The sequence below is a fragment of the Ochlerotatus camptorhynchus genome, unplaced genomic scaffold (genome assembly GCF_037179485.1).
Source record: "Ochlerotatus camptorhynchus isolate MF236.1 unplaced genomic scaffold, CSIRO-AGI_Acam_v1.1 ptg000033l, whole genome shotgun sequence".
NCBI classification, from domain to species: Eukaryota; Metazoa; Arthropoda; class Insecta; order Diptera; family Culicidae; genus Ochlerotatus; species Ochlerotatus camptorhynchus.
Genome location: NW_027040524.1, coordinates 2061549 through 2313488, shown reverse-complemented (window position 1 = coordinate 2313488; position 251940 = coordinate 2061549). Strand labels below are relative to the sequence as shown.

Genomic DNA, 251940 nt, shown 5'->3' with positions numbered 1-251940 from the left:
ATTCCGTCGGAGAAGCTGTTGGTTCGAGATAAAAACCGACAAAGACAAGGCCAATTTTGAAAAGCTGCTGGAGGAAATCGAGTAATCCAAGGATGGCAAAACGTTGGGCATCTTCTCCAAGGACAACTTCCAGGGTGAATTCTGTGAATCATGGCGAGCCTTCGTCAAGGGCAAAATATTCGACACGGTGCGCATCAGCATCCCAATCGGGTACATCATGTGCTCCAAGGAAGGTACTCCGAGGTTATCACCATCAAGAAGGCCTACCTGGTGACGGTAGACGTAATCAACAAGTATCTCAAGGATCACATCATGGAGATAATCGATGCTGATAAGAAACTAAAACATGCTGAACTGTCGGAGGGTGTCGAGCAGGCTCTGACGGACAAAAGGTACGTCTCCGGTGGGGATTCCAACTTGTTGGATATGTGCTACCCCCTACGAGGATCCAATCTAAGACGTTCGGTTTTGCCATCGGGTTGAAGTTCCGGGAGATTTCGAGTAAGTTGTAAATTAATTAGGTTGAGTGGAAGCAATAAAAATTCTGTGTGATTGTGCCGTGAAAAGTAGTTCGGCTTTAAAAGGACCCTACTTTTCAGCAGCAAATTACCAGCACTCGGTCAATTGGCCATCTACCGAACAAAACTCATTTGAACATTTTTTTTATTTTATGTTACAAAAATCGAAAACCATTTATTCCATCTCGTATCCAGCTTTCCATGCTCGGTGATGGCGGCCTGTTTGTATGAATAAATGTATCCTTCACTGTGCTTTTTGACACTAACTGGAGAGCGTATGTTGATTCATTTTCTTCTGTTCCTGGGAGAGGGAAAGGGAGGGTTCAAAATCCGAACCTCCAGACAGCACAGTGAAGAATACATTTATTCATACAAACAGGCTGCCATAAAGGAGCATGGAAAGCTGGATAAAATCTGAGTACTGTGAACCCAGCCGTTTTTTTTTTAAGTGAGCTAGAAAACATCTTGAAAATCTTCCGAAGATTCAAATTGTTTTGCTTAAACAGCTCACGATATTGTATTTATTTATTTATTTGTCGTCAATCAGTATAGACCGTTTTACAATTGTTGTCTTACTTCTAGTTGACGTTATGCGACGAATTAAAATATTGCTTTAATTTGGTTTTTGTCATTGTAAAGTCAATGTTATCGCAGTGCTTATTATATGTATCCATCATTTGGTTCAAGGGTCCAAATTTGGCATAATTCGTACGATGACGATTTGTAGCAAATATATTTCTATTTCGTAAATGCCTAGATGGTGTATATAAATTTAAGGATGACAATAGTTCTATTGAATCAATTCGATGTGATACGATATCGTTTACGAAAGAAATCATAGCAAATTCACGACGCTTTTTTAATGTTTGGATATTTATGAGCATACACCGAGCTGTATATACATGCTGTCAAATGAACACTCGGCTCCTCCTCCTCTGCTCCAGAAATAACGTATACATGGTGATGGGAGTGCACCTGCCCACAAAGCTCACATGACTCTTACAAAGTTTGATTACATTCTTGTTTCAGCAACCCAGTTTTGGCATTATTAATATCAAATAAAAACACTTTTTCGAGCATCACGCTCGATGATTTATATTATCCGCCTACTAAGGTTGATGTTTCGACAGTTTCATAATTTTAATTCTTAATTTGTTTTCAGTAGGTGGCAATACCTTTACTTGTGGTTCAAACAGTAACTACCTACGTGACTTCTGAGCTCTTTTGAATGTTTGGCTCCCGTTTGAAAGTTTGACTCGGCTCCCAGATGACTAGCATTTTGAGCTAGTTCGCAGTACTCAGGATAAAATGACACATATCCGGAGCACTTTGAGATTTGGGCGTAATGTTTTGTAAACCAACACGTCAATCGCCGATTTCTCGCGAATAAATGAACAATCTCACGAACAAACTATACCAAATGATAGAGGAACCATGCCTCTAGTGTGTTGTAAGTTAGTGTTGTAAGTTTTTTTTAGATTGAGCTTTAATTCGCAAGAAATTGACAAATGACGTGAAATTACGCCCTAATCTCGAAGTTCTCCGGGTATCCAAAAATGAAACTACTTCTTTTACTTAACTCTAATTTAAACATAAATCTTACTACATACGTCGCCTCGGTGGTAAGGCCACAGTTGTTACCCTTCACCGCCATTGAAGCATATCTATCGTTGCTCCAGTAGTTGGACCAGGAGCTCTTGAATAGACAGTAATCTTCTCCTTTGAGTTTTCCGTATCCAACCACCACCACTGCATGATCCAATCCATCCAAATTGTTCTTAGTACACTCCATTTACTGATATGATAACAATCACTTTGTAATGTATCTAAAAATCTAGGAACTTGCTGTCTTCGGAAAAGTTGTTCTAGAGATCAAATACCCTACAATACGGATATTTTTGGAATCGGGAGACACATATATTTTGAAAATCAATGTAGGTCGCCATTTTGAAATCCTTCATCCCGGCCGTTGGTTTCGAAAAAAAAAAACTGTCAAATACCCTACAATATGGGAATTTCTGGAACTGGAATAATGTGTAGATGTTGAAAATCGATGTCAACCGCCATTTTGGAATTCAATTTGGTGGCCTTTGGTTTTAAATAGAACTGACGAATACACAAGTCAACATGGCGGCCGACATCAATTTTAGACATCTACACGTCATCCCGGTTTCAAAAATACCCACCTTGTTGGGAAAAGTTGTTTCTAAAATCAATAGCCACCATCTTGGATTCCCAAATAGCGACAGATATTAATTTTCTACATCTGCATGCTATCCCTGTTCCGAAAATACCCACATTGCAGGGAAATCTTGCATTTCCAAATGGTGGCGGACATCAATTTTCGACAGTTTTTCTTAAATCGATGGCCTCCATCTTGGATTTCATAATGACGGCAAACATCGATTTTCGATCTCTATACGTCATCCTCATTCCGAAAATTCACATATTATAGGATATTTGATTAGCCTTGTCTTAAATGGGGATTCAGTGACGAGAGCTGATGATGATGATCTGAGGTTATCGCTATTTCATATGATCATGATCTGTAACACAAATGATAATCGCATTATCGTTTCCAGAACTGTCCATTGTGATTTCTGGATTTGTACTAATTATGAGTGTAACCAAAATGAGAATGCCATTATCTTTATCTGAATCGTTCATTTTGATTCCCTGATCAGTACTACACCGTTCGTGATGGCAGATAAAGGCTATGGGTTGGCCAGCCATTTGTGAGTGTGGTATGCTTTCCAAACCGTTTGTGACAACCGAGACAATGACAACTGATGTTTAGGTGCGTGAGTGTTTAAACAAGTGTCTGTTACCCATGATCCGCAAACACGACGCCTCAGTACTGTTTTGGCCGAATTTGGCGTCGGTTCATTACTCCAAGGACACGGTAGCCTGGTATAAAGCCAACAAGGTCCAATTCGTACCCAAGGAGATGAATCCACCAAACTGTTCCCAAGCCAGGCCAATCGAAACTTTTTGCATATTTGCGGAAACATGTAAAGGCAGCGGATTCCGTTAAAAAGTTTGCGAAAGACTGGGAAACAGTATCCAAAATTTTTGGAAAGGCATCTGTGCTGAAGCTAATAAGTAGCGTGAGATCAAAAGTCCGCTCCTTGGCTTACAACTAGAGCTTCCATTTCCCGGTGGTTTCCACTATCCCGGGATTTGGGAAATATTTATTTGATATCCCGGGAAATCACGGGATCCCAGGAAATCCCGGGATTCCGGGAAGTCAATAATGATAGTAAATTGTGTTAATATTCGAATGATCGTAATTTCTTTCTGAAATCTGTGTTTCATCTGTTTAGAAGAATGATTAAAAAAAGGAGATTTCTTCAATACTAGGGACACCAGATTTAACAACATGTCTTCATTTTGAAGACATTTAAAATTCTGTGAAGATATTTTTTTCATGCAGATATTTTGAAGACATTTCATGATATGTGAAGTTAACGGCGCCGGTGGTGTAGTGGTAAGCGTGATTACCTCTCACCACAGCAGGCCTGGGTTCAATCCCAGTCAGCGCCGCCGGGATGTTCTGAGGCATAACATCTCTGATCACGCCTTCCTTCGGATGGGAAGTAAAGCTGTTGGTCCCCGGTTCATGAGTTTGATGGGTCGATAGGTAGGGTCCAGGTGTGGGAGCTGCCTTCCTGACACGTCGGTAGCATTGGTGCTCAGCACGGAAAACAAGATCGACGGAAAAAACAAATCAAAGGAAAAAAAAAATATATGTGAAGTTGTTTCAAGACATACGGAAGCTGAAGCAGACTTCGGATGGATTTTTTTTTTAATTTTAAGCTTAAGATTTTTTTTAAATAAATAAAGTTTTCGATTTCATATTTTAAGCTTCTTCCTGAATATGTTGAATATGAATAATGTAGCCAAAATCGGATATTTCAGAATACCGTATGCGTGATAATGTTTGCACCATCGTACAAATAAGACTCCCGTTTCACATGTGCCTTGGTTTTCTTTGCATGCACGTAACCTATAGCTCATACCGTAGTAGGCTGTGTATAAAAGAAAATGATTTACTTAGTTTGACAGTTGCACCATGACGAAGTGGCAGCGTATTCGTGATTTTTCCCACACCCAAATGTCACAAAAAGACATTTCAATCGCCGTGGGAGTGTCCCGGTGGACCGTCAAAACGGTTTTAGACCGAGAAAAGAAAGGGCAACTATCCGCGAAGGTGGCCATAGCTCGGGTTTCGAGGGTTATCGCTGCGAAGGATATGTGGCCGCCATCCAGCGCCGATCTTAATCCGCTGGATTACTCAATATGGCGCGTCACGAAGGCCAAGGCCTGTTCTAAACGCCACCCGAGTACAGCAAGCCTCAGACAAACATTGACCTGTACCTGGAGAGAAATGGATCCATACTACATTATTAGAACCTGCCGTGCATTCCGGAAGCGTGTGGAAGCCGTAATTGCAGCAAGTGGAAACTCGATCGATGATTAACATAGTTTAAGACTCTGACAAACATACCCCTTTAAATAAATAAAAAAAATCGAAAACGTAATTTCAATGGTGCAAACCTTATCACGCATACAGTAAAACTTGATCCAATTGAATATTCTTAGGACTTCACGGAAATATTCGATTAGCTGGAGATCTTTAGAATACTTCCTGATCAGCGTTCAGTTTTGGGAGAATATCTTCACAATAGTATTTGATCAACCTGAAGCCTTGAAAAACATCCAGAGGACTTAATTGAAATCTTCTATCAGCTGGAGATCTTTTAAGTACTTCGTAACCGATCTGCCATCTTGGGAGAGCCAATTGAATGTTTGACCAGTTTAAGATCTTCAGATTTCCTCCTCAAACTTATGGGGGAGAGGTAGCTCATCGATTCTTCCGGTTCGCCTCCTAGCATCGTGCTATAAGGTACCAGGCGATAACCAGGGTAATTGATCGATAGCTCGATGACGTCATTTCGTTGGCGTCTGCAATGGGAAATTCTCATAGTAGGCGTTGACGATGGGACGTTGTCGAGTTGTTGAATAGCAACTATCGTGGTAACTCACCGATTACCTGTCGATCTGCCAAATTTGGAAAGACATCTGCATTGAATTGTCTCATATAATAATATTCCGCCCACTATATCACAAGAAATTGCGAGTAGCTGAGTGGAATGGAGATAAGTTAAGCATTGGGTACAGGACCAAGTCTCCCCTGGGTGGTGCCAAAAGATGAGCGCAATAGAATCATCAAGTTGCCATAAGGCACGGAATGAGACTATTGCATGGCTGTGTAGTCAAAGTCTTCCATTCGTTAGTCATTTCAGGTGGATTAGAACAGGTTTAGGTTTAGGCTGGGCGTTGGCCAGATTTGAATTTTTCAGATGTAATCCTGGAAGAACCTTGTCATTGAACGTCGCGTGAAAGTGGAACTTAATGAAGGCCTAAGTACTTTTTCGTAGTTTTTAGTTTTAGGATTTGAAAGATCGTCGGTTACAGTGGCCTGCTTACTGAGCAGAAAAACACGGTCCCAGGTCCTTACATATCAAAGAGATTTATAGTAAAATCGCTTGTGTATCGTGTATTTTGCGAAACTCGTTGTTGTCGTTGGTTCCGGGTTTGAATGGATACACAAATTTGAGCAACGGTATTATGTGATATGAGGGGCTCGGGGGGCCTTAGAGCAACCGTTTTTGCTTACTGAGCAGAACATCATGAGTCTAATCTCAGGCCCATCCACATTCAAGATTCGTCAATCGTTTTATTTGTTAATATGACTACATGGTAATAACAGCAACTCGGTGATTAAAAAGGTGCTCGTCTGCCTGGTGGCAAACGTTTTTGCTTACTGAGCAGAAGACCGTGGGTTTAGTCCCAAGCTCCTTCGCGTTATATGATCGTTAGGACATCAATTCAGCTTATCGTTTACCAAAACGAACCCTGCTGCAAACCCAACCCTCTTATCCAACATCCCAGTGATTCCTCGTGGAAGTGCAGAGGTGTTCTCGGCTTCCATCAAAGCGAGTGTCATGTCAACACAATCCTTCCCATTACTTTCTTGACCTGTGGTCGGGCGCGGCCGGCGCTGGTATTGCCTAATTTAAGATCACCAGTTTTTACACATTGAGGATGATTGCTAGTCCCAAGCATCGTCTATTGGTTCTCTGTGTAATGACAGCTGATCTGGCAGTAACAGAGTAGCAACCGTGGGCGGTCAATCAAGCTCAAGCAAGCTCAAGCTCAAGATTTCCTCCTCAAACTTAATGTATTCATATCTGACCAACCAGTAATCTTGAGAGACTATCTACAGACGTTATTTGAGTTTTATGAACAGTTGAATATCTTAAGAATAATAATTGATTGACCTGAAGTCTTGAAAAATATCCACAGGTCTTTAAATCTCCGACCAGATGTATAACCTTTAAATACTCTCTAATCACATTTCCGTCTGGGAAGGATGTCTAATAGACGTCTTTTGAATTTTTGAACACTTGCATATCTTCAGAACATTACTTGATTAAGTTGGAAAGTCTTGAACAATATCCAGAGATATCACCACAAATCCGTGAATATTAGTTATATGGAGATACGTGTACTTTCAAGAAGGTTCTTGAACTTAAACTCCGTTCCATGAACTCAAAGCCTGTATAAAGTTCCCTGAATATGTAGAATATTCTACGAAATCCTGGGATTTTTCATCAACTTCTTCGAAGTTCCTAGTACTTCAAAGATTTTTCCATAGCTTACATCTTTTAATTTTTTGATAGGTACAACTGAATTTCTGCCCAGCTTGTTGTACTTGTACGAATTTGAAATAATTCATGCGATGTTCCGTAATCATCTTCCACGAAGTTGTTTAACATTCTACAAAGTATCCTGAAGATCTATGATGGTCCCTGAAGTTTTACGAGGTTCCACGAATTTCTATGAAGTTATCTGAAATCAAATGAATGTCTCTTGACATCTAAGAAGTTCCCTAATAGGACGTGATATTATTTTTGTCAGCCAAATTTCACAATACTCCGTACATATCATGATGATTATGGTGGATGATTTCTCTCATGAATGTATTTGTAAAAACTATTTTGCCGTGCTTTAGGATTAGATTACATATTAACGGGTAAAGGTAATGCATACCTTTCAACGTAACGAATGACAGCCAGGGAGAGCTATGGAAGGCAAGATAGAAGTCGATGACTCTAAAAACTGCAAATACTTAGTCTTTTCATCAGTTGAGACTAGTACTACGTACTTCCAACCATCTTAACAATGCATTTCAATGGTGGTCAACTATGAATCATGGGGCCTCCCTTAGCTCAGTCGGTAAAGGCGCAGCTACAAAGCAAGACCATGCTGGAGGTGGCTGGGTTCAATTCCTGGTCCGGTCTAGGAATTTTTCTGGTTGGAAAATTTCTCGACTTCCCTGGGCATAGAAGTATGATTGGACTTGCCACACAATTATACCAATGCAAAAATGGTACAGGCATCGAAAGCTCTCAATTAATAACTGTGGAAATGCATCTAGAACACTAAGTTGAGAGCACGCAATAAGCTAATATGCGATATGCAATAAGCTTGAAATGCGAAGAAGAAGAAGAAGAACTATGAATCATGGTCATATCACGACGCTCAACCTGATTGCATCAAAATGTTCACGGTTTGTTTCACTGCTAAATCGTATTTTTCACTAGTGCTTCTTGTACAACGATCATATACAAAAAGTGATGTATGTGTGCAATTCTTTCGAAAAAATCAGAATGAATGGCAAAAGAAGGGAAGAGATATATTTCATAAGATATAAAAGTTCTGGATTCAAATTCTACTACAGATATTCCAAGAAAGATTTAAAGTGGTAAAAGAGTCTCAAATTAAAAAAAAATTACATTAATGTATTAATCTCGGGATTTTCATCCCGGTACATCCCGGGATGGAAGCTCTACTTACAACTGATCGACTCTCGAATTTTCTACGTTTAACTGTAAGAGAATACTATAGAGACATTCTGGAACACCCTATATCAAGTCGGTCATTTAAGAACCCAATTCGAAAAAATGTACACATGGAAAACATATTTCTATCAATATGAGTTTCAAATCAAATAGAAACCCAAGTAACATTTTAAGTTTTATAGTGGTTTTACATCATGCTACAAGTCAAAATCATGGTCTACAGAACCCTTATAAAACTAAAATTGTTACTTGGGAAACCTAGTCGGTTAAGGCACAGCATTACCAAGATGGATGTGGTGGTTTCGACTCCTGGTCAAACCTTTAGGGTTGGAATTTTGTTCGATTTCCCTGGGCATGGAGTATCACTGTGCTTGCCAATAAACAAATTCGTCCATTGGTTGGCAAAGAAGGCTCTTAATTATTAATAGACAAAAGCTCGCCTTAACCAATGAATTATTTAGCTAGAATGCAAGCCTCATATTCTAACACAAGAATGCAGCAACATCCACCATGCTCATTCATAGCACACCCACATTCCCCAATGGCAACGACCCAGCAATTAACGAATAAATATAATGACATAACCTATCCATCTTGATGATTGCCTCATAAATTCACGCCGGATTTCATATGCGTCTTACCCGCCGACATAAGAACAAATTAATATTCATTGCTCATTTGATATCTTTGAGGTGTGACAACGAAAGCAAAACGCAAAAAACCAACTCATACAAATCGGTCTAATGGGAGCACCTGTTATGACGTTCCTTCCACCCCAGTTCTCCCTCGGATTAACGAGTTTGGATGCATGGAAAAATCCGGATCAGAAAGCCTTCAAATTCCTCATCAAAGACGATTTGTAACCTAAACCAACAACAACATCGCTCCCTTCCCTACTCTTCGCAGTCATACATGCGTCCTATACAAGTCCTAACCCGATGCCCGCTGCGTTCCGCCACCCGATCCAGCTTCAGGCCAGGTAATATTTGCAAACCCTCCTTCGCTCCACCTGACTCTGCGTGGCCATCGTTTACCTAGCGGAGATGTAATCTAATACCAACCTCCCCCCTGGTACAAACATGTACCCTCTGTCACCTGCCAACAGGCCAACCTGCGCCAAGAGAACGAGAGAAGCTGGCTCTAGTTCACCTTGAAATGCCTCTTCCTCCGCGGAGCTCCGTGAGGCACGCAGAGGGTGCCAACGAAAAAAAAAAACGGACTCGGATTCTTACTTTGCATTTGTTAGCAGCCAGCACCTTTCCCACTTTATTGCATAATGTTGCCCGAGGTGGGCAGAAGCAGTATCGGTGTCAACGCTGGCTGAATATTTGCGCTCTTCCAGATTAGGCAGGCAGCCTGCCGAGGGGTCTGGCTGCGAAGCACGCTGAAGCAATTAAGCTCATTTGGTTATCTTGCCAGTCATTACGGTGGATTTACGACGGAGATGAGCTTTCTTAATTGAAGCGTTTGAGAATGTTTAAAGGCCGGAATTGGTTCGGAAGTGGGACATGCTTCGTATGAATTCTTCGGCACCTACCTTTTGGACGGAGAGTTGTGCTGAAAAGAGAGGAAAATTTCAATTAGTTGGGAGTTTTACGTATTTCCGTCAATCGTACATATCTAAGAGATTAGGCAGAACATCATTTATTTAAGACTTGCGCTACGAGCCGCAATTTGAATTACATACGAGTGTAGCATTCGCAGAATTTGAAGCGCACTGAAGCGATTACACCTGTCATTCCTAGAAGTAGTAGTGGTAGTCGAAGTTGAGCAGCCATAGAAAATGGCCACAGGAGTGCCCCGGGCGAAGGCGAGCAACCTCGTCCGTAACTGCGGTGGCCTCTAGGACCCTTGCTAATAGCGAGAACGCGTTCTTGCATAAACTCTATACGTAAGCGATTGAACCTCTACTACTTGCTTACTTTGAACGGCCTCAGTGGTACAGTACCAGTTCGATTTTGGCACGGGGTTCAATTTTGGAACCGTTTCGAAATCGAACGGATTTTTTTTAAATAATGTTTTTTGGATCCTTGTGATTACAATGTTTAATAAAAGATTTATTATAAATCTACGAAAATCGAACGGTTACTGTACTTGTTTGCTGCTTGCATTTTAATTTCGCCTACCAGGGAGCCGTTTTAGTCGGCAAACTCGACGTTATTGGATTAATTCTAATTACGTGCGGTTTCGGTGTTCCGTTTGGTTTGGAGAATGCGAGTGCGCGGTTGGAATTAATTACGACGAATTCGGGGACGTATGGAAGTGTTTACTGATTCACTACAACGACCATTACCAATCGAAGATTACAACCGCGTTGTTATTTTGTTCAATTCAAACATGTCTCCTTTGTCGGCCCTCCCGCCAGCAGGGGCAAACATCAACGCAGCCGAACTTGTTCGGAAGCGACCTCTTGCCATTCCTACCGCATAGTCAGACATTGAAGGCATGCAGGCGGTCGTCCCACAGCAGCGGGACATCCAAGACCAAGACACGACATTCCACTTTCACTCTCGCAGCAAGTCATCTCTCCTGTCCTGTCCTCCTAAGCCTCAGTACCACAGTTTGTGAACTGCGTGCGCGCATCGTCGTGCCTCGATGCCGGAAGCAAAATCCCACCTACCACTGAACCGGTTTTCCAAGGAATTCCGCAATCAAACAAGTTACGAACTAGAGGAGGTAGGGTAAAAAATGTACTCGTACACAAAACTGACAATTTCTACACTCCAGTGCTACACTGGGATCAAAGGGAAGGAATTCCTTTCTTGCGAGAAGTTCTTTGGATTCGTTCTTATCAGCGGAGACGAGGGAGAAGCTCGTTCGTGTTTGCGTGATTGCGGGAGTGGCACTGGGAATCGCCATTGGGGAAAATAGGATTACAACCACATTTTTCGAATTCCTCGTCCTATCTTGTGTTGGCTGGGGCGGAGGGAGGGCTTGTATTGTGTATTCGAAGCATATGAAATTGAATTTCTGCAGACTAGGAGCACTCATGATGCATGAAAACTAGCAGATTAGCTTTGTTGGAAAGCAATCTTCATCGTGTTATTTTGTGCTAATCATAACATATATTTGCAAGACATTCTTCCTCATTTAGAAGCGAAGGCCGTCAACATTTCCAACAAACTTTACTTTGAATTGATTTTTAAGTTAACCAGATGATCAGTCTAATTGTTTAACATAAGATCTAAATGACGAATCGGAAAAACTCGACCTTCTCCGATTTGCATAAAACTTTGCATAACTGCGTGCTATGGGCAATCATTCGCATTTTTGCAAAAAAATCGGCCATTTTGAATGATGATTTTTTTTTTTCAAAATGGCGTCTTTTTCATTTTTCTATAAATTGTAACACGAAAATGTCTCTTCTGATCGATTGGCGTGTGAGACAAAGTTGTAGTGAAAAATGAAGTCTTTCTGGGAAAAATATGTATTTTACTTTTAAGAAATTTTGAGAAGAAATTCCAAAAAAGTGTTATAAACTCAAATATTTCAAAAAGATTATCTTCAATTTATATATTTTTGTATATTTTATAAAATATATATGCAGCCATTCCGTAGCAAAACGACATAGTGGTCCTCAGGATTTCATTTTTTGTTTCAAATAGAAAAATATTAAACTCTTATTTATTTAGTTTGTCATTAGGGTGACCATTTCCATGTTAAGGTGGTCAAAAAAAAAACGATTTTTCAAAATGAATTTTTCAAAAAATTATATCTTTTGAAACACTGGACCAATTTCAAAGAAAAAATGTAGAAAGTTCTGTGCCTAGGGGCATGAGCGGAAGCTAGTGGACAGAACAAATGTGAACATTTAGTTCTTTTAATTGATCAATCATCAATTATCTTAACTCTTTCCGTTTTTTATTTGTAAGCGTATCAAATTTGAAGTATTTATTTCAAAGAGAAAGTTGATGAAGAGAATCGAAGGGACTGTCAACTTGAGTATTTTCGATTCATCACTTTAAAAGGTGTATTTTGAGTTTTTTTTTTGGTATTTATGAATTTTTAAGTTTGGTGCATTTTGGTATTAAAGTGTATTCAATTTACCCCTCACAGGACTTTCTTCCAAATGATATGAATGGGGCGGGGTGGAAAGTATCGTTTGTGCAGAATATGTAAAAAGGAGGAACTTCGAGAGATTGAACTCGTGAGAGCTAAGTTTCTCACACATTTGATTTTATTGGCTTTCTGCGGACTGAATATACACCCAAAGCGAATTATTCCCACTTCTCTCAAATTCTATATGGATTTTTAACACTTCCTACCAGCATGTTCTGGAAAATGGTCGGACAATGATTAATCTCACCAATACATTCGGGCCTACAATTCCACACCTTCTATAGAGACCAGGTTGAGCCTTGATAGCTAGCTGCTTGCGGGAACTGATGACCTTGACAAATGTCCATATAATACTCTTAACAAATTTATGGTGGTCCTGAAAAGGACCGTTTTGTAGTGATGGTTGAGCAATGCTGAGCTGAGCACGACGAGCTACTGATTCCGATCCTAACCTAGCGGTGGGACTTCTTCCTCCTTCTCTATGGTTGCTCATATGAGCTCTGCAGATCGCTACTTGCAGGCAGCCTTTCGTTGTTGTTGTTGTTGAAAGCACTCCTGCTGCTGCTGCTACTACTGCTGCTGCTGGACTGGACACCAATGAGCACCGTTCATTGGGACCGCATCGAATTCGACTTTTAAGTCTGTGTTAGGGAATGCGCTGTTTTCAGACATTCGGTGATAATTTTGATAACCAATGCAACAGTTGGACATTTGGTATTTTTCGATAGTGACCTATTGAAAATTAACTAAGTGTTTATTTTAGCAGATTGGTAGATAAATTTCCAATCATTTGGCTTGTTTAGAATTAAAATCTATCTGCTATTGGTCGAACCCTGACCTCTTTTCGTAATGCTGTGCATTTTGGTTTTTTGAAATTACGTGGCTTCTATAGATCCTGTGGAGATCTATCTAGCCCTGATGTATGTGTTGGTAGAGGGAAAAATGTAAACTTTGCGGGAGACGATGTCTTAACACTTGAAGGCAATTTTGTGAAATATGAACTAAAACAAATCCTAGCTAATTCTGCATGATGATTTTGTTTGATTTTATTTATTTGTAAAGTCGCCGGGAAACACCAGCTGGCAAAAAACAGGCAACAACTCACAAACAGGCTGCTTTTTCATGGTATACAGTGTGATAATTCAATATTCAATAAATTATCTCAACATTTAGTGGCAAACCATTCATAAATTTTGGTAAAATACAAAAAGTTCTATAATCCACATTAAATTTCATATGTAAGCGCCGATTGAAACAATCTTTTCCACGTCACTACAAGGTGATTGATTAAACGAAAGAAACGAATCGTGCGGAATGAAAGCCGAAGAAAAACTAATTGCACCAATATATTCAGGCCTACAATTCCACACCTTCTATAGACAGGTTGAGCCTTGATAGCTAGCTGCTTGCGGGAACTGATAACCTTGACCAATGTCCAAATAATACTCTTTAACAAATTTTTAGTGGTCCTGAAAAGGACCGCTTTGTAGTGATGGTTGAGTAATTCTGAGCTGGGTGTTCAACACGGATGAGGCTGTCGAGCTGTATGTCGTTTGGAGCGAGGGTGACACGCTTGGCATACATACTGATTCCGATCCATAACATATCGGTGCAGCTTCTTCCTACTTTGATGGTTTCTTATGTGGGCTCTGCAGCTCGCTGCTTGCAGGCAGCCTTTGGTTGTTACTGGAGAACAATTTTCAACGCCACACGTCGAAACCACTGCTACTGCTGCTACTAATTTCGACGACCGAACACCACCACACAGTGGTGTCGTCATTGGGAGCGTGTGGTTCTGAGTATGGCGATGAGCGTGCAAAATATTACGCAATTCCATCCTCGCTATTCGCACGCGTCCGAGGATCGGAGGCGAATGCCACTTTGACAAGTTTCGTCTACTTACTACTCTCTGACGACTGTGCTGGAGAAGCAGCATATGCATGTAGGTAATTGGTTGATTTGTTAGTTAATTCGACGCTTTTGGACAATGCTGGACATTTACCAGTTTTTCAATAATTTTGTTGTTAAAAATCAACATTCGGAAGCATTATTATCGATGCTTAACCATATTTCTAATCTATTGGTGATAAAATTATTGAAATTGGACCAGGGGCAGCTGAGTTATTAACGTCCAAAATCTTTCTTAATTTGTTACATGTTCCATTTTCGATTTTTACAAAGTGTACCCCCATATAGAAATCAAAGACGTAGCCCTACGTCAATACAGAATAAAGTGCCCGAAATATGAATCACATTTCCTCCCTGTGATTCATATTTCGGACACGGAAGTTTTATAAAACAACAATGTTAATTTACAGATGATTACTATGGATGCAGACTGTAAATTCAGCAAGGAAAAAGTGGATGGAGCACTGGTAGCATCCATCCGAACTGCTGCCGCTCAATATGGCATGCCCGGAGCATTCTTTTCGACAGCCTAAGGGAGACCCATCCGAGCACAGTCGGAAAGCCTACCGTTCGGACGGAAACGGAGGAAGGACACATTGCAGCTTGGATTGAAGAAATGGCTGTTGCTGGACTTCCCGTGTGTGAAGAAATCCTTAGAATCAGTGTCGGCCAGTATGCAAAACTGATGGGCAAGAAAAATATTTTTCCTGGAGGAAGGCCGTCCAAAGGCTGGGTGGAAAAGTTTTGGAAAAAGGCAGTCTGCTATTTCAAAATGAACTGCTATCCATATTTCGAAGAAGAGATTATATCTAAGAATGAAGTGTGATCTTGGTTCGCAGAAGTTGAATCATATCTGGCATCTCAAGATCTCTTGGAAGTCTTAAACTTTTCAAGTCGTGTCTTTAACATGGACGAAAGCGCGTTCGAGACGGCTCCAAATCCCAAGAAAAAAAAAGAGTGTTTGCTGCGAAGACTAATCAAGAATCTTACACAGTTATGATGGCTGGCTCGGCAAATGGTTCTGTGGTTCCTCCGCTTATACTTTTGTCCGTATAAAGAACGTTTACCCCGAGAGATCGTCAAAAGTGTCCCAAGAGAATGGGTCGAACAGAGAAAGGCTGGATGAACCCTGGATCATTCTTCGAATATATGTCTAACGTGACGGTCAATGAAAAGTTCGTGGCACACTGTGCTTGTCAAATGGCGGTTCGACAATGCATTGCAATGGAGGCGCGATAATTACGCGACTGGGACTTAGCACCTTTGCTAGAACAGGTAATCAACGCAATGGAGAATAAGGAAGTCACCCTTAAGAACAGTTTCAGGAAGTGTGGACTAGTCCCTTGGAATGCAAATGCAATAGACTACACTTCTTTGCCGAACCCGTATGATGTTTCAATGGATAAAAAGGCATAACATTCCTATTCCTGCACACAACCTAGAAGCCAAACCTAGTTTGCCTAGCTGCATATTTCTTCGCGAGTGGAACCGCTGACTGTCACCAGAAATATTGCCCAAGCAGCTGTCTCCGCCGTCAGCAGGTGGGCGCTTTCTGTTGGTTTCCAGCTCTCCGCTCCAAAGAGTACGGTGCCATATCTGCCACTCGGGCCATCTGATTCGGGAACCACCGATCACCATCCAGGACCATCCAATTCCGCTTAAGAAAACAGTACGTGTTCTGGGGGTAGTTCTGGATCGGACTCTAAGTTTCGACCAGCACTTCAGATCGGTGAAAGAAAACTGTCGTAGCCGCATCAACATCGTCAGGACAATCTCCCGCCCGCACCGCTCCAGTAACCGCGAGATCCACCTTCGTGTCGCCCGGGCTGTTATCGACAGTCGACTTTTCTACGGCATTGAAATTACCTGCTTAGCCACCGAGAAGCTGAACCGTATCCTCGCTCCGGTATACAATACCTACGTACGCATCGTATCCGGCCTTCTACCTTCCACGCCTGCAGACGCTGCTTGTGCGGAAATCGGAGTCCTCCCTTTCCGCTATCGATCTGCTGCAGCTACTGCTACGAAAGCCGCTGCCCTCGCTGCTAAGACATCCGGGAATGATAGGGTCTTTCTCCTCAACGAGGAGAACAGAGCCCTCCGCACTGCAGCCAACCTTGACCTCCCTCCGGTGGCCAGGGTCCACTGGCATGGAGAGAAAATTTGGCGATCTAACGTTATCAAAATAGATAAGCGGATTAAGAGAGGATTCCAAGCCGGAGATAACTCTGTAGCGTTGAGGCGTTCAGTTGCAGAACTTCTTGGGTCGGTCTATCCGGGGCACGTTCCTCGCTTTACGGACGGATCGCGATCACGGGCTGGAGTGGGACTCGGAGTGGCAGGACCAAACTCCGCAACAAGTCAAAGTCTACCGGAGGAGTGTTCCGTGTTTTTCCGCAGAAGCCGCTGCTATTCTTGATGCAGCCATCACTCCTTCAGATCAACCGATCCTTGTGCTAACGGACTCACACAGCGTGATCCAGGCGCTGGAAGCCGAAGCCCCGAGCCATCCCTGGATACAAGCCATTAGACGATATGCCCCACCCTCAACCATTTTTACGTGGATTCCCGGGCACTGCGGTGTTCCTGGAAATGAGGCTGCGGACAGGCTGGCAGGATCCGGTCCATCTGGTCCCCGCTTCACCAGGAACGTACCACTCCTAGACGTCAAGCGTTGGATCGCGAATATTATCATGGAAGCCTGGCAGGAGGAATGGTTTCAGTCGCGGACCACTTTCCTGAGAAAGATCAAAGAAACCGTACGACCCTGGCTAGACAGCCACAAGTACAAGGACCAACGGATCATTTCAAGACTCCGGACCGGCCATTCGAGGATTTCCCACAATTTTGGTGGAACACCCTTCCACAAGGTTTGTCCAATCTGCAGCATCCCTGCCTCGGTGGAACACGTGCTGTGTGTCTGCCCAGAGTTTCAGAGGCTACGCGAACAACACCGACTCCCAGAGAACATCAGGGAGCTACTTGGCAACGACCCCTCGACGCTGGCTGCGCTGATTGCTTTCTTGAAGGACGCCTACCTGTACAACCAAATCTAGCACTCTCGTCGTTGGCTGCGCTGTCCGTGTTCTTCCACCTTCCTATTTTCCTGCCGTCGGGGTATCTCTGCCGGACTGGGGCACTGTCTCTAACGGTGGAGCTCTACCTTGTTCGCGCATCCATTCCTCACCACAGTCCCGATGTAACTCCCATTTTACATTAAGTTTTTTTTTAATGTTGTCTCAGAGCCAGTTTTACGTTACGTTAATGTTAGACTGAAACGTTTCCTTAGAGGCAGGCCCTAAACCTGACCTTCTACTATCAAATGTGATGAACTAGCCTACGGCTAAAAATCACAAAAGTAAAGAAAAAAAAAATGTCACCAGAGCTGCTTCAAGCTTTCAAGGAACAGCGTAGAAACTTATTGTGGACTGGCGATCCTGAGGCAATTCAGCTTTTTGAATTGTGGAGTAGATTGTCTGATGAAGTATAAGGACCACCAGCATTCCTTGAAATCGATTCTACTCTTATTGGCCTCAACATCAGCTCTGAACTAGAAGGAGACCAATATATTTTTAGTGAAGAAACTAAGTGTTGCAAACTGGGGGCACTGTTGGCGGATTGTGATCGCACTCTTCGATAGGCTCAACGACAGCTGTCAGCAGCAACCACTGCACAGTGATCCAGAATGCAGATTTAGGTGGAATGATATGTTTTGAGCCTGAAATTGAAACTTTAGACTAAAAGTCTGTTCTACAAAGTTGTTCCTTATAGTTATGCCCTCATTTTTATGACAATGCATTCTAGGGTGGTTCCTATTATCATTAAAATCAAAAATCTAACTTATTTGTTTGAATAAATTAAGGTATACACTCTTCGGCAAAATTATAGCTGAGCTAATTTCAAGCAACTTTGTACGATACAACTTTTTTGTATCCCTTTAATTGGCCGATTTAGAGCTATTTTCTTGAATTGAGTTAGGGTGGCTCTAAAAAAACAGTTGTTTTGCTCTAGTTTTCTTATTTAGAATTTCTCAGCAAAGGTGTCTTGAAATAACTTTTAGGTCTTAAGAAGGCGCAAATTTTTGCCACACAAAGCTTGTCAATATCTTTCGCCGATCAAGAGTTATTGACTTTTTTATACTAAAAATATGCCCTTTTCAAATTTTAATATCTCTGGTTGGGGCAAACAAAAAAAAAGTTTTTCCACAGCATTTGAAAGGGCGTATGTTATTCTCAATAATATGAAAAAAATTGAGGTATGTTATTTTTTAAACTCGTATAAAATCAATTTGAATTTATTCATATGTTTAACTATATTCGGGTATATCTTTTTTATTAGAAGAGATACAGACAACAAATTTCGCTATAAAACAATCGTCTTAAAGAGTTTTAAAAGTCTCTAGAAGATGACTTTCATGAGAAATTTCAAATAAAAAAGTTAGTGCTGAAAAACAATTTTTTCCAGGATCACCCTAGGTCAACTCCGAAAAATTACTCTAAAATGAGAACGTTAAGCTACAACTTTTTTAAACAACACATGTTTTTATTTTGTAAAACAAAAAAGTTAGTTTTAAAAATTCCCTAATTTGAGGACCACCCTGACGTTTGCAAACACCAAAAGAAAGGAATTTTTAAGAACAAAAACTTCTTCGAAGATACTAAATGTCCAACTTTTGAAACAAATGTACTAGCACATTTTATTTAAATTTGTCATTAGAGTGGTCCTATGAAATTCATCTTTTGCCAATAACTTTTTTATTTGAAATTTCTCATGAAAGTCATTTCCTAAAGACTTTTAAAACTTTTTAAGACGAATGTTTTATAGCGAAATTTGTTGCCTGCATCTCTTCTAGTAAAAAAGATATACCTGAATATAATTAAAAATATGATTAAATTCAAATTGATTTTATACGAGTTTAAAAAATAACATATCTCCAATTTTTTCATATTATTGAGAATAACATACGCCCTTTCAAATGCTGTAGAAAAACATTTTTTTTGTTTGCCCCAACCAGAGATATTAACATTTGAAAAGTGCATATTTTTAGTATAAAAAGGTCAATAACTCTTGATCAACGAAATTGTGCGGCAAAAATTTGCGCCTTCTTAAGATTTCAAGACACCTTTGCTGAGAAATTCGAAATAAGAAAACTAGAGCAAAACAACTGTTTTTTTTTTAAATCCACCCTAACTCAATTCAAGAAAATAGCTCTAAATCGGCCAATTAAAGAGGTACAAAAAAGTTGTTTCGTACAAAGTTGCTTGAAATTTTCTCAGCTATAACTTTGCCGAAGAGTGTATACCTTAATTTATTCAAACAAATAAGTTAGATTTTTGATTTTAATGATAATAGGAACCACCCTAGAATGCATTGTCATAAAAATGAGGGCATAACTATAAGGAACAACTTTGTAGAACAGACTTTTAGTCTTAAGTTTCAATTTCAGGCTCATAACATATCATTCCACCTAAATCTGCATTCTGCACCACTGTGCACTGCAGCCATCCTTACCGGGAGAACGGAATATTGTTTCATGCCAACGTAAACGTCATAACGTAGTGAGCTGAGATTGGAAAGGTGTGAAATTTATTATTCTATTGAAACTTTGAAATTTGTTATGTAAAATTATCTATATTCACAGTTAAAAGATTTCTACACAGAACAAATTGAATTGAAACCTAAATATCACAGTGAAGTTATCACAGATAGTAAGTTGTAGCTAAAATTGAATTCTTATACTATTTCTAACCTAAAAACTATAAAACATAGATTGTGAGACAAACATGAGGTACACAATACAATACGATATTGTTCAACGAACAATAGAACACGTAAAACACGCTCAAAACCGAAAAATTGTAAGTAACGCCCTATTCTATGTAAACCCAATGAACTAACTTAAAAATAAATTTCCAGCTTAAAGCTGTTTTCGCACCAATCATCGAGTTGCGATCTGCTAAAGAAATCGGCAAAGAGCCCTCTTGTTCTCCGGAACAAATCTTTAAGAATTTTTCGTCATGGCCACTGGGCAAGCGGATACGCCAAAGACACCGGAAGAGATCGCAGGGAAGGGGAGTTGTGCCCACTGCAACCGACCCGACTCCTATGATAATTACGTGCAGTGTGATCGTTGCGATGCGTTGTGGCATTATTTGTGTGCCGGAGTGACAGCATCGGTTGCCAATCGATCATTTACATGTGAAGCTTGCTCGCCTGCTAGTGTGTCATCCCGTGCGTCTTCCTCCAGCAGCAGGGTGGCAACGATGCGGCTCCGATTAAAGGAAATCGAAGAACAACGAAACTTGGTTCAACAGAAACTGGAATTGGAACGACAGGCGTTCGATAAGGAGAAAAAGCTGCTGCAACAGAAATATTACTTTCTTCAACAGCAGGGAAGTAAGCGAACCACAGAGTGGGTTGATGATCACGCAGGAAGAAGTGCAATTAGCGCCGATGGTTATCATGGAGACCGGGGAGCAGCTGTAACTATCAACACACATCAACAGGAAAGCGGACAGAATGCACTCCTACCCCATCAGCCAAAGCAACAAGTGCTTTCAACTTCGATGCAGTCAGCAATCAAGGCAGCGGTGCAAGCTGCAGTACAAGCGGCACTTCAAGCAACGAATTCGGCACCGATTCCACAACATGCTGCTGGAACTGGTGCACATCCACGGTATACTGGTACTATTCCCAAAGTACCATCGAAAAACATTACATCAACTAGGATCGAAACCAATTGTGAATCGCAAAAAGGTAAACAACAACTTCCTAGCCCCCCGACAAGCCAACAGGTAAGCCACTCAACAATCAGCCCACTTGTTCAAACTACAATCAATGGATCCAAGATTTGACCAATAAGTTTGGTAACACACATCTACCACCAGCTATGACTGGTTCAATACCTTCCGTTGGAACTGTCCTATTGCCACAAGGACTTCCAACTGGCTCTGTTCCTACACAGCAAAAAAATAATTTTGATATCACATCAAAGTGGATGCACTACAATCATGTCGAAAATTTCATGTAATTTTTATGACCACATAAATAAACAAATGCAGTAAAAGCAGCGTAATGTCAGTTCATGCATTGTATTAATGATAATTTTGTGCTTTTTAGCAAGTAATATTACACCATATTTTCGACATGATTTTAGTGCATCCACTTTGACGTGATATCAAAATTATTTTTTTGCTGTGTAATTTCAACTTTGACTGGAACAGTATCAAAAGTTTTGTGCCAAATGTTGGTGTAGCTCTGAACACCAGCTGCAATGATTTGAATAATCCTCGATCAGGCAATGTCTTGGGTGCCTCGGGAATGCCCACTCTTGTTCCAACCCCCTCGCAATTAGCCGCACGGCAAGTAATGCCCCGTGAATTACCGTCATTCAGTGGTGACCCAGCAGACTGGCCCATGTTTATAAGTAGTTTTGTCAATACAACTGTTGCATGTGGCTATACCAGTGCAGAAAACCTCGCGCGTTTACAACGGTGTTTAAAAGGTGATGCTTATGAATCGGTCAGTAGTCGATTACTTCTTCCGGATACGGTGCCTCAAGTTTTAAGTACGTTGCAGTTACTGTACGGACGGCCGGAGCTGTTGATAAACGCTCTCTTGGAAAAGGTAAGATCGGTTCCAGCACCGACAGCGGAGAAACTTGAAACGCTCATCGACTTTGGGATGGCGGTTCAAAGTCTATGTGACTATTTAGAAGCAGCTGGTCAACAAGCCCACCTATCCAATCCAATTGGTGAAAGAAAGCAGACGAAGCTGGAAGGACATACTGTGTCGAGTATGGGCCTCACAAGTCAGAGTTTGTGTTATGGAGAACTCGTGCAGAAATTCCCGCACCTTCAAGGGTTGCCGATATCTAGCTACAAAAATGCTATTCCACGATTATTAGTGGGCATCGACAACCTCAACTTGACGGTTCCGCTAAAGATGAAAGAAGGCAGAAGAGACGAACCGATTGCAGTTAAGACCCGCTTAGGTTGGTGTATCTATGGAGGGAAAGACTACAGTTCGTTGTCGCGTTCACTTAATCTTCACGCCTGCAGCTGCGTAAATGACAACAATCTGCATAACATCGTAAAGGAATACTTTGCGGTAGAAGACGTTGGAACAAGACCGGATATAGTGTTGGAATCGGCCGAGGACAAAAGAGCTCGGTCAATTCTACAGCAAACTACAAAGCGAATCGGAGACAGATTTGAAACCGGCCTTTTATGGAGGTTTGATGATATCGAACTTCCTGATGGCTATCATATGGCATTGAAAAGGCTCGAGTGCCTCGAGAGAAGGATGGATCGCGATGCAAGTCTAAAGGAGAACATTCACCGGCAGCTGGTTGAGTATCAAGAAAAAGGCTATGCGACACCGGCCACTCGCGAAGAGCTCAACAGTGCTGACCCCAAACGGGTATGGTATTTACCGCTTGGAGTGGTGGTTAATCCCAAAAAACCAGGCAAAGTTCGGCTTATATGGCATGCGGCTGCTACCATCGATGGAATTTCGCTCAACTCGTTGCTCTTGAAAGGACCGGATCAGTTGACAATATTACCGGCGGTATTATCGCGATTTCGGCAGTTTCCAGTGGGAGTATCTGCAGATGTCAAGGAGATGTTCCATCAGGTTGGTCGAAACAGCCTACCGTGTTTTTCATGAACGTAGCTATATTTGGATCGTCCTGCTCACCGGCATCGGCACAGTTCGTGAAGAACATGAACGCAGAGGAATTCGGCCGTCGCTATCCACAAGCAGCTCAAGCAATCATACATAATCATTATGTGGACGATTATCTGGATAGCTTTGAAGACGTCGATGAAGCATTGCGGGTGTCACAAGAGGTGAGGATGATCCACAGCAAAGGAGGATTTCACTTGAGAAACTGGCAGTCGAATGAGCAACAACTTCTAGATGGTCTAGGAGAGAACATTAAGAATGAACCTAAAAGTTTCATTCTGGACAAGGCGTCCTACTGTGAGCGGGTGCTAGGTATGCTATGGAGAACAGATGAAGATGTCCTCTGCTTCTCAACACAGCTGAAAGAAGATGTTCAGCTATTGTTAAGCAACCATGTGCGGCCTACTAAACGGCAGATGTTGCGGTGCTTGATGAGTTTCTTCGACCCACTAGGTATACTCAGTGTTGTTCTGGTGCACGGCAGAATCCTTCTTCAAGACGTTTGGCGTACTGGTATCCTGTGGGATGAGACTGTGAGTGACAACATATAGGAACGCTAGAGCAAGTGGGTGGGAGCCCTGAAAATGGTGGATCAAGTTCAAATTCCTCGGTGCTACTTCAAGCAAGCAACCATCGAGAGCTATAGCGGTCTACAGCTCCATATATTCGTGGACGCGAGTGAACTTGCCTACTCGGCGGTGGCCTACTTTCGCATCATCAACACTGACGGAATAGCGGTCTGCGCTCTTGCGGCGGCTAAGGCAAAGGTTGCACCACTGAAACCGTTATCAGTACCAAGACTTGAACTACAGGCAGCAGTGTTAGGAGCAAGGTTAATGCGTTTCGTCGTCGACAGCCATACCGTAGTCGTTGTCAAGCGGTTCCTGTGGAGCGACTCTTCAACCGTTCTGTCGTGGATACGGTCTGATCATCGACGGTACAATCAATACGTAGCCTGCAGGATCGGTGAGCTACTCACGCTATCAGATGTCGAAGAATGGAAGTGGGTGCCTACGAAATTAAATCCTGCTGACGCTGCAACGAAGTGGGGAACAGGTCCTTGTGTTGAAGCTGATGGTGTTTGGTTTAAAGGGCCTGAGTTCCTACGGAAACATGAGGAAGGATGGCCACAACAGAAAAAAAATCCAGTTAAACGAAGCAGCAGAAGAAGAGTTGCGTCCTTGCCACGCACATCGTAAAGTTCATGTTCTCGGAATAGAAATCGATTATCAACGATTTGCCAAATGGGAACGTCTGCTGAGAACTGTGGCCTATGTGTTGCGTTTTACTGGCAATCTGAAGCAGAAACGAGTGGGTGCTGAGGTACAAAGTGGAATTCTCTCTCGGGACGAGTTGCATCTAGCACAAACTACGTTGTTCCGATCAGTACAGTGGCAAACCTATCCGGGCGAGATGGTATTGTTGATGACTGAACGAAAACCTTCCTTGGAATGCTCAAGTGTTCTCCATTCATTGTGTCCGTTCATGGATCAACAAGGAATTCTACGTGTGGACAGCCGTATAAAAGCAGCAAGTAATATAACGACCTTGATGAAGTTTCCTGTTATTCTTCCTAGAACGCACCGACTTACATTGCTGATTATCGACGAGTTCAATCGTAGATTCCGACACGCCAACTTCGAGACGGTCTCTTAAGTGTCCGAAATGTGAATCCGAGCGGTACATTGGTGAAGGTTTTGGAAGGTTTTATTAAGATTTTTTTCTAAAAATCATCCGTCTATTCAGCAGGACATCATAAAACAAGGAATTTGATAGGTACGTTCAAAATCCTTTTAGGTACGCTACCGTACGCTGTTGGTATACTACGAAAAACATAATTTTATCAACTTTTGTGAAAAGTGTCCTGCTAGATAGATGGACATTCCAACCCCAAGATACACTACATTTCACTTTCACGTTTATATATTAAAATATCGCAATAGTGTTTAATTATCACAAATTTACAAGCACCGTTCGGTTACCATAACCCTTATTTATGACTGAGAGAGAGAGAGAGAGAGAGTCTGGTTAGATGAACGTATTCTCATCATTTCTCGATGAACATTTCAAATGGTCCTATCTGCTTTGATCGATTCTCTTCATCGACTTTCTTTTTTCATAACCACTGCTATATTTACAAACAGATTTCGTGCTAATTCTACCACATAGTTTGATAAAGGATCCACAACGTCAAAGACAACAGGGAAAGGTTTAATAGCTGAGTTATTGACGAAAGAGAAAGTCGATGAAGAGAATCGATCAATGCAGATAGGACCTTTTGAAGTGTTTATCAAGATTTGTGTTCTCCCGCTGAGTTGAGCCGGGATATTTTTGTTATTTCCTCTGTCCTATTCTCATTGAGAGTCTGGTAGGAAAATGAACCTTGTGAGTTGGTACAAGGTACTCTCAAATACTGCACACTTAGAAATACTTAATCTTACACGTGACGGAATCCATCTTTGACATAAATGATGAGACGTAAACTACCATGTCTTATAAAATTAAGTGCTCCGAGACTGAAAAATTCTTAAGTACGTTTGATTGAGCTGAATTTCACTAGAGTCGGTGTATAATGAGTCACGCCAAGAGTGAAGCCAAGTCTACCTATTGAACTGTCAAACCGGCTACCTATCGTGCAAAATAAATAAACATTACGATGCTATGAAAGGTCCACGAAAGGTATTGCAATAAAATATAAAATATAATCGAAGAAATGAGCATAAACACGCAGTGAGCGTTAAATTGTCATGGGATACGCTCGGTAATGATTAGTAATGAGAATTTCTATTATTTTTTGTTGAGGTAATATGACAAAATCACTGATATAATGATTTACTACAGCCGCAATATTTTTTCTCTTGCTAGAAGTCATTTGAAGTTGTTGTAGAAGTCCTCTGTTGCCAAGTGAAAAGAATGGGAATCCTCCGAAAACCGTGATGCGAGTTCAACTGTTTTTCTCTTGGCGTGACTCATTATACACCGACTCTAAATTTCACGTCTATTATGACTCAATTTTGTGTCAAAATTGACGCTCGTGTATGTCAGTCTCAAAGCACCTAAATTTACATCAATTTTTCTAAGTGTGTGTTAATTGATGCGAATATTTGCAACATTGCCTAGGGGATGAGTACTTAAGGGTGTTAGATTTTGATAAGCCTTTAGTGGGAATGACACTGATGAACACTACACATTGTAAAATGCTTTGCATATTATTCATATACTTAACAAATAATCGCAGCCCTCTCACACTTCTTCCTGAGCTCCACGGTATTTTTTGAAACCACTCATAGACGACTTATCACAATACATTTGGAGTTTTAACCAGAAAATTTAAACTGGGTCCACGGGATGGTCCACTAAAAGATCCGAAACATCCGTAAAAGAGGTCAATTCATTAAACTGATCGTAGAACTCCGCGGTTTTTTAGAAGCCACTCATAGACATCTTATCAAAATGAATTCGGAGTTGTGTTCAGAACATGAACTATGTAAACTACGGAATGGTCCACTGGAAGATCCGTAACATCCATAAAAATGGTCAATTCATGAAACTCATAAATTAATGTGAATAAGAACTCAATCAGACGATATTTTTAAATGGTTTATCGATTAAATTTTGATGTGATGAATAAAAACTATGAAAATTAAAGATAGTTCCTAGTTAACTTGTAACTCCAAAGAAAGATCTTCAAGCAATCAAGAGAAAGAAGTCCATGAAATCCAAGGAATTATTTTCAAAAATTTCGCTAAAAGCGCACCTAGAAGTTATTAAATACTTAAATACCACCTATAAATCACCCATGATGAGTAATAAAAAAATCATGTTATTCCTGATAAAACGTTCAGTTAAACTGGATCAGTTTCATGATTTGACGGCTTTAACTGATGCTCCGAATCTACCAGTGAACCATCCCGTGGTCCACAGGGTACATATTCCGGTCACAAATCCAAATTTATTCCGATGAGACGTCTATGAGTGGGTAAGAAAAAAAAACACGGAGGTACAGGTACAGTTTCATTAATTTTCCACTTTTACGGATGTTCCAGATCTACTATTGGACCGTCCCGTAGTCCTAAGCGTCCATATTCCGTTCACAGCTACTCTAGGATCAGTTTCATGAATTGACCACTTTTGCGGATGTTCCGGATCTTCTAGTGTATCATCCCGTAGTCACCAGCGTCCATATTCCGTTCACAACTCCGAATTAATTCTGATAAGACGTCTATGTGTGGTTTAGAAAAAAAACGTGAAGATCAAGGATCAGTTACTGATGTTCCGGATAGTCCGGTGGACCATCCTGTAGTCCTGGAGTTCAAATTCCGGTCATAGCTCCGAATTAATTCTTATAAGACGTCTATGAACGGTTTCGAAAAAAACACGGAGCTCTAGAATCAATTTCATGAATTGACCACTTTAACGGATGTGCCGAATCTACCAGTAAACCATCCCGTAGTCCTAAAGGTTCATGTTCCGGTCACAACTCCGAATTGGTTAAGAAAAAAAAAACGATGGAGCTACAGGATCAGTTTCTTCAATTTGCTACTTTTACGGATGTTCCGGATCTTTTTGTCAACCATTACGTGGTCCCCAGGGATCATATTCCGATCACAACTCCAGTAATGACAACCCTAATCTTGACTATTTAGGAAGTTGCTGTTTTCCGCAAAGTTGATCAGCTTACCAAGGCATTATATATAGCGGAGAGGTTAGTTGAAAAAATGTTCTCTACGTGGCGCTAGTGTGCATGTGTTATTGTAGTATATGCTATATCTCAAAAGCCTGATCATTTAAGAAATTGCTGTAATTTATAAAGTTATTCGGGTAACGAAATTCTTCTAAATAGTCGATTGCATAGTTTAAAAATGTTAACCACGTGGTGCAATTGGGCATATAAACTTCTAGTATGAGCTATATCTTGACATTGTGACCAGCTGAGAAGTAGTTGTCTTCGGTAAAATTGTTCAGATATCAAAAGCCTTCTAAACAGTGAACAGATTAGTTCATTATTCTCCCCCTATGTGGCGCTAATATGCTTAGGAACTTAAAGTAAAAGCTATGTCTCGATATCCTACCATCGAGGAAGATGCTGACTTCAACAAAATTGTACAAATAACCACAACCTGTCGAGTGACGAACTGATCAGTTCGGAGTTCTGCCCCCTACGTATGTTACAAAAAATTCGAGATGATGCCGACAAAATGCGCCATCAATTTCTTCATGTGTATCCCGTTGATAGTAACCAATTACGCAACTCATCATCTGTTATACATCCTCTTTCACGACGTTATCAAATACATCGATAAGAAGAGACCGGCTCCTGTCCACCCAACCGTTTTGCAAGAACAAATACCCGTAGTAGACAATGGGACGGGTATTGTTGTGAAAGTACTGCCATCGTGTGGTTGGCGTCGAAAGTACTGGCGAAATAATTTTGGTGATTACTAAAAGAGATTGACAGAAGGAATAATCAGCGTGATCGGTCTCTCAAGGTAAATTTAATGCCAAGCCGAACCTGTTTATTGTAAAACCTTACAGTCGAACACTCCAACACAATATATGTAATGCCATATCTAGGCAAAACAGCGGGCTAACATGCTCTTTGCAGGATAATTGCAAGCACCCTCCCTCATAATCAGACCACCATTCCTGGAACAATAAGAGAACGCCTTCAAAATTGTATATATGATTGAAGAATAGATGTAAGCTTACTGTGCAATCCATTTACTATTATTAGGCAGGATGAAGATCCAATGAAGATCGTAACACTCAACTTCACTTTCTTCCTTTGTGGTACCGATGCACATATTGAATTGACACTATTTGCGTTTAGTATTATCGATAACTCAGTCGAATTATCCGACAATTATCTAAGTTACAAGGAAATTGTCACACGTACCACTAGTGTTCATATGGAGTTCCAGTTTATATTGAGATTCTGACTATTTGGGATGTAGCTGCAGTAAACCGAGTAACTTTGCCAAAGACAACAATTTCCCAGATATTCCGGAGCTCAAGATATAGCAAACTTTGATATTTCAGATGCATTCTAGTTCCATGAAGTGAGCAATTTTCCAAACAGTCAGGAAATAAAACAAACTTTGTCATTTCACATATACACTAGCGCTGCATAGTGGCAGGATACTGAACTAATTTATTCATCATTCTAATTTATTTTGGCTATCTGAACAACTTTTCCGAAGACAGCAACTTCTCAGCTGGTCAAGATCTCGAGATATAGTGTACATTGAAAGTTCAAATGCACACTAGCACTGCATGGTGGTAGAATTCTGAACTAATCAGACTACCATTCGAACAGCTTTGATTATCTGAACAATTTTGCCGCAGAGAGAAACTTTCTAGAGGGTTTGGATTTCGAGATAAATTACATAGTGATTGTTTTCATATCAGTGGATCAGTGATCATGATGTGTAACAAAAATGATAATCCATGATCATGATTTCGTTTAATAGTGTTTTTTTTATATTGTAACAAAACATTTGAAGTTGAAATTTTTTGTTTTAATTACGTATCTGGTTCAATAAATCAAAGTAAGTTCAACCTGTACCCATAAAGATTGATTCTGTGAACTTTATTATATTTAAAAATTCCCTTTCCATATTTGTTGGTTATCTACATTCAGGGGTGAACCGAATGCTTAGCTAAATGGCTCCAGGCTCATTTTCTGTAGCTTTGCGGAGCCGATATTCATTGTTTCGATCACAAAATAACTTAAAACTAACGTTAGTAAAGCGGGCGCCGATTACTCGCGGCTATCTCAAGGTTATGGGTAACAAATAGTAACAAATGGATGGCAGGGTACGGATTAAGAACACAAGTTTTGGAGAGTAATGCGCTCTTGATCTCAAACTAAGCGACATACTGATGAAAAAACAAATATGGGGGTACACCGATGGGCAGTTAACAACTTGGAAGATGACAATAACTGCAAAATTCTCAGATCTATCCGTTTGAAAAACAAATACATTAAATTCAAATAGTCGAGATCTCGGCTCGCCAAGACATCTCTAACGGGTATCGCGGGTTGTTTTCCTCGGGCCCTGAGGTATGTGGATAGCTGAGATCTGGCAACAGAAGGTATTTCGATATATTTGTTTTAAAAACACGTTTTTGATTATAAAGTAGCGTAGAATACAAATGTACAATTTCGCGTTTATATATTAAATAATCGCGATTGTGTTAAATTATCACAAATATACAAGCACCGTTCGGTCACCATAACCCTTATTTGTACAATTCCAAATTTCACAAAACCGCATCATATCCAGTTCAGTTTCCGAGTTCAATCGCAGGTCCCTTTTACCACCCACAAAGGCAGAATCCTTTGTCATTGCTATTTTTACCTCATTTCGACTCATTAACTCCACACCCGGAATAATTTTACAAATTACGTTCATTTTCGCTTAATGAACCCAACCATCCTCGCACCCTTCGAAGTCATTGATTTCCCCAAATGGAAAAAAAAGAGAAAATCGAAGCCCCCCACCCACCATAAATGGAAATTTAATTTTAATTTAATTACCATTTCGACAAGTTCGTCGTCGATCGCTGATTGTGCACAACTCGGTTGGAACATAAAAAGTGATTTGTTTCGATGCTATCTGGTGATTTTAATCGGACTCGTGTCCCCTACCTATTTATGATGGTATCCGGACTCGGCGGTACGACTGGTGATGAACAGTAACAGCCAGTGTGGAGTGTTATCGCATGTACCGGTGGCCACAAAATTCGCCTGAATAGGTTTAATGATAAAGGAAGTCACGGACTTGTGGGCTTGTGTGTTTGGGTGCTATCATGCCGAACGCTTGATAAAGATGCATTGCTCACAGTTCAGATTGCAATCACACCTCCAACGCCCAAGGAGTGCAATAATCCGCGTTCTGTTTGTTGCGTTTCAGTGAAATTAAAAACGATAAATACGATTTGATTGCGGTTTGGTGGTTCGGTTACTTGTCTGGTAGGTGAGGGCAGTAAAAGTACCGAACTGGTTTCACGTTGCTACAGCTACAGTTGTTATTTACACCGCCATCACCGGAATGGCTATCTGTGGTTGCACTGGACGGCTGCTGTATCAGCCACACCAAATCCGAACCACAACGAATTTTGGTTAAGACCGAACCCGACGTCCAGTTGGTCCTGTGGCAGCTTCAGACTAATCCCCTCGAGTGACGTGTGGCCTGACCGTCCAAAAGAGCCCGGTCCAGTGTTGTTGTGAAGTGCAATCAAGTGCAACGGTGTGTGACTTTGCTCTCTTTTCTGCCGGGGCTGTGTGGTTCAATTGTCGTACACGTTCCACGGCAGTGCATTGCCGGGCAGCAGGAACAACAGTCCGTATGCGGTAGATAAGAGGAAAAATGCTCTTTGGCCTTGTGTTGCCCGGTTTTGGCGAAACGCTCATCGGGTCCCTTTGGGGGTTGTCCCTCGTGCGAAGAGCGACGGAAATGGGATGTTGCACTAATCGTTGCAATTTGGCACTAAGGGGGAAAGTAAAACAGTTCAACTTGATGGGAGCATCCGGCATCGTTTCCGGGAATGTGTTTACCTGTTCTAGTTTTTGAAATTGATCGCACTTGTGGTTTTTCTAGGTCGGTCAAACGCTTTATGTTCGTTTTTCTATGATGCAGGTGGAGTTCATCTTATTAAGGGGCACCACTGTTCCATTCCGACATGGTTGTGTGCCAGATTCTTCTTAAATTCAAATTCTTCCGTGACACAACAAATCACATGCCATTTAGTGCGAATTTTCCTAAAGTTGTCGGAACTTCACTAGACTTCCCAAAATCTTCCAGTTGTTATGAAGAGCTTTTGACTGTCATGATTTATTTCCTTTCAATTCCGTTATAATTGCTTGCAAGTAGTAGACGAAATACGCGTATCTGTCAAAAGATAAGCAACTATAACAGCAGTAAAAGGAAATAAATCAACACACTCAAAAGCTCTTCATAAAGGGATTCCGTTAAGAGGAACGACAAAATTAAAAGATTGATTCCAAATGTTCATTGATCGGACTTAAAGATCCCGGAATTTTCCTGCAATTATCTTATTTAATTTCCCCCAAACTTCACATAACTTATGCAAAGATGAACGCTCTTGTGAATTTCTATCGACTTTTCGATGCACTCTGGATTTCCTTCAAATTATTTCAACTTCTCCGAAATACTATAGACTTTCCAGAATTTTTCTGAACTGTCAGAAATTTCTTGAACTTCCCTGAATAACACAGAACTTTTTAAAAGTTCCTACAATTTTGCTGAGGTTAATAACTAGATTTGACTTGAAGTTCATTGATCTTCCCTGAAGTATGCTGAACTTCCTGAATTTCCCTTAAAATCTACAAAACTTCTTGGGATTTTAGGAAGTGGATCGGTTCAGAATTACTCACTTTATCATTTTTTACCAAATTAAGGCAACGCTCAATCGAAAAAAAAACTCTAGATTTCATTTTCCTAAGCAATCAACTGGATTTTGCGTAAGCAGTCTCCAGGTGAAAGAACAATGTGATTTGGAACCAGCGTTGTCAGATTGTTTTCAAGCTTATCGGTATCATATGTTTAAAAAAAAATAGGTATTTATCGGTATTCACTATTTTCATTAATCTAGAGATGATTTAGCCTAAGGCTAAAAATCTCTTTAATAAAGAATTAAAAAAAAAATATTTTCATTAATTTTATATTTTTGCCTTTTTGTATGCGAAAATTCATACTTTTGGACTAAGAACTTTGAATTAGTCTCTTAATGATACCGAAAAAAAAAACTTCCTGAGAAACAATAAAGAAGATCTTGTGGTGGAAACTTGCAGGACATTCTAAGAAATGTCTGAAAAACATCCGATGAGCATCTTCCAAGACAAATATGGAGAAATTTTTGGCGAAAACTTTAGAAACTTGCGGAAAAAATCAGATAACACACCCAGAGGAAACCAGAAAAGCTTTGATAATTGGAAGGCAATTCCAGGGGAAGTCATAAGAAGCTCGGAAAAACCTTCCAATAGAAGTTGGAAAAAACCTACGGAGAACGACTTATAATAAATCGGTATATCTGGCGATGCTGTTTGGAACGCTCGCACAAAACAGAGAAGCGAAAAATAGCCACACGACGGAGCGATGTACACTGAAAAAAGTTTTCACTTAGTTTCTATTAGGAACGCACGCAATATTTTTCAAATAATAAAATAATGAGTGTCACATAGTATAAGAAATTCTATATGAGAAATCATATTGATTTCATAGGATACATAACGTTCATGTGATTTATCGATGCAATTTCCAATTATTGGATCAGATGAAAGCTATGTGAAACTCACATGAATATTTTCCACTGGTTATGTGATTTATTTTATGAGTGATGAAGAAATCCCATCAGCACCGAAAGCAGCATCAAGCTCGTGCGTGACGTTTTTCGTTCTCAATAATTGATGAATATTGCAAAATATCTCTTGTGAAATACCAAATATTCTGCAAAAATTATCGATAATTGAAAATGGATTTAATAATTATTCGGCAATGTTATCTATGTTGATTGAAGCGCTTGAAAATAAATAATAAAAATAATGCTAAATTAAGAGCATTTGAAAATCATGTTGGAAACGAATGTATTTGTGAAATAATAAAATCAATTCAAATGTGCAGGCCTAAGCTACTTCGAGGATACCCTGTTAAAGTGTTAGCCTATTTGAAAAAAGGTATTCTGATATATCTGGATATTTTTAAAGATAATAAGATAAATCGAACTATTATAGAAATCACCCACATTTGCCATTGCTAAATTAAATATTTTTTAAAGTAATGGATCACTTGTGTTGCATTTATTATAACAAAAAAATTAAGTGCATTTTCTCGGTGCATTTTTTGCTTTTGCCTACCGATTTTCAGGATGCCTACCGATTCACAGACAAAAAGTTAAAAACTACCGATTTTTCACTTTTCCTACCGAGAATCACAGATTTTTAGTTATCTTGAAAAATGTTCAATAACTATGAGTTTTCCGTGTAGTCAGAATTAGAATTAGAATTAGAAATATTGATTTCGACACGTTTAAAGCAGAAGAACTAAAGGACAGTGTATTGTTCTGGAGCACAGCTCCCCCCCCCCCCACCCTTCACAAAGGTTTCAAGTATCGGGAAAGCCTTCTTAAGACGGCCTACCGATAACTACCGATACAGAAAAGCTACCGATAATGGAAAAAATAATCTGGCCACCCTGCATGTAGACATAAAGGGTTTTGTCCTGTTTTGTTGTTCGCTTCGGTTTTGCTAGAAATCCACAGTCCTGGCTTGAGAAAATTATTCCAGAAGCTCCTCGACCGAGAACGCGGAAAAATCCGTTGAAATTTTCGGTGGCAGCATTAGAAATCTCCACCGAAATCGTGCAGAGCCTCCCCCACCGAAAACGCGAGAATACTCCGTCAAAGCTCACTGGAACCTCCTTTGGTAGCACCGAAATCTTTCGGAATTCTCTTCGCCGTGAACATATGAAAACTCCTTCGAAAATTCAGATGCTGCCAACGGAGGTTCCCAGAGACTTTCGACGAAGTTTCCATGCATTATCGGTGAAAGAGATTCTGCACGACACCAGTGAAGAGCTTTGATGCTGCAGATGGAAGTTCCAGGGAACGAGGGACGAGGTTCCGCATGATTTCGGTGATTTTGGAAGCTGCCAGCGGGAGTTTCTGAAAGTTCAAATGGATTTTTTTTTTTGCCTTCTAGGTGGAGGAGGTTCTGCAGGACTTCGAAGACTGCCAACGAAGGTTCTAGGAACTTTGTCAGGATTACGTTTGACTCGGCTTGACTACATTCATTACATTAAGGCTTCATTGAGTCTGTTGATGTTGACAAATAAATAAATTACAATACATAAAGTATGGCCCATTGAAAGATGCGAAATTTCGATGGCGTTTTCTTGCGATCTTAGTGGATGAGGTCCCATTCGGTTTCCGGTGGAGATTTCCGATTTTAAAAGAATTTTAAGGCGTTCTCAGGAGGTTCTGCACAATTTTGGTAGAGGTTTCTGATTCTGGCAGCGGATGTTCCAGATTCGTCGGAGTTCTCGGTGGTGATTTTGCTGCCAAAGGAGGTTCTACGGAATTTCGACGGAGTTGTCTCGCGTTCTCGGCGGAGCAGGTTTTTCGTGATTTTGATGTTGGCAGTGGACAGCTTCTGCACGATTTCGTTGGAGATTTTGAAGAAAAGGGACCTACTGCTCTCATGATTACCTGAGAATTGCCAAATAATGTAAATATTTACACCGATTGCATCGAAGAATTCTCTACTCCGAGTTTTATTTTACTGTTGTGTTTGTTTATCTTCGCCTCGATGTATGCATGTATGTATAGTTGTCATCGAAAAAGCGCATGCTTTGTTTTGATGTTCACATCCCACTAAATGGTTGATGGAAACGATGGAAAATAAATGCATATTCAATGGGCATTCTTAAAGTGTGACTCCCCTGGAATAGGTCCGTCAATTATCACAAATTGTTTCACAATTATTTGAGAATATTTTGTGAAAATTTCAGCCTTTTTGATGGAGGTATTCTGAGATATCCTCACGCTTCCACGGGTCAAGTCGATGACATGAATCATTCTCGTGGTGATAGCAAAGTAAGGAGGTGGAATTATTCTTGATTTTCATTAAAAATATCCCATCAAAGTTCGTCAAAGATGAAATTATTGCAACATAAACAACATACTTCGAATTTTCTTGGCATGATTTAATCCAACATTTTAAAAATGAAGCTATTATAAGCATACAACAGTATTATATTCTGAAAGATCGAACATTTTTATCAAAGACTTACCATTTTAAACCACCAATTTGAAAATCATTCACCATCTTGGATCCACGATTGTGAAAATAAACCAACATCAATGAATTAAAATGGCAGGACTTCCCTGAACTTCGACAGAACATCCCTGAATTTCAGCAGGACTTCCCCGAATTTCGGCAAGCCTTCCCTGAACTTCGGCAGGAGTTCCTTGATCTTCATCAGGACTTCCGTGATTTCCAAGAATTGAAATGGCTTTACTTCGGCAGGCTTTCCTTGAACTACGGCAGGACTTCTCTGACCTTCGGCAGGACTTTCCCGAAGTTCGGTAGGCCTTCCTTGAACATTGGAAGGAATTTCCTGAAGGTAGGCAAAACTTTCCTGAACTTCGGTAGAACTTCCATGAACTTAGGCAGAACTTCTCTGAACTTCGGCAGGACTTCCATGAAGTACGGCAGGACTTCCCTGAACTTCGGAAATACTTCCCTGAACATCGGCAGGACTTCCCTGAACTTCGGCAGGCCTTCCCTGAGCTTCGGCAGGAGTTCCCTGAAGTTCGGCAGAACATCCCTGAGCTACGGAGGACTTCCCTGACCTTCGGCAGGACTTTCCCGAAGTTCGGCAGGCCTTCCTTGAACATTGGCAGGACTTTCCGGAAGTTCGGCAACACATCCCTGAACTTTGACAGAACTTCCATGAACTACGGCAGAACATCTCTTCGGCAGGACTTCCCTGAACTTCAGGAGGACTTCCATGAAGTACGGCAGGACTTCCCTGAACTTCGGAAATACTTCCCTGAACATCGGCAGGCCTTCCCTGAGCTTCGGCAGGAGTTCCCTGAACTTCATCAGGACTTCCCTGATTTTCAAGAATTGAAATGACAGGACTTCCCTGAACTTCAGCAGGCCGTCCCTGAACTACGGCAGGACTTTCCTGAAGTTCGGCAGAACATCCCTGAGCTACGGCAGGACTTCCCTGACCTTCGACAGGACTTTCCCGAAGTTCGGCAGGCCTTCCTTGAACATTGGCAGGACTTTCCGGAAGTTCGGCAACACATCCTTGAACTTTGACAGAACTTCCATGAACTACGGCAGAACTTCTCTTCGGTAGGCCTTCCCTGAACTTCATCGGGACTTCCCTGATATCTAAGAATTGAAATGGCAGGCCTTTCCTGAACTACGGCAGGACTTTCCTGAACTTTGGCAGAACATCCCTGAACTACGGCAGGATTTCCCTGACCTTCGGCAGGACTTTCCCGAAGTTCGGCAGGCCTTCCTTGAACATCGGTAGGACTTTTCGGAAGTTCCACAAAACTTTCCTGAACTTTGGCAGAACTTCCATGAACTACGGCAGAACTTCTCTGAACTTCGGCAGACTTCCCCCTGAACTTCAGCAGGACTTCCCTGAACTTCGAAAATACTTCCCTGAACTTCGACAGGCCTTCCCTGAGCTTCGGCAGGAGTTCCCTGAACTTCATCAGGACTTCCCTGATTTCCAAGAATTGAAATGGTAGGACTTCCCTGAACTTCGGCAGGCCGTCCCTGAACTACGGCAGGACTTTTCTGAAGTTCGGCAGAACATCCCTGAGCTACGGCAGGACTTCCCTGACCTTCGGCAGGACTTTCCCGAAGTTCGGCAGGCCTTCCTTGAACATTGGCAGGACTTCACAGAAGTTCGGAAAAACTTCCCTGATCTTTAGCAGAACTTCCATGAACTAGGCAGAACTTCCCTGAGCATCGGCAAGACTTCCCTGAAGTTCAGCAGGCATTCCCTGAACTACGGCAAGACTTCCCTGAACTTCAATAGTACTTCTCTGTCCTTTGGCAGGCCTTCCCTGAACTTGGAATCTTGGAATTGAAGTTGTCATTTCAGTAGTAGAATTATTGTAATCATACGATAATATTGTATTTACAAATATGGTCAAAATTTCAATACTTCCCATTTTGCTAATTTCCAATACTTGTTGGTATTGGTGCATTTTGAATTTGGGTGTGAAGTCAGTATCAACGGAAAAACATTAACTTTCACCTCAATAACTGTGGAAGTGCATCTAGAACACTAAGTTGAGAGCATGCGATAAGCTAATATGCGGTAAGCAATAAGCTTGAAATGCGAATAAGAAGACGAAGAAGAATAAGAAGAAGAAGATCTCAGGAGTTGTTGTCTGACCTACCCTGAAGGTTTCGGAACTTCTTAAAAGTTTTAGCAGTCGTCTGAAACTAATGGAACTGCCTTGAAGTTCTCTGATTTTTGTTGAAGTGTTTTCTAGATGTTCTGATAATTTCCTCTCGAAACTTTGCTGAAGTTTTCCAAAATCGAGTCTTGGAGCTACTTAAAAGTTCCTGCAAGTTAATGTTAGTGCCCGGAGTTTTAATTAAAATCATTAAAGTCTTAAAATTTTCCTTTAGCTCCGGACAAATTCATAATATGGGTAAATATGATCCATATATGATTTAGTTGACCTAAATTTACCCATATTTGGGTTAAAACATTTACCGATAGTCTGAGTTTCCCGGGTTTATGTCCAATCTGGGTAAACTAAACCTACTTTTGGGCTATCTGTTCTGAGAAGTATTCATTTTACTAATGACTTAACATTGTTCCCAAGTTTACAAAAACGTAAGTTCAGGGCTGGCAGCGATCACTGCTGTCAAAAATAGTGACTCTAGTGACCATGTTGAATAAATAAGTCAAGCTGAACATTGCATTAGGTCCTAAGTAACATTGATCGATTCTCTTCGTCGACTTTCTCCTTAGTTAATAACTTGGGCACAGAATCGTTTCTTGATGTGTTTGTCGTTTTAGATGCTAGATAAAAGCTTCTTTTATCGTGCTGAAAATACCTGGGAATATCTTTACATGGCCGCGGGGATGCAAAGAGAAAGTCGACGAAGAGAATCTGTCAATGTTACTTAGGACCTAATGCAATTTTCAGCTTGAAGTGACCAAATAGTGACTTTTAGTTGAAAAAATAGTGACTAAATAGTGACCTAAGAGAAGAGAAGCAGCCGTTCTGATGGCACAAAAAATAATTTTCCTGTTCGTTTATTTGGAAGGCGCGATTGAGATTAGCTTTACGGAGCCGATAATTTATTGTTCACTGTTTGTAACAAAATTCACTTAATTCTATGTCTAGTAGAAGTTGCGCTGAATACTCGCAGCAAAAAAAAAGAGAAAAACGATTAAATTTTTAAAAATCTCGAAAATCCAGGATTGTAGCCGAGAGGGATCTAAGGACTTCAGAGAAAAATCAAAAAAAGCATTTGTTCATAATGCCAAAACAACCGTTTTGGCCAAGTTTGGCTCAAAACGGTGAAATCGACCACAGGTGGTGTACCCACTTGAGCTGGAATGACCCTTATAGAATTCTTGGAAAACCCCATAATTCCACGGAACTCCTTGTAAGTCGCTGCAAATTTGCTTAAGATAATGGGATTATTCTGAAGCTATCTGATCGTCCTCGAAGCTCTCGTAACTTCTCGGAATATCGTGAAACAAACTAAAAATATCTAAATTTATTAGAAGTTCTTTGGAATTTCTTGAAGTTATCGCTGCTTGCTAAAAAAAATCACAATTTTTTTTTTAAATAAATGGAACTTCGTTGATGTTCTCTAATCAAAAATACTTCCACGTTTTCCGGATGTTGACACGTTCCAGAAATTCTCTCGGAGCTTTGCTGAAGTTTCCAGAAATTCCTCGAGTTTCTTGAAGCTTTTTTAAGATCACTACAATTTACTTGAAATTATTTGAACTGCCCTTTGATTCTCTGATCTGTCTTGACGTTCTCGAAGTTTACATAAAGCTTCCAATTCTATTCAAGATCTCGATTCTGCTCGGAAATAAATGGAATTCCCGTAAACACCTATAAATTTCCCTGAAATTCTCTAGACTTCTGTGAAGTTCCTGAAATATATCTGAAGTTTTAATAAATTTGCTAAAGGTCTCTGTACTTCCCTGAAATTCTCGGAACATCTTAAGGTTTCTTGATTTTTGTTTTCAGCACATCATGGAAATATCCTGAATTTTTCTAAATTTACAATTATAGCTCTTCAAACTGCTTCAAACGTCTGGACTAAAGTTAAGGGAACTGCTCCAAAGATCTCTAGATCTGAGGTGCATAGATCTTGAACAATACCCTTCAAGATTTCTATATTTCTCAAGTTCGCTTGACACCTGTGAAGTTCTCTAAAATTCTAGGAACTTCATAAAAGTTCCTGAAAATTTTCGGATGCTAAGAGCCGCTTTGAGGTTCTTAAAGCTTTCCGTAAGTTCCCTTATGTTCTCAGCATTTCCTTTCATTCCTCAGAACTTCTCCAAAGTTCCTGCAATTGTTGTCAATTTAATGGGACTGCAATGAAGATTTCTTATCTTTCATAAAACAAATTAGGAACTTGAATTAAATCATTTAATTTTTTTCCTTAAGTCTGGCACTGTGAAAATTTTCAATATCTTGAACTTGTACATGGAATACAAAACCTAAAAATATTTTTTTTTTTCTTTTTTTTTTAGTGAATTTTAGCCATTGGCTAGTTCTTCACTTTGCAGGAAAATATCAGAGGTATAAGGCCTGCCTTGGGGAAAAAAACACAAATGGAATTTACAGAGTTTTGGTTGGACAACATTTAAAATTTGGCAAGCACAGAAGAACAAACTAGACCATTGACATTGAGTTAACTTATTGACTAATCCGAACAAGGCAGAGCTCCACCGTGGAAGGTGGTGCCCCCGTCCGGTAGAGATGCCCCGACGGCCGAAAGGAAGGAATCAAACATTGAAAAACAAACCAACGTCCTTCAGGAAGGAGATCAGGGTGGTCGTGGTTCGTCGCCCAGTATGTCGCCGATATTCCCCGAAAGGTCGTAGGCTCGTACTTTGGACGCACGCAGAGGACATGCTCGACGATGGCTGGAATATTACAGCCGTCGCAGGTCATGCGGAAAACTTCTCCGCCGAAATCGTGTGATAGCCGGGGTGACCTATGCGAAGCCTGGAGATGACTCGTTGCTCCTTCAGGTTCCCAAGGTCCTTCCATGGACGCGTGCTCTCCTTGATTTTCCTTAGAAGTGGTCCTTGGTTTGCCAACCATTCGTCTTGCCACCTAGCTTGCATGGAAGTTTCGACCCATCGCTTGATGTCCGGAAGGGGAACTTCATCGGTGTACCTGGCACGAGATGGTCCCGCCCCGGCCAGGCTGTCAGCGTCGGAGTTGCCAGTGATGCCACAATGCCCCGGAACCCAAGCGAATACTGTGGGAGGGGGGGGGGCATGTCTGATGATTCCCTGAATCCACGGATGACCGGAGAGCAGAAATTACGCTCTGTGAATCAGTGAGGATTAGGACTGGTTGGTTGGATGGTGTGATTGCTGCTTCAAAAATCGCCGCTGCCTCTGCAGAAAAAAAAACTACAAGGGACAGCCCTATGGGGTTGTTCGCAATGGTGCCGTAGGACTACGTGGTCTTATATAATAAATCTTATTTGTAACTGCAGCAGGAGCTTGTGTTTTGTGTAGGAATATGAATTTGAGCGGGGTTCTCTCTGTTAATACTCTTTAGTATGACGCGCTTGACATAGATGGCCCACAGCGACTCACGAAGAGCTACTGATTCCGATCAATAGCGGTGCGGCTTCTTCTTTCTTCTATGGATGCTCATGTGGGCTGCAGCTCGCTGCTTTCAGACAGCTTTTTGTTGTGTACTGGAGAACAATGTTCAACGCCACGTGCCGAAAGCACTGCTGCTACTGATGCCGACGACCGGACATAACCACACACGATAATTGAAACTGAATCCGATCAGCGGTTGAGGTCAGCCTTGATCGCTAGCTGCTTTCGGGGAGCCTTTCTTTGTGTACCGGAGAATATCACCACTCACCACGCGGTGATAGAATAAACACCGTTTTGTGAGACCGGATGTAATTCAACTTTGAAATCTGTTCGCAGGCAATCGGTGATAATCTTTATTATCATAGCAACAGTTGCACATTCGTGCATTTTTCAATAGTGACATTTAAAAAAATGCTAAAGTCTTAAATCAACAGATGCGTAGGAATATTTCTGATCGATTGGTGATAAAATTATTGAAATTCGTCCAGGGGCAGCTGAGCTATTAACGTTCAAAATCTTTCATAATTTTGTTACGTGTTCCATTTTCGGTTTTCACAAAGTGTACCCCCATATAGAAATCAAAGACGTAGTCCTACGTCAAAACAGAGCATTGTGGCGGTAGGTTCAAGCTCATTGGCTAGATCTTTCCCGCAATGCCTATCCCAACTCCGTTGTGCGATTTGGACCCGTCCGTAAAACGGTGCGTACGCCTGGGGTACCCGGAGTTTAGCTTCACCGCGATGCCCTAAACTGGTCCTTAAATTCGGCTTTCGATGTTTAACGGTCTCGATTGCCAACTTTTTCCTCCCAGCCAGTGGCTCTTGGCTATTGGGGGGAGGTCGGTATTGGCTGCTGTACGGAGGATTATATTCCCCTCCTCGAGGAGATAGATCCATTTGTTACCCGATGTTTTTGCCAAGTAGGCAGCCGCTTTGATGGCGACTGCGGTGTCGATTCGAAACCGGAAAGGAAGTACCCTGACTTCAGCGCAGGCAGTTTCGGCCGGCGTCGAGGGCAGGAGACCTGAAACTCCTTGAGTTTGTCCTTAGCCATTGCGCTGAGCTCCAGACCGTAGAGTAGACGGTTGTCAATAACTGCCTTGGCTACATGCAGCCGGATAGCTCGGTTGTTGGTGCGGTGCGGCATGGAGATTGTTTTGATAAGGTTTATGCGGGTCTTGCAACTATTTTCAACGCTCTGGAAGTGTTGTGTGAAGCTTAAGTGTCGATCAACTAGAACGCCCAAGATGCGTATAGTTTTTTTTTTTTTTTCAGGGGGATCGGTTGATCCCCAATCTTGATAGAAGCGCCGCCGACTCGGTGACCGGCATTTGGCAACTGCCCATTTGGCAACTGCCGATACAGCTGCTTGTGCTTGGATGCGGGTCCTTGCGATGGTGTGGCCATCCGCGTAGACGTCCGTGTGGATGTTGAGTGGCAAACGAGTAAAGATCCGGTTATTCGCTATTAGGAAAATCGTCACCGTGATAACCGAGCCTTGCGGCACCCCTGTTTCCTCCGGGAAAGAAGAAGACTTGGTGTTCCCCACGGCGACTTTGAACGATCATCTTGCCAGAAAGCCTCGGATAGAGGAAAGGATATTTCCCTTGAATCCCCAGGTGACTTCAAGGCATTGAATATTTTTAGATCTTGGACTTACTCAAATTAAGTAAGTTTTGTTTAACTCTTTAAAAGTGAGGAATTAAGTAAGTGTTAAACTTCAATATTCGGTTTATTTAAAACTGATTGCCATGTCTTAAAAACGTTCGGGTTACTTACAGTTATTTTTGATCTACCAAAATAAAAGCATATTTTTACACTTAAAAAAAAGTTTTCTTATTCTTATTATAAGCCTTCATTTATCCGTTAAAGTTCTGGAAAAACCTGGAAAACTCAGGTAATTTTATTTTTAAAAATGAGTAGACACCCTGTAGATAGAGAAAGACGATTAAACGGCCCAAAGCAAAGAATGATCAATCTTCAAATAAATTCACGCTGAAAAAGTCGAAAAAAGTGACTGATTACAAGAAAAATTTACTTTAGTGACTTGGCTTTAAAAGATGAGACTGACTTGAAAACAGTTACCAAGTCGCTACCAGCCCTTCAAGTTAAACGTCACCCCACCAGTCGAACGCAAATCAATTAACGCCGTGTAAAGTCATCAATCTCAATCACCTTGCATAGTGGCCAAACCCGGGCATGGCGTTCCCAAATCCCAAAATCACAGCTAGCGAAAAGCAAATTACTTCCGCACGTACAAACCCGGCAGCGATCCGCCGGAAGATTACATCTTACACCCTCCGGGCGGACACATGCCAGCCATCAACCACAGCAGCAAAGCTAGACCGTGGTGGAAGCAAGCGCGTGTGTAAGTAGCATTAAGCTAAAGAGATATATTCATTGATCCAATCGGTCCAATCTTGTCGTGCTCGCCTCGCATTGGGGTGCGACAAGTGAAACTTCTCCAACATTGTGGCGAAAGCGCAAACTTTTCGTCCCCGGGATGAAACCGCCAGACGGCTGCGAAGAAAATTGAAATGGCTTCGTGACAGAACCAGACGCAAGTCTTGGCCATAGATTCCTTTCCCCTCCCAATCTGTGGATGGGAAGAAGATACAAGAAATCGAATTCTACCGCTACGGTCGGTTTGATTCAACTGGGTGGGGATGCACTGCACGCAGACTGGGCTGGGCCAGGCTAAGGACATCGACTTTTCCGACTTCTTATTTTGCGTGCGCTCACCACCGAAGGAGGTTGTTTGATGTTGTCTACAAAGTTGAGCAAGGAGAGGGGGCAGATCGGAGAAATTGGATTGCAGAAGCTTTGTGACACTGATGTCCTCACCGAGTGCCACGAATTTCTGGTTTGTTGAAGTATATCAGGGAGCTGGAATTTACGACTGTAGTTCCGAGAAAGGGGAGTTTACTTCCCAAGAATTGGTACTTACTTTATTTGGGTTCGTGTGGGGTAAAGTGGATGAATTTCTTGGCTGGGTTGGTGAATTAAGACACTTTGTGTGTGGTGTAATTCGCTGCTCAGTAAGGGAAGAATTTAGTATTACCCGTAACCGTCGCAGTCCCACCACCTGTGTTCGACATAAAACCCGTACCGGGCCGGAATCGGAACTAATCTCCAAAGTGCGATTACGACTACGACGGAATGAATCGATTGCATTGCGTTATGTATGCTGCTATGTATCTGGTTAGACCGGCTTTAGTCACAGCTTAGTGTCCACAGCCGGAGAGTCCAATGAACTATGACAACATGACGAAAATGGCCACAGCGGAAGAAATCAACGCAATAGCAGCAGCAGCAGCAGCAGCTGCTGCACATGCCACTCTGGCCATGGCCATGAAAGATTTGCCTACCTACGAACAGAGGTGATGGTGCTAGGCAGACGAGGAGAGACAAGAAATCGCTCTCTTCCGGAGACTGTGCTACACTTTGGCGAATTTGCGCGCGGGAAAATCCGACCTCTGGGCACATGGCCTACCTACCCTAGTCGAGACCAGCAGCGTCATCATCATGTCGTGCTCGCCAGTCGCTTCGCTGCTAAGTTGACCGAAAGAGAAAGTGTAGGTACGGATATTACCGAAGAGACAAACGGGTCCCAAGTTCGTGGAGCAGGATGATGAGGATGGTAGCTTGAGCTTCCGTGCGTGGGGGAAAGGTGCTATTTTTCATCTCGGTAGTTGCCTTACGAAACGACTAGTAGAGCCAACAATTTTCTGGCACCAGACGCAACGGGTCTCGTTTACATTTTTTTCGCTTTCCTTCTGATCGGCCTTTATTGGACTGGTGTTACAACCAGGGCGTGAATCATGTCTTAAACACACAGTGGCGGGGTCTGGTCGAAGATTCCTCAGATGATACAACCATACCTTCTCTTTCAGCCAGCCCCGCACGCCTCTGGCAATCTCTTGGCTCGTTTTCCATCGTGCATAAAAGGTATGAAGGAGAAAATTGGATGACAATTTTTCATATTTTACGGCAGCTCACGACTTCCTCCGGTGAAACACCGAAAGAGAAACCCCACTCGTTTACGCTAATTCGATGGTGGATAAACAAAATTTGAATTGTTAAACTAACAGCCTCCCGAATACGCGCGGTTTGGAAAGACCACTGCATTGACCACGCCAGTAATGGACCAATTTGGATTGTGTCGCGTTTTCCTGCTAGGGAGAAAGAAATTTGGAACTTTCGCACCGCAATGAAGCTAAAGGGCATTTCAAATCCAAACTTCCTAAATCCATTATATTTTATCCCACCAACCTACAGCACAGTGCAATCAGCTAATGGTTTCGGAATTATCTCTCGATAAAACAAATCATCTCCGTGTTGGTGACAACGCTTTCCACCAGCACCACGGCCCGTGAATAGAAGAAGGTGTTTATGCAAAAAACGTACATCCGTATGTTTTGATTGGCCCCGAGGACGAAATCATCTGCCAGACCTCCAACCCCCCGGGCCATGAGCACCACAAAACTTACCAACTTGAAACTCACAAAAAGCGCGCACTGAGCGCTGTTTGTTCATTCAGAGAGCCATCGCCGGTGGCTGGGAATTTACCGACGGTCTCTTTCCCTTTTCCTACCCTTTCCGCTCACTGGTAAGGCCGGGTTGAAGTCGTCATAAAAACAAGGCCTTCACCAGCAGCGACGTGGTTTTCAAGAGACGGCTCAGGCTCTTCATCACGCAATGCAATGTGGCAGCCTCAGCATCATGGCAGTTTCACTCACCGAAGACTTTGCTCGGAGTTATGCACCCCATGCAATAGCACTTTGCGTGATGTTTGCGTACCTAGCAGGCCTATGTGGTTAATAGTGCGTTGTCGTGACTAGTGAATGAACTTGATAGGTTAAATACGCCGGAACTTCTCGGTATGCGTGTGTATGAGTGTTTTAGAGGAATCCGTTTTTACACTTCACAATTTCAACTCAGTGAAGGTTTTGGAGAAGCTTGAAGCTCGTCGAAAAACTTCTGGGTATGTTTGGCAGAAATACTCAAGCTCACAGGGGTTCCGAAAAATACGCATACCTTGTGAATTTGACAGAAATATGAAAGCGATATAAAGCTGTGATATGAATTGCTATTTACACAGTAAGCAACATTATCAAAATAGGTCTTGATTTGTTCTGTTCCTATTAGCGAATTCGTTTATCATCGGGGTTGAGACTAGTTCCAATCCTGTGTGAAACCGAACTTTTTGTTATATCGAATTATTTTATTGTTCAGTTCCAACCTGGATCGGGTATCAAGATTGGGTCTGCTTGTTTTCTGACAAACGTCAATTTGCTCGTTTGTTTTTAAAACCTAGCTCAGGTTGAGGTTCACACTGACAAAAAGTTCGGTTTCGCACTGGGTTGGAACCAGGCCCGTAGCCAGCATTTGGTTTCGGAGGGAGCTAATTTTATGACATAAAAACTTCAATGATTTATAAAATGTGCGCCTAACTGAACATCGATTGATACACAGTTTTTTTTTACCTTAACCAAAATCGTTCAAAATCATGTGTCATCATTTTTTTTTTTTTTTTAATTAGTTTTAATCTTTGATCGGAATTTTTAATGAACCATCAGAATGTAAAATAATAATTTTTCAAACTCTTTAATACGCAGTTATGAGAAAAGTTAAACAAATGTATGAAATTCAAGAAAATATTTGTAGTTTTAATTGTTTTCTCTTGGTAATGATCCACACGAAACACGAACAGCGAATATTGTTGCCTTCATCATTCTGTATGTTTTTAAGTTTTTGTTTTAGCATCACTGTATTTTTGTTTTGTTTTTGAATTGATCGTTATTCTGTGATATTTTGGATTGTACCAGTTAGCTATATAAGTGCAAATATTTAATGCAATTAGATTAAGTTTGAATTTGACTTCCGATCAGGGTGCTGCCTGAAAGAGGCAATAAATAGTGAATGAGAAATATATTCTTTTACTTCATTTGAATCAGTTGCCGATCTCCAAACTGCTGTCCAAAAATCTGAGCAACAAATTAAACACAACGTAGAGCCATATCCTGGACATTATACCTGGTTATTACAAAAGTAATCTTCTAGCTTTACTCTAAGCAGTTAATTGATATTATAGCCAAGCCCGAAAGTCGCTGGTTTCCCATTAGTTTTAATTCGTTTCAGTGTGGAGAAAGATCTTTCCACACTGGCTGTAGTGACCGGTAGTGTCAACAAAATCTTCAACAAAACATTGATTGTTGGAAAATACGTCGAGTCACATTTATCAAGCAGCCCAAATGCCTCAAAATTCTTGTTAATATTTATGGATGTCCGGCACCAGAGCTCGTATTCCACTTTTACCTGCAACCAGCCAGTGATGCAAAATATCATGACACTCACGTGACACTCGTCTTCGCATCAACCGACTATCGCTGACAGATCGTTTTGTCACGCTCTGAGAGTTAGAGCTATGGCAAACAACAATCACCAGTAATGGTCGCTGCTCACAAGCAAAACGTTACACTCGCTGCTGATCATGAAAAGCACAACGAAAACAGTGAAGAATTCTGCAGTACGATGATGAGAAAAAGCGAAGCGACAGAAGAAAATGAAAACAATGCCTACGCATTCCAAGTTCGTCTCGGCAGGTGCGACTGTGTGAGTTACAAACAAAGCAGGCAACATGAAACGGAAGCTGTTGGGCTCACTCACCAACACACTCAAATAAGCAAGCAAAGCAGCAACTGCTCCAAACGAGCACAGATGAGTGTCGTGATTGTCGGGAATGACCAGATAGGTGATGGATCACAACAGAAGACGACATTCACCAGTTGCTTTTTACTTCTTTCGTCAACTTGATGGATGGTCAGCTTCGACGAGCACATTGATAGGAATGTACAAAGCGTTACTACCATCAACTGTTTGGCGATCGAGATTGTGATAGGTCGCAACTCTGGCAACCACGCTGGGGAAATCACAGAGATAACAGTTAAGTTTGTCAAGTTGGGATGACTCTCCAATATCTGTAAAACCAGGCAGGGAACACCGGAAGGATGTCATCATTTTTTGTGAAACGTTCCATCATGTTTTGGATCAATCCATCGAGTCATGGAATGAAAACTGCTCTTCGATAGTATTCCTCTGGTGTTTCTACTGATTGATTTGCACGTATTGTTTGCTTGGATGCACGTGGATGTAGTCGTAACTGCGCATTCGAAAACAGACATATGCAGCTTTGAGGTTGCATTAAAAATTTCAGCAAATTTTGCTTCAGCGTCAGCTCGTCTCTCCTTAAAAACCTGTATTATACTGTTCGCATGATTAAGAGCCGATATGAGGTCCACATATTTAGATTGTAATCCTATTGAAAGTGGTTGTGTTGAAAGATCACATTGATGTAATAAATATATAAGATGTTTGTATCCTTTTATAAACAGAAAATTCATACTTTGCTTGAAGAATAAACTTCTAATATTTAAATAAGTTTTTAGACCGGTCCTGATTTATACTGTGCCAATATGGTCTAGATCTTGCACTACCAGGAAAACAGAACTTCAACGGATTAAGAACAAAGTTCTGAAGATGTTTTTGCAATTGCCTCCCTGGTACAGTACTACCGAAGTACATAGAATTTTGAATGTTGAGACTTTAGAACAAATCTAGATAGAGCTGGAATTAGGGCGTAACAGCTTTTGTAAACAATGAATTCTCTCGTCGATTTCTAGCAAATCAAGGCACCCCTACACAAATCAACTTATCTATCGGGTAGGGGAAGTCTTCCCCTATTCGATGGTAATGTTGATTTGCCAGGAAGAGCCATGTCTTTCGAAAAATCATCGAGAGAAGCCATTGTTTACAAAAGCTGTTATGCCCTAATTCCAGCTCTATCTAGAAATGTCCAACAAAATAATTAATAATTTTAGGGAAAAATCGTTGCAATCTTCAATTGCAACGATTAATTACCTTTATAACAGATAAGATATAGTTTTAGTTTTTAGTTTTGATGTGTATTGTTATACTGACATGCAGGTTTATTTCTAAGGCAGGAACAATGTAAAATCACTTAGATTTATATCATAAAAATTACAGCAGATAAGTTACTAGGTGGCTTGAGCACCTGGCTTAAAACAACAAGTAATTTATTTTGAATTTTGAAAAATTAACGAGTTAAAATCTAAATAGAAACAATGTGTGACTCTTCGTTAAATCCAATGGTACATATTAAAAGGTAAATAAATAAAGAAGTCATTTGTTGTAGAAACATTCTATTTTATATGAAATCCTACTTGAAAAAGAGGGGTACAGTGCGGATTGTGTTTAGAAGGCTACAAATTGGGTCTACACCCTAGTTCCTACGGAAGTGAAACGAGGCTGATCTTTCATAAAAACTCGATGGTCCCATGATCTTTAACAGAATCGCTGCGAACATAAATTGTTCATACACACTATATAGTTACAGCCCGATTCTCATTTTAGAGGGGGCTATAGGCCTGAAGCCTCGTCCATGAATTATTTTAATATAATATGAAAAATATAAAAAACCTTACCCAGGTAATGGATATCTATTACCTGTACAGTACAGGTAATAGATATCTATTATCTTGGGTCAGATTTTTTTTCACATGTTTATAATAATTTGGGGGGGGGGGCTTCAGCCCCATAGCCCCCCCCCCCCCCATGGCTACGTGCCTGGTTGGAACTGGTGTCCGATAATAATCAAATTCGCTATGAGTGTGAACCTGAGGTAGGTTTCAAAAACAAATGATAAAATTGAAGTTTATCAGAAAACAAGCAGACCCGATCCAGGGAGGATCGCAGTGTGCTGTGCTCGCGGATGGAATTGTGTTTTTTTCGGTCGCTGTTTTTTCGTTGACTTCTGTCATTTTTTTCAAATATTTTTGCATTTCTTTTTATAAATATCTTAAGCTATACAGTAGGAAATTAGTGCCTTTGAATAGAAATATTGGTGTGTGCTGCTGCGAAAAAAACATCTACAAGCAAGAGGAGGAGGACGATGGCGACCATAATGTCTTATGACAGGATCTATAGACACATAATTTGGTGAGATCTTTTCATATTAATTTACTGGCAATGGATATTCCCAATCGTGTTTTACATCATGCTTTATAAGGGCATAAGGGCAAAATAAAAAAATAAAATAGCGTAAAAACATAACTGAGCGTTATTTGATTACAATTTAATTACCGATGGTCATAGCCTACTTCGATGCCACGCTCGTATTTGCGTAGAATCATTTTTTTTTCATTATTTTTTTCTTTTCTTTATTATAGAGATTTTTAGCCGAAGGTTAGTTCATCCTTTTTCCTTTTTTTTTCATTAGACTTGATATCAAAAAATTTAATTTTGCACTAACTTTCAAAAGTTTCCGAAACATAGGGATGTGATTTTTGAAAAGCTGATAAAGATTCCTTTAGATAATGCCAAATTGATAAAAAATAAATAAATATCTGTAAGAGCTTTGGTGATTTTTGCGAATTTAATCGCTCTATTTAAAATTGTTAGAAGACACGGTTTTTCGAAGGTGCCGTCAACGCCAATTGAATTAGAGTGTGAGCACCGGAATGATGATTCGCGGTAGTGGTAGAAGGGCTCTTCGCAATGCGCTGTGGTATGAGAGGTCCCTTTTGTTCCCCCGTTTTTCGGATGGAAGATGAACTTTGACGTCAAACTCCGTCATCCGTTTGATCGGTCTTTGTCAGGATCTAAACTCCATTGATGATGATGATATTAAACTTCTTTCGGTTGCTCTGCTACAGTCAACTCTCCGTAACTCTATGATCCCTTCAATATCAATGTATAAATTCATGTTGATCTTCGTCAAGCTTCGTTTACAATTTGGACTTCTACATCAATTCATGTCAAGCAGCTAAGCTTGGTGAGTTCGTTCCATTTGGTAAATTTTTATCTTTTAAAACCGGTAACGTTGGGAGATCACCTATTTGTGCTGTGTTACTGGTATAAGATCTACCACCAAGCCCTAGCCGTGAAAAATTCAAACTAGGGAATCAGGATTTTCAATTATCAAAGGATAACATTTTATTCCTTGTTGCTTTTTATGACTTGATAATAGTGACAAGACTCGGGTAGTGACCACCGCCGTTATGCATTTCTATATTGTATATTTCAAATCAAAAATATTGTTTATGTTCATAGATTTCACATAGGGTAGAGAACTACTTCGGCCTAATCGCCCATTTTGGGCCTATCGAGCAGAAAACTTCAAATAAATCCATGATTTCAGAGTTAACAAGTCAATTATGCATTTGGTACGATACTTTAGTTAATAAGCTACCAAACGAAGTCAATGCGAATGCGTGGTATGAAGGTTTGCACCCATTATTCCCAAAAACAAAAGAAGTGCTCCGACCGAATCAATTTTTATCTTCATCCGATAGGCCGAAGTGAATTCAATGGCGTTTCAATTGCGTTTCAATGCGTTAGGCCGAGTTTGGCGTCAAGAAGAAGGACTTTTGATAATATCTCAACGATTGGTTTCTCGTTTTCAAATCTTACGGTACGTACGGAAAGGTAAATAAATTTGGAAGCCATCAGTAATAATAACAATCCGTTTGGTGCTAAACTGAACTAGATTAAGAAAGACTAAGTGCGGGTTATGCTTAATAGGCCGGAAATGGGGTAATTAACCCTAATCCTTTTCCCTTTGTCCTTCTCCTTTTCCCTCTTCTCTTTTCAGAAAGCGAGTAATGGCGCTATAGCCATAAGTCATAAAAGGCTAGGACAAGAGTTAGTGCTCATGTCCCAACCGTCAGAAGAAAAAGGGGGGATCACTTAACCATTCTAGCTTTGATGATTTCAACGACCAATCAATCATATAATTACCAAAATCGGAACGTACGGTACGAAATGTCCACGTTTCATCCATTTATTGGATTCTGAAGCATCGTGTTTAAAGCTTCGATTTAAACAGGCCCGATGTTTTCTGAATCATCTTGCCCCTTAAATGCTGCACAGTAGGCCTGGCCGTTTTGATATGTGTGACGCATCTTCGATGTGAAACATATATCAAATAGATATATGTTCCTGATGAGGTAAGAAAGAAGAAGGTGGACAAATTCACCAAAAATGTCTGGGTTTGGCAGGCCATCTGTGGGTGCGGCAAGATGAGTCAGCCGTACATCACGACGGATACTATCAACGGGTAAATCTACCGGGACGTTTTGATCGGTTTTGGCATCCTGCCACTACGACCGGCCGGTGTTAGACTTGTACAGAGATAACAAAGATTTTGTACCAAAAGACCCTCCGAACTCGCCGGAATTTCGCCCGATTGAGAGATTTTGGGCCACCATGAAGGCCAGATTTCGTAAAACACCTTAAAAGGTGGAGAACGAGCTGGCTTTGAAGAAACAGTAGGTCAAGGGCAAGGTGCAGGCATTTGGTTATGAAACGGAGATCCAATAAAGCAATGAAACAGAAACCGAAAACGAATTTTTGGCAACCATCTTTGTGTGTCTCACTTTTTTCGAGTACTGTCTTTATGTGTTCGATAGAAGAATGCGGTCTTCTGCAATGTTGTTTAGATTACAAAGGCCAACACTACAGTGCGTTTTTGACGAAGGACTACGTCTGTGATTTCTATATGGTGGTACACTTTGTGAAAACTGAAAATGGAACATGTAACAAAATTATGAAAGATTTTGAACGTTAATAACTCAGCTGCCCCTGAACCAATTTCAATAATTTTGTCACCAATTGATCAAAAATATTCCTACGGAACTGCTTAATTTAAAACTTTATTAAAAAATGTCACTATTGAAAATTACATGAATGTGCAACTATAGCAACAGTTGAATGATCATTAAAATTATCACCGATTGCCTGCGAAAATCGATTTCCCTAACACAGATTCCATCCGGTCTCACCAAACGATGTTTATTTAATCACCGCGTGGTGAGTGATGGTGTTCTCCAGTACACAACGAAAGGTTGCCTGCAAGCATCGAGCTGCATCCCACATGAGCATCCATAGAAGGAGGAAGAAGCCGCACCGTTATTGATCGGAATCAGTAGCTCTTCGTGAGTGGGCCATCTATGCCAAGCGCGTCACCCTCATTTCAACCAACATACAGCACACCAGACTCATCTATGTTTAATACCCTAATAGCTCAGCATTACTCAAGCATCACAATAAAACGGTACTTTTCAGGACCGCCATAAATTTGTTAAAGAGTATTTTTTGGACATTTGTCAAGGTCATCAATCGGATGTCACTTCCCATATCAAGATAGAACTGGAATTAGGGCGTTACAGCTTTTGAAAAAAATGTCTTCTTTCGATGACGTCTTGAAAGTCAAGGCTCACCCATGCAAATCAACATCACCATCAGCTAGGGTAAAATTACCCCTACCCGATGGTAATGTTGGTTTGCGTGACTGTCCCTTGAATTCCTGAAAATCATCGAGAGGAGTCATTGTTTACAAAAGCTGATACGCCTAATTCCAGCTCTACCTACATATGTTTAATTCTAACATACCATGTTCTTGGAGGCAACATAGGGGGTGCAATTTCAAACACCAAAGTCAGTTGCGGCCGGTCTGATTTTGATTCAGAGATGATGGATTTTAATTCTTAATGCGCCAATCGATAGGAATTTTATCTACGAATCTGTTAAGACTTTCGTAAGACTTTATCATTTTTCAAAATGTCACTATTGAAAATTGCACGAATGTGCAACTGTTGCTATGATAATTAAAAATAATCACCGATTGCCTGCGAAAAGCAATTTCCCTAACACAGATTTCAAAGTGGAATTCCATCCGGTCTCACCATACGGTGTTTATTCTATCACCGCGTGGTGAGTGGTGGTGTTCTCCAGTACACAACGAAAGGCTGCCTGCAAGCAGCGAGCTGCAGTCCACATGAGCATCCATAGAAGGAGAAATAAGCCGCACCGCTATTGATCGGAATCAGTAGCTCTTCGTGAGTCGCTGTGGGCCATCTATGCCAAGCGCGTCATACTAAAGAGTATAAACAGAGAGAACTCCGCTCAAATTCCTATTCCTATACCAAACACAAGCTCCTGCTGCAGTTAACAAATAACAACGTCATACTAAAGAGTATAAACAGAGAGAACTCCGCTCAAATTCCTATTCCTACACCAAACACAAGCTCCTGCTGCAGTTAACAAATAACATTTATTATATTAGACCACGTAGTCCTACGTCACCATTGCGTAAAATCTCATAGGCTGTCCCTTGTAGTTTTCAGATAAGAATTTTCTCACTAGGTGGCGCTAGTGTTCATGTGAAATTTGTGTCCTTGAAATATCTCATGATCCAGGCTATACATAAAGTTACTGTTTCTACAATGTTGTTCAGAAAGCCAAGACCTTTTGAATCGAGAACATTTTAGTCCTGATTCTCTCGCTAGGTGGATCCTGTGTTCTTATAAACTTCATGTACATGCAGGGTCAATATCTCAAGATCCCTGCTAGATACAGAGCTGCTGTTTTCTGCAATCATGTTCAGTATGTCAAGGCCTTTTGTATTGTTGACAATTAAGTTCGGAATCCTCTCGCTTGGTGGTACTAGTGATCTTATAAATTTCGTGTAAAATCTGGGTCGACATCTCAAAATCTTTCCTGCTGCTACTGCTTTCTGCAATGTTGTGAATTTTCAATTGTGGTTAGTTCTGTTCGGGATTCTCTCGTAAGGTGGCACTTGTGTTCTTATAAACATCCTTTTCCATGCAGGTCGACATCTCGAGATCCCTGCTAAATACAAAAAACGAGAAGCTGACAAAATCGTGCTTTTTTCTCATTATGTTAACCTTCAAAATGATTTTGAAATGAAGATTAACTATTATTTATCCACTATTAATGGACTTACTGATAAACGCCTCATAAAGGCAAAACTGTTTGCGTACTGAGCTGGTACGTACTGTTCAGTTTCCGTAAATTCTGCTTGGTTTCCAGCGCTGTAACCCAGGCTGGACCTCCATATCTCAGTATCGACGTAGATACACTAGCCAGGAGCCGTCTCTGGCTGCTGCTTGGGATGGCCTTCGTCGCCTTCTCGAAATAATATTTGACGTGGCTAATGAAGTTAGGCGACTCACACAATAAATAATAATAAATTATAAGATTCTTTTGAATTGGTCGCGTCACGTCACGTATGGTGTTTACTCCGGCCGCGGTCTAAGGTGTTATCCCCAACGGTGATATCTGTCCGCTGCACTGCTATAAAGTTACTGACCAATAGCGTTTTTCTGTGGGTTATTTGCAGGTTTGCTCCTTGCATCAAGTTTCCAATCATGTCGATTGCCTCGGTCGCCATTATTTCCATATCTTTCAGTGTCTTGCCGGTTACCGTCGAGACAACGTCTCAACTCCTTTGGGCAGCTTCAGCGTTAGCACGCCGTTGTACATCACGTTGCAGAGCTTTAGACCGAGGATGGAGGAACTCCCACCATGATGTTAATCGATATCTATCCCTTGTCTGCCTCGTAGACAGGGACTCGGTTCTGGAAGTAACTCCTTAGAATCCTGCACAGGTAGTCAAGGACCCGCGTTTTATGCAGCGCTTCGGCGATGGCCTACAGGCAGGCGCTGTTCAACGCATTCTTGACGTCGATCGTTATCATGGTTATGAATATTGATCTCCTCCCCGCTTCTGTTTGGACGCCTTCTCGACGCTCTCGACCACTGTCCGAATTGCATCCACCGTTGCTCTCCCTTTTCGGAATCCGAACTGCCTCTCCGAAAATCCGTGCATTTCGTCAGTTTGTTTATGATGATCCTCTCCAAGAGTTTTCCAAATGTATCCAGCAGGCATATAGGCTCATATGATGCTGGATCCAGCTTCTCTGGGCACATTTCAGCGGGCATCAGCGCCTAGACACAGCTACTAGAAACAGTTTGACTTTCTCTGCTTTATTTCTCGTTTATGTGCGGCCCGGGTCAATCGGCCCTGTTCTTGCTCTCTGAACTGCAAAGTGCCTCGTTTTACCAGTAAGCTGGACGCCGTCTGCTATTTGGCTCCAGCTTCCTCGGCATGGTCATCTTACATATTCTCACTAACGTTTCTTTCAGCTCGTCTGCATTCAGATCCGCTGGGCCCTGTCCACATGGAGTGCTTTAATGAAAAGATCCTTGTCAAAAGCCTTCGTCTTCCACTTCAGGTCGCAGCAATGGCTTCTTTCGTAAATATCTTGTAATTCAAAGTCAATCCATATAACCCAGCAATTCTATCAGCTATGGGGAATTTCCCCATACACAACTTTCATGGTGACTTACATGAGCGAGTTTTCATTCTCAAGAAACTCGTGGAAAAGTCAGTGTTTACGTTTGTGGCCAATGTCACAATATGAATGAAAAGCAGATATTAGGTTGCATGCTCAGTACACGCTATTTGAAAACTACCCTAATTTGAGTAAAATACACCCTGATCGGCAAAACTTAACCTATCATAAAATTGGTAAACTATGTTGGGAGTGACAGGTTAACAATTGAACACCAGTCGGATCCATGCCAATGTTGTCCATTTGTCAACTTGTCACCCATTTTTAAGTAGGATCAGTTGTGACCTATCGGGGAGGATTCTACCCAAATTTGAGTAGTTTATAAATAACGTGTAAGTATTGACGTTGAGGGCGGCTCTGTAACTCTTTACTCCTACGATAAAATCCCATCTGTGATCATGTGTCTGAAATATAGTGGATTTTGTCTTATCTCTTCACTCCACCATGGTACCAGCGAGCCACCGCCTCTTGACCGCCATTAACAGTGAAAGGTTAAGGAAATGTCTAACATGTTTCATGCACAGACTGACGTTCGTATTTTACGATAGGAGTAAAGAGTTACAGAGTAACCGAAAAGGCGAATTGTCAAGGTTATGCGGCCATTCTTGTTTAAACCTAAGAGGAAGAGGTAACAATTGGCTTCTTCCTCTTTTATTTCTATCTCTATCTCTATCTTTATCTATCTCTATCTCTATCTTACGCACATGAAATCGGCCAATCAGGAGCTGGTTCACGTTTGACAGAAAAGTGGTTCACTTTCGCCCCCGTATTGTCATCTCTTCTCTTAGGTTTAAACTAGCTTTAGAGCACAGGGGGCTTAACAAAGGATTTATTAACGCGTGTTTTCAAGTCGGTCAGAAGTCAATCAAGCGCGTTTTAAACCAGTCATATTGTAGATAACCAGTCAGTAGATCTTTGTGTTGGGATTTGAGCAGAAAAATTCAATTGTACGCAATTGAGAAACATAGAGAGGGTTGAAAACTTAGGTGTTACAGGTATCGATAAGCGCTCGATTTCATTTGTCCTTCTTGCAAAATTCTTGCGAATGGCTTCTTGCGGTCAGCTCAAGACACAATATCCAGAGATATATGTCTGTTTTACGTATTAATTTCAAGAAGTAGAAGTTCCACCACAGCTATTTAATGAAAAAAATGGTGGATACATTTGTTATCTAAGTTTATCATAGAGAAAGAAAATCGAAAAAAAAATACCCACGCAAATTTAAAGCAATAAACAAGTATTCGCTTGGAGTTTCTCCAGTTTTGATAATAATTACAAAAAATCAATACGTATCGCTTTCAAAACTTAATTGTAAACAGTTAACAAATGACAACTTAAAATTATATTTTTTTATGTGACAGGTCATCGCTAAAAAAATCTGCAAAAAATGTCATTTATAATTATAAATAAAGAAAGTATACTATCCATAATCGCATATCAGTCCCATCTTTGCTTGATTTCCTATCCATATAGGACTGATATACGATTATGGGCAGTATACATGATTAAGGCAATACAAAGACATGAGTTCAAGAGTTCTAAGAAGATATAGAATCATAAACCACGTTAGAATTATTTGAATAGAATTGACTACCCCCTTGATCTCCTTTCTCATTTTATAGCTGGTATAATCAGTTTGACAGATCGATGTCCTACTATACCACTTGAAATCATTGAAATGGGGTCGATTTTACATGATCGAGTTCCATATATGTTATGTGATTGTAGTCTCCTCCGATGACTACCGATCTTCGTTCGATCAGCTCTTCGGTAAGACCATCCAACATCGTGGAACTGCTCTATCGTCCATCTAGGTGGTGCGTAGCAGCTGCATATTCAGCGATCACGAAACCTCCCATCCCAGCTCTATCAGCCACCTAGTTACCGTTATTGGGAGGGACTCAATACGGTTCCGCAATGATCGCAATGTCACACTTTGTTTCCGTTGTCGACTGCCACAACAGTTGTGCAGTGTCGCAATGATTGCGGTTTATTTGGGTTATCTCCGTTACTGTTGTGACAAAACAATTATGAGTCATTTGGAGCGAAATGCTTGAGAATTCATGCTTTAAAACCAAAAAGTTCAGCAAAATCTGCATGCTGACAAAATCGGGAAAGCACTGTATTAATGCATCAGATTTTTCCGAGCAACGCCGTGGGTATGTAACTAATTATGCATAATGGCACATTATTGAACATTTAGAAAATCAACCTTCAGGCTGAATCCTTTCGGAAACTATTCGAAACTACTTTCCACTATTTGCCAGCAGATTCCAATCCCAAATCTATGCCAATTTTGCAATCTTCTCCGCCTGTGGCGGCACACATTCCAAAGCAATTACACCATGCCATCATCATCATCACACTAACAGCCATTCAGCACCTTCAACTATCTCCTCCGATCATATTGTTTGCGCTTCATGGATAGAAAAAATCCTTGGCAGCCTTTTCTCGGCCGCATGTAATAAGGGTAAGCAAGCACACACGGCACACATGTGTGCCTCATACAGCCATCGACGACGACGACGATGTCGACGACCATCAACAAACAACAACAACTCGAGGTACCGAATCGAAACGGGCTGCCACGCGAGAAGGTGCCACCAGTTCGTGGTGTCCCTCAGCGGCGATTTGAGAAACTCCATTCTACACCCCTACCCCTACCACCACACTGACCGAAAGGCACAATCCTATCCCACCACCACCACCAGCACATTCCTTCCTGAACTTTACGACTGCCGATTATGATGTTTAAGTTCTAAGAAAACGGCTAGCTATTGCTAAAACGACACTCCCTTCTTTCCGCCGGCCCGCGCTGCAGAAGCAATTCAATCAGAACTTAATTGCGACTCGGGGGATCGAGTCCGTTCGGCCGTTTGTGTAGAATGTAACTTATACCAATCTAGAAACGAAACTTGCTTTGTGATTCAACCTAGTACTGGGTATTTGTGTTTCATTAGAGCAAAGTTGTTTTTCACTGAAGAAAAGTGAAAGGATTACTTCATACAGTATTCAAACTCTGGTAGAAGGAGGTGAGCTGGGACGGGCGGAATGGAAGCAGCATGCCAGATAACTTCAAGATTCCGACCGTGTGGCTGATTCCCATCACGGCCGGAAAAGATAAAACAATTGTCTGTGGGGATGATGATGGTAATGGTTTAGTCATCATAATTGCACTGCTGACGACGTTCGCTCATTCGTTCGTTCGTTTGTTCGTGGATGCTTAATTTAGTCAAGGTTTTCTTCTTATTATTATTCGTCAACATCCAAAGCTTCCTTCACCACCGCAGGGCATTTGGGATTCGATAAGCATTTGATGCTTCTTCATTGATGATTCATGGTGTTTGTTTAGTAGTTAAATGTGTGTTTCTATGCAGCGTGTGAAGATCGCGGGAGTACTCTAATTGATTGAGTTTGTGGAAACAAATAATCCGAAGGACATTTATGATGTTGTTCGGTTTCTCTACATACAAGATATTGGGCGCTATGCACGTCAACTTGATTATTCACTCGGTTCATGGAGTACACGCAAACCAAGACAGACTTGAGAGATTTGAATCGATTTGAAGGAGTTCCTTGGCGGCTTCAGAGCACTTCACAGGCACAGGGTGGGCTCTGATTTCTGGTATTTCTGGAGCTGATCTTAGAATCTTTGGATTAATTGACAACTTGTCACTTAAAAGGGAATTTCCTGGTTTTCCCAGTTAGAATCTAAAATTAAATGCCGGTTTATATTGCGCATTTGCACCACTTTAGAGTCTTCAAAAAGCATCCCTATGCTTTGAATCGATCTTGTTAATCATGATTTGTTCAAATCCATGCATTTTCCCACTCGTGCGCGATTCACTCCATGGATTATCAAGGATTCAATCAGGATCAAATCTTTCACAAACCGACTGTATCAAACAATCTTTGCTTTTCTGTCGTACAATTCAAGACCGACAGTTGAAATGGGCTTAACTCCATTTTGTAAACAAACCTTGTAAGGCCATTTTCTCGCCAACCGAAACCTTCATTCGCAAACCTAAACCACAATCGGGTAGAGAAGAATTTCCCCTACCTTTTCATTATGTTGGTTTGCCTGTGCGGACTTCGGTTCGCGAGAAAATGGCCTTACAAGGTTTGTTTACAAAATGGAGTTAAGGCCATTTCAATTGTTGGTCTTGAATTGTGCTAAACCCTAAGAAACACAGATGAAATTTTACAAATGTATGCACAGAGTAAGGAAGGAAAGAACGACATTGAATAAAGTGTCAGTGTTAGCATCCGGACAGCGGACAGGTGATCTATTTAATCAGCAAGCTTCATGATTAGAGTGAGATCAGATGATTAACTTAAAACTAGTAGTTGCTGATGCTTATTTCGAATAACAGACTAAAGTGGCAATTTTTATACGATAGATGAGAAGATGAAAGTACAGAATTAATAGTTCCGTTAGAGTACGGCAGTGTGAAAATTGCTTATAGAGGGTAGAAAGCGAGCAAGGACAACCTTAGGAAGGTATAAATCGGCTAGTACATTTTGGCAATGGTTTCTGCGTTGACTTTGTGTGAGAATACAAGAACACAGAAAATGCATTACATATAATCTAACCAGAGTCAAAACGTAGGAACAAACTACAATAATTTCGTTTTACAGGTATAGGGTGTCCCAAAATACATAAGCACGACTTTGAAACACCCCTGCTTGTTTCAGATGACGTATAAACAGCTAATTATCACATTGTTTACGTTTCAACGAACAGTTTCGTGTATCGCATGTGTCGGTTCTTTACATTTCAAACAGATCGTGCACAAATTGTTCGAAACGATATTCGAAAGTATGGTGATGAAGCAACTTTCCAGAATAAGCAAAAGTCTGGACGTAAACCGAACTCTGTTGACCGAAATCTGGACCGGAAAATCGTGCAAGCTTTCACTCGCAAGAAAAGGGCTTCGGTTCGAGACGTGGCTAAAAAAGTGGGATCCTCGAAGAGTAGCGTCCAGCGGGCCAAGGCAAAAACTTGTATAAAGACGAATAAGAAGCAGAAGAACCCTAATAAAAATTGTATGGTTAATTTGCTTAACGACGTGTTCTGTGTATCATCCAAACCATTTGTGGAATAGTTCAATGATTTGGGTTACCGTTCGTTTATGGTTATTTTTTATTAGGGAAGCCAAAGCGGAGTGAAAAACAAGCCGCATCCGTCAAACCAAGGGTTCGGAAGTTATACAACCAATTGCTGAGCGGAAAATCGGTGTGCGTGTTTATGGACGATGAATTGTACGTTAAATTTGATTACGTACAACATTGAAACATGTAAAGGCAATGGATTCCATTACATAGTTTACAAAAGACTGGGAAAAAGTATCCAACATTTTTATCAATAAATGATCGTGTTATAAGCATACTTGTCATTCTCCTCTGTGAGAGACAAGAGCTAACATTCTAATCTTCTCGCTCTGTTCGTTCTAGAAAGAGCACTACATGAAGTATATTATTCACTACACCCTTACTGTGTGTGTAGTTTTTGGAATGAACTGCGCGGTGAGATTAGATCACTCTACACTGGTGGAAACTAGTGAGCAGCATAAGAGCTCAAGAATACTCTGCAGTGAACTCACAGAAGCTCAGTCCAGAGAACACTGGAGTGGGAGAACTGTTTGGTCCTCTGGATATAGAGCAAGTGCAATTCCGTAGAGATTTGGGCGTAATTACATTTGTAAACAAACACTTCAGACTCCGATTTCTCGCGAATAACCGAAAACTATTAACACTATCATGGAGAGGATTTATTGCTCTGTTATTTGATATGATTTGTTAACGAGATTGAGCTTTTATTCATGAAAAATCGGTGATTGACGCGTTTGTTTACAAAAGCAATTACGTCCAAATCTCAAATCACTACGAAATTGTGAATGATTTGACGCTCCGTTTCAATTTTCCATGCGATATTGGCGATTACGTCTTTATTTGAGCCGGGAGACTATCTTTACTCAAACGGTGTTTCTTATTTACTATTGTGTGAAAAAAGTAAAAACTCTTTTCTCCTTCACCTTCTCACGTAAAACCGTATACAAAATCAACACACTCGTCATCGCCAATACCTTGTCCTTGTGCTTTATTCTTGTGGAAGACACCGACTTTTCTTGTAGATTGACAGTTATCTTATGAAATTTGGGAATTAAAAGTTATAGTTTCTGCTGAGGAAAAAGGAGAGGTAATAGTAAATAGGGATCTATGTTCTGGCATGGAAATGCAGGTGTCTTGTGCGTATATTACCGTGCCGCAACCCCAAGTGTATTTTTATACATAAAAACGTTTCGCGTGCTGCTTATCGCTTTTGGGCAGCGATGCCAAAGCGTAATTAACGTGTTTGGCAACTTTTTTTTATTATAATTTCTGATTTTATGAAAACCCTTAAATTGATCATGCAACAATCTTTCGTGCATGTTTCCGAAGCAGTGAAATTAGAATGGTGCATATGAAATGCTATAGGTAAAATGGAAGACCATAATATTTTTACACCCTATTTAAAACATTTTTGGAGATTCCCATAACTGCCCTTTTCAGCAAATTGCCCCAGCAGCAAACTGAAAAAAAAACGTTCTGTTCTAGATATTTTTCACTATGAGCCTTATGGATATGACAAGTAATTCTATTAGGCACTGTAGCATCTCCTCGGATCACTAGCTCTTCTGGTGCACTAATTCCACTATCTTCCGCTTGATTAATAAATGTCGTGACAAATTGAACGTAGAATCACATTTAAATGGTTTACCAGCCTCATCACACAACAAACACCAAGATAAGAAAACCTCATTTTAGTCACTATTTATCCTTTTTTTTCTCATTGCTGGACAACATCTTCCCTTTTTCTTTATTCAGGCCAAACAGACACGCACACGCAGGGTTACAATTTATCAAAAACTTGAAAAGGAGGACATTTCATTTGAGACTAAGGAGGACAATGATTCCTTTTCTTAACATTAAAGTAGGATAATGAGTTTTTATCAATCATTTTAATAATATGTGCGCTATAACAAAATTCATGATTTGCAAAGGTTCAATTGAGATTGTTCATAGCTTGTAGTCGTTACCAATTAAATTCATCTTCTCGTTATACTTCTGAAAAAGGTATCAAACTAGACTTCATAATTCATTTTTGATACGTGGAAATAATCTAGTCTACCTGATTTGCATGAAAACTATAGCTTTACAGCCTTAAAACCATCCCAAGTTTTTTTTTTTTTGTTAATTACTTTATTTGTACAGGCTCATTCGAATAAACTTTGCAGAGCCAAGTTATCATTTCTTTATACATTATAAATGTCTTAAATCTAAAATTAAAGGATTGGAACCGATTACTCGCGGTCTTCTCGAGGTTAGTGGATGACAATTGTTTGGATCGGGAGAGGGAAAAGGAGATTTGGAATATGATTTATGATTAAAAAATTTCACTATTTCTCAAACAAATACTTAATCCTATCGACGTTATATCAACTCTGTAATTATACAATTATTACAGAAACAAATCTACAAAAAAAATACACACACACATACAAAACACAAACTAAACACAAGGTTAATCAAAGTTACAATCTATGGTTAATATTCTTCAAGAAAACATACATGAGTTGCATAAACTCCAGATCGCGTCTAGCCAAAATATCCCGAACTGGAACATTAGGTTGTCTACCTCGAGCCCGAAGGGAATCATACAACTCGGATCTGACTCCACGGTGCTCAGCACATGACCAAATAATGTGATCTGCGTCCTGGTAACCTTGTCCACATTCACAGAGATTACTGTCCCCCAGCTCAACACGGAACAAGTGAGCGTTTAACGAGTAGTGATTGGACATGAGGCGAGACATCATACGAATGAAGTCTCGACCCACATCCAACCCCTTGAACCAAGGACACTTCGACACCTTAGGGATGATTGAATATAACCATCGTCCCAAACTCCCTTCACTCCATTTATTTTGCCAGCTGGCGAGGGACTGTTGACGATAAATGAAGAAAAATTCGTCGTAGGCGATTTGTCGATCGTAAATATCGCCTTCCATAGCGCCCACCTTTGCAAGCGAGTCCGCCTTCTCATTGCCCGGAATCGAGCAATGAGATGGGACCCATGCAAAGGTGATGACAAAAGATCTTAAAGATAAAGCACTTAGAAGCTCTCGTATTTTCATGAGAAAATACGAGGAGTGCTTTACCGGCCTCATGGAGCGAATAGCCTCGACAGAACTGAGACTATCCGTAAAAATAAAATAATGATCTGGTGCAAGTGAGGCGATCGTTTCCAGCGTACAATGTATTGCCGCCAGCTCAGCAACATATACGGAACAAGGAGCTTGAAGCATTCGAGAGGCGCTATGAAATTCGTTATAAATACCAAAACCAGCGGACGCCTCTATTAGTGATCCATCTGTGAAGAACGATCTTGCGGAATCAACTTGGCCAAACTTTGCAGCGAAAATTGACGGAACAGTCATGGAACGATGATGCTCTGGGATTCCGCGAATCTCTTGCGTCATTGATAAATTAAAATGAACAGAACTGTCGAAGTCGGAGAAGCAAACACGATAGGGATTATGCTGCGAAGGGCTGACATCCTGTGTTATGTACATGTAGTACAATGACATAAAACGAGTTTGAGGGTTTAGCTCAAGAAGCTTCTCAAAGTTTGCAATCACCAGTGGGTTCATAATTTCACAACGGGTGAGGAGCCTGAGGGATAATTCCGAAAACCGATCAGAGAGTGGCAACATGCCCGCTAACACTTCGAGACTCATCGTATGAGTCGAGTGCATGCATCCTAACGCGATACGAAGACAGCGATACTGGATCCGTTCCAGTTTGATGATGTGCGTTTTAGTCGCCGACTGGAAGCAAAAACTACCGTACTCTAAAACCGATAAAATCGTTGTCCGGTACAACGTTAGAAGATCTTGCGGATGGGCTCCCCACCACGTTCCGGTAATTGTTCGGAGAAAATTGATCCTTTGTTGGCATTTCCGCTTCAGATACTCAATGTGGGATCTCCAGGTGCATTTTGAATCGAACCAGACCCCAAGATATTTGAAGGACATAGAATGAGTGATCGGTTTACCCAAAAGTTGAAGCTTTGGTTGTGCTGGGCTATGCTTCCTAGATCCCAAGTTTTATCATGTACAAAAATCAGGAAACATGTCATCGCTGATTGAACCCAACATGGAACATCTAACCTGTTAATTTTACCATTGATTCAGCATAGGACTCTAAGGCCGCTGCCTTAGTGCAAGCGAATAGGCGCGTTTAGCGTTCTATAAAAAAAAAATATTTCTTTTATTGATATTATCCCTTACATTCGATTTCACGCGTCGCGTGCCTCTTCGCTCTCAGTATGACAGCGGCATAAACAAATCAAGCGTAACTATTCAAATCAACGCATCTGCTTCTGTAAACAATCTCTTCAATCGATAATTTGTCTTAACTGCTAACTCACCCACGCAAACAAACACCATCATCAGGTAGGGGAAACTTTCGCCTACTAGCTGGTGTTGTTAGTTTCTGAAAGTGAGCTTGCGGCTGCCACAAATCATCGGTTGAAGTGATTGTTTACAAAATCAGATACTTCGACTTCAATAGTTATGCTTGAAATACCTAAAATCCCATAGAACGTCAAAATAGAACACATCTTGGATTCAATCTGTGTGGCTGTGTTCCATTTGGTGAATTTTAACTTGAATGTGACAGATAGAAAATTTTCGAATAAACCTGCTATTGTACCAGACTTATTTCTGGCAGACCAGGAATCAATTTGGTAACATATGGTAACCCTACGCACGACGCGCATATGTAGTGACTTACATGATTTAAAATGATCTTTATTTCTTGTTTTTATATGGTTACATGTATGACTTCTCAAGTTACAAAGATGCGTATCTTCAACTTTAGTTCTTATGAAATTTCAATTATTATTAATTACAGTTCCTAGTCCTATCAGGCCTGTTTAGAGAATGACCACCTTGGTGGGATTGGTTTGTGTCTCTTATGTAGTATTTAGGTCCATTTTATGCTTAATATGCTAGCAGCAAAATAATGCTTCAACAGCGCTCAAACCTATGCTCTGGAGAGTGGGCTCTGCAGTGAAGTCTATCGAGAGGCAAACCCCCGAGAGCTTTTAGGTGAGTAAACCCGAGAGAGCACATTGAATTCTTTTCTCTAGAGGGAGTGATTTTAATTTTCACCACAGAAGTTCTCAATAAGCACTCTCTCACACTTGGATTGTCGTGTTCTCACCGTAAACGTGGTGATTTACTTGCATAAGTTGCAATGCATACATCCAAAGTCCAAAAAGGCGCTTTGAATGTTGTGGGATAAAACAAATAAATACCCCCAATAACCTTAACAAAAATTCCCCCGAAGAACCGTTGGGTTGTTATTTAAATATTTAACAATTATAATGTGTGACAAACCACACAAATCTTATAACACTGGTGAAGCGATCGACATACACATCATCAAAATCCATTGATTATTGGCCAAATTATTAGCATTTAAAGTCTGACCAATTTTCGTTGCATTTCCCTACCCGAAAGGCGTAGTTCTACACGCATAAACACATTTGTTGACACATTTTTATTGGCGAATTTCCATGTAAAATTCCACATGATTTTCATATGTCCACACATAAACAGAATCCACTCAGAAGTACACATGGAATTTATGAGTCAAATGAATAGTATGTGTGCTTACATATTAATTTTATGTGTACAAATAATAACTATGTGTCCAACACATATATATCATTTGTTTTTCACATTGCAAAAATTCATGTGTGGGACACATCAAAATTAGCACTGAATTTTCGTTAGTGTACGTCAAAAAAAAGTGATAACGGGCTCGGTAGCTTAGTGGTCACCGTTTCTGCGGACTGATTAGATGGTTGAAAGTTCAATACCAGGCCCGTCTCCATCATTGCAATTGTTTACTATACCTTATAATATCCCCATTGCTATCATAAATCTGCCAGCTACGTTTACCGAACGCATCCTATGGCTTTTTTGCCATAGGTATTGGCCAGAACACGAAATTAGATTAATTGTTGGTCAGTTGAAGATATTCAGAATAATACCTGACCATCTTGAAAATTTGAAAACAATCAATCGGGCGTTATGGAGATCTTAAATCAGCCTTTAGGATAATTCCTGGTCAATCTGATGTTTTGGGAGAATATCTGAACAACCCGAAACCTTGAACACTTATCCAAAGGACTTTATGAAGATCTTTGATTAATCGTAGGTCTTTCGAATGATTCTTTGTCAATCTGATATATTGAGAGAATATTCAAGAGACATGACCCAAATTATTGGGCAGATGAAGATCTTCAAAATTATATCTGATCAACCGGAAGTCTTGAATAAATAACCAACGGATTTTATGACATTCTTTGTTAACTGAAAGTCTTTGGAATAATACCTGATCAATCTGAGATCTTCTGATTTGAATTGTTGGGCAGTTGAAGCTCTTTTGAATAATACTTGACCAACCTGAAGTCTTGAAAATATATTTAAAAGACTTTAGGGGGACTGGATTGATCAATTGGAATAAATCATATTCAACCTGATTTCTTAAAAAAATATATCTGAGAGACGTGACAAAGAAATTTGGTCAGCTGAAGATCTTCATAACAATATCTGATCAACCTGAAGGCATGAAAAAATATCCAAAGGATTTTATGAAGACCTTTGATCGATTGAAGACCTTTGGAATGATTTTGGTCAATCTGATATCTTGAAAGAACATCTGACAGACATTAGTTGATTTGTTGGTCAGTTAAAGACCTTCATAATAATATCTGATCAACCTGATATCTTGAACAAATATCCACAGGATTTTATGGAGGATTTTGATTACTGAAGGTCTTTGGAATAATTTATGATTAACCTGAAAATTTGAGAGAATATCTGAGAGCCATGATTTGAATTATTGAATAGAAAATCTTCAGAACTAACTCTGATCAACCTGGAGTCTGGACCAGATGTTTCTGCAAGTGTATAGAACTTCCCACTTGGTCATAGATCTTCCGACAAGTTCACAGAAGTTCCACCATGCTTATAGAACTTCCAATAAATACAATTAAAAAGTACACTGAACTTCCGACTTCCGACATTTTCGCACAATTTTCGACAGGTTCACTGAACTTCCGACAAGTTCATAGATCTTCCGACACGTTCATAGAACTTCTGACCAAGGATGGGAAAATTCATTCAGTCGTGCGAGCACCACAGAAACAAAATAGCACATATAAACAGATTACCGAACGAGTGTAAATTCTTCCAACGAAGTGGCTCTGCAGGTAGACTAGGAATGAAAGATAAACTGAAAGGCAGCCGAACAATTTTCTCTACCGAGGGAGAACCCGATTGAATGCGTAAAAACCGAACGATTTAAGTAGTCGAGTGAGATAATTTTTGGCTCAGTGAGTTTAATCATTTGAATTGGCCACAGCAGTTTTACAGTATTTGCGTGTATTAGAGTATAATAGTTTTCTCCATGTTAATACCACTTTAAATGTGTCAATTTATGTTTGAAGCCAAAAAATAAAAAGTGATTCATTCTGCAAAATTTTCACTCAGCTCACTCAACAGAATGCAATCGTAAAAAGCTCAGCATGCAAAAAATAATAAGTGAGGAATCATCCACACTACTACACTCAAAATCATTAATTTTACGCTCAGCTGTCTGTTTTGCTCAAGTCTGCGATCATCGAAGAAAATATAAGCAATGAGAATACAAACGAAATCAGTGCGGCTCGCACAAGCTACTGCTCGTTTCTGAAGTTGTATGGCAAAATGAAACGAGTTTTCCATGTACAGAACTTCTGACAAGTTTACAGAGTTTTCGACAATTTCACAGATTTTCCGACTAGTGTTCAGAACTTCCGACAAGTTCATAGAACTTCCTTCACAGATCTTTCGACAAGTCCACAGAACTTTTGACAGGATCACTGAGCTTCCGACATATTCATGGATTTTCCGAGAATTTCTCAACACTTTCAAGAGGTTCACTAAAAATCCGACAAGTTCACAGGAATTCCGGCAAGTTCGCAGAATGTTCAGCAAATTCATAGATCTTCCAACAAGTTCATATAACTTACGCCAAGCTCACTTATCTTCCTACAATTTCACTGAGCAAGTGCACAGAACTACCTACAAATCGACAGGTTCACTGAACTTCCGACATATTCATAGAACTTCCAACAAGTTCACAGAGCTCCAACATTATTAAGAATCACTCTTATTCAATAATGTTAGATTTTCTTTGCTTATAATCGATTTTATAATCTTTCCTCCCCACCAAACAATTTTAGCTGCAGTTTAGCTTATAGAGCCAAAATTTGCCTTATGCAGCTATTTTTTGCCTGTATAAGCTAAGCTGCAGCTAAAATTGTTTGTTGGGTCGTGTACTTACTTCATCGGATCCCCACAGTGGATGATGGGCATGTACGTCGCCTACTAGGAGGAATGGTTTCGGGATTTGTGATAGTAGGTCTGATATTTCTTCTTTTTAATTTGTTGAAGATAGTGCTACTTCCATCTAAGAGGCCGACATCAATCCCAAATCACGGTCAATACGATAACGAATGGAGATGGCAATAGTCCCAAACAATGGGCTAGCACCTGTATCACTTAGGAATTTGTGCAACTTGCTCATATTATTATTATTATCAGTGTGCCTCAATGTGCCGCAGTCATTGAACTGACTTTTGTTTGCTTATGAATAATGCCTTGTTGACAACCCGGTATTTTAATAGCGTTTATTTTTGTTTTGTTTTTCGAAACCTGAGATGACCCGGAAGTAGGAACAACTTTTTTCGTTCCGAGATACGAACCTTGCTCGGAAAAAAATCCGTTCCCGAAAACGGGAACGGACCGTGAACTAAAAATCACGGCCAACTATCCAGAACAAAATTTTCTCAAATATACACCGTGAACTATGGTTCACGGCTGTGGTTCACGAATATGGGAACTCTTTTTTTCCCGTGTGCGGGTGGAGTTTCACCAACCGGTGGAAACTAACAATTTTAAATTGGCTCACTACTTGACTATCCTATTAGCAACAATCAATACGAAACTAACGATTTTAAATTGGCTCACTACTTGACTAGCCTATTGGTCCCAAGCATATCGATTAACGTACCCCATTCTAGTAGAAATTCTAGTACTACACTATGTTTGTTTTGATTTGCTATGAAAGTTTGACAGATAAAATGAGGGGTTCGTGGATTTCCTTATGTTTCGAGGGGTGCATCGATTAGCTTGGGGCCGAAGAGAGTACCAGAGCAGAGCAAAAAAGTTGAGCACGTTTCTTCGGGACCTTCTAGTCTAGTCTAAGAGTTACCTCTATGGTTTCACCTAGTACGAGTCTACGTTGAGTGAGGAAAAGTTCCAGGTTTTTCAACAGCGGTTATTATCGTAGCCTACGATTCGTAGGCTGTCCCGAGTGATAAGTAAAGCATAGTGAGGTGTCGCAACATTTTCTCTACCCTTCTCTCCTCTTTGCTTGCCCGTGTGTGCTAGTAAACAAAGCTCAATTTCAATGATCATAACGTTCAACGGAAACGATAACGGTGGGGGCCAGGACGGGCCGCATAACAAGCGCCTCTGTACCGGCCAGGATATGATCGAGACGGTCCCATTTAAAAGCCGGAACAACAACAACATCAACGCCACAGATGAGCCTTGGCGAAAGTGCTAGGTAGAAGCCCTTCTGGGAGAGCCGGTGTTGGAAACGGATTTTTTTTCAGCGGCCGAGTTTCATCCGTCGGACAACTGGAAGCCAACACTGGCCGGAACACACGTCGGACTGATGAAGAACGCACCGCTGACCCGAAACGGGCCAGCCAACTTCATTCAACCGGCACAGTAACAAGTGATGATAGTCTACGCACTCGATAACAACACAGCCAGCACTGATAAGCTGTTCAATCTGTTCTGCCTGTTCGGAAATGTTGTCAGTATCAAGTTCCTGAAGACCAAAGTGGGTACCGCCATGGTCCAGTTGAACAACATTTCAATCATATTGCATTTGCAAGATTCCCCACTTCTTCAATAGCCCACCAGGTATATCCGAGGATCTGCTGCTGACTGCATTCACCACCAAGGACTGCCACCCGTCGCAAGTGCGAATGTTCCTGCTGAAATCAGAACGTTACTCCTCCGGATTGGTTGAGTTCGCGAACGAAGCCCTGAACGTCATCATGAAGTGCAACCAAAGCGCGATCGATCACAAAGGCAATAAAATTCCCGTTCATTATGAAGCTGTGCTTTTCCTCTTCCAATACGATGAGCGGTGCGTGGAGCAACGAGAACATCGAAAACATGGGCATGGGCATGGCACCGGCCCTGGAAACCCAATGTCGGCAGCGGCCGCGACAGTCTGCACCGTGGCAGCAGCGTCTGGTGGTGTGACGCCCATTTCGGTGATGGGTGGATGTCTCAAATCCGAACACGATGAACCAATGTAAGAGGGAGTCCATGTCCTTAGAAGGAAAGCAAAAGCAATGACGAGACTTGGTGGATATTCACGGTTGTGCTTGAAAAAAATAATGATTTTACTATGGCATTTACAATAACAAATTTTGACACAGGAAAAGTTCAGTGTTGCCAGTAAATTTAAAGATCAGAATAATTGTAACCATGGGTGCCAAACAGTGACACTGACTGTGCCCAGGAGTGCCCAAGCTTGTTTTTGGTACACAGTTCGGCGTGACCAACCCCTTGTATTATTCGCCCAAAAAAAAAACTTTAGAAGATTTATCCTTTTCAAATAGTGAAATGCCTTTGTTTTTGGTCAACCATTCTTACGATACAAGTTAAACCCCATGCTTAATTTATTTTATTCTTTAATGTTGGAGTGACAAGGCAAGAAACGTGAAAAATAACGAGCGCAGGACAATATTTCGCCAATATGACTTTTTGTCTCTTCGATCTTTTTCACTTTGTCCCATCAGCCTTTTGTTCTCTTGACCTTTCCCGGCCCATGTGTTGGTGGGTGCAATATCTACTCAGGTGTGGAAGTCGGCTCCCAATTGCCGTTAATGGAATACAATCGATGTCCGTCGGTGATTGACACTAGATTGCGGAACAGAGACCGACGTTAAATAAATAAATTACGATGAACAAGAAGAAGAAGATAACATACGCCAAAATATTTGCAATAATCCGTGCACTGCAAGTTCAACATCGGAGAGCGTTTGTGAAATTTTTATTTTCGAATAACTTATAAGGCTGGTACTCGAAAAAAATGCACCATTTTTATCCGTGTGTAACTTTTTAATCCGTGGGTAAAAATTGATGAAAATCTGGGTATAACTAGGGTTGTAGTAAATTGTTCACATGTGCAAAATTTCATAACAATCGGTTCAGTGGTTATTGAGATGCCATCGAAACAAGAAGAAAATCGCCGGAGAACTTTGCGCGCCGACTGCGACCATGAGATGGATTGGAAGACAACTGGGAATCACCTAAACAACTGTGTCTCGAGTGGTAAAATCGTTTAAGGAGTCCCAGACAACCGAGCGGCGGGCTGGACGTGGTATAAAATCTAAGACAGCTGACCCTGTGAAGGCTCGGAAGGTGTTGGATTATTTCAAGCGTCATCCAAACCTTTCGATTCGCGACGCGGCTCTGAAGGCATAGTGTTCCGCCTGGTTCGTTCAGCAAACCATAAAACGAGCTGGGCTTCGTGTATTCAAGGTCCGGAAGGCACCAAACCGGCGTGATCCACAAAACACGGCGGCCAAATCCCGCGTAAGGAAGCTGTATCGAGAGCGGTTAACGAAACCGATGTGTGTGATTATGGATGACGAAACCTACACCATGGCAGACGCAAAGCAGATACCGGGGCTGGAGTTCTACGTTGCCAAATCACGGTTTGATGTTCCGGAAGACATAAGGAAGAAGAAAGTGGACAAATTCACCAAAAAATACTTGCTCTGGCAGGCCATATGCCAATGCGGTAAACTGAGTAAACCGTACATCACAATGGGTACCATCAACCGCGAAATTTACCGCACCGAGTGCCTCCAGAAGCTTCTGTTGCCCTTCCTGCGGTCTCACGGAGGCGAGACATTATTTTGGCCGGACCTGGCATCATGCCATTGCGCGCGATCGACGTTGGATTGGTACAGAGACAATAACGTTGTTTTTGTACCAAAAACCACCAACCCCCCAAATTCACCAGCGATTCGTCCGGTGGAAAGATTTTGGGCCATAATGAAGGCCAAAGTTCGAAAATCGTCCAAGGTGCTTAAGAACGAGCTGGAGTTGAAGAAAGAATGGATGAAAGTGATCAAAAAGGTCGGCTCCACCATTGCACAAAATGTAATGAGGGGTCTTAAGGGAAAGGTGCGGGCTTTCAGCGATGCGAAGGAAATTGAATAAAGTAATTATGCCGAAACATAATCCGTATGTATTAGTTCATTCCCTGAAAGTTTCAAGAAAATCTGACTTAAAATAAATTTTTGGCGAACACTTTTGTCTGGTACATTTTTTTCGAGTACAGGCCTTATTGTTGCTCCAACTAGAACGAAGCTTTTTGCCAAAGCCTTCCTGCTGATTAATGTTTTCGATGTGTCAAACACACCCTAAGCCCACATGCTTAAAAATCAACTCACGCGTACGCACCCTCGCCGGCTGGAAGTCAAGTACCGCAGCAACGTGGGATTACTTATCTCAGACGGATCTTGTTCCCGTACAATGACCCTTCAGCGCGGCGGCCACTTAACGTGTTCATAAACAAACCGCATGAAGTGCCGGAGATATTTATTGGAATTGAAGAAATATTGTTTACCTACCAAACTAACCATACCAAAGCCGGATGCTCTTCAAGGCGTTCCATTGGCAGGGTCGAAAATAATAATATTTTTTTTCCAAAACGCGTGCGCTGTTCGGTCTGATGACAGATCGAAACAATTTTCTAAATTTCGAATTGGAAAACCGGCTTCCGCAGCATGTGCAACCGAATGCACCGCGCACCGGCCAAGTGAATGGTTTTAGCGAAATTCAAAATTCCATTCAAATGCTTCCGACACCTGAAGAGTAATCGATTGGCACTGTCACGCTGCTGCCGCTTCAAAGCCAGTAGATCGTGATTATCGGAGAACCCCTGGATTGCCACACCGCATCATAAGTCGCATATAAGCATTTCCGTATGTGAGTTATGGTCATGGTCCGTCGTCAATAACCTGGTGGCTGCAGATTTGAACCGTGAGATTGGCTTAATGACCACTGGCATCCACACTGAGCAGATATGCCCCGCGCATGTGGCAAAGCCACGACCGACTCGTAAAAGTGACAGTTCAAGGAGCTTTCGAGAGAACACCAGACTCCGAGCTCGCTCTTCAAAGCTATTGCTAATTGGGCTCCGCTTCATTCGTCGCTCTTTGTTGTCCAAGGGGCATAGCAGGAAGTTTAGGAGCAAGCATTTTCTGAAATGAGGCTCATATGACGACAGTGCCGGAATCGTAGGTACCTGAGAATTATTAAGATAAATTCGACCGATAATGGTGACTGTCTCTAATTGCAAACGTGATTGATTGGCCGGGCTGTGCTGATTTGTTGCAAAACAGTTTGACGTTCATAAGTCGGATTTTCTAAAAAAAATTAAAGTAGGCGCCTTTTGTTGTGCCACGCTTTCGTGGCACGGGAGAGAGAATTGACCATAAAGCGAATAACACCACTTATGGGTCAATTGAATTCAGATTCCTGCACGTACTTCCATTGTTATCCAATTCTCTCGGTGTGCCATCATGCATCGTTTCCATGAGGCTCGGCGGTCGATCAGTCCCATACGTTCTTCGTTGTTGTGCCAGTCGACCGTGATGTACATGCCGTGGTCGTCATCGTCACTCTCTGTGGCTGTGTGTGTGTTTGTGTCGTTTGGTGTTGTACTTAATCTGTGAAAATAGCCTATTGAATAAGTATGGAAAGTAGTCCACCCGGTGGCGATGACGGTGACCGTCGAGGTGGAAGAAAAATCCCGAGTGTGGTGTGGTTCGAAGCCGCACTACGTCGGCATAAGTGCATATTTCCGTCATATCGAGCAGAAACATCAAATATATCTATGATTTCGACGTGAACGAATCAATCATACGTTTGTTACAATGATTTAGTGCAAAAGTCATAGAACAAAGTCCATATGAACACATAGGGGAAATGTCGGCTTCGGCACGTCTTAACCTGTTATCGTCAGAATAAAGATAAAGAAGTGCCGAAGCCGTCTTCTCCCCTACCTAATATGTTTGTTTACATCCATTATTCTTAAAAACAAAAGTAGCGCTCCTAGAGGACCCCTTTTTATACTGCCTTTATCAGAATGCCGAAGTGAATCCCAAAACGTTTCAATGTTTTTGAACGGTATTTAAACTCGTATGACGGAATCGAAATCAAAAAGTAATGTTAGATTGTTAACAATATTTCAACAATTTGTGATTAAACAACAAAATCCAACGGTTCATATGTAAATTTAATTAAATTTATAAGGCATCTTTGATAGAATCATCCCTCGTTTTGTTCAAACCCTTCCAAAAAAGAGAGGTAAAGTGCGGGTTTTACTTAGTAAGGACGGAAATTAGATCTTAACCCTATGTCGCTTAGGATTTTGGATGGATTGTTTTGCAACTATTCTTAACACTCGGTGCAACTTTTCGGAACTTGTTCGAAATTCTAAAAAATATGCAATTTATGCAATCAGAGATAATTGAAAGGTTCATCATCAACTCTTGCATTGAAGTTCTTTTGCGAAAACTTGACATCTCTTGTGTGAGTATCACACGTGACGGAATCCATCTTTGACATAATGGATCAGACGAAAACAAATACGTCATGTAAAATTGAGTGAGAGCGTTGAATTTTGTGTCTGTTATGACTAAATTTTATGTCAAAATTGACACTCCTATATGTCAGTCTCAGAGCACCCTAATTTACATGATTTTTTCTAAGTGTGTGGAAACACTGTATTTGATTTCGTTAGTCCCGGCACATCCAAACAATTTCCCTAGGATGTACGGGGCTACAATTTGTTTGACATATGAAATGGACATTCACAGTAAGCATTTCTGAAGTGTCCATTTACGTCAATCCAGAATTTCGGAGAACATAATGTTTACAGCTAGATCTCAATTTAGACATTCGCACTATGGATCCGCTCCATACAAAAGCTGGACAAAATTTTTAAAACGGTTGAAATATGCTGTAAATATCGTCTAAGGGTAAATTTGGGGTGCTGAATCCGATTTTTGCATCAAAAACACCCTAACCTATGGATACAACTGACTAGGGTGGTTCCAAAAATTTTACTTATGGAAAAATGCTGCTTTAAATATACGGTTTATATTATTATTTATTTTAATTTTTTTTATGGAAATATTGCTTTAAGCAAAATATTTAGGTACCAAGGTGATACATTTGTTCAACCTTTTACGTTGAGAAATTCCTCCGTATTTAAATGAGTTAATGTACAGATTACATATCAATCTTGATGAGTAATGACGGTTTTGACGGTTATTTAATAGTTTACTGAGGATTGTAAAAACATGAAGAAGTAAAAGTTTTTTTTTCTTCGAATCAGGGTGGTATTTCAATTAATTTGGATACCCAGGGCGGTTCTCGAATATAACGTTTTCTTTACACTTTGATAAAAGACTGAAATCTATTTTCGTTCAATTTATTCTTTAATCACTGTCATCATCTTCCATTTTCCAAACGCATTTAAACATCTTCTGGTAAATCGTGTTCTGTTTCGTTTCGATACCCTGAAATTATGGGATCCGACGAAACTAGTAGCCCGTTAAATACATCTTCCAAATTTCGCCGTATCTCCTTATTCATGTGTTCCTGTGCTTCTTCAGATATTCGACCAATCGGAAGCATAGCTTTATCGTAGATGTCATGCCCATGTATCAGAACTTTATGCAGTGTTGTTGGCATTCGGTATCATCCATACAAAGACAAATATAGCTGTGCTGTTTCGTAGGCAAAGCTTTCGAATTTATTCTTATCGATTTCTTCACAGGATGAGATGGCAATTAACACTGTTTGCAACCGTTTTATCAATTCTTCGTCGATACCTGTAATAGCTGCGGGAATAGCAGCGCTCGCAAGTGTTGCCATCATTGCTGTTTCCACAACTTGCACGAGGCTTATCGACAATTTTCTTGTCAAGAAAATCTAGCTGAATGCATAACTTTGTTGCTGTGAATTCAGCCTCATGCCCCTTTTTGCATCATTTCATGAAGTCGAACCTATATGCAATATGTAGCATGTATTTAAATGGTCGGATCCAGCAATGAAGCGAACTTATGCCATACTGGAGCCATTCTACTTGAATTTTCTGGTCTTCATGTTATGAATGCCGTTAAATGCCGCCGAGGTTGCTCCGCAGAGGTAACATCTCTGTGCAGATGATGTGTTTGTAATTGCATTCACCGCCTTCCCGTCCACCATAGTCATCGAAAGATTATACATACTTAATTTTGAGTTCAATCGCATCCAGTAAATATGTGAATTCCGATAAGTTGTTAATCTCGGTGGCCATTCTTTCATGTTCCTCTCGAGTCATATTTGCAGTTTCTCTTTTGAAGTGGAGAGAAACTGGCCTACAATAGCGAGTTGATGATGGTCTCGGGTTGTCCCATATTATACCTTCCCCTGAAGGAAATCTAAGAAGTACAATGGATGTTAAAAATGTATGACTATCGATTGAATCGGTATTGAGAATTTTTGTTTATATTCTGCAATTCCGGATGTTCCATCGCAACCCCACTTGAGAATCAAAAAAAGCTCTCTATGCCCTTTTGCTACCGCCGCGCTCACATTTTCCTCAGAACGTTTTAAAAACCTTGAAGATGTTTTGTCCAGGAGAGCTTGAAGCTGAACGGAAGATACAACGGAAGAGATTGGTGGATAACATTTAGCTTTTTCTGGTTGTATACGTTTATACGACGGATAGATAGATTTTACCGGTTCTCTAACCAAATTATAGCTTCGTTTAGTCAACCTTGTGTCCATAAAAATAGCCGGTGCGTGCTCGCTAGAAATAGCTGGAACACAGTCCTCACAGGATGTCAATCTGGTATTTCCCTCGGCTCTTATACTCATTTTTGCAGCAAAAAGTAGTTCACCTGAACTATTACTCCTGCGCAGAAGTTCGGTCTTACGGCGTTTGCTACGATCACAGCTTTCGTCGAACTCTTTTGCTGGCCGTCCTCGCTTGTTGGTGATACCGGATGAAGAAGAGGGTCCTTGGAAAACTACAACATCTTCGAGCCAGTCATTATTGACTGCCAGCGACGCTGGAGTTCACGCCAGAATAGGTTGATAGTAACTTCAACATCGCAATTCACCCGATCACGAATGAACTTCTCGATTGACTTCGGTTTTTCTACAGTATCTGATATTTCGTACGTACGTAATTTGTAACATTGTAGAACGACGCAAGTGCCACGATTCTCTCCAATTCCCATTCAGCAGAAAGAGCATACGAAATAGAGTATGAGAGGAAATGAGCACTAGACTGGCCCACATTTATATTTTTTTTATCGTTTTTTTTTTTTCAATGGGCCAACCCCTAAGTTTGTGCCATTATGTGAGAAAACTACTCTCTAAAAATTTCAGCTCATTCGGATATAACACGAGCTGGCGCTTTTGGCTGATTTTTTTTCGAAATGTATGGAGAACTAACATCCCTTCACTCTTGCGTGCATAAAACTGATTCAGCAAACTCTTTTAAGCTCAGAATTTCAGCAATTGTAGCTTAATCTATGAGAAACAACTTTGTTGAAGACAGCATCATGATTCAAGTTATTATTATGGAGATATTCATTCTTGAATTTATATGTGCATTTTGTTCGTATATTGCAGCAAAATACAGGCAGCTTCTGCAACGTATCAATTAGATTACCACTAAAATAATAAAAATTCAAACTTTCCACAGGACAACATCCAGTCTCGTGTCAGTATGTTAGACTCTCTGAATGTTTCAGCTCTTTTTGACGTTAGTTGGAATGGCGCTTTTGGTTACTGTTCACATAGGACATTTTCATATACAAAATGCTCATATACATTCAACAGCGAATACCTCAATGAAACTAACAGGATTTATGATGCAATTTTCGGCAAAGTTGTTACTAATGAACTGAACTACAAGTTTTGAAAATCTGAATCAAATCGAGTATAAAGAAACTTTGTTATGATCGATAGAGTGTAGGAGTGTCCTTTCTTCATGTATTTTATCAAAATTTCCCATACAAAATTCAAACTAAAAGCGCCAGGTCACCCTACAACCAAATGAGCTAAATGTTTCACGGAATGGTTTTCTCACCTAAAGGCACAAATCTAGAGGTTGACCCGGTTCATCAACACTTTTTGAGCACGAAGTGTTTAGAATAGTATTAATCAGCTTATAGATTGCTCTTTTCATTGTCGATTTCACCATATTTATGTGCTGGAAAGTTGAATCTCTCACTAAGATGTGCTCGTTCTCCCACTGCTGGCGTGCAAAAGGACCAGCACTAGGTAACTAACAGATTCCCACACTACATGGCATGTAGATCAACTCAAATTTAAGTTTAAATTTAAGTTTTCTTGTAAACTGAGTAAAAAATTTCGAGCCTCATAAATCTTTTCGAATGTGACAAAAATACCGTCCCAGAGACGCGTTCATCTAGATAAAAGCAGATTTTTAGCGATAGGCCCAATCTTAGATACATAGGCCAACATTAGAGCCATTGGAAAATATTAATTAGCATTTCACATAAGTTTCATATGATATCATGAGTTTCATGTGTATCGAGATGTTGCTCATATTAGATGATAAAAGCTCAGAAAATTTTACTCAGTCTAAGAGTTAGCTTTTCAAGAATTTGTCGTGAAATCGTCATTTATCTTTTCATTATTTGTTTTTAACGTATACGACGTAAATGGATGCATTCCCAACTCCACTAAGGTTAAATTCGTTAAAAATAGGTCTGTTTTGCTCGAACAGGACTTTTACTGACATTTCAAATTTCGAATCTATTTCATGCACAGGACTGCAACGCCTGTCATCTGCGAACAACTCGAGTGAACCCAAATTTCTCTGGTGCCCTGCACCTAATTTGATAGCTTCTCCTTTTCTTCTCTGATTAAGCTTGGTACATATTGCGCCGCGTTGCGGAAAATAGATAAAGTTTTCTAGATAACGTTATAGGAAAGCATGATACACGCAAATTGCGCTCGTCAATTCAAAAACAACTAAATCATTTTTTAATTGTCCATTGTGGGAAGGTAAGAATGAATTTGAAGGCATGACATTTGTTGTCACTTTGCCGCATTTAATGTTACATAGTTGGAGCTTAAATATGTTATGATGTTTTCGGCAGTTTCAAGAATTGGATCGCATTGCATTTCTGAAATTCACAGACATTTTTTCGCAGACTTCTGTAAAAAAAAAATTTTGTATCTCCGCTTCCCACTTAAAAAGTGTGCATCCCGTGACAATCGTGCAGATACGGAGGTATATTGGTCTCAAGTAACAACCTAAGAAGAAAAGGAGACAATACGAACCACTTTTCTGTGAAACGCGAACCAGCTCGTGATTGGACGATTTGAAGTGCGTAAGATAGAGATAGAGATAAAAAAGTAAGAAGCCAGTTGTCTCCTCTTCCTCTTAGGTAACAACGGGTGTCAAACTAGCAATCCTCCCATTTCTCTTTTTTACACTAGCAACCAAAAATATTTACGTGTCTTGTCTTGAGAAAGTAAATAGTAGAATTTAAAGGAAAAACAACGAAAAAGGTATGCAATTATTCTACGACAAAACTCTCATGAATCAGTTAATAAAATAATACCACTGCCCTCCAGATACAACTACAACAAAAACAACAACAAATTCTCAAACTAAATAAATTATGAACTGCAAGTCAAAATTTCAGTGTGGCAATTCAATATATGAAATTAAATTCCCGGTTGCAAATAAACAGCTAAATATGGTACCGACATGATTGATTTGAGAAACTTATGTAAATGGCACAACAGTTTCAGCATTATACTATAAATGCAAAAACTGAAGGAAAAACAAACAAATTTTCATAATTTGGCAGATCAATACGCTTTGAAAGAAGCATGTACATTATTCGAAGTGCACTAATAACACTGAATGTCACGAGATTTTTTACTTCAAATAAAGACTAACTAACGGTTACTTTTTCGAAGGGACGTATCAGCTTTTGTAAACAATGCATTTGATCGTCGATTTGAAGTAACTGGTAGCTCACACACGCTTACTAACACCACTAGCAGGTAGGGGAAAATGGTATCTCATGGTAGTGTTAGTAAGCGTGTGTGAGCTACCAGTTACTTCAAATCGACGATCAAATGCATTGTTTACAAAAGCTGATACGTCCCTTCGAAAAAGTAATCGAGAATTGGTCACCTCTTACGCGCCGCTAGCACACCTCTAGTGTTGGGAATCGAAAATCTCTAACAGTGGTTTGTTCACACTTCTATAGAGAACAACTGGTGCAAGTTTGATCAAAGTAGTCGATCGCGTTCAGAAATAACGAAAAATGGAACTCGAAGAAGAAAACATATTGTGCACAAACACCTGGAAAATCCGGAGTGGTCCGGTTCCAAGCTGGCTATAATGCTGAAGATGCCGAAAACAACAGTTTGTCAAGTGCTCAAAACCTACAAGGAAACCCTGAGTGTTGAAAGGAATCAGCGGGCCTGCGAAAAAACTGGAACCAGGGATTTTTTTTTTTCTTTATTTAAGAGGTTTGCAGCCTAAAGGCTGGTTCGCCTCTGGAACCAGGGATTGTCAACTGCGCAGCGTTAAAGCCAACCCCGGTCTTTCGATCCGAGATGTGGCCAGAAGGTACAACGTCAACTTTCAAACGGCGCGGAACATCCTTGCCACGGATGGATACAAGTCGTACAAAGCCAGAAAACACCCGAACCGGCACATGAAGCAGAATTCCGTGGCCAAATAGCGTGCAAGGCTCTTGTACGACCGTGTTTTGACGCAACACAAGGGCTGCACTTTGATCGATGGCGAAACATACGTCAAGCTCGAATTTAAGCAGCTTCCCGGTCAGAAGTTTTACATCGTGACTGGACGGAAAAATTCAAGTTCGTGCTTGGCGGTAATTTCGCGAAGAAGGCCATGATTTGGCAAGAAATTTGCAGTTGTGGCCTGAAAACGGAACCATTCATCACATCCTCGACGTTGACATCCTAAGTTTACATCGAAGAATGCATGAAAAAGCGTGTATTGCCGTTCATCTGCAAGCATAGGGGAACTTGAAAAATCCCTAACTATTACCGATTGTAATAAATTAAATAAATATGTATACATTGTGTCACACTGAATTCTGTTTTTATGGGATTCTGATTTATTAGATTGTGTGGAAGTGCTCGAAGAACACCAAGTTGAAAAACGGCGTTAAGTCCCAGAAGGGACGTAATAAAGTCACAGCTGAATGAGAGGGTCTAAAAGACGAGTGTGTTATTTTGGTCAGCAATACGAAATCTACAACTGGTGAAAAAAAAATTCATGAATCTCTTACCAATGCAATGGACTCCTTCACTTGATCGTTAATAGCTTTTTTAATATGTATTGAACATAGTGACACACCTGTGAATAGAACGAAATAAAAGATAATAATTAGATAAATGAACCTTAGCTTTCGAGCAAAAGTGACAGAGGAAAAATTTATCAAAAAAGCTTCAATTTGCGTTCAGACTTCAAACCTCTGACTCAACGAAACCCCATACCGAATGCGAATTTCCACAGAAAAAGCGAAAATAAACGAACATAAATTTCACTCTCACTTGAACATCCTCTCTGGGCGATCCACAGCCGATTCACACCCGTTGATGAACATCTTAACCATGCATGTTTGCCATTTTAAAGACCCATTTCACAACTTCACGACTTCAATCAACGCCGGAAGCCGCGGATCGTCTGCGCAGATCGGGTCTTAAGTTTCCAATTTGACATTACAGTTCGAATCGCATGTACCCTATATGGTCAAATGACCACCAGTCAGAGGCCATTTATCCGCTGTGAATGTGATGTCTACCGGTTGTGCGTGTCTACGATTGAGCCATTTCTTTCTAACCGATTTCGGAAGCACCAGTTTTCATCCGCGGCGATCTCTCCGACGATGGCGCAATATTTTGCAACTTGGCACGTTGTAACCGGTTGAGATTCGATGCATCGCGACAGCTCTTCCTGTTTAGTGAGTTGAGGTGATTCCGCAATAGCCGGCCCAGCAGGTTTGGATTTTAACCGAGAGGCAATCAGATCGAACGTGCTGTGAGTTCCGAGTTCGATGGGATTTGGATTTGCTGTTCTTGTGTGTGCTCTGAGCTGGTGTTAATGATGGTTTTGGCACCCATTGACTGTTTTCAGGAACCAAACTTTTAACACTTCGCTGAATGGTTTTAAACTATTCCTCGGTCTTTCAGCTACGATCAGATTACATTTTTACGACTGAGCCAGGTTTTTCTTCAAATGAAATAAACGCTCAACAAAATATGGCTGATTTCGAGCAGCCAATAATCGAAAAGCTGGTTAACACGCAGTTCAAATGGATACGTTGCCGGAGAAAAAGAGGCTGCCGACAATAGTCACACTCACTTGAGCAGTTTGGAGCATTGTAAAAATGATTTCAGACCGTTTTGGATAATTCTGTCAGTTGTAAGGACGTGGCCAGAACAATCCTTAACTGTTGAAGCGGGATATTTCTTTAGCTGGGAGATAGTAATTACTCCCTACTTACTATCTGTCCAGTTACAGATATCCGTCTTGCTCTTAATAGTTTTGAATTCGTACCACCTACGATATTGTGCAACTTGTTCGATGCTAATGCTAATGCTAATGCTAACAATCAAACCTTCATGCCAAACACTGTCGAATGCTTTTTCTATGTCTAGAAGAGCAACTCCAGTTGACCAGCTTTCAGATTTGTTTGAGCGAATTAAATTTGTAGCTCTTAAGAGTTGATGTGTAGTTGAATGCCCATGACGAAATCTAATCTAATCTAATCCAACTGCTCATCTGCAAAAATTGAGTTCGTATTGATGTGAAGCATCATTCTATTCTATGTGAGTGGCACTACTCCAAGTAATTTTGTCAATTCATCTTTGAACTGATCCAAGGATTCACCACTGGGCAGACCTTTCAAGACAACCTTGAACAGACGTTCAGTTTTGGTGCCATAGGCGAAACTTTTGTGTTGCTTCTCAGTAAGATACTTGAGAAGACGTTTGAATCCGTTCAAAGTTTCAGCCATTTCACGGCATTCACCCCGACGGCCAATGTGAAGTAAAAGTTTGAATTTGACGAAGTTCAAAAGTTCCGTGCGAAGCAATGGAAATAGGATGTGGTTGTCACAATAGAGGGGAAACTTTTCCATCTTGACATTAAGCCGAGAATGTTTAGCGGAATTTTGCTCGAATGATGGAACATTCTCATCATCCATTACCATATCAATTGATTGCTCAAATAAATTTCATCCGAAGGGGGATCAAGAGATTGCCCTTTTCTTTTGCGTTTAAGCGCCATGGTGATAGAAGAAAGTTTCTCCAAATCGACTTCCAAGCAAATTGTTCTAAGAATCCGAAAGATCGAAGAGGAATTTTCCAAGTCGATGTCAAAACAGGATTACCTCGGGTAAGGCCAAACAAGGATCGAAGAGGAATAAGATTCGAACAAAGTAGACAATTTGCAGGTATTTTTTAACACTGAGAAGTGCTGTTTAAATTTGTTGTAGCTTTAGGTACAACACTTCCTTCAGCAAAAGGCAAATAGATCCGCATCATCGCATCCACAGTTAGTGCCTCTAATGTTACTTACAATTGACTGATCATAATAGTATGGCTGAGGTCTTATCAAGCATTGAGTGGGAAACTGTGCTCGATAGCACCGACGTGGAAATTGCCGCACGGACTTTCGCTAATGTTCTGACATATGTTTTCGATAGGCATGTGCCAAAAACAGTTCATCGGAATCGAAGTCGTCATCCGTGGCAAACGAAGAGTCTTCGTAACATGAAATCCATCAAGAGAGCTGCGTTAAGACGGTTTACGAGGCTAAACTTGGCGTACAAAAGGGCGACACTGGAAACCTGCAGCAAGAATTCAAGTACAATCCACGGAGTACGTGAATGAACAGCTTAAAAAGGCCGCTGCTACCATGTTAGAGATGAACTAGCCTTTGGCTAAAAATCTCTTAAATAAAGAATTTAAAAAAAAAAGCTGTTACCATGAAGTTGTAAGTTAACATTGCATCTACCCTTGAAGAAATTTGCCAGTTCTACGCAAAAAAAAATCCTAGTGTGTATGTCAACGAGAGTATATTGTCGCAGCATATAGCTATAGCTGCCTCCAAATCCCGAAACCCCATCGGCTGAATCGTCTCACAATCCCGGCAAAAAAACGGAATACCGTCCGTTTTCCTAAAGGAACACTTTACGTTTTTACTGAAGCCTCTATGTCATTTCTTTGGATTGTCTTTGAGCACTGGAATCTTCCCGATCTGCTGGAAGAACGCACACATTTATCCAGTTCATAAGAAAGGGGTCAGGATTGATGTATACAACTACCAAGGAATCACCTCGCTGTGCGCTATCTCGAAACTCTTCGAATTAGTTGTTATGGAGCCACTATTATCGCACTGTAAGACGGATTCGTTTCCAACCGTTCAACGACATCTAACCTGCTATGCTAAACCTCGCCCGTTACGAGAAACCTAGTTGAGTGATATCAGACCGATGCAATCTACACCGACCTATCAGCAGCATATGAGAAGATCAATCACGCTATGGATGTCTACTATCTTGGTTCCAGTCGTATCTTAACGAGCGCCAACTCAGTGTGTCTATTGAGAATTTGAATTCAATCGCTTTCCCAGCAACTTCAGATTTTCCTCACCTCGGGCTACTAACTGTCCTAATTTATTTCAACAATGTGATCTTAAGATTGTTCTCAAGATTCAAACGCATGCTGGCGTTATGTTTCTACAAAATCAGATTGATAGATTCAGTGACTGTTGTGACTTGAACTGCATGACAGTAAACCCTAACAAGTGCTCGATAATCACCGTCTCTCGCGAAAAATAGCCCTCAACAGCACATTTCATTCATGGTAGACAAAGCCTTCTGATATTTAGGGGTTTATCTTTAGGATAGCTAAGGATTGCCTTGAATCGTTATGCTGCTCCCTAGTACGATCCACATAAGAATATGGTGCAGCTGTGTGGAACCCTTTTCAACGTAGGATTACGTCTTTTGGCAACATATTGAGGTTGCATTTTCAAAAAAAAACCCCAATCTACCGCGCTACGAAAAGTGGTCAGGTTTTGACCACTTATAACTCTGTCAATAGCGGATGGATTTTATTTCTTAACAAGCCAATTGATTTAAAATCTTTCTACAAATATGTTTATTAATTTTCAATAGGTTCAAAAAATTACACAAATGTGCAACTGTTTCTATGGTGAACAAAATTATAACCGATTGCCTGCAAAAAGCGCTTTCCCTAACACAGATTTAAAAATCGAATTCCATCCGGTCTCGCCAAACGGTGCTTATTAGGTCACCGTGTGTGTTGATGTCCGGTTGGTCGTCATCAGCAGCAGTGCTTTCAGCGCGTGGCGTTGAAAATTGTTCTCCACTACACAACGAAAGGCTACTCACAAGCAGTAAGCTGCAGCCCACATGAGCGTACATTCACCGAAGCAGGAGGAAGAAGCCGCACCGCTCCTGATCGGATTCAGTAGTTCTTAGTGAGTCACTGTGGACCATCTAATACCAAGCATGTCACCCTCGTCACACGGTTCTTTTCAGGACCACCATAAATAATTGAATTGTTGCTTAAGAATTAATTTTCATTGAACGTTGGCTCGCCTTGCTGCCAGCCATATCACCCCAAAAGGTCTTTCGCAGCAACCAAACGTTTGTAGTCAAATGCGTAACAGTATTGAAGTGATACATACAAATTCTTACAGTGATCGAATACCACATGACTATGTAAATTAACCATAGACACTTCGTACGGTTTTCTCCAGGACGCTAATTGGAAAAATTTAAGCAAGAAATTCCTCCAATCAAAAACTGCGTAGTTTTTTCATCAGAAAACGAGTGGTTGGAACGAGTGAGTAGAAAGTAGATTCCCTAACACAGTCGCCGAATATTGATACCGAGCACGTAATCCTCCGTCAAATCTACGGTCGTGTCGTGGATACAACATCTTACTTTTATCATAATGGAGTTGAGTGAATCGAGTCAGTTCAATGCGGATTCATTCGCTACGCACTTCGGCGATTATCGTGGCCTTTTAGCCTGCCCCCCTATGAGGAACTTTGTTCATTAATACACCTAGAACCTCTCTACACTCGTCGCGACACTCTAAGAGCTATTTATGTTGCTAATGTTCTGCAGATTCGAGCTGATTGTCCAGCTGTATTGGAACAAATGAACATCAATGTGCAGCCTAGGTCCTTGCGAAATAATCAGATTGGTTTGGTCATGTACCCTACATCGTGTTGTCAGATCTAAGTTATCCACATCCCTCAGGGCCCGAGGAAAACAACCCGCGATACCCGTTAGAGATGTCTTGGTGAGCCGAGATCTCGACTGTTACAATTTAATTTTAGTTTTTTTAAACACACAGATCTGAGGATTTAGTAGTTAGTGTCATCTTGTGTTCTCCCAAGTTGTTAGCTGCCCATCGGTGTACCCCTATGTTAGTCTTTTTTTCCAGTATGTCGCTTAGTTCTAGATTAAGATCACATTGCTCGAAAAAACCTTGTGTTCTCAATCCCCACCCTGCCATCTATTTGTAACAATTTGTTACTCCTAACCTCAAGATAGCCGCGAGTAATCGGCCCCCGCTTTACTAACGATAGTTTTAAGTAATTTTGTAATCTAAATAATGAATATCGACTCCGCAAAGCTACAGCAAATGAGCCTGGAAAAATAAACGCATTATTAAAGAAACAATCACATGCTTCGCTTGCCGCTTATTAGAACTAACTACAGCATGCATAGTGCTATCATCGGTTGTCAAAGAATATTCAACAGAGTTGCATCTGTTTTTGTCTTTCACATGTCACGTGAGTTACTGCAAATCGAAAGGAGTAGTTTTTAGATTTTAGTATATTTTATGTATATGACAGTCAGTAGTGTAAACTAGCCATCACTGGGTCGACGAGCCTATTGAGGCATAAATTAAATAAATAAATACTGGTTTCCCGATTGTGACAGTCATATTTGATAACCTTTTATATTTATATTTAAAATTGCTTCACTTTTCCAATGGTTTGATTGCATTAAAGCATATCTACAAAATTCATATTGATGGTGATTGTAAAACGTATATTGTACCCACCATAGAGTTGCGTTAGTTTGAGGTTCATTTTTCTCCTCTAAACACAGTTTTCATAAACCCCGCCAAAGACCGTCCTAAGCACGCGTCGTTCGAAAACTCCCGATGCTTGCAGGTTCTCCTCGAGCATCGTCCATGCCTCATGCCCTTAGAGCACTACCGGTCTTATCAGCGTCTTGTACATCGTACACTTAGTGCGGAGATGAAGTTTACTCGACCTTAGGGTCTTGTGGAGTCCGTAGTAGGCACGACTTCCGGCAATAATGCGTCTCCGAATTTCTCTACTGCAGTTGTTATTTGACGTCACCAATGGTCCGAGGTACACAAATTCATCCACCACCTCGAGCTCATCTCCGTCTATTGTTACACTTCTGCCAATGCTAACAGATACTTTGTCTTCGACGTATTCACCTTTAATCAAGGTGAGCTGGTCTGCCGTGCTTTCGACAATGTCCACGTCATCAGCGAAGCAGATGAACTGACTGGACTTATTGAAGATTGTGCCCCGCATGTTAAAGCCCGCACGTTCTAGCGCAATGTTAAACAGGAGCCAGGAACGGCCATCGCCTTGTCGAAGTCCTTTGCGAGTTTCAAACGGGTCGGATAGCGCACCCGATATTTTCACGCAGCACTGTACACCATCCATCGTAGCCTTAATCAGTCTCGTCAGTTTCCCGGGAAAACCGTTGTCGTCCATGGCTGTTCACGGTCAATAGTATCGTAAGTGGCTTTAAAATCGATGAATAGGTGGTGTGTAGGAACTTAATATTCACGACATTTTTGGTGGATCTGTCGCAACGTAAAGATTTGGTCTGTTGTCGATCGCCTGTCCACAAAACCGGCTTGATAACTTCCCACAAATCTGCAAGCTAGCAGCGATAGACGGCGGAAGATGATGTAGGAAAGCTCTTTGCAGGCTGCGTTGAGAATTGTGATCGCTCGGTAGTTCTCACATTCTAACTTGTCACCCTTCTTATATATTGGGCATATTACTCCCTCTTTCCACTTCTCCGGTAGCTGTTCTGTATCCAAGATCCTGACTATCAGTCGGTGCAGATAAGCTGCCAAAGTTTTCCATGCCCATTTTAATAAGTTACGCTCCGATAACATCCGTCCCAGCTGTCTTGTTGTTCTTTAGCTGTTTGATAGCATCTTTAACTTCACTTATCGTGGGAGTTGTTACTTTTACTTCGTCCGTCGCACCGTTGAAGCCGTTCCTCATACTGTCTTGGTTATCCGCCTCTGTGCCATTAAGGTGTTCATCGTAGTGCTGCTTCCACCTTTTGATCACCTCACGTTCGTCCGTTAAGATACCTTCATCTTTATCCCGACACATTTCGGCTTGCGGCACAAAGCCATTGCGGGATCCGTTGAGTTTCTTGTAGAACTTGCGGGTCTATTGTGAACGATACAGCTGTTCCGTTTCTTCGCACTCTGCCTCTTCCCGGAAAAGGTGAGTTTGCTGTCTTCGCTTCTATTTATATCGCTCCACATTTTGACCCGCGCTACATTCTTCTCGTCTGAAATCGTCTGAAACTCCTCGTCAAACCAATAGTTTCGTCGATTCCGTTCCACAAACCCAATGGCACATTCTGCTGCGCTGTTGATGGCTGATTTGAAACTATCCCAGCAGTCCTCAAGAGGGGCTTCAGTCAGCTCTCCCTCATCCGGCAGCACTGGTTCATGGTTTTGCGCGTAGTCAGTTGCGACTTCAGGTAGCTTGAGTCGTTCCAGATTGTACCGTGGCGGGCGTCGGTACCGAATGTTGTTGACAACGGAATGCCTTTGGCGCACTTTTAGCATTACAAGGCAGTGGTCCGAATCGATGTTTGCGCCGCGATAGGTCCTGACGTCGATGATATCCGAGAAGCGTCTTCCATCAATCAAAACGTGGTCGATTTGTGATTCTGTCTGTAGTCTATCGTTCGTAAACTGGTGAGCGCTGAACTTTCCGATAACCGGTCTAAATTCCTCCTCCTCCTGGCCAACGTGAGCGTTTAGATATCCGATAACGATTTTGACGTCATGATTTGGGCAGCTGTCGTATACTCGTTCCAGCTGCGCGTAAAAAGCGTCTTTATCATCATCGTCACTTCCTAGATGAGGGCTGTGCACGTTTATTATTGAAGAAACGGCATTTGATCCTCAACTTGCACATTATATTGTCGATTGGCCACCACCCAATCACGCGCTTTTGCCTTTCACCCATCACGATAAAAGCTGGTAGTTGGTATATCCATCCCTATACGTATGTACCGACGATCCCTTCCAGCAAACCTCCTGCAGCGCTACAATGTCGAACTTGTGGACCCTCAATAAGTTGGAAAGAATGCGGTTACTTCCCAAGAAATTGACAGAACTACAGTTCCATGTTCCGAGTTTCCAATCGCTAGTCCGTATTCATTGCCTGGGTCTATGCCGATTGTTCCGGTCCGTATTTACATTGTTTGCTGCCCGTACTTTTTGAGTTTTACTGCTGGCTGTCTCGCCGGAGGACCGTCGTGCACATCTCTGTTTAGAGTTCCAAGCTGGCGCTAGGACGTTGATCAGCCGCTCCTAACATGTAGAACAGACACCGCTTTGAGTCGCCCTGCACATGGAGAAATGACGCTCGGTTAGGTTACGCCCTCCAACGCGAGATCAAGCGAAAAATATCAAAATATTCTTTGGAATCCCGTTTAGAAGCTTAATTAACGTAATTACTTGAAATATCGCACACCCTTCACAAGTAACCAAAAGTTCTGATAAAAGGCTATTTGTGGCTTTAGCAGCTTGATTGAAGGTGGTCTATAGAATTCTAAGCAGCCTCATTTTTAAGTCGTTATAAGAACTTGAAAGTTCCGGTACCATAATTGAAGAGCATTCTAAGCAGCTTCTGGCAGAACTTGGCCGAAACTTTTAGAAAATAAGTTAATAGTTGCCTTCTACCCCAATTTTATATTTAGTTCGCAGTTTATGAAAGTTAATTGTAAAGTCAGGTCTTTATGAAAGCTATTTTTAAAAGCAGGTATGAACGTGTATTGATTTATCAGCATTATTGCTAGTATTGGAGCTGTTTGAAAAATTAAACCCAGTCATTCTGCGTAAGAACCCCAGCACGAACCGCTACGGCATCTGAGATAATTTAACGTGAGCAGTTGTCCCGCCTACTGTTGGAATTTTCAGCTGACTGATTTGAATACGCACCGCATGATATTGCAGCACACTTGTGGCGCAGCGGTTAGCAATAGTAGATCGCATGCCGAATACACGGGTTCGAATCCAGGAAATTACTCTTTAATATTTTTTTATGTTTGGAGAGAATATTGATGCACTGCATAAATATAAGAATTATGATTAATTTGAGCCTCTGATCATTTCATTTTTACGTACATTAAATTTTGTTAATAATAAAGACTTGCTTTATGTGGGCTATGACGGACCATTTGACAAACCTTCTAGTTGCTAAGAAGTTCCGCAGGGAACTTTTAAGATACTTTAAAGTTGCTAAGAAGCTCCGCTGGGATCTTGTTAGGAACTTTGTTGTGGCCATGTTTTCAGCCATGCCTGAATTTCAAGTATAATTAGCTAGGAGTACGCATCGGAACTTTATGGAACTTGAAAGTGAATTTTACCGTTGAATGCGGAACTTTTGGTTACTTGGGTTAGTAATTGAATTTATCAAAACTGGTACCTTTCCCACACATTTTTCAGCGTTTAATGGTCACATTTTACAACATTCACCAATATTGTCCTCTGATAAAACTAGAAGTTCAAAAGTGTCATTCAAACATCATGCATGCGCCGTTTTCGATTGTAAAAAAAATGCTTTCAAATTAAACACCAGCCGGTTTAAGTACCCTCCAACCGAAGCGACCATCCACCATCCACTTGCGGCATAATCGGAATGGTCCACTGTCAATTAGATTTACGTAATCTTGTTGTTCTTTGACAGGGCGATGCAGCGTCCAACAAACGAACGAACGAACGGTTTGAAATCTCCATTGAGAAGGCCTCCGCTTTTTCCCCCCGTTATCTTGATGCTGATGTTCCCCTTCATGGTTCCCCACACAGTGGAAAGGTCTTAAGTCAGCATTCAGAAAGGAAAGCTATCGCCGTCTTCCATTGAACTGAAATTTGCATATTCAATGGTATTTCTATTACGGATTGTCGCTTTCGTTGTCGACGACGACCGAGCAAAAGATGGGAACTTGGGAATGATGCTAATAATAAGCGTGTGTTTTGAAAGCGACTAAAGGGAATGGCATGGCTTTTCGAAATTTGAAGAGCCACCTGTATCGTTGAATGGGTTAGGGGATCCTAGGGAACCGGAAGAAGGGGAGAATTTATTCCAATGGCCGATAACAGCCTCGGCAAACGATGGCTAATCTCGACTCGACTTGGTCCGTTTGAAATTGGATTTCTTGGGTTGTGATAACCACCCGTTGGTTAGAGTTCCAGGTCATTTCATTTTGGCTTCGTCCAATGTGTGTTTGTTCGGAATTGATCTAAAATAGGATTAAGGAATTCTAACGGGAGGGTCGCATGAATTATGCATAGGGAAACCGTTCGTTTTATGGTCAATTTAGCTTTAATCACTTTACAAAGTTGGGTTCCCTGGAGTGAGGGCACGCAAAAATGAACGGCAAACAAACGTGTAAACTAAACAAATAAACAAACATCCGCACGGGTTAACATTGCACGACCAGACGATAAGAAGCATCCGACTTTCTCTCATAATTAGTTGCCAAGTTGGAGCTTGTCATCGCGCGACAAGTACCACCAATGCAATGGATGACAGCGGCGTAGGTCGTTCGTTGACGGATCAGACAGAGCTGCAACAAGGTTGATCTGCAAGCCGTTCCTCGCCAATGGACGGTCAATGTATAATGATAGGGCCCCAGTTCCAGCGAGGGATTCGCTGTCGAAGGCGGCTAATTATTGCAATTGATTTGTTCAATTTCAAAAGGGAAGCCGGCGAGCGATAAATGGGTGAGCTCTGCTGTGGAGACGTATCTACCGAGAGAGTGAAGATCGCAAACGAGCGAACGGGAAGTCTTAATTAGGCTATGGTACGAAGTGACATGACAAATTGCTGCGGCACGATTTTTATTTTTATGCTTTTATGTTTATAGGTTTGCAGCTCGACTTTGGTGGTGGGATGGGTCGCAGATGAACTCAAATGAAGGAGTGCTAATTTAGCATACAATATATAATATGATAGCAACGAGAGGGGGGTGCTGGTGATTGATATGGGGAGAAACTCCCTGACGATGCATTCCGGATTAATGAGCCATCAATAGTTATAGAAGTGGCCGGCGGCAGCCTACAGTAATTTATCCAATCAACATTGAAACTAATCATTAAATTACAACAATCAAATCAAGCTGCACTGTTCAAGTGCGGAGTTGGACCTGATTTTTCAAGCTGGTCCTTGTATCAGAAAAGCTGAAATTATACGTTTGGGTATCTTCAACTTAACTTATTAACATATTGCTGGCGCTAATTTTATTTAATATTAAATTTTCCAATGTTCCAAAATGCTCTGCTGAATAAACTTAATCAGAATCAGCGTTGGAAACGCTCACGATGTTTCTCGAAGATCACCAAGGGAAAAGTTCTCGAGTCATAGTGATTTTTTGATTTGAAATTTTCAACAGCAATCAACAAACATTAAGCACACGATAAATAAGTATTACCATATTTAAGCAATTCACCCCGTAGGAGAAGATTCTTCCGAAAGCACACGCATACCATCGCTCGGCAAGAGACACAGTTATCCCCCTCGCATCGTTTCGAAATTCCATTCACGGTCACATTTCTCCTCCGAAACTGGCGCGTCGGGAATCGAACTTCGTGTCATAAATTGGGTAGGATTTAGTGCGGGACACTGATTGCCATTGTCTGCTTCGACCGCCACAGTCCCATGGGTGTGTATCGCAGGGCCACTGTGTGATTTGAAGATCCTGCTGCATCTATCTTTCTAAAGCGATGTGCCATTCGGTGGGCGATGGGACCATAAAAATCCGTGTGTGCCGTATCACAAACGGCGGTGCGGCGGTTTTGGAGCTGACTGACCTGTGCAGTCACCCCCCATCCCCTCCCCCCACCAGTTACGGAAAACCTGCGGATCCGCGGGCGACGACGACGATGACGATGGTAATTCGAGTGAAGGCTCATTTGCATACCCATTTCATGCGTATCACAACATTTTATTAGCAGCTCATCGATTTGGATGCTGAAGGAAGGCATACACATGTGAGGGCAAGGGGAGGGTGGAGTCGATTTCTAATAAAAGTTTATTTTTCATGGTATTATCGTGTCACGTTCGCGATCGACGCGAGACGCGGAGCCAATGCTCGCACACGCTGAAGATGGGTCCCAGATTGATGCCGGAATTATGCAAGAGACGTACATGGCGGCCGATGCCGATGGAGAGATTGTGAAGTTGCTTTTCTACTGCCAGTACGTACACGAACAACACGACCAGATGGTACCCACTCGAAGAAGACAGTTCTTTATTTTTCTGCATGTTTGAGTAACGAATTTGAGTTGAACAATTGAGCAAATATGCGATCGGCTACCGGCGAGATGCGACGTGCTATTGTTTGTAAATAGATTTCTTCTTGAATATTCGATTAGATGATGATCGATGGTCGGCTCATGTTGTACAAGCAGTCCCAAACGAACGGGCAAATGCAAGGCAAATGTATGTCACAGTAGACCTAAAGTTTTCGTAAGTCTGGCATTTGTTGGGAAACATCGATATCAATTTAGCCACGTCTATCGACGCTGGGATATATTTTATTATCTGCCAACATGCTTCTTTGTGCTATTGTAAGATTTGAATATTTATTTATGTTTTGCTTTATTAATTTATTTTTCCAGGCTCATTTGCCGTAGCTTTGTGGAGCCGATTTTCATTGTTTAGATTACAAAATTACTTAAAACGAACGTTACCCAAGTAACAATTCAGTAACGATTAAGCATCCACTCTGATTTATGATGGTTATACCGTTATACAATGAACAATCCATTTAGTTTAAATATAGCATTTCAAAGTGGAAAACATTCCTGCTTAGTAATTCAGCTTTTTGCTGTTTTAAAAACCTTGTATAGTCTGGCAAGGAAGTCAAAACTATCTTGTTTTAAAAATAACAATTGTTTATTAATGTCTTGATGAAATACTTTATAAACGTGTTCTATCATTATAAAACCAATAATAAAACCATTAGGTTTTGCATTAGACCAAAAAGCATTTATTGTTGCTTTTTAGTCTTTTTAAACTGCATCATTAACTCCCCAATTACTCTGTTTACAAATTTTTGACAAAGAAATCTCGAAGGATAGACGAAGTAGGATGAAAAATTCAAGTCGATTTCAGCAAAATTTACTTCTTTAGAAAAACCAGCACACCATCAACGACAGACCATCTGGCGGAGAAGAGCAAACTGAGCAGGGCCCTCTAATTCATAAAACATTGTTGAAAGTTTTAAAAACATACCAGCCTTCTCCAGATCTTGCGAAAAGATGACAACCGACAGCAGTCCACTGAAACTGTTAGTCAGCGGAGATTAGCTGGTTTCCGATCCATATCAGCGATTTTATTCGGCGAAAGAATCAACTCTTCGAAAATTTCATTCAAGCTGTTCGATATGTGAAATGTTGTAAAACAGTATCGCAAACTGTCTGAGTAACCAATTTCCCAATCTATGGGGAGAAAACCACCTGGAAGAACCCTGGATCCCACAGTGCAACTATCGAAAAATAAACACACTTTGACGTTTAACTTTTTGCAGGCAACTTTGCCTCCATAAATGCTGTCATAAATCTGAACGGGTTAGGATCAAGCAAAATGGCCTCAGATAAATACAATTCAGCCTGCAAGTTTGCTTCATAAAAGCCATTTTAAAACCTTATTAATTTGTTAAGGAATTCTTGAAAGCAAAACAGCTTTTTCACAAATGACCCATGAAAATCAACTTTTATGCCAGCGCCATGTTACAATTAGTTTGCTTGTTTTTTACAATCTTCGATTTTCAATCTATATTTCCTTAGATATAACTATATTTTGGTAAATTTAGCAATAAGTAAACATTTAAATACGAAAATAATAAAAAAAAAGCTCGACCAAGCTCCAATGTTAAATAATTAGTCAAATCGACGTTTTACGAGGGTGGACTTAATTTTTTCGATGTTTTCACGTACATTAAACATAAAATTTAATATGGCACTTAAAACTAGGCCACTTAATGAAAACCATCAGTTTCTATTTTAATTATTTTGATAAGATCGGATTCATAAATCCTTTTCTTACTTGATTGATGTTTTCCTAGTGGATTCAGCATGCGGCTAGGGGAAATGGCTCGGAAAGGGTTTTTATTGTTGCTAAATAGCTTTTATTGTAACTTTCAAATGGTTCTCCATGCGTTCTTCATACAACCTTTTGCAGTAAATCAATCTTGAAGAGCTTCGAGAAATCACCCTTCAGAACCTTCTCCAGGGTGGGCCAACTAGATATATTCTAGTCTTAATGAGGTTTTGGTGGATGCATTAATGACAAAATAGCCTTGACCAGGGTTTTATGAATGTTGTTTTATAGTTGCTTCGTAGTATTTCATAAAACTTAAAATGTTACTTGGGTAGTAAAGCGGGGGCGATTACTAGCGGCTATATCGAGGTTCTTCTTTCTTCTTATTCGCATTTCAAGCTTATTGCTTAGTGCATATTAGCTAATTGCGTGCTCTTAACTTAGTGTTCTATCTAAATGCACTTCCACAGTTATTACTTGAGAGATTTCGATGCCCATCTTGAGGTTAGGGGTAACAAATTGTAACAAATGGATGGCAGCGTAGGGATTTAGAACACAAGGTTTGGAGAGCAATGTGCGCTTGATCTCGAACTAAGCGACAAACTGATGAAAAAGACAAACATGAGGTTACACCGATGGGCAGCTAACAACTTGAGGGAAGACAAGATAACACTAACTACTAAATCCTCAGATCTATCCGTTTTAAAAACACATAAATTAAATTGCAATAGTCGAGATCTCGGCTCGCCAAGATGTCTCTAACGGACCGCATAGGTTGTTTTCCTCGGGCCCTGAGGGACGCGGATAGCTCGGATCTAGCAACACAATGGAGGGTGATATCGTGATAGCCACTATCGCAAGCGCACGAATTGCTGAGTGCGAGCCCGATTCAAAAGAAATGCCAAACTAAAGAGCAGTGATTGGACATGAGCCTCGACATGACACGTATAAAGTCATGGCTTATGTCCAACCCTTTGAACCACGGCTTGATCGACACCTGTGGGAGAATAGAATGTAACCATCTTCCCAGATCACTCTCATTCCATTTTTGTTACCAGTTGGTTGGAATAGAGCAATGAGATGGGACCCAGACTAAAGTGATGGTATAGGAGCAGTTTGGCTCGGATTTCGGTCAGGAAATACGAGGAGTGCTTCATCGGCCTCGTAGAACGAATAGCCTCCAATGAGCTAAGACTATCCGTAAAAATGAAATAATGGTCAGAAGGTAGTGAGGCAATTTTCTCTACTGCGTAGAATATGGCTGCTAGTTCCGCAACATAAACGGAACAGGGTTTTTGCAGTTGATATGAGGCGCTATGAAATTCGTTGAATACTCCAAATCCAGTGGAAGCGTTTATAGTTGACCCATCTGTGAAAAAACTCTTATTGTTACTAACATGGTGGTACTTGTTTGCAAAAATAAAGGGAACAACCATCGACCGATGGTGATCTGGTATTCCACGGATTTCTTGCAACATGGTCAGATCAAAATTTACAGAGGAACTATAAAAGTCTTGGAGGCAAACACGAGAGGAATTGAATGAAGAAGGGCCAATCTCCAGCGTCATGTACTCGTAATAGAGACTCATTAATCTTGTTTGAGGATTTCTGTCGAGCAGCTTCTCAAAGTTTTCTATTACTTCACAACGGATAAGAAACCGGAAGGACAGTTCCGCGAAACGATCTGTCAGTGGGAGAACACCCGCGAGTACTTCGAGGCTCGAGAGAATTCGATACCTAGCTTCATAGCCCAAGTAGACAAATTGCCTAAGGTATCTTGCAATGGTCCTTGCACGTCCGGTGCACTTTGCCCGGTGACGGAAACAACACCATCATCTGCAAGCTGCTTTAGCGAGCAATTTTCATCAAGACAACCATCAATGTCTTTTACATAAAAATTATAATAAAGGGGGCTTAAACATGAGCCCTGGGGAGACCCATGCACACTGGGCCAAGAACCGAAATTAACAAGACAAAACCTCTAGCGCATTGGGTTTGCATTATATTGAAATGGTGTCTTTCGAAAAGTTTCTCGGTTTAACATGCGCCTTCATCTGGCAATTGAAATTAGTTCCAATTTTCTCCGCATGGATGGTGCTACGATACTAACTTTCTTATTTCACATGCTAGAGATTTTATGTACTGAGCAAAGTAGTAGAAAATTAAAAAATATAAAAAAATGCCGAAGGACTCAAAGTTCTAGGTCTTCAAATAACAAAGATATAGTGAATATTGTAAAATTTAACTGAGATTTACGTTTATTGTACTATTTTCCATGCAAATGACAAATCCTTCATTTTTAACGCCGTGTATCTTTTAAGTCGGATAATTTGAAAGTTTTAAGGAAAAGTTCCCAATGTTTTGAGTCGATGCAAGCGAAATATTAGCCAAAATAGAGAAAATTACCATGATTTTCATAATCCGGTTTCTCGAAAAGTAGCAAGTTTTAGCAAAAAGTCATTTACTTTCTGAAATGTACCATTTATCATCAATCAAAGGTGAAAGTTTGACGGACATATCATTTTATATATTTGAGATATCTGAATTCATAGACTACAATGTTTATTCAAGCAGCGTTCGCCAACGCACGGCTTGTTGGCTGCATGCGATGGAAACGATGGAATATGTCTCTTATGCTTCGCTAGCTGCTCGTTGGCGAACGCTGTACTTATGTATGCACAAAGCTTCTTCATGTATATTCTCGAACATGTAATAGTAATGATGGCAACACTGCCAGAAATAACGGCAAGAATTACAGGAATTGAGAAGGATATCCTTCGTTGATTCGTTACAATTCTGTGTGCGCTATCTAGCAAGCTTGAAATCGACGTAAAGGCATTCGAAACCTACGCAGAAGAGACTAGAATGTTGTTTGTCCATTATTATAGTTTTTACACTTTGTCACCTTACGGTACACAGGATCTTGGTGCATGGGCCGACAATCATAAGCCATTGTAAAATTCCGATTGGTTTATTATCCGAAGAGGCGCAAGAGCGACGAAACAAATCCATCAGAAAATATCGGGAGTACCATTCTCGATAATTCAGTCGTCTTGCAAAAATCGAGGACGAATTCCATCGACTTTTGCTGACCTCTTACCCGGTGATGACAGTGCAGAAAAAGTTTCCTCAAAGCAAGAAAGAGCAATTTCCAGGACCCGTGCAAATGCTGTTGCAATAATCGAAAATGCAAGATAACAGGTAGTTGTTAGAATTAAAAAAAAATACTGTGAATCTAGATATCTCATCACACAAGCACACATGTTCGAGAATATACATGAAGAAGGTTTGTGCATACATAAGTACAGCGTTCGTCAACGTGCAGCTAGCGAAGCATAAGAGACATATTCCATCGTTTCCATCGCATTCAGCCAGCAAGCCATGCGTTGGCGAACGCTGCTTGAATAAACATTGTAGTCTATGAATTCAGATATCTCAAATATATAAAATGATATGTCCGGCAAACTTTCACATTTGATTGATGATAAATGGTACATTTCAGAAAGTAAATGACTTTTTGCTAAAACTTGCTACTTTTCTAGAAACCAGATTATGAAAATCATGGTAATTTTTACTATTTTGGCTAATATTTCGCTTGTATCGACCCAAAACATTGGGAACTCTTCATTAAAACATGCAAATTATCCGACTTAAAAGATACACGGCGTTAAAAAATGAAGGATTTGTCGTTTGTATGGAAAATAGTACAAAAAACGTAAATTTCAGTTAAATTTTACAATATTCACTATATCTTTGTTATTTGACGACCTAGAACTTTGAGTCCTTCGGCATTTTTTTATATTTTTTTTTCAATTTTCTACAACTTTGCCCAATACATAAAATCTCTAGCATGTGAAATAAGAAAGTTAGTATCGCAGCACCATCCATGCGGAGAAAATTGGAACTAATTTCCATTGCCAGATGAAGGCGCATGTTAAACCGAGAAACTTTTCGAAAGACACCATTTCAATATAATGCAAACCCAATGCGCTAGAGGTTTTGTCTTGCTAATTTCGGTTCCTGGCCCAGTGTGCCATGTAACTAATTCGTGAAGTTGTCGAGTTTTCATGAGAGAAGCTCATATATTTCTCAGACAACAAGTTGCTCAAATAGTTGCTCATAATTGGTGAAAGCCCACTATCGTGGAGTTTATCCGAAAGGGCATCGATACAAGCAGAATCAAAGGCCCCCTAATGTCCAAGAAAACTGAACCCATTTGCTGTTTTTGCGCATAGGCCAGTTGAATTTCAGTTGAAAGCAACGCAAGACAGTTGCTCGTTTCTTTGCCTCTCCGAAATCCAAATTACGTATCTGAAAGTAAACCATTCGACTCGACCCATTTGTCTAGACGAAAAAGAATCATTTTCTTCAACAATTTCCGTATACAGGACAGCATCGCGATGGGACGGTACGAGTTATAACCCGATGTTGGTTTACCGGGTTTTCGATAACTCTTAACTGCCTCCAGTCATCCGGAAAAATGTTGTGCTCCAGAAATTGATTGAATAAGTTCAACAAGCGTCTCTTCGCGACGTCTGCGAGATTTTTAAGCAAGTTGAACTTGATTCTGTCCATTCCTGGAGCTGAGTTGTTACATGAGAGCGCAAGTGAGAATTCCACCATCGAAAACGGGGAATCTATTTCGTTATTACCCGACGGACGATCACGAACGTTGGTTTGAACCGACACCGAATCCAGTCAAACTTTCGCGCGAAGCTGAATATCCAACTATCCGAGTATTCCTTGTCTTCGTTAATCGGTGATGACGCGTTTCGCATTCTCCTGCCGACATTCCAGAGTGTTCTCATGGAAGTCTCACGCAACAAACCATCGACGAACCGACGCCAGTAACCGCGTTTTTTTGTTGCTTTCATCAAGTCCTTAAAAGTTTTCTCGAGGTTGGTGTACCGCTCGAAATCTCCGACCTTACCGTGTTTGCGGAAGCGTTTAAACGAGGCGGACTTTTCGCAGTTCGCGTCGGTGCAATCCTTATCTCACCACGGGGTGGGAGGTCGCTTGCGAACGGAAACACCCGGAATACGTTTCTTCACAATCGATGATGACACGCGCTATAAAGGAGTGCTCGTTCAGTCGAGGAAGTATTTCGCCAGTCAATGTTTTTTGTGAGATCGTACGCGATATCAACCGAGCGAGTAGAAGATGAACCATAGGTAATATAAATTTTGATTGGCAAATGATCACTACCGTACGGATCTTGGATTACTTTCCACGAGCAATCCAACTATAGTGAACTCGAACAAAGTGAGAGGTCTAATCTGTTTACTTTTGCTGGAGTATGTCGCACATGTCGTATATCAAGGTTGTTGTCGTACAGTTCCCCCCCAGCCTGTACCGTGAGAGTTACAATCTCCTGAGATCAACCGTGGCCCCGGCATAACCGTGCAGATATCCGAGAAACTTTGACGAGAAATCGCAGTTCTCGGTGGAAGATATACTGAGGCAATACTTAGGCATTTACCTCGAATGTTAACCTGACATGCAACAACTTCAATGCCTGTCACCAAAAGCAGATCGATTCTGTAGAAGGAATGGAGCTGAGAAGCACCCCTCCATACGAATCTGCGCGGTAAAGGCGAATAATGTTGAAATCGTGAAAAGCAAGATCGTTGTCTGAAGAGAGCCATGTTTCACAAAGGGCAAATGCATCAGAGAGTGAGTTGTGAACTAAAAATTCAAATGTGTCAAGTTTGGGCATAAGACTTCTACAGTCCCACTGAAGAACAGAGATCATATCCCCGACCTTATTCGGAGAATTATCCATCAAAGAATATGATCGATGCAAGGAAGGACCACCTAGAAGCTAGTTGCTTCAAAAGATGTTTCACCATTGGCAGCACTAAATTAATAATGCTCCTCGTTGAGTCAGAGATATTGAATATACTGAAGAAGCTATCCACAATACCAGAAATCGTGAACTTGGGGTATGTTCTTGCTGATTATTTAACTGATTTTCTGGCCGAAAAACTGGGACATCTGGGGTTTTAGATGATCCTGGAAGTGACGGAAAGTTATTGTCATAATAACAAGGTTTAAACCCCGGTGGAATGGGTTTCGGTGCATTTCCGCTACCTCTTGATTTTTCAAATGGGGCAGGGCGGTCCATACAAGTGGCCTTACGAGGTTTTTCGGTGTTGTGTTTTTTGGCTCGTTTTCTCGCATTGCCTTTAAAGACAAACGGACTACCCTCACCGCGCTCTGAGTCAGAGTCTAGATCATCAGCTGGCAAAATGGAGAACGTGTTCTTGCTTTTTGGTGTGGTCTGAGAAGATGAAGCGGTATTCTTCAAGCGTTCTGCTATTGTTCTCTTGTAGCGAGCTTGCAGAGACCGCTTAATTTTGTCTCCCTTCTGTTTATACCTCGGGCAATCAGTGTGTGACCAAGTTGTTCACATTTCGAGCAGTTCATTACCCGAGGTACAAACAGACGTACAGGCAGCCGAACCTTGCCAATAGCGACGTAGTACGGTAACGCTGAACCCGAAAAGGTCACACGAAACAAGTTTGACCAAGAATACGATTTTTTTGAGCCTACGACGGATACTGACTGCACTTGAAGGCAGTCCAATATCTTCACCTTCGGGAGAGCACGGTTTTTAAAGATTCCGAAGGAATCGGGACCCAAGAAATCATCACTACCCAAGTAACAATTTTGGTTTTATGAGGGTTCTGTAGAACATTAATTGGACTGGTAGAACGCTTCAAAACCTTCATAAAACTTGCAATAAAGTTACTTGGGTAGTCAAACTCGCTTCGGTGACAACTCCTTTAATTTCTACATCACTACTGGGTACGTAGACTCGGTATTCCAATGAAAAAAGCTCGCACGCAACAATTTGGTTAGCCTGTTTCCGGTCATCAATGGTAACACGCAGTTTTATTGGCGTCACCCTAAAAATATCGGTAACAGCCGAAATACGTGTTGTTAGATCTTTAGATATCCTCGGAATGTTTGGGTTGGAAAAAATAACCCATGGGCCTTTCGAGGCTTCTGGGTAAGCCTTTAGGCGGGGGGGGGGGCGCAGATATTTTCGGGAGCAATGGTGTGAGGGGTGCATGTGGGCGAGGAACAGATGGTGGGGGAGAGGGCTGCGGGCGAAAACTTTTCTTGGGATATGCTCCAGTATTTTTGCTGGAAAGCGAGTCAACTGGAACGTCAAGGGTATCCATTTATTTTCAAAATTTGTCCAGATTATGATTTTTTTTCCTTTTCATGTGATTTTGTAATTGTCATCATAAAATTCCTGTGGTATCAAAAAATTCTAGACCTAATATGCTGACTATTTTACTTCATGATCTTGATTTCAAGCCTATGATTTCTAAAAAATTGCCTTGGATAGTTTTAAAGCGCTCAAAATTTTTTCAACAGACATTTTAAAAATCTTTGTAACCCGGTAGCTTTAGTATTTGTTCAAACATCTAGAAAAAAAAACCACGTCACAGAATCTTGAGCTTCTTTTTAAGTCAATCAAATTGTATTGTATTTCTTCAAGACTAATAATCCGGTAATCCAGAATCAGAAAAGTCCAAGACAAGGCTTGTTTATAAACGTAATGTCCAAGATCAAACAATGTTTTTTTTTTATGTTTCAGGAGCATTCTATACACACTTAAAAAAATCATGTAAATTTAGGTGCTCTGAGACTGACATATACGAGCGTCATTTTTGACATAAAATTGAGTCGTAATAGACGCAAAACTCAGCTCAATCAAACGTACTTTTCGTCGAGTACCAAACTTTTCAGTCTCGGAGCACTTAATTTTACATGACATGTTTGTTTACGTCTCATCCTTTATGTCAAAGATGGATTCCGTCACGTGTAAAATTAGGTATTTCTATGTGTGTATGTTCAAAACAGAGAAAATTATTCCAGGCCACACAATTTTCTCAATTTGTGTGTCTAATAGAACTCAAATTCCAAGCAAAAAAATAAAATTGGTCCAAAACTCTAACATTAATCCCTAAATCTCTATTTTTTCACGATTGTAATTATTTAGTCCTAGACGAATTCAAATTTTGTTTTACGTCTATGATCTTCAATCTTGGAAATTTTTCTTCAGTTTACAACAATAAGATTTTTTTCTTACACTGTAAAATATTGCCAAGGTCTCAGGGTTTTGGATTTCTTTTAGATGATCCATATGACTCTATTCTTGCGAGAAATGGAGCAAAGTAAAAACACGACCAGTCCGTTATAGCAACTACCAAAAAGAGAACGATAATTCATGGCTAACTTAGATCTACATTAAATTCTGTACTGTAGCTCACGTTGCTAAACGAATCCCTTTACCTGTATCCTAGATCTTTAACATTAACTGTCCTAAAATTGTGAAAATTTGTCTAAATCCGTCACTTAAATTTGCAATCTAATCACAAATTCGCAATTTGTATCTAATATCAAAAATTGGACCGTGTTCTTGTTTATTCAACATTTCTAGATAGAGCTGGAATTAGGGCGTAACAGCTTTTGTAAACAATGACTTCTCTCGATGATTTCTCGAAAGACATGACTCTCCCTGGCAAATCATCATTACCATCGAATAGGGGAAGACTTCCCCTACCCGATGGATATGTTGGTTTGTGTAGGCGTGCCTTGAGTTGCTAGAAATCAACGAGAGAAGTCATTGTTTACAAAAACTGTTACGCCCTAATTCCAGCTCTATCTAGATTTGTTCTATTTTCAAGAAGCATGAAACATGCTCATGATGGGTTTGTGACTTTTTACAATTTCTCGAAGTGGCAATCGTAATCAACTGAAAATTCTTACTATATCTTTCCGATCAATAAATGTCACTATTGGTCACATTTTTATTGTTTGAAAGTCACTAAAGGGTGTCCCACATCGAATTGCATCACGGATAAAAAACGCTGTAGAAAATTACCCATTGGGTATTTTCTCTTGAAAATTTGGGTAGAAGTAGTTTAGAGTGTATTGTTTACACTGTATTTTTATCACTGTCAGTTTTTCGAAAGTTGCAAAAAATGTCGTCACCCGAAAAGCAACGTCGCGAATTGATTTTGCGCAAGCACCTGGAAAATACTCAACTCTCTCATCGGGACATCGGAAAACAACTCGAAATCGTGCAGTCAACGGTGAGTCGTGTGATTAAACGTTACTACGAAACACTGAGCATTGAACGGAAGGAGAAATGCGGTCAGAATGGATGTTCTATTAGTGATCAGGTAACACAAGCGTGTCGTGAAAGCGTTAAGCGGAATCCCGGGATGTGGCCAAAAAGTTGAATCTGTCCAAGTCTTTCGTTTAGAGAGACAAGAACCGAGAGAGACTGCATACGTACAAAGTGCAGAAGGCTCCAAATCGTGACGAACGGGCAAAATACAACTGCACACCCAGATGCTGATGAAGCCTCATTGTCTCATCATGGATGATGAGACTTACGTCAAGGCGGACTTCCAGCAGCTTCTAGGGCCACTGTTCTACACCACCCAGCACAAGTTTGATGTTCCGGAGGAAGTAAGGAAGCAGAAACTTTCAAAGTTTGCCAAGAAATACATGATTTGGCAAGCGATCTGCTCATGTGGCAAACGGAGTGCACCGTTTGTGACTACCGGGACTGTAAACGGGGAGATCTACCTCAAGGAGTGTCTACAGAAGCGTCTGCTTCTTCTGATGAAGCGACACAAGGGCCCTACAATATTCTGGCCGGATCTAGCTTGGGAAATGTTCAGAGATTTTCAGAAATTCTATTGTAAAATCTTGGTGACTGAAAAGAGCCGATAGCAGTACAGGCTTAAAGCCTTTGGAAGATGATGATGACGTGTAGGCATCTGGATAAGCAAATCGAACCGGACAATCCCATATTCTTCGGTTCAACGATTGGACACTCGCAAGAATCTCGGCCCGTCTGCTGCTGGGCAGGGGTTGAACTGGTGTCTGCGAGAGGTTGGAAGGCCGCAGAATATCAGTGTCCACCTAGCTAAAGCTTCTCCCCTTTTTAGATTTTCTCGTTAAACTCCTTCTCTCAACAAGTTGGTAAATCTTAGCCTAACGCTTAACACTTTTTCGGCGAATTTATGATCCTGTTTCACGTCATGATTCTTCTCTATGCCTGTTCAGATAAATGAGTACTTTTATTTATTTTCTCTACTGCGCTAAATCAAACGATATAAGAAATAAGAAGGGATGTCGGTTTTACACGCTCGAATAATTGAAAATCCCATAAATATTTGATCAAATCGCTGGAAAAATCTTTACGATTAATCGTTAATCGAACAATTGGACTTTTAGCCATTTCTAAAAAATAGTGTAATTTCAGGTTTTTTGGTCAATGTCGAACAGCAGAATTGCAACCAGCAAGTTTAACCCAAGAACCAAAAGCGGTGCGATGATAGTTTTCATTGTTACGACGACGCCCCTTAGGCTTAGAAGCAGAGGGGTGAAAGTCAATTCTCTTCATCGATTTCCTTTTATGATGACCATGGCTTCACTAACCTATTTCACACTATTTCTGCTATGTTCTTCTATCATCCAAAACAACAAACGTATCAATGAATGTGTTTGCCGTCGAGTTATTAACGAAACAGAAATTCGATGAAGAGAATCGATCAAAATCACTGGCACTCCTTGTTTGTTAGTTATTTCGACGCTTTTGGACAATGCTTAACATTTACCACTGTTTCAATAGTTTTTTTTGTTGAAAATCAACAGTCAGAATCATTGTGATTAGTTTTAGATTAGATAAGAATGAATTTGAATTTTGAAATAGAATCCAATTCCAAGCTAGACAATCGCAAATGATAATTTGCCAATGAAACGCACTTTTGTGCAGTATTGTTAATCTTTTTTGCGGTGTTATCAACTGTTCTGCAGTTCCTTATCCCTTTATCACTTTTGTTCTTTGAGCCTAGTAGTGCAGAGGTGTAGCTGGTCACTAGCAGCCATTATATAGAAGTGTCCCTAAACGCGGTAGTGAATAAAGGTATTTTTCCTTGATTTTGTGGATTGCAAATAAACCAATTAGTTTGTTAAATTATACCTACGCGCCTACGCGTTAGTAGTGTCGAAGTCAAACCGAAAATTATAGCCCGTGATTCGATTTCCTGAAAGAAAAAACACATTGCTATCTATGTAAAGAAATATTTCTGATCGATTGGTGATAAAGTTATTGAAATTGGTTTAGGGGCAGCTGAGTTATTAACGTTCAAAATCTTTCATAATTTCGTTACATGTTCCATTTTCAGTTTTCACAAAGTGTACCCCATATATAAGGCTTTATGGATTTTTCCCGGTCCTGCTTATTTAAAATTTGCACATGCTCCTTTTCAATATCAACATCATCCAAATTGACCGTAGAGCACTGGGAAAAGCGTTTTCGTCAGGTAAGAGGAAGACTGCGCAGATCACCCCTCCAATGATCAATAATAGTTTTAAAGGCCAAAACTCTGTGACCACTTTCGATTAGTTAAACCAATAGCAAGCATTCTTTCAAAAACCAACAGCTAATTAACATGCCAAATTGTCGAGTTCCAAGAGCACGCACGCTCGTTCCATCCAACGTTGGTGACACACCTCAAATGTATACTCATTTCAAAACCTCACACACCTCATATATGTCAAAGCGACACAAAGTGTGTCTCTTTCAAGTGCCTGTCTGCTGGGCTTTCAGATGTCCACCAAATCTACCAAATCTCGCAGTGGATCATCGATCCACGCCCACCTCTGGCAAGTGGAATGAACCTTAAAAGCAAAAGCGATGGGAAATCCTACTGCTCTCGACGGAGAGTGAGAGCCGAATTCCACCGAAAAATAAAATTGTTTTAAACGTTAGCCGTTAGCCGCAGGAAGTAACCAAAACGAAATCGACCCAAAGTAGGCGTTGGAAAAAAAATGGCACAGAGCAACTCCGGTGAATAAAGTTGTTGAAAATGTTAACAAATTGTGTTCGCATAACTTTTGCACGGGCCCTCATACCTCATCGTGGTTCACATAATGGAAAAGTTTTCCTTCCATCCAACCTGGGTGTACCTGGGGCTGGAGGCCGAACGGAATTTTGTCGTTTATTTCGGAAGTTAGGTTACTACGGTAGAATTCCGTGCACCAGCAGAGGCTGTAAACAGCGAGAGCAGAAGTTGATCGGCCATGCCGTAGTAAATTTGCGGTTCTCTGCAGTTCAGACCATATATTGGCTTTGTTTCTGCAAGGTTCAATCGGTGGGTAGGTATCTCGATGGGCGAAGTGTCTGCCAGGAGCAAGACCTTATCTTGATGGATTGGAGATTTATTTGAGTTTAGCCAACTCTGATTTCGGTTCGGCAAGAATGGAAGATAAAATTAACTGATTTGCAGGCAATGGCGACGACGGCGGGGTGTGGCACTGCCATTGACTCACTTTGAATAATATTGATTCAAAGGTCACGCTTCAAATGAAAATGGTTTTATTGCGGGGTTTGAGGTTGGATAGATTGGTAGCTGTGGGGGAACCGAGCATGGTTTAGATTTAAGCTATGGCAATAAATCACGTTGTGGTGTTAGGTTTCCGTATTTCAAAATGGGTTTTAATAAAGGTTGAACACCTTTGAAAAGGCCCACGAGGCTAAGGATGAGATGGAAATTTTACTTGATCCGTCACTTAATTAAATATCACTTTCAAGAATCGGATTCGGATATTTTTTACTATTGGCTATGGATATTTTTTTTAATTCGTAGTATAAAATTCATTTGTGGCCTTGATCAATGATTTTGGGATTTCGGTGAAGATTGATGGAATGCCTAATTCAATGCACGACACTCAAACTAATTTATGTATTCGTTCCTACGCAAATACTGTTTCAAAACACATGTGACTGAAGTTGTCAAATCTTGTTTACGTTTGCATTCGTGATTAACTTTTCTAAAGATTTTGAAAGGCTGACAAACGCCTGCGCTTTGATCAGAGACCGCCAGGTTGGTCGTGGCCCATTTCGAGTATGAAAGGGTGATTGCAGTTTGCTCAAAAGTGCCTGAGTAAAATGCAAGTACGTTCGATGGTTACCCGTAGTTGCGATAGTAAAGATGTATACCCATATTCTCGTTTATGTCCGGGCGTGTTTGCCATACAGAACCTTTTTATTTGATTTTGTGTGGGGGATATGTTTCGGGTGTGGACGGGCACATGGGTGATAATATTAATTTCACGTTAGGGTAAAGTTAAAACATTGATAAATGTATCGCTTCAGTTTGAGAAGTAGGGTCAACTATCCCATTTCCGGCCTATTAAGCACAACTCGCACTTAGTCTTTCTTAATCTAGCGTAGTTTAGCACCAAACGGAAAGTTATTATTACTGATGCCTTCCACTAACACTGCTTCTTGATGCCAAACTCGGGCTACAGATTCTAAGCTCGGCCTAACGCATTCAAACGGCATTTAAACGCCAATGAATTTACTTTGGCCTATGGGATGAAGTTAAAGATTGATTCGGTCGGAGCGCTTCATTTGTGTATGGGAATATTGGGTGCAAACATTTATATCACGCGTTCTTATTGACTTCGTTCGGTAGCATTTGAACTAAAGTATCGTACTAAACGCATAATTTACCTGTTAAAACCGAAATCATGGATTTATTTGATGTTTTCTGCTTGATAGGCCCAAAATGGACGCTTAGGTCGAAGTATTTCACTACCCTACTTCAATTTGTAACCGATGAATCATTCTGATGGCCCACATTCCCATGCAGGCGTTGGCAGGGTCCAATATGGGTTGGCTTGCTGTTTATAAAGTACTATCAGTTGAAACTGTATTTGTGAGCTGTATCTCTATATATTATTTAGTGTTTCCTAGCAGATAATCATGTTGGTATTCGCTGATTCAAAGAATAAATGGGATACACATTGAGCTGTCCATAGTTGGGCGTTGTTGAACTTGCGGTACTTGCACAACATTTTATGTGAGCATCCAAGTAACCATATAATCACAAAATATCTTTAAATGTAGGTTCAGAGTGAGCCAATGCCACTGAGATACGATATGCTTCATTGGGTATTCAGATGAAACTATTACTTTAAAAAACTAATCCTGGTTGTATCTCTTTTTCATTTGCATGTAACACTATTTGATATTACTAACCGTTTCAAATCTATGATGCACCGCGCGTTCATACAGTTTGAGTGGTACCATAGAGCCCCTTCGAGGAACGAGTGTATTGTTAATAGACCTGGTCTACGATTCAAGGTTTGCTTCTGTGATGATTGGTATCACATAAAAGGTAAAAAAGGTAGCACCAGCTTCATCGAAAGGTAAGTATTATTGAAAATAATCATAACTAGATGAAATGCAAATTTACATTATAGGTAACTGGATCAACGTTATTTAAACATGCGCATTCAATCTCGACGACTTCTAATTCTGCATTTGACTCTCCTTTCTCTTATCCTTCACCTATACATCTACGCTTCTATGTTAAGAATCAACTTAGCTCTCATTTATTTTCAGCAGATTTCAATCGATTCGCATATTTTTGTGGACGACATGCTTCTAATTATCTGATTATTATATTAAATATTACTATATATTAAAAATTTTGGATGAGGAGGGACCGTCAGGGCCACCCAATTGAAACGATTTAGATGGGGACAGTGAAGTTGTCAACTCCCTGTTGCTAACATTTCGTGGATAAAGGACAGTCTTTTCTTCCCATTCATTGGGGCATCTTCCTGTTGTATGGCTCATTTTCTGACCAATTGACTGATCAAGTTGTTGGAAGGAAATTTTTTACTGTCCCAAGGAAATTAATAGACAAATTGCCTATCAATCCATCCATTCCTTTTGGCCCTTCATGCAGGGATTTGCTGATGACAATCAGAGGCTATTAAGATTAAACATTGAGGAGAGCCCACAGCTATCGGACTAGTTTAGGTGCTGCAATGAGTGGAATACCACTATCATCATCAACATCATCATCATCATCAATTTTGAAAGCTATCAAACCATTGTTTTCCTCAATAAATGCACTTTGTCATTGATTCATAACTGAAAACAATAAGGATCTCTTTTAGTTTTCCTGAACTAGGTGTTATTATTTTTTCTTGTCTTGAGAGCGCAGCACACTATGTGTGATTCCAATACTTTCCACAATGGAGTCAAAAAAATGGAGTCAAAAAAAAATCTCTGTAGGATAGTTTTCCAGCTACAGCTAAAAATTAAATTTCTCTTAAAGAAAGTGTTTTTTTTACTATAATCCAAATATTTCCGGCTATAATGAAGCTATATCGTTTCTAACGCCAAATTAAAGGTGAGAAAATTTGCTTTCGATCAGTTGAACACATTTGTCAGTGAGATTAGTGATATTGTTGATAATTAATAGTTTGTTGATTCTTTTTTTAGATTTTCAAATGGATTTCAGCAGTTGGCAAAGTAAAACACAATCAAAAATTTGATAGTGGTTGTGCCAACAATGCCACTAAGCTCACTGAAAATTATTGTTCTGTTGGTCTAAAGTCTCGCCTTTAATTTTGCGTTAACATAATTAATATAGGTTCATTACACCCGCAGATATTTGTATTTTAGTAAAAAACTTTTTTGAAGAGAAATTTCATGTTTTAGCTTTGCCTAGAAAACTGTAAATATGCTGTAAGCTAGTGTAATACAAAACACCAAATGAGAAATCAAAACCTAAGATCGATGGTGGTCAACGTGAACAAGACCAAATCGTTGGATGCCAACATGGACAACCCTTCCAACTTTACGGTAGCACGTTGAAAGTTTCCAGTATCTTGACAGCCAGACAGCGTCAGACGGCGGGACCAAAAGTGACATAGGTGAACGAATCAAGTAGGCTAGGGCTGCGTTTACAACGTTAGGAAATAGTTGGAGATCAAAACAGGTAAGTCTACGCATCAAAATCCAAATGTTCCTCTGGAATGTGCGTGGACAACACCCAAAAGCTGCAGATGTGCGTTAACCTGGCGTTGGGTAAATAATTCGAACCTGGTCGCCCCACAACTGAACCTCCAATGCTGAGCTCCATTGTCGATGTCATCAAAAGCCGATATCAAAAGAAATTCGATATCGTAAGTGATGGTTGGTCGTCCATACACTACGAAATCTGCAAGTAAGCACTGAATTGGTACCCATTAGGACAGTGATTCCCAACCTTTTCAGCTCCACGACTCCCTTTGTGAACAATTGGGTGTTCCGTGGACCCCTGGAAAGTACCTTGTATAAATTAGGCTGAGATGAATACAAACCATTCACTTGATCTATTAGTTATTCGTTTTATTTCAAAATACTATGTAAACAACAACCAACAACTCGTTCGATTGTTATAGATCTCAAATCTAGTTACGATGCTGCATTTGTGATCATGCCAATCTCATATCTTCGTCAACTTTCAATCTGTTTCTAGTCGTGGTTTCAATGTGGAGAAGAGTTGAAAATCCGCTTTCGTACGTACGTACGAAGATGCAAATGGGACAAGGATTTTCAATGTCTGCTAGGAGACTTTGGGATACAACATGGCACGCCAGAACCACTGCTTCAAATATTTTTCACGGAACAAATCACGAGATGAGGAATCAGGTCCAAATATTCATCCTGTGTTTCATCAAGACTTCCACATCCATTGAGGAAGCAAACGGATGGCGGACTACATCAGCATCTTCTTGAATCAGCTCAGGGAAACATAGCTCACATTGATAATCCAGTGGGTGAGCAATAATTTCTGATTAAAGATCCGAATTTAGCTCGTTTGCTCTTTTGCCAGTCATACTGCAGAGTCTATGGGACGTGGCAACATTTCCAATACTAACCTTTCGGGGCCAGTTTCGCTTGAATGCATGAAGATCGTCTTGGAAGTGAATTAGATGGGTTTGCTAGCCCTCCGAGATGAACTAGCCGTCGACATTTTGATTTCGTCCTTCAATTCAAAAGCACGGTTGAGAACATTCCCTTTCGACAACCAGTACACAACAGTGTAGAAAAGAAGAACCACGTCATCTGAATTAATTTCTTTGTTGAGTTCTTTGAATAAACGAGTGTTCAGAGCTCCATATTTGACATAGGTAACAATTTTGATGACAGAATGAAGTTCAAGAATCATTAGTTCCGGCAGAGTCTTGCTCTTGCTGACATGAGCATATCGAACAACTGACGCGTATGGAGCAAGCTCTATAATCTCCTTCTGAAATCTTGATTTGTTACCAAGCATTGCTAGAGCACCATCGGTATTAACTCGACTGGCAATAGTTAAACCGTTTTTCATTATACATAGAATTCCATATTTCCTGGCAATTTTCTTGATGACATTGTCAATGTGAGAGTTAAGTTTGTTATCAATAAGCACGCCAATATATTTAATCTCCCGAACACGGTCAAAAGTCTCATCATCAATTACAACAGAGACGTTCTCATTTACTCGATTCCACGAAATTACCATAAATTAAGTTTTACTTGTATTCAATTTCAACTGCTTATACTTCAACCATCTACTAAGGGAACGCAAATTTCCATTCAAGTGTAAAACGGCATCGTCTAAATCCTTAGCTGCAATCAGTGATGGAAAAGTTCGCGAAAACTCACTATGACTCACGAACTTTTCCCTTGGTGAACTTCGTAAAATATCGCGAACTTTTCCAACACTGGCTGCAATGAATAACACAGTATCATCTGCAAAAAGATTAATATCGCAAAATCGTAAAACACGTCACAAGTCATTAATATACATAATAAATAACATGGGCCCTAATACACTTCCCTGGGGCACTCCAAGGTTATTCCCCACGGGACTGGAAACAGTATCATTAAAAATAGTTCGTAGAGATTTGTCTCACAAATAGCTTGCAAACCACTTATATGTAGTACTCGTAATTGCAAAGCGCTTGATTGATCTTAACAAGAAGGGCCTAGAAATTGTTTCAAAAGTGCGTTTTAGATCCAACAAAACTGGCAATAATCGTATCTTTAAGTTCCAGGTTATTTTTCCACTTCGCTAATACCAAATTCAACGCGGTTTCACAAGAATGACCTTCCCGATATTCCCTAATATTCCCTATAGTTTCGAGGTCCTAAGAATCAATTTAAATATTTTTTTTTATACTCGACTAGTGACTTGTGAAAATCTATCCTTGATTTAGAAGAAAAAACAGCATTGGATTTGCAGTCCCTGGAAAATTTTGTTCGCTTGGAAAAATGTTCAGGGTTCTAATAATTTGAAGAATTTTTAGTACAACTTTGAAAATTCAACGGAGCTCTGACACGAATCCCAAACTAATGCTAGGATTAACTCCTCACGAACTCTTAGAAGAATTACAAGGGAGTTGTGAGGAGAACTTCAAGGAGAATTCCTAGTTGATTCTGAAAAGAATTGTAAGCGGATTTTGAAGAGAATTTTATGACGAATTTAAAAAGAAATATAAACAGAATTTAAAGGGTTTTCTGATAATAATTTCAAATGAATACCGAGGAAGATTCACAACCGAACTTGAAGCTAGATCCGAGAAAAATGTCGAAAGAATCGTGTTCTGTTATAAATAAAGAAAAATGCTGAAGAATTTAAATTAAATTCTTAAGAAAGTTTCAAGCAAATTCAGCACAGAATTCCAAGGTATTCTGAGCAGAATTCCAAAGCATTTTTGAGGAGAGTTTTGCAAAAGGCCAAATGATTTTAAAGGTTTAAGATGATTAAGAGCTGAAGAAACATTTGTTTGCTTGATTAAGCTAAAGCTGTTATTCAACTTTCTATTTTCGTTGCAATACGTTAAGGTTTATTGATTTTTCCCGGTTCTCCCGTCAAATTCCCGGTTTTAATGGTTTTCCCGGTTCGCTGGCCACTACACTGATGCAAAATTTTAAATGTTCGCTCCACAGTACTCAAACGGTTCCAAATCGGGTCCTGATTAGCCCCCAAAATTTAAACTCATTTGGTAAGAAACTGACTTGGCACAAACCATTTGAAGTTTAAATGAAAATTACTACTCTTTGTTCACTGTCTTCTAGCATTTTTCTATATTGCACTGTTAACAAGTTTTATCACTATTCTTATAGGAAACTAATTATTTATGAATTGATTAAGATAGTGATAATCTTATGGCATTATTAAGCAGCTGTATTGTGGGCAACACTGTATTCTGCAGTGTGACATAGTAGCCATGATTTTTGTGACCTATTCAACGCCCCAAAAACACCAATGTTGCCTGCTGAACAGTTGATTGTGCATAATCATAAGACATCAGAGACTGGAATCATTAATAACTTATATTCCTTGGTGAACTGGTGAATTTTGAGATAGATATGAACCAAAATTTTGGTTTTCCCATACTAATTTCTATATAAAATTCAAATGGTTTGTGCCAAGTCAGTTTCTTACTAAATAAGTTCAAATTTTGGGAAGCTAATCAGGATCCAATTTGGAACCGTTTGAGCACTGTGGGGCGAAAATTTCAAATTTTGCATCAGTCTACTGACCATACTGCTTATTGTTCTGGTATCAACAAACTATTACTATTTAAATACTCCAACAACTGGCCTTAAACAACAAGTTCTAATGAGTGCAACATGTTGATGGGACTTAGCTCATCGGCAACTTTTTGAATAGGAACCACTAAGGATTCCTTCCAAATTAGTGGCTCATGTCCTGTTTGCAATGATTCATCAATAAGTCCCAGCATTGAAGTCTGTAGCAGTATTACTTTAAGCTTGATAGCTATGTCTGATGCCGTTTTTTTTCGTGTTGGGTATTTTGATCACTGCGACCAGTACTTAGATCTATAGTGTCCCCGTTTTAATATTGCTTTATCAGCATGTCGTATCACCATTTTGTGAAGCAACCGACATAGACTGACCGAAAGCTTTTTCCCATTTAGGTATTACATTTCGAATGAATTGCACTACTTGGCTGGGAGCTGAATTCCAAATATCAAAGGGTTCTGCCAGCCCCTTATCCAGAAAAATACGCCTCTTATTGAAGATAGCTGTACAAGAGCATAGCAGTTTTGAAGTTTCCCTATTAGTTTCAAGTGATATTTACATGGACAGTTTCCTGTTATTAAACCAGTGTACATACTGAGATCTTTCTTTGATAGTTCAACAATTTTGCTTGTCATTGAAATGCTCTGGTTAATAAACTGCTTCGACTGCTTAGCAATGAGAGTGTTGTTCCAATTGGTCTCCACTTTCAATTTTTCCCATTTCTTGAACTCCATTCTAAGAGAGCAAGCAGAAACTCCACAGAATGGCTCTGGTCCTATAAATTGTTGAGATGATCCATGCCTAGCTAGTGTGTCGACTTTCTCATTCCCTGGAATTCCGCAGTGACCAGGAACCCAAAATAGGTTCACTTAGTTTTGGCAGGCCAATTTTTGGAGTGACATTACACATTCCCATACAAGTTTAGAATTACATGTTGCTGATTTCAAAGCATTTAGTGCTGCTTGGCTATCAGTCATAATGCTGATATTCGAATGTCTATAATTTCTACACAAGCAAATTTTAGAACATTCAAGAATTGCTTGGACTTCTGCTTGGAACACGGTTGGCCAGTAGCCCATAGGTATTGAAATATTTATTCCTAGACTTGTTACCCCAGCTCCTACACGATTATCCAATCTAGAACCGTCTGTTTAAAAGACAATTAATCCTGGACGAATTTTTGGTCCCCCATTTTCGCACAAATCGCGACCCGGATCTGCTACATTGTAAAGACGATCGAAGTGATATTTTTTCTTCATTCAATCTTCATTTTGTATCACAAGAGAATCAATATTGAACATTTTTAGGATGCTCTGATGTCCTCTATGATCACCTTCAAGGAAGTGCTGTGACCGTCGGATCCTTAATGCACTCCTTTCGGCTTCTAATTGAATAAATTGATGCAACGGAAGCAGATAAAGCAGAGCATCTAGTCCCATACTTGGTGTGCTGCTCATTGCACCAGTTATTGAGAGAGTGGCTTGTCTTTGCAGTCTTCCCAGCTTCTTCTGAGCTGATTTTTCATTGGTTTTAGGCCACCAAACCAATGATTTTGGGTCTCACAGTGGATCATTTTTGGCTTTAGTCCCCATTTCCTACAAAAAGTTTTTTTACTTATCCAAAGAGCATTTGTTGCCTTACTGATTACTTGCTCTAGATGCGAATTCCAATTTAGTTTGCTGTCAAGAGTTTCTCCCAGATACTTGACTGTGTTTGAAAATTCTAAAATTATTCCTTTTAGTTTAATATTATTTATGGACATTTTTTTTTTCTTCATGTGAATGGTACAATAGTTGTTTTAGATGGATTAATGTTCAAGCCTTCCGTAGTGCACCACGATGAAACATAATTTAAAGCAATTTGCATTCTACTTGAAATGACAAAGTCATATTTTCCACGCACTAATATGACTATATCGTCTGCGAAGCCTTGTTTGTCTTGTCCCCCGTCTCGATGAGTCTCATCGTCACCCACTAGTCACCATAGCCGGTCGAACTCCAGACGAATTTAGAACCACACTACCGTTCATACTGACGACATCGCTCTGATGAGACAACGAAACCCTCCCTCAAGCTCCTCCCGTTTTCCTATCCTTCAACAATGTACCCCTCTTACCTCGGGTAAGCCGCGGGTATTCGGCTCAACTAGACATAGAATTAAGTGAATTTATTTACAAACAAAGAACAATGAATTATCGGCTCCGTAAAGCTAACGCGATTGAGCCTTACAATTAAACGGACTAGATAAAAATCTGAGAAGCCAATAATCTTGAAGCCCTGTGCCTATTAAAGACCACATTAAAGGTGAAAGAACACCTTCTTGAGGACAATGATGAGCTTCCAAGGTTTGCTGAGATTTCTCTTGTTCTTTTTCGTTAATTTAATTTAGAACGACACGTTTGTTATTCATCTCAACATTTCGGGACTTGTTTTTTCTTTAGATGAAAAATAAATATGGTCGAGCTTCGTCAAACTGTTTTTTTTTTCTCCCAAAACTTGAGGTTAATATTTTTGGATTTTGGTAGACATCATTTTCAGTAACATGCGACTATGTACACTTTGGTGGCGGGTAATTTACTTAATTAAGATGTTCTAAAGAGCGTAAGACTGATAATCCGAAATCAGACACAGTTTGAACTTCTACAGTCGATCTCTACTCCACCATTTAAGCACAGGCAAACATACATAACACATTCACATTCTTCGCAAATAAGGTTTAAGTTCGGAATGTGCTTGCATTTATTATGGTGGCGCCACTGATGCGTTAAGCCAGTCACTTCATTTCGAAATTATCAGTGATGCCAGTTCTCTTTCAGGTCATTTTAGTATATTGCAGCTCTTGATAATGTCATCTCGGTGGAGACATATACAGTAATAACCCGATTTTTCCAGCCCCTTTCTTGAAAATCTTTTCTAATGTTCTACGAAACTTATCCACTTTTTGTAACTGTTGTTTAATACATCATGAATAACATTGATTGATACATATTGTTTGCTTTGTACACATTAAAGTGATGAGCGGTGGTAGAAAGGGCACTCATAAGTGATGCATTACCACGTTTGAAAACTTGTTTCCAGCTCAAAAAAATCACATTTCACAATCAAACCAAATCTTTAAAAAATACTGAGCTTAAGTGAATTTCTCCTACGAATCTGTATTTCTGCAAAATTCAATCATAGAATTTCGTAGAACCGACATCACTGACTTCCATCTGTTTTGTTTTTATTCAACACAGCTGACGCGTTAGCAGAACGAGGGAAAAGCAACTAGTGAAAAAATAGCATGAACGAGTGATGCTCCGGCTGCAAAAAAAGTGCTTCGGAATGTGCATGATAGAGGGTGCCTGTGTGCATGCAAAATATGCTTGACGATATTTTCTGAAGAATTTTCCTCTAAGAGTTATGTCTGTTTCTCTGTGATTTAAGCTTGATTTTATGACAAATGGCCGAAATACAAGACTGAATCCAAAAATTATCCATTCAACCCAAAAGTCCCCATTATTTGGTCAATCGCCCAATTTTCTCTTGGTCATACAGCTTGATTTCTGAAAGAACCACATAAACCCCCAAATTCTTCTCGAACCTTATGTATGACAAACAGCCGGCAGGCGCCACATCCCAGACAAATCTACACGTTCATCCGAGTCAATACTATGTCGTCATTGGTCGAATTTCTCGATCCATTAACACAAACCTGCAAATGAGATGAGAAAAAGAAAAGAAATCCAAATTAGAAAAAAAAATCTTTCCGACCAAAGAGTTAGCAACCATAAGCCCAAATCGAAACTCGGTGTTAGAAGCAAAGGTGGATCGAGAGTGTAATGACGCAGATCGGCTCTACATCAAATCGGTCGATCATCTGAACCACGCCACGAACAACCAAACGAACGACCGGCAACATACACGAACACACATTAAAAGTGAAAGCGTGCGGTAATGAGATTACCCAGAGGCCTTAAAATTACAATCTCTCAATATCGTCCACTGTCGGTGGCGGAGGTGGGGTTCGGCATAAGATGGATTCGATATGATCGAACACCTAGCCGGTTGAATTGCGATGCGTTGAACTGCAAAAACGAGTGAAGAATGCGCAACAACTCTACACATTACTTCATGCACATCAGAGAAAGAGAACACCAATGGCTCGACATAACCCGATAATCAAGTAATTATCGAACGCAACCTGGGTGCTCGAATTTTAATTCCGAGAGGAAGAGTAATAGATATGGACAGCTGTGGAATCAGTGGCACCACTGGAAAACGGCGTGAGGCTGCAGATGATTCAATTTCCGCTACCGTTTGAGTGGTGGTCATGCACAGGTGCATGATTTAATAAAAAATAAAATACATGCAATGGATTGATGTAAATTATCGATATTTATCATCGGCGATCGGCACAGAGGGAAATCGATTCATTACCGATAGGGATCGAAAATATGCAGAGTTGGGTGGAATCAAAACATTGTTGACGGGCATATGCGGGATGGAGCCAATCGAGCAGAGCGTGGTGTGGTGGATTGATAATGATGTTTGGTTGTAAAACAATTTGTAGATTGACAGCGGATTACATCGAAAGATACGGTTGCAATTATTATCCGCTGTTGTTTGTGGTGAACATGTGTGTAGTTAAAATTTACGGTATACAAAACTGCACGGTGTGCCTTAGCTGTCCGTCGCTATGGTGCATCTCACTTTGAGTTGACTGGCTGACTGTTATATTAACAAAATAACGCTCAGATAGGGGAAATGGATGTAATGTCGGCCTAAATGCCCTTAATTTTGGCCCATACATAAATTCAGCAATCGGCTAATTTTTCAAAAGCGACCAAAAATATCCATTAGTACCGTCCCAAACGCGTTCATCTAGCTAAAATTGATAAATAGCAGCTTTTTAGCGATGGGCCCAATCTTAGATCCATAGGCCAACATTAGAGCCATTTCCCCTATGAAGAGTAAGCTCGGTTAGGTGTATGTGTTGCCTTTCGTTTTTGGCAACACATGATTTGTTGTCTTCTTTGTTGTCTAGAAAAAGCATCGTACGTTTTTTTTTTTGTTTGTTAATTTATTTGATAAGGCTCAACCGAATTAACTTTACAGGGCCGAGGATTCTTGTTCACTATACAATACATCTTAAAACTATAGTCAAAAGGTACAACACAATTAACATGTTATCTTCCGCTATCAAATAAGCCTCCTCTACCAGAACGGGAGCCGCTTTCAGTGGTTTACTTGTGTGGCAGATTCGCCAACGAGGGTCAGAGCGCTTCCATTGTAGCAATGGACGCAAAACGTGGTCAGCACTCACACATTCATCACGAAACGGTTGCTTTCGAAAGTCGATGACGCATCGGCTGAAAGAACTGCTGATGAAGAACAATGAGGAGGACCACACAATGGTAGCTGCCGAGTCGCGTGGCACACATTGCTTATGTCGACAGCCGAGTGAACACTGTATCTATTTGTTCTTTCACGAGATCTTCAGGATTTACAGATGCTTCGTATTTTATGAAAAACTGCATATTAGACGAGAAAACAGATGAGGCCGTGTTGCCAAAACCGGTAGGACACTATACTGCCAATTATTACAAATACCAAATCGATGGTTTCCTTAACCAATGCCTGCAGTAGGGTAGGTCAACGTTACAACCTCCTGATCCCCTTGCTCTTTTTGTTTGTATTGAGGTCCCCAACATTGGCGTAGCTAGAAAATTTATCTGGAGGGGGCCTAAGGGGGGCCTGCTGCACTTTTTTAATTTTGCAAAACTACGGTTTAATTAAAACTCACTCAATTTGCGTCAAGGCAACATATTTTTGGGTATATTTTTTTCCTGTGATTAATAATATGACATTGTGGCTTACTATTACTTTAATGGTGAAACAATACATTTGATTATATTTATTCCATAACAACGATTGGGACCTCGATTGAGAGAGCCTTTTTTTTTTTGGGGAGTAAAACCACTGCGTCCATTATTTGAACTTTTGTGGTACCTGTGGGAGAGCCTTAAACGCTTACTGACTTTGAACAAGCAATGATCGTTTTTTTATGGTTTTTATAATGAAATCACAGTCCGGATCTTGTAAATGTAAGCATCTCAAACGTAAGAAAATTCTTAAAGTAAGGTAATTTTATGAATTTTGTAACTAGCTTTTTTTTAGATTTTGAATATTTCACCATTAGTCAAATCTCAGGCATAGGAACCAAAATTAAATTCTAGGCGATTGAATTTTATAATTTTATAAAATTCTGACTGTTTCAAGGTAAAGTGCACACCAGTCTTCAAAGTGGAGCATAGCACTGATGTGCAAGCAGGCTTTTGCACTTACCTGAGCATTCACTCTCTGTTCACGCATGCACTCAGGAAAATGATCTTGCACCCCAGCATTAGTGCAATGATTACGTTCGAACATCGCTTGCTTCAGCGTTTGAAAAACATCGTTCGTACTCAAGCGCAGCAACTCGAATGATATTAAAAAGAATTATAAAATGGAACAATTCGACAGTGAGCATGCATAAGGGCCTATACGCGATGATCGATTCTCTTCGTCGATGTTCTCTTTCGTTAATAACTCGCTAGATTTAAGGTTAATCGGTGCGTTTGCTGTTGCTTTTGATAGCAAATACAACTTGTTACTATTCTGCATTGAACAAATTCTAGAAAATTGTTTCGCTAAGCTGTAGCAATGCAAAGAGAAAATCGAGGAAGAAAATCGATCATCGCGTATTCGCCCTTATGCATGCTCACTGTCGAATTCAAGTTCGAACCATGAACTTTGAGATTATCAGACTAGCATGTTCACCGCTCGTATGTTATTACTCCGAAAGATGTGTATGCTAAAGGCGTATAAGAAGCGTTCATCGATTTCGTCTGCCCTTTCTGTTGCAACATAGCAAGCCTCAATGTTCACACTTGCGTGCAGGTACGAAGTATCACGTTCGATGTGCAGAGTACACCTGAGTTCGAAAGGTAACATGCGCGTTCAATGAACGTGCACTGAAGAAATTGAAACTCAAACTCAACGCCGGCTATGTTTCGTGAAAACTGGTGCAGAAGACAGAATAAAATTAATACATTTAGGACGTAGAAAAATGTTCAAGATGCACATTTTTTGACGTAAGACTACGTTTGTGATTTCTATATGGGCAAACCGAAAATGGAACATGCAACGAAATTATGAAAGATTTTGAATGTTAACAACTCAGCTGCCCCTGGGCCTATTTCAATTTTTTTTTTATCACCAATCGATCAGAAATATGTCTACGCATCGATAGCAATGCCGACTGTTGATTTTCAACAAGAAGCTATTGAAAAAATGGGAAATGTCAAGCATTGTCTAAAAGCGTCGAAATAACTAACAAATCCACCAATTACGTACATGCTTATGTTGCAGATGCACAATTCTTAACATTGTGAATGTTAAAATAAAAATAGTTTTGGGATCCCAATTCCAGATGTTTTCAAGGTTTTGTAACTAATAAAAATGATATCTCTGATATAGATTGTAAGCATAAATTCTTCGAATACAAATGTAAATAAAATTCAACGAATTTAGATCAATTGCCCTAATTATAAGACTACGATAAAATTGCAAGAACCTTCCTAGACAGTCATTTCATAAAAAATCCTGGGTCATAATTCCTGGGAAAATTCTGGAGGGGGTCTAGATAATTATGGAGGGGGTCATTAGCCCATTAGCTACACCAATGGTCCCCAAGCCCCAAATTCAAAATAATTTGGATGGGATCTGTATTTGTGAGAGAATTTTAAGATTTGTATGGATTAATGTATGGGACTGAAAAACAAAACATTAATTTACCTGTCAAAAATGCATACATTGCTCAAATACCGTAAATCGATTCGAATCGAGGGCTAATAACCTTTTACGCAAAATTAGATTCTATTTACGGCCTTTGACAACGCTTTTATGCATAGTTTGTCCAATCTTAGTCACAGGCATGGGCAATATTGAGAAAATTTGTGAATTTATGACATGCAAATAAATGATTTTATCAGTTTTCCAAAATTTATGTTATATTAACTATATTAACTTCAGAATTCTCCACGTTCAAATATGTAGGAAACTTATATGTAGGAGACTTCAGTCAGAATCAAAAGAGCGATGGAGAACATTGTATTGTAATGAGCTTTACAATTTAGGCCAGTAACGAAATCTAGCTGGATATAATTAATAACATTAGCAGCGCCGGTGATGTAGTGGTAAGCGTGAATGTGTCTCACCCAAAAGGCCTGGGTCCGATTTCAGTCGGCGCCGCACAGTGGGACGAAATAAAAAAAAGAGGGACATGGCCATTTGCGACGAAACTATTGAGTGTAGCATTTTGATGTATTCTAGAATGTTTCTTCAATTTTTAAAAGCTTTATTGCAGTGGTAAATATTTTTGCTTAAGGGTGATATACACTAAGATTTAAAAAATAACTTTTTTATGTCTTGTTGAAATTTATGATTATCTATGAAAACATTGTAGATGACGTCATTTTAAGAATTTTTGTCGAATACGTCAATTTTCCATCTCTCAAGTGGACGAAGTTATAGGGTGAAATAGATTACAAACAGTAGTACCCCCTTAAAAACCGGTTTTTACCATAAATTTTTAGTTTGAATTTTACATTTTTTTTCTTCTATGTTCTACAAAGTTGTAAGTGCTCAAAACCTGTACATTTTTGCCGCAAAAAAACAAATCTTTAAGTTTTAAGGATTAAAGTCCCTTTTTATAGCATGTTCAACATCTTGTAGTCTACTGTTACATATACAATGCATAGAGAGATCCAAGGGAATGCATAATGAGTTTTCTAAAAGTACCTGAACGTTTTATTACGTTTGACTGTTTTCATGACCATTTTTTGAAGTGTTTACATTAGAGTGGGTTTTCCTACTGCTCATTCAATGTTTATTATGGTCTTCAAAAACTGGGCAAAATTTTAACGAATTTGATTGTAATCTCGATTTGCGGGAGAATTTAAAATTTTGTATGGAAAACGGAACGATCCATTTGCTTACCAAAAATCCAAATATTGCTCAAATTTCACCAAAACTTGGACTTAGATTGAAAATACTATACCAAACAGCTTTGTCGAAGCTACAACCCACTCTAATGTACATACTTGGAAAAATGGTCATGAAAACAGCAAAACGTAACAAAACATTGAGGTACTTTATTAAAAAATTCATTAGATATCCCCTTGGATCCCCATGTTATGTTACAGTAGGGTATAACTTGCTGAACGAAATTACGTCGAGTTTAGCTGCTAATACCTGCTAACCTGTTCGTCCACTTGAGAGATAGAAAATTGACGTCTTGGATAAAGTTTCTTAAAATGACTCCATCTACAATGTTTCGATGGATGTTCATCAATTTCAATAAGGCATTTTTTTTTCCTTTGGTTTGTTTTTTCCGTCGATCTTGTTTTCCGTGCTGAGCACCAATGCTACCGACGTGCCAGGAAGGCAGCTCCCACACCTGGACCCTACCTATCGACCCATCAACTCATGAACCGGGGACCAACGGCTTTACTTCCCATCCGAAGGAAGGCGTGATCAGAGATGTTATGCCTCAGAACATCCCGGCGGCGCCGACTGGGATTGAACCCAGGCCTGCTGGGGTGAGAGGTAATCACGCTTACCACTACACCACCGGCGCCGTTTCAATAAGGCATAAAAAAGTATTTTTTTTTATCTTAGTGTATACCCCCCTTAATCCAAAATGTTCTCTTCTCAATTAAAGTACTTAAAAAATAAGAAACATTCTAGAATACATCAAAATGCTACACTCAATAGTTTCGTCGCAAATAGCCATGTCCCACTATTTTTGATTTCGTCCCACTGTGCGCCGCCGGGAATATCTGAGGCATATAATCTCTGATCACGCCTTCCTTCGGAAGGGAAGTCCCCGCTCCATGAGTTGATGAGTCGATAGGTAGGGTCCAGGTGTGGAAGCTGCCTCCCTGGCGGCGGTAGCATTGATACTCAGTACGGAAAACAACATCGACGGAAAACAGAACAGCCCAACAAACATTGACAGTTGAATAAGAGCTTATTCAGGCAAAATTATACTTCTTCAGCTAAAAATAGCTTATTCAGCTATAAATTTGCTCAAATTGTTTATTGGGAAACATGTTTTGACCACCCAGATTGAAGAAAATCTAGATAGAGCGGGAATTAGGGCGTAACAGCTTTTTGTAAAAAATGGCAAAGTCAAGACTCCTCGCCCAGGCAAATCAACATCACCATTGGATAGGGGAAAGCTTCCCCTAGCGGATGGTTATGTTGGTTTGCGTGGAAGTGCCTTGAATTTCTAGAAATCATCGAGAGAAGTCATTGTTTACAAAAGCTGTTACGCCCTTATTGCAGTTCTATCTAGAAATGTTGAAAAACACGATAACGTACATTTACATGATAGCTGAATAAAACGGGCCACTTGGTTTGAACTGTCAAAAATTTGTAAACAAACCCGAGCCCGTATCTGATTCTCAACGTAAGTGTTAAGACGTTCCCCTGGGAAGTAATCAGCGTGATAAAAGTTTTGTGAGATTGCGATATTACAGACAGATGGACTGGGAATCGAAGCGTCTCGCAGTTTCCTCAAAATGGTAGATATGTAACATTGGTCTATTTGAAAAGTGACGCGAGAAATGTAAATACGACATCATGACATCAGTGCGCGTAAATTAGGTACTGCAGCGTGACGTCCCAAATGAGCTCAGTGTTAATCGGCTGAACCTTTTTGACAGTTCACTGGTACTGTTTACAAGCATTTAAGGCCCAAACGCAATATGGGCGGAAGCGGACCGGAAACGGAAAGTTTGACAGTTGTCACAAATGACATCAAGATGCCTAACCGAAGTCGATTTGGTTCTAACTAGTTTCCAATCCGACAAGTAGGCTAACTCAGATCGGACTTTTTCGCTGCCGCTGCCGTTCAGCGTCCGCTGTCATTGCGCTAAGGCCTTCAGTGATTGTTTTTTTTTTAAAAAAAAAAATATTTTCAAATTTCCGAATCTTAACTTGAAAATTGTCGAGGAACAGTGCGGTGAAAGGATGTTGCTCGTGGACAATGCAGAAGTGTGGTTGACAGCTCACTGCAGTCTGAAAAATTATCGAGAAAATCTACCCAAGAAAAAATCGACTAAGTCCACGTAAACAGTATCATTGGACTGTCATCAGATTGAGACACATGATTCCAGTTTATTAGAAACATGATTCCAGTTTTGTATTTTGCTAAGTAGCGCATTTTTATTAATCGAGCTTGGATGTCGTCGCATTTCTCTAACAATTCTATCGTTGGAAACATTGTCAATCATTGAATAATTGAGTAATTCCAAAGTAACTCTTTAAATTATTCAAGTAATCGTAGTAGCTTCGGTAATCGAGAGAAATAAAAGTAATTTCAGAGTAATAAAAAAATTGAAATTAACTGATAAGCAATCAGAGTAATTTTAGGTAATCTGATAAACACCATAGAGATAACTATAAGACCAGAAGGTCCCGAAGAAACGTGCTCAACTTTTTGGCTCAGCTCTGGTACTATCTTCGGTCCCAAGCTAATCGATGCACCCCTCGAAACATAGCTAAATCCACGAACCCCTCATTTTATCTGTCAAACTTTCATAGCGAATCAACCCAATCATAGTGTAGTACTAGAATTTAGACTAGAATGGGGTACGTTAATCGATTTGCTTCGGACGAAATAGGCTAGTCAAGTAGTGAACCAATTTAAAGCCGTTAGTTTCCACCGGTTGGTGTTACCGGTAAAACCGGTTCCGGTGAAACCGATAAAACAGCCCTAGTAGTAAAAGTTTCCCACCGTGCTAGTGTGTGAAGGGGTGCAAAACCGTGAACAGTAGACTGATGTAAAATTTTCGATCCTCAGTGCTCAAACGGTTTCAAATCGGCCTCCAAAAATTTGATCTCATTTAGAAAGAAACTTACTTGGCTATGATTAACTTGACTAACTATGGTGAAATATCAGTAAGAAATTATCAAAACATTTGCTTTGCTCGTAGTGATTCCCATATAACCTTCAAATGGTTTGTGCAGTCCACTCTGTATCCACAGTAATCCACACGGTAAGAAAAAATACTCAAGATTAAGTTAAAAAAAACTCAACGTTGGGTTCTATCATTTGAGGTCCGCCGTTGAGTGAATCAGAAAAGCGGCGTTGGTTAAAATTTACTCAACTATTGAGTAATAATAAATGAACTCAAATATAAGTTTATTTTCATTGAGGTTGCTCTTATGCGCCACGGAAGCCACGTGATGAGTGAAAGGAACTCAATTTTGAGTACTTTTTTCTTACCGTGCAGACACCTTCAAATCACTGTAACTTTTAAAACATTGCACGTAGGAGTGAAAAATTTCGCTGAGGTACAGCTGGGAGTCATTGATGAAAAAGACTATGATTGGTGTTTACATTCCATATTCAGTGCCAACATTTCAAAGGGGCGTAATTGCATTTGTAAACAATGGCTTTAGCCGTCGACTTCTCGCGAATAAAAGCTCACTCATAAAAAATAATGACGCCAGCAGGTAGAGGAATGTTTCCTCTACCAGATAGCATTGTAATTTTGGAAAGGTTAGATTTCATTCGCGAGAAATTGACGGCAAAAGTAATTGTTTACAAAAGCAATTACGCCCCCTTTGAAATGTTGGCACTGATTTAGTGTTCAAGATGACGACGAATCAAAAACACGTGCGCGAGCGGATTTTGTACGGATGTAATGCAACTCCTGACTTGTCAATACGGGAACTTGCGTTGCGTTGCGTTGCGTGTGTAACGGAGTAATTCGTAGATTGCATACTGGCAACTGTTATGTATCAACTTTAACGTTCTTATTCTAATTGCTTAAGGAAAACTATTTGGGAGTGAATAGTTCTCCAATCAAAGTTCAGGACAGGAAAAGCATGACAATTACCATTGCCAGCCACGCCCATCTTCTCCGTTACGGGGAAAGGAAGGATATTGTTGATGTAACATCTAGTTAACGGGAGGCCAGCGACTCACCGACGCCCCCATAGATGTTGCTATGGAGTTGGATAGTTTGGTAGGAGATGGGTCAGGCGAGCGACCATAGTAATTGTTTTGTTCTCGAGGAGCTTGGGAGTAAACTCACGATCTTCTACTCAGTAAGCAAAAGCGACAGCCGCCAAGCTAGCCGAGCACCTCAATTTTAATTCCAATCCTGTTTAAAATAAAATTAAACAATCAAAAAGAAACCGCCACTTTTCCAGTTCTGAGGACTACTCCAACGATGGTCGATAGTCGTGGAGATTAATTCACACTCCCGACGATTTATATCCTTCTGCGGTTAAACAAAAACTATTTCAAGAAGCTCCACTATCAAAAATAAGCAGAGTGGCAGTAACGAGCGAAAAAAAATACGCCTCAAAAACAAACACGTCCACCCGCCTGTATAGCACACTTTGATCTCCCTGACTTGTCAATACGGGAACTTGCAAAAAAAAATAGATTTACCTAAATCCACTGTTCACGGTGTGCTCAAATCATTTTCGGAACGTTTGACGTTCGAGAGGAAATCGAGAAGTGATAAAAACGTTGGACGTGCTGATCCTGTCATGGACCGAAAGGTGAAATGGATATTGAAGGAAAACCCGAATCTCTCTGTTCGAACGGTGGCTCGTAAAATAGGAATGTCACCTGGTTTTGTCCAAAAATCAAAACAGCGTTTGGGGCTATAAAGTCGTATAAAGTTCCAAATCGTAACGACAAACAGAATTTGACAGCAAAATCACGAGCTTGACGTTTGTACTGCGAATATTTGACGAAGTTTTCATGTGTTGTTATTGGACGATGAAACTTAAAGGGTGTCCCACATCAAATTGCATCACGGAAAAAAACGCTGTAGAAAATTTCCTATTGGGTATTTTCTCTTGAAAATTTGGGTAGAAGTAGTTTAGAGTGCATTGTTTACACTGTATTTTTTTATCGCTGTCAGTTTTTCGAAAGTTGCAAAAAATGGCGTCACCCGAAAAGCAACGTCGCGAATTGATTTTGCGCAAGCATCTGGAAAATCCTCAACTCTCTCATCGGGACATCGGAAAACAACTTGGAATCGTGCAGTCAACGGTGAGTCGTGTGATTAAACGTTACCACGAAACTCTGAGCATCGAACGGAAGGAGAAACGCGGTCAGAATGGATGTTCTATTAGTGATCAGGATCGCAAGCGTGTCGTGAACGCGTTTAAGCGGAATCCCAATGCTTCGGTCAGGGATGTGGCCAAAAAGTTGAATCTGTCTTTCGTTCAGAGAGCCAAGGATCGGGAGGGACTACATACGTACAAAGTGCAGAAGGCTCCATATCGTGACGAATGGCAAAATACGGTGGGAAAGTCACGGGACCGGAAACTGTACACCCAGATGCTGACGAAGCCTCATTGTCTCATCATGGATGATGAGACTTACGTCAAGGTGGACTTCCGGCAGCTTCCAGGGCTACTGTTCTTCACCGCCCAGCACAATTTTGATGTTCCGGAGGAAGTAAGGAAGCTGGAACTTTCAAAGTTTGCCAAGAAATACATGATTTGGTGAGCGATCTGCTTCGTAACTACGGGGACTGTAAACGGGGAGATCTACCTCAAGGAGTGTCTACAGAAGCGTCTGCTTCCTCTGTTGAAGCAACACGAGGGCCCTACGATCTTCTGGCTGGATCCAGCTTCGTGCCACTATTCAAATGTTGTCCTGGAGTGGTACGAAGCCAACGGTGTCACGTTCATACCCAAGGACATGAACTCCCCCAAACGCACCAAAACTAAGGCCCATCGAAAAATACTGGGCTATTATGAAGCAGGCACTACGGAAGCATCCCAAGGAGGTCAAATCTTAGGAAGACATCTGAGGATGTTGTACAGAACCTAATAAGTGGAGTTAGCCGTAAGGTGCGAGCGTACGGTTATGGTATTGAAGTTGAATGAAATAAATAGGCCAAAAGCTTACCAATGGGTTATATTTTATTGAAAGTTTGAAAAGATCGGTCATCTAGGTAATTTTCTACAGCGTTTTCCCGTGATGCAATTTAATGTGGGACACCCTTTATGTCCTGGAGGATTTCAAGTTCCTTCCAGGGATGGCTGCTATGGCCAAAAATGCTACAACTGAGTAATTCAGGACGAAGAAGGCATCGAAATTTCTCTCACTACATGGCACAACCAACAAGGAGATTAACCAGAAAGAGTTCCTGCAGAAGCGATTGCTACCCTTCATCAAAAGCCGCAAAGAAAATCGTTTGTTCTGGCTCGATTTGGCATCATGCCATTATGCTTGAACTGTGATGGAGTGGTACGAAACAAATCAAGTTAATATTGTACCAAAAACCGCAAATCCACCAAATTGTCCAGAGTTACGTCCAATCAAGAGATATTGGAAACGGAGCTTTCTGGAAAGAAACAAGGAAGTCAAAGATATCAAACACTTCCAACAAATTTGGACCTAGACGGCCACCACGGTAGCTGAGGAGTCTGTACAAACCCTAATAGGTAGAGTTAAGCGCAAAGTTCGAAAATTGTATGCAAATACCGAATAACTTTGTTTTGATTTCGTGAATTTTTAAATCATATCCCATGGATCTGAAATAAGCAACTACAATTGAAATATAATGCGAAATTTGTGTTTTACGGTCAAAATTTGGTCAATATCAACTTGACGTATTTCTTTCAATTTTGCATTTAAAAAACCTGAACACCCCTCATTTTGAAGGTGTGTGTGTGTAGAATGTTGCTCCTATTTTGATTTTGGAATTCACTCTTCAGTTGTCAAAATGCCGTCCAAGCAAGAAGAGCAGCGTATCAAAATTTTGCTCGCGCATCGCGAAAATCCGAGCTACTCGCACGCAAAGTTGGCAAAATCGCTAAAAGTTGCCAAATCAACCGTTACAAATGTAATTAAAGTGTTTGGGGAACGTTTGTCGACAGCCAAGAAGTCTGGATCGGGGGGAAATCGAAAACCGGAAGCCGCTGAGACGACAAAGAGAGTTGCCGGTAGTTTTAAGCGAAACCCTAACCTCTCTCTATGAGATGCCGCAAATAAGCTGGGTGTATCGTCTACAACCGTGCATCGAGCCAAAAAACGAGCCGGACTATCAACTTACAAGAAGGTAGTGACTCCAAATCGCGATGATAAACAAAATACGACGGCCAAAGCGCGATCCCGGAGGCTGTACACGACGATGCTGACGAAGTTTGACTGCGTGGTAATGGACGACGAAACCTACGTCAAAGCCGACTACAAGCAGCTTCCGGGACAGGAGTTTTATACGGCAAAAGGAAGGGGAAAGGTAGCAGATGTTTTCAAGCACATGAAACTGTCAAAGTTCGCAAAGAAATATCTGGTTTGGCAAGCCATGTGTACCTGTGGCTTGAAAAGCAGCATTTTCATAGCTTCCGGGACTGTCAACCAAGAAATTTAGGTGAAAGAGTGTTTGAATAAACGTCTGCTGCCTTTCCTGAAGAAACAAGGTTGTTCCGTACTGTTTTGGCCGGATTTGGCATCTTGCCATTACGGTAAAAAGGCCATGGAGTGGTACGCCGCCAACAACGTGCAGGTGGTTCCCAAGGACAAGAACCCTCCCAACACGCCAGAGCTCCGCCCAATTGAGAAATACTGGGCTATTGTCAAGCGGAACCTAAAGAAGACCAAAAAAACTGCTAAGGGCGAGCAGCAGTTCAAGGCAAACTGGCTTTCTGCGGCGAAGAAGGTGGACAAGGTGGCTGTACAAAATCTGATGGCAGGGGTCAAGCGTAAGGCCCGGCAATTCGGATTTGGAAAAGCGGAAGCCTAACTGAATATTTTTCCTGAATTTTATACTAATTGAACTTGAAAAAGAAATTTAATTTGATTTTTTAAATAAACGATTTCACCGATTTACACGCGTTTTCCCTTGACCAAATTTTGACCGTATCACCCTTTAAGTTTTGATGTGTCCGGATTATTGTGGATACAGACTTTAATTGAATTAGTTTTTTTTATCACCATGATGAAACACGTCAATCTGATCCACCACCAGACGGCCTACTATACCAATCTTCCATACACTTAAGCAGTGTGAACTAATATATTTATTAACACTACCCAACGAAATTTGACATAACCATCAGAGTACCATTTGTAGCCCACTTTCACACTTTTTCACCTTTTTGCGTAACCTTTAATTTATCTCATCCCATCTCTGCAAAACACTCTTAACTGAACGATTAGAAACTTCCGATTAGCGAATACGTCTGCTCTAAGTAATAAAATTGTTCACACATTTTTATCACTCTTGTGCGTGAGCATATGCACATCCCAAAATGATTCGTGCATGCTGTGTAAAAAAAAGCACCCAATAAAATGGAACGCACATTCCATTTCCCACAACTTCCTTATCTTTGGGCGAATAAAAACTCCGACACGCAAAAACGCAACGCAATCCAAACTTGTTGCCCTCCATATGGGATCGAACGAAAGAAAAAAAAAACCAAATGATTAATGACATTCACCAGATTTATGTTCCGATAGACCCAACTCAAGCAACGCGATGTGGAATTTACTAAAATAGTTTGAACAATAAAACTTACTAAACAACAAAACATTTATTGTTCAACACACCCCCAGGGATAGGAAACTTTAAAGTCTCGTTTTGTTTGATTTTTTGTTTTCTGTTTCGCTTGAGCGCTTCCATTGAGCAAATCCACCTTCAACGGATGAAAAATGATCTCTGTTCAGTGAAAGTGAATTTTTACTTTGCTTAGGGGGGTTTGATTGATTATTTTGCACATTGAATAGGGCGTACTTTTTGTGTCTAGCAAAACTCACTTGACCTTCACAGTTCAATCGGCATTCCTTCACGCCAAGAACCGGAAAACATCATCATATCGCCCGTGTAGTTCCGCTTCGGAATGCCCTGCAATCAAGTGCCACCGATCGGTCATCCAACCAACGACGGTTTCACCGAATCCAATTAACAGCATGCCACTAATTTCCACTCCAGAAAACTAATGATTTTCTCACCTGTGCCGAACCTAATTAGAAAGCCCTATCGCACAACGATTGATTTGACTGGTTCGAGCTTAGGCGCGATGCAAGAGGACTGCTGTGTCGTCGTCGTCGTCGTCGATTGCAACACGGTCGGTTGTCCAGTTCGGTGGTCTTGAGCCCTTCGGACAGACATGGGTGCACTTTCATCGTGGGACCTTCGAGTCATCACCATGGTTTCCTCCAGTTTGCATCTCATTAATCATGTGCGTAAAAGATTGAAGGCTTACGGTTGTGATGCAATCTGAGTTTGACAGGGCTGAGGAATGGACACAGTTTTTGGAGAAATTGTAGCACTCCCTTCAGATTAAACTACTGGACATGATCCCATCGGTCACCTCCAATTTCTTGCATTTGTTTAATCTTCCGGACAATGACCGAAACGTATACAGCATCGCATTTAACCTGACCGGTGATGGTGGGGCTTCTATTATTCAAATCTAATCCACAGCTGAATACGTACCGGGCAGTGCGACGCCTGGGAAGAAACTGGCCAAAATCACGTCTTTATGCAAATTACGGGAAAGTTTTCACGTTATTTTTTTTTCTCTGGTCGCCAAAGGTCACAATTTCCTAAAGGATTTTCTGGCAGTAATTTATGCAACTCAGTTCCGCACCGACCGACAAATCACATTGATGGCACCCAGGAAGGCAAGCAAGGCAAAATATTCAAATGATGATGCTGTTGCTGCCTTCGGTAGTCTGCGGACGGTTTTGACAGCGTGTGTGTGTGTGTGTCGTTGGTGGTGGTCACGATGCGTCAATTATGTAAAATATGATTGTTTAATGATCTGCGGTGGAAACATATGTTTTACATAAGTGATTGTGGGAACTTACTCGGTGGATCTTTCTCTTCTTGTTGATAGCGATGCAAAATCGCGAATCCAGCTACATATCACTCCATGTTTACTTGATCAATTATCTTTCCTGTCATAAGGATCATGTCACTTTCTTGTATTTACCTCTCACGTTCAAAAGCCACAACGTAACACTAATATTTATCTACGTCCTTTGGGGAGCATCTTCACTCCTACAGAGGGCAAATCGATGGACTCAATCAACGTCGGCCTGGAAAAGGAAAAAGGTCTACCTCTACACAGTACACTTCAAAGCGATTTCCCACACGAACGAAGGTTGGAAGTGGAAGCATGCAGGACGCACAGAGAGTCAACTAACAGCACATCATTCGTCGGTTGGATCCTTGTTTTACGTTTTACCCTTTTCGATCTGTGATGGCAGCAAACTGGTGACGAACATCCTAGTAGATGTTTTACATCAGGCACTGAGGGAAAAGCTTCATTTTTGACGTAGACTACGTCTTACGGGCAGGTACTGGGGGTAAATCGAAAATCTAAAATTGCAACCGTCACGAAAAGGTGTAAGGTTTTGAACGCTTATAACTTTGTCGTTTATAGATGAAATTAAAATCCAAATACACCAATCGATAGGAAATAACCGTCATAATCTGCTACAATAAACGTTTTTTTTTTATTTTCCATAACAAACTGTTGAAAAATGTACAAATAAAAAGTGATAATTTTATCACTGCTTTCATGAAATAAACATTGTCCCCAAACCCAGTCGTCATATTCAAGTACCATTTGGTTGCACATTTTCAACTCATTTCCGCTTCGACGGGTTAGCAGGTAGCTGCAGCAGCAGTAGCAGCAGCAGTAGGAAGGCAGCGGTTCCTGTTAAGCGCGCAGCGTTCGAGTTTTGCACCTCGAACCTTGCGCGTCGTTCCCGTCGAAATCACTGGCTGCTGGCAACGCCGTCGTCTCGATGGCGCAAGCTCTCTTTGCCTGAATGATAGCAATCCCACCTTCTACAAATCTCGATTACTTTTTCGAAAGGACGTATCAGCTTCTGTAAACAATGCATTTGATCGTCGGTTTGGCTTAACTGATAGCTCGCCCATGCATACTGACACCAGTATATTAGGTAGGGCAAAACTCCTCCTATCTGATGGTAGTGTTGGCATGAGTGAGTGAGCTACCAGTTACGCCAAATCGACGATCATATGCGTTGTTTACAAAGGCTGATACGTCCCTTCGAAAAAGTAATCGAGAAATACTTCTTGGGCTGTGTCACAATTGCTGAGTTAAATTTAACTCATGGTTAAACCTGACATTACGAAAGTTATTTCCAATGTTCGAAAATCCCGGAAATTGATCGGGTTTCAAACAGAACTCAGCCACGGCTACCGAAATTTAACTTCTAGACGGTCAGAAATAACCACGCTCGGATAGGAGTGTTATTCGATAACTTATCTGTCACTTTTTAACTCCGAGTTAAATTTAACTCGTCCATTAGGTCACAGCCTTGGAATAAAAATGAGAGTTCATCCATAAATGACGTAGAATTTGTTTGACCAATTAACCCCCCATCCTCCTCGTAGCGTGTTTTGCTATACCTAATACATGGCCGGTCACAACTTCTCAAACCCCTCTCCCCCCTCAACTACTACGTTATTTATTAATGTTCCCTTAGCATTGGGCAACAGTGAAAATCAGCAGCACACGCACACACACAAAACGGGTTGAACATTTATGTGAAATTTCAGTATTGATAGTGAATATCTCGCGATAGGAACGTTTTAGCTTAAAATACCTCCATTTGATTCTCCATTATTTTGCATAAGAAAACGTGGTGTTTCTGTGGTGGGAAAAAAGAATTTCCCTACACAGATTACAGATTTCTACACCAAGCACTGAAATTATCAGACGGTACCTCCATTCATGCTTTTAGATAAACTATGAAAGTCCATCCTAATTGGAAAATTATGCTATAGAACGGTTTATAAAATCCCAGACTTTTTGCTGATGGGAGCGAGGCATAGCAAGCCGTTCTATTTCAAAATTCTCGAAGTGCGCATCCAAAAAGGCGTCCACCAACAATCAACCAGGACGAAGGCCCCAGCTTTCAGGGCGGAGGACTTTCCGCCTCTTCGTGGACAAGCGAATTGACGGGTGCGATCCGACGACGGGATTACTTTGTTGAGCTGACGGTTGTCTCCAGAATCAAAGGGGGTTGGAGAGCTTTGTTCAGCACAATATTCAGACGATTCTTGAGGGGGGCTCAAGAATCGTCTGAATATTCTGCTGAACAAAGCTCTCCAACCCCCTTTGATTCTGGAGACAACCGTCAGCTCAACAAAGTAATCCCGATCTATTCTCAGCGGATGAATTGATAGAGATTTTCATCAACATGACCGGTGCTCTACGTAAGTGCCGCAATAAGCCCGAACAGATCCAAGTGCTCGGTAAGTTCATCATCCTGTATGGTGTCTAAACCGCTAACCATCGCTACCTGGAACGCATGCTCTGTAAGAGCTAAGCAGATTGAGCTTGCCAACTTCCTCCGCAAGTACAGCATCGACGTGGGTATTCTAACCGAGACCCACCTAAATTCCGGTGACAGCTTCTGGTTTCCTGACCACAACATTATCCGGCTTGATCGCACCAGCTCCAGGGGAGTGGTGTAGCGGTCATCGTTTGAAAGAGAATCAAGTTCTGCACTCTGCCCCACATCCGCACTTCCATCATCGAGGCCGTTAGTATGGAGGTAGAATCTCCAACTGGAAACGTCCGGTTTATCGCAGTTTACTGCCCACGCCAGTGTACCGCAAGCAAGGGACTAGGAATCCAATTCAAGAACGACCTGACCGCCATCACCCGTACTAGCACCCGATTCATCGTTGGGGCCGACCTGAATGTCCGCCATAAAGCTTGGCGAAACTACCCCAGCGGAACCGGAACGGATGTCTGTTGTTCGACCACGCACAACATGGACTGTACACTGTGCAGTTTCCAGACGAACCAACTTTCATCTTTCCGGCGGGAAATCCCTCCACCCTGGATTTTTTCCTGTTGAACATGGGACTATACAAGCCGGAGGCGCACAACGATCTCAGCTCCGACCACCAACCGGTGGTGACTGAAGTCGGTGTCAACGTGGTTCCTGCTAGGAGCTGCCTGCGTAAAGACTACCACCATGTCAACTGGGTGCAGTACGAACGAATGGTGGACAGCAACATCGATGAAAATCCACTGCTCGACACCGTAGATGACATCGACCGTTCGTTGGAGGGACTCCACCAAGCCATAACCGTGGCCTGACGAGACATGCGTTCGACAAGTTCCTGTGAGGGGTAAGTTAGTTGCTATTGATTCTCACACCCAATTATTGATTCGGTTGAGAAATGTACGTAAACGCCAGTTTCAGAGGACTGGAGACCTGGGCAAAAAACGTGATATGACCGATCTGAACAGGCAGATTGCTTCCAGAATGGACTCACTCCGAAATGAAAGTTTCGGGCGTGTTGTCCAGAATCTGGACGACCACTCCAGACCATTCTGGAAGGTAGCCAAGGTCCTGAAAACTCATCCCAAACCCGTTCCACCTCTCAGAGTCGAAAATGATGACGATCGGCTTTTAATCACCCCACAGGAGAAAGCAAGCATGTCGCTTCATCGCATTTGCTTGGTTCGACTATCCAAGTCCGCTCGATGATCAGGTTGCACAATGCGTTCAAAACCTAGATGCCTCCCCTTGTGTCGGGCCTCCGGCGGATATGATTACAGTACAACAAATTTGCTCAGCGCTGAAATGCACCAAGAACATGAAGGCTCCCGGGTTTGACGGTATATTCAACTTGATCTTGAAGAGATCTCTTCTAACCGCTATCTTCAACAAATGCTTGGAACTGCACTACTTTCCAAGCATCTGGAAAGTAGCTAAAATCATAGCAATCCGCAAACCCGGTAAGGATCCAACATTGTCTTCAAGCTACAGACCAATCAGCTTCCTTTCAGCGCTGAGCAAATTGTTCGAGAAACTCATTCTCAATCGTTTGCTCAAATTTGTCGAGTTAAACAACATTCTCCTTCCGGAACAGTTCGGGTTCAGGAAGGGGCACTCCACCAATCACCAGCTAGTACGGGTGATGAATAACATCTGAAGTAACAAAGCTGTATCCACGTCCACAGCCATGGCCTTGCTAGACGTTGAAAAGGCGTTTGACAATGTTTGGCATGGCGGACTTGTGTACAAGCTTTGTAACTTCAACTTCCCATTACATCTGGTTAAAATCACCCGTAACTACCTCCAGCAAAGGTCGTTTAAGGTATCGTTGAATGAGTGTCTATCGAACACGTTTTCCATCCCAGCAGGAGTCCCACAAGGCAGTTTGCTGGGCCCCTTGCTTTACAGCATTTACACTTCCGACTTTCCTCCCCTCGGTGACGGTTGCGTGTTTTTCCTGTTCGCAGATGTTACCGCAATAGCCGTCAAAGGAAGGATCCAAAGTAACAATTTTGGTTTTATGAGGGTTCTGTAGACCATGATTTAGACTTGTAGAATGCTATAAAATCTCGATAAAACCTGCAATGTTACTTGGGATGCCTCCCGAAATAACGAACAAACTTCAACGATGCCTTTTTTTTTCCTTTGATTTGTTTTCCGTCGATCTTGTTTTCTGTGCTGAGCACCAATGCTACCGACGCCAGGGAGGCAGCTCCCACACCTGGACGCTACCTATCGACCCATCAACTCATGAACCAACGGCTTTACTTCCCTTCCGAAGGAACCGAAGGAAGGCGTGATCAGAGATGTTATGCCTCAGAACATCCCGGCGGCGCCGACTGGGATTGAACCCAGGCCTGCATACCACCATACCACCGGCGCCGCTTAGCCACCACGTGGAAAATCAAAATCAATGCCTCCAAAACACAAGCGATCATGCTCCTCCATCGGCAATCGCCCAAACTGAAACCGGCTCCATCTTGTACTGTCATCATGTATGGCACAAGGGTTGAGTGGTCCGCCGAAGTAACCTATCTCGGGATGTTGTTCGATGAAAAGCTCCTCTTCCGTTCGTATGTAGAGAAAACTTGTAGTCAAGTGTTCTACCTTGGTTAGGTGTCTGTATCCGCTGATTTGCCGCAGATCCCGCCTATCAAGGGTGAACAAACTGGCCGTCTACAAACAAATCATAGCACCTGCGATCCTCTACACAGCTCCGGTGTGAAACAATTCAAGCTGAACATTGCATCAGGTCCTAATTAACATTGACAAGGTTTTCTTCGTCTACTTTCTTCTTTTATCTCCTCCCCCATTTAAAGACATTCCCAGGTAGAAACGGTTATATCAAGCTAAGATGTTGCATTTATCGCATAATATCGAGCTAAGATGTTGCATTTTGGCGAACCGCAATTCCAGAAAGTATTTAAAAGTCTGGAGCGTACCGAAGATTTCCCATTGTTGATGGTACAGAAAACCTGGTATGATTTAGCAATCGACCGCCTGGATCAATATTTTAAGCCTCGTAAACAGGATGTCCTTGAGAGACATAAGCTACGGAGTATGCGGCAATCTCCGAACGAGCGCTTCGCTCATTACGTTCTTCGGCTACGTCAACAACTGATGGAGTGTGGACTTGAAAAATATTCTCTGGAGATTAGAAGCAGCATTGAGGAGATGATGCTTGTTGACGTCATTGTTGAAGGATGTACATCACAAGAACTACGACGCAAAATTCTCGAAAAAGATCAATCACTTCCTGATATTGAAGCTCTGAGAGTGTCCCTTGAGAGCGTCCGTATTCAAGAGAAGGAAATGAACGTTGTCGACGCTAGGGATCACGGCCAAGTAGAGGTTTGCAAGGTTTTGAAAACTGAAAGGACAAGATCCGAACGGAAGCAGGATCGAGTCGTCAGTGGTTTCTTCTTCAAGCCGAATAGAATCGACAATACCGAGATGAGAGTATGTACTGTGCTACGCGTGCGGCTTTCACGGACACACGTCTAAAGCTCCGTTATGCCCTGCCAAGGGTAGAGCTTGTCGCAGATGCCAAGGTATTGGACATTTTGAAAAAGTTTGCCGAAAGCGCCCAGACTTCAACACCAGCTAAGAAAGTACAGGCGGTACAGAATATCGATGAAACTGAACACGACCGTAGGTCTGATACGGATGATCAAGCAAACAAGGTTTATTACACTTTCCACACTGGCAACCAATCGAATGTGTTTGAATGCGGCACTGGAGGAGTTATAGTGGAGGTATTCGTTGATTCAGGATCAGATGTGAACCTGATCACCGCGGAAATCTGGGATGAACTGAAACGGAAGCAAGTACGGATTAACAGATGCGAAAAAGGAAGCAAGAAGATCCTCAAAGCGTATGGGAGTGATAAACCTTTGGAAATCCTTGGTACGTTTGAAGCGATCGTGAAGGTTGGTGTACGCTCGGCGGAATTCTTCGTTACAAAGAACGTTACGAACGGAATTCTTCGTTACAAATCTCCAACAAAGGGTGTTGCAACTCGCTCGTGAGGGTCATCCGGGAGTTCGGATCATGAAAGGACATTTGCGCGCCAATGTCTGGTGGCCGAAGATGGATTTACATGTTGAAAGATATGTGAAAACCTGTCGTGGATGCTCCTTAGTATCGACGCCAAATCCTCCGGAACCAATGATAAGAAAAGAATTTCCTGCTCGTCCATGGTAAAAAATAGCAATTGACTTTTTGGGACCTCTACCTGAGGGTGAACATCTACTGGTATGCGTCGATTATTGCAGTAGATACCTAGAGGTCGTCGAAATGCAAGATATTTCTAGTGCTTCAACCATCAGAGAACTGTTGATTATATTTTCACGCTATGGAGTTCCCGAATCGCTTCGAGCAGACAACGGTCCACCTATTGTCTGAGGAATTCAAAAGATTTTGTGAGGAATACGGCATTCATTTGGAAAGTACGATACCCTACTGGCCACAGATGAATGGCGAAGTAGAGCGACAAAATCGCTCTATTATGAAGCGGCTAAGAATAGCACAGGAACTCGGTCAGAATTGGCGCAAGGAGCTGCGTCAATATTTGTTAATGTATCATTCGGCTAAACATTCAACCGCTGGTAGAGCACCATCAGAACTAATGTTCGGGCGCCGTACGCGCACAAGACTGCCTAATGTTCCTTCCTCGGTTCCTTCTGTAGCTAGCTCTGATGAAGCAGTGAGTGATCGCGACATGATGGAAAAGGAAAAGGGAAAGAGCTATGCCGATAACCGGCGGAGAGCAAGACCCAGTGACGTAGAGGTCGGAGATACAGTTTTAGCCAAGCGTATGAGGAAGGAGAACAAATTGAGTGCGGAATTTTCCCCAGAAGAGTTGTTATTAAGTTAATATTAAGAAGAAAGGAATGGACGTAACCATCCGTACTGGGAAAGTATATAACAGGAGTGCTGCGCATTTGAAGATTCTACCAAGAGATAAACAGATCGCTGATGCATTGGAACTAAGTGATGAAGAACAAGTACTGGCACCGGAACTATGTCTGAATCAGGATCCGGTGAATGTGAAAGATTTGGTAACAGATTTGAGTAATGAGATAAATGTAAATGAGGGATTAAAGCGAACTAGAATTGAGTCAAGTCGTCTAAAGGACTACATTACATATTGATGTATCAATATCAATTTAAAGAATGGTAGGGGTGTAGGGTTCCATACCAAATAAAAACACCTTATATATTAACAACCTTGCCTTTAAATATAACATACCTGATGATTGAGAGAACCTTGGTTAAAAAGAGCGGGAAGATGACAGCTGGGGAGTTTTTGAAGGAGAACGGTGAAAGGGTAGAGAAAGGGGGACTCGGATGGAACAGGACGCGCATCAGATAGTCGGAGCTAACAAATCCCAATAGAATTGAATGCCGGTACTGGACGGAACCTAGGACGGAACTGAAGGAACACCCTTAAGGAAGTGTGCGGATCTAGGCGGAGTGCACCTTCAGTGAAAACATAGAGAGTATGAGTAAGAAATTTAGAATTTCGATAGAGAGATTAATAGAACTAAACTATCTATTTTACGAAGGGTTAACTGAAAATTCAATTGGATTTAACGTAAGCATTCTCGCGGCTGAGGCGAATCACGATTGAATAAGCTTTCCAGGAACCTAATTTTTCGAACGAAATCATCACAAACTAACAATTTCCTACCGTGTCGAAAAATCATCCGCACAAAACACACAGCCTCTCAAGTGTCTGGTAAAGCAGGCACTACACCACCGTTCGGTAAGCCACAGAGACAAAAGTGTCCCTTTTTCTCCATGATACAAATCAATGCTGCCAAAAAGTGCCCGACACACACCACTTTTGGGACCAATAAACCGACGGAACATTTGGGTTTCGTTCCATCGCTCGTCATCCCCTTATCCCATCGCACATCATCCCCTTATCCCATCTTATGCGAGAGCCAAGTGGAAATGCCACATTCGGCACATGTCGTTCCCGTTCGCTTCGGGACGTGTCTCACCACACTGCATATTTTTCCGGGACATCAACGCCGGGCCGAACGAAGAAGCCATTAGTAGGGGAGAAGTGTGCTTCCCAGCTAAATTAGATAGATGGTTACAGATAGTGTGACCGTGCGGCAGAAAACTCCCCAAGACGGACAAAACTTAATGATGCTTGAAGACATTTATTTTCAGGATCTACCACTGCTCGGAGGCTGTCGCAGTTACTGCCATCAGCGAGGCGGCTTCCGGTGGGCTTCTGGGACTTTGGGTAGAAGTGGTAAATTACTTCCAGGAATGGTAATAAGGATTGGTGAAATTTGATTCCCTGCGTTAAATATTACGCCCCCCACTGCTTCTCCGAAGATAAGACTATGATTGAGTTGCTACAGAATGCTACAGCAAAACTGTGCAATTGCATTAGCATAAGACAAATTGGGATATACTGCTCTCGTAAAAGGTTTAGAAATACCTACATCAATCACCACCTACAGCAAACAGCGATACTCGATTTATCCGTAGCATTCCACAGCTTTAACGCGGTTTACAAATCCGAAGCCAATCCAAAACGACAAGTGAAGTATTTTTCGTCCCTCGCTGCTCCCCTAAAAAATTTTCTTCATCTCATACGTGTCGAGCGAAGCTCGAAAGGCACCCTTCATACCGAAACAGATGAACACCAGCAAAAAAAAGGAAAAACCTGTTCCAACCGAGCCGAACCGTTCGTTCGGTTGTGTCGCAGTCAGCTTTATTTTTAAATATGTCCAGATCCAGCTTGACCGCGAATTAAACACAACGCGAACACTGAGTCAACTTTGCGATAGTAGTACAACCTATCCAGCTGCGGCGGACTGAAGCCCGCGGGCCAAATCCGATTGTACCGTTCACCTGGCCGACTGAGTTCTTTGCAAAAAAAAAACACTGCAGCAGTCGTCAAAATAAAACTCCAATTCGATGACCTCGGCATATGTACCTTTTTATCGGCGTTTTCGAGCTGTGCGATGTATGGCCTTTTGCCCTAAGGTGCAGTAGGCAGCGGTGCCAATTTTCGTATTTTTCACTTTGTTGTGCGAAACGGTGCTTGCGGGTACTGGTGCTTATTAGTTGTACATTTTTGGGGTCTCCAATATGTATTGGTACCGACTGGGCATATGGGCATATGTGCTAATGGCACACATTAGCGTTGATTTATAAAAAAACGCAAAGAACGACGAAACGGTGTTTCGAGTGTGGTGCATTAGCCGACCGACTGCTGCCGGTGCAGTTTCCTGCAGCGTGATTGAGTCATTCGGGGCCCATTTTGCTGAGCAATTAATTCGGCTGCTAAAGCGCCCTGGATGGCATGAGTCACCCTAACGATGGTGGTGTAGTTTGGTTCTCGGAACGACTACTATTCAAATGGCTAATTACCCGACCTGAGGGATCTTATCAAGGTTAAGCCACCGAATAAATGCAAAACATTAAGGCTTAAATTGCTGCTGCACCCATACGCATTCTGCACCGTTATTAGCTTAAATATCGACCATGACCTGCTTCTTTTCGGTCTTCTACAACGTAACAACGAGAAGAGTAGCAAATCAACATCAACAGCAACAAAATATAAGTGGCACAGCTTTGTGGGGCACACTGGCTGAATCCGGTGGTTTTTTGATCGTATACTCGAGCACATGTGTCGGTACCTAGTTTGTGTATTGGTCTTACGCAATCGGTAATTATATGCCTCAGCTTCATGCGGTGAGATATGCTGGATTATTGTTGCTCCTGCCGATGATGATGATGATGATGAGGTAGTCGTTGTCTAGGATAGGTGGTTGAACTTGAGCCGCATATTGGATGATGCAAACGAGTACAAGTGGCGGAATTCGGCCATATGGAAAGTTGTTTCGATTTGCTTATAAACATATGTTATTGTTTGGTTGTAGCTCACACACTTAGAAATAACTAATTTTACACGTGACGGAATTCACCTTTGATATGGAGGATAGAACGTAAACAAGCATGTCATATAAAATGATGTTACCCGATGAAAAGTATAATTCATTAAGCACGGCTGGTAGCAGGTCACTTTTTAGTGACTTGGTCACTATTTTGAAGCCAGTCACAAAAAAGTCACTTTTTACACCAAAAAGTCACTTAAGTCACCATTTCCCTAGAAAAAGTCACTAAAGTCACTTTTTCACAACCAAAATAGAGAGAAATTGAAAATATCAACAAAATGTTTAAATTGAGTACTTGGCACTAAGAAAGTCTACAGCAGTTGTGACAAAATATGCATATCTGTTAAAAATTAATAATTTTAACCAGGGTGACCAATGAACCACAAAAATTCAAGAAACTTTAAAACACCAGAAAAAATGCTGGAAAATGCCTTCAATTTCAATTACAAATCGGAGAAGATATACCTCCTTTCCCCAAAAATAAATTGTAAACCTTGGAAACTTTTCAAGGGCATTTGTCTGTGCTAGATTTTCAGAAGCCTTTAAACAATTATTAAGAACTTAAAAAAAACTAAACGAAATTTTAAATAATTAAAAGGAATTCTAGGGATGACACTTAGATATTTCAGAGAAGAGTACCAAAGTACACACTACGAAAGTCTCATGTAAAACTAAGTGATCTGAGGGCCTTATTTTCATCTCATCTTAAATCTTAAGCCAGGTTTACCCATATAGTTAAACTTGGCTTAACACATTGGAGCATCGTTTTTCGATTATTGTTTAAATTATTTTCCCAATATAATTGAAAGTGTATTATAACGAGAGTTCTGAGATGAGTTCTATGGTGATTGGATCCTCAGGTTCAATTGTAATAAGAATTCAAAGTTAGTCCAGAAATTTTGTTTAAGGGAGTTCTGATCTCTGCGGATAGTTCCAAAAAGAATACTGGAGTGATTTCTGAAGATACGAGATGAAATCCAATAAGCGGCGCCATGAAATCATGAGGCATAAAATCTCTGCTCATGCCTTCCTTCCGGGAATTAAAGCCGTTGGTCCCCGGTCCATGGGTTGATGGATCAATAGGTAGGGTCCAGGTGTGCGAGCTGCCTTCCTGGCATCGGGAGTATAAAATAAATCAAGGAAAAAAAAAATACTTCCAATGGAATCAAATGTTGAGGGTTCAATCTCAAAGGAATTCTGAGGCGAGTTTAAAAGGTGTTCTGTGATGGATTTTTGTTTTGTTTTGAGGAAATACCATGGAAATTCTGAGCAGAATACGAATTGAATTTCCTATAAAATTTAGGGGAGAAGTTCAAGATTATTATAAGCAGAAATGTATTACATTTCTGAGGTCAATTGCATGGAATTTCTAAAGAGAATTCAAGTAAATTTAAAATGAAAACTTGAAAACATAGTATCTCAAAACATAGGTCCTCAGTAACGACATCTCTCTGGCTTCTCGCGGAAAACAAGCTTGCTCGCTAACTCGCTAACAATATTGCATAAAAGTTCTATAGAATGTATAAAAACGTCAAAGTGATCCGATCCAGCGCTGCGTCGAGTAGTTCGCGGAACTGATAATATTCAAATCATCCGTTAAATGCGTGAACGAAGATACACAATGAAGAGTTACGTCTGTTTGTCTGTGCAGAAATCATTCCATCTAAAATGCGCTGGATTGACCACCAACCAATTAAAATTCGTTCGGGATTGTCCTGTCCGGGATTGTCAATCTGTAGCCAATTTATCGTTCAGCCCTAACCTGGAGCGAATTTCGTCCGTAATACGCCTGATTGTACGCCAGATCGAAGTCACACAGTCACTTTGCCGTGCATTTGGACAAGATCCTATTTGTCCGAATAATTCATCGTTTCAACCGTACTCGCAAGACGTACATAATGATCACAGCAAGGATCACAGCCGTAACTTCGTGAAGGAATTGGAAAAACTGCAGTTTGATTTTACAAACGAGTTCAGTTCTCTTGCTGACGTCGCCAATCAAAACTCTGCGAGCAATCATGATCGTTCTAGCAGCTCGTCTTAAGTGCTATCGTCGTTCAACGTTAGACAAGAAAGAACAGTTCTTGCCACTACCGTTGATTTTCGCATTAATTCTACGACAACTGGTGCTGTTATACCTCCATAACCTGCTGTTGCCACATCCAGCATGCCGGACCGCTTAGCCTCCTCTAATCAGCCTGCGAATGCTTCGGGTACTGCTACAAACAACATTTGTCCAGGTAACATAACTCAAGCTATATGTCCTACCGAAGCTAGCTCGGATATTGCCCCGCCCTCAAATATTTTACATGTTGCAGACAACATATCTACATTGTTACCTGCAATTGGTCAATTGCGGAAACATGCAGTAATACAATACCATCTATCTATCATAGCCTCGTTCCAGAGACATCGTGCGTTTCTGCAAATAACCTAAAGTGTCCTGACAACACTCCAATCTTGGTTCCCGGCATTACCCAACCAACGAGAGATACAGCAACACAATCTCTACGGTCAGGTAATATAGGATCTGTCCGGCCGGAGTGGACAACGGTACTGCACTTTCCCATCAAGCTTTTCATCCGATTCTTGTTCCATTTCTTGGAAATTTTGTTTCGGTGCAACAATCTCTCATGAACAAAAATCGGAAAACATCAGATAAGCCACTTGCTGTAACATATACACCGGTTTCAATGCCGTTTTGGTATTTACCACCTCCGACATTATCGATCAGTCGAAAACTAGTTGCTCCTGCGGCCAACGAGTCAGCCGAGAAGTTTAAACAGTTTTATATAACACCATTCGAGCCTTCAACGACCACTGAGCATATATCAAATTAAATCTGTAGCAAAACCGGCTGGACTAAAACTTCGTTCCGATGTCAACCGCTAACTCCCGCTGCTAGAAAGGGGCGTCCTTTGTGCTTTGGATCCTTCAAAGTACTAGTTTTGGATAACCCAATTTTCACTAACACCGTTACCAAAAATGGATTCTGGCCCAGTTTTGTCAGCGTTTCCTGATTCGAAAGTAGCAATCAGCTACTGAGCTTGTTTTCTCAGGTAATTGCGCAAATTTTATATGTTCTGCCGAAGCAGGAAATGATCAGTACACTGCCGTAAAAAGTCTTTTCGCAGTTTCAGCCGCTTCTCACCAGGATGACTCTGATTGCAATGCTCAAGTCACTGAGCTTGGATTCTCAGGTAATTGCATGAACAGTATATGTCCAGCCGAAGCGGGAACTGATCACTACACATCTGTGTATAGTCTCTCGACAATTTCAGTCATTCCCCACCATGATGACTCAAACGTAACGCATCCAGGATTCAGGGAGCTGACATATTGCTGTATTACCAAAACGTTGGAAGCATGAATACAACTATAGCTGAGTACAAATGGGCCTGCTCGGATGCTTGTTACGATATGTACGCCTTCACCGAAACTTGGTTGAACAACAACACACTTTCTAAGCAAATATTAAGTTCGGATTTTACGGTCTATCGCACTGATCATTCTCGAGCTACTAGCCCCAAAGCTTCCGGCGGTGGTGTCTTGCTAGCAGTTCATTCTACTTTTAACTCTCGGTTACTTCATCCACCTAATAGCTCAGATGTCGAACAGGTGTGGGTGGCTGTTACCCTACCGTTGAAAGTGGTCTTCATTTGCGTGTTGTATTTACCCCCGGATCGACTTGGCGATTCTGAGTTGATCGATCAACAAATTGATTCACTTGTTTGGGTTGTATCCAAGATGAATGTGACTGACGAAATCCTTGTTGTTGGTGATTTCAATCTTGCTTCAGTCAACTGGTCATCGAATGAAACAGGGTTCTTTCATCCTCGTACATTACACCTCTAGTAGCATCTCTCCTAGATTGCTACAATACTGCTGATCTTCTGCAACGGAACGGGATCTCCAATGAAAATCATAGACTAGGTACTTGATCTATGTTTCTTCAGCCGTGAACTCGCCTCTAATTGCTCGGTTCAAGAGGCACCCGAACCACTAGTTAAACGTTGTAGACACCATTCACCTCTGCAGTTATCAATACACTTATATGAGGCTTGCACTTTTCGGGTTACCATGGACAGCGTATCGTATGACTACCGTAGGACTGACTTCGAGGGAATGGCAACCTTTTTCGAAAACATCAGCTGGGACGATGAACTCCGAGATTGTGACGCGAATGCTGCCTCTTCTATTTTCTCTAATATTGTCGTGTATGCGATCGACCAGTTTGTGACAACTCCACCCACATCTAGTAGCCCTCCTTGAATCAACCACCGACTCAAGCGACCGAAGTCATCCAAACGAGCTGCCTTGAAGACATTTTGTAAACTTCGAACGGATGTATCGAAGAGGAAGTACAACCTCGTTAACAAACAGTATAAGCGGCTCAGCAAACAGCATTATAAAGCCCATCAGCGCCATCTACAAACTAAACTCAAAGCAAATCCCAAGAGCTTTTGGAATCATGTGAACGATCAACGGAAAGAATCGGGTTTACCTTCTACAATGTACAGTACGGATCAAGAAGAATCAGATACGGAGGGAATCGCTGACCTGTTCATGTCACAATTCAGCAGTGTCTTCGTCAAAGAAAATTTACCTAACGAGCACATCGTAGCCGCCGTAAGTGACGCATCCGCCTATCGACTAATGATGTTCGTAGAGCAGGCCTTCAATAAGCAGTCGGTCCAACTACCGTGGTATCGCTGCTTTATGTGCAGTCCCAAAACCTTTCGAACTATTGGTGCTAGATTATTTAAAACACACATTCTCTAGTGACATCGCGACTGAACAACACGAAATTTATGCCGAAGAGGTCGACCGCTACAAATCTCGTTCAATACACATCATCAATCATACGCGAGATGGAAAGAGGCCATCAAGTGGATGCTATCTACACCGATCTCTCTGCTGCTTTAGATAAAATCAATCACGAGATTGCAGTAGCCAAACGAGAGCGACTTGGTTTTCACGGTTCCCTTCTTGATTGGCTTCGCTCATACCTCACCGGTCGACATATGTCCGTGAAGATTGGAGATCATTTTTCTCAACCGTTCGCTGTTTCTTCTGGTGTACCTCAAGGCAGTCATCTGGGACCGTTCATATTTTTATTGTATCTGAATGACGTTCACTTTTCGATCCGTTGCTTGAAGCTGTCTTATACTTTGTCACCAAAGATCGAAGTGATGCATTGTTTCTTCAGCAGCAGCTGGACGTTTTTGCTGTTTGGTGTGACAAGAACAGGATGGTATTAAATGCTTCTAAACGTGCCATTATAACGTTTTCCAGGAAAAAATCACCTATCTGTTATGTTTACAGCCTGCAGGAGCAAATATTAAGCCGTGAATCTACCATTAAAGACTTAGGCGTCCTACTTGATTCACAACTCACCTTCAAGGACCATGTGGCTTATGTTTCCGCTAAGGCGTCTTTTTAACTTGGTTTCATTTTTCGTTTCGCCAAAGACTTTAGGGACATTTTCTGTTTACAAACACTCTATTGTTCGCTATCTGTCCACATTAGAGTACTGTTCCGTAGTATGGACTCCTTTTTACAGCAACGGGGTGAATCGTATTGAGGCCATTCAGCGAAGATTTGTACGTTTCGCCCTTCGTTGGCTACCCTGGAGTGATCCTTTCAATTTCCCTAGTTATGAAAGCCGCTGTAACTTGATGTCCGTACAATTACTTAGTGTTCGCCGAGGCGTCTCTAAGGCTGCCTTCATCGCTGATCTGCTACGATCGGGCATTAATTGCGGTTCACTTCAGCAGCAGTTGAATGTCAATATCAGATGCGTAAATTTACGTTCTTATTTTTTTTTTAATATGCTTCTCGCACAAACTACGGCGCTAATGAGCCGTTAACTAGCATGTGCAAGATTTTCAACAAATTTTATAACTGCTTTGATTTTAATATCTCCCGTGTTAGGCTTAAGAATCTGTTTTATAATGTACTTTTAACTTCCTGACGGTTTCTGTTTTCTGTATTTAAATTAAGTTAACTAATGGCACATTATATGTTTTAGACTTAGTTCAAGCAAATGTATCTGTAGGATTCCATGTTATCTGTTGATAATTTGTAATTTGTAATTTATTGATAGCATAACGAAAACTTGTCAGTTACAGAACCATAAATCAGGTTAAGGAAGCAACCATTTTGCATCAGTTTAGAGGGGAGTTAAGAATGAAATTAAAGTCTAAGTCTAAACATTTGACATTTCTTAAATCGACAGCTACTATTGGTATTAGCCTAGAGAATTAATCAGTTCTGTGGAGCGCCGGTTTAAGCGACGTGAGAGTCCGTTGCTGCTTTGTCGCTAGTGGTAGTGCGTTCCAGGTGGACGCTCCGAATATTAGAACACTTTTTCGGGAACTTGTGGTGTGATGCGGTAGGACAAAGGATCTAGCTCGCTCGTTCCGACCTTTAGGTGTGTACTGCGTGATGGGAGGCTTCCATGGTAGGCCCCGTACATGAAGCAGCAGATACGACGGTGGTAGTTTTCCGGCAGATCGCATCCGAGTATGGTGTGTCGCACTTCTCTGATCGTGTCACGCCCTCGGATTCCATACACGAACCTCACCGACGACTTGAAGCATCGATGCAACTGAGCCTTGAGCGCGGTGGACAGTCCTGGGTAGTACACGACGTCGCAGTATGCGAAGAACGGCATCACCACAGCTTGGACGAGCTTCATAGGAATCTGTCCACGGAAGCGCCTGAACGTACGAAGAGTATTGTAGATCTTTTTGGTGACTTCGTTTATCTGGTCGGTCCATTTTAGGTTACAGTCCATAATGAGACCAAGGTTGGTAACTTTGTTCGACAAAGTAATGGTTTCACCACAGAAGCGGATGTCATTTTGAGGGATTATGGCCCCATCTCTACAAAAGACTATAGCTTGCGTCTTCTTTGGGTTGGGAAACAGATGATTCTCAGTGGCCCAACGTTCGATAGCGAGGAGATCCTGGTTGATTGCTCCGATGAGCCTGTTAATTTCACTTGCGGGGCCTGATATGTAGATTTGGAGGTCGTCCGCATAGAGGTGATACTCGCATTTTAGCACACCAGGCAGGTTGCTGATGTATAGGCTAAACAGCAGGGCGCTCAGACAGCATCCTTGTGGCGTGCCGTCGGTGAGATTCCGGGGATTCGAGGGAGTACCACCCAGGTCTACAACCTGGCTTCGCTGCTCCAGGAAAGATGAAATCAAAATACACGCGGAGTTTGAAAACCCGAATTCCCTCCTCAGCATCGTTTCAAGTAGACCATGTCTGACACAGTTGAATGCCAACGAAAAGTCGACAAGAACCATTACTGTGCACCTGTTATCGTCAAAGTTGTTGAGGAAATCGTGAGCAACCTTGACTAGAGCAGTCGTGGTACTGTGGTTTTTCCTGTATCCTGACTGGTGTTTGGCAAGAAGAGCGGGTGTGGATACATCGAGATGATCCGTTATTTGCGACAGTAGAATCTCCAGTACCTTAGACACCGCAGGTAGGACACCAATGGGCCCGAAGTCCTTCGGTGAAGTAGGGTTCGATGATTTCGGTATCGGGGTAACGATGGCCTTTTTCCAGACGGAGGGGAAAGTTTGATCATCGATAATCGCATTGAACAGGTGAGTCAGGAGGGAGAGGATAAACGGGCAGAACAGCTTGATGAATGAGATGGGGATTTCATCCGTCCCTTTCGCGTTGGTCCCAATCTCGTAAATTTTCCTGGTGACTTCGTTGACGTTAGTGCGCATGAACTGGAATTGGCCGTCGGCCGCATTTGCAGGTGGTCGATCGGATTCTGCGTTCGCTTGCGAAGGTACAGCCCTATGCTGTAACATGTGATGGCCTTCAGCAAAGAACTGATTTAGTCGGTCAGCATCAAATTCCTCCATGGCCGCATTCTTCTTTGCATTGTTATGTATGCCCTCTCTCCTCAGGTTGCACCACAGCTGCTTAGCAGGAAGATCCATGCCAAACTGCGAATCAGCATACCTTTTCTTAGCAGCACCAATTAGGGTGCCGGCCCTACTTTTTTTTTGAAGATGTAGTCTCGCCATTGAGCATCTCCTCTGACACGATTCGGATTTCGCACATAGAGAGAATAGGCTAGGTCCCGTAAGGTGATTGCAGCTTGGATTTCGTTCGTTATCCATGGCGTGCGTTTGTCACGAACGTTAATTATCCGCTCCGGAGCATGCTGGTTCAACAGCGAATAAAGTTCGCTAGTGAGAAGTTGTGTTTTGATGTCGATGTCTTCTTCTTGGTAGATGTGCTGTAGGTCCTTTGCCTGGAAATCAGCTTGCAGCCGTAGGGGATCTATCCTACCGAGATTGCGTACTTTCATCCGACGAGGTGGAGCTTCAGGTATGCGCACGTCAGCGATCAGATACACAGCTTCGTGATCGGAAATGGAGTTCGCGTTTACAGCTTTGGATTTTTTGATGAACAGTGGGTGATCGGTTACCATTAGATCAATGGTAGTAGAGCTGTGTTCAGTGATCCGGGTGGCCGACGTGGGTAGCACCGTTAGATTGAAGGTGGTGTGAATCCCTCTCAAAGCAAGTAGGTTCGCAGTGGGTTGACTCGTGGCGACGTACTGAAATGATGAGGTTTTGTGCCCACTAGTTTGGGCTCTTCCCTCCAAATAAATATATAAAGTGAAACTTAAAAAAACACAAACAAACAATATGACTCATTCAATCAAAGTTTGGTCTACTTAGTATTTTAAATTGTTCAGTCAGCATACTGTTTATTGTCATTCAAGCATTTTGATAGCTATTTTTGTACATTCAACCATTTTCGCGTTTTAGCCTGATTTGGCGTATTTCGCGCCATTTTGTGATTTTTCAGGCTGGTTTCAGATCATTTTAGCGTTTTGTAGGCTTTTTCGAGCTATTTAGTCGTTTTAAGGCTATTTTTATAGGTGATAGCTTAAGTTAGTTTTGACTTTACAAAACCTGCCTTCCATATTAAAGTGTCACAAGTGTACGGAATTCCACAAAATGCGTCGCAATCATCGACAGTTTGAGAACCACTCGACCTTATAGTAATTGCTAGTTACACCTAAGCCAATTAATAATATCAATGGGTTGGCATGAAATTGAAGTTCTGTTCCATCATCTGCTACCAGAGCTTATCCATATCTTCATTCCGAAAACCTCCTAGGGGCTATATCATAATTTAATAATCTTCCACTACCCTCATAATTTCCACACAGTCCTTACCCTCATTTTTCAGCAGCAACCCTTCGCCGACCACCCACAAACATCCGCCCTGGAATATTTTCTTCGACACGTTACGCTTAGCTAAGGACGACCCTTTTCCTCACGCACGCCAGCAGGTCGGAAATGAGCGAAATCCTCAATTTTCACCGGTAGCTCCGGACCCACCCCCCGTTCCTTGTTGAGAAATTCCCCAAATATTTTCCACCTTAATTGGCCCATATCTATTGCCGAGCAAGTGCCCCGGAAGCCTAGCCGGCAGCAGCGAAATATTCTACTGAAATGTGCAATTTCCTTTCGGCATAAACCATCTCTGCTTTTCCCCTTCCTCCAACAATTACGAACAGTTGCCCGTTGGAGAAGGTTCGTTTCTAATGGCACCCCTCGTGATTTTCGGATGTTGCGGATTTCGATCCCAGTTCAAGAAACGGATAACTCAATCTGCTGATAGGAAACAGAACTCGGATGTCATCGCGATGGCCTGGCGACGGCGGCAAACAGGATGCGTGCGTTTATAAACACACAATCGAATGGATTTTTTCTCCCTCCGCTGAAACCGTTCGTAACTGGCCATAAAAGGAGAAATGTCGGTCAGCGCTCAACCCCCAAACAGCCTTCTAGCCTTGAGCGCAATGCGGAAGTGAAATGCTGTGAGGATAGCAATTTAGCGAGATTTATGACCCAGTAGTGGGGGAGCAAAGGGGAAGTTTCTCATGTTTCCATGGATGCCCTTAGAACTTGAATCTAGTTGGTAGGTTATCGAACTTTCTCCTGGCACATGGCGTCGGCAATTTTGTGACAGGAATAGAAAACTCAAGGCGAAATGCGACGCCGCTTGCTAAGGGGGGGGGGGGGGGAAATATGAGACTGAGAACTGAGATACGTACTACATTTTCCAAATAATTGTTTTCCTCGACTCTTGCTTTTCCCGGTGTCAACGATGTTCCACGCAGTGGTAGCAAAGGCAGTGATTAAATTTTCCGAGTTGCTTCTTAAGTAGCACAGCTCCATTCAAGGTTATTATGCTTATTAGTAATGTTTTCGGAAGAAGTGTGTATGTTCCGCTTGGAGAGTGCATGTCTTCGGCGAAGTGAGGGGTGGAAGGTTGTTTTTGCTATCTTTTTTCTTCGTTGCTCTTTGTTTCGACGAAGGCTATCATCGTCCATAACTTGCTCTTTTTACCACGAATATTTAATCAGACGGAAAAACATTGAAGTGCTAGATGATAGTCATCGAAGAATCTATTTCTGTTGAATCATGCCTGATTGATGATAATAGTTAGGTTAGAGAATGTTTATTAGGCCAAATCCACCAATCTAACGTCTCGTTAGCCAAAACTGACAATAGCAATCTACCATGTCCAAATGATACACTTGGAAGTGACACTTAGATTATTATTTCAACGGACGACGGTCGCGTTCAAGAGGTTAGTAAACACTTTTTGTCCAACAATGAACCCGGGCTGTTACGCAAGCATTTCGTTTATTATTTTTGAGTATGTGTGTCTATTTGGATCGATGAAGCAAAGATTTGCCTACCGAACAGTCTTCGTGTAATGCGGTCGTCCACTAGCTGCATGGTAGGTATCTCGTTTTCGTTCAGCAAAGATACAGATAATGAAGTTGCGCGTTACTTTGCGATCGCTTGTAAGCCCTGGGGCAGTGAAATTATTGAACGGACCAAATTTGGGCTCGGTTGTTGTGCAATCCACTGCCGGAGGACTGATACAGATAAAAGTTTTGGACTGAGTACGGCCCGTGCCTTCGAGGAAGGAATTTTGGTAATGAGTTGTGTCGTCGAATGAGTCGATTGTTCAAACATTGAGAATTGTTTTAATTCTTTGTTATGGGCAGTGATTCACAGTTCTGCTAAAATTCGGCCATTTTGGATCTAGTATTATTTTCAAAATGACATGAAATTTTTCAAAAAAATATGGCAAGGAAACGGCATTTCTGATCGGAATGACGTCTGAGACAAAGTTGTAGGAAAAATAAACAAAAAATGTATCAATAATAAGACATAGACACTTGATGACTGACAAAAATCACAGAATAAGAGCATTTAGTGAAATTTTCTAACTTTTTGTTGGTACGATTTTTTATGCATTTTTTCACAGAAAATGAATTAACAAAAAGTCGAAGAATTTAGCCAAAAATTGTTGATCTACGTGTCCATAATTTGAAAAATTTCAAGGTTTGCATTTTTCGTGAGATTTAAAATTAATTCAAATCCTCACGAGAACAGTTTTGAGACATTTAGGGCTATTTTTTTTTTTTTAATTTTCGCGTAAATTTTTTTTTTTCTTTTATTATAGTCACACTCTTGGGTCATTCGTGACTTGTCTGGGGGTGAGATTTGAACTCGTGACTTTGGCGTGAGAGGTTTGGATGCTAACCACTACGCCGGGGTCGCCCCACCACGTAAAATTACTTAACACATTTTTAAATTATTTTTCCCAGAAAAAAATAAATTTTAACTACAACTTTGTCTCAGACGTCATTTCGATCCGAAATGCCGTTTCTGCGCTTCATTTTTTTTTCAAAAAAAAAATTAAGGACGCCATTTTGAAATTTTACAAGATTAAAAATGGTAGATTTTAGTAAAAATGTTAATGATTGTCCACAATTTTTTATTATGGTCATGATGGACTAAAGAACCCATGAAAATCGACCTTTCGGTTTTGTTTACAGTTCAACTTTTATAGACCCTTTTCAACTGTTCCACGAGACCTGCGCTGTCTAAGCTTTGAAGTATTTCAGGACCTGTCCAATAATAGGGAGTACGACATTACGATTACGATTTACGACATCATGAAGCATATTTGTTATTATAGACAACAATATTCGACAGTGTATTAGCACAGACAAACAGGCATAACACATTGAATATTTCTCACTGTAAAACATCGTCACTAAAACATTACCGCCATCTGTTGAGCACACTGTGGTGGGCAGTACGGTGGCGATACTACCAAATACGATACTTTTAAATTGACCGTTAAATGCTTGTTCGATGAACAACTTGCGAGTGTTATGTCTGTTTGTCTGTGGTATTAGCATAGAGGTAACTTTAAGACCAGAAAATCCCGAAGAAACGTGCACAACTGTTTGACTCAGCTCTGGTACTATCTTCGGTCCCAAGCTAAGCGATGCACTCCTCGAAACATAGGAAAATCCACGAACCCCTCATTTTATCGGCCAAACTTTCATAGCGAATCAAAACAAACATAGTGCAGTACTAGAATATCTTCTAAAATGGGGTCCGTTAATCGATTTGTTTGGGACCAATAGTCCGCTAGTCAAGCAGTGAGCCAATTTTAAATCGTTAGTTTCCACCGGCGACACAAAAAACGAAAGATGTAAATTTTATATAGATTTTCAAATTCGATGCTCGAGTAGATTAACAATAATAATATCATAGAGGTAACTCTAAGACTAGAAGGTTCCGAAATAAGGTGCTCAACTTTTTGGCTCAGCTCTGGTACTCTCTTCGGTCCCAAGCTAATCGATTCACCCCTCGAAACATAGGAAAAACCAATAACCCCTCATTTTATCTGTCAAACTTTCATAGCGAATCAAAACAAACATTGCGTAGTACTAGAATTTCGACTAGAATGGGGTACGTTAATCGTTTGCTTGGGACCAATACGCTAGTCAAGTAGTGAGCCAATTCAAAATCGTTAGTTTCGTATTGATTGTTGATAATATCGTTCAATGATTATGTAACTGTCAAAATATTGATTTTTTGTACAGTCATCATTCGCGCATAGGAAGTTTTCTCGTTGCGATGCTTGAGAGTTAGCTTATTTGGTGACGTCCAGTTCTAATTCAAGAGCTGGGACTGCCCCCGTTTCGACCCTCGAGATGTTACCCTGGTCGATATTTTCGAGAAGGAAGACATGGTGATTCTGAATGACGGTGTGCCCACGTACTTTAACGGGCGGCACACTTCTGCCATCGACGTCTCTGCTGTCAGCCGCTGCTTTGCCGGAAAAACTCAGTGGAGCGCGAACACGGATCTCTATGGTAGTGACCACTACCCCATCAAGGTTCAATTTTCGACCGCCATCTTCCCGATAGCAACACGGTGGCCCCGATGGCGGTATGAACAAGCGGTGAAGCCTTTCAGTGCTTGTTACTACAGCGTAATCCGAACAGCATTGAAGACTTTTCAGAAGTGGTATACGAAGCGGCAACAGCAACCATCCCAAAGACCAGCAGCGTTCCGGGGCGAAAAGCGCTACGATGGTGGAATGAAGATACGAGGAAAGCCGTTAAAGCCCGGCGTAAAGCACTTCGCCGTGTAAAGCGCCGTCACTACCATGAGTCGCACAATCAATGCCGGCAAGAAATCCGTGTCGCCAAACGAAGCAGCTCGATGGACTTTCTGGAAGGAATGAATTCGTCACAGTCTTCGGCCGACTTATGGAGGTAAGTCAACGCCCTCAGTGAGAAACGGCGCATGACACCGCTCCACGTACAGATTAACGGTGAAGCGGTTTCTGATCCTGCAATTGTAGCAGACAAACTCGGCTCGTACTTTGCCGATCTCACAGCCATCGAGAAGTACGAAGACGAATTCAAGCGGAAAGCTAAGCCTTCGACGTCATCCGTTACAAGTTTCTCTGTTTCTTCTGACGTTGCGAACTCGGACATCAACCAGGCATTCTCCTGGCAGGAATTGCAGCATGCCCTCCGCTGCAGCAACGGAAAGTCGGCGGGTCCCGACGAAATCGGGTACCCTCTACTCAAGAGGTTACCAACGCCAGGCCAGCCGCGGATGCTGGATCTTTTCAATAAGTTCTGGCTCACCAACTCGTATCCAGCGTCGTGGAAGGAGAGCTTAGTCATTCCCATCCCAAAAGCCAATGAAACAACCCGTGAAGTTAGCAAGTTCCGGCCAATAGCCTTGACATGCTGTATGGCCAAGGTCCTGGAGCGAATGGTCAACAGGAGGCTAAAGCATTTCCTTGAAGCCTAAAACCTGCTAGACCATCGACAGTACGCCTTCCGTCAAGGGTACGGAACGTCAACTTATTTCGCAACATTGGGGGAGGTCCTCAAGATAGCGGTCTCCACACCGAGATCGTCTCGCTGGATATATCGAAGGCCTTCAACAGGGCGTAGACGCCCCTCGTCTTAGAGCAACTTGTCAACTGGGGGCTGTGTGGACCCATGGTCCACTTCATCAAAAATTTCCTGACCTATCGTTCTTTCAGAGTCGCAGTTGACGGACGTCCCACAAGTTTCAGTTATCGCCGTTCTCCTCTTCCTTGTGGCCATGAACGGAGTTTTCGGTGGACTGCCGATAAATGTTTCCATTTTCGTGTATCCTGACGATGTACTTATCGTAACTACCGGCCCAACAGCAGCACGTAACAGGATCAAGGCCCAGGCAGCAGTCTCCGCTGTAGCCAGGTGGGCCAGCGCGGTAGGTTTCCAGCTTTCGGCCACCAAAAGTGCCAGGTGTGTGTCCATCCCGGCACCGTGTCAGCGGGCCACCTATCAAAGTTCAAAGCCAGCCGTATTCTGGGGGTACTTGTTGACCGGTCCCTCAACTTCAAGCAGCACTTTAGGCAATCAAGAACGACTGCCGCAGTAGGATCAACTTGATCCGCAACATCTCTCGCCCCCACCGGTCGAACAATCGCGACACTCGTTTCCGGGTTGCAAGAGCCTTCATCGATAGTCGCCTACTGTACGGTCTTGAGATGACGTGCATCGCCACCGAAAAGCTCGTGCAGATACTAGCACCAACTTTCAACACCTACGTTCGGATTGTCTCCGGTCTTCTTCCGTCAATGCCCGCCGATGCCGCATGCATCGAAGCGGGTATTCGCCCTAACGCCATCGTATAACCGCAGCAATTGCAACGAAAGCCACTGCCTTTACCGCAATGACCTCCGGAAATGACAGGATCTTTCTCCTCGATGAGGGAAACAGACTCCTCGGCATGATTGCCAATTCGGAGCTAACTCCACCAAAAATCGAGAGTCGGATAAAGCACAGGTTTTAGGCTGGAGAAAACTCTGCAGCGCTGAGGAGAACAGTAGCCGAACTGCAAGGCTCGAACTACCCAACCCATGCCCACATATAAACGGACGGATCGCTTTCTCGAGCCGGGTCAGAATTGGAGAAGCCGGAATTTCAGCACCGATGAGTAGCAGCCACAATGCTCGGTTCTCTCCGCCGAAGCTGCGGTCATCTTTGTTGCCGTTACAACACCCTCGGATCGGCCCATACTGGTGCTATCCGATTCGTACAGCGTGATACAAGCGCTTACATCTGAGACCCTGACTCACCCCTAGATACAGGGTATTGCGGAGGCCACATCTTCGAACTTGGTGTTTTCCTAGATCTCTGGGCACTGCGGTATCCCAGGAAATAGCGAAGCCGACAGCCTGGCAGGGTCTGACCCAGCTGGCCCCCGTTACACCGACGAAGTGCCACTACAAGACATAAAGCGATGGATAGTCAGCAAAATGTGGGAAGCCTGGGAAGCAGAGTGGTGCCAATCCCAATCCCTCTTCATCCGAAGAATTAAAGAAACGAAGAGCAAGTGGACTGATATGTCGAAACTATCCGATATGTCGAAACTATATAAGACGCAGTACCACAGAATGTGCTACGTTTGCGGAACCACTGCATCGGTGGAACACATCCTATGCCTGGGTCCGCAAAACCAACAACTACGGGAGCAGTACGCACTTCCCAACAGCATTAGGGACATACTGGGCGACGAATCCTCCACCTTAGCGACAGTTATTTATTTCCTCAAGGACGCTGGGTTATACAACAACATTTAGCTCCTTTTAACTTTCTTTTGGCTAACGAGACATCTCTGCCGGACGGGGGATTAACCTTCCTACGGTGGAGCTCCGATCTATTTCAAAACCCTACCTAACTTTGATGTACCAGATTTTTTTTTTTTTCCCGTTGCCTGTATTGTTAGTTTTTTTACTGGAATCTGTTTTAATTGCTTCTATTTGAGTACATGTGAATTGTGAACCAACTCCGTAACAAAATTTGCAGGCAGAACCCCCTTCTGGGGCCTCCTATTTTATAAAGATGAACTAGCCAACGTCTAAAAATCTCTCTAATAAAGTAAAAAAAAAATCCAATTAAAGAGCAGCTAAGTGCCATGAACAATTGATCCAGTTGTGATAAAAATGTGTTGTTAAGTATAACAACCGGATCAATTGTGGGTGGCACTTTATCCATCTGAAAATTATGTCAAATTTGATGTCACATCAAAGTGGATGACTAAAAGTAAATTGGTTCGCCCTCGTGCGCCACTAGCACGCCTCTAGTGTTGGGAATCGAAAATCTTTGACAGTGGTTTGTTTACACTTCTATTGAGAACAACTGGGGCAAGTTTGATCAAAGCAGTCGATCGCGTTCAGAAATAACCGGTTCCAAGCTGGCTAAAGTGCTGAAGACGCCGAAAACAACAGTTTGTCGAGTGCTCAAAACCTACTAGGAAACCCTGAGTGTGGAAAGGAATCAGCGGACTTACGAGAAACTGGAACCAGGGATCGTCAGATGTGCACCAAGGTGTTGAGGTGCGTTAAAGCCAACCCCGGTATTTCGATCCGAGATGTGGCCTGAAGGTACAGCGCCAACTTTCAAACGGTGCGGAGCATCCTTGCCAGGGAAGGATACAAGTCGTACAAAGCCAGTAAACATCCGAACCGGCACATGAAGCTGAATTCCGTGGCCAAAAAGCGTGCAAGGCTCTTGTACGACCGAGTTTTGACAAAACACAAGGGCTGCACTTTGATCGATGACGAAACATACGTCAAACTCGATTTTAAGCAGCTTCCCGGTAAAAATTTTCACATCGCGGCTGGATGTGTCGGGAAGATTCAAGTTCGTGACAAGTTCGCGAAGAAGTCCATGATTTGGCAAGCTATTTGCAGTTGTGGTCTGAAAACGGAACCATTCGTCACATCCTCGACGATGACATCCCAAGTTTACATTGAAGAACATTACGCTGCTTTTACTGCATTTGTTATGTTTGTGGCCATAAACATTACATGAGATTTTCGACATGATTGAAGTGCATCTTCTTGGATGTAATATTAAAATTTATTTTTTGCTGTGTAGTTCGTCACTATTGATACAGTCACCCCAGTATTATGGGCCATAATTATGGGCCATTTACATTTGAGTAACACGCAGAACTGACTGGCCCATAATAGTGACTAGCTGGCCCATAATACTGGGATGACTGTAATTAGAAACAGTGTTGGGAAAATATCAAAAAACCTAATATCACCATAGAACAAGATCACCCTTGATTTCGTAGATAAATGACAAAAATCAACAAGCAAACAACTGCGGTTGATATTGCAGGCTGTTATATAGTACCTCGGAATATCAAGCGAAAAAACTCACCAGCTGCAAACCTCACCAGCCGGCGCCGGGGGTGTAGAGGTAAGCGTGACTGCTTTCTAACACCCCAATGGGTCTGGGTTCAATCCCAGTCGAGGTCGGTGGGATTTTTCTGAGGCATAACAATCTCTGGTCACGTCTTCCTTCGGAAGGGAAGTAAAGCCGTTGGTCCCGGCCCATGTGTGTTGAATGGGTGCGATATCCTACGCAGGTGTGGAAGCTGCCTCCCCATTATCAAATGGTATTCAGTAGATAGGATAAGAATAAGTCTCAACCAACGAATGATAGCTGTATTATATTTCAGGCTATGTAATAATAAGCAGTTTTGAAACTTCATAAATAACAATTTGCTAGAAATCTCGGTTAAATGTTTAATAACGTAGCTATTCATAATATACATTTTTTAAATATCTCATGATGATTTGGTTAAAAATCTCAGAAACATCATAAATATATCAAAATTTGAACTCAACTTCCATCTCAGGAAAAACGAATATTTAATTTCTTTATTAATTTACTTTTGAGCATAAAATTTATTATAATTTTGATAACATGTTGGTATCCGACTCTGCTTGGGTTCCTAGCAAGATGGAGATTATTCTAAATATCATCAGTCACTAAGATATTCTCTCATCATATCAAGTTTACTAGGAGCTATTTTGAAGACCATCAATTGGTCAAAAATTAATATTTAGTTCTTCAAATATTCTCCCATCGTACCAAGTTAATAAGGAATTATTCAAAAGATCACTGAGGAATTTAAAAAAAAAATACCCATACCACTCCAAAAGCCTCCAGTTTGCATTAATCGATGCCTGCGGTATACAATTCGTGCTTAGTGACTTCTCGAATGCCAAACTCCAACTTTGATGTCATCTGAAGGCAATATGAACAGAAATCCGAGAGCGGGATATCGAGATTATAAGACATTTCATTAAGACTCAATTGGTCAAAGATATCAAAAATGATACAAAGAACGACAGATTTACACTCATCTCGACTAAAATAAGCCGGACCTAACTTCATACAAATACAAACTCCATTGCCATTATTTACCCAAACGCCTGCCTGTCACATAAATTCCCATTCCAGCAATTCCGTCGAGAGACCACCAAGGGGAGGCCAGGCAGACAGTGTCTGCTTTTAATTGAATCAATTAGCGAGAAAAGTGCGCCTTACCTTCACTTCATATCATCGCTTCCCATTATCGTCGGCTCTATCCTTCTCAGGTTGACACGGCGCTATCTTGCCGATCTGCGCTCTGCTGTTGACTTTGACGCACCACCCTGTGTGGATGCAGACACCTGTTGGTCGGGGGGAGGTCTGTGTCACTTTCCGTTTTCAAAGTTTTCACTTTTCCAACTTGTCAAGAGACACTATTTGCAGCTGACATTCACACACTGACTGCTCGGTGGATCTGACACGAACTTTTCTTTCTTTCGGTACGTTTCTATTTATGAACCCTCTTCCGTTGACGAGATTGACACCCAATGCACTGTTGTATGACTGCTTAATCACTACACTAGATACTCCCAGGGACGGTTGCGAATTCCCACCGTGTCTGCTTTCGAGAGGAAGGAAACTCCTCTTCAGATTGTGCAAGTCTTTCTAGTTTGCCGGTGGGGCGTCGATAGCGGAAAAATTGATCGTAAAATAAATTTCATTCAACTCGCAGTCGACGTCGAATTTCGTCTTGAACCCGAAACAACAAGAAAGAAGAAAAAAAAGCTACCTAGTTTTCTTCATAGCCACTTATCTTTCGATTTAGTTACTTCAGCGCAGACACTCACCTCACAACCGCTTCACCTTCATCAGGTTTGTTTAGTTTTAATTTCCTTCCTTCGTTTTCCCGGCCACGTTCGTCAGCAGCGCGCACACTTTTTTATTAGTTTTCCAAGCAAAATCAGCAGTCCCGCAACGCTGCCAAGGAGGGGAAAAGCAATTTCCTTTCCGCTTCCTTACACAACGCACACATACACTCTCCCGCGCTGAAGCGTTTCCGCTGTATTTCCAGAATGAGATTTATTCGTTTTTGATTGTTCTTTCCTGTTTGGATTCGGTTGCTTAATCCTCGTCCTCGCGCGCACGTGTAGTTCGAAATAAACTTTGGCGAAACTTGACTTGCCGGAAGTGGCACGCGCAACGGAAGGAAAAAGTACACACTCTCTTCGTTAGTGATTCGGGCGGATAAAAGTTATCCTTGTTCCGTCTGGTCAAGTGCTGTTGAGAGAAAAAAAAGAGGGAAGAAAGGGGGAAATTGTGAATAAGCTATGGAAGAACAAGTAAAACTTCTGTGGAGCAAAATTACGCCCTTGAGGGTAAGGGAAAAGCTTTCGGATGCTGTGCGGTGTTGAGAAAGCAGACTTACTCTAGTTAATTAATCCTGGTAAAAATAGGATGGTGGGAGAGATTCCAGCTCGAGCAAACAGTTTAAATTAAACTGGCTGAAGAATAAACACTTGGTAAACGAAAGTTTCATGAAAGTAGATGAATTAGAGGAATAATCTAGAAAATATCTTGGAGGAACCTGCTCTAACAGGTAGACGTTCAGATTTGGATTTAAATAATGTTGAACACATCTCATAAAATAAAGTGGAAAATTAAACTATTTAAATTAAGCAATCAAACCTTCATGCCAAACACTGACTGTCGAATGCTTTTCTATGTCTAGAAAAGCATCTCCAGTTGAGCAGTCTTCAGATTTGTTTGAACGAATTAAATTGGTTGCTCTTCAGAGTTGATGAGTATTTGAATACCCATGGAAAATGCAAAAGGGCCTATCAGCAAAATTGAGTTCGTATTGATGTGATGATTGATTGTATTCATCAATTAGCTTTTCAAAGAATTTACTTAGTGGACGGTAGCTAGAAGCTTTAGCTGGATTATTTTCCGGCTTCAAAATTGGAAAAAAAAATTGCATTTTCCATTTATCAGGAAAGTACGCCAAATGAAAAATCTGTTAAATAATTTTACCATGAAAGACAAGGTACTCGCTGGGAGTTTTTTGAAAGGATATAGAAAATTCCATCATTACCTGGAGTTTACATATTTTGAAACTTTTGACGTAGGACTACTTCTGTGATTTCTACATGGGGGTACACTTTGTGAAAACCGAAAATGGAACATGTAACAAAATTATGAAAGATTTTGAACGTTAATTACTCAGCTGCTCCTGATTCTATTTCAATAATTTTATCACCAATCGATTAGAAATATTCCTACGCATCTGGTAAAGTTAAGACTAAGAGACCATTTTTTTTTAAATATCACTCTTGAAAACCCTGCCAATGTACAACTGTTGCTATGATAATTAAAATTACCACCGACTACCTGCGAAAAGCGATTTCCCTAACACAGACTTCAAAGTTGAATTCCATCCGGTCTCAACAAACGGGGTTTATTTCGATCACCGTATGGTGAGTGGTGGTGTCCTCCAGTACACAACGAAAGGCTCCCCCAAAGCAGCAAGCTATCAAAGCTGGCCTCAATCGTTGATCGGATTCAGTTTCAATCACCGTGTGTGGTGGTGTCCGGTCTTCGGCATCAGCAGCAGCAGTAGTGCTTTCGGCACGTGGCGTTGAGCATTGTTCTCCAGTACACAACGAAAGGCTGCCTGCAAGCAGCGAGCTGGAGCCCGCACGAGCATCCATAGAAGGAGGAAAAAGCCGCTATGGATCGGAATCAGTAGCTCCTCGTGAGTCGCATCTATGTTAAGCGCCTCATACTAAAGAGTGTAAACAGAGAGAACCTCGCTCAAATTCCTATTTCTACACAAAACACAAGCTCCTGCTGCAGTTAACAAATAAGATTTATTATATAAGATCACATAATCCTACGTCACCATTGCGTACAGCCCCATAGGGCTGTCCCTTTAAGTTTTTAGTTAAAGATCTTACTTCATCCACATCCCCCCAGGAATCATCTGGCTATTGAGGTTTTTTCAACATGAATTCTGGTCTAATTTTGAACCATCATTTTCAAAAGTTTTGTTCTTCCTCAGGGCAGCGAATCTCTTTTTCATTTGTTTTTGCAAATCCCGCTAGATAATTTTCGGATCGCGTGTTCTGTGATATTGCCTCCTACGGACATTTTTCAGACGGATCAAGAGTTGAAGATCGTCGTCTATAATTGAATCGAATGTAACCTCGCATTTTGGTACTGAGGCAGCTCAACTGTAGTGAATGATTCAAGAACATTATTAAAATCATCTTCGGTTTTCAAAGGAATATTTGGATCAAAGTTATATTCCATAAATCTCGATTAGGGACGTATCAGCTTTTGTATACAATGCATTTGATCGTTGGTTTGGCCTAACTGGTAGCTCGCTCACGCATACTAACACCACTGTCAGGTATGGGAAAACTTTCCCTATCTGATGGTAGTGTTAGCATGCGTGAGTGAGCTACCAGTTACGCCAAATCAACGATCAAATGCGTTGGTAACAAAAGCTGATACGTCCCTTCGAAAAAGTAATCGAGAAATACTTCTTGGGCTGTGTCACAATTGCCGAGTTAAATTTAACTCGTGGTTAAACGTGACATTACGAAAGTTATTTTCAATGTTCGAAAATCCCGGAAATTGATCGGGTTTCAAACAGAACTCAGCCACGGTTGCCAAAATTTAACTTCTAGTCGGTCAGAAATAACCACGCTCGGATAGCAGGGTTATCCGATAACTCACTTTTAACCCCGAGTTAAATTTAACTCTTCCATTGGAACACAGCCTTGAAATTAAAATGAGGGATCATCCATAAATGTCCTCCTCGTAGTGTGTTTTGCTATACCTAATACATGGCCGGTCACAACTTCTAAAACCCCTCTCCCCCCACAACTACTACGCTATTTATGAAAATTCCCTAAGCATTAGGCAACAGTGAAAATCAGCAGCACACACACACACATAAAACGGGTTGGACATTTATGTGAAATTTCGGTATTTATCGTGAATATCTCGCGATAGGAACATTTTAGCTTGATATCCCTCCATTTGATCATCCATTATTTTGCATAAGAAAACGTGGTGTTTCTGTGGTGGGAAAAAAGGATTTCCCTACACAGATTACCGATTTCTATACCAAGCACTGAAATTATCAGACGGTACCTCCATTCATGCTTTTAGATAAGCTATTAAAGTTCATCCTACTTGGAAAATTATGCGATGGGGGCGAGGCATAGCAAGCCGTTCTATTTCGAAATTCTCCAAGTAGGAGGGACTTACGAGGTAAGCATTTTAAGTCCCTCTTACTTGGAGAATTTTGAAATAGAACGGCTTGCTATGCCTCGCCCCCATCAGCAAAAAATTTGGTAGTTTTTTTTAAACCGTTCTGTAGCATAAATAGAGATACCGTCGAGTTTTTTTTTCAGTACTGAAATTCGACAGTGAGCGTTCAAAAGGTCCTACTTGCAATGATAGATTCTCGTCATCGATTTTCCTTTTACATTGCTACAGCTAAGCGAGCAATTCAAGCTGAACATTGCATCAGGTCCTAATTAACATTTACAAGATTTTCTTCGTCGACTTTCTTCTTGTATCCCCTCGCCCATTTAAAGACATTCACAGGTAGGAACGGTTATATCAAGCTGAACATTGCATTAGGTCCTAAGTAACATTGCACACTGGGGACAAAATCGAAACAATGTGTTAAAATTCAATAACTTCGGTGCTCGCTGGAACAAGAGACTAAAAAATAGTCATTCTTATAGAAAAAAGTCTCAGGAATCGATTGGACTGGGTTTCATCTTGGGCACGATAAGGTAAGTTGGGTTTTTCACAGTTTTGCCCTAAAATCTCCTATTTTGCATGATTTGAATGCTGTATCTCAAGATACCGATGATATAGACGGATGGTTTCTTGGGCAAAGTTAATCAAGAGGTCAAGGACTGTTGGATGATGGACAGAACAATTCGGATTTCTTCCGCTAGGCGGCGCTAGTGAGCATTCGAAGTGTATATGTTTGTGCTGCTGTATCTCAAGATCCTGACTATTTAGACGGATGATTTCTTCGGCAAAGTTGATCAGGGGGTCAATGACTGTTGGATGATGGACAGAGCAATTCGGAATTCCTCCACTAGGTGGCACTAGTGATTATTGAAAGTGAATATATTTGTGCTGCTGTATCTCAAGATCCTGACTATTTAGACGGATGATTTCTTCGGCAAAGTTGATCAGGGGGTTAATGACTGTGGGATGATGGACAGAACAGTTCGGAATTCTTCCGCTTGGCGGCGCTAGTGAGCATTCGAAGTGAATATATTTGCGCTGCTGTATCTTAAGATCCTGACTATTTAGACGGATGATTTCTTCGGCAAAGTTGATCAGGGGGCAAAGAACTGTTGGATAATAGACAGAACAATTCGGAATTTCTCCACTAGGTGGCGCTAGTGATTATTGAATGTGAATATATTTGTGCTGCTGTATCTCAAGATCCTGACTATTTAGACGGATGATTTCTTCGGCAAAGTTGATCAGGGGGTCAATGACTGTTGGATGATGGACAGAACAGTTCGGAATTCTTCCGCTTGGCGGCGATAGTGAGCATTCGAAGTGAATATATTTGCGCTGCTGTATCTTAAGATCCTGACTATTTAGACGGATGATTTCTTCGGCAAAGTTGATCAGGGGGTAAAGGACTGTTGGATGATAGACAGAACAATTCGAAATTCCTCCACTAGGTGGCGCTAGTGATTATTGAAAGTAAATATATTTGTGCTGCTGTATCTCAAGATCCTGACTATTTAGACGGATGATTTCTTCGGCAAAGTTGATCAGGGGGTCAATGACTGTTGGATGATGGACAGAACAGTTCGGAATTCTTCCGCTTGGCGGCGCTAGTGAGCATTCGAAGTGAATATATTTGTGCTGCTGTATCTCAAGATCCTGACTATTTAGACGGATGATTTCTTCGGCAAAGTTGATCAGGAGGTCAAGGACTGTTGGATGTTTTTTTTTTGTAAAATTTAAAGTCGGTAGTTTTTGTTTAGGATTTTTATAAAATATTCCTACAAATATCAAAGACAAATCTTCTTCTAATCGCGGTTGATGCTATTGATTATTTAGTTACATGAACAAAAACAGATTTCATCAGTAGTATGTCTTGCTTTACATTAACGCATTTCCACGCTTTTACTAATTTTCATTCAAGTTCAATTTAAATTGGTTTGGAATCCGTTGTTTTTTGAAAATTTAGCACTTCGCTCAACAGATACAATTTTTCCGAACTGTTGATTTTTTTAATGTTCGACGGTATCGTATTAAAAACGTTTCTTCGTTAATTTATGCTGCTTTCTAAAATTAAGCACGCCCAGGGATTCTTACCTCGAATATGCTTTCAAGCCACTCTGCATTCTTCTTAAAGAACCGATCCTTACGGTGGGTTTTTGACCATCGTCGATTGAATTGACCAATCCAGTTTTTAACACCTTGCGCAACAGCCGCAGGTGCTTTCGACAGTGCCCTAGACACAAAGTCAAGTAAACGGTTTTCTTGGAGGCGAACCAGCCTAAGGCTGAAAGCCTCCTAAATAAAGCTAAATAATAATAATAAGTAAACGGTTTATATCTCGACCAGATGCAAAATATTCCTCAACGATTTTTTTATTTGACAGAATTTTGCTTAATGAAATTCAGTGAAACACACATAACACCACGTAAGAACTGCACTACACTGAGCTACTGTCACGCAAGAAACAAGAGTAAACAAATAATTCTTTTGGATTGGGTTTCGATGACGACATTTTCGCGTCAAAGTGGTCTTCGTGGTCGAGTGGTTAGCGGCGTCACCCGTCTAACAGCTATTTTGCGTGTGCCATGGAGTGAGGGTTCGATTCCTGCTCCAGCCGGTAGATTTTTTTTATAGATATAATATATACAATAATGACCCGATTTTATCAGCCTCCTTTTTGAAAATATTTTCTAATATTCTATGAAACCCATGCGCTATTTCAATGGTTTTATTGCACCAAAGTTTACTCTAAACATCGATCAAGAAGATTAATGGAAAAGATTTCGAATTATGGATATAGCAAATTACTGAACATTAAAAGAATAATGCGTGAAGGGACTGATAAAATCAGGTCATTACTGTAGTTTATATTTTAATGGATATTAAGAGACCAAACTTGCTCATATGTTGGCGAAAAATCCCAATTTATTCACCCATGGTCTGACCCTTTTAACACTCAATATAACTACCAATGATCTTATTTAAAAATTCTCACGTCATTTGATGTGGCACATGATTGATTAAAAAAAAAGTCAAATCTGGCCACTTCCCCGGTGCAACCCGGAACATTCAGCAGGATTCAGCAAATCTGGTTCAGGGTACTAGATATCATTGTTATTGAACTTGTTTTCGAATTCCGATGTAATTTATAGTGTCGCATGATGGGTTTTGAACTTACTCATAAGCTGACACTAAGAACTTGTTCCGGCCGTATCTCCGGAATTGTATGACCAATTTTGAAACTATTCCGTAGCGATCTATGTAATCATAATCCCGAGCAAAGTAAAATATCAAATTGATAACAAGTTCTATGACCCGGTCATCACTTTTTGATAATGTCCTGCAAAATACCTATGCATTGACAGATTCTCTTCGTCGACTTTCTCTTTGCATCCCCACGGCCATGTAAAGACATTCCCAGGTATTTTCAGCACACAGATCGATAAAAGAAGCTTTTATCTAGCATCTGATATGAAAAAACATATCGACGAAGAGAATCGATCAAAGTTACTTAGGACCTAATGCAATGTTCAGCTTGATATGCTCAAGTTATTAACGAAAGACAAATTCGACGAAGAGAATCGATCAAAGTTACTTAGGACCTAATGCAATGTTCAGCTTGAATTAGTTTAAGTTCATACAATTTTATTATGTCGTCGTAACTAAATGAAAAACTATGTTCTATCGATTCCACGGAATTCTTATGAAACGTATTTTACACTTACTATGGCTCCAATTCCTTGAGTGAATGTTCGAAACCACTGCGAATCCATGCACATTCTCTGATTTAACGATTTTGTATTTAAATTCCCCACTATTTTCCGGTGCTCGTGACTTTTTCCCACATTTTCCGCTTTCCCCCTGGCCACCCTACAATTAAAGACCATCCATAAATGACGTAGCATGTTTTTAATCATTTTTAGACCCCCCTCGTATCGTATTTAACTGTACCTAGTACACGGCCGGTCACAACTTCTGAAACCCCCCTCCTCCACAAATGCCACGTCATTTATGCATGTTCCCTTATGGAAAGTTTCATGAAAATCGGAAACTGTTCGATTTGTCAGTCGGGATGGAGATCCCTTTAAACTTTCTTCAAAAAAAAAGTAGGAGGTTTTATCCAAGACACTACCGTAGATTTGACGTAGGATTACGTGCTCGGTATCAATATTCGGCGACTGTGTTAGGGAAACCACTTCTCCCATCACAGAAACGCCTTGTTTTCTAATGGCTAAATAACGCCTTTTCGTGCACAAAACGCACGGAATTTTCGGTTTATTCATTAGATAATAAAAAAGCGAAAATTTATTGGAGGAATTTCTTGCTTCAATTTTCCATTCGCGAGATATTCGCAATCAATCATATAAATACGAGATTCGTTTGCTTTTTTCGAGCGTTCTGGAGAAAACCTTACCTTAATTCGAAGTGTTTCTGGTTAATTTACAAGGTCATGTAGTATTCGGGCATTACGAGAATTTGTATGTACCACTTCTATACTGTTACGCATTTGAGCACAAAAATTGGGTTACTGGGTACATAAGGCTTGCACTCGAAAAAAAAATGCACCATTTTTATCCGTGTGTAACTTTTTTATCCGTGGGTAAAAATTGATGAAAATCTGGGTATAACTAGTTTGGAGTAAATTGTTTACAAGTGCAAAATTTCATAACAATCGGTTCAGTGGTGAGATGTCATCGAAACAAGAAGAAAATCGCCAGAGAATTTTGCGCGCCGTCATGGAAAGCCGACTGCGACCATGAGATGGGTCGGGAGATAAGTGGGAATCACCCATACAACTGTGTCTCGGGTGGTAAAATCGTTTAAGGAGTCCCAGACGACCGAGCGGCGGGCTGGAAGTGGAAGAAAATCGAAGACAGCTGACCCTGTGAAGGCCCGGAAGGTGTTGGATTATTTCAAGCGTAATCCGAAACTTTCGCGGATCTGAAGGCAAAGTGTTCCGCCTGTGTCATTCAGCAAACCATGAAACGAGCTGGGCTTCGTGTATTCAAGGTCCGGAAGGCACCGAACCGGCGTGATCAATAAAACACGGCGGCCAAATGCCACGCAAGGAAGCTGTATCGAGAGTGGTCAACGAAACCGATGTGTGTGGTTATGGATGACGAACCTACATCAAGGCAGACGCAAATCAGACACCGTGCTTGGAGTTCTACGTTGCCAAATCACGGTTTGATGTTCCGGAAGACATAAGGAAGAAGAAAGTGGACAAATTCGCCAAAAAATACTTGCTCTGGCAGGCCATATGCCAATGCGGTAAACTGAGTAAACCGTACATCATAATGGGTACCATCAACAGCGAAATTTACCGCACCGAGTGCCTCCAGAAGCGTCTGTTGCCCTTCCTGCGGTCCCACGGAGACGAGACATTATTTTGGATTGATACAGAGACAATAACGTTGTTTTTGTACCAAAAACCGCCAAACCCCCAAATTCACCAGAGATTCGTCCGGTGGCCAAAGTTCGAAAATCGTCCAAGGTGTTTAAGAACGAGCTGGAGTTGAAGAAGGGGCCTCCCTTAGCTCAGTCGGTAAAGGCGCAGCTACAAAGCAAGACCATGCTGGAGGTGGCTGGGTTCAATTCCCGGTCCGGTCAAGGAATTTTTCGGGTTGGAAAATGTCTCGACTTCCCTGGGCATAAAAGTATGATTGGACTTGTCACACAATTATACCAATGCAAAAATGGTACAGGCATCGAAAGCTCTCAATTAATAACTGTGGAAGTGCATCTAGAACACTAAGTTGAGAGCACGCAATAAGCTAATATGCGATATGCAATAAGCTTGAAATGCGAAGAAGAAGAAGAAGGAGTTGAAGAAAGAATGGATGAAAGTGACCAAAAAGGTCGGCTCCACCATTGCACAAAATGTAATGAGGCGTCTTAAGGGAAAGGTGCGGGCTTTCAGCGATGGAAATGAAATTGAAGAAAGTAATTATGCCGAAACATAATCCATATGTATTAGTTCATTCTCTGAAAGTTTCAAGAAAATCCGACTTCAAATAAATGTTTGGCGAACACTTTTGTTTGGTGCATTTTTTTCGAGTACAGGCCTTAATAAAGCTTTGGGTATGATATGGCTGGCAGGAAGGCAAGCGAACGTTCATTGAAAATTATGCGATCAGTAGCGGTGCGGCTTCTTCCTCCTTCTTCGGTGAATGGACGCTCATGTGGGCTGCAGCTCGCTGTTTGCGGGAAGCCTTTCGTTGTGTACTGGAGAACAATGTTCAACGCCACGTACCGAAAGTACTGCTTCTACTGATGACCGAACGGACACCAGTGAGACCGGATGGAATTCGATTTTGAAATCTGTGTTAGGGAAAGCGCTTTTTGCAGGTAATCGGTAATAATTTTGATCGCCATTGAAACAGTTGGACATTTGTGTAATTTTCAATAGTGACCTATTGAAAATTAATGAATTGTTCATATTAGCAGATTTGTAGAAAAATTTCCAATCTATTGACATATTTAGAATTAAAATCCATCCGCTATTTACAGAGTTATATGTGGTCAAAACCTGACCACTTTTCGTAATGCGGTCGACTCTAGTTTTTTTTTAATTGTACCCCCAATATGTTGCCGAAAGACGTTATCCTACGTCAAAAAATGTGTGTGTTTGCTGCACCATACTGCTCCATTCTATGGAATAACCTGAATACTTAAACCATTTCTGTTCATCCAGCTGAGTCTAATATCCATCCATATTATTCTTTGCTGTATCAACGGTGAAAAATTATGCATATCGATTGCCCCATAATTCAAAACATTTACATAACAACAATTCAGTTCATCAACAGGTGCACCGTCATCGCCGGCATCATCGAGATCCCACTCACCATGACATCAACTTCATCATCCACCATCCCATCCCAACAAATCCCAACCGCAAGAAGCAGAGACTGAACCAGCCAGTAAAAAAAAATCTCTGTCAACTGCAGCAGTAAGCTTCACAGAGGACGCCACCACGAAAGTCTCACCTACACTTGCACCTTAACGCGGACGGTTATAACCCGGATGCAAAAGAGTTTAAAAATTCATTAATTTTCCCTTCCTGATTGGATCCTCGTCGGCCAATCTCGGCGCACGATGCTTCGGAAAAGGTTTCCTATGTTTGGTGGTGTTATCAGCTCGTTGTATCGCGGATCAAATCCCAATCCCTGCAGCGGCAGCCTGCGGGCGTCAGCATATTCCTCTTCTTTCATGTTGCTGTCGTTTTTTTTTTATTATGTCTGTCCCTCTTTTCGGTCACTGAGGCTGCAGGGCAGGATTTCACTTGATGTTGTTGTTTGTTGTTTTTTCCTTCGTTTCTTTTTGGTCAGGTGTGGGTAACTGAAACCCAATGGATTTTGTTTTTATCGACTTCTATCTGTGCCTTCGTTCTTAGCTCAAGCTTGTTAATAATATTTCCATTCCACAAAGAGGGACGACGACGACGAACCGGGATACAGGTTTTTATTTATTTTTCGGGCATCCTCTGCGACGACCTGGAACTAAAAAATAACTTAACGCCCACGTCATCGTTGATAGAGTGGAATGTGGAATGTGGAATGAGATGTAGATAGGTACAGGGTGAGAAATCCAGTCGGTGTAACGGGATAAATAGGATAACATATTCCTAAAACATTTGGAGATAAGCGTTCAGCACAGGAATACAAATGTTGTCAATACTAAAAAGCAAATTTTGGGTAGTAAATTGAGACTGTAGCGGGCAGTTTTTTTTTATCGCTGTTCACATAAATGTGTGCTTTTTTCAAGAATCCGATGATTATTCGACTGATAAATGTTCCAGAACTAGCGGACGAAGAAATTAGAACATTTAACCTAAACCGCTTTTTGAAAAACCTTGGAGAACCGCATGGTTTTGTAAACCCCGTGCCGGATTTAGGATCCAAGGGGAGCCCCCTTATTAACTGCTTTCGAAATTTGAATTTCAAATGCGCGATCGTATTTTTTGCTACAACCATCTTTATATGAAAAATTAAACTAGTTTTTAAAAATATAAAAAGAAATTCAAATGTCGATATAGAATCTACATTTCATCCGGGGGCAAATTGATCACCGGGGTAAAATTGAATGCTACTGCTGCTGCATTGGTTTCTCCAACTGCTGAGGTGCCAAACCCTTCGGCTAATCCGAGTCGACAATCGATACGACAAAGTCTGCATACCCGGGACTATGCTGGCGTCGCGATGATGCCCCACCATCAAATGAAAACGAAGATCTACTCACAACAGAGGAACTCATTACCATCATGGGAAAATCAATCGTCATCAAGCGCTCCTGCAGGACTAGAACCGAGCAGATTCTTGCTGCATCACTTTTCATCGACAATCATGAACTAGGAAGCCATCAAGATCGCCAAGTGGAATGCTTGCTCACTCAAGAGCAAGAGCATCGAGTTTGTTAAGTTCCCCAACGAGCGTAATATATATAGACATCGCTATCATCACCGAGATGCACTTGAAGCCCGAACTGGACGTCTATCTTCCCGACTATCGGCTCGTAAGACGTAGGACGTAAGAGGCCGAACCTGCTCTGGGCGTGGGGGAGTGGCCATCACTGCGAGACGGAACATCCGTTGCCGGCTGCTACCAAGCTTCCAGCTGAAAACAAACCAAGCAAACCAACAACAGAGACGGGTCGTCAGCGGCCCTCCGGATCAAACTCACCATAGGTGCGGGAACTTCATCATCGCTGGTGACCTAAATGCCAAACACCAAGCTTGGGCAACGGTCGGCGCAATCGAAACGGCACCATCCTGAACGAGGACCTGCAAGAGGGGCATCTTGGCCTCGGACACTCCCACCCGGCTGAGTCGGTCCGGAGTTCATGCAACCATTGACATCTTCATCAGCAACATGGGCCACAACATTTCACAACCTGTGGCCTACCAAGAACTGAGCTCGGACCACTATCCGGTGGTGGCCGAAGTAGGCTTCTCTGCTAACAGGTCACAATCAACCTGGTGCAACTACCATCGCGTTAGCTGGGACCACTTCCAACGCTGCGTCGACAGTGCTGTCAAATTCGAGGAACATCCGGACACCCCCGAAAACGTTGACCGGTGCTTGAGTTCCATAGAGCAGGCGATATCCCGAGCCAGGGAACAACACGTACCAGTTTCCAGACATGCGAGCAATACTCTGAACCTTGATAGACCCGCTAAAGACATTATACAACTCCGTAATGCCATGCGTAGACAGTACCAACGTACTGGACTGACAACCTTGAAGACCTATTGCCACGGCCTAACAAAAATTATTCAAGCCAGAAATGAGAACTTCAGTGACAAGTTGCGTTCTCTCCCGGATTGTGCCGAGCCCTTCGGTAAACAATCAAAAATCCTTAACAATAAGCCAATGCCCATTCCACCACTTGTGCCGTTGAATCAACCCAATGATGCAATCGCCCATCTGATAACCCCTGAAGAGAAGGCTGATGCTATAGGTCAACACTTCGTCAGCTCTCATAATCTCGAACTGAACAAGCCAAGTCCATACGATACTGCGGTTGCTTAAAATGCAGCCAAATTCCATCAAATTCTTGAGTTCCAGATTATTCACCCAACTGGCAATGGTGCCTTAGACTTGGCTACTTTCCCTCGTGCCTGAAGTCAGCTAAAGTCATCCCCATCCGTAAGCCTGGGAAAGATCCGTCCTCTCCTTCAAGCTACCGACCCATCAGCCTTCTCTGGGGGTATTCTAAGCTATTCGAAAGGGCAGTCTACCACCAACTCCTGGCATCTGCCGATGAAAACAACTTGTTGCTAAAGGAGCAGTTTGGCTTCCGTAAAGGTCGCTCGACTGTTCACCAGCTGACCTGAGTGACAAACCTTCTCAGACGGAACAGGACTGTACCTAAAACATCTGCCATGGCATTGTTGGACGTTGAAAAAGCGTTTGACAATGTCTGGCACGATGGTATGGTCTACATATTGCAGTGATACCATAGAGGTAACTCTAAGACTAGTAGGTCCCGAAGAAACGTGCTCAACTTTTTGGCTCAGCTCTGGTACTATCTTCGGTCCCTAGCTAATCGATTCACACCTCGAAACATAGGAACATCCACTAACCCCTCATTTTATCTGTCAAACTTTCATAGCGAATCAAAACAAACATTGTGTAGTCTAGAATTTCGACTAGAATGGGGTACGTTAATCGATTTGCTTGGGACCAATAGGCTAGTCAAATAGTGAGCCAATTTAAAATCGTTAGTTTCCACCGGTTGGTGATACGGTCTTCCAATCTTCCTTGCGAAGATCATGAAAAACTATCTCTCGGACAGGACATTCCTATTAGCAGGCAGCTATTAGCGGGCAGTAAAACAAACCGATCTGTTCAAGAGCGCGAAAACCAATGACATATATTTCTTATCTATCTACATACAGCCTACTGTGATCAAATGATAGGTGTAGCTTCAATCAGGGGTTGCTCGTACTCCTTCACTCCTCCTCAAGATGCATCGATTGAAGTCCCATCTCCTTCCGGCAGGTCTCTAGTTTCACTCTCGCCAGCGGCTTGGTCAAGGCGTCGGCGATCATGGACTCGGTAGCGCAGTATACAACCTGGATTACGTTGGTGCTTAAGCTGACATCGTTTGACAAAACGCCAAATATTTGCTTCATTAACTTTTGCCCAATAATGCAATTTGGCAAAGTTGTTTGTCAATGCTATTACACTATGATAACATTTCGCAAATATTTGAGCAAACATTATTTGGCCAAACATGAAATAAGGTGTTTTGACCAACGGTCAACAAATATATTTGACATGTCATCAGCGAATCCAAAAACATAAAGCAACAAACGATACAGACAAAACGGTTGCTACGACTACCACGACAAACTCGCTCTGTAACATAGCTCGATCCGAGTGGTAGAAGGATAATGATATATTGCTTGCCTGCTTTGTTGCAATATACACGGATGATTTTTTTTTTTAAACTTTATTAGAGAGATTTTTAGCCGTTGGCTAGTTCATCTCTATAGACACGGATGAGGACATACACGTGTACCATCTTCGGCTTTACTTCGTGAAGCAGCTTGCTAACAATTTGCTCGTTTCCTTCTACCGCCCCGAATGAGTTGTGTCGCACGGGCTGCTTGTCATGAAAAAGAACGAAGAAGATTATATCATTATTGCTTTCCACTTCTGACATAGCGTTATTATTCGGTTCGTTGATAGCTTGTCATTTTGTCATTTGGAGATATTTTTGATTCCTTGCATGTCACCACATTGTTTGCAACTGTTTGCATTTATATATTAATCTGATTGTTGTTGTGTTGCTGTGAAGTTGAAATCGAAGAAAAATTAACCAGGATGAATTATTCTGAGTTTGCTACAGTTATGGAAGCAGCATATCTGTTGCTGAAGGAGAACGAATCGAAAAAAAAGTGCGTGGTGTTTGGGTCCAGAAGTGGGTGAAGAAACGGCAAACTGAAGGATGTTATGCAACCCTTTTGAATGAGTTGAGGAGCGATCATCCAAATTTGTTCCGAAACTTCGTGAGAATGCCGGCTGCTGATTTTGACTATTTGTTGGATTTAGTAGCTCCGCATAAAACACAGGACACGTATATGCGGAAAGCGATTACAGCCGGAGAAAGGCTGGCTCTGACTTTGCGGTACATGGCTACCGGTGAAACCTTCATGTCGCTCCAGTACCTTTTTCGCATCCCAAAGCCAACTATTTCAAACATCATACCTGAAGTCCTGGATGCCATCTATCTGGTTTTGAAGCAGAATTTCTTAAAGGTAGGTCGCATTAGAAGGGTTTTCCAAAAAGTAGTGAAAATTTGAAATAAAGAATCCCGCCCTGGGTGAAATTAGCCCATATTTTGATAGCTTGAATATAATCCGGAAATCATTATGTTTACTGTAGTTACTGTATTGTCAGTACACCTATAAAAATCTAAATTAAAATACCTTCAATATTACGTACTAAGATCAAAAATAATTTGATTGGTTGTGGAGTAATATCTTCTCAAAAATAACATATCTAAAAATCTCAAAAATCCAGGGTTGGATCCAGGCACTTAAGAGCAAAACCAAAACAGTTGTTTGTTCAGAATGTCAAAATAAGCGTTTTGGCAAAGTTTGGTTCAAATCGGTGACATTGACCACAGGTGGTGTATACACTTGAGCTGGAATAATCAACATGTATACTAGCGCCACTTAGTGAACAAATTCTGAACTACTGGACACCAACGAAAAGATTTTAACTTCCTGAACAACTTTGTCTTAGACAGTAACTTTCTATCTGATCAGGATCTACAGATATTTTATAAGCGAGATATTCACATGTATACTAGCGCCACGAAGTGAGAAAATTTGAACTACTGAACACCAACGAAAAGATCTTAACTTCCTGAACAGCTTTGTTGAAGACAGTAACTTTCTATCTGGTCAGGATCTACAGATATTTTATAAGCGAGATATTCACATGTATACTAGCGCCACGAAGGGAGAAAACTCTGAACTACTGTCCATCAGCGGAAAGATCTTGACTTCCTCAACAACTTATAACCATTGTTAAAACCATGTGGCTTATAACCGGCAGCGATCAAGGTTAAAGTGGCTTCCTCGCTCCACTCTGCGTCACTTTTTTCCGGATTCTTCGTGCACATTTCGACGTCCCACTTGGACTTGGAGCTCCAAGACTCTCCACATCGTCGAAAGTAGCACCGGAATAGTCTTCTGCCATCATCAAAATGCTCTCAACACAAAAAATTTGATTTTTTTTTTTCGAGAACCGGTAATTGCACAATAATTTGTTGATGTTTGCTACTCAAGAAATTTCAGAGTGTCAAATAAATTATTTGATAGTATTGAGCAAACATGCGTGTCAAACAATAACAAAAGGCATCACACTATTTGACAAAATGCCAAATAATTGAAATGTTAAATACACGTCAAATTTTCGCCATAGCAAAAATTGGTCAAATATATTTGGCCATTATACTTTGGTCAAATATATTTGGCCATTATACTTTGGTCAAATATATTTGTCCAAATTTGCCAAATATTTGGCGTTTTGTCAAACAGTGTGATGATAGCTTTACCAAGTCTCGGATGAAGTTGAACCACGTGTCGATGTGCTTGGTTCTTCGACTTCCTCCTTCAGCTCGCAGCACTGCTATGCAGCTCTGATTATCTTCGTGGACAACAAGCTTTCTCATCACCAACATCCTTCATTAGCTTCTGCAACCAGAGCAACTCCCGGCAGGCCTCTGCTAGGGCAACGTATTCCGCCTCGGTAGACAAAAGGGTTACACACTGTTGCTTCCGAGCAGCCCAGGAAATCGACAGTCGATCCGGAAGTCGCAGCGCTCGCCGTCTCGAATCAGCAGAAATTCGAGCTTGTTCTTATAGGTTCCGCAATTTCTTCCATTAAGCTTGGGAATTCCGAACCGGTTCATCGAATCTTGAAAAAAAAATTAGCTTGTTGATCGGTCGCGATGGTTACTAGCTGGGCCCATAACCTATTAGTAGGCAGCTATTAGCGGGCAGTAAAACGAACCGATCTGTTCAAGAGTGCGAAAACTAATGACATATAGGTATTTCTTATCTATCTACATACAGCCAGCTTCAATCATGGGTTGCTTGTACTCCTTCAATTCCGAGTCTCTCTGAATGGCATCACATCGGATGCCTTCAATATAGGTGCTTGGACTTCCTTGGACCCATCCTATTCAACCTGTTCACCATCCACACATCCATCATCTATAAGGGTAGGGTCATCGAAGCTTCAGAGAGGACTGGATGTCCTGTCTGATTATTTCAACAGCCGGAAGATCCGTATAAACGTGGCGAAGACCCAGGTCATCATATTTCCTCATTCCAAATCTCCCAGACTGGTTGCGTCTGAGAATAATATGATCAACTTGAACGGCACAGTGGTGGAATGATCCAAAGAGGTAGCCTACCTCGGCCTTACACTCGACAGCAAGCTGCCTATCAGGGAACACGTTGGGATCCCTGTATCCGCTCATCTCCAGGAGATCCACTCTGTCCCTGAAAAAAAAGCTTGCTGTCTATAAGCAAACAATCCTTCCCGTGATAGAATACGGGGTCCCAATATGGGAGAGTAGCGCGGGTTGCCATCACCTCAAACTACAAAGCGCCCAAAACAAGATCCTGAGGATGATCCTCAACTCCTCCACGCACTCGAAACTCTGAGGTGCATCGCCTGGCTGGTCTTCAGACGCTGCAGTTACGGAGAACTGCTACCATCGAATGGTTCAGAGATTCCTGTAGGCGATCCAATCAGCAGATCATCAGGGATCTGGCACGTTGGATTAAATTTTATGTTAAGTAGGTAGGTTATATAGTAAGATTGGGGCCTCCCTTAGCTCAGTCGGTAAAGGTGCAGCTACAAAGCAAGACGATGCTGGAGGTGGCTGGGTTCGATTCCCGGTCCCGGTCTAGGAATTTTTCGGGTTGGAAAATGTCTCGACTTCCTTGGACATAGAGTATTATTGTACTTGCAACCAGTGTTGGGAAAATATCAAAAAATCAAATCTCATCAATGCCCAAAATCGCGCATGATTTTCGTAGACAAAAATCAACAAGCATAAATACAGAATAGCAAGCTAACAAAACTCACCAGCTACAAATCTCAACAAACTGTGGTGACATTGAGATCTCATGATTTTTGCTTTACACCCGAACGCAACCGAATCTTCCATAAAAGCTGGCAGCAGTAACTTCGTGTCTGCCATCGGTGAACAGTAAAAAGAGATAGCAAACTATACTTTCTCTTTCTAAGAAAACGATGTGCAACGGAATCATTTTTGTGTCTAGTCAACTCTCCGCTTGATTTTTGCACGTTGTGAATAGTCTCGTAATATCAAAGGAGCTTGTAAAATCAATATCAAGCATGATATTTTATTCCAATATCACGCGTGACATTGAGAGCGTATGAAAGTGAAAAAATATCATTTGATTGATGATTTTGCCAACACTGCTTGCCACACAATTATACTAATGCAAAAATGGTACAGGCATCGAAAGCTCTCAATTAATAACTGTGGAAGTGCATCTAGAACACTAAGTTGAGAGCACGCAATAAGCTAATATGCGATATGCAATAAGCTTGAAATGCAAAGAAGAAGAAGGTAGGTTATCAAATTTTTTAAACTGCAGGTTCTAATTTCATCACTAAGTTAGTTCTTGACCATTTATCAGTTGAATTAACATCGGAATCATGAATAAAATATTGATTACAGTGAACAGTGGTGAAATTTATCACGCGAAGCTCTCGGTTCAAATCCATAGGCAACAGTATTGTCAATAGTATTGATGACCAAACAATTTATGAAAATATTGAAATAAAATTAAAGTTTCAATATTTCCTTCCATTATCTCCTTCTGTTATTCGAAGGTTGTTATGTTGTCTCAGAAAAATCCATGACATACAACGAATTTAGTTTAGCGAGGAGCAGCCCTGTATTGATGATCTAGCAAAAATATTTTTGAAAAAATTTACGTGAAAATATTGACGAAAATATTTACGAAACTTCTGTCGTAGTGCACCCGCTATAAGATTCATTTCAAAAGAGAGAAACCAAAATGGAGCGTAGACTAAAATTAAAAGCGTAGGGATACTTTGAATACCCCACAGTTCGGATAGAGAATTAAAAAGAAAAATCAGTCATTCGATTCGCAATCCACTTGCTATATTCACACCTTAAATAGTCTAACGTTGTTTGCCAGAAATATCACCGCTTAAGTTCTGTGGCGCTTGTGTACTTAAGCCTTTTCCTCGGAGGCGGTTGTCGCTCCGGAAACAACCGACTGGCTGTCGTCAGCCGGGGCATCCTGGCAGGACAGCGCTGGGAACCTCTGGTACAGAGCCGCGCGGTACTTCGGATGGCTGATACCGTAGACAATTGGGTTGTAGACGGCATTGGCCTTGGCAAACAGCGATCCCCAGATGGTGGCCAGTGGGCTGATCGGAGCGGCCTTGAAGATACCGGTGAAGTTGATAACCAGGTACGGGGTCCAGGCCATGAACCAGAGCGAGATGGTAACGAGGGCAACCTTGGCTAGCTTGATTTCGGCGCTAGTCTGATTGGCTTCCGACGACCGGAGGGAGGCAACGTTCATCTTCTTCGCTTGCTCACGCATCGAAGCCTCGTGTGCGGACACAGCTTTCAGGATGAAAGTGTACGAGTAGATGATCGTCAGCAGCGGAGTCCAGTAGACGAAGATGGCATAGATGATGATGTACGAGCGGCTCAACCAGGTGGTGGTCAGATAATCAGTACCGCAGGCAGTCATGTTACCCTCTGGCACATATCGGTTCCATCCGAAGAAGGGAGCCATTACCCAGAACAGGGCGAAGGCCCAGGTCAGCATGATGCGCAGCAGGGCGCTGTTGTTGGTCAGTGGCTTGGCAGCCAGACCCTTCACGATGACGTTGTATCGGTCAAACGCAATCATAGTCATGGTCCAGATCGAGGCACAGCCAAACAGTGATCCAAGCATGGCATAAAGTTCGCAAGCGAACGGTCCAAAGACCCAGGTCTCATGCCAGCAGTTGATCACCATAGGCGGTCCCATCGTAAACATCATAAAGAAATCCGAGAAGGCTAGATTGACCACTAGCAAGTTGGACGGGGTGCGGAGGCTTCGGGTGTTGGTGAAGATATACATCACGCAGCCATTACCGATCATCGAGATGAGTCCCAGCATGAAGATGGCAAACCCGAGGATCGAGTGCCACAGGGGATTCATCGGCGGGAACTGAGTCCAGTGTGGGTGGACCATGTGCAACATATCCGGCATGACCATGTCCACGACGGATATGTTGCTGCCACCCGACTGCCAGGCATCATAATGAGGTTCCACGAAGGCTGCCATTTTCTGAAATTTTCGACGTGACTAAATTTCACAAAAACTCACAGAAATTTTCAACACTTACCTTTATTCGCTAAACAGTACTTAAACACAGATCTAACTGATAGTTTTTCAAAATGTATTCTTTTTTGTCTTGATAAACTCTTGGTGTTAAGCTGAAGAAAATCGTTGCGAAAACGAACTACTTCAGACTTAAAGGCACGATACGTACTGTTGGAATACCCAAAGCGACTCGACTGTTCCGATGCAGGCGGGCCGTATTTATACGGTCCGGACTGGGTTCACAATTGAATTAAAGGGTTTCAACAAAGTAGAAAGAGATTTTTTCCCCGTCCATGGTGCATTCCTACGTTCTATGACGCCAGTGGCGATTCTTAAGAACAATATTCAATTATAATTATGATTATAAGTCAGCGAAAGGAAAAAAAGGGTGGGTGCCACTCGGTTCACACCTATTTGGAAAAATCAATTCAGTCTCAATAGGCCTTTCCCGTCCGAAAATTTTACGATGTAGTTCCGAATAATTTCTCCTAATTTATGAAGCAAAGCAACTCAACACCCATCTAATGTTTTGCGTTGTTGAAGTAATCGACAATATTTTTATTCACCAATTCATGCATGTCACAAATCACAACGATAGATATTACTACTCGACTCTGTCCCTAGATGGTTAACTGGTATAATCTGTTATAATTATGCTTCGTGTACAGAAGCACCGACATGTTTGAGCAGAGGTAATTTTCTATACATTTGCAGCAGAGCTGCGGTGCCAGAACCATTTTCGAAGTATCTGCTGGATCAAAATCAGAGGTATTCTTTCTATTCCACCGGTAAAGACACCATTGACAGTGACTCCGAGTCCAGATCCTACCAAAAATGCCTTAGACTCCGGCCCGATTTTGCAGTTAACGGCAAGAACAGATAGGAGCGGTTTGGAATAGTTGTTTTCGAGATTTCAGACTGCTTGTTTTTTTTCAGCTAGTTCGTTTATTTGGAAAGTTCAATCGCGTTAGCTTTACGGAGCCGATAGTTCATTGTTCTTTGTTTGTAACAAAATTCACTTAATTCTAGGTCTAGTAGGAGTTGGGCTGAATACTCGGTGGCTTACCCGAGGTTAGAGAGGTACACTCACTGTCGAAGGATAGGATCAGGGTAGGAGCTTGGGTAGACTGCTTGTCGTTCGGACATTGAAAAAAAAGTAGAAGAGGCTGTTCCATACCGTTCGAAAATTTCATGTAAATTTCTGCGAGATACAGCGCACATAAAATTAACGCTAGATTTGGCATAAATTTACGTGATATTTCGTGTAAAATTAAGCGCAATATCGCATTATTTAGTAAAACTGTATGCAAGCTTGTAAACGATTTCGCTGTTAATGCCAATCATAGCTCAAAATTAAACGAAGGGAGATTTTACGCGATAGTTAAAATTCACATTTTTTTCTGTGGAAGGTGGACGTAAGGTACAATTATTTTAGCGCTTAGTTCTTTTAGTTGCCTAAAATCTATAAACTTAACCTCTATAAATATTGCAAATGACGGCCTTTGAAAATTTATTTAAAACAGTCCAGAAATTCTTTGCAGAGCACTCCACAAAAATTCATGAAATTTATCCAAAGATTCTCATCGAATTTTAAACTTTTTCGAAGAATCCTGATGAATGCGGGAGAGAGAGAGAAGGATTGGTAATTTCCATGTAATGCCACTACATTATTTGCTATTATTGACAGGTACACGTATTTCGTGTACAATGTGCAGACTTCTTCAGCGTCTTGTACTAATACTAATAGTCGAGAATTAGTACAAGACACTGAAGAAGTCTACACATTGTAGACGAAATACGCGTATCCGTCAATGATAAGCAAATAAGGCAGTGGAATTAAATGGAAATTACTAATCCTTCCCTCTCTATCTTTGTTTTTCGAAGAATTCCCTGAAGCATCCTTCCATTCCTAATTCAAAAATTCTATAAACTAAGAAAAAAACAAACCTTGGAGTTCTCATCTAAACTATTTTGATCATTCACTTGGAACTCCCCTTAATATTATAAGATTATTTTCGAGATGTCCTTGAAATTATGATCGGAATTTCCTTGAAACTCTTCACAATTCCTTTGGAATTTTACTCTCAAAATAGGAAATCCTCTTCCCAATCGCCATACATTTATCCACAGAGCTACTTTAAAAAAAAATTACTCTGAAATCACATAATTGACTTTGAGTTTTAGTCAAAAAGTTCATCTCTGGATCCATTCTAAAATTTGTTCAAAGTTGCGTTGGAATTGCTTTTTATAAAATTCTCGTAATGGTTCTTCAGCGACTTTACCCCGCAAATCTAATCCAGTCCAAAGGTCTTAAAGTTTTTTCAAGTTCCAAAATCTTATTTTTCTTGAGGAAAGGACGAAGTACATTTTGTTCCGCTTTGTCATCGTGTGTGTGGAATGGTGACTTCGAATTCCTGGTTTTTTTTTCCCGATTTACCGATTCACTGGTCACCCTGAGAGTAATGCCTCATAGCTTCGACCAGCTCGACTGTCTGGCTGAAGAAGCGATTTGACAAGATTTCCGTTACTCTTCCTCTCGCTCAGCTGGCAAATGACTGGTATGATGCGTACCACCGGTACTTCGCGTACTTGAAGGTTATAAAATAGACCCGTCACGCAAGTGAAAGTGGTCCTTAGCCTCTTGCCCAGTAACTCCTATCCCTTCCTCCCGCGGCGCCGGCTGGGGTACGAGTAACCTTAGGGAAGATCGGGTAACCAACCCCGGTGGGAAATTTGGTCGTAGGCTGACAGGGAAGGGGAAGCTGTATCCTTTTCGGAGGATGTGGCTTACAAAACCCGAGCGTCTGTTTTCCATGTTAGGGGCGGCTCAAACAGTGTCTGACTGGCATCCAGCGGCTGATTACGAAATGCTTCTCTCCGAAAGCTATACCCAAGATGGCAGTCCCATCACGGCGGATAGGAGACCTTAGGCCAACCACCTACTGTCTCCAAAACCTTCAAATTATTACAGAAACCTATAGTGAAAGATTACGAACTGATTTTATGGCAACGACTTTTAGCGCTAAACAACGGACAAGAATTGGAACATGGAATGTACTGACGCTAGCCCAACTGGGACTTAGTGAAGTCTCCCGTGATGGATATACAGAGAACCAAATCGACCACATCTGCATCAGCCGAAATTGGAGACGGAGCCTTTTTGATGTTCGGAATAAACGCAGCGCTGACATCGCGTCTGACCATCATCTCCTGGGCGATGGAATCCGCCTACGCATTGCGCGGGTTCAACGGCGGGAGGAGAGACTCGGGCGGCGATTCAACACACGTCGACTGGAAGACCCAGCAGTGAAGAGATCGTTCGTCGAAGAACTCGAGGCTCGCGCAGCTAATATTCCGAAAGGTGGCAGCGTAGAAGAACAGTGGACGAGCATCAAGAATGCCTTTATTGAAACAAGCGAGAACAACCTGGGTGAGGAGCGAAGAGAAGCAAAAGCCACGATAGAGCGAGCAAGGACCCGAGGAGCCAAGAACGAGGCCTGTCAGCTCTTCTATGATGTTTCACGACGCCTGAGCGGGGCAAGGATGAACCCAAGGATGCCTGTGAAAGACGCGACTGGACAGTTGCTCGCCGACCCCACTGACCAGTTGAAACGTTGGTTTTAGCACTTTGAACAACTTCTCGAAGTTTCAACGGTCAACCAACCATCAACATCTCGGCATGATCCGCCAAGGGTGAGGCACGTTACTTGCGTCAACACTGAAGTTTCATCATTGCAGGAGATAGAAGCAGCCATCCGAAGTATGAAGTCCAACAAAGCCCCGGGGGTCGATCGCATATCAGCAGAGATGCTCAAAGCTGACCCCATGCTATCCTCACAAATGTTGCGTCAACTATTCGTCAAAATCTGGGACACCGCGACTTTTCCGGCCGACTGGATGCAGGGCGTCTTGGTAAAAGTCCCCAAGAAGGGGGATCGAACTGTATGCGACAATATTGTGTATTGTTCTCAAAGTTCTGTGTAAAGTTATCCTCAATCGAATACAGGAGAAGATCAACGTGACTCTCCGACGACAGCAGGCAGGATTTCCTGTGTGAACCATATTGTCACACTCCGCATCATCTTGAAGCAGGTCAATGAGTTCCAAGAGTCCCTGTACTTGGTATTCATTGACTACGAAAAAGCTTTCGACCGACTAAACCACGAAAACTTGTGGGGCGCTCTGAGATGCAAGGGAGTCCCTGATAAGATTGGCAACCTCATCGAAGCGCAGTACGAGGCTTTCTCATGCAGAGTGTTGCACAACGGAGCTTTGTCTGACCCGATTCGGGTAATCGCGGGTGTGAGGCAAGGATGTATATTATCACCGCTACTGTTCCTCATCGTAATCGACGAGATCATGGTTGGAGCCGTTGACCGTGTACCTAACCGTCTAACTCTGAAGCAGGTCTAACCATCAACGTCAACAAGACCAAATCGTTGGATGTCAACAAGGAAAACCGTTCCAATTTCACGGTAGCTGGGCAGGCAGTGGAGAAAGTCGAAAGCTTCCAATATCTTGGCAGCCATATAGCGTCGGACTGCGGTGCACGGATTAAGAAGGTGAGGGCTGCTTTTGCCAGTTTGCGAAATGTATGGAGAGCGAATCAAATGAGTCGACGCACCTAAATCCGAATTTTTAACTCGAACGTGAAGTCTGTGCTGTTATACGCCAGTCAAACATGGTGTGTATCAGCGGAGAACACTCAGAGGCTGCAAGTGTTTATCAACCGATGCCTGCGGTACATAATTCGTGCCTTGTTGCCCCACAATTGGATCTCAAATTCAGAGCTTCATCGTTTGTGCCATCAGAAGCCGATAGAGACAGAAATTCGTGAACGGAAGTGGAGTTGGGTCGGCCACACACTACGACGCACTGGACTGGAATCTAGCAGGACATCGCAGCAGAGGCAGACCCAGAGGCTCGTGGCAGCGGAGCCTGAACAGTGAAATTGAGAACGTTGACCGAAATTTGACTTGGGCACAGGTCAAGGCCAAAGCTAGTAATCGCCCAGGATGAAAATCTTTCGCAAAGGCCCTTTGCACCCCTGGAGGTGTGCAGGATCGTTAAGTAAGTAAGTTCCTCTCGCTCTGTTAAGTGTTATCACCGGGCTCCGACTCGCTCCACTGGCGGGTGGATGCGATTTGGCAGAAGCATTTTGGAACGACGAAGAGCTCTTCCCACTACACCGTGCAGTGTCCCGGTCGGTCGGTATTGGCGGTGGTATGTGAGAGTAAACTAGTTATAGTTGCCTCTTTCTTACCAACGCAAATCCCGTCCGGCCCGGACACTGCACGGTGTAGTGTGCAGATCCCTTTCCGTTGCTTCTCCTTTCTCTATTCTCTGACGTTATCTGCTAGCTCCGACCAGCTCAACTATCTGGCAGCAACTGATAACTGATCATTAGTACGTCAGAGTTCTCTTTTAAGTTGGCAAAGCGATTGAACAAGTAATTCTCTTGGGCGGTGGTTACATTCCATTATTCCAAATGTTTCTTCGAGAGCGTGGTTCAAAGGTCTGGATGTAAGTCGGGGATTCATTCGCGTGATGTCTAGACTTATGTCCAACCACTACTCGCTAGATGCACTTCTGTACAGAATAAACCTCGTTTACAGCAATGTAGGTGCAGAACCGGTTATGATGACATCGATCAAGCAGTTTGGTATTGCCCGGGTAATGACGCCTCCAGAGCACGACTGTTGGATACCCTAGTGGCCCGAGGTAGACAACCCTTCCGTGAAGTAAGAGATGTATTGGGAACCCGTGATCTTCCCTACATGCAGGCGATCTACGAATTCCTTAGTTTGTCTGATGTTAGAGTCTGATGTGACCTTTCCAAACAATTTCCAGCCATTGTGTCCCAGTTTTATTATCCTCCTGTTTCTGTGCTACATGCCCCTGCCCAGCCAGGATTTGGTCAACTGCCCGAGAGTAGTATCTGAAGGAGGCTTCAGAAACCAGTTTCCTACCTAGCTCCTTCCAATCGAAATTGTTACCCATTAACCTCGAGCCCGCCACGAGTAATTGGTACCCAATACTAACCTAGAACTACTGCTATTTAAAATGTAAATTCAAATTTTACTGATTTTGGCTTCGCAAAGTGTCACACACGACTGAGCCTAGTAAATAAACGAACTGATTAAAAAATCCAAAAAAAAACTGATAACTGATTTCGGCTGCTCTTCCTCTTGCGTAATAAGTTTTCACCGAGCTCCGATCAGATCGACCGTTTTGCCAAAAAAACGCTGTGGAAGGCAAAAGGCGCAGGAGCTGGAAAGTGATGTCCGTGCACGAGAATATACATTCATCCCATCGCACAGTGGTCTAAAAGTTTCAAAACGTGCGTTTTTTTAGTTTATGCGAAAACGGTCCATTTAAGCCATATAGTGTCTTCGGAGAAGTTTGTGCACTTAAAAGCCCATTCTTTTGAGCTTAGCCATTTCATGATTAATCCACCTAGCAGGGAGATGAAAAATTAACTTTTTTTGTTTGTCGAGATAGCAAAATGGTGTCTTGACCAAAGTTTTAGACAATATTAATACAAATATTTTTGCTCAAGACGTCAACCATCTATCTCTTATTTTTACAGAGATATGTCATTTTTTTGGTAAGAGTCTTTAGAAAATCATTTTTTTGCAAATAACTTTTCAGGGAGTAATTTTTTGACATTAGTATATTCTACATAAATGTTTGTTTGTTTTTTTTTTAAATACGCCATTCTGTCTTGGGAAGCAAGTCCCTGTCTTTAATATTTTTTAAGATATTCAAGGTTTTGATCCAAAGTTAGCACTATTTCCAAGGTCAATAGCTCTAAGTTGGGCAAAATTCGGCAAACCAGGTTGATTACATTTGAAAGTATACTTAAAATCCTGCCCAATGCATACCAAATCATTAGTCTTCTTTAGTATTCTCTGCTTATCTGCTTATTCCCAAACTAAAGTAAACCGTGTACAGATAATCGGTTTCCTGTATTTGCTTATTTTGAATCAAAACCAAAGAAATATTGAAGATAGGGACTTGCTTCTCAAGACAAAATGGCATGTTTTTAAAAATCAAAAATTTGTGTAGAACATACTAATGTCAAAAAGATTACTTCCTGAAAAATTATTTGCAAAAAAATATTTTCTGAAGGCCAAAAAATACATATCTCTGTAAACATAAGGGATAGAGGGTTGACGACTTCAGCAAAAAATGTTTGTATTAATATTGTCTAAAACTTTCCTCAAGACACCATTTTGCTATCTCGACAAACAAAAAAAGTAAATTTTTCATTCCCCTGTTAGGTGGATTAATCATTAAATGGCTAAGCTAAAAAAAGGGGCTTTTTAAGGGGGTAGTCCATTCTGGAAATTTCAAAAAATCTTTTTTTTTGCCTTAAAAAGACTTTGGAATGTCTACTTTGACATAGACTTGACCGCAAGTCCGTAAGTGACATCGTTCCAAAGTTATAGGCCGATTAGTGGACTCGTGTCCAGACGCTCCAAGCGCGCTCAGATTTTCAAAAGAATCAAAAATGGATTTTTGGTGCAAGCTTCTATCTCCAATTTTAGGGTACTAAAACGGACTGTTTTTTTTTTTCAAAACGTCGCCAAATTTTTATTTTTCAACCAAATCAAAAACGGCTACGTACAAGACTGTGCCATATATAAGAGAATAACCACAAAAAAAATCGTTGTTCCAGCTCCAGTGGTGTGACCGCCAGACGTCCCGCCCCGCGACGACTCAGACAGGAGGTCTCCTGGGGAATCTGGTGCAGCGGCTACAGGAGACATCCAATTGCGCCAAAAAAAAATCTCAATTAAAGAGGACTTTTCAATTGACAAAACCATGCATTCCTTTTTTTGAATTGATCGTTATTTACCCTCAAAAAAAATTCGTGAAAATGATCTATTTTGCATGCCGCCAGAGTGGACTGCCCCCTTAAATGCACAAACTTCTCCGAAGATGGCTTTAATGGACTGTTTTCGCATAAACTAAAAAAACGTACGTTTAGGCACTTTTAGACCACTGTGCATCGGTCCACTCTTCTGATTAGTTCATAAAATATTTCAATTTTATTTGCTTAATTTCTTAATTGTTTAACTATTTTCACAATTTGTACCATACACCAAAAAATTGCTGGATAAATTCTCCGTCGAATGACATATTGCATGAAATATTTCTCATTCATTATTTTGAGAAATATGCCAATGAAAACTGCCCCCATTTTCGTTACATGCCTCATTTTCTATTCCGTAATGTGACCCCCAGTATAGAAAAGAAAGACGTAAAAAAAATTCAATAACTCGCACTTCAGAACGGATTTTGGGTCTTGATGAGTTTTCAAAATTCTGACTGTATTCGAAGCCTGAAATGAGCCAAGCTCAGCATTAATCTGAGGAGTGGAATGGCTCCTCACAAATCATTCCACCGAGACTCACACCGGCAGGGCGTAAGACGAGAGCGAGGTTAGTTGCCATCGCTTTTGATTTTGTTCTCACTTTGGGTGAACTCAAACGGAAAAATATATCCGGAGCAATTTTAGTCTTATAATGGCCATATATTCCCTGATTTTTCAGTAGATTTTCCAAAAAAAAATCCAGGTATACTACCTATCCGTTTTTGGCAAGACTCATCAGCTTTCCTGAGATGTGTTTTTGGACATTTTTTCATTAAATAGCGCATGAAGAATGGTCCAGTACAATTGCAGCGTTCGATACATTTTATAGAATGCAAAAGAGACAGAAAACACGTGTTGCCAAAACCGGGAAGGCACCGCATCTTTAATTTACTAAATTTAAACGTTTCTTACCTCGATTAACTCCATGATACGAAAAGAGGTCCTTGACATGGAAATTTTCTCACCCTAAGAAGTTCTTTTCTAACTGTTTCGAAATTCCACGCTAGAGGCAGAAATTCACTCAGTTCTCCTACATCTTGCATATGAAACACTTGTCTTTAATCCCGTTATAATTTTGTTTTTCTTTCAGCTTGTTGAGACCCGAATTTCTCCGGTGGAAAATCGTAAAAGCAGCGCTTTCACCTCGAAAATTCTGTAAGTAAATTCCATCTCAACAGCAATAGCAACAACATCACAATATTAGAACTTGACAGAACAGCTTATTTTCCGAGTTAACCAGGTTTGCAAAATGCATAAATGACGTAGTATTTGAAGGTGACTTTCCAAACGACTGTTTGCAGAGAAGTGCTTTAATTAGAGGTTGTTTGAGCTGTGTTCCAGTTGGTGATTTTTCACTTAAATTTGACACTTCGAAAATAAATTAAGATGTTCAAAAATTTCTCTGTTATTGATCGGCAGATTTTCTAGAAGGTGTCTGTCAAAATTGGTTCTTTGTATGTCGTAAATAAGTCTGCTGGAATAGCATGTTTATTTGAAAATTTGCCATATATTAGATTTAAGTGAAACTTCATCAAATGGAACACAGCCTTAGCCTCCGAAACGAGTTTGGTATGTTCAGTTAATGTTGATTCTCAATCACTTCTATAGTTGATGTTGACCTTTCTATTTATTTTATTTTATTCATTATTTTCCTAGGGTAGCCTAGAGGCAAGCACTGTTCTAAAAAATCGACATTGTAAATTAGGGGTACAATTTTGTAAGGTTCTGGGGTAATAGAGACGCAAGTTTGCAACTCTAATTAAAAGTTTCAAATGAACAACCCGTAGTAGATAGAGTTAGTGTGGAATAGAAATGAGTAGAATCAAGTGATCATGAAGGTATAAATATGAGGTACTTAGCTCGTTGACGGCACCTTGATCTCACCCTCGATAGCAAATTGCTATTCCAATCCCATGTGGACAAGACATCCACCAAGTGTAACATCTTGATCAGGTCGCTCTACCCTTTGATAAACAGGAAGTCCACCTTGTCCCTCAAAAACAAGCTTGCCGTCAACAAGCAGATCATTCTTCCGGCTATTGAGTATGGTATAGGAGAGTTGTGCTAAGTGCCACCACCTAAAGCTTCAGAGGATCCAAAACCAGATCCTCAGAATGATCCTTAACAGTCTACCGCGAACTCGTAATTCTGAGATTCACCAACTGGCCGGTCTTCAAACACTCGTGGAGCGAAAGACTTCCACGCTGGAAAGGTTCAGAGTCACCTGTCTGCGATCAAACCACCAGATCATTCGTGATTTGACAACCTAGTTCAAGTAGTTAGGTAGGTCCCTGTGCTCAAGTAGGTAGGTTATCGAATTCTTAAATTCAAACGAAAACAAGCCCTTAAAGGGTATCCTGTAAATTGGCGCTAAACGCAATCATCACATTAGAATAACTAATGAACTAGAACAAAGATGAAGAGCCAAAGGCCAATTGAAATGAAATACCAAATGTTTAAACTTAAAAAAAAACCAGCAAATAAACGTAAATTTTATTTACTCGTTGATGGCATTCTTCCCAAGTAACAATTTTGGTTTTATAAGGGTTCTGTAGACCATGAGTTGGGCTTTAAGAATGCTATTAAACCTCCATAAAACATGCAATGTTACTTGGGTTATGACGGACTTTGGAGAGAGTGGACGACCGGCAAAAGACACCAGCAGAAGGAGTAGTAGCAGTAGCTGACCAACAGAGGAAGCAGCAGATTCATGCAACCGTGACTGAGGCTGGAAACCTCGGTCCAGTCACGACAATGGCGCAACTCGGTAAGTGAGAACCATCCTCTTTCTTGCGAGGATGCTACTGGCGCTCCCCAAGAGGGAAGATGAAATTCCCCCGAGAGGGTAGAAGAAATTCCTCCGAAATGGCAGAAGAAATTCATCCGAAATGGTAGAAGAAATTCATCCGAAATGGTGGAAGAAATTCCTCTTCGAAGGTAGAAGAAATTCCTTTGCGAAAGTAGACCAAATTCCTCCGAAAGGGTTGATAAAATGCCTCGAGAGGGTTGATAAATTGGCCCCGCTCTTCAATTAAGGAGAGGGGAAGAATGTAGTATATAGAGTTAGTGTGGAATAGAAATGAGTAGAATCGAGTGAGCGTGAAGCGTGATAGACCGTATGTAAACGGAATCTGATTGGTTCGGGAGTTTTGATACAGCTAGAGGTATAAATATGAGGACCTGAGCTTGTTGACGGCAGCATGGTCTCTATTCCGTCTGGTTTCCGGACGAACCAACCTTCACATCACCGACGGGCAACCCATCGACGCTGGACCTGTTCTTGGCAAACACCAGATTAGCCAAGCCGGTTGCCGTCAACGACCTGAGTTCGGACCACCAACCGGTGCTGACCGAGCTGGGCTACAACGTGGCCCCTGCACCGTGCCAGCGGAAGGACTACCATCGAGTCAACTGGGTCCAGTTTCGACGCGTGGTCGACCGCCACATCGACGACAACCCACCGCTCGACACAGTGGATGACATCGACCGGGCCCTGGAGGGTCTCCATCAAGCCATATCCGTGGCTGACGAAGAGTGCGTTCGACGAGTTCCTGTGAGGGGTAAGTTTCAAGCAATTGATTCCCACACCAAACTCTTGATTCGGCTCAGAAATGTTCGTAGACGCCAGTTTCAGCGGACTGGGGATCTGCAGTGTAAATGCGAAATGGTCGATCTGAATCGGCAGATCGCTTCCAGAATGATCTCAATCCGGAACGAGAGTTTCGGGCGGCTCGTTCAGAACCTGGACGACCGTTCCAGACCATTCTGGAAGGTTGCCAAGGTGCTGAAGTCTCACCCCAAGCCCATTCCACCACTTAGAGTCAATGACGAACGGCTTATCACCAACGAAGAGAAGGCCAATGCAATTGGGGAGCACATTGCCCAGTCGCATTTGCTTGGCTCTACAATCCCAAGTCCACTCGAGAACCAGGTTGTGCAGTGCGTCCAGACGTTAGATACCTCCCCTTGTGCCGTACCTCCAGAAGAACGGATTATAGAGGAACAAATTTGCTCAGCGCTGAAATATAGTAAAAACATGAAGGCTCCTGGGTTTGACGGAATATTCAACCTAGCGTTGAAAAATCTCAGCCCGAGGGTCCACTCGCTGCTGGCTGCCATCCTCAACAGATGCTTGGAGCTGCACTACTTTCCAAGCATCTGGAAGGTGGCAAAAATCATCCCGATCCGCAAACCTGGGAAAGACCCTTCACTACCGTCAAGCTACAGACCGATTAGCCTGCTCTCAGCGCTGAGCAAGCTGTTCGAAAAATTGATCCTCAGCCGACTAAACAAGTTTGTGGAGGAACATGACATTCTTCTTCCGGAACAGTTCGGGTTCCGTAAGGGGCATTCCACCAATCATCAGCTAGTGCGGGTGATGAATAACATCCGGAGTAACAAAGCTGTATCCAAGTCCACAGCCATGGCCTTGTTAGACGTCGAAAAGGCGTTTGACAATGTCTGGCACGACGGACTTATATACAAGCTTTGTAACTCCAACTTTCCACCATACCTTGTGAAAATCACCCGTAACTATCTCCAGCAAAGGTCGTTCAGGGTGTCGTTGAATAGTTCCCTTTCGGGACAATTTCCGATCCCAGCAGGTGTTCCGCAAGGGAGTCTGCTGGGACCACTGCTTTACAGCATCTACACGTCGGACATCCCTCCTCTAGGAGACGGTTGCGTGTTCTTTCTGTTTGCAGATGACACCGCGATAGCCGTCAAGGGTAGGATGCCTCGTGAAATTACGAACAAGCTCCAGCGATGCCTTGACACCTTTACTGATTATGCCACCACGTGGAAAATCAAAATCAACGCCTCGAAAACCCAAGCGATCATGTTCCTTCACAGACAATCATTAAAACTTAAACCGTCTCCCTCCTGTACCGTAATAATGGATGGTACAAGGGTCGAGTGGTCCACTGATGTTACTTATCTCGGGATGTTGTTCGATGAGAAGCTCCTGTTCCGCTCGCACATAGAGAAAACCCTAGTTAAGTGCTCCGCCTTGGTTAGGTGTTTGTATCCGCTCATTTGCCGCAGATCCCGCCTCTCAAGGCAAAACAAACTGGCTGTTTACAAACAGATCATAGCCCCCGAGATCTTCTATGCCGCCCCGGTGTGGGAATCGTGCGCTCAGACCCACAGGAACAAAATCCAGGTTGCACAGAATAGAGTGTTGAGGATGATCCTAGATCGTCCATTCGACACAAGAATAGCAGACCTCCATCAAGAGGCAGAAATTCCCAAAGTAGATTCCAAAATTGATGATATGACAACTAAATTTATTCAAAAATGTAATCTTTCTGAACATGCTTTAATAAGCAATTTGTACATAGTAGGTTAAGTGTATATAGTAGAGTAGGTTAGTTTTAAGCTGTAAATAGTAGTATTAAGTAGTTTCTCTTCAAATTCTAAAAACAAAACAAACCAATCCCACCAAGGTGGTCGACCGTGTACTAAGTCTAGGACTAATTCTGTAAAACAAATTTTGAATTTTGCCCATACTTAAAGATGAAGAAAGCAATTAAATCACTTAGTAAAAAATTTATATGGTAATCGTCCAAGTTAAACTAAAATAAAGATCATTTAAACTAACTTGTTGACGGCATTCTTATGACGGACTGTGGAGAGAGTGGACGACCAGCAAAGGACCAACAGCAGAAGGGATATCGGCACTAGCGGATCCACGGAGGGAGCAGCAGATTCGCGGAACCATGATTGAGGCTGGCAACCTCGGTCCGGTTACTACATCGGACCACCAGCGGCAGATTCGTGGAACCGTGACCGAGGCTGGAAACCTCGGTCCAGTCACGACACAACCATCCTCAAATTACACCGACTAATTAAGTTGTTTGAAACTAGCGAGGTCAGTCATGATTATTAATATGTTTCTGTGCTTAAGAAATGTTTCCCTGATTTGAATGAAATTCCCTGAGATTCCATGACTTTCCAGGCCCAAAAATAAATTCGCAGATATTCCTTGAATTTCCAGGTTTTTTTCAGGCAGTCAACACCCTGTTTATAAACAAAATTTAAAGGGTGCAACTTCTGTAACTGTAACAAAGAATTACTGAGAAACATTCAGACAATAAATGCAAGTGAATTCGTGGCAGCCAACGGCTGAAAGTCTCCTTAATAAAGATATATAAAAAAAAATGAATTCGGCGAAAAATACCAATGGGATCGTATTCTGAAAAATTCTAAAAGGATGGATTTCTGAAGAGAGCTGTGAGGTCGAAAATTAATCTAAATTCTCTCCAGTTGTTCTGAGTAAAAGTTTATCTTGGAATTCATCTCTACACTACTACTACAAGGGTTCTGCATTTTCGAAACAATGTGACTATGAGACACTCCCGGGTAACTAGCTCAGTCACATGAGACCCCTGAACTGTGTCGCAGGGCCGGCATGTTACTGGGTATTCGGAGGGGCTCCGTGGACAAAGTATGAAACACAGGAATATTCACATTTTATAACACATTTATTTGCCCTATTCTGTGGCGTGTGGGTGTGGGTTTTCACATATATGTGGCGTGTATGCGAGGGTTTTAAAATTTGCTCTGTACTCACTGCTGCAGCGGGATCTCCTACGGCGTCGCGAAGCTGGCGTTGGCCCACACGGCTGCTCCTGCACTACCGTGTGGCCGGAAACTTGCGGCGCGGGCTGCAGACAGTGTTGTTGCAGCTTTGGGAGAATGGCGGATCTGGTGGCGTTCATCAGCCACATACAGCTCAGCAGGCGTTGCTGGCTCGTTTGGCTGGCAGGCGTCTTCCGTCGTTGACAAAATCGGCTGACCGTGGTATGGCCACCTTGGTCGAGCCGAGACGGGACCCTCCTTGGCAATTAAGGCCACTGGCCTGAGGGAATCGTCCCTGACGGACGATCGAGGATCATTTACTATTAGGCTCGGAAGCCATCTTGACTTCCGAGCCGAGCCGTGTAAAACCGTTTTGTTTACGGTACGAGGTCCTGAGTATTGTCATAATTCAGGGAAATTTCCGTCAGGATAATAAAAAGTAAATTACCTGAACGGAGGCATTTTCTTGTATGTCATTGTGTTTCTTGTTATCGAGTCACGATGAACACTCCTTCTGTCAAACATGACATGACTATCGCTTGTTTCGTTTGTCAAGTGCATCAGTTAATTTCATTTGAAGCAAAGACTCGTTTCAATTGACGCAATGAATGACTCGAAAACTGCTTCCTTCGTTTTTTTTCCATTTTCACTTCAATTCGGGGCTCATTCGACTTGTCACGCGTCGCTTCATCAGGCATCAAAATATAGTATCCAGATAGTCAATATTGGTTGCCGATAGCGATGGCATCCGGATTATATTTGGTAATAAAATGTTGATAAACGGAAATTAAATTAACGAGGCTTCTTCTGGAGTCTACGATGGTGGTCATCGGGCTCAGGAAAAGCCACAAATACCCTATCATATGGGTATTTTCGGAACGGGGACGACGCTTAGATGCCGAAAATCGATGTGGAATCCAAGATGGCAGCCATCAGTTTTCAGAGAATGTGTTAAATATCCTACAATGTGGTTATTTTCGGAACGGTAACGACGCGTAGATTCCGAAAATCGACATTCGACGTCAATTTGGAATCCAAGATGGCGGCCATCGGTTTTAAAAAAAAGTGTCAAATACCCTAAGATATGGGTATTTTTGGAACGGAGACGGCACGTAGAAGCTGAAAATCAACACTCGACGTCATTTTGGAATCCAATTTAGTGGCCATTGGTTTTCAGAAGTGTAAAATACTCTACAGAACGGGGACAGCGCGTAGATGCCGAAAATCGATACTTGACGTTTCATGAAAAGTGTCAAATACCCTAAGATCTGGGTATTTTCGAAGCGGGAACGACGCGTGCATGCCGAAAATCGATATCCGACGCCATTTGTAGGGTATTTAACAGTTCTTCAGAAATCGGAAACCACCATCTTGAATTTCAAGATGTCCTCTAGATGTCACCTCGATTCAAAAAAATTTCGCACTGATCGGTATTTGACAGTATTTAACTATTTTTAGGAATAAGATTTTAAAATGCCGTCAAACATCGGTTTCTGGCCGCTAGACGTTACTGGGATTTCGAAAATACCCACATTGATGGGTATTTGACAGTTTTTCCCACATGTTCTGAAACCAGAAATCGCCATTTGGGATTGCAAAATGGCGTCTGACATCGATTTCCGGCCTCTACGTGAACTGAAAATACCGATGTTTTAGGGTATTTGGCACTTTTTCTCAAATCGGAAGCCGTCGTTTCGGATTTCAAAATGGCGAAATCGATTTCCGGCTTCTAGACGTTAACCTGATTCTAAAAAAAAACATCTGTATGGTATTTGATATAATTTCTCACTTTTCTTAAACCAGAAGCCGTCGTCATGGATTTAAAAATGGCGTCAAATCTCTATTTTCATTCTCTAAACGTCATTACGATTTTAAAAATACTCATATGGATGGTCGGCTTCAGTATTTCCCACTTTTAAAAATCAACTATTTCCGGCCTCTAGACGTCAATCTGCTTCCAAAAATACCTATATTGATGGGCATTTGACAATATTTCTCACTTTTTTTTAATCGCAATCCGCCATTTTGTATGGCGTCTGATATTGATTTTATTCTCTAGACGTCATCCCGTTTCCAAAAATACCCATATTGATGGGTATTTGATAGTGCTGCACCGAATACTCGGCCGCAATAATATTCGGCCGAATATCAGGCGTTGAGCTAACAAAATTTCACTCAATCGTTTTGTCGACCACTGATTTGTAAGAAAATAGTTCGAATATTAGCGAAACTGCACATGTAAACACCGAATACCAGGCCAAATAGCACTATTCGGTGCAGCTCTAGTATTTGACAGAATTTTCCACATTTTCTTGAAAGCCGACATCGTGGACGTCAAAATGGCATCGGATATCGATTTCCGGCTTCTAGCCGTCAGCCCGATTAAAAAAATACCCATATTGATGGGTAAACAAACCACCTGTCAATGAAAAGTTAAACATCCACGTGCACATACGCTTAAATTTTAGAAAATCTCCGCGAATGTGGATCGAACAGTTTCGCTTCAATACGAAAGTAAGTTCATTTGACAATGAAATACGAAATGAACACAAGTCAAGCCAGAACAAACAGCATGAAAACTGATCAAAAGTGGTTCTGTTGATGTTGAAGGGGGTCTGCTCGAAGAGATGACGAAATGACTTTCAATTGATGGTGAAAGTGATGGGTATGACAGCTTCGTGGGACGATTTTCGATTGAAAATGACTTTGTTGGGTCCTGACTACTACTACTATTCCATAAGAATTTCTTTAGCATTCCCTAAGTAATGTACCTTTGAAATTTAAATTTTCCTCAGACTTACGTGTTCAGATTGCTTATGAATTATTTTCATAATTTTCTTATACTAAACAGTGTATCTCAAAATTAAGCGTAAATTGTTGAAAAACAGCATTACGAGGACAATTTGAAATTATAGATTTCTTAATTTTTGGCTGCTGGTTTATCAAACATTTATTGGCTATCGGTATAGGTTTGGCTTAATTGAAGGTTGAGTGTGTAAGAAGTTAGGGCCTTTTTCTCAAAAATCTACATTTTCTTGAAATACAATGAACCAACTTTTTTTTTTTAATTTCGCTTTCACAAACAGTGATTTAACAATTCATGCGCGTTAAAGTCACTGATTGTGACTCTCTGAATACGAAATTTAACAAGTGTCATGTGTCAAACACATACTCCACAACCTCTTATTGTAACTTACAAGTACAAAATATCATTATAACATCTAATGATTTCATAACTCCGGAAAACATTTTTCATGGTGAAGTGAGTGGAAGCAACCCTAGTTGCAACTCGTGTTTCTGTTAAAAAGTAAGCAATTTGTTAGAAACTTTGGATTTTCTAATTATTCAATTCACTCGTTTTGCAATTCATGACCATTAGCATAATTTATCACTCGTTGTGCAAATCACGTTCACAAAGCACGTGTTGTCCGTTGCCTGTTAAAACAGTTTTTTCGTTCTTCCTTATTGAATGTTTTTAGAAATGTTTATCGGCTTTGATTAGCGATTGTCTGTCATGCAGACAAAAACTTTAACGTTCTTCAAAAAATAATGACATAAGTTCGGTGTAAAAATTGCATAATCTGAGCTCTAATGTTGGCCTATGGATATAAGATTTGACCCATCGCTAAAAATCTACTATTTATCAATTGTATCTAGATGAACGCGTCATTGGGACGGTACTAATGGATATTTTTGGTTGCTATTGAAAGTTTAGTCGATTGCTGAATTTATGTATAGGCTCAAATTAGGGACACTTAGGCCGACATTACATACATTTCCCCTATACCAGGTATTTAAAATGCAATCAACTTACAAATAATCATAAGAATGTATCAAAACTTAATTCCAATCAAAGCACCTGCACCATGGCCTCCACGAAAGCCCAACATTGTGACAAAAGAATTTCAAGAATTCACCACTCCACTCCCACCTTTGAAACGTTTTATTGCCACAATTTACACCACAATCGTCGTCGTGGCACGGAATGATCAAATCAACGGAATGATATCCCCTTCAAAAAAAAAAAAGCACCGAAAAAAAGAGAACCAACCGACCACCACCTCATTTACATATGCTTTCAAAAACTTCTGCACCACTCCAGCCGAGGCGCTTGCTGTTAAGACGCCAAACCGGTTCCGAATTATTTTCGTTCGATATTTATAAACTTTATCATTCTCACACTTGACATTCTCCAGCAGAGTTGATGATGGTGATATGCTGCCTGGCACCACCCCCCCCCCCCTCCCTTCGTCGTCATCCACCGTCCGTTTGAACCGTCTCCCAGACGGTGTTGGACATACCTACGTACCACTTTCCCATGTAAGGGGTCACAGCGGAGATATCGAAAAATATACTCCAGCTAGGGATGTTTTTTTCATCGTGCGACATTCACTGCCCAGATTAAGGAACAGTAAGCAGCATTCCCCGTCTGGGAGTGATCGCGCAAAGTCTGTTCCTTCGTTCCAATCGCACTGTTGCTGTTTGGAGAGCTGGAAAATTTCCCCACAGGGTTGGGCAGATGTGACAACGGAAAGCGGAGCGATTCGGGAGAACACAGAATGAAAATTATCATATGAAAACCGACATTTTCCACATGCTTTACTTTTCCTCTGCTCTGCTCTATCGTAAATGGAAAGTAGGTACTGCTGCATAATTTGGTTTTTTTTTCAAGCAGAAGCGTGTTTGTGAAGGGAGATTATTTGGGTTGAATGTAATTTTAAGTTCTATTGTTACAATGCTTCGGCAACCTACCAGGAGAGTTTTATAGCTTTCCCCTTAGGATTTTGATGGCTTCTCGCAGAAACTCTTTGCCTTTGCAAGAAGCTTTCTAGACTTCACATTTTAAAATGTCGTTTCGACTGGAAAAACCTTAATTTATTTACCGAAATTAATCAACCAATGGTGACATCTGACCCTTCTTACTTAATCAAAGTTCGAGCAACTTCCCAGGGGATATCTGAAACATGTCCAGGTGTTGGCCAATGTGACCTTGGGTTCTTAATGTGACAAGCAATGAGTTTGTTTTAGAGTTCTCATGAAGCTTTAGGTCAGAAACGTGGAGAAATTTGTGTTCATGATTAGTTAGTTATTTTGATCCTAACGTTTTCAAGATTAACCCAGCTAGCAGGGAGAAAGATAAACATTTTTTTTTAATCGAGATAACAAAATGCAGGACTGTTACAAGATCTTCAAAATTTGATTCGCGAAATCTGCGATTTCTCAAAAGAAATCCACGACTTCAAATACTAATCCAGGACAAATAAAAAAAATATTGCTTAAAAATACCATTTGTATTACTCCTACATGGCATTTCAAGCTTATTGATTATAGCATATTAGCTTTTTACCTGTTCTCAGTGTTGATGGAAGCAATCCCACATTTTAATCCTTTAAATTTGTCGAACCTGTGAACGGAATCCCTTTATGAAGAGCCTTTAAATTCCGTTATAATTGCTTATCTTTTGACAGATTTCATCTACTACTTGCAGACTTCATCAGTGCCAAGTACTCAACACCATTGAGAGCTTTCTATGTCCTTTAGGGGTTAGATTTTGATAAGTCTTTAGTGGGAATGACACTGATGAAGACTGCACATTGTAGTCGAAATACGTATCTGTCATTGATACCAAAATTAATTAAGTGATAACTCATTATGAGATCATTGTTACCCAACGGTAACTTAAATTAGTTTTGCATATGGTATGGTATTGTAGGACGACCAAATTGTAGATAGCCAACGGTCAATTTGAATAAAACTGCAGTCGGCCCAAACACAGTATGCAACGGGGTGAAGCTGTTGTCGATCGTGGGCGGAGCTGGAGCGAGGGGAAAACACGGAGAATGGATTGGACGAGAGGAGAAGAGGAGAGGATTGGTGGGTGGAAGGATGATTCGATCATTCGATATGCCAACCTCATTGCGAACAGACATTGAAACCACGATTTTTTTTTTCGGAAGTGATTGTCGAGAGTGATCCGCGCGTTTTTTCAGATGAGATAAGCCGTTGGTGACAGTGCGAGATAGTGGAAAACTACACGAGACCACGTGCTACATCGTAGCCCAGCGAAGTCGTTGGCATACGGCCGAAGGTCGAGCCAGTACGTCGCCTCTAGAGAACCGTGTCCAGTTCCCGGCAGATGGACAATTCGTCGCTGCTGGCCGGCAATACCACGTGGTGCAGGGTTCGCCCAGCGACTTCGTTGGCACACGACTGAGGGTCAGGTATTGAAGCGAACGAACGCCTGCACGGCCATCAGCAAGTGGACAAACCGTCCCGGCCGCCTGGCAACCTCATATTACCGTCAAACCATCGGTGTCTAATTGGTATTCCCCGTCGACGTCGTGGGCACACGACTGAGGGTCCGACCAAGCCGAGACGAATCTACCGTACGGGTCGCGCTGCCAACCACCCAGCCCAGCGCTACGAAATCCGCCTACCGTACCGTTCTCGTCCACTCCACCACCAACTCAGCCCTCTTGGCGCCACCGCTAGAGTCAATAAAGTTGTACCGTAAGTTAACGTTGTTCAGGACTTACCATACCGAAAACTCTCCCCAACTGCTCACCAACGCCTTTAAGACCCGGGAGGAAAAGAGGTCATTTGTGCCCACCCCAGACAGCTGCCGTGGCTTTAGACCAGCAGCTAGGGGCTTTGGCTGTTCCCCGTCTGCGACGACAGAGTATCTCTCGGGACCAAAATAGTTTCATCATTTATGCATTTTAATTTGAAATGCAAATTAACATGAAAATGATCATCATTCAAAAAGTGCATTGAGCGAATTAACATCCAATAAATTTTATTTGAGGTTTTCATTTTTAAGAAAAATAATGATAAACATAATTCTTTTTAGGAGTATTTCAAACGAGTTTTAAGGAAAATTGTAAGATAAATCTGATGAAAATTCCAAGAAAATTCCATTCTGAATTCCGATGATAGTTCCAAGAAAATTTTCAGGAAAATTTTTAATGAATTTTGATTAATATACTAAGGATATTCCAGTGATTATTTTTAGAAACATTTCCAAGAGATTTTCAAGGAAATTATTAAGAGCATTTCAAATAATTAGACAATTGAACACAGAAAAACTTCAAGACTTCAAATTCTGAGGCTTAGATTTATTAAGATTTAATGATTAGAAAATCTTCAAGGTTCAGTGTGTATAATTTAACATAAAATGTTCCAGACATGAAGGGGGGATTGAGGATTAAATTAGGGAACGTGAGAAGCTTTCAAGTTCCAAAACTAACAAAAAATATTTGAAACGCTGAACATCGAAATTTAAGGTTGCCAACTTGAAATTAATCAATGACTGAGACTTCATTCTTCTAATTCTGAAATTGGGGAACTTTGAAAAGTTTCTAGAAACCATGGCGACCAGTGAATTCCAATTAGTAATTTCCCGACTTTTAATCGTTGTTTTACCTTAATTTTGTAAATGAAATCGCAAGCCAAAAGGATCACTAGGTTAAATAGGTTATTATTTACTAAAACAGCAGCATTTTTTCTCGGTCGAATGCGGACCTGTTTCGATTTCTTCAAAATTTGTTTATATTCTATAAAAAAAAACATTAAATTCATCCTTAGATTTTCTTCGAATTTTAAAGCTTTTGCTATGAATTCGCTGAAGATTCATGCTTTAATTTTGTTCGAAATTCACTTTAACTCTCTTTCCAGTACCCAAGCAGTTCACTTCAGAATTGTCTTGAAATTTTGTTCAGAATTACCTTGGACATTTTCTCTAAATTCTTCTGCAATTTTTCTTAGAAATTTCCTCAAAATTCTCTTGAAATTTGTTTCGTGGTGCCCTTGGAACTATCCTCGAAATTCCCTTTAAATTATCCTCAGAACTCCTTATACGCTTAAAACACGATTTACTTGGTATTTTATACGGGTCCTGGGATCCTCTTCACAATCAATTGGGGATTTTCCATAGAGCTACACGCACAAGTGACAGGGAGTTAAAGTCTAAAGTCATTAAGAGCTCTTTCCAAATATCCCTTTAATTTTCTCTAAAATACAATTGTGTTACCTCTGACATTCATTATAAAATCTTCTCAAAATTCCTTTAAAAAAATCTAGTCTAGCCCACGGTTCTTAAGAATTTCAAACGGAAGGTTAAAAATCTTATTTTCTGCAAAAACATATTACGTAAATAGGGGATATTCCGAGAGTCGAAGTGACTAGTTAAGTGAGAAAAGTCACATCATGATGACGTTACTCTCTATACATATCAAATGGACATTCTCTCTTCACTAGTCACTTCGACTCTCTGAATAACCTCCAATTTGTTTCCCAATTTGTCATCGGAATTCATAGGTTTTTCCCGGTGCCTTCAAATTCCCGGCTTTTTCCCGATTTCCCGGTTCACTGATTTGCAATTTTATGAGATCATAGTCTTACTTAAATGTTAAACTTCAACTTTGTACAACTGATCTCTAAAAAGTGATCGTCATGTCAAGAAATCGTTTGTGAAAATAAAGTTGATGTTTTACCAAAAATAACATAGCAGTTTGAATCCAGCTTTCTTAAAAAAAAACATGGAACTTATCCGAAAAGTTCTGGAAAAGCCTTTAAATCTCAGGAAAATTAATTTAGCAATAGAACTCTGCATAAGACTCAACTAAAAATTTTCTTCAATTTCATTAAATAAATTCACAAGAGAAGATGACAGAGGCATAAGAAGCACCATAGAAATCGATCGGATCCAATCCGAAACATTCCTAGCCCGAACCGGGAATCGAACCCAGCCACTTTCAGCATGGTCTTGCTTTGTAGCTGCGCCTCTACCGGCTGAGCTAAGGGAGGCCCCTAATTAAAAGTTTAAACTTCTTCGCTCTCTATATTGGTTTGAAAAAGTTACTTCAGTGACTATTGTTCGGGAAATAGTGACTTTAGCGACTTTTTTGTAGGATAAAGTTACTTTTTAGTGAATGACTTGAAAATAGTGACACAGCCACTAAAAAGTGACCTACTATCAGCCCGGCCAGAACGTAGCCAGATGCGGCCAATCTGGACTAAGGCGCTCGGTTTGGATGGCATTGATTATTTTTTTTAATTCCGACGTAATTTGATGTGTTGCATGTGTGTTTTAGTTCTAGTCAGCCACTGGCCACATCCGTCGAGGGTTTCCGTAATACGTCGTGATGTGACCAATGTGACCCGAGGCACTAGGTGTGACCACCAATGAACTTGTTGTTGAATTTGAGGTGCGGCATGAAGGGTTTGGCACGTTTTAGTAACTTCTACTCTCGTAACCCATACTCGCCGGATCATGTTCCGGCCATATCTCCGGAACCAGTTGACCGATTCCTATGGGATCATAGTACCTTTTAGTTTTGTGGTTATTGTGTTCAATTCAGTTCAGTGATTGCCGAGAAACACTACTTTCTGATGAAAACCTGTGTTCACCGGAAATTTTGAAGGCCATATCTCCATAACCAGTTGGCTGATTCCAAAACTATTATATACCTAAAGTATTATATTGTGCTATGGGACCATGATACCGACTGTTTCGTCCAATTCGGTTCAGTGGTTGCCGAGAAACATGACTTAATTTATTACGATAAACACGCACACACAGACATTTTTCGATCTTGTCAAGCTGTTTCGAATGGTATATGACTATGGCACAGCGAGGGGGGTTAGGGTTCAAACATAATAGTATGCGAAACGTCCTTTCCCGGATCGTTCCCCGATGCTAGGTGGATGAATATTCAAATTTCGGCATAATAATCCAATTGGCCATTTATCAGTGGTATCTCGTTCATATGTGCACCTCGTACACTGCACCATCTATCCCAACATGGACAGATAAAAACAACTCGAAGAATTTTCTTAGCTCGATATTAGTTTTTCTACCGATACCAACAATATCAGCCTATCGTCAACCATCCCAAGTGCACAAAACTGGTACTTGCATACCCCCACCGTGAGACCGATCTCGCTTAGTCGTGCTTCTTTCTGCGTACTTTGCGTGAAAGTAATGGTTACGAAGAAACGACCACGTTCTCACATCTCTCTCACTCGTTGGTGCGAGCGAACGTGGTTAAATAAATTCTCCAAGCAGGTGCATTTCTCACGTCACCTTTCAACAGGACCAATCTACATTGATCGATTCTCTTTCAATCGCCACGGTCCTGTTAAGATACTTCCAGATATTTTCAACACACAGTTCGATGGAAGAAGCATCTAATACGACAAACAGGCAACATTTTTAAAACCGAGTTATTTACGAAAGAGACTATCGATGAAAAGAATCGATCTCTACATTTTCTCTATTTGAAAAGTGACACGAGATTTGCAGAATTCGATCGGAACCATCCTGAACATTTCCATGGAGTCAACCTCAGAATTATTCTCGAATTCTACTCAGATCTTCCTTGTAAATAGCATGATCATGATTGACCGCCCGAGGATGCTAATCCGTTATTGCCACATCAGCTGTAATTACACAGAGAACCAATAGACGTTGCTTGCGACTAACTTTCATCCTCAATGTGTAGGAACTGTTGATCTCATACTTCATAATAAGCAATACCAGTGCCTTCCATTTCCGAAAGCTGATTAAGAAAGGAATGGGTAGGAACGTGTTGACGTGACACTCGCCTTATTGACAGTCGAGACCATCACTGCCATTCCACGAAGACGTTCGATAAAAGGGATGGATATGAAGCAGGATACGTTTCGGTAAACGATAAGCTGAATTGATGTCCTAACGATCCTATATCGCGAAGGAGCTTGCGATTGAACCCACAGTCTTCTGCTCAGTGAGCAAAATAGTTTGACACTAGGCAAACGAGCTCCTTATATTAAAACACACCACTTGCGATCGAGTTACCAAAACGATTAACGAATCTTGTATGTGAATGGGGCCGGTGCTTAAACTCATGATGTTCTGCTCAGTAAACAAAAACGGTCACTCTACCCAAGTAACAAATCTAGAGCTGCTTGGCTATATTCCAAATTTATAAAGGTTTTATTGCAGCTGCAACCATTACCTACAGCTTTATGACGGTCATATACAATGCAAGTCATGAAACATTCTTATAGCTATCTAGAAAACCCCTATAAAGCTAATTAAAAAAACCAACTGATGCTTATGCTATTTTCACTTATGAAAGGTTTTATGATTGCTTTGAAGTATACAAAAAAGTAATATAAATTGCCCTTATAAAACCAAAAAAATAATCCTTTCGTTGCTTTATAAATAAGCGCAATAAAACTAGTTGGCCATGAAACAGTTATTTTAAAACAATTATAAGCATTCAGTTGCGACTTGTCAGAAATGTAAATAGGTGGTTTATTTTTACAACATAGAAAAGAATCAAAACTTTCCGGTACTTCCAAGCGGAGCGCAAAGAAAATCAACAAAATTGTTAGCATGAGCATGAAAACATTTCGTGTATACGTCTCGCTCGCATATACATGGGGTGACACGGTCGAATCTTGGTCGAAATGGTGACAGTCCTAGGGCAAAAAGGTTGAAATCACGCATAACTTTTCATGAAGGTTAATGTACCATTCAAAACTTTTCTAAATGTTTGTAAAATTCATCGGTTGCACCCGTAGAATAGGAATATACATTTGCCCTCAAATAAAAAAAATGAATTCAAGCTGAACATTGCATTAGGTCCTAAATTATATTTACAGATTCGCTTCGTCAACTTTCTCTTTGCATCCCCACGGTCATGTAAAGACATTCCCAGGTATTTTCAGCACATAAATCGATAAAAGAAGCTTTTATCTAGCATCCAATACGACAAACACATCAAGAAACGGTTCTGTGAATAAGTTATCAACGAAAGAGAAAGTCGACGAAGAGAATCGATCAATGTTACTTAGGACCTAATGCAAAGTTCAGCTTGAATTGCTTCTGTTCTGCTTTCATCCTATGCACACTGGGCCAGGAATGCAACCTAGCGGATCAAAATTAATAACTCCGAAACGAAGCATTTCCGCGGCTTGGTGTCTTGGGCAAAATTTCTCGTCACAATAAGGACCATCTATTGACATAAACAAATAGTTCAAAACTCTTCCGCAAAGATGGTGTTACAATCTAACTTCTTTCTCTGACGTTTTGGAAACTTGATGTCTTCGGCAAAGTTGTTTATCTTGGGACCTGTTCATAAACTACGTAGACAGTTTGTTTAGGATTATTGACCCCCCCTCCCCCTGCGTAGACAATTATCCTTATAAAAAAATTAAAATTTGTATGGGCCGTGGATAATTGTCAACCCCCCCCCCCCTAAACTGTCTACGTAGTTTATGGACAGCCCCTTGACAAAATGAACAGCTCTTTCAAAGACGTAAAATTTCCACAGTCTACTGGTTCCAAGTTATATGGAGTTAAAGAAAAAAATGTCGAAAATATGTTTTTTTTTCTGTTTCAATTTTTTTGCTTACAGTTTTATAATGTTATATTTTTCTCTTATGCAAATACATTAAATAAATAGCTTTTGTGAAGAAACATACTGGATTAAGCTTCAAATTTCAAAGATATTGTTAAAAAAACGAGAAAAAAAAACACAATTTTTGAACATTAATATCTCCTAAAGCGCAGAAAATCGCAACCTGACATTTTCAGCAAAAAATAAGCAATACTCGATAAACAAAATATCAAAATTTGAGAGAGGTATATTTTGGTAAACATCAAAATTTCTTCATTTTAATGGAACATTATTTTTAACTATAACTTTTTCAATGCATTGAAATTGCGTTTTGAAGACTTGACGACTTTGGCAAAATTGTTTATCTTGATAAAATAAACAACTCTTCTTAAGACGTTAAAACTTCACAGCCTACTGTTTTCGAGGTATATTCATTTAAACAATATATTTAAAATTAAAACACTTATTTTCACATTTTTTCTGTAGTTTCACATAACTCGAAAACAGTAGGCTGTGAGGTTTTAACGTATTAGGAAAAGTTGTTTATTTTATCAAAATAACCAACTTTGACAAAGCCGTGAAGTCTTCAAAACACAAATTCAATGCATTAAAAAAAGTTATAGAAAAAAAAATCATGTTCCACTAAAATGAAGAAATCTAAAAAAAACACCTCTCTCAAATTTTGATATTTTGTTTATTGAGTATTGCTTAATTTTTGCTGAAAATGTCAAAATTGTGTTTTTTTTCTCGTTTTTTCAACAATGTCTTTGAAATTTGAAGCTTAATCCAGTATGTTTCTTCACAAAAGCTATTTATTTAATGTGTTTGCATAAGAGAAAAATATAACATTATAAAGCTGTAAGCAAAAAAACCGAAGCAGGAAAAAAACCATATTTTCGACATTTTTTTCTTTAACTCCATATAACTTGGAACCAGTAGACAGTGGAAATTTAACGTCTTTGAAAGAGCTGTTCATTTTGACAAGATAAACAACTTTGCCCAAGACATCAAGTCTCCAAAATGTCAGAGAAAGAAGTTAGATTGTGGCACCATCTTTGCGGAAGAGTTTTGAACTATTTGTTTATGTCAATAGATGGTCCTTATTATAGTGAGAAATTTTGCCCAAGACACCAAGTCGCGGAAATGCTTCGTTTTGGAGTTATTAATTTTGCTCCGCTAGGTTGCATTCCTGACCCAGTGTGCAATGTAAGCATTAGACATTTTGAGAAATTGCGCTTGGTGTTTTTCTTGCCTGCTGTCCTCTGTCGCCATATTGTCATTATGAAAATGCCATTAGCCTTCGAATAAAATCCAAGAAATTTCAATAAAATAATGGCTAAATAAGAGATCCGAAATGATTTCCAGTGTGCATTGGTATGAATTTATGAATTGAGATCTATTTTCTGTAAAATTAAGGTGATTCCATCAAATTCATTTGATTTCTGAAACAATTTTTTTTGTGAACTTGAATTATTTTGGAGGCGCATTTATTTAACGCTCATATTATCTCAATATACACGATAACATTTCAAGCGCATATGTTTTGGAACCTTTAAAAAGTAATATATTTTCTTTAAGATTTTCACTAATGTCGCCATGAAACAAAATTGATTGCATGGTGATCTTGACACCAACACTCAAACCTATTTTTACCGCTAAAGATTTCCATTTGGAAAAAAAGAAGTTTCAGCAGAACAGAACAACAACAAGCTAATTTATGGCGGTTGCTTTGAAGCCAATACAAATTAAATTGGCTTTATAACTGATTTTCACCAAAGCGTAATAAAACTGCTTGGATACAATATTACTCTTATAGAGGCTATGAGAACCTTTTGTAGAGTATGAGGCTTCCTGACAAAAGGTTTTAAGACAGCTTTATTGTGATTCTCAAACATGCTTTATAAACCTTTTCAAGAGTGGTCCACTTAGCTGTATGACGATCTTATAGCGGTTATCAAAAGGTTGTGCTGGAGCTATTAACTTTATTGGCGGTTTTATGAAATTGATCTCAATAACCACTAATAGAGTGCAATAAAACAAGAAATGCTACTTGGGTAAGGCCACCGAGCTCCTCAAATCACATCATACAGTCTATAATCGAGTTATTGCAAACAATCAAACCCGGCAGCGACGACGACGACGACGACGACGACGACAAATTTCGCAAAACACATTATAGGCAAGCGATGTGACTATAAATCTCGTCAATATGAATGGGCCTGGGTTCTTCTGTGAAGTAAGCAAAAACGGCTGTCTAAGGCAGCCGCGTCCCTCATACCACAACACACCACTTCTGATCAGGGTGTTTCAAAACACTGCCCTCCATCCCACTCAACGGACACCAAACCAAGCGCCAATGACCCTCCCAAAATGTGAGCCCACTCGATCGCAATCCCACAACGCACTGACCCCCGAAGTCTACACGGGAACCACTATGGGACAATTTAACCCCCTGTTCACCTCGTCTCAACCCATCGCGACAATGATCCACGTGTAAGCCCACTATCTGCTCCAATGTGAGAATTTTCCAGAAGCACAGATAGCAAGCCAATCCATAAATAACCACGGTGAAAAGCTAGAACCAGGTAAACACAAATCTCACCACGGCAACCCCCATGCAAACCTCAAAGAACGCGTGCAGTATGATATCACAGCTGAACGAGCTCAAACTCCGCGAGAATGATCCCGACCCGATCCAGAAACGACCGAGCGGGACGCAGTAAAAACGGTATCCCGAACCACCCCTATAACCTTTCAAACCCGACAGTGATGCCAGAATAAGCCACTGCGACCGATGATCTTTCAAACCCGGATGCATAAAGTCACGAAAAAGCACTCAGGCCTTCATTAAATTCTACTTTTACGCACTGTTCATCGCTTCCACACGGTCCTTACCTCGACGTATTTCATAATTCCTAATAAAGGGCGAACACGAAATTATTGCGACACATTCAACAGGGCATAACTTTTTTACCATTGGGTAAAAATCAACCAAATTGTGCACACTTTCTCATTGATGTGTATTGTGTACATGCTGTCAAACTCGAAGTCGTGTTTTTCGATTCAACGAAAATGGAGGTGAACCAACGCGAGTTGAGAGAACAAATTCTTTCCAAACACCTGGAATTTCCTGACCTGTCGCACCGGCAGTTGGGAAAAATGTTGAACATTCACCATTCAACCGTCTCCAGAGTGTTGAAGCGGTTCCAGGAGCGGTTGACGTTGGACCACGGTAAAGGAGCTGGAAGAAAACCGGGACCGGAGAACAAAAAGACGGAGGGAAAGGTGAAGCGGATGATTAAAGCAAATCCCAACGTCTCAAGCCGTGATTTGGCTAAAAAGATCGGCATGTCGCAGAGCTACGTCCAGAATGCAAAGAAGAGAGCTGGACTACATACATACAAGGTACAGAACTTCCCAAACCGCGATGAGCGGCAACAATCGACGGCTAAAACTCGGGCAAGGAAGCTCTACGAGAAGATGCTGACAAAATATGGCTGCTGTGTGATGGACGACGAAACGTATATAAAAGCCGATTTTAAGCAAATTCCGGGGTTGGAGTTTTTCACCGGCAAGAGCAAGTTCGATGTGGACGACAAATTTAAGAAGAAGAAAATGTCGAAGTTCGCCTCCAAATATCTCATTTGGCAGGCCATCTGCTCTTGCAGACTGAGAAGTGAGCCTTTCGTGACAAAGGGCACAGTAAATGGCGAGATCTACAAATCTGAGTGCCTCGAGAAACGCCTTTTGCCGTTCTTGCAGCAGCACGACGAAGCTCCGCTATTTTGGCCAGATTGGGCATCATGCCACTATTCTAAAAGTGTCCTGGAGTGGTATGAGGCCAATTCTGTCCATTTTGTTCCAAAGGACATGAATCCGCCAAACTGTCCGGAGCTGCGCCCGGTGGAGCAGTACTGGGCAATAATGAAGCGGGAACTTCGGAAGAGCAAGAAGACAGTCAAAGACGAGAAGGACATGTTAAGAAAATGGAAAAAAAAACTGAGAAACTGGTACCGTATGACACTGTAAAGACTTTGATGGAGGGCATCAAGCGAAAATGCGTTCAATTTTACACTCAAGGCTCCATCGATTAACTTTTCTTTTGATTTTTTAAGTAAATATATGTATAAAACTACCCTAAAATTTTGGTTTGATTCTAAACATTATAAGAAAATTGGCATGACATTTTCGGTGTCGCAATAATTTCGTGTTCGCCCTTTATGTTCATAGGATCGATATAATATGTTACATCAACTGTACTTTAAAGCAATATCTTCAAAAATGCACGAGAAGTTCACAAAACAGCTTAACGTAGTCTACGTCAACCATGCGGTCGTGTCTTGCACACAACTCCACCATTTAAAAAAAATTAAACCAACAATTTTCCATCTAACTACCATGTCTGTTCTTTACCCTGACCAAAAATCTTGTTGGAGTTAAATTGACTAATGCCGTCAGCTAGAAATAAGATAATATTATTTCTAAAAAATCCCAATTCATAAAATGCTATGTTTTGTAGAAATTCTCACGATAATTCTACATTGGATTTTAAACCCAACGTTAACCATGTGATCATATGATTAGACTTTCAAATAGGTATTACGCTATATCCTTCCTAGTTACACCTACGCACGTAACACCGAGAAACTGGCGACTGACTGGTAAAAATGCAAATTGCATGTGAATGTTTGCCATCTGGTTTCCCTATAAACACACGTGAACTCCGTCTCCGAACTTCAAAACTTAACACCCGAAAAACTCTACCTCTACCTCTGCCTCCCCCTCCTCCCGCACCCCAGTGCAAGAAGTGTGAAATGTTTGAACTTTTCAACCGCCCATTATGTCCAAATTGAACACATTCACCCCTCCCGGCTCCTCATTTTGCGAAACTCAAAAAGCGACAAAAGCTCGTCCATCCACAGCCATTCACAAACCCCGCAGCAGCTTGCAGACAAAAGGTTAATCACCTGTGAAAATAGCGGAGCTACTGCCTGGGCCCATGTCGCCCGCTAAAGAGCAGCACTTTGTAACAATTTCCGCCCCCGCCCGCGTCAAGCACGTTTACCAAGTTGCATTATAATGCCTTATTTACCTACATTTTCAAGCAAGGGACTTCGCACTCCATCACTGCTACTACCCACATCGGATGCCACGTGAAGCACGCGATTCGTTTTTGGATTTATTCTCTATGTTATTTTAACATGAGCCATCACCTCACCAGCAGCGGCGAGAATGCATAATGGATCATAATTTGAAAATCGAAAGTCATTTTCGCGCTCGGTTGGAAGTCGGCTATTTTTCCGCCATTTCCACGATGAACAACTCTCGGACCCGCGCACACACACACACACACACATACAGTAAGTCAGTAGGCTTCTTCTGCCTAGGTAGCTTCTGCTAGTAATGATCGAGTAAGCCTCGGGCAGAATTTCACCACCGACAGTCGTCGAAGAAGAAGAAGAAGAAGAAGAAGAAGAAGAAGAAACATACGGCAATTTTCCTCAAAGCCTCCTCGATGCGCTCGTTCGGGTGGAGGACAATCATCGAATCGTGGTTTGAATGTTTTGACTCGTGTTTTGCCATTTGAAATTTGTAAATGTTTTCGAATGTAAAGCAATCTTCCAACGACCGAAAGTCAGGCGGGAAAATTATTTTGCCATTTTGCTCCGTCGTCGGAGGAAAATAGGAAGTTCAAAAGAAACAATGCTAATTGAGTGGTGAAGAGTAATGCCATGTCGGGGATGGTGTTGAATACAGGCGATCGCTATTGGAAGTGGGGAATTGCAGCTTATTGGAGACCGGTAGCTGGAAATTATTATCACAGCTGAATTATTGGAAACGGATCCAATCCCCTATGAGATTTGGCAAAAATTACTCAACGGAGAGATTCATGATCGATTCGAGCAGAGCATTGAACTTGATCGAGAAATAAATAGCAAACTGTCGTGGAATTGAATGTCCATTCATCAATGCTACTTATATAGATAGATGTGATGGGTAAAGGTAAGGAAAAGAATGACCGTACAATCCATAGTTGCTTCGATTGATCAGAACTAGGAACATTGCACGTAAATGCGGTTTGGGATTAGCTCACCATTATCAATGTGCACCCAATGCCAACCAATGCACCAGGGGCCAGGAATTAAATCTAGCAGGAAAAAATATAGAACGCTCAGGGATTGCATCCAATTGAGTCTAAGGCTTAAAAATAGCTTTATAATTCTCACTTGAATCAAGGAAAATGTTGAACATCTTGGACTTTACGGATTTTTGAAAACCTGGAACATTGCTAAATTTAAGATCTCAGACTTAATGTGTGTGCCGTATTTGGGAAAAGTTGAGAATTCCGAACTTGAATGTATGAAAAATTTTGGATTGAAATTATAGTAACTATCATTTTGAGGCTTTGGGCAGTCGTAAACTTCTGTGCATGGCTGAGAACAGTGAGTGCTACCAGCGAAAAAATACGGGAAATTGTGAGAACGGGTTCGATGGCCATATGGCAGCAGGAATGGGACAGAGCGGAGGCTCGATTCTCTCTCAATCTGGATTAACTGAAAGCACGGAGAGGCTGGTAAACGGCTGGACAATGAGTACCATTGATACTTCGTGTATCTGCAGGTATAAAATAGAGCCCACTAGCGGTCCTTAGCCTCTTGTTCAGTAACTCCAATCCCTACCTCCCCGCGGTGCCGGCTGGGATACGAGTAACCATAGGGAAGATCGAGTAACCAACCCCGGTGGGACCTAGGTTGTATGCTGCCAGGGAAGGGGGGACCCCTCTCTCTGGAGAGTGCAGTATTCGAGCGTCTGTTCACCATGGAGGTGCGGCTCAAAACGGCGTCTGTTATCCATGTTAGGAGCGGTTGATCAACGTCCTGGTGTCAGCGTGGGACTCTAAACAGTGCTGGGCACGATGGTCCCACGGCGAGACAATGGGGGTTGGTGCAGGCCCTACAAGCCAACCGTAAAAAAACAAAAGTACTGGAAGCACACAGCTAAAAAAATAAGTGTATATTTACGTTACTATGATGCACATAAATGGAGCGTCATATGTCCTACAAGTTTACATTATAGATCGTGTAAATTTATGAGACATGTCATGCAATATTCTGAATATTGTATGCAACTGTCCACCTTTGCTTGCAACATTTTTTGCAAGCTGCTAATTTACGTGAAAAGGAAGTTTACATGCATGAATGTTTCCAGGCATGGATTTTTACATCACCAGTAAAATTAAGAATTTTTTTCTGTGCAAGCAATGTAAATACGGACCGGAACAATCGGCATAGACCCAAGAAACGGAAACGGACTAACGATTGGAAACTCGGAACATGGAACTGCAAGTCTCTCCATTTTTTGGGAAGTAACCGCATTCTTTCCGATTTATTGAGGGTCCACAAGTTTGACATCGCAGCGCTGCAGCAGCTTTGCTGGAAGGAATCGCCGGTACATACGTACACAGAAAAATATTCTTAATTTTACTGGTGATGTAAAAATCCATGCCTGGAAACATTCATGCATGTAAACTTCCTTTTCACGTAAATTAGCAGCTTGCAAAAAATGTTGCAAACAAAGGTGGACAGTTGCATACAATATTCAGAATATTGCATGACATGTCTCATAAATTTACACGATCTATAATGTAAACTTGTAGGACATATGACGCTCCATTTATGTGCATCATAGTAACGTAAATATACACTTATTTTTTTAGCTGTGTATAGGGGTGATTATACCAGCTAACAGAGCTGCGGAAATACACATGAGCTGGGTAAAGCTTTCATCGTGATGGGCGAAATGCAGAAGCGCGTAAATGGGTGGTGGCCAATCGATAGCAGAATGTGCAAGTTGAGGATCAAAGGCCGTTTCTTCAATGTCAGCATAATTAACGTGCACAGCCCTCACTTAGCAAGTGACGATGACGATAAAGACGCTTTTTACGCGCAGCTGGGAAGGGAATACGACAGCTGCCCAAGCCATCATGTCAAAATCGTCATCGGAGATCTTAACACTCAGGGCGGCCAGGAGGAGGAATTCAGACCGGTTATAGGAAAGTTCAGCGTTCACCAGCTAACGAACACCAACGACCTTAGACTCATCGATTTCGCCGCCTCTAAGAACATGGCCATACGTAGTACCTACTTCGAGCATAGCGTCCCATATCGGTACACCTGATCACCGCAGCAGACAGAATCGCAAATCGACTACGTTTAGATCGACGGAAGGCACCTCTCATATATCGATTCGGACCACTACCTTCCAATGGTCAAGGTGCGCCAAAAACTTTCCGTTGCCAACAACATTCGGTACCGACGACCGCCACGGTACAATCTGGAGCGACTGAAGCTGCCCCAAGTCGCAACTGAGTACGTGCAATGCCTCGACGCAGCGTTGCCGGATGAGGGAGAGCTCACCGGAGCCCCTCTTGAGGACTGCTGGAGCAACGTGAAAGCAGCCATTAACAGCGCTGCTGAAGGCGCCGTTGGGTTCGTGGAGCGGAATCGACGGAACGATTGGTTCGACGAAGAGTGTCAGACGGTTTTGGACGAGAAGAACGCAGCGCGGGTGGCGATGCTGCAGCAAGGAACCCGTCATAATGTAGAGCGATATAAACAGAAGCGAAGACAGCAAACCCATCTTTTCCGGAATAAGAAGCGCCGCCTGGAAGAGCTGGAGTGCGAAGAAATGGAGCAGCTGTATCGTTCTCAAGAAACACGCAAGTTCTACAAGAAACTCAACGCACCCCGCCAAGGCTTTGTGCCGCGAGCCGAAATGTTTCGGGATAAGGAAGGGGGTATCTTAACGGACGAACGTGAGGTGATTGAAAGGTGGAAGCAGCATTACGATGAACATCTGAACGGCGCAGAGGCGGAGGACCAAGGTGGCAGGAGGAATGGCTTCGTCGGTACAGCGAATGAGGGGGACATACCAGCTCCCATGATAGGTGAAGTTAAGGATGCTATCCGACAGCTTAAGAACAACAAAGCAGCTGGGAAAGATGGTATCGGAGCGGAACTTATCAAAATGGGCCCGGATAAGTTGGCCGCTTGTCTGCACTGACTGATAGTCAGGATCTGGGATACAGAACAGCTACCGGAGAAGTAGAAGGAGGGAGTAATATGCCCAGTATATAAAACAGGCCACAAGCTAGAATGTGAAAACTATCGAGCGATCACTATTCTTAACGCGGCCTACAAAGTGCTTTCCCGGAACATCTTTCGCCGTTTATCGCCGCTAGCAAGCAGATTTGTGGGAAGTTATCAAGCCGGTTTTGTGGACGGGCGATCGACAACGGATCAAATCTTTACGTTGCGGCAGATCCTCCAAAAGTGTCGTGAATATCAAGTCCCTTGACCGTGAAGAGCTATGGAAGATTATGGGTGAGAACGGTTTTCCCGGGAAGCTGACCAGACTGATCAGGGCTACGATGGATGGTGTACAGTGCTGCGTGAAGATATCGGGTGCGTTATCGGACTCGTTTGAAACTCGCAAAGAACTTCGACAAGGCGATGGTCTTTCCTGCCTCCTGTTCAACATTGCGCTAGAAGGTGTTATGACACGTGCGGGCTTTAACATGCGGGGCACGATCTTCAATAAGTCCAGCCAGTTCATCTGCTTCGCTGACGACGTGGACATTGTCGGAAGAACGTTTCAAGCCGTGGCGGAGTAATACCGTATGCGTGATAATATTTGCACCATCGTACAAATAAGGTTCCCGTTTCACCTGTGCATACAATGCTTTGGTTTTCTTTGCATGCACGTAACCTATAGCTCATACCGTAGTAGGCTGTGTATAAAAGAAAATGATTTACTTAGTTTGACGGTTGCACCATGACGCAGTGGCAGCGTATTCGTGATTTGTCCCACGCGCAAATGTCGCAAAAAGACATTTCGATCGCCGTGGGAGTGTCCCGATGGACCGTCAAAAGGGTTTTAGACCGAGAAAAAAAAAGGAAAACTATCCGCAAAGGTGGCCACAGGTCGTCCGAGGTCAGCTCGGGTTCCGAGGTTATCGCTTCTATCAAAATAAAGATGCGGGTGAATCCAGTGCGTTCAATAAGGAAAATGGCAAAGGAACACGGGATCAGTGACTTTACGGCACGGAAAATCGTAAAGGAAGATTGCGGAGCGAAGTAGAGGGCACGAAAACAAAACTCACATGATTACCAACCGCATCCGGGAGCTACGAGTCGAACGATGCAAGAAAATCTTGAACTTCCTTAAGCGAAAAAATCCGGTAATCCTGTTCACCGACGAGAGCATGTTTACCGTCGGTTCCGTATCAAATTCCAGAACCGACCGGAATATTAGTTCCCTTCCGGTAAAAGACGTGGCCGACGAGCACAAGAACGTGTATCTGACCGAGCATCATCCTACTAGCGTTATGTGTTTGGATTGGTGGCTTCCGATGGCAAAAAAATTGACCCGGTGTTCATTCCAGAAGGCGACAAGGTCGACACGGAGGTCTACATCGGGATTTTAAGTAAGTATGTTCTTCCGTGGATCGAAGAACAGTACGGTCCGAAGCCAAATGTTGTATTTCAATAAGATGGGGCTCCGTGCCACACCTCGAAACGCACTCAGAAGTGGTTGCAGGAACATCTTCCGTTCTGGGCGAAGGATATGTGGCCGCCATCCGGCCCCGATCTTAATCCGCTGGATTACTCAATATGGCGCGTCATGAAGGCCAAGGCCTGTTCTAAACGTCACCCGAGTACAGCAAACCTCAGACAAACATTGACCCGTACCTGGAGAGAAATGGATCCAGACTACATTATTAGAACCTGCCGTGCATTCCGGAAGCGTGTGGAGGCCGTGATTGCAGCTAGAGGAAACTCGATCGATGATTAACATAGCTTAAGACTCTGAAAAAATAAAAAAATCGAAAACGAAATTTTTGAAATTTTTTTAAATTTTGACATTGATCAATGGTGCAAACATTATCATGCATACGGTATTCCTGGCTACTGCAGCTTGCGAGTATGACGATATCATCTTGATTGAAACCGGCTTGATGATAGCATCAATTCGACTCAGATTTTTGGACCTGGCTACAACGTGTTTCGCTGTGATCGCAACTTACGCATTATTCAACATTGGTTGGAATCAAATGCTCCTCTCAAAAGACGACCAATTTCTCCAGCTTGGAGTACTCCTCAGCGTGACTTCAAGCGTGCCATTATCGCTTACATTAAACTTAACAGTGCCTTGTACAAATCACACGTCCTCAGAGTCCAGTGGAATTTGCGGCGTAACCCCCGAAATTTTTGGAGCTTTGTCAACAGCAAAAGGAAAGATTTGAGTATACCGTCCAACATACTACTCGACGGGAAAGAGTCCTCTTCTCTTAGCGAAGCGTGTGAGATGTTTGCTAAACACTTTGCATCTGTTTTCGATAAAAACTATTACAAGTGACGTTGAAGCTGAATCTGCTGCCTCTGATACGCCTAGTGACTTAGTGGAACTGAGCACATTCGAATTAACTCTGGATATGGTACTTTCAGCAACAAGGAGACTGAAAACCTCACTCTCTCCTGGTCCAGATGGATTTCCGGCAGTGATGTTCTGCCGTTGCTCAGCTACCTTAGCAGAACCTTTAGCAGCCATATTTAATGCATCCTTTGAGCAAGAAAAATTCCCTACATTGTGGAAGCAGTCGTATATGTTTCCTGTTTTCAAAGCTTAATATAAACGGGATATTAAGAACTTTCGAGGTATCACCAGTCTTTCGGCAGCGTCCAAACTGTTTGAGATCATCTTAAGTGAATTTGTCCTGACTACATTTCAACTGACCAGCATGGATTTATTCCCAATAGATCGGTAGCTACTTACCTGGAAAAGGTACAAGTCGACGTCATATACACTGATCTGAAAGCCTCATTCGACTAAATCGACCAGAAGGATTTGTTATGCAAGTTTTCCCGCGTCTCCTAGCGTCTGAGCAACTAAGGTCGTGGTTACATTCCTACTTGACTGGAGTAGTACGACTAGGATCTTGTGTCTCTTCTACGTTTACCAGCACCTCTGGAGTACCTCAGGGAAGTAACCCGGATCCACTTTTGTTTACGTTATTCTTCAACGATGTAGCAGCTTTGTTGGGAGTTAAATGCAAGCTCGTTTATGCAGATGATCTTAATCTATACGTCATAGTTCACTCGATTGAGGATTGTCCTCGTCTTCAAGCTCTGCTAGATTTGTTTGTGGATTGGTGCCGTCGCAATAAGCTCATCATCAGCGTTCCAAAGTGTGCAGTGATGAGTTCAATCCTTTGCGACTACTGCATTGACAATGTAACGCTTCGCAGAGTAGAACGTATGACTGATCTTGGTGTTCTTTTGGACCCAAAGTTGACCTTCAATCTTCACTATTCCTCGATCATCTCTAAGGCGAATCGTCAACTGGAGTTAATTCAGAAGATTGCACGAGATTTCAAAGACCCTCACTGCTTGAAGGCACTATATTGCTCTTTAGTTCGGCCTATACTTGAGAATGCATCTGTGGATTCCATTGGACTGCATATGGATACCATGAGCCAATGTCTGGGATGATTCGGGCATTCTCTGCTGAGGAAGAAGCATTTGAATTCGGAGAAACATCGAACCAATTTCGAAACCAATTGAGAAGATTGTGATTATTTTTGTAATCAGTTTATCTGATGCTTTTTTGTGTATTATCTAAGTTTTATTTATTAAAGACAACTACTCTCAGATGAATTACAATAAATAAAAAAAATGCTCTGCCAATAAAGTCCAAAGCGACACTGATAAATCAATAAATAGTAGTTCAACCACTAGCCAAGATTTCGAAAATCTATCTACTCACAGTCTTTTTAAAAATTGCTCATTAAGGTGTACGCTCAATTTTGAGATACACTGTCACGAATGTCTCCCGCAGTAAAAGAAAATTATGTTTTGAGTTCAGGACTTTTCCGAAGGAAACTAATCGATTCCCAGTCAACAGATGATAACAGACGCAATATATACAGGGAAAGGGAGTTGGAATCAGAGACGGACACATTTCTGCTGGGAATGTTAGCGTAGAAAAATTTGAGTAATAATGTTAAAATAACGGGGACCCTTTCGAAAGGGGAAGGTTTCGCTAATGCCTAAATATTCACCAAAGTCTTAAAACAATCCTGTGAAGAATTCCAAGAGCATCAAGATGCTTCAAACATTGCAAATTTATCGAGATCCTAGGCACGGAAAAAATAAGACTCCAGTCTCAGGCTTAATCAAAACCTAATCGAGTAATAATGATATCAAATGTCATACATATTATTTCCAGTGAAAATGGAACCCAAGATCTGTCATCTAAAGTCTCAAAACCATGTTCATACAGTACCCGTTCAATTTTGGCAAGGCTCGATTTTGGCACCAAAATCGAACGGATTACAAAAATCATGAATTATCGCTCATTGTGATTATAATTTTTAATAAATAATTATTATTAAATTCAATGTCGTAAAAATGAGTTGACTTCTCTCTACTTGGTGCAAAATCATCGAAATCATAAAAAATACAAAATAAAAACGTTTGATTTTGGGCACCCCAGAAAATTATCGGATTTGTCGCCAAAATCACACTGTAGTACCTGAAGGAAAGACACTTTTTTCCTACTTTAGACACATGTTTTCCTTCATTAGTACGTGCTTCCCTCAACGGCAACGAGCTTGAGCCACTTTCACTTAACCCTAGATTAAAATTTATGTGCCTCAACACAGCTGTCTCTCCAATGTCCAATTTCAAGGCTCATAGGTTTCACCTCACCACGCGCCGCGTGCTGTAAAATTCCAATCCATGCTCGATTGCACCCATGATGCCCTAAAAATAAACCTCGCTTTGCTTTGATGGCAAATTATCACCGTTCGTTCGTCCACAACGATGTTCACAATAACACATTTCAAGACCAAAACATTGCAGCTTCAGATCGCAGTCTTTGAAAGGTTCGCCTTTCAGAACCAGCGACTTATGTAGGTGTCCACGGATTTGGACTGACTAGCAACTGACTGCAGCTGACATCAGCTGAGAGCAACCAACATTTATTACGAAATCACGCAGTCACGATCACACGCCAAAAACACTGAACGGAGAAGGCTTCTTGGTGTCCTCCTCTCATCGCTCTTCCTTCCTTGGCCGTTATGTGTTATCATCACGCTATACTTATTGCGGCTCGATTTACTTCTGTAAATATCGTTTTGTTGGATACCAATTTGCATCCATTCCGCACTCATTTACCAACAATAATAGCTCGCCGCCGCGAAGCAGAGAGTCCAAATGAAACATTACACCACAGCATCCAGCCCACCGAAAACCAAAAAAAAAAAAATCGAATCCAAACCGACAGGTTTCGAATCCTATCATCTCTTTCACTTACTTCTTGCAGCAATCGTCGAACGATCTCCGGAGCTCTGTATAATCCGATATAACCTGTTGAACTCTTTTTAGGACACCGAGTTATCCAGAACAAGTTGCAATCTTCCCGCTCTCGCTTAGGGCAAGCACTAACACATTCGCTTCTTCCACGTCGTGGACTTCTTCGGTTTAACACAATCTACAATTCCATCAAGCCATCAACTCGAACATGCACACAGGTTTCACTTTGCTCGGCGTGGCCACGATCACTGGATCAGGGTGTACCGTTTCTTTCACTCCTGCCTGCTTCTCCTTTGATATTTTAGCGAAACCACAAAAATTTACACCCGCCTTTACTACCTACTACGGGAGAAGGCCCACAGAGCATCAACGCTTACTCCCCGGCCACACACACACGCACACTCCACACGGGGGAGGAGGGCGAGACGATGAGAATCAAACTTTAAAAAAAAACACAACAACACATCCGCATCCACAGATCGCGAAGAAACACAAAACTTTCTGAATGCCTGTAGTGTCTAGTCAAGTTCCACCGAAAAAAAAAACCCGAAACGGCCGTATCCGAAATCACCACACACTAGCTTTCCTGATGCGATTCAACCTTTTCTCACTGGTAAACACACAACCGTTACACATGAACGCTGAAAGTAGACTGATACATTCCTTTTACTCACAGCTCGGCATTCCGTCGTCGTCGCAAAGAGCCCGTAGAGGCACAGCTGGGCACACTGGTTCGCCCCTAACCAGTCCAACCACGTGAATGGAGCTGCTGCAACCACCCGCGTCTCTCGCCTCACCCGCCACATCAACCAACCCGACCGAGGCTCGCGTCAAGATCATGGATCGGATGGGGTTGTGGTGGGCGGTGGAAAGCGACGAGAGAAATCCTAGGAGCCATGCCATGCCATGCCAAATGCCATTCACTGCTGGTGGTTCATTGTAGGAGCTCGCTCCGGTGATTTTCATGCTGATTCTCTCTCCGCTCGCTCGCGAGCAGCAGTCAGCAGAGAAAGAGAAAGAGCGAAAGCTGCAATATTTTGTAAACATTGTGATTTTCCACGGCCGGTTATTAGGTACACGGCCAATGAGAGTTACTCCAAATTCAGTGAATGAGAAAAACTTTCCTCGTTATTCCAGGAAAAACTTAGGAAAATCGAGAGACATTTCACCCAGTCCGTTAGTAAATTTTGGTCGATTTTCCTCATATTCAAGCAGTTTTTCCTGGAACTGAGGAAAATTTTACTCTCTCACGGAGTAACCCCACTTTTTGCAATTATGAGTTGAATTCGACGCAGTTACTGAGTTACTCTAATCGGCCGTGTACAAAGGGAAAATCTGCCGATAGGGCACAAACTCAGTTGGTGGCCCACGTGGATCAGGTATATGTACAAAGCTCACTCTCTCAAGCTTTTACCCGTTTCATTGTGAGAGAGGTGATTTTCTTACGAAATTATTCCACCTCAAATGCTTGTGGTGAAAGTTCGAACAAACAAATCTGGAGTCCTTTTTGATTCGGTCGTATGTAACAAAAGTAAACAAATGATGCTAACTAAATAGTTTAAAAGTCTCACTAAATTGATTGAGCGTGCGTTCCACAGCAGACTTGTTACAGGTGGAATCACCGATTTCAACCAGTCGGAGCTCTCTTTCCGGTTAGATTCCGCCAGGGCTCCTGGTGACCTACACACTTAAAAATAACTATTTTTACACGAGACGTAATCCATCTTATCTTTGACGTAAATTATGAAACGTAAACAAACATGTCATGTAAAATTAATTGTTCCCAAACCGAAACATACGCAATTTGACGAAAAGTACGATTGATTGAATTTATTTTCTCGTTTCTTTCAACTGATTCTTTTGTCATTTGGGCCGCTTGCATGTGTCGGTCTCAGGGCACGGAAATTTACATGACTTTTTGGTAGTGTGTAGTGAGGGAGCGAACCTTATCCAAATCGACATCGGTGGCATTTCTAAGGTCGATGACATAGTAACGCGTTTGCGTCTGAGATGCTTTGATGGGCGTCCATGCAAAATGCTTGGTGAAACGCTAACATCTGTCATAGTAAACGCGTTGCGATGCGTCAGCAATAGCGCCAAAGCACACCTTGAAGTGTTTTCACGCTCGTGCACGCAAAAGATTGTTGTAGTGCCATTGAAATTAAATGGTGATCGACTAGGGAAGGGGCTGTTCATTAACTACGTTGACCTTTGTCGTGACCGGACCGAGGTTTCCAGCCTCGGTCACGGCTACACGAATCTTGGCTGCTAAGCTTCCACTGCTACTGCTGCTATTTCTGTTGCTGTTCTTGCTACTGCTGCTGCCGTTCCTGTTGCTGCTGCTGTTCCTGCTGCTGCTGCGGCTCGTCCGTCGCCTTCAACGTTCGTCACAAGAATGCCTTCCGCGAGTTTTTTTTTTGACTTTAAATGATCTTTATTTCTTGTGTTAGTGTGGTTTACATGTATGAATTTTTCAAGTGACACAGAAGCGTCTTTTCAACTTTAGTACAGTGAGATTTTAATTATTATTTACAGTTTCTAGTCCTATCAGGCCTATTTTAAAGTATGACCACCTTGGTGGGATTGGTTTGATTTGAATTGGAAAAAGGAGACTACTTATAACTACTATTTACAACTACAACTAACCTACAACTACTATATACACCTAACCTACTATATACAAATTGCTTATCAAAGCATGTTCTGATAAATTACATTTTTGTGCAAATTTAGTCTTAATTTCGTTAATTTTGGAATCTATTTCATGTAAATTTGTTATTCTAGTGTCGAAAGGACGATCAAGAACCATCCTCAGCACTCTATTCTGAGCGACCTGAATTTTGTTCCTGTGAGTCTGTGCACATGATTCCCACACCGGAGCTGCGTAGAGGATCGCAGGTGCTACGATTTGTTTGTAGACGGCCAGTTTGTTCACCCTTGAGAGGCGGGATCTGCGGCAAATCAGCGGATACAGACACCTAACCAAGGCAGAACACTTAACTACAGTTTTCTCTACATGCGCACGGAAGAGGAGCTTTTCATCAAACATCCCGAGATAGGTTACTTCGGCGGACCACTCAACCCTTGTGCCATCCATAATTACAGTACAAGATGGAGCCGGTTTCAGTTTGGGCGATTGCCGATGGAGGAACATGATCGCTTGTGTTTTGGAGGCATTGATTTTGATTTTCGACGTGGTGGCATAATCAGCAAAGGCGTTAAGGCATCGTTAAAGTTTGTTCGTTATTTCGCGAGACATCCTTCGTTTGACGGCTATTGCGGTATCATCTGCGAACAGGAAAAACACGCAACCGTCACCGAGGGGAGGAATGTCGGAAGTATAAATGCTGTAAAGCAAGGGGCCCAGCAAACTGCCTTGCGGGACTCCTGCTGGGATGGAAAACGTGTCTGAAAGACAAGCATTCAACGATACCTTAAACGACCTTTGCTGAAGGTAGTTACGGTGATTTTAACCAGATGTAATGGGAAGTTGAAGTTACAAAGCTTGTACACAAATCCGTCATGCCAAACATTGTCAAACGCCTTTTCAACGTCTAACAAGACCATGGCTGTGGACTTGGATACAGCTTTGTTACTTCGGATGTTATTCATCACCCGTACTAGCTGGTGATTGGTGGAGTGCCCCTTTCTGAACCCGAACTGTTCCGGAAGGAGAATGTTATTTTCCTCTACAAACTTAAGCAAACGATTGAGAATGAGTTTCTCGAACAATTTGCTCAGCGCTGAAAGGAGGCTGATTGGTCTCTAGCTTGAAGACAATGTTGGATCCTTACTGGGTTTGCGGATTTGTATGATTTTTGCTACTTTCCAGATGCTTGGAAAGTAGTGCAGTTCCAAACATCTGTTGAAGATAGCGGTTAGAAGAGACTGCACTTTCATGCTGAGTCTCTTCAAGATCAAGTTGAATATACCGTCAAACCCGGGAGCCTTCATGTTCTTGGTGCATTTCAGCGCTGAGCAAATCTGTTGTACTGTAATCATATCCGCCGGAGGCACGACACAAGGGGAGGCATCTAGGTTTTGAACGCATTGCGCAACCTAATCTTCGAGCGGACTTTGGATATTCGAGCCAAGCAAATGCGATGAAGCGACATGCTTGCCGATCGCATTTGCTTTCTCCTGTGGGGTGATTAAAAGCCGATCGTCATCATTTTCGACTCTGAGAGGTGGAATGGGTTTGGGATGAGTTTTCAGGACCTTGGCTACCTTCCAGAATGGTCTGGAGCGGTCGTCCAGATTCTGGACAACACGCCCGAAACTTTCATTTCAGAGTGAGTCCATTCTGGAAGCAATCGGTCTGTTCAGATCGGCCATTTCACGTTTTTTGCCCAGATCTCCAGTCCTCTGAAACTGGCGTCTACGAACATTTCTCAGGCGAATCAAAAGTAGGGTGTGGGAATCAATGACAATAAACTTACCCCTCACAGGAACTCGTCGGACGCACGCCTCGTCAGCCACGGTTATGGCTTGGTGGAGTCCCTCCAACGCTCGGTCGATGTCCTCCACAGTGTCAAGCGACGGGTTGTCGATTATGTGCCTGTCTACCACGCGTCCAAACTGGGCCCAGTTTACGCGATGGTAGTCCTTGCGCAGGCTTGAAGCAGGAGCCACGTTGCAGCCCAGTTCAGCCACCACCGGTTGGTGGTCGGAGCTGAGTTCGTTCAAGGCTACCGGCTTGGACAAGCCTATATTTGTCAGGAACAGGTCTAGTGTCGATGGGTTGCCCGCCGGTGAGATGAATGTTGGTTCATCCGAAAACCAAACGGAGTACAGCCCCTGCTGTGAGTGGTCGAACAGGAGACGACCGTTCTGGTTCTGCTGGTAGTTCCACCAGGCCTCATGGCGAGCATTCAGATCTCCTCCAACTACGAAGCGGGAACCGGTACGGGTGATGGTGGACAGGTCCTTCTTAAATTTAGCCGCTAGTCCACTGCTGGCGGCACACTGTAGAGGGCAGTAGACGGCGATGAACTGGACGTATCCAGTCGACGATTCCACCTCCACACCAAGTGCCTCGATGATAGAGGTGCGGATATGGGACAGAGTGTGGTATTTTATTCCTTTCTTGACGACGACCGCAACACCACCCCCCCTGGAGCTGGTGCGATCAAGCCGGATAATGTTGTGGTCTGGCAACCAGAAGCTGTCGCCGGACTTTAGATGGGTCTCGGTTAGAAGGCCCACGTCGATGCTGTGCTTGCGGAGGAAGTCGGCAAGCTCAATCTTTTTTGCTCTTACAGAGCAAGCATTCCAGGTGACGATTGTTAGCGGTTTAGACGCCATACTGGATGATGAACTTACCGAGCACTTGGATCTGTTCGGGCTTATTGCGGCACTTACGAAGAGCACCGGACATGTTGACGAAAATTTCCATCAGTTCATCCGCTGAGAACAGATCGGGGTTGTTGTTTTGCGCTGTTGGTTGTCTCCAGAATCCAGGGGGGATGGAGAGCTTTGGCCAGCAGAATCACCGGAAGTTGCTTGAGCGGGATGCACCCGCGAATTTGCTTGCCTTTGCTGAGGAGCACGAAGAGGCGGGAAATCCTCCGTCCGAAATGCCGGGACTTTGTCCTTCTTGCGTCCTGGTTGGTTGTTAGTTGCCACCTGTTTTCGGATGCGTTTGAAGTCCTCGCGTTTGGAGCACTGTCTGTCGGAGCCTTGATGTGCACCACCACAGTTGGCGCATTTTAACGCCACGGCTCCATCCGCAGGGTAGTTGGAAGTCGCGTGTTCTTGAGCGCAGTTGCTGCAGCGTGGCTTGATGTTGCAGTTGCGGGTACCGTGTCCAAAATTGAGGCACCACTGGCACTGCGTTACGTCACGATGGCCGCCACGGTATGGCTCCCATCGTACGATGATGGAGTAGATCGATCGGATGGCTTGCAGCGCATTGAGAGTCACCGTCCCTTTCTGGAAGAGCACTAGGAAGAGGCAATCCGGGTACGTCTTCACGTTTTCGTCTCTCCTTGTCATTCGGAATACAGCGATTAGGGCTAGCTTGTACCGGTTGATTTCAGCTTCGACCATCTTGGGGTCGAAGTTTGGTAGACCCCTGATGACAACCTTGAAGGGCTTCTCACCGGGGATGTCGTGCGTGAAGAATTCCGCCTTGGAATCCTTCAGATATTTCACGGCCACGTCGTACTCCGCTTTCGTACGGAGCATCACCTTGGTGCCGATCATGCCGAGCTTAAACTCAGCTGCAACGCCCAGCGATGAGAGATCGCCAATCAGCGTGTTGAGTGGTACTTGCTTCACCACCAGTGGAGGAAGCTTGATTTTCACCGCACTCGGGCCGGCAGCATTCTCGGTTTCCACAGCGTCGCCGAAATCACCAAAGTCGCTGGCGTTCGTCGCGTCCGCTCGTACCATCGGACTGTCCTTGATTCTTCTTCTTCTTTTTCGTCGGCTTCACCGGGACTGGGTTGGTATTCCCAACATCGGTGGGAAGAGTAGCGTACCTATTTGAGGTAGGTACCGAGCTACCCTCACCACTGTTTTTCTTCTCCGCTTGGTCACGAAGTCTGCTCCGGGAGCGCTGTCTTCCCATCTGCGAGCTTAGTTAGCCCATATTTATACCAACAGAATGTTCCCTATTTTTACACAGCACTGCTAGCTGTCTCGGGATTTGCCCTCACAAAGCAATGATAGTTAGATTAGATGTTAGATGTTTACTCAAATTACGCGTTTCATTAATGACTTAATTTTCATTTTTTTTTATCATTATTATTTTACACCAACTCTATACACCACAACCTTTTTTTGAGATTCTGGACCCCCCCCCCTCTTCCCATGACGACTCAGTCGAACTTTGTGAGCAGATTCGTATACAGCATTAGGGACCGCTGCTTTGCCGACGTGTTTTGTTTGTAATCTCGGTTCGCCACCTTCACCTTCTTAAACGTCGACAACCCGGCTCGTTTCTTGACCCGCTGCACAGTAGTATGGGAGACATTGAGCTTGCCAGCGACGTCCCGGATGGAGAGGTTAGGACTCCGCATATATTTCATCGCCACCTTCTTCGTCGTCGTTGCCACGTCCGGATTACGATTGCCGCCGCTTCCAGACTTCCTGGCGGTCAACAGACGCTCCCCGAACACTTTTAAAACATTTGTCATAGTCGATTTGGCCACATCCAGCAATTTTGCCAACTTGGCGTGTGAGAACGTCGGATTCTCTTGCTGTGCGAGGAAAATTTTGACACGCTGCTCCTCTTGATTGGACGTCATTTTGAAAACTGGAGAGCAAACGGTGAAAACTCATCATAGCAACCATTGTAAATACACTCAACTTCCAAATGCAGCATTTCAGGTTTTTTTTTATGCATTTTTAACAGAAATACACCAATTTGAAGTTGATCAATTTTTGCGCGTTCCAGACTTTATGATGGCCTTTAATAATTTAAGTAGCAGTTTTGGCTTTTTTTTTATTTTTTTGGTAAAGAGGGTAAATCAATTACTAATATGTTTAAAAATCTGGGATAGCCTGGAACAAATTAAAAAAAATATGAAAATAAACGTTATCTGTCTGTGTATTTGGCAAGACGACTGAAGCCAGATAAAACTAGAATACTGGCACCGCTGAGTGCATATATTGACAGATAGAGATGGGTGCGTAAGCACAGTTTGCGTGTTTATTTATTAAGATCATTGAATCAATGCTTCATGTTCACTTTATTTTACGCAAATTGAATGTGACACATATTTCATATTTTATGCTTTCAATTATTTGTTAGATTATTTTTAATATTTTAATGTTCTATACTAACGTATCAACCACAATTAACACACAAGAGAAATGTTTCTTCTTAAACTCTTTATTGACTTATTCGTCGCGCTGCATGATTTTGTAGCAGCACATTAAAATCCCGTTATTTTTTAAGCAGTCTTCCGGTTGTCAGTACTCTTTCCGTAGTGCAATTTAAAATGTGACCGTGAAGCGCTCTATTGGGAATCATGCATAAATGACGTTACATTCGAGAGGGGTATGACTGACCAATTATTAGGTATAGCAAAATACGCTACGATGGGGAAGAGGGGGGAGGGGGAAGTTAACAATTTACTATGTCATCTATTCTACGTCCCTTAGATAATTGTATAAGCTTTCAAGAAAATATACGAAAGAAGAAATCAATCATCGACGCTGTGTAAATAGAAAGAAAATTGATGACGATTCTGAAGATTTCCTGCAAAAAGATTATACGCGATGCAAGTAGATGCGAAAATGATAGGATCCCAAGTAGCACTTACCTGTCACAAAAAGTAGCAGAAACTTGATTGTGACTAAATTGAGTCACATAAAACTTACCTCAACCGAATTGAGATTTAGATGTGTCGCCCCCCTCGATTATGACCCCCTAAGCACTGTTTTCATCAAACAGCCGATCATGCTCAGCAGAAGCACTGCAACTGGCCCGTAGATCATAAGCAACTGTTGATATTTCTTCTGGCACAGTGGCCACTGGTTTTGATGGAAAGTTTTAAGCAGTTTGCAAGTGCAAACTGCATCATTGAGAAATGCCACTTCTGAGTTTGCCATACCATAGCATAAATAATCGTAATCTAAAGTGTTTTGACACACGCGTATGGCGATTTCTCTTACATTAATACCGATCGAAACTTGAAGCGTGTTGGATGCATCGTAACAGTCGGATCCCATTTCTTCAGAGGTAGAATTGAACGTGCATTCCATGGCCGTTGTAAGGCACAGAAGATTATCCTTGCTAAGCCTGTGTTCGAGGTACACTTGCGATAGACAAGTGGTCTTGTCGAGTCCAGTCGGATAGATGGTAGGACAGACGTCAGCTATGATTTGTATCATTTTAATAATATCAACGTCCAAAATATCTTTGAAAAACGCGATTAGTGCCTGTCCTGCCCTTGTTGCTTTTTAGTCAGTGGAGCGTAGCAACTAGCTAAAGAAGCTTCATTTAGTTTCTCGCTACGCTTCTCTAACTAAGAAAAATTAAAACGCAGGCAGGATGGTGCATGTGAGCAGCTTCGCACTAATTGAGATATTTTCAAAAACATTGTGTATTTCCATCAAATAAAATAAGGTATGCCTTTACCTTTTTCCCCATCACAATGTACGGTCTGCATCGTGATAATCGTGGTCGTACAAACAAGTAGTGTCTGCAGTAGTATCTTCATGGTGTCCGATGAGCTAGTGGCAGTAATGTCTGACCCTTTGACTGAAATCGTAATAATCCATTATCCTCGTCATGAAAACTTTGGCAAAACTCCGGTGGCATTGATGACATTATTGACCCCATTTATGGCGGCAAACTTTGCCGACTCGCCTGTTTGCCACAGTAAAAGAAGTTTATTTTTCGAGTATGGGATTTTTCTTAGGGAATATACAACAATACAATTTGTTTTTAGCAGTTAGGTAACGCTTATTCATGTAAGTCTGAGTACTTAGTGCGACCAGCATAATCATCACTTAAAATAGATTTTTTTTTTCGGATTTGCAGAGTCTTCAAGAAAAAGCGCTGATTACAGTTACCTCTATGGTTTTATCATCGCCATCGTTTCGATCCAGAGGTTAGAATCATGATGAGAATCATGATAGCCCTATATAACCTGACATCCATCTGTAGGACAATCACACAAACCACACGAACTTTAATCAGCGCTTTTTCTTGAAGACTTTAAAGTCGGAAAAAAAATTCCATTCATCAGTCCAGTCGAGTATCCCTAATATCACTTAATATCATCTACGGTGAAGTACATTAACACACGGGTATCATCTGCGACTTTACTTCGTGAAGCAGCTTGCCAACCATGTGGTCGTTTTCTTCTACCGACCCGAGTGAACTACATATATTCCAAGGGCCGTTTGTCATGCAAAAAGGGAAGAAGATTATATCAACCGGTGGAAACCTACTTGACTAGCCTATTGGTCCAAAGCAAATCGATTAACGTACCCCATTCTAGTCAAAATTCTAGTACTACACAATGTTTGTTTTGATTCGCTATGAAAATTTGACAAATAAAAAGACTAGTTCGTAGATTTTCCTATGTTTCGAAGGGTGCATCGATTAGCTTGGGATCGAAGATAGTACCAGAGCTGAGCTAAAAAGATGAGCATCTTTCCTAGCATCTCTCTTCGGGTCCTTCTGGTCTTAGAGTTACCTCTATGTTGGCACTTAATACGGAAAACAAGATCAACGGAAAACAAGATCAACGGAAAACAAATCAAGGAAACAAAACGCGACGTGTGGCCATTAGTCGGACAGCCTTAGCCTGATTGGTAAGGTAAGGCAAGTAAGGGGGTATTCGCCTCATCTTGCGTAACATCTGGGTTCCACCAACAATCAATACGAAACCAACGATTTTAAATTGGCTCACTACTTGACTAGCCTATTGGTCCAAAGCAAATAGATTAGCGTACCCCATTCTTGTCGAAATTCTAGTACTATACAATGTTTGTTTTGATTCGCTGTGAAAGTTTGACAGATAAAATGAGGGGTTCGTGGATTTTCCTATGTTTCGAGGGGAGAATCGATTAGCACGTTTCTTCGGGACCTTCTGGTCTTAGAGTTACCTCTATGGTTCCACCCACCAGCTCACGAAGTTAAACAATGGCGGTGAAGACGTTTGAAGATATTTGTTCAATCGTGTTGAAGACATTTTCTAAATCCATCTGGCATCCCTGGAACCAGATCACGATATTTGAACTGAAAACGGTTGTTTCACTGCACCATATCTTGCAACATAGGTAAGGTAAGATGCACCCCCGGGGCAGGATGAATTTTCACAAATTTTGAATACATTTTCAATATATTTTCGTGGCTTTATGCATCATTGCTAGTTCAGGTATTGATCTTGCAATGTTCCTTAACAGATGCTTGACAGAAAAAAAAAGGCGAAAAGGGTATTTGGCTGTGGCCTGGCAGTGTGAATTTTTTGTCTACGACATTCTTATACACGTGCATGTGTGACGTCACATTCGCTGTTGTATTGCAAAGCTTGTTGCAAAGTAAAAGAATAAAAGAGATGGTAAAATTTGCTCATCATACCAATTGATATTTATGATTCATTGACTGTTTTGGCACGGCGACGTACGCTACCAACGAATTTTACCAATACAAGAAGAAGAAGCAAAAGCAAATCGAGTGATGGTTAGTTCCCTCTTAAAAGCAGCTAGGTGGTTCGGTTTTCATACAAAATCGACAACTTTGACATGTTGTTACTTTGTTCGAGACATGGGAATTGTCGCGTTTGTCTTTGGCGCACGACAAGATACATTGCAAAATTGTCATCCTGGAAAATTTTCGTCAAACAACAATTTCTTGTGGCACGACATCCAGTCGCGACTATCTATTCTAGTCGTATGTCACTCATACTGCTCCCTGTGACAAAGTACTATAGGTCACACCAACAATCAATACGAAACTAACGATTTTAAATTGTCTCACTACTTGACTAGCCTATTGGTCCCAAGCAAACGATGAACGTACCCCATTCTAGTCGAAATTTTAGTACAACACAATGTTTGTTTTGATTCGCTATGAAAGTTTAACAGATAAAATGGGTGAATCGATTAGCTTGGGACAGAAGAGAGTACCAGAGCTGAGCCAAAAAGTTGAGCACGTTATTTCAGGATCTTCTAGTCTTAGAGTTACCTCTATGGTCACACTCTCGGCTCTGAGCTCAACACAACTTTATACCCCACAGCAAACTTCTTCGTTCATGTCCGAATATATGGGTTCTGTCTCTTCTTTCGTCAACCAACCAAATTTAAAATGTCATTTAAAAAGGAGCATCATCTCACAGAACAGAAGGGGAAGTGCAAACAAATCGGTGAATCAAAAGGTGCTTCGTTTTTCTGCTCAACAAGCGATGTATTGTGGTAGCGTTCCACACGGGCTTTCTATGTGCACTCACACTATCATAGGATGCTGCCTATCTTAACTGCAGGCAGAAGATGCCTTCTACCGCTAGATACGCTAGTGTTTGCAAATGACAAGTGGAGCCACTTTCCGATCCGAAGTTCCACTCCTGTGATCATCTTCTAGTACGGAGGTCAGATTTTAAAAAAGCCCCGGAAATAATGTTCATTCCCTTCAATATTAGTATTTACGGAATCGATATTTCAAGATGGCGGCTTACGATTTCAGAAAAAGTGGGAAATACTGTCAAATACCCTTCAATATGTATATTTTATGAATCGGGATGACGTCCATCTTGAAATCAAAGATGGCGGTTGCTGGTTTCAGAAAAAGTGCGAAATACTGTCAAATCCCTTCAATATTGGTATTTTCGGAATCAGGGTGCTGTCTAGAGACCAGATATCATTCTCCAACACAGAAAAAAAAGTTGTTGAATATTACATCCAAACAGCTGCACAGAGGTCATTCCGCCGGTTGTGTAATATCAACAATCAATACGAAACTAACGATTTTAAATTGGCTCACCACTTGACTAGCCTATTGGTCCCAAGCAAACGATTAACGTACCCTATTCTAGTCGAAATTCTAGTACTACGCAATGTTTGTTTTGATTCGCTATGAAAGTTTGACATATAAAATGAGGGGTTATTGGTTTTTCCTATGTTTCGAGGGGTGAATCGTTAGCTTGGGACTGAAGAGAGTACCAGAGCTGAGCCAAAAAGTTGAGCACATTATTTCGGGACCTTCTAGTCTTAGAGTTACCTCTATGGTATCATAGAGGTAACTCCAAGACCACTGGGTCCCGAAGAAAATCATTATTATTTTTGGCTCACTCAGTACCAGAACAACGGTCCCAAGCAGTCCCAAGCTATTTCACTCACCCCTGCATGTGCTGCATGAATCCACATACCCCTGATGTTATCTGTCAAACTTTCATAGCGAATCAAAACAAACATAGTGTAGTAATAGAATTTCAACTAGAATAGGGTACGTTAATCGTTTGCTTGGGACCAATAGGCTACTAAAGTGGTGAGCCAATTTAAAATCGTTAGTTTCGTATTGATTGTTGGTAATATTACGTTGTACGATGTACATCGATTTTGCGAACAAAATTACATCTATTGATGTAATATTGTATCTGATTTTTGCTATTACATCATTATTTCATACATCAGCTTGAAATACGTTGATCGATATTACATTTTTTTTTGCTGTGAATGTCATTTTTAAATCCAAGATGGCGGCTTCTGGTTTCAGAAAAAGTGGGAAATACTGTCAAATACCCTTCAATATTTATATTTTCGGATTCAAAGTGACGTCTTGAGAGCGTAAATCGATGTCCAACGCCATCTTGAAATCCAATATGATGGTTTTCAGTTCCAGAAAAAGAGATAAATACTGTCAAATATCCTTTAATATGAGTATTTTTGGAAATGGAATAACGTCTAGAGACCGGATATCGAAATCGTCCCGATTCTGATTATACCCATATTGTATTGTAGTTTTTTTTTTAACTGAGAGCCACCAAGTTGGATTCGATTTTCGGCATGAAAATATCAATATTCTAGGGTATTTGACAGTTTTTTTTTTTTTCTAAATTCAATGGCAGGCATCTGGATAAAAAAAAATGGCGGTAGACATTGATGTTTGGCATCTACATGTCAACACCGTTTCTAAAATACCCATATTGTAGGGTATTTTACAGTTTTCAGAATTTGAGAGCCGCTATATTGTATAACAAAATGGCATCGGACATTGATATTCGGCATCTACATGTCTTCTCCGAAAAAACCCATATTATAGGGTATTTTACAGTTTTTCTGAAGTCAATGGCCGCCATCTTGGATTCAAAAATGGCGTCAGACATCGATTTTCGGGATGTACCCGTCGTACTTGTTCCGGAAATACCCATATTTGGTAGTTTTTTTTCTGAATGTGAGAGCCGCCATTTTGGTTCCAAAATGGCAAACATATATTTTCAGGGTGTACACGTCGAACACGTTCCGAAAATACCCATATTGTAGGATATTTGACAGTTTGGCAGAATCTGAGAGCTGCCATTTTGGAATACAAAATGGCATCAGAAATAGATATTTGGCATCTACACGTCGGCCCCGTTCCAAAAATGCCTATGTTGTAGGGTATTTTAACATTTATTTCAGCCAACGGCCGCCATCTTGGATTCAAAAATGGCGTTAGACATCGATTTTTGGAATTTATGCGTCGTCCCCGTTCTGAAAATACCCATATTGTAGGGTATTTGACAGATTATCTGAAACAATAGCCACCATCTTGAATCAAGCTACTTCGAGTTGGAGGTGAAATCCCGTCAAAATAACATAATTCCAGTTATTTCAATCTTGTTATGTCTCGTATGCAAAGCGTCATGCATTTACTAGAAAACGACCAGCGACAGTTTTGTCGCGACAGAATGGAAGAATGACATGACAGACTTTTTTCGTCAATAATAATGTCAACAGTTTCCGTCAATCTTGTCGTCCGACGTAAGTGAAACAACTAAGTCGTTCAGGAAAACGTCACGCAACAGATGTTTCGTGACCAAATGAGAGAAAGACAAGAATAAAAAATATTAGTCGAGAGACAGCCTATAGGCTATACTATAGTAGATCAGTCTTTCAAGCAGAAATTTGTTGCAACGCGCTTGTCAGATTAGCGTTTACTTTTTTTGTCGTCATTGTTACATAGTTTATCGTCATGAGGTTGACAATTCCCAAGCTTGCTTTGTTCTCTTATGATCAGTTGAGCCACAAACGAAGTGACAGGCGACTAACTGGGCGAAGAAATGAATTCAAATAATGTGGCTCGCTGTAATAGAATTTTCTTAGAAGCTTGTTCCATCAGCCACCAGATGGGCTAGTATTTTTGTTTTGATTTGAGTAAAGTTGATTTTGTGTGTAATGATCTTTGACAGTGTGCAAAGAGTGCATCATTTTATCATTTTTTATGCATTTCAGTTTTCAGTAGAGTGGAAGAGAAAGAACAAAGACATTCTATAGTGCATTTGATGAAAATGCTAGTTCAATCCAGTATTAGCAACCGATGGCCACTCACGATTTAAAATGGCTCATTACTTGTGTTGACGAAGTAATTTTCGGAGATTCTGTGCAGCAAAACTCGTTTTTTATGTGAGTTAGCTCGAAGCTGTAAATGTATAATTTATTAGATTTTGCATTTGTTTGCAATTTACCTTCATACAATTTGTCTCCAATTAGTGTTTGTATCGGCAACAGAATAAACTAGATTTTATATTGTGTAGCAAGTTAATCTATAAGTACAATCAGTGCTGTAAATTCTCAAAATCATTTGAACATTTTTGATGAAAATGAGAAAAGTAGCTATTCACTATCAAAGGGGACCTCCTCCGAATGGGTGATATCAGTTGCTTAGTCATTTGACGAAGGCATGGATCATTCTCATTTGAGAAACGCTATATATCATTCGATTGAGTGTAGTCTACACACAAACGGAGCTCTGGTCGACATTCCGGCGAAAAAGCTAAGCCAACCCGACACCAACCTGACTTATATCAAACCCCAACCCGATGTTGACCCGACATTGACCCGACATTGACCCGACATAAACCCAAAATTGACCCGACATTAACACGACATTGGGTCGACATCGACCTTAAATTAGCCTTACATTGATCCGACATCGGGTCGACTTGTCTGTTCGGGACCATTTTCCTGGATTTCTTCCATACTCCACTGTCGTATATCAAATGATACTGAGTGACTCAATTGACAGTGACAATGAGCTTCGAATGAGAAAGGGGCTCTTCAAATTATGGTCATGTGAGAATTCGTTTACACAGAATTGATTGAATGGTTGTAGTGGTTCATCTTCAATCGAATGAAATGAAAATTTACAGCACTGAGTACAATACAATTAGTTATTTCATCAGTTTTAATTAGGATAATAAATTCACCGGAAAAACGTTGTATAACTCACTACTACTGCGTATAATGACAACAATATAATTCACTTATTTTCAACGTTAACAACCTGACAATAGAACCTACTTTGACGTAAGGGCAGTTGGCTCATTTGGATGAACCGAGGGGTATAGTGGGCAACGTGTTGCCGGAACATCCTCCCCCGCATGACGACTGAAGTTTCACTTCCGCGTCATCAGTTGTTTCTATGTCTAACAGAGCAAGTTTTACCATAGGACGTTGCATTACTCCTCCAGCAGTCTGTACATCCGCTCTACGTGCTACACCATCCTTTCCAGCATAGGTCCGCATGATACGTCCCCTTAGCCATTTGTTCCTGATCTTCTCGTCTGCAACTACTACAAGGTCTCCCACTTTAATCTCTCGAACATCATCGAACCATTTTGTTCTTCTTGTAATTGTTGGCAAGTATTCCAACAGCCAGCGCTGCCAGAAGTGATCCAGCACATGTTGAAGCATATTCCAACTTCCTCTCAACGCCGCTCCTTCACAAACCGGATCCTTGATAAGTTGCCTCACTCCCTTGGAATTCATCATCAGAAAATGGTTTGGTGTCAAGGCTTCCTCTGCTTCGGTGTTGAGTGAAACGAAGGTTAACGGTCGAGAATTCACCATATGTTCAGCCTCCGCTAACAGAGTCACGAGAGACTCTTCGTCGAGTTTCCGTACTGTTGGTATGCTACCCAGAGCAACCTTGACAGAACGCACCATTCTCTCCCAGCAGCCTCCCATGTGTGGAGCTGATGGAGGATTAAATCTCCACTGAGTGTGGGCGTCGGTGAACGTACTGCTTATGTCCTGCTGGATATTCCTAATCTCCTCTGCAAGTTCTCTGCTGGCTCCGACGAAATTCGTCCCATATCCGTAAAAAATTCCAAAGGCGCAACGAATCGACGGATTGCCTTCTTGCACGAATCTGTGGACAAGGTAGCGACGACTTCCAAATGGATGGCACGGACAGTTAAACAGGTGAACAGCGCAACCCAGCGTTTTACCGAAGCTCTGCCAAACTTTACCTGGTATGGACCGAAGTAATCTATGCCCACATAGCTAAATGGGCGAATGAACGGTGTGAGTCTTTGCAGCGGAAGTGATCCCATCCGCGGAGCTACGGGAATTGCTTTATAGACACGGCACCAGTTACAATTCCTCTTGACGAAGCATAACCGTCTTCTTAACTTAGAAACGTGGAATTTTTGCCTGATTTCGTTGATCACCGTTTCATCATTAGCATGTTTGTATTGCCGATGATACCAATCAATCAAAAGCTGAGTGATGTAGCTTTCCCTCGGAATAATTATCGGGTATCTGGTGTCGAATGGCATGAATGCAGCAGCAGATAATCGACTGTTCATACGAATCACGCCGAATTCATCCACCGTTGGTGAAAGTTTGGCTAACGGACTGTTTTTCTGCAACCGTTTGCGCTGTTTGCAAAGAACCTCATTATTATGCTGCAGCAAGTTGACTTCATCTGAATACTCCTCAGATTGAGCTATCCTCCATAGTGTCCGTTCCACTTGCAACAACTCCTCTTGAGTTAGATCGGATGTTGTGAGGCTTTTCTTCAGTCGACGTGCTTGCAGTTTGTTGATGAAGCGATGGACGTACGCCACACATCTGTGAAGACGTTCCCATTTCGAAAAACGCTGAACTTCCACAACGGGCAGTGCAGTGAAGTGTCTGCATACGTATGCCGGTCGTAATTCTTCCTCCGTTTCGCTGGTGTATCCTCCATGATCTCTAGGCCAATATTCCTCTGACTTGTACAAAAATTGCGGTGCCCGATACCAGCGGCTTTCAGCATTGAAGGATGGTCCTTTCCCCCATTTTGTGGCTTCGTCGGCGACATTCTGCAACAATCCATCTCCATTCCTCTGGTCGAGACAGGTTCAGGATTTCATTGACCCGAAGCGCTACATATTGTCTATAACGTCGAAGGTCCGATGTAATCCAAGCATGTACGGTTGTAGAGTCACTCCAGAAATACGTTCGATGAATCTTCAATGAGTGACCTTCCTCGATCGTTCTCCGTAGACGAGCTCCCAATACAGCTGCTAGTAATTCTGCGCGGGGCGTAGATATCGGCTGAAGTAAAAGGTAAATCGTTAGCTTCCACCGGTTGGTATCATTCTCTGATTCAGCTCTCCAAGCACAAGAGAACTGAATAGCATCAATTTAGTGCCAACATTTCAAAGGGGCGTAATTGCTTTTGTAAACAATGACTTTAGCCGTCAATTTCTCGAGAATGAAATCTTACCTCTCCAAAATTACAATGCTAGCTGGTAGAGGAAACATTCCTCTACCAGCTGGTGTCATTATTTTTCATGAGTGAGCTTTGATTCGCGAGAAATGGACGGCTAAAGCCATTGTTTACAAATGCAATTACGCCCCTTTGAAATGTTGGCACTGAATTCTAAAACGGGATGAATTTCATTCTGCACACTGTAAACCATCAGTTCTATCAGCATGATTGTCATCCATTCTTAGGGCGACTTGCAATTGCAATGAACAAACCGTATGATTAACATTGAGAAGGATACGGACTCGTCATACAGTTTCAAAATAAATTGTCATGCAATGTTTGAATGAAATATAAGCGCAATCTGAACGAAAAATATATAAAATAAGAAAGCTTATTATACAGCTTAACAATTGTGATCATTACGAAATATATCTCTTCTAAATCGTTGGAACTGTAAGTTAATATTGGTAATGAAAAGCTTCGGTTTTACAAGTTGAACAATTGTTATATTCATTTCTTTGATACACTTCTCATGTTCAACTGATCGGCCAAGGATACGATGGAATTAAAATTCTGATCCAGTATTCCGGATTCCATTGCGCCGTTCTGTGAATAAAAGGGAATAAGAAAGATGCCTATTATTGATTACTCAGTTTTAGGATGCTGGCATTAAATCATGCAAATTTACGAATTCTACTAGAAGTCGTTGTCCAAGCCCCAGCTATTTCTCAGCTTTTCCGATCAGTGGCCACCCTTTCCTTATGAAAGAAAGATGGGAAGAACATACCTTTTAGCGAGACGTTAAACTCAAACCTCCGGTTACACCAGCCGTGGCCGTCGAAACACAACGTTCTTTCTTAGCCTTCGGGCCGGCTACACATTCGGTTCCGACAAGAATTCAATTTCATTCGTTGTTACCAGAGTCGATTTTATAATAAAAGTCCTGCCAAGGGTGAAACCAGAAGTACCAATCGAACTGTCACAAGCGGGGTACCAAACAAGCAAAGTAAATAAACTTTATTGTTCCCACAGCCAGTGAACTACAAGTATTGCATTCATTACTGACAATATTTTAGTAAGTTTAGAATAAAAACATTTCTTCGCTTTATTTAATACATTGTGGTATTTATAAGTTATACCAAGCACTTGTTTGAACCTTTTTCAGGTTCTATAATTATTTTTGTCTCCCAGAAGCTTTGTTATCGACATGAAATTTTTCACTTTTGAATGAAAGTCATCCGATGCTAACGCAAAAAATCTAGTTGCCGTTTACTCTCACGAAAAATAAAGAGCCTGAATTATAAAGAGACGACATGTCAAAATTGGAACAATCGATTGTCTGTCAAAGTCATAAGAAAAGTCATTCCAATCGAGCAGAAGACCTGTCAAATGAATAAGATGTCGCCTCTTTATGAATTCAGGCTCTTTAACGAAAAACATATCACAAGCAGTGCTGCTTGTTCGCAACATTTTCTCTTGGCGTGACTCTTATTATAACATCGACTCTGGTTGTTGCTTTAAAAAAACGCAATGGGAGACTGAAACGATATGAAAATGAATCGCATGACAGTTGTCGAATGATTTTCGTTATGGGGCTAACTTTGATGATTTTACTTCATTTTTGTTTTTGAATTCATTTAGTGTTAATACCTTTCAAAATTTGAACGGTACTTCATTAAGTGGTTGATGTTATTTTCTTTTATGATATGTATGATGAATCATCCCATTTAATGTCGACCGGGTATCTCATATTATTTTCGATGCTAAAGAAATCGGATAGCTCTAAATGATTAAACATGCAATGACGATATGGTAAATTCGCTCAGTGTCCGTCACCAAAGTTTTCGAGTCGCTTGTGTGAAAATCGGCATGCTCTGCTGTTATATCGAACGACGTTATGTATTGATGATTTCCTTACTGGAGGACGAACTTCAGATGAAATGATGGAGATTTCCGACAGCTATCGGAAATGATGAAGCGTTTATAACTTTTGTTCCGATGACTTGACCGTGCTTAACTATACCAACCGGTGGAAACTAACCATTTTAAATTGGCTCACTACTTGACTAGCCTATTGGTCCCAAGCGAACGATTAAAGTACCCCATTTGAGTCGAAATTCTAGTACTACATGTAGTAGATAGAGTTAGTGTGGAATAGAAATGAGTACCCGTTTACATACGGTCTATCGCGCTTCACACTCCCTCGATTCTACTCATTTCTATTCCACACTAAGGGCCTTATTACGGGTGTCACTGCACGGTGATAAGGAAGTGATACTCATAATAAGAGCCGTGATTGCCGTACAAATCAAATGGAAATCACTTCACCGAGACGACAAGTGACAAGTTTTCACCGTGAAGTGACATCCGTAATAAGCCCCTAACTCTATCTACTACAGTTTCTTCGGGACCTTCTGGTCTTAGAGCTACCTCGATGACTATACAAACTTTTGCTAAATGAAGTATAAACATAGTGCCTGGTAGGGACCGAGCGTGGCAATTCCATTTGGTGGTAAAACGTACAATAGGTAAATGGATTTCGGATCTGCTTGCTTTCAGGAATGTTCCAGAACCCCACTAATTTTACTTGCGTGTAAATAATTTTATTCATTTAGAGTTTTAATTTCAAATGTTCCATAATCGTTTCATCGATCCGAAAGTTAGCGCTGGTTATCATCGGCAAGTGCTTTTTCATCATTTTTTTTTATTGTTCCAGAAACTCACCTTCAAAGTGTGCACCTCTTCCTTTCGTCAACTACTATCAGTTTGCAAAGTAATAATTTTTATCGTACTGATAAAAAATGGTTAATTAATTACCATTATTCTACCCTAACTGTTTGCATATTTAAGTCTATTTACACAGTTTGTTTTTTCTCTCCTTGCATTAACTTTTTCTTTTTTTTTCTCTTTTTTGACTTCCATCTATTTTACAATCCAACAGACCTGGCAGGGGTTCAACATTTTACTTTATTTTTGTTTGCCGTATTTATGTTCATAAGACATTTTGCATTTCATCTGTCACGTATTCCTTCTCTTCATCTCCGGCTCTCTCTCTCTCTGCAGTACTATCAGTTAATATTTCTTAAAGAACATCCTGTTTTTTTTCTTTTTTGATGTAATAATTAATTAATTACACTGTTACACTCGCTTGTCGCTATATAGCAGCAACAGCAAGCAGTAAGATTTTTTTTTTAATTTTGTTTTGCGGTTTCTATCTTAACGTCTACAACAGGCTAGGAGTTAAAATTTCCAACGCAAACCGGACTGTGTCACGTTACTGTAAGTGTGTAGGTTGATGTATTAGTTATGTTGCATGTTGTCTTCTTCCTCTTGTTTGCTTCAATAAATAGTCCAGTGTATGAATACAAATTTTTTAGCACTTTAGTGCTACGGTTTACAATGTTGATGACCACCGAACGGTTCTTCCAACTACCAACATTCAATAGTGCTTCTAAAAACATCAAAAAATGAGCTTCGCATCGTGCTTAGCTAACGGAAAAGGGGTTGCTGTGTAATTAGTAGTAGTGGTAGTAGTGGTGTGCTTCAGACATAGAAAATCATTTACATTCATTTACCTTTAACTTTTTTCATCAACAGAATTCTGTAAAATGATGTAAGAAGCTTCCTGTAGGTTTTGGAATTAGCTACAACATTTGTCAGTAACTCAAATCTGTATTTCTTATGCATGATGAACCAGAGCGAACAGAACGCACCATTGTTTTTCAGTGAATGTAAAATACATTCACTGACAAACAAGTTCTGTCCACTCTAGTTCATCATACATAAGAGATACAAATTTGAGTTATTCACAAACAGTTGTAGCATATATCAAAACCTGCAGCAGCTTCTTTTATAATTTTACGGAATTCTGTTGATGAAAAAAGTTAGAGGCTAATTAATGTAAATGATTTTCCATGAATGGCGTAATTTGCCATCTCTATATGAAAGTGTTCACAAAGTTTAAGACTTAACTCTTCGTACATTTTCGTTTGTAAAATCAAACTTTTTTCAATAAGCTATCTCCTTATGCGCTGTTGTATTTTTTTTAATAGTTTTACTATCCCAGTTTATCTATTTAGTCTATTTTAGTATTTTTTAGGGCAGAACCAATGCTGTAATAAATCGTCGGAAACTACCCGGCAAATTAATAATCGAATTGAATATGACCTTATATTGTTGTTCGGAGAGTAGGTTCTATTTATGAATCATCTTCTGCGAATTCTAGTTTGATTTTTTGGGGGCCTCCCGGCAGCCGATGCAGCAGAGGATTTTTTTTTCGGAATGGAAAATCCACCATATTCTGCGCGGTGAATAATACCCCGTTCACATTACAGCCTATGTTACGTAATATAGGCTGTCTTGCAATGAGCACTCATACATAGGATTTCCAGTGAAAACTAGATGTATGAGTGCTCATTGCAAGACAGCGTATATCACGTGACCCAATATTGATACCCGATCCAGGTTGGAACTGAATCAATAGGGTATTCGGTATTAGAAAGCTCTCAATTGACATTTCTAAAGCTAACAACCGTGGAAGCACACAAAGAACACTACACGGCGAATGAGAACGACTCAAATTTGAGTTTAGTTCACTCATAATCGCCAAAAGTGCAGGAACTCAGCGATGAGTAAAATTTGTCCCATGGTTTCCTGTGGAAAACCTAAAAAATCTGCCGGAAAATGAGGAAATTGACGAAAATTTTATTCAGTCTCGGAGTAGTTACCAATAGACTGAGTGAATCCAATCTTTACTTTTCTCAAATTCGGGAATTTTTCCCTGGAAAATCGTGGGAAAACATGAGGCAAATTAACTCATCGCTGAGTTCCTGCACTTTTGGCGATTATGAGTGAACTAAACTCAAATTTGAATCGTTCTCATTTGCCGTGTAAACTGAGGCCAGGCACAAATTCCAGTTGGGCACATTAGCAAAAGATTATTTATCTTTTGCTTATGTGCCCAACTGGAATTTGTGCGTGGCCTCAGTTTAGTGTTCTTTGTGTGCTTCCACGGTTGTTAGTTATTTACTATTTAGACCTAGGTCCTTGTGGATGAAAGTGGTCTGTGCGGACATGCGGTACCAATATTGGCAGGAGCTTCAAGTATAGTCGCTATATTCATAGGCTGGCGGATAGAATCTCGGGAACCAATTGAGCTGTCAAATAGCGGAACCAATCGAGCAAATCACGACCAACAACAGTTATTGCGAACAAAACTTCGGAACTCCTTTTCTCGTGACTCAAGACTCGCCTACGAAAATTAATACCATCTTTGGGTTGGGGAAGGTTTCCCCTATCCGATGATGCTGGTAATTTGCGTTCGAATGGCGAGGAAAGAATAATCAACGTTTTGTTTTTAAAAGTTGATCGTACCTTTTCAATTGTTGGTCTACAATATATTGAATTGGTTTCGCTTTTAGATAAATCGAAATTCTATCCGCCAGACTATGAATATACACGGCGAATGAGAACGACCCAAATTTGAGTTTAGTTCACTCATAATCGCCAAAAGTGCAGGAACTCAGCGATGAGTAAATTTGTCGATTATGAGTGAACTAAACTCAAATTTGGGTCGTTCTCATTCGCCGTGTAGCGACTTTAGCTTCAAGTGGGTGTTGCACACCCGAGCAAAGCTGGAGATCAAATTGAAATCAAAACTTGCTGTTATGACAAAACTTATTTTGAATACTCCAGTTGCTCTCATTTTGGTTGACTTAACGGTTAACACAGCAAAAATGAGAGCACAATATTACACTGTTGAATCTAACGAAAAACTAATCATGCTTTCAATGAAATCACTTTGATTACTGATTTTGCATTCATAGTATTTAACTGAATACGGTCCAGGCGTAAATGGTTAGCGTCAATGCTTCTCACGCTGAAAGACTTGAGTTCAAATCTTACCCGGACAAGTCACGAATGACCTGAAATGACCAAATAAACAGTAATCGTTAGTTCAACGACACATGAAATTAAATTAAATTTTCAACAAGATGTTAAGGGCAAAATTTTTGTTAAATTGATTTCATTAAAAAAAAAAAACTCTTGTGCAATCAAGAATGCGGAATATGATATCAGACTTGTGTCGCGACAATTGAAATCAAAATGATAGGAACTTCAAACTTTAATATCGTTTTGATTTCATTTTGCTAGGGTCTAGATATAGCTGGAATTAGTGCGTAACAGCTTTTTTAAACAATGACTTCTCTCGATGATTTCTCGCCCTGGCAACTCTCCATTTGATTTGCATGGAGAGTCACGTGACTCGCAGAATAAGGGGGATTGTCTAGCTCTCGATGAACATTTCAAATGGTCCTATCTGCTTTGATCGATTCTCTTCATCGACTTTCAAAAACTGACCACTGTCAAATTTACGTCAACGCAACGCAAATGGATCTAATGTGGGTGACCCTTTAGGCAGTATTATACGAAAACCGAAATTCGAAACTTTTTTGATTCCAACGTAGAAGAAATACTGACTCGCATTCTTCTGACTTCACTTCGTGTGAAATTTACTCCCCTTTATTCTGCGAGTCACGTGACTCTCTGTCACCGGTGAGGTGACAATAATTGCCACCTCGTGTGAGGTGACACTGCGTGCAAATCAAATGGTGAGAAAGTCATGTGACTTGCAGAATAGGGGGGGGGGGGGCTATGTTTTAGATATTTTTTTTAAGTTTAAAGTGCAAATTTCGTTATGTTCCGCGCAATCGAAATGCATACCCTTGATTGGACATTAGAT

At 41.4% G+C, this 251940-nt stretch overlaps 1 protein-coding gene, 1 long non-coding RNA gene and 1 pseudogene across 2 annotated transcripts; 1 reads left to right on the top strand and 2 right to left on the bottom strand.

Annotated features, from left to right (window-relative positions):
* The first annotated feature begins 20430 nt into the window (after nucleotides 1–20430).
* LOC135708949 (uncharacterized) lies at nucleotides 20431–40740 on the top strand (annotated as a pseudogene).
* Nucleotides 40741–83294: 42554 nt separating this feature from the next.
* LOC135709386 (uncharacterized) lies at nucleotides 83295–227684 on the bottom strand. The gene is made up of 3 exons (XR_010518348.1): nucleotides 227064–227684; nucleotides 164891–165931; nucleotides 83295–83362 (listed from the first exon to the last, which is right to left on the bottom strand). It is a non-coding gene; the product is annotated as an uncharacterized LOC135709386 (long non-coding RNA).
* Nucleotides 184597–186027, bottom strand: LOC135708982 (opsin-1-like). Its single transcript, XM_065231177.1, has 2 exons — nucleotides 185866–186027; nucleotides 184597–185807 (listed from the first exon to the last, which is right to left on the bottom strand). The coding sequence occupies exon 2, from the start codon at nucleotides 185802–185804 to the stop codon at nucleotides 184692–184694; it is 1113 nt and encodes a 370-aa protein (XP_065087249.1). The 5' UTR covers nucleotides 185805–185807; nucleotides 185866–186027; the 3' UTR covers nucleotides 184597–184691.
* Nucleotides 227685–251940: the final 24256 nt, after the last annotated feature.

Coding starts and splice junctions, on each gene's coding strand:
- LOC135708982 (XM_065231177.1), bottom strand. CDS start 185,804: ATGGCAGCCTTCGTGGAACCTCATTATGATGCCTGGCAGTCGGGTGGC.